The sequence below is a fragment of the Odocoileus virginianus genome, chromosome X, assembly GCF_023699985.2.
Source record: "Odocoileus virginianus isolate 20LAN1187 ecotype Illinois chromosome X, Ovbor_1.2, whole genome shotgun sequence".
In the NCBI taxonomy this organism is placed as follows: domain Eukaryota; kingdom Metazoa; phylum Chordata; class Mammalia; order Artiodactyla; family Cervidae; genus Odocoileus; species Odocoileus virginianus.
Window position 1 is genome coordinate 1,678,474 of NC_069708.1, and position 288,358 is coordinate 1,966,831.

The window sequence follows — 288,358 nt, forward strand, 5'->3', positions numbered from 1 at the left end:
CGGTGGAAGAATCATCTGCTCCAGTTCAAAGCCTTTTCCAGCTGATCCTGTTTTCTGTTTCCTTTGTGGCCTGCACACCTGTGTCAGCCTCAAGGTACTCCCCGACCTGGGCACTCACAGGGTCCAGTTCAGTGGAGACTTATTGTCCCTCAGGGATTATTTAGTTTTGTGTTCTTGCTTTTGTTAGTAGTTGTCTTTATTCCTTGTATAAGTTTTCCATGGTTTGTTCTGGGTACAGGAAACAACTGCCCATGTTTGATTGAGGTCTCAGCTACTCTGAATGTGGAACTAAATCTGTACAGGATTTAAGAAAAATCAAAAGTCTTACAATTTGTTCTCATGAATACGCATAGCATACTATTCTGTTTGAGACTTCTTTTTCCTTAGGCACTCAGGAAATTCTTCTTGTTGCCTTTGTGTAGACTGCATACATTTTTCTAAGGTTTCTTTGTAGCTACATTATTTATATTGCTGCTTTTGTTTATGATGTGTTTCGTGTTACATGGTCTGAGTATTGTAGATTGTTCTAGACCAGTCTCTTGATTTTGCTGTGTTGATTTTTTTTATGCTAGATTTCTGAAGTTCGTTATATGTGTCAATATCTTCTGTGCCTGTTTCCTAAGAATTTTAATTCGAGGATCAAATTCTTACCGTGATATTTTGCTTTTCATTATTGCTGACTTTTATTCATTTTGCATTGGTGCCTGTAACTCTGTACTGGCTATGTGTTCTTATACTTATTTTTTTCTAGTTTTTACATTAGTCAACTTTTAAAAAAATTGTTTTAATCGACAGATAGTTGCTTTATAATGTTGTGTTGTTTCTGCTATACACCAGGATGAATCAGCTCGAAGTATACATATTCCTCCTGGCTGATGAGACTTCCTCCCACCCCCTCACCTCACCCCTCTGGGCTGTCACACAGCACCAGGCTGAGCTCCCTGTATTACATAGCAATTTCCCGCCAGCTATCTTTTGTACACATGGTACTCTATATTTGTCAGTGCCAATCTCTCAATTCGTCCTACCCACTCCTTCCCTTGCTGTGTCCACATGTCCATTCTCTACATCTGTGTCACTATTCCTGCCCTGCAAATATGTTTATAAGTACCATTTTCTATTTTCCATGTGTATGCATTAACATACACTCTTTTTCTGTTTCTGAGTTACTTCACTCTGTTTAACAGGCTCTTGGTGCATCCACCTCACTGCAAGTGACTTAAATTCATTCCTTTTTATGGCTAATATTCCACTGTATGGAAAAGGCAATGGCAACCCACTCCAGTACTCTTGCCTGGAAAATCCCATGGATGGAGGATCTTGGTAAGCTGCGGTCCATGGGGTCGCTAAGAGTCGGACTCGACTGAGCGACTTCACTTTCCCTTTTCACTTTCATGCATTGGAGAAGGAAATGGCAACCCACTCCAGTATTCTTGCCTGGAGAATCCCAGGGACGGGGAAGCCTGCCATTCTGACCATTATGAGATGACACCTTAGTGTAATTTTGATTTGCCTTTCTCTCATGATGAGCAATGTTGTGCATCTTTTCATGTGTTTGTTGACCCTCTGTATTTCTTTTTTTAAAGAACAGATTCAGGATTAGAAAAAATTCAGATAATATAGACAGTTCCCGTACAGCCAGTCTTCCTCCACTTGGTATCTTCTGTTATTAACATCTTGTATTGGTTCCATGATAGGAGTTCATTTGTTACAATTGATTTACTAATATCAATATGTTATTATTAATTATCGTCCATTGTTTACAGTGTATTTTATTTTATGTGTTTTACAGCTCTTTAGTGTTTGACAAATGCATATTTTGTACTCAGCCAACATGGTGTCGTGCAGAGGAGTTTGAATCCCCTATGTATCTCCCATGCTCCGCCTGTCCACCCCTCAAAACCTCACTTGGAACCCCTGACAACTACTGAACTTTTTAGTCTTTCTAAAGGTTTGCGTTTTCCAGAATGTAATATTGATGGCAACATGCAGTATGTAGGCTTTTTATATTGGCTCCTTCAGCTAATCCATATACATTGAATTGTCTCTATATCTTTTTATGGTTTGAATTTTTTTTTCTCCAGGACTGAATAGTGTTCCATGTAGCTTACCGTAGTTTGTTTACCCACTCATCTACTGAAGGTCATCTTTGGTGATTTCAGTTTTTGGCAGCTATGAATTTGTCTGCTATTAACATTTGTTTAAAGGTTTTTGGATGGGCATAGGTTTTTGGCTCTTTTGAGTAAATACCTTAGCGTTCACTTGCTAGATCATATGATAAGACTATGTTTAGCTTAAAAGAAATTGCCAGACAGTTTCCAAAGTATCTGTGTCACTGCATTTCCTTTAGCAATAAGTTAGAGTCCCTATCTGTCCACATCCTTGCCAGCACTTAATATCGAGAGGTGTTTGTTTTTCTGTTAGCCCTGTTAATAGGTATCTCGTTGTTGTTTTAATCTGAAATTCCCTGAAGACATGGGAAATAGATCATCTTTTCATATGCTGTTTACCATCTGTTTATATTCTTCGGTGAGATGTCTATTCAACACTTTAAAGCATTTTTAAATTGACTTCATTGTTTTCTTATTGTTGAGTTTTAAGCATTCGTTGTGTTTTTTTTTGTTACTTTTTTTTTATCAGATATGTGTCTTACAATTCTTTCTTCACAGTTTGTGACTTAACTTTTCATTCTCTTAATAATATCTTGGTGTGAAATTTTTTTTCTTTTAATTTCTTTTTCTGGTTTTGAAATTAAAATGTAATTCTGGTATCATGGAAGGAATGAGGAAATGTGCCCTTTGTTTGTTGTTTCTGGAATACATTTTAGAGAATTGTTATCACTTCTTCCTTAAATTTTTGTTATATTTCATCAGAGGAATCATCTGGGCCTGTTGCTGTCTTAATTGGAAGCTTATTACTTATAGATTAAATTTATATAATAGATGCAGACCTTATCAATTTATCAGTTTTACTTGCAGAATTTTGATAAATTATATCCTCCAGCAATTTCTCAATTTAATCTTTATATTTGTAGGAATAGAGTTGTTTATAACATTCATTTATTATCCTTTTAATATCCATGATATCAGTAGTCATGGCCCTTCTTTCATTTCCACTGTTTGCAGTTTAATTTGTGTGTTCTCTGTTTTCTTGATTAGCCTGCTGAGAATTTCATCCTTTCTTGTTTCAGAGAAACGGCTTCTGGTTTTGTTGTTTTTGTCTGTTGTCTTCCTTTTTCCAGTTTTGTTGATTGCTTCTTTATTTCTTTTTCTTTTGCTTCTTTCTTATATTCACAAGTTTACTAAGAATGTTGATTATGAATTTTAAGGTTTCCTATACAGGTGTTCAATGCTGTATACGTCTCTACAGATTTTGCTATATGCCACAGCTTCTGATAAGTTGTAATTTTGTTTTCATTTAGTTGAAAATACTTAAAAATTTGTCATTAGATTTTCTCTTTGGCCCAAGTGTCATTTAGAAATATATTGCTTAATCTCCAAATACTGTCAATTTTACTGCTTTCTATTGTCAGAATCTAGTTTATTTCCATCACAGTGTGATAACATTCTTTGTATGATTTCTGTTGTTTCAAGTTTCATGATGTGAGTTTTATGGCATAGAATGTGATCTATTGATGTATGTTCCATGTGAATTTGAAAACAGTGTGTTCTCTGCTGTTGTTAAGTATTCTATAAATGTAATTTAGATCTAGTTAATTATTGGTGCTTTTCAGTTCAGCTACACCTTACTGATTTCCTGCCTATTAAGGCTGTCAATTCCTAAAGGACAGATGTTTGTATCTCCTGGTATAACAGTATTTCTGCATCATCAATGTTTGCCTTATGTATTTTAAGGTTTTTTTTTTTTTTTTTTGGTCCATACACATTATGGGTTGCTGTAATTTCTTTGAGAATTGACCTCTTAATCATTAAGTAATACCGATCTTTATTCCTAACTTTCCTGTTCTGAGTACTGCTTTCTCTGAAGTAAATTTAGGTAGTCTAGCTTTTTTTTTTTCATTTATAGTAGCATGGTATACTTTTCTCCTTCCCTTTTCTATTAATCAATTTTATCTTCAAACTTGCAATAGATTTCTTGTAGATAGCACAGGGTTAGGTATTTTTTTGTTGTTTAATTCTTTTCACCAATCTTTTCCTTTTAACTGGTATATTTAGATCATTCGTATGAAAAGTGATTATGCATAAAATTTTGGGTATGGTATGAGTATGGTATACCTGCGTGTAGTTTTCTTTTCTTTTCTTTCTGTTTCTTCTGCTTGGTATTTGTTGATTTTTCTCTGAGTTTTCTAAATCTGTGGTTTACTGTCATTAATTTGGGGAAATTCTCAGTCATTATTACTTTATATATTCTGCCTCTTCTCTATTGCTTCTTATATTATTCCCATTCTGCATTGTTTTTTGGTCACTAAGTCTATGCTGAGTCTTTTGTGACCCCATGCACTGTGGCCTGCCAGGCTCCTCTAGCTGTGTACATACCTTGTAATTCTTCCACAATCTTTGATTACTCTTTCCTTCTTTAAAATTATAATTTGGTGGCCGCATTTGTGACCACAGTGACTATAGCCCAGCAGGGTCCTCTCTCCATGGGATTTCCCAAGCAAGAATACTGGAGTGAGTTGCAATTTCCTTCTCCAGGGTATCTTCGTGACCCAAGGATCAAGCACACATCTCCTGCACTGGCAGGTGGATTCTTTATCACTGAGCAACCAGGGATACTATAAACTTGTGAATCATAACAATTCTAAATCCTAGTCTGATATTCAAAATGATGTCTTACGTCTGAGTATGATTGATTTCTTGCTTTATTTCATCAGACTGTCTTTTAGCATAGCTTATAATTTTTTGTTGAAGGCTGAACATAAGGTGTTGGATAATATGAATTGATTTAAATGGGTTTTTAGCATGTGAGTTTATGTTTATCTGCAAAAGAGTTACATTGTGTTTGTGTGTATATGTGTGTGTGTGTGCATACGTTTTGTTTACTGTTTGCTATTACTGTACGTGCCTGAAATTTCAATTTCCTTGTTAGTTTTCTTCAGTCAGTAACTTGTGTCCAACTCTTAGTAACCCCATGGTATGCCAGGCTTACCTGACCCTCACTATCTCCTGAAGTTTGCTCAAACTCACATCCATTCAGTTAGTGATACCATCCAAACATCTCATTCCCTGTCGCCCTCTTCTCCTGCTCTCAATCTTTCCCAGCATCTGTGTCTTTTCCCATAACAACTGGACATGGAAATACAGACTGGTTTCAAATCTGGAAAGGAGTACGTGTAGGCTGTATATTGTCACACTGCTTATTTAACTTATATGCAGAATACATCATGCGAGATTCCTGGCTGGATGAAGTACAAGCTGGAATCAAGATTGCAAGGCGAAATATCAATAATCTCATGTACACAGGGGACACCACCTTTTGGCAGAAATGGAGGAAGAACTCAGGAGCCTCTTGATGAAAGTGAAAGAGAAGAGTGAAAATGTTCGCTTAAAACTGAACATTCAGAAAACTAAGATCAAGGCATCTGGTCCCATCGCTTAATGGCCAATAGGTGGGGAAAGAATGGATACAGTGAGAGACTTCATTTTGGGGGGCTCCAAAATCAGTTCAGATGTTGACTGCAGCCATGAAATTAAAAGACACTTGCACCTTGGAAAAAAACCTATGACCAAACTAGACAGCATACTATAAAGCAGAGACATTACTTTGCCAACAGTGTCCATCTAGTCAAAGCTGTGGTTTTTCCAGTAATCATGTATGGATGTGAGAGTTGAACTATAAAGATAGCTGAGCGCCAAAGAATTGATGCTTTTGAACTGCGGTGTTAGAGAAGATTATTGAGAGTCCCATGAACTGCAAGGAAATCAAACAGGTCCACCTTAAAGGAAATCAGTCCTGAATATTCATTGGAAGGCCTGATGCTGAAGCTGAAACTCCAATATTTTGGCCACCTAATGCAAAGAACTGACTCATTGAAAAAGCCCTTGATGCTGAGAAAGATTGAGGTCAGGAGAAGGGAACAACAGAGGATGAGATGGTTGGACGGCATCAACGATTTGATGGACATGAGTTTGAATAAGCTCTGAGAGTTGCTGTAGGACAGGGAGGCCTGGGGTGCTGCAGTCCATGGGGCCACAAGGAGTCAGACATGGCTGAGCTAGTGAACTGCTGCTGATACTGATCATTAGATCAAAAAGATTTGCAAAAAGATTCAGTATTCTTGCATTAAGAAACCCATGAACACAATGAAAAGGCAAAAAGATGTGACAGGTTTGGGTATGTGTGTGGTGTGAAAGTAAAGTGCAATGCTGTATGAAAACTAATTGCATGAGAGCCCAGATTGTTAGGTCAGTGAATCAAAGTAAATTGGATGTGGTCAAGCAGGAGATAGCAAGAGTGAACTTTGATATTTTAGTAATCAGTGACTAAAATGAACAGGATTGGGTGAATTTAATTCAGATGACCATTATATCTACTACTCTGGGCAGGAATCCCTTAGAGAGAATGGAGTAGGCCTCACAGTCAACGGAACAGTCTGAAATGCAGTACTTGGGTGAAATATAAAAAATGACTGAATGATGTCCATTCTTTTCCAAGGAAAACCATTCAACATCACAGTAATGTGATGACCCAAATCTGTGCCCCAAAACCTAATGTTGAAGAAGCTGAAGTTGAATAGTTGTATCACAGCCTACAAACCTTCTAAAATTAATGCCTAAAAAAGATGTCCTTTTCATCAGATGGGACTGGAGTTCAGAAATAGGAGATCAGGAAATACTTGGAATCACAAGCAAGTTTGGCATTGAGTACACAATGAAGCAGGGTAAAGGTAGCAGAGTTTGCCAAGAAAACGCTCTAGTCATAAGAAACCCTTCTTCCAACAACACAATAGACATCTCTACACAAGGACATCACTTGATGGTCAGTACCAAAATCAGATTGATTATATTCTTTGCAGCTGAAGATGGAGAAGCTCTTATCTAGTCACAGAAAACCAGACCTGGAGCTGACTGTGTCTCTGATCTTCAGTGCCTTATTGCAAACTCAGGCTCAAATTGAAGAAAGTAGGGAAAAGTGGTAGGCCATTCAGGTATGACCTAAATGAAATCCCCTATGGAGGTGACAAATAGATTCAAGAATTATATCTGGAAGACAGAGTGTCTGAAGAACTATGGACAGAGGTTTGTAACATTGTAGAGGAGGTGGTGATCAAAACCATCCCCAAGAAGAAGAAATGGTAAAAGGCAAAATGGTTGTCTGAGGAGGCCTTACAAATAGCTGAGAAAAGAAGAGAAGCAGAGGCAGTGGAGAAAAGGAAAGATATACCCATCTCAATGTAGAGTTCCAAAGAATAGCAAGGAGAGATGAGAAAGCCTTCCTAAGTGATCAGTGCAAAGAAATAGAGGAAAACAAATAGAATGGGAAAGACTAGAGATCACTTCAAGAAAATTAGAGATACAGAGGGAACATTTCATGCAAAGATGGGCTCAATAAAGGACAGAAATGGTATGGACCTAACAGATGCAGAAGATATTAAGAAGAGATAGCAAGAATACACAGAAGAACTATACAAAAAAGATTCCTAATGACCCAGGTAACCATGATAGTGTGATCACCCATCTAGAGCCAGACATCCTGGAATGTGAAGTCAAGTGGGCCTTAAGGCAGCATCGCTACGATCAAAGCTAATGGAGGTGATGGAATACCAGTTGAGCTATTTCAAATCCTGAAAGATGATGCTGTTAAAGTACTGCACTCAACATGCCAGCAAATTTGGATACCTCATCAATGGCCACGGGACTGGAAAATGTCAGTTTTCATTCCAATCCCAAAGGAAGGCAATGCCAAAGTATTTTCAAACTACCGCACAATTGCACTCATCTCACATGCTAGCAAAGTAATGCTCAAAATTCTCCAAGTCAGGCTTCAACAGTATGTGAGCAAGAAATTCCAGATTTTGAAACTGAATTTAGAAAAGGCAGAGGAACCAGAGATCAAATTGCCAACAGCTGTTGGATCATAGAAAAAGCAAGAGAATTCTAGAAAAACATCTACTTCTACTTTATTGACTACCCTGAAGCCTTTGACTGTGTGGATCACAACAAACGGTGTACAATTCTTAAAGAGATGGGAATACCAGATGACCTTACCTGCCTCCTGAGAAATCTATTTGCAGATCAAGAAGCAACATTTAAAATGGGACATGAAACAACAACCAGACTGGTTCCAAATTGGGAAAGGAGTACATCAAGGCTGTATATTGTCACCCTACTTATTTAACTTATATGCAGAATACATAATGTTAAATGCCATGCTGAATGAAGCATAAGTGGCAATCAAGATTGCTGGAGAAATATCAATAACCTCAGATAGGCAGATGACACCACCCTATGACAGAAAGCAAAGAAGAACTAAAGATCCTCTTGAAAAAAGTGAAAGAGGAGAGTGAAAAAGCTGGCTTAAAACTCAACATTTCAGAAACTAAGATCACGTCATCCGGTCCCATCACTTCATGGCAAACAGATGGGGAAACAATGGAAACAGTGAGAGACTATTTTCGTGAGTTCCAAAAATCACTGCAGGTGATGACTACAGTCCTGAAATTAAAAAAACCCTTGCTCCTTGGAAGAAAAGCTATGACCAACCTAGACAGTGCATTAAAAAGTAGAGACATTACTTTGCTGACAAAGGTCTGTCTAGTCAAAGCTATGGTTTTTCCAGTAGTCTTGTATGGATGTTAGAATTGGACTATAAACAAAGCTGAGTGCTAAAGAATTGATACTTCTAAACTATGGTGTTGGAGAAGACTCTTGAGAGTCCCTCAGAGTGCAAGGAGCTCAAACCAGCCCATCATAAAGGAAATGAGTCCTGAATATTCATTGGAACAATTGATGCTGCAGTTGAAGCTCCAGTATTTTGGCCACCTGATGCGAACAACTGACTTATTTGAAAAGACCCTGATGCTGGGAAAGATTGAAGGCGGAAGGAGAAGGGGATGACAGAGGATGAGATGGTTGTGTGGCATCACCAATTCGATAGACATTAATTTGAGCAAAATCCGGGTGTTGGTGATGGACAGGGAATCCTGTCATACTGCAGTCCATGGGGTCACAACAAGTTGGACAGGACTGAGCGACTGAGCTGATCTGATGAGTCATCAAACTATTCTTCTTCTTGTTCATATATTTTCTGGATGAGCTGAAATCTTCCCTTGCTGCAAGGCTGATTCCCTTACAGTGGCAAAGAAAGTGTGAGAAAATGTGTTCTCTGCTTGGTTTATCAACTGTGTGATTTCCCTGGGTAAATTATACAAGCTTTAACCAAAACCTTGCATGCTTCTTGAAATTATCATTGTCCCTATCACCCACAATCTTCAGGGAAGATTGACAGAATGAATAGAAAAACCAGGCTCAAGCAAATTAAGAATTAGTAACATGGGGATTAATGAATTATGAATATGATTGTAATTTTTCTGATTTTTGTCTGAAATATTACTGACTTTAATTTTAAAATTTTTTTATATTCAAAGCATTTATCTTATAATAGTTATCCAAATGATAAATTTCTTATGCATTTCTCTAAAATATTTAAATGAACAATAGCTGTAATGCAAACCAGTTATTTAGTAGTATGTAAAAATGTCTTATATTTCTTAATCCTTAATGGGCCATTTTGTTGTCACATGAAGGATGCTTACCAGCAAAACAGAAGCTTCAGTCTATTTATAAACCAATAATTAATAGCAATAAATAACTTTTTTAGTTAATAGTTTAGTCATGGAATAGTTATATCTTAATACCTCTTCCTTCTTTAAAGCAGTTGTATTTTTAAAATTTATATATTTTTTAATTGAAGGATAATTGCTTTACATAATTTTGCTGTTTTTGTCAAGCCTCAACATGAATCAACCATAGGTATACATGTATCTCCTCCCTTTTGAACCTCCCTCCTATTTCCCTCCCCATTCCACCCCTCAAGGTTGACACAGACCCCTGTTTGAGTTTCCTGAGCCATACAGCAAATTCCCGTTGGCTCTCTATTTCACATATGGGAATGTAAGTTTCCATGTAACTCTTTCCACACATCTCACCCTCTCCTTCCCTTTCCCCATGTCCATAAGTCTGTCCTCTATGTCTGTTTCTCCATTGCTGCCCTGCATATAAATTCATCAGTAGCATTTTTCTAGATTCCATATATATGTGGTAGAATACAATGTTTATCTTTCTCTTTATGACTTACTTCACTCTGTATAATAGGTTCTAGGTTCATCCACCTCAATAGAACTGACTCATATGTGTTTCTTTTTATGGCTTAGTAATATTCTATTGTGTATATGTACAAAAATTTCTTTATCCATTTATCTGTGGATGGACATCTAGGTGGCTTCCATGTTCTAGCTATTGTAAACAGTGCTACAATGAACAGTGGGATACATGTGTCTCTTTCAATTTTGATTTCCTCAGGGTATATGCCTAGGAGTGGGATTGCTGGTTATATGGTGGTTTTATTCCTACTTTTTAAAGGTATCTCCATACCATTTTCCATAATGGCTGTATCAATTTACATTCCCACTAACAGTGCAGGAGTGTTCCCTTTTCTCCACACCCTCTCTAGCATTTACTGTTTGTAGACTTTTCGGTGATGGCCATTCTGACTGGTGTGAGGTGATATTTCATTGTAGTTTTGATTTGCATTTCTCTAATAATGAGTGATGTTGAGCATCTTTTCATGTGTTTGTTAGCCATGTGCATGTCTTTGGAGAAATGTCAGTTTCAGTCTTTTCCCCACATTCTGATTGGGTTGTTTGTTTTTCTGGTTTTGAGTTATATGAGCTGCTTGTATATTTTGGAAATTAATCCTTTGTCAGTTGTTTCATTTTCTATATTTTCTCCAATTCTGAGGGTTGTCTTTTCACCTTGCTTATAGTTTCCTTTGCTGTGCAAAAGCTTTTAAGTTTAATCAGGTCCCACTTGTTTGCTTTTGTTTTTATTTCCATTACTCTGGGAGGTGGGTCATAGAGGATCTTGCTTTGATTTGTGTCATCGGGTGTTCTGCCTATGTTTTCCTCTAAGAGTTTTATAATTTCTGGTCTTACATTTAGGTCTTTAAACCATTTTGAGTTTATCTTTGTATATGGTGTTAGGAAGTGTTTTGATTTCATTCTTTTACATGTAGCTGTCCAATTTTCCCAGCACCATTTCTTGAAGAGGCTGTCTTTGCCCCATTGTATGTTCTTGCCTCCTTTGTCAAAAATAAGGTATGCATAGGTGCATGGGTATATTTCTGTACTTTCTATCTTGTTCCATTGCTCTATATTTCTGTTTTTGTGCCAGTACCATACTGTCTTGATGCCTGTAGCTTTGTAGTATAATCTGAAATCAGGAAGGTTATTTCCTCCAGCTCCATTCTTCTTTCTCAAGACATCAATTCGGGGTCTTCTGTGTTTCCATATGAATTGTGAAATTTTTTGTTCTAGTTCTGTGAAATTGGTAATTTGATATGGATCACATTGAATCTGTAGATTGCATCTGATAGTATAGCCAATTTTCACAATACTGATTCTTCCTACCCAGGAACGTGGAATATCTGTCCATCTGTTTATGTCATCTTTGATTTCTTTCATTAGTGTCTTACAATTTTCTGTCTACAGGTTTTTTGTCTCCTTAGGTAAATTTATTCCTAGATATTTAATTCTTTCTGTTGCAATGGTGAATGGGATTGATTCCTTAATTTCTCTTTCTGATTTTTAGCATATAGAAATTCAAGTGATTTCCATGTATTGATTTTGTATCCTTCAACTTTGCTAAATTCACTGGTTAGCTCTAGTAATTTTCTCATACTGTCTTTAGGGTTTTCTATGTACAGTATCATGTCATCTGCAAACAGTGAAAGCTTTACTTCTTTTTCAATCTGGGTTCCTTTTATTTCTTTTTCTTCTCTGATTTCTGTAGCTAGAACTTCCAGAAATATATTGAATATTAGTGGTGAAAGTGGACACCCTTGTCTTGTTATTGATCTTAGGGGGAATACTTTCAGGTTTTCACCATTGAGAATAATGTTTGCCATAGGTTTACCATATATGGCCTTATTATGTTGAGGTAGGTTCCTTCTATGCCCATTTTGTGAAGAGTTTTAATCATAACTGGGTGCTGAATTTTGTCAAAGGATTTTTCTGAATCTATTGAGATTATCATATGGTTTATCAGACTGATTGATTTGCATATATTGAAGAATCCTTGCATCCCTGGAATAAACCCAACTTGATCATGGTGTTTGAGCTTTTTGATGTGTTGCTGAATTCTGTTTGCTAAAATTTTGTTGAGGATTTTTGCATTGTGTTCATTAGTAATATTGGCCTATAGTTTTCTTTTTGTGTGTTGTCTTTGTCTTGTTTTGATATCAGGGTGATGGTGGCCTTGTAGAATGAGTTTGGAAGTGTTCCTTCCTCTGCAATTTTTTGAAAGCGATTTAGAAGGATAGGCATTAGCTCTTCTCTAAATGTTTGCTAGAATTCTCCTATGAAGCCACCTGGTCCTGGGCTTTTCTTTTCTGGGAGATTTTTGATCACAGCTTCAATTTCAGTGCTTGTAATTGGGTTGTTCTTAATTTCTGTATCTTCCTGGTTCATTCTTGGAATTTTGAATTTTTCTAAGAATCTGTCCATTTCTTCCAGGTTATCTATTTTATTGCCATATAGTTGTCCATAATAGTCTCATATAATCTTTTGTATTCCTGCACTCTCTATTGTAACCTCTCCTTTTTCATTTCTAATTTTGTTGATTTAATTTTTCTCTCTTTTATTCTCGATGAGTCTGGCTAAAGTTGTGTCAATTTGGTTTATTTTCTCTAAGAACCAGCTTTTAGTTTTCTTAATCTTTACTATTGTTTTTTTCTTCTTTTAGGTGTAAAGTTAGGTTGTCGATTTGATGTTTTTCTTGTTTCTTGAGGTAGGATTGTACTGCCATAAACTTCCCTCTTAGGACTGCTCTTGCTGCATCCCATAGGTTTTGAGTTGTTTTGTTTTCATTGTCATTTGTTTCTAGACATTGTTTGATTTCCTGATTTCCCTTTTGATTTCTGCAGTAACCTGTTGGTTATTTAGAAACGTGTTGCTTAATCTCCATGTGTTTGTGTTTCTTACAGTTTTTTTCTTATAATTGATATCTAGTCTCACAGTTGTGTTTGGAGAAGATGCTTGATGCGATTTTGATTTTCTTAAATTTACTGAGGTTTGATTTGTGACCCAAGATGTGGTCTACTGGTCTATACTGGAGAATGTTCCATGTGCCCTTGAGAAGAAGGTGTATTCTTCTGCATTTCGATGGAATAGCCTGAAGATATCAATGAGATCCATCTCATCTAATGCATCATTTAAGACTTGTGTTTTCTTATTAATTTCCTGCTTTGATGATCTGTCCATTGGTGTGAGTGGGATGTTAAAGTCTCCTACTATTATTGTGCTACTGCTAATTTCTCCTTTTATGTCTGCTAGTGTTTGTCTTATGTATTGAGGTGCTCCTATGTTGGGAGCATAGATATTTACAGTTGTTGACTTCCTCTTGGATTGATCCCTTGCTCATTATGTAGTATCCTTCCGTATCTCTTGTAATCTTCTTTACTTTAAGGTCTGTTTTCTCTGCTATGAGGATTGCTACTCCAGCTTTCTTTTGCTTCCCATTTGCATGGAATATATTTTTCCATTTTTTCACTTTCAGTCTATTTGTGTCTTCCCCCCTAGTTCCTTTGTCCTACCAGGTTTCGAATGGTTCTATATATTCTTTTCCACTGGTCAGGTACTCCTGTCTGCTCTCAGCTGGTGTTCTGCATGCACTTTTGTGTTTGAGGGTTTATTTCTGATGTATGTGTGGAGGGAGATATACTCCACATCCACCTCCTCCTCTGCCGTCTTGTTTTCTCCTGACTTAAAAATCTTTCATTTTCTAGATACAAGGAAATTTTTTAACACAGCAATTTGATAAATTGTATATTTGTCATTAGAAGTGAAACATTAATTTTTCTCTCCCTACCTGATCACTCTAGAAATTAGAAAGTCTATGTGTTCTTATTTTCTTAGGAAAATAGTTATTTTTCAAAAGTTCAGTAAGAATCTGTTCTTATAGCAGGACACAATTGGAAACATTGATTACACTACCGAGACTTTTGACTGCGATGTCATATTTGACAGACACAGGTAGACTTGGATATGACCAGATAACTTGAGGAAACTAAGGTTAACCATCGGGAGTCATAAAAACCCGTTGGAAAAATAGCCTGGGACCTTGCTGACAGAGTTTCCAGCAGCCTTACCAGGTGAGTTAGGAAAGTCACTTCTGGCAGGCCATAGGACTTTTAGGATGTTCTAGGGACTTCAGGAAGAGAGAATTCACCGAGATCTCTAGATCTGACAAAAAGTCTTTGGTGTGGCTTTCTAGCCTCAAGAGGGTATTAAAATTTCCTTCTGGAGACTCCTTATGAATAGTTCAGCAAAGCAGATTTAAAAGAGCCTATATGTATGGCCAATTGTTATTCTTGCTGTACTTAGATAAATAATGAGGTCAACTTTATTGAATTTAGACTTCTTTTGCAATTAAATTAGGTCTTAGTTTTGCTATCTTTGGTAGAAATAAGGGAGATTTTAGAGAGAAAAATTGTTTCCATAGAAAGTGTACTACACACATGTGCGTAATAGATTCTAGTGCTATTACTTTTCCTTGAAGTTTTATTATTTATCTGTTAACTGGGTTGTATCCTGAATTTTTCTAGTTTCCTTCAGTATCTAGCTGCAACTTTCTTACTAAAATTCCCAATTTCTCCCATCCTTTTGCCGTTATCTGTGGGGAGACAGTGAGCTCCAAGCGATACTCCTCTGCCATCGTGATCCACTCACTCTCCCATTCTTCTGACTTCAATCCCTGAGAAATAACATTGCCCTTCTCCTTATGTCCTGCAACGTGAAGCTAGATGACTTGCAAAGATCAGAGAAACTGCCACAACAGCTCATGTTTAAGCAGTCTTCATGCCTGTTGCTGTACAAGCCACTCAGAAAGTTACCCTGAACACCCAGAGATGTTACAAACTGTGATAGAGACATTTCAAACTGCAATAGATGCTTCGATCCTGACAGCTAGAAAACTTCTTGACTGACTACCACCTGGGTTCACAAACTGGTTTATAATCAGCTCCAATCATTAACGTCTGCTTTTCTTTGCTTTCCATAGAAATGCCTCTTATTAATAACTACCTGATACTGCTTGCACCATAGACCCAGTTTGGGAACCCATCTGCATCACCACCTATTGAAATGAGATACCACTCTTGAAATTAATTGGCCTGTTCTCAGAAATATGCAACTGCTGCTATGAAATGGAGGACTCCACTAATCCATTCTCTCTCTACACAGTGACCAGATCAGCTTTTACCATGTGAGACTTGCAGGCAAGTTTCAGAGGAGGGATCTGTTAAGGCTTAGAGTGGGCTGCCCCCAAATACACCACAGTGACATATTAATTATTTTGAATTCAAGTTACTTAAGAAACAGCGAACAGAGGAGGGACATTCTGCTCCTGTTTCTGTTTCCTTGAGAGCAGGAAATGAATCTCTCCTATGAATGATACAGTTCCGCATCTGGAGGCAGAAGGACACCCTTCCAACCAGAAATAGGTGGTTCAAGCAGAGAAGCCTGTATAAACAAACTTTGTTAAGTCTTTAATTTACTACCCTGAGTCCAGATTCTGTTTAGATTCCTTACTAACTGACTACCGAAAATGTAAGTTTCTTTGTCCTGCCCATTCCTCACAACTTGTTTCGTTCTCTAAAAAATAAAGAAGCTGCCTGCTTTGCCCACTTCTTAAGTCCCATTTCTGTGACACTTCTGTGCACATGAGTTGCCATTTGTCTCTTTTTCTCCTGTTACCCTGTCTTGTGTCAACTTTATTAGTAGTCTAACCACAAGAACTCAAAAGGGGTAAAGGGAAGAATTTCCTCCTTCCCTGCACACCTGAAAGGAGTTCACCCTAACATCTCAGAAACTCCCTGGAGACAATGTGTGTAGAATGCCAGTCTGTGCACTGGAATCTCATGCATTGAGATTAGAGCAGAGACACCTTAGATTTCTGTCTGTTAGGGGCCAAATTGTGTCCCCTCCAAAAATGCATATTGAAGGCATAACTCAGAGTACTTCAGAATGCAACTGCAGTTAGAGATAAGGTCTTTAAAGAGCTGGTTGAGTTAAAATGAAGTCATTAGGGTGAGCCATAACCCAGTGTGACACAAGAAGAGATTGGAACACAAAAGGAGGCACCAGGGTATATGCACTCAAAAGGAATGCCAAGTGAAGAGGGTGGCCACATGGCCGCCAAGGGAAGAGGCCTCAAGGGAAACCAACTCTCGTGTTGGACTTGCAGTCTCTAGAATTGTGAAAAAATAAATTTCAGTTATTTAAGCCACCCATTCTGTGGGGTTTTGTTGTGGAAAGCCTAACAAATCAGTACATTGCCCCAGGTAGAGATTTCTTCCTGGATTGTCTTTTTACTGTCCTGTCAGGCATAAAGGCTATCTCAACATCTTCCTTATATGATTGCAGTTCCTTGTCTCTACTGTTGTATGGGCATAGGCTAGGTCTTGATCTTAGCCTCACCAGAACTAGCATAGAGCCTTTCAAAGAGCAGATGCTCAAAAAATAAATGAAGACAGTAAGAGGTCTAACTTGTTAAGGTTTAACACCTGCTACATTCTTTAATCAGTTAAGCATATCAAGGTTTAAATTATTTAATTCTACAATACAAAAGATGAAAGAGTTGAAGAAAAATCAAGGTTGATCATGTTTTGAAATTTTATTTTTTCATTCCATTATCCCAGAAGTTTTATTGTGGGATTTCTTCCCATTTCAACAAAAGTCCCTATTTTGATGTCAAATGTTCTTATCTGGATGATTTTTTAAAAGTCTTGGTCTTCAGTAGGGGTTGGAGAAGCTGCTGGACATGGCCATGGAACATGCCTGGAAGTGACAGTCATACCAGGCCTGTCTGTGGCTCGAGCTCTCTCCTCCTCATCTCGCAAAGCTTCTTCATATTGTGATGAGAAGGCACTGGGAACCGTATCATTGACTTTTGCCAAAAATTCCAAGACTTTCATTTTGCTGGTTTCAGCATGGGCTCTTGGGCCCCACAGGAACTCATAACGTGGAAGATTGCTGCTGACAACCTGGTGGTACTCGGGGTTCTTCATTGCAACTACGTCTTTGATGATGAGGTTCCTGGGCTCTCCGTAGATAAAGTGTTTTCTCCTAGCATATACTCACATCATATTCAAGAATCTCCAGATGTCTTCCTCAGCGGCACAGTCACCCTTCACGAAGATGACACCCAGAACTATCATCAAGAGACTGGTCTTAGGTAAGCCCCTACCATCCCACACCCTGCCATTGTTGGGCAGGTTCAGTTTTCTGACAAGGTCATAGGAGTGGATGGTTGAGTCAACTTCCTTCAAGTAAACTGCAAAGAGAGCCTCGATGTGTTCAGAAGCTCTCTTGAGAATCTCGGCAAATTGGTCATGGTATCTTGGGTGGATTATCTTCAGCATGTCTTCCTTCATGATGGGCTGCTTCATTTTATACTTATACAGAAGGAACTGCTCCAACAAAGTCACCATGCTGTTCAGAGTATCACTGTAGGTGTTTGCAGTAGAAGATGAGACATCAGAGGAACGTGAATCTTCCTCATCTTGACTGGTATCTTCCTCATCAGGTGTGACAGAAGTACTTGAAAAAGTGTTGGTAGTAGATGGGGCTTCCAAAGACCCCTGGGAAGTGCTATTTGACCCAGTAGCTGATGAGCTCTGTGAAGTATCTTCTGGGAAAAAAAAGGTAGAGGGAAGATCTTTCATTACTGCAGCAGCCTGTACTCCCTTGTGACACCGAGACTCATCTCGGGCCTGGTGACATTTCTCACAGATGTGGAGCTTACAATTCTGACACCAAGGCATGATGACTGTGCTGGGGGACAGTGATTAGGAATGTGAGTTGGAGGGCAGGTGATAAGGGCCTGTAGGATGACGAAGGTTGAGTGTGCAGCCGCCACAGGGAAATACCACCTTGGTTATCGGGAAGGCTACATTTGTGGTTTTCTTGAGGGCACCGTTCTGAAAACCCCCAGGGTTCCTATTCTCCTAATCAGCCTGTCCTTTGGGAAACATCTTGAAGGAAAGTAGAATGATCTTTGTGCTAAATCCTGCTACCCCTGCCTAGGCATGCTGGGGTGACAGAATGGGATGGTAGTCTCCCACACTGAGAAGTCTCTTTATTTCACATTCAAAATAATCACCCAACCGGTGGCCAGTCATAGGACCCATTCCCTCTGCTGTTTTGTAGTTGGCATCACAAATCTCCCTGGGATTTCTGAGAAGTGAAGGGGTCCTCAGCTTATCACCCCAGTCAGTTCTTATAACCCAGTACTGAGTGCTCAGTGGGAAGTTTTCTGTCCTGGCCTCTGGAGTCCTCAATACTCACGAAGAAGTCCTTCATTTCTCTCCCCATAGAGCCTGGTGCCTCCACCCCCTTTCTTGGAGTGGTATCTGCAACTTCAAACTAAGGATATCGCCTCCTATAGAACTGATATAAATAAATGTTGATGGAACTTCAGCTTGATAGCTCTGCCCTGGTTCTTCAAGGGCTATAACAAGGAGCAGGGCTGGATTCATTATCACTTCTCTTTATTAGTAGATGATGCCTTAGTACTTGCTTTGACCTCTGTCATGGCTTGAAATTCTACCCTCCCTTGCCCTTAGGCCCACCCCTTAAAGTGTGCACCAACATGAGACCCCTAGGAGGAAGTAAGATTCTCCTCATCTGTCTATGCCTGTCCTTGGTCTTCTGAGGCTCAGAGGACAAAATGAATCCTATGGTTATAGGTGTGTGGGTCCCCTTGTCTTCAGGGTATTCCCTTTGTTTCTGGAAAACCTGGAAATCATCCCACTGCTGGCCCTAGGCTATACCCCTTGGACAATGTCCCAAAACTCCTTGTGACATCATGGATGGAAATGGGCATGTCATGTCAACAATGAGCAGATATCCCAGGGATGCCAGGAAGGTCAGGTTTCTGTGGGGCTTCCTCAGAGTTCTGAGGTCAGCGGGTTTCCTAAGTCCAAAGCTTGACTCCTGGCAGTTTGGGGCTCCTTTCTTTGTCCCTTTGTTTAAGGGACCTCTCCTCATAGTAAGGTCCTCACTCCCTGTGGTGCCGAGAAACAAAGTCTGGGAATGCCACACGAGGCTACTCTTACCTGTGCCCTTTCAGGGATGATATCAGGATTCAGGCTTCTTGGGGTCTGCTCTGTTCAGCATTGGGGTATGCCCTCACTCAGGTTCCTCACCTTGAGTCCTGGAGGGCCCTGGATTTCTCCTTTATTTCAACTTAAGGTGACCCATGTAGACCAAAAATCATGTCCTTGCAAGCCCTGAAACGAAGTGAGGGGATGCTCAGCCTGGCAGCCCTGTCATGGCCTTCTGAGAGCAGACACAGGCCAGTCTCTCTGTGACTTCAGTTATGATGTGGTTTTTGTCTCCTCAGTCCTCAATCATTAGTCTTCACCTTGACTCCTGTCTCTTCTATGAAAGACTTCTTGGGAAATGCCATGTCTTTGAAAAGTCTTAGTCTCCCTGCAACAAATCTCATGGAGAATGGGTTCAGTCCCAGGAGTGATGGGGAAGCTGCAGTCAGGGAGGGGGCTCCAACATAGGTGGTGTGCTATCAGAGAAAACACACTGAGCTTTTCCTTCTCTTCACTGACCAGACACAGCCTCTTATAGAACCTGCACTCTAACAGATTTACTCTCTGAAAGGAAGGGGTTGAATTAAATGATTTTGTGTGTCCCTGATATTTTTTGGTTTACTGACATTTCCTTTGTAGATAAATTGTCACTGAATGCTGTCTCCTTCTTTATTCATACTTCACTTTTATTTTCATAGTTTTGTTACTTATTTCTGGGACTTTTTTATTGCAAAACTGTTTGGGGTATAAAGTTCTGCTATTTAACGTGTGAAACCTTTTGGACTAGTGTTCAGAAAGAGGAAGTGACCCAAGGTTGGCCTCATCCTGGAGGAGTGGCACGGTATGGGCTCTAGAGGATTTCGGTGCTGGGGTTCAGTCCAGTTCCTCTCATTTATGAGCTTTGAATTTGAGCTTCTTTATTCCAGCTTCATTATCTGCAAATTGTGTTTGAAAAAGTCTATAGTGTAGGACCACAGACATGTGTGATGTATGTAAATCACCTGGCACAGTATGAGACAAGCTTTGGTACTTTGAATGAATGGCAGTTATTATGAAGAAGATTTTTACCCCAAATGATAGCAAACGTCCATCACGTAATTTTATTTCCAGTCTATATTAGAGAATATGCAACTCCAAACAATAATTAAATCCTCATCAGCCAAAATGCTCTGCCAAGATTTCCCCACCACCTCTTGCCCATAATCTTTGCAGATATCTTTGGTCACAGTTCTATGCAAGGAAGAGGACCTTGTCTAAATTCTTAACAGTTAGGCAGAAGGTCAAGTTCCTTCCTGCGTCTTTTGGCCTTGATTGTTTTCAATTAGAAATAGTCTGCATATCAAAAAAGACATTTTGAGATGGCATGTTTTGCTCCTTCTTACTAACTAGGAATGTAAAAACAGTTATAGTAAAGAAGAAAAATTTTTAAAGTTATAAATCATACTTCCCTTTGTATGATATTCACATTTTGAAAGATAACATATTAACATGTGAAAACATTGTTTTAAATAACAGCTATGAAAGAAAAATCTGATGTAGTTTGCATTTTTCTTTGGAAATTCAAGGAATGTTTAAATAAAAGTACATTTTCAGTCACTATTTAGAATTCATGGCAGCAAAAACAAAAGAATATATTTGTTTTACTTTATTAATTTTTGTTTCAGTGCGTTACTTTACAATGGTGTGTTAGCTTTTGTTTCATAATAAAAGTAATCAGACACACATACACGTATATCCCCTCACTTTGGATTTCCCTCACATTGAGGACACTACAGTGAATTAAATACAGTTCCCTGTGTTATACAGTATATTCCCAAAAGGTGTCTATTTTATTCATAGTATCCATAGTATGTATGTGTCAATCCCAATATTCCAATTCCTCCCACCTTAACCTTTTCCCCCTTGGTATCCATACATTTGTTCTCTATATCTGTGTCTTCATTTGTGCTATGCAAATAAGGTGATCTATACCATTTTTCTCGATCCTACATATATATGTTTAATATTCAATATTTGCTTTTTTCTTTCTGACTCCCCTCTCTGTATGACACTCTCTTTGTCCATCCACATGTCTACAAATGATCCAATTTTGTTCTTTTTTATGACCGAGTAATATTCCACTGGGCTTCCTTGGTGGGTCAGTGGTAAAAAAATCTGACTGCCAATGCAGGAGCCATTGGTTCAGTCTGAGTCAGGAACATACCATGAAGAAGGAAGTGGCAACACACCCCAGTATTCTTACCTGGGAAATCCCATGGACAGAGGATTCTGGCGAGCTGTAGTTGTTGGGTTCGCAATAGAGTCAGACACAATTTAGCAAAAAAGCAATAAGAGCTATATTTCATTGCATATATGTACCACAGCTTCTTTATCCTTGCATCTGTCCATGGACATCTGTGTTGCCTCCATGTCATGGCTATTGTAAATATTGCTGCAGTGAAGATTCAGTTCAGTTCAGTTGCTCAGTTGCTCAGTCGTGTTTGACCCTTTGTGACCCCATGGACTGCAGAATGCTAAGCCTTCCTGTCCATCACCAACTCCCAGAGTTTACTTAGACTCATGTCCATTGAGTCGGTGATGTCATCCAACCATCTCATCTTCTGTCATCCCATTCTCCTCCTGCCTTCAATCTTTCCCAGCATCAGGGTCTTTTCCAACGAGTCAGTTCTTCCCATCAGGTACAGGAGTTTCAGGTTTAATATCGGTCCTTCTAATGAATATTCAGGACTGATTTCCTTTAGGATGGACTGGTTGGATCTCCTTGCAGTCCAAGAGACTCTCAAGAGTCTTCTCCAACACCACAGTTCAAAAACATCAATTCTTCGGCACTCAGCTTTCTTTATAGTCCAACTCTCACATCCATACATGACTACTGGAAAGACCGTAGCCTTGACTAGATGGACCTTTGCTGGCAAAGTAATGTCTCTGCTTTTTAATATGCTGTCTAGGTTCGTCATAACTTTTCTTCCAAGGAGTAAGCGTCTTTTAATTTCTTGGCTGCAGTCACCATCTGCAGTGATTTTGGAGCCCCCCAAAATAAAGCCTGTCACTGTTTTTATAAATATGGCATCATGAACCCTAGGTTACAATAGTCCCCTTTTAGGTCTTGGTGCACCTGTGCCACCCTGTGATGGCAGGTTGTCTTGCTTGGTCCTGGCATGGCTGGAAACCTAGTGGTCGTCATTGGCCAGAACAGGGAGACTCTCTGGGTGTGCTCTGACCACCAGTGTTCGAAGGGGAGAGAAAGACAAACCATCCCTGGCTGCTAACCTGGCTCAAGTATTACACTCCTGATTGGATTCTGAACAGGGAACAGCCATCATTCCCATGGGAAATGGTTGGGAGTTTGTCATGTGATAGCTGTCTCCCAGCTGAGTGCTGACTCTGTATATAATTGTCCTTTCTGCCTGAGACAGTGTCTGAGCAAAGATGATATAAATGTCCTTCCAGGTTAACTCGAAAGTCACAGATGTCTAAACTAGTCTAAATATTTTTTCGGGTCATCTGAGAACTTTCCTTAATCTTGTTTTATCCAACTGAGATCCTGCATGGAGAAGGGAACTCTGATTCTTATGGAAGTCTGGTGGGCCCTATGACTTCCTGCAATGGGCAGAGTTTAAGGAGTTCTAAAGCCCTAGGTTAAAGTGCAACACATTGGTGATGGGGGTGGAGGTGAGGCTGTGGTGTCCAAAGTTGAGTATAGTGAAGAAGAGGTCTGTGGTCCAAGAGGTTTCTTCTTTTGCCCAGAAAGAATTCCTGTGAACAGGCTCATTAGCTGGCTGATGATTAACATCATCGGGAGAAGGGGAAGGACTTTTGTGGACAAATTAAGCATTGCCAAGCCAGCAGAATCTACCCAGCAAGTCTTTCAAAGTTCAGACTTTTCCCTAAAGGCAAGGAAGACTTGGACATAAGGGCCTTTGCTCTAATCCTAAGGGCAAGTCTTCAGCGATGGACAGTCAGTTACCTGTCTGAAAGGGAAATGATGAATGTTCCTCATGCTTCATCTTGAGGTGTTGCTCAAGTCCCTCAGGGCCTTTTCATGGCTGTGGCATCCCTCACCTGTGATCCTGCCAGGAGGAATGTGGTTTAGTTGTTTCCTCAGGGGCCATTGTGGCTTCCCTGAGTCTTTTTTTTTTTTAAGGAATTATTTATGTATTTAGTTTTGGTTGTGCTGGGTCTTCGTTGCTTCATGTAGGTCTTCTCTGGTTTCAAGAAACAGGGACTACCCTTCGTTGGGATGCACTGACTTCTCGTTGTGGTGGCTTCTCTTACTACAGAGCACAGACTCTAGGATGCATGGGCTTCACTAGTTGCAGCAAGAACTGGTGAAGTAGAAGAGGTGTTTGGAGACTGTTGTTCAGTCTCTAAGTCATGCCCAACTCATTGTGACCCCATGGACTGTAGCCTTCCAGGATCCCTTATCCATGGGATTCTCTGGGCAGGAATACTGAAGTGGGTTGCCATTCCCTTCTCCAGGGGAACTTTCCAAACTCCAGGAATCGAACCCAGATCTCCTGCATTTCAGGTAGATTCTTTACCACCTGAGCCACCAGGGAAGCCCCATTTCTGAAGATTGCCAGACAGTTTTTTGCTCAATTTGTTTTGTTTTCTTTCCTTGTCCATTCTATCCCTATCCTGTAGACATACAGCCTGAATTTTATAAACACAAAGTAGAGGCATTCATGGCATACAGTGTCTGGATTTGTACACTCAAATGCAAAGATAATGGGGAGTCTAAGTGCAACAAAATGCAGAAGAAAGTGAGGTTAGTTCTAGCACTATGAACCAGTTTAACAGCTCATAGTTGAAAAATTTAGATTGGGTGACATGGAGAGCTTCTCTCCTCAAAACCATTCCCCTAAAGAATCCACCTGGCCAGGACTCCAATCCGGCCAAAACCCAGTATGGGACTTGAACTATGGTCTTTTAATTAGAATGACTCACCTGGTACCTGGACTTCCTGAGGATCAGTTTCTTTGTGTATCAGTGCATACAGAATCCAGCAAGAGGCAAAGTGTTAGGCAAGAAATTGATTTAATAATATAGGACACCTGTAAGAGATGCAACCAGGCAGGTGATAGAGCTCTGCCCTGAGGATTAAGTGGGCTACATTTTATAGTTAAAGGAAAGTGAAGGAGGGGGAAAGACTGCCTTCTTTCAGTAGAGGTCAGTCTTACATCCCTCACTCCCACTTCATTTGGAGCAGAAGACTGTCTTACCTAATGAGGTCAAACTTGGATTATCATAGCACTTCTTCAAATCAGTAGAAGGGTGGACACATTCTTCTTTTACCTAAAGGCCTGGAGCATATCTCATGTTTTATTTATGGCTTTATATTTACACACGCCTGCTTCCTTCCACAACAGTGATATATTCCTTGAGTGATTGTTAATTTACAGTGGTTTCTGAAAGGTTCATACCTTTCTTTATCTCTGGTCCCCTACTAGATTTCTCCAGCTACTTGTCTGCCTTTCTGTGCTCAGGCCCTCATTCATGTCTGACTCTTGGCAACTCCAAGCTCTCTGTCCATAGGATTGTCCAGACAGGAATACTGGTATGGGTAGCCATTTCCTCCTCCAGAGGATGTTTCTGACACAGTGAGTGAACCTTCTTCTGCATTGCAGGTGGATGCTTTTCTATGGAGTCATCTGGGATAGCTACCTGTATCCTATGCTCTTCTATCCCTTTCATTCAGAGGCAGACTCCCCCAGCCAAGAGCAGTTGTGTTTCTTGCTGGATGCCATCTCCACAGGGCTCTCCAGCTTGGGATATTGTTTGGAATTTACTGGGCAAGTTACTTCCGAACAGGGGGAGTGGGCCAAGAAAGTGAAAGTGAAGTCGCTCAGTCATGTCCAACTCTGTGACCCTGTGGATTGTAGTCCATGGGATTCTCCATGGCAAGAATACTGGAGTGGGTTGCCATTTTCTTCTCCAGGGGATCTTCCCAACCCAGGGACTGAACCTAGGTCTCCCGCATTGCAGGCAGATGCTTTAACCTCTGAGCCACCAGGGGAGTCCGTCCAGTCATGACCAAACTGATGACCGAAGGTAAAATTTCCTAGCAAGCACTTGAAGGCAGGAGCAGGTCACTTGGTTTAGGGCCTTCCTTCGTTCCCCATTATCATGGAGGATTGGAAGAACAAGGGCCCAGGGAAATCAGTCATCACATGACCCATGTATAAAATAATTGTCCTCCCTGCCATATCAATGATTACCTGAAGCTCCTCTGGAGAAATGATCAGGTTTCCTCTGGGAACTCCTGGGAGGTTTTGCAGCTCCTCTCTCTTTTTTTGAGGACACATGCTCAGAGTAAGGCACACAATCGTCTGAGACCCAACAGAAGAAAGCAAGGGTCGCCTAACTTACCACATCTACCTGTGATCTATCAGGACAAAAAGCTGTGGCTGGCAAATTGACCCCACAAGAGACTGACTCACACTTGCCTATGAGTGTCCAGGAGTGTGTGGCAGAAGTGTGGGTGGGCGGTGGCCTGCTGCAGGGTCGGGGGCACTGAGTGCAGCAGTGCATGCATAAGATCTTTTGAAGGAGGTCACCATTATCTTCATTAACTCCATCATAGTTTGGTCTCAGGTCAAACAATAGGGAGGGAACACAGCCCCGCCCATTAGCAGAACATTGGAATAAAGATTTACTAAGCATGGCCCCCCACATCAGAACAAGACCCAATTTCCCCCACAATCAGTCCCTTCCATCAGGAAGCTTCCATAAGCCTTTTATACTTATCTGTCAGAGGACAGACAGAAAGAAAACCACAATTACAGAAAACTAATCAAACTGAGTCCATGGACCACAGCCTTGTCTAACTCAATGAAACTATTAGCCATACTGTGAAGGGCCACCCAAGACACACAGGTCATGGTGGAGAGTTCTGACCAAATGGAGAAAGGAATGTCAAATCACTTCAGTATTCTTGGCTTAAGAACCCCATGAACAGTGTGAAAAGGCAAAAAGATATGACCCTGAAAGCTGAACTCCCCAAGTCGGTAGCCTCTTCTCAGGGTCTGGGCCTCTTCCCCATATTGACCAGAGTCCTCCCAAGCTGGAAGCAAGTGGGTGACAAATCTGACTACCTCTTCCTGGGGCTCCCAGGGCTGAAAGAGTGATTGGGCTATGTGTTCCTCTCTCCTTTGGGTTGGGGTTCCCCTCAGCCCTCTCTCCTGGTCCTCACACTGACTTCCCATGTCCTAGGGAGGCCTGTCCTCTCATGCTACAGCCTTGAATTCCCTGAGATAACCTCAGAGGATGTGAAGGCTCCCTTGTGGACATGCCTGCCTGTGGTCACTCATGGCTGACCCTAGGAGAGGGATTCTGTGGTGTCCCCAATTTTTTAATGTGAGTGGTTCCTTTAGTCCTCATGATCCACTGCTTGACTCTTGGCCTGACCTGGAATCCCTCCTGAGGCTGGCCCTTGAGCCCAAGTTACTCCCCTCCTGAGATGGTCTAAATGTGTGGGATGCATCATGCCCATGTTCCCAAATTTGCCAATGGGAGGTGTTGAGTGGTAGGGCTGTGTTCTAGGTGCAGTCCCTTTATCCTCATTTGGAGTCACTAGTTTTCCACTCTGTTCTGAGTGAGGCTTCTCCCAGTAGACCAAGGCTCTCAGCTTCCTGAGACCACTCCCAGTGGAAAGGGGCACTTCAGCCAGAAAGCTTTGTCCTGGACCATGTATGGCTGACATCAGGGGTGGGTCTCCAAACTCTACTCTGTTCTGGGCTGAGTGGTCCTCTAACACCTTGTTCAGGGACCTCATCCTCACTCCTGACGACCCAGACTGCACCCTCCACTCACCTGAGGCTGTGTTCTTCAGAACAAAGGCCTTACTTTCTTGGAAGTTCTGGATTGGAAGACAGGATGAACCCAGATGTGTGCAAAGCTATTGGGGTCTTCTGAGGAGCAGAACAATATAGGGCTCCACTCTTCTGGAGTCAGTGGCCCCTCAGTCATAGATCAGGTTTCTTACCTTAACTTCCAGTAGCATAGGGTTAGGGTAAATCCTGTCCTGCATGAATGCTGGAATGCATGTACTACATATAAAGCAGTGGCACACTCTTTAAGAAGTATTGGTATGTAATAAATGCAAGTTATGATTATTATGAACTCCTGAAATACCACCTACCCATCTGAGTTTATTTTTAATCTGTGAGATAGCAGAGAATATGCAGTGAATTAGGACAAAAGAAACAAATATTCTTAAATGAGCTAAATAAGTCAAAGTATTTTTTATTTTTACTAATAGAAAGTTTAAAAGAAATAAGGTAAACAACAACTTAAAAGACTTTTTTCCTCCACTTCTTTTTACTTCTTAGTATTTTCTGTGGTCCTCTTTGCATCACCATGAAAATCTCTTTCAGTGCCATGTTACCTACTTTCAGATCATAGAGACAATAAAGATGGTTTGTCAATCTCTTTTACATCTACCGAAACTGTAACTTTAAAACTCTTAAAACAGCAATAAATGTAACAGCAATATCATTACCAAATTAATATTCTGAACAAAAACAAACTTAGAAGTAAAAACATTTGGAAAAAAAGGAAATAAATAATATGTAGAAGTTACTCGTGTAAAACAGAGTAGTGAGATCTAAACTTGGTTTACTCCACTCCGACTACCTTGCACTGTTTATGATTGACTACTCTTCAAGAAAATTCTGTTCCAAAGTCATGTTACCTTGTTTGGATTGTGAACAATATATTCAGTACTTCCAATGTGTTTTACAAATACCCAAACTGTGGCTTTCAAAACTTTAAAACAGCAAAGAACTATGATTTATATGATCCATACATTTGTATTCTGAAGCACAATAAACCTTGTCAAAAGTAGCAACATTACAAAATACTTAACACCTCCCTCATCTCTTTACCTATCTACTTTAAATCATCTTTCACTAAATATTTCTCCTATGGATAAAGGGGGAAAGATACATATTTTGTTAAAACGAACTGCAGATAAACTTCCTTACTACTTAAAACTTTAAGAACACATGGGTATTGTTCCTTCCACCCCTACTAGTCTGCACTATTTAGGAGCATGACTGCTCTCTTCCAACACAAAGGGAATAAAGTGCCCTGCCCCCCTCCCTAGATGTGGGAGGAGCTGCGGGACTTGGCCCTGGAAGGGGCACTGGCCTCAGCCATAGCTGGAGCCTGGGTCGCAACTCTCAGCCCTGCTGTCTCCACCTGATCTCTCAGAGCCTCATCATAGAGGTCTGGGAAGGCACTAGGGACCCTATCATGGATCTTGGCCAGAACCTCCAGCACCTTCATCTTACTGATCTCAGCACAAGCTCTCGGGCCCCACAGGAACTCGTAGCACAGAGGATCACTATTGGGCACCTGGAAGTACTTCAGATACTTCTTCTGCACCAGATCTTTGGTGATGAGCCTTCTGGGCTCCCCAGAGATTGAGTGCCTCCTCCCAGGGTAGACCCCCCAACACACTGAACAATTCCCAGACCTCCTCCTTGGTGGCCCGGTTACCCTTCATGAAGATGATCCCCAGGAGCACCATGAGGAGACCGGACTTGGGCAGCCCCTTCTCATCACTAGGACCTCCGTTACCCCTGTGGTTGAGCTTGCTAATAAGGACATAGATGTTCCTGCTGCAGTCGACTTCCTTCAGCTCCAGGCCAAACACCAGCTCCAGGCGCTCAGAGGCTCTCCTCAGGATCTCAGGGAAGTGCTCCTTGTACTTGCTGCTGATGATCTTCATCAGGGCGATCTGCGCGATGGGCTCCTTCTTGTTGTACTTCTCCAGCAGGAACTCCACCAGCATGCTGGCCTTCCTGTTCAGAGGATCTTTGAGAATGCTCTGAGTGGCCGGGGCTGCCTGGAAGGCACCTGCACTTTCCTCCTCTGGGCCCTGGGCACCTTCATCAGATGCTGCGCAGGAAGGCCCTGCATCAGGAGAGCTAGGGGCCATGGCTCCCTGAAGCTCCTGGGGATCGCCAGCAGCAGGGGAGCTCGGGGGAGAACCCTGAGGGACAGAAGAAGAGGGGGAGGAGGGGCATTCCTCTTCTGCGGCTGCAGCAGAACTGGCCTGGGCCTCCTGGGGACACTGAGTGTCCCTCCGGACCCGGTGGCATTTCACACGGGCATGGTACTTATTGTTGTGCCTCCGAGGCATGATGACACAGGTCAGGGTCTGCAGGTGGGCGTGCAGGCAGGAAGGCTGGCACTGAGGACACCTAGAGTAAGGACAAGGAGATTCTGTGAGCACCTTCACTGGGGAGAGTCCTCCCCAGCTTGAACCAAAGCTGCCTCTGAGGGGTCTTTGAGACCAGTGCTCTAGGACCCACAGGGATCTTGTTCTCCTGTGAGCCTATCCCCTGAGACTCCTGAGGAGGATATGAGAGTGAGCCCTGGGACACAGCCAGACAGCCCTGCCTGGTGTTAGAGGGGGGCCTGTGGGGGCTGGCAGGGAAGGCAGGTTCTCAGTTCACATTTAGAATCAGGATAAAAATTGGGGCAAGCCTCCCCCATATCCAAACCCCCGCCTCCGCACACACCCTGTTCCCTCTCCCACTCTGAAGTTGACACTGCCTCCTTCCTTGTCACCCCAGAGGAGGAGAGGAGGGAGTCCTCAGCCCCCCACCAAAGGGTTCCGGGATCTGCCCTTTTGCTATCTGGTGGCTGCCTCTTCATGATCATGCTCTAACTTCCCCTCTCAGACTACAGCCCCCCTTCCCTGTGTTTGGCCAGGTGGAAATGCTAAGCACAGGGGAGGGTCCTGAGTGGCCCATGTAATGGGAAGGATGGTCTTCACCCTGACCCCTCCCCGAGCCCTGACGTTGACTGCCAGCTCCTCGGACCGTGGTCCCCTCCTCGCTGAGTGTCCCGTGTCCTCGATCACAGTAAGGGAGCCCCTCATTCTTTCGAGCTGCCCAGATGCTGCCCAGATGATCCGCGTCTGAGTCGCAGTGGGTGGGGTGTTATATGTAGCCACCGTTCTGGGGCGTGGAAACCCTCAGTCCCACCTAATGTCCCTCCTTCACTCCACAGAGCTTGGGGCTCTCACTCTATTGAGCGGAGCCAGAGTCCAGCAGAGCTGGACCAAGACATTCTTTCCTGGCACCCCCTAGGGGTCAGCGGATGGTGTTGGGGCCTAAGAATTAGGCTGGATCCTCTGGTATGAGAGCAGGGGCATGGTGGCCTGAGGTTGTGCAGTCCCCTCTTTTTGGACGGAAAAGGGGTTGGGGATGCGGAGATGTGTCCCCACACTAGTGACTCACGTCACCTCCAACTTTGACAACTTATGAGACTTGGGACTCCTCTATCTGGTCACCGTCCACAGCAGCTCTCAAAGATAGCGGCACCCTCAAAGATGGCATTGCACTCCAGCGTGTTTAGGATGATGTCACTTCCTGTCATGCGCATCTGGGCTTCAGGAAGTCAGCAGGGGCGGGGCCTGGTTGGGCGGGGTTCCAGGGGAGTTTTCCTGCCGCATTGGCACGGGGAGTTTTCCTTGACTCTTAGGGGGTCCTGGGACGTCACTGTGATGAACTCAGTCAGCTGGCCTCACTCCTTGCCTCTCACTTCTGTCAGTAACCCCGTCAGAGAGTATTTAGGAGTCTGAGCCTAAAAGCCTTCCTGGAGCTCTGGAGACTGACAGTGAGGGCTCTCTGGGGCCCCTTCTTCTGTAATGAGTGATGCTCTCTGTTCTTATGTGTCTTCCCTTGACTGCTGAAGGTGCTGAGCTAAGGCCCATCTGCTGACCTGAATACAAGGCCTCACATGGAAGACATCAAATCCCCAGACTCCTGCTGTGAAGTGCATTACGTCTCATCTGGATACTTCTGCCTGGTGCTTCTCTGAACACTTCTGCCTGAGGCTTCCTGGAAATGGCTGAAGCAGGTAAGATGAGCTGAGTGAAGGATGGGAGACTGTCTTCTGTGGTGTGAAAACCTGCACATGTCACTCAGGATCTTCATTTCCTTTTCCTTTTTTTTGTATTTATTTCCCTTAATTAAAAAAATTTTTTTTCATTTATTTTTATTAGTTGGAGGTTAATTACTTTACAATATTGTAGTGGTTTTTGCCATACATTGACTTGAATCAGCAATGGATTTACATGTGTTCCCCATCCCGATCCCCCCTCCCGCCTCTCTTCCCATCCCATCCCTTTGGGTCTTCCCAGTACACCAGCCCTGAGCACTTGTCTCACGCATCCAACCTGGGCTGGCGATCTGTTTCCCCCTTGATAGTATACTTGTTTCAATGCTATTCTCTCAGAACATCCCACCCTCGCCTTCTCCCACAGAGTCCAAAAGTCTGTTCTGTACATCTGTCTCTTTTTCTGTCTTGCATATAGAGTTATCATTACCATCTTTCTAAATTCTATATATAAGCATTAGTATACTGTATTAGTCTTTATCTTTCTGGCCTACTTCACTCTGTATAATGGGCTCCAGTTTCATCCATCTCATTAGAACTGATTCAAATGAATTCTTTTTAATGACTGAGTAATATTCCATTGTGTATATGTACCATTGCTTCCTTATCCATTCATCTGCTGATGGGCATCTAGGTTGCTTCCATGTCCTGGCAATTATAAACAGTTCTTTGATGAACAGTGGGGTGCACATGTCTCTTTCAGATCTAGTTTCCTCAGTGTGTATGCCCAGGAGTGGGATTGCTGGGTCATATGGCAGTTCTATTTCCAGTTTTTAAGGAATCTCCACTCTGTTATCCATAGTGGCTGTATTAGTTTGTCTTCTTTGGAGAAATGTCTGTTTAGTTCTTTGGCCCATTTTTTGAAAGGGTCATTTATTTTTCTGGAATTGAGCTGCAGGAGTTGCTTGTGTATTTTTGAGATTAATCCTTTCTCTGTTGCTTCATTTGCTATCATTTTCTCCCATTCTGAAGGCTGTCTTTTCAACTTGCTTATAGTTTCCTTTGTTGTGCAAAAGCTTTTAAGTTTCATTAGGTCCCATTTGTTTATTTTTGCTTTTATTTCCAATATTCTGGGAGGTGGGTCATAGAGGATCCTGCTGTGATTTATGTCGGAGAGTGTTTTGCCTATGTTCTCCTCTAGGAGTTTTATAGTTTCTGGTCTTATGTTTAGATCTTTAATCCATTTTGAGTTTATTTTTGTGTATGGGGTTAGAAAGTGTTCTAGTTTCATTCTTTTACAGGTGGTTGACCAGTTTTCCCAGCACCACTTGTTAAAGAGGTTGTCTTTTATCCATTGTATATCCTTGCCTCCTTTGCTGAAGATAAGGTGTCCATAGGTATGTGGATTTATCTCTGGGCTTTCTATTTTGTTCCATTGATCTATATTTCTGTCTTTGTGCCAGTACCATACTGTCTTGATAACTGTGGCTTTGTAGTATAGTCTGAAGTCAGGCAGTTTGATTCCGCCAGTTCCATTCTTCATTCTCAAGATGCTTTGGCTATTCAAGGTTTTTTGTATTTCCATACAAATTGTGGAATTATTTGTTCTAGTTCTGTGAAAAATACTGTTGGTAGCTTGATAGGGATTGCATTGAATCTATATATTGCTTTGGGTAATATAGTCATTTTCACAATATTGATCTTCCAATCCATGAACACAGTATATTTCTCCATCTACTTGTGTCCTCTTTGATTTCTTTCATCAGTGTTTTATAGTTTTCTACATACAGGTTTTTCGTTTCTTTCGGTAGGTATACTCCTAAGTATTTTATTATCTTTGTTGCAATGGTGAATAGTATTGTTTCCTTAATTTCTCTTTCTGTTTTCTCATTGTTAGTGTATAGGAATGCAATGGATTTCTGTGTGTTAATTTTATATCCTGCAAAATTACTGTATTATTGATTAGCTCTAGTAATTTTCTGGTAGAGGCTTTAGAGTTTTCTATGTAGAGGATCATGTCATCTGCAAACAGTGAGAATTTTACTGCTTCTTTTCCTATCTGGATTCCTTTTATTTCTTTTCTGTTCTGATTGCTGTGGCTAGCACTTCCAAAACTATGTTGAATAGTAGTGGTGAGACTGGGCACCCTTGTCTTCTTCCAGACTTTAAGGGAAATGCTTTTACTTTTTCACCATTGAGGATAATGTTTGCTGTGGGTTTGTCATATATACCGTTTATTATGTTGAGGTATGTTCCTTCTATTCCTGCTTTCTGGAGAGTTTTTTATCATAAATGGATGTTGGATTTTGTCAAAGGCTTTTTCTTTTTTATAAACCATATGATTATCTCAATAGATGCACAAAAAGCCTTTGACAAAATCCAACATCCATTTATGATAAAAACTCTCCAGAAAGGAGAAGGAATATAGAAGGAATAGAAGGAACATACCTCAACATAATAAAAGGTATATATGATTGATTTGTGGATATTAAAGAACCTTTGCATTCCTGGGATGAAGCTCACTTGGTCATGATGTATGATCTTTTTAATATGTTGTTGGATTCTGTTTGCTAGAATTTTGTTAAGGATTTTTGCATCTATGTTCATCAGTGATATTGGCCTGTAGTTTTCTTTTTTTGTGGCATCTTTGTCTGGTTTTGGTATTAGGGTGATGGTGGCCTCATAGAATGAGTTTGGAAGTTTGCCTTCTTCTGCAATTTTCTGGAGGAGTTTGAGTAAGATAGGTATTAACTCTTCTGTAAATTTTTGGTCGAATTCAGCTGTGAAGTCATCTGGTCCAGGGCTTTTGTTTTCTGGAAGATTTCTGATTACAGTTTCGATTTCCATGCTTGTGATGGGTCTGTTAAGATCTTCTGTTTCTTCCTGGTTCAGTTTTGGAAAGTTATACTTTTCTAGGAATTTATCAATTTCTTCCAAGTTGTCCATTTTATTGGCATATAGCTGCTGATAGTAGTCTCTTAATGATCCTTTGTATTTCAGAGTTGTCTGTTGTGATCTTTCCATTTTCATTTCTAATTTTGTTGATTTCGTTCTTCTCCCTTTATTTCTTGATGATTCTGGTTAACGATTTGTCAATTTTATTTACCTTTTCAAAAAAAAAACAGCTTTTAGCTTTGTTGACTTTTGCTATGGTCTCTTTTGTTCCTTTTGCACTTATTTCTGCCCTAACTTTTAAGATTTCTTTCCTTCTACTACCCCTGGGGTTCTTCATTTCTTCCTTCTCTAGTTCCTTTAGGTGTAGAGTTAGGTTATTTATTTGACTTTTTTCTTATTTCTTGAGGTAAGCCTGTAATGCTATGAACCTTCCCCTTAGCACTGCTTTTACAGTGTCCCATAGGTTTTGGGTTGTTGTGTTTTCATTTTCATTTGTTTCTATGCATATTTTGATTTCTTTTTTGATTTCTTCTGTGGTTTGTTGGTTATTCGGAAGCATGTTATTTAGCCTCCATATGTTGGAATTTTAAATAGTTTTTTTCCTGTAATTGAGATCTAATCTTACTGCATTGTGGTCAGAAAAGATGACTGAAATGATTTCAATTTTTTTGAATTTACCAAGGCTAGATTTATGGCCCGTAGATGTGATCTGTTCTGGAGAAGTTTCCGTGTGCACTTGAGAAAAAGGTGAAATTGATTGTTTTGGGGTGAAACGTCCTATAGATATCAATTAGGTCTAGCTGGACCATTGTGTCATTTAAAGTTTGTGTTTCCTTGATAATTTTCTGTTTAGTTGATCTATCCATAGGTGTGAGTGGGGTATTAAAGTCTCCCACTATTATTGTGTTATTGTTAATTTCCCCTTTCATTCTTGTTAGCATTTGCCTTACATATTGCAGTGCTCCTATGTTGGGTGCATATATATTTATAATTGTTATATCTTCTTCTTGGATTGATCCTTTGATCATTATGTAGTGTCCTTCTTTGTCTCTTTTCACAGCCTTTATTTGAAAGTCTATTTTATCTGATATGAGTATTGTGACTCCTGCTTTCTTTTGGTCTCCGTTTGTGTGAAATATTTTTTTCCAGCCCTTCACTTTCAGTCTGTATGTGTCCCTTGTTTTGAGGTGGGTCTCTTGTAGACAGCATATATAGGGGCCTTGCTTTTGTATCCATTCAGCCAGTCTTTGTCTTTTGGTTGGGGCATTCAACCCATTTACATATAAGATAATTATTGATAAGAATGGTCCCGTTGCCATTTGCTTTGCTGTTTTGGGTTCGCATTCATACAACCTTTCTGTGTTTCCTGTCTAGAGAAGATCCTTTAGCATTTGTTGAAGAGCTGGTTTGGTGGTGCTGAATTCTCTCAACTTTTGCTTTAAAGCTTTTGAATTCTCCTTCATATCTAAATGAGATCCTTGCTTGGTATAGTAATCTGGATTGTAGGTTATTCTTTCATTACTTTAAGTATGTCCTGTCATTCCCGTCTGGCCTGAAGAATCTCTATTGAAAGATCAGCTGTTATCCTTATGGGAATCCCCTTGTGTGTTATATGTTGTTTCTCCCTTGCTGCTTTTAATATTTGTTCTTTGTGTTTGATCTTTGTTAATTTGACTAATATGTGTCTTGGCGTGTTTCGCCTTGGGTTTATCCTGTTTGGGACTCTCTGGGTTTCTTGGACTTGTGTCTATTTCCTTCCCAATTTTAGGGAAGTTTTCAGCTGTTATCTCCTCGAGTATTTTCTCATGGCCTTTCTTTTTGTCTTCTTCTTCTGGGACTCCTATGATTCGAATGTTGGGGTGTTTCATGTTGTCCCAAAGGTCCGTGAAGTTGTCCTCCTTTCTTTTGATTCTTTCTTCTTTTTTTCTCTCTGCTTCATTTATTTCCACCATTTTGTCTTCTACCTTACTTACCCTATCTTCTGCCTCTGTTATTCTACTGTTGGTTCCCTCCAGAGTGTTTTTGATCTCATTTATTGCATTATTCATTTTTAATTGACTCTTTTTTATTTCTTCTAGGTCCTTGTTAAACACTTCTTGCATCTTCTCAATCCTTGTCTCCAGGCTATTTATCTGTAACTCCATTTTGTTTTCAAGATTTTGGATCATTTTTATTATCATTATTCTAAATTTTTTTTCAGGTAGATTCCCTATCTCCTCCTCTTTTGTTTGTCTTGGTGGGCATTTTTCATGTTCCTTTACTTCTCTGCCTTTTCATCTTATTTAGATTGCTGTGTTTGGGGTGGCCTTTCTGTATTCTGGGAGTCTGTGGTTCCTTTTTATTGTGGAGGTTTCTCCCAGTGGGTGGGTTTGGACAATTGGCTTGTCAGGGTTTCCTGGTTAGGGAAGCTTGTGTCGGTGTTCTGGTGGGTGGAGCTGGATTTCTTCTCTCTGGAGTGCAATGGAGTGTCTAGTAGTGAGTTTTGAGATGGGTCTATGTGTTTGGTGTGCCTTTGGGCAACCTGTATACTGACGCTCAGGGCTATGTTTCTGTGTTGCTGGAGAATTTGCGTGGTATGTCTTGCTGTGGAACTTGTTGGCTCTTGGGTGGTGGTTGGTTTCAGTGTAGGAATGGAGGCTTGGATGATCTCTTATTAATTAATGTTCCCTGTAGTCAGGAGTTCTCTGATGTTCTCAGGTTTTAGGCTTAAGCCTTTTGCCTCTGGATTTCAGTCTTATTCTTCCAGTAGCCTCAAGACTTCTCCATCCATACAGCACTGATAATAAAATTTCTAGGTTTATGGTGAAAGGATTCTCCACAGTGAGGGCCACCCAGAGAGGTTCACAGAGTTACATGAATATGAGGAGAGGGAGCGAGGAGATAGAGGTGAGTGGGAGGAGAATAAGGGGGATTCAAGAGAAGAGAGACAGATCTAGGCAGTACTCTGTTCCCTAAGTGTTCTCAGCATCCCAGAGCACCCACAGAAATTCACATAATTGGACTGAGAAGAGAAGGGGGAGGGAGGAAATAACAGGTGATCTAGGAGAGAAAAAGGAGAGTCAAAAGGGGCAGAGAGTGATCCAGCCAGCAATCACACACCTGAATAAAACTGGGTACTGAAGGTTGGCTTCTGAAATGTCCAAACTTGATATCAAATACTGAAAAACAAAGATTAAAAATCTAGGACTCTTTAAAATGCAATATTAAAAAACAACAAAAACACAAAAAATTTAAGAAATATATATGACGTTCACTTTAAAAATAGGGTCCTTTTGTTTTGCCAGGTTATAGTGGGTTATAAAAATGAAAATTAAGGTGTAATAGAGGACTTTAAAAAAAAGAGAAATAAAAAATTTTTTAAATTAAAAAAATAATAATAGTAAAAATATATCTAGGAATTTCTCTGGAGCTGTTGCGGGCAGTGTGGGTTCGGTTCAGTTTCAGATAGCTCCTTGTTCCAGCTTACACTTCTCAATATCTATAGGCCCCTTCCAGTGTAGTCGGTGTTAACTACAGGGATTTTAATCTGTTGCACCTGTCACTTCTAAAGCGGTTCCCTTTGTTTATTTGGCTTCTGTTTGCAGGTCTCTGCAGTGTCTAATTTCCACCCTGACACAAGTGGGTGGAGGTGGTCTCTTGTTCACGTTCGCTTGTTCAGTCGTGCTGTGGGGAGCAGGGGGCACTGCAGACAAATGTCACTGGCATGTGTGGGGAGTGCTCACAGTGTTCCAGCCACACTGGGTTTGCCCCCGCTCATGGTGTGTGTGTTTTCCCCGTCTACACTGCTCAGTCTCCAGGCTGCTCTACAGGGAGCAGACCCTGAGTTGCATGCACTTCCCAGGCTTAAGCCCCTCAGGTTCAGATTTTTGGGTACTCCACAATGGCACAGACTCAGTTGGGCCTGCGTTTTGTGCCTTCCCGGGTCGGAGCAGCTCAGGCAACCAGGAGCTTGACAAGCGCACTCTCCCTGGGTGCGGTGCACCTTATTCTCTCTGCGGTCCCATCCTCAGTCCAGGCGTGCTGGTCAGGTGCGCCTGTGTCTCTTCTGGGAAGCTGATTTCTGGCTGTGACCCTCCCGGTGGATGTCAACCATCCAGAATCTCAGGAAGTCTTTGGTTAGAGACTGGAAGCCTGTTTGCAGTTTGGTAGGGGATGCCATCTCTGGGGCCGAGTTTGCCCCTTTCCCCTCCCCCCTGCCTCCTGCCTCCGGTGGGGGATGGGCCAGTCTGCAGCCAGCTAGCTCTTCTCTGGTATTCACTCAGTCCTTTGTTCTGGGAAAGGGCAGGCAGGTAGTGCCTAAATTTAGGGCTTTTCCCAGGTTCATTCTCATTCTCTTGCTATCCCACACTTTAAGTTGCTATCTCTCGTTAGCTCCCTCAGATTGCCCTCAGGGCTTTCAGGCCTGGTCCTTACCCTAAGCAATGTTGGCCGCTCCTCTCTGTTCAGCCCCTACTTTCTGGTGGCGGATGCGAACGTCTAGGGTACTTTTCTGCTGGGAGTTGTTTTTAGGCATGTAATCTGTGGGTTTTATTTATTTTTCCTCCCAGTTAGGTTGCCCTTGGAGATTCGAAAACCTCCCGCAGACCCGCCGGTGAAAGGGTTTCCTGGTGTTTGGAAACTTCCTCTATTAAGACTCCCTTCCCGGGACGGATCTCTATCCCTAACTCTATTGTCTCTCTTTATATCTGTTATATTTTGTCCTACCTCCTTTCGAAGACCATGGGCTGCTTTTCTGGGTGCCTGATGTCCTCTGCTAGCAATCAGAAGTTGTTTTGTGGAGTTTTCTCAGTGTTCAAATGATCTTTTGATGAATTTGTGGGGGAGAAAGTGGTCTCCCCGTCCTATTCCTCCACCATCTTAGCTCTCTTTCTATTTTTTTTTTAATTTTAATTGGAGGCTATTTGCTTTACAATATTGTGGCGGTTTTGCCATACATTCACATGAATCAGCCATGGTTGTACATGTGTTTCCCATCCTGACGCTCCCTCCCACCTCCCACCCCATCCCCTCTCTCAGTGTCATCTTCGCAGTGCACCAGCCCTGAGCACCCTGCCTCATGCATTGAACCTGGACTGGCGATCTAGTTCACATATGATAATATACATGTTTCAGTGCTATTCATTGCTCAAATCATCCCACCCTCGCCTTCTCCCACAGAGTCCAACAGTCTGTTCTTTACATCTGTGTCTCTTTTGCAGTCTCACATATAGGGTCATTGTTACCATCTTTCTAAATTCCATATATATGTGTTAATATACTGTGTTGGTGTTTTTCTTTTCTGATTTATTTTGCTCTGTAGAATAGGTTCCAGTTTCATCCATCTCATTAGAACTGATTCAAATGCATTCTTTCTAATTGCTGAGTAATATTCCATTGTGTATATGTACCACAGCTTTCTTATCCATTCGTCTGCCAATGGACATGTAGGTTGCTTCCATGTCCTGGCTATTGTAAACAATGCTGCAATGAACATTGGGGTACAGGTGTTTCTTTCAATTCTGGTTTCCTCAGTGTGTATGCCCAGCAGTGGGATTGCTGGGTCATATGGCAGTTCTACTTCCAGCTTTTTAAGGATTCTCCACACTGTTCTCCATAGTGGCTGTACTAGTTTGCATTCCCACCAACAGTTTAAGAGGGTTCCTTCTTCTCTGCACACTCTCCAGCATTTATTGTTTGTATACTTTTTTTTTCCATTTATTTTTATTCGTTGGAGGCTAATTACTTTACAATATTGTAGTGGTTTTTGCCATACATTGACATGAATCAGCCATGAATTTACATGTGTTCCCCATCCCAATCCCTCCTCCCGCCTCCCTCCTCATCCCATCCCTCTCGGTCTTCCCAGTGCAAGGGAAAACTGGTCAACCACTTGTAAAAGAATGAAACTAGAACACTTTCTAACACCATACGCAAAAATAAACTCAAAATGGGATAAAGATCTAAATGTATACTTTTTGATAGCAGCCATTCTGACTGGCGTGACATGGTACCTCATTGTGGTTTTGATTTGCATTTCTCTGATAATCAGTTATGTTGAGTATCTTTTCATATGTTTGTTAGCCATTTGTATGTCTTCTTTGGAGAAATGTCTGTTTTGTTCTTTGGCCCATTTTTTGATTGGGTCGCTTATTTTTTGGAGTTGAGCTGCAGGAGATGCTTGTATATTTTTGAGATTAATTCTTTGGTATTATTTTCTGCCATTCTGAAGGCTGTCTTTTCAACTTGCTTATAGTTTCCTTCATTGTGCAAAAGCTTTTAAGTTTCATTAGGTCCCATTTGTTTATTTTTGCTTTTATTTCCATTACTCTGGGAGGTGGGTCATAGAGGATTCTGCTGTGATTTATGTCAGAGAGTGTTTTGCCTATGTTTTCCTCTAGGAGTTTTATGGTTTCTGGTCTTACACTTAGATCTGTGATTCATGGGGTCGCAAAGAGTAGGACGTGACTGAGCGACTGAACTGAACTGAACTGAACTGAACTGAACATTACCTAGTGACTCAGATAGTGAAGAATCTGCCTTCAATGTGGGAGACCTGGAGTTGGGAAGATCCCCAAGAGGAAGGCATGGAAACCCAATCCAGTATTCTTGCCTGGAGAGTCAGCATGGCCACAGGAGGCTGTCAGGCTAGAGTCCATGGGGTTTCGAAGTGTTGGACACAGATGAGCAACTCAGCAAACACACAACAAAGTTTGTGCTGGTTTTTTAATAACCTCTGGGCCATACTTCCACATCCAACCCAAACTTTGTTGCCCCATGGTCCTGGCATGGGGCCTCTGAGATGCTGCCTCCGATACCCTCAGTGGAACAGTAGAGGTTCATGGTCCCAGGGCATACTTGAAGAATCAGGGGCTCAACTTGAAAGCCTTTTCCTGCTTATCCTTTTGTCTGCTTCCCTTGTAGGCTGCACACCTATGTCAGCCTCAGAGTACTCCCCCTACCTGGGCACTCATATGGTCTAGTTCAATGGAGACCTGTTATCCATCATAGATTATGTAATTTTGTGTTTTTGCTTTTGTTAATAGTTTTCTTTATTCCTTATATAAGTTTTCCATGTTTTTTTTCTGAATACAGGAAATAGTAGCCCATGGTTGATTGTGGTCTTAGCTGCTCTGGATGGGGTATTAAATCTGTAAAGGAGTTAAGGAAAATTGACAGTCTTACAATATCTGCTTCTCCTGAATACACATAACATAGCATTTTGTTTGACACTTCTTTTTCCTAAAGCTTTCAGGAAATTCTTCTTGTTGCTTCCATGTGGACTGTATACATTTTTCTAAGGTTTCTTTGTAGGTATATTTTTTATATAATTGCTTTTGTTTATGTTGTATTTTCTATTACATGATCTGAGTAATTGTTGACTCTTCCAGAGCAGTCTCTTGATTTTGCTGTGTTGATCTTTTTTATACAAGATTTCTGAAGTTCCTTATATTTGTCAATATTTTCTGTGCCTGTTCCCTAAGAATTTTAATTCGAGGATCAAATTTTTACCATCATCTTTTGTTTTTCATTTTCCTGAATCTTTTTTATTTGTCATTTTTGTATATAACTCAGTACTGACTATGTGTTCTTATCTTTTTTTTTCCTATTTTTCAAATCAGTAGAACTTTAAAAAATTGTTTTAATTGGAGGATAATTGCTTTATAATGTTTTAGTTCCTGTTATGCAACAGAATGAATCAGCTATAAGTATACATATACCTCCTGCCTCATGAACCTTTCTCCCACCCATTCATCTCACCCCTCTAGGTTGTCACACAGCACTGGCTGAGCTCCTTGTATTATATACAATTTTGCACTTGGTATCTGTTGTATACATGGTATTCTATATTTGTCAGTGCCACTCTCAATTCATTCCACCCTCTCCTTCCCTTGATGCATCCACATAACCATTCTCTACATCTGTGTCTCTATTCCTTCCCTGCAAATAGGTTCATAAGTACCATTTTCTATATTCCATGTATATGCATGAATATACACTCTTTTTCTGTTTCTGAGAAACAGTGTTATACTTCACTCTGTATAACAGGCTCCAGGTGCATCCACCTCACTACAAATAATTTAAGTTCATTCCTTTTTATGGCTAATATTCTATTGTATATGTCTAACAAAACTTCTCTATCCATTCGTCTCTCAGTTGAAATCTAGGTTGCTTCCATGTCCTGGCTATTGTAAATAGTGCTACAGTGAACATTGGGTACAGGTGTCTTTTTAGTTATTCCTTTGTCAGTGTATATGCCCAGTATTTCTATTGCTGGGTCATATAGTAGTTTTAATCCTAATTTTTAAAAAATCTTCCTACTGTTCTCCATATTGGCTGTATCAATTTCAATTCCCACCAACACTGCAAGAGAGTTCCCTTTTCTCAACATTTACTGCTTGTACAATTTTTGATGATGGCTCTTCTGACCAGTATGAGGTGACACCTCAGTGTAATTTTGATTTGCATTTCTCTCATGTTGAGTGATGTTGTGCATCTTTTCATGTGTTTGTTGACCCTCTGTATTTTTTTTTAAACAGATTCAGGGTTAGAGAAAATTCAGCAGATAGTATAGACAGTTCCCATACAGCCACTCTCTTCCTCCACTTGGTATCTTCTATTATGAACATCTTGTATTGGTTCAATGGATACCAGTTCATTTTTTACAATTGATCAACAAATGTCAATATGTTATTATAAACTATTGTCCATTGTTTACAATACATTTTGCTTTTTGTGTTTTATAGTTCTTTAGTGTTTGACAAATGCATGACATTATTAACTCGGCCAACACAGTGTTGTGTAGAGGAGTTTGAATCCCCTATGGATCTCCCATGTTCCACCTGTCCATCCCTCAAAACCTCACTTGGAACCACTGACAACTACTGAACTTTTTACTCTTTTAAAGGTTTGCATTTTCCAGAATATAACATTGATGGCATCATACAGTGTGTAAGCTATTTATACTGGCTCTTTCTGCTAATCAATATATGTTGAAGTTTCTCTATATCTGTTTATGGTTTGAAACTTCTTTTTTCAGGGATGAATAGCTTTCCATCATGTAGATTACCATAGTTTCTCTACCCACTCATCTACTGAAGGTTATCTTTGGTGATTTTTAGTTTTTGGCAACCATGAATTAGTCTGCTATTAAAATTTGTTTGAGGGTTTTTGGATGGGCATAAGTTTTTGACACTTTTGAGTAAATACCTTAGCATTCATTTGCTAGATCATATAATAAGACTATGTTTAGCTTAAAAGAAATTGTCAGTTTCCGAAGTATCTGTATTACTGCATTTGCTTTAGCAATGAGTTAAGAGTTCCTATTCGCCCACATCCTTGCCAGCATTTAATATCGAGAGGTCTTTGTTTTTGTGTTAGCCCTATTATAGGTATCGCATTGTTGTTTTAATCTGAAATTCCCTGAAGACATGTGATGTAGATCATCTTTTCATATGCTGTTTACCATCTGTTTATATTCTTCAGTGAAATGTCTACTCAGAACTTTTAAGCATTTTTAAATTGACTTCCTTGTTTTCTTATTGTTGAGTTTTAAGCGTTCTTTGTATATTTTTGCTACATATTTGTTTTCAGATATGTGTCTTACAATTCTTTTTTCCCAGTTTGTGACTTAGCTTTTCATTCTCTTAATACAGTCTTGGTGTGAATTTTTTTTCTATTAATTTCTTTTTCTGGTTTTGAAATTAAAATGTAATGCTGGTCTCATGGAAGGAATGAGGAAGTCTTCCCTTTGCTTCTATTCTCTGAAATAGATTGTAGAGAACTGTTATTATGTCTTCCTTAAATTTTTGTTATATTTCATCAGTGGCATCATCTGGGCCTGTTGATGTCTTTATTGGAAGCTTATTACTTATAGATTAAATTTCTTTAATAGATGCTGCTGCAAATTCAAGCTATGTATTTTTCGTTTCAAAATTTTGGTTAATTATATCCTCAAGCAATTTGTTAATTTAACTTATATATTTGAAGGTACAAAGTTGTTTATGATATTCATTTATTATCCTTTTAATGTCCATCATATCAGTCACCATGACTCTTCTTTCATTTCTACTATTCATAATTTAATTTGTGTTTTCTCTTTTTTTTTTTTTGATTAGGGTGCTGAGAATTTTATTTATTTATTTTTTTCTTTAGAGTTACAGCTTCTGGTTTTGTGTTTTTCTCTATTGTCTTCTTTTTTCCAGTGTCATTGATTTCTGCTTTATTTCTTTTTCTTCTTTTTCCTTTCACAAGTTTACTAAGATGGAAGGGTAAATTATTAATTTAGGGTTTTTCTAATATAGGCATTCAATGCTGTATATATCTCTTTACAGATGTTGCTATATCCCACAACTTCTGATAAATTGTAATTTTGTTTTCAGTTAGGTGAAAATATTTCAAAATTTATCATTAGATTTTCTCTTTGGCCCACATGTTATTTAGAAGTATATTTTTAAATCTCCAAATACCCTCAATTTTACTGCTATCATTTTGTCGTCAATTTCTAGTTTATTTTGATCCCAGTGCCAGAGCACTCTTTATATTATTTCTATTCTTGTAAGTTTGATAATGGGAGTTTTATGGCATACAGTATGATCTATCTTGCTGTATGTTCCATGTGAATTTGAAAACAATGTGTTTTTTGCTGTTGTTAAGCATTCTATAAATGTCATTTAGATCTAGTTAATTGTTGGTGCTTTTCAGTTCAACTACACCTTACTGATTTTCTGCCTACTGAGTCTGACAATTCCTAAAAGACATGTGTTGACATCTTTTGGTAGAAGAGTATTTCTGCATCATCAATATTTGCCTTGTGTATTTTAACACAGTTTTTTTTGGTCCATTCACATTAAGGGTTGTTATGATTTCTTAATCATTACATAATGCCTATCTTTACTCCTGACTTTCTTGTTCTGAATATTTCTTTGTTTGAAGTAAATTTAGGTAGTCCACCTTTTTTTTTTATTCGCTCATATTAGCATGGTATAGTTTTCTCCATCACATTATTTTAAATCTATTTTATCTTCAAATTTACAGTGGATTTCTTATACACAGCATAAGGTTAGGTATTTTTTGTTGTTTTAATTCTTTTCATCAGTATCTTCCTTTTAATTGGTATATTTAGACTATTAGCATGAAAAGTGATTATGCATAGTATTGAATTAACAGTATTTGTAACTATTTTCTAGTTATTGAACTTATATTTTGTTCCTTTTTTCAGTATTCTTTTTCTGCATTCTCTAGTTTTGAATCAAGATTTAACTTTATTTTGTTTTCTGTTCTCTTTAACATATAAGTTATACTTTGTAACATTTTTTAGTGATTTCTGTAGGGTTTGCATCATACATTTGCATCTTATTCAGATCCTCTTAGAATAACATGATCCTGCTTGAAGGTTGGTCCGTGTATCTTGTAGCAGATATTCCCATTTCTTCCTCTTCTGTCCTTTATATAATTTCTGCCATTTATTCCTTTCATTCAGAATATATAATCACTGGATGTATTGTAGTTATATTATTATTTTGGAAACATAGCTATCTTTTTGCTCAATTAAACATAATAAAAAGCTTTATTAGATCTTCATTTATTTTTTCTCTAACTCTGTTACATTCCTTATATAGGCAAAGTTTGTGACCTATATCATTTCCCTTTTCCCAGAGGAATTTGTTTTGGCAATTCTTGCAGAGTAGATCTACTGGTGACAAATTTCCATCAGTTTTTGTTTGTCCATAAAAGGATCTGTTTCTCATTACCATTGAAGGATATTTTTCCCCCCCTGGTTACAGAATTCTAGGTTGGTTTTAGTGTGTGTGTGTGTGTGTGTGTGTGTGTGTGTGTGTGTGTGTTTTCCTCTTTCAATGATTTGAAAAGTTAACTCTAGTCTTTTCATGATAGCATTGTTTCTGAAGAGATGGTGGTAGTGGTTTAGTTGCTAAGTCATGTCTGACTCTTGTGACCCATGGACTGTAGCTGCCAGGCTCCTCTGTTCGTGGGATTTTCCAGGCAAGAATATTGGATTGATTTGACATTTCCTTCTTCAGGGGATCTTCCCCATCCAGGGATTAAACCTGGGTCTCCTGCATGACAGGCAGTTTCTTTAGCAACTGTGCTACCAGGGAAGCCCTTTCTGAAGAACAACCTTAGGTAATTGTTACTCTTTTTCCTCTATGGTAAGTTTTTTTTTTTCCTCTAGTGTTTCTCAAGAATCCTCTTTTTCATGGTTTTCTGCAGTTTGGGTATGATATGCCTAGGTGTAGATTTTATTTTATTTTTTTTCTGTTTGTCTTGCTTGGTATTCTCTGAGTTTTCTAAATCTGTGGTTTACTGGCTCTCATTAATTTCTCAGTCATCATTAATTCTGGTAATTTCTAAGTCATTAATTAATGGGGAAATTCTCAGTCATCATTAATTTATATATTCTACTTCTTTCTCTATTACTTCTTATATTATTCCCATTCTTCCTTGTTTTTTAGTTGCTAAGTCTTTTCTGAGTCTTTTGTGATGCCATGCACTGTGGCCCACCAGGCTCCTCTAGTTGTATACATTCCTTGTTCCTTGTAACTCTTTCACAATCCTTGATTACTCTTCTTTAAAATTATTATTTGGTTGACACTTTGGTGACCACAGGGACTATAGCCCACCAGGTTCGTCTCTCCATGGGATTTCCCAGGCAAGAATAACAGGAGTGAGTTGCCATTACCTTTTCCAGGGTATCTTCCTGACCCAGGGATCGAATCTATGTCTCCTGCATTGGCAGGTGGATATTTTACTGATGAGTAACCAGGGATGGTATAAGCTATGTGAATTATGGCTATTCTAAAATCCTAATCTGATATTCAAAATGGAATCCTATGTCTGAGTGTGATTAATTTCTTTCATTGTTTCATCAGACTGGACTTTCCCACCTTTTAACATAGTTTATAATTTTTGGTTGAAGGCTGAACATAAGTTATTGGATAATATGAACTGATTTAAGTGGGCTTTTAGCATGAGAGTTTATGTTTATCTCGATAACAGGTATGTTGTGTTTGTGTGTTTGTATGTGTGTGTGTTCATGTTGTATTTACTGTTTGCTGTTACTGTAGGTGCCTGACATTTCAATTTCTTTGTTGCTTTTCTTTAGTCTCTAACTCGTGTCTGACTCTTAGCGATCCTATGGACTATAGCATGCCAGACTTCCTTGCCCTTCACTATCTCTTAAAGTTTGCTCAGACTCACATCCATTCAGTTGGTGAAACCATCCAACCATCTCATCCTCTGTCGCCCTCTTCTCCTGCACTCAATATTTCACAACATCAGGTGGACAAAGTATTGGAGCTCAGCTTCAGCATGAGTCCTTCCATTGAATATTCAGGGTGATTTCCTTTAACATTGACTTGTTTGATCTCCTTGCTGTCCAAGGGACTTTCAAGAGTCTTCTCCTATACTAGAGTTTGAAAGCATCAATTCTTCAGCACTGAGTCTTCCTTATGGTCCAGCTCTCACATTTGTACATGAAGACTTGGAAAAATCATAGGTTAGACTATAGGTACCCTTCTTGACAAATTGATATTTCTGTTTTAAATATGCTGTCTAGGTTTCCCATAGCTTTCCTTTGAAGGAGCCAGCATATTTTAGTTTCATTCCTGAAGTCAGTATCCACAATGATACTGGAGCCCAAGAAAATGAAGTCTGCTACTGTTTCCACTTTTCTGCATCTATTTTACATGAGATGATGAGAACAGATGCCATGATCTTAGTTTTTTGGATGTTGACTGTGAAGCAGGCATTTTCACTGTCTTCTTTTAAACTCATCAAGGTGCTCTTTAGTTCCTCTTTGATTTCTTCCTTTAGAGAGGTATCATCTACATATCTGAGGTTGTTCATATTTCTTATGACAATGTTGATTCCAGCTTGTGATTTATTAGGCAAGCATTTTGCATGATATGATCTACATAGAAGTTAAATAAGCAGGGCAGCAATATACAGTCTTGATATACACCTTTCCCACTTTTGAACCAGACCACTGTTCCATGTGCATTTCTGTTACTTCTTAGCCTTCATACACGTTAATTTGGCAACAGATATGGTGATCTAGTATTCCCATCTCTTTTAGAATTTTCCACAGTTTGTTGTGATCCCCACAGTCAAAGTCTTTCACTTCAGTTGCTCAGTCATGTCCAACTCTTTGAGACCTCATGGACTGCAGCACGCCAGACTTCCCTGTCCTTCACCAACTCCTGGAGCTTGCTCAAACTCATATCCATCAAGTCGGTGATGCCATTCAACCATCTCATCCTCTGTCATCCCCTTCTCCTCCTGCCTTCAATCTTTCCCAGCATCAGGATCTTTTCCAATGGGTCAATTCTTCACATCAGGTGGCCAAAGTATTAGAGTTTTAGCTTCAGCATCAGTGCTTCCAATGAATATTCAGGACTGATTTCCTAAAGGATGGACTGGTTTTATGTCCTTGCAATCCAAGGGACTCAAAAGAGTCTTCTCCTACACCACAGTTCAAAAGCATCAATTCTTCGGCACTCAGCTTTCTTTATGGTCCAACTCACACATCCATACATGACTACTGGAAAAACCATAGCTTTGACTAGACGGACCATTGTAGGCAAAGTAATGTCTCTGAATTTTAATATGCTGTCTAGCTTGGTCATAGCTTTTCTTCCAAGGATCAAGTGTCTTTTACCTTCGTGGCTGCAGTCACCATCTCTAGTGATTTTGGAGCCCAAAAATATAAAGTCTCTCACTGTTTCCATTGTTTCCCCATCTATTTGCCATGAAGTGATGGAATCGGATGCCATGATCTTAGTTTTCTGAATGTTAATTTTAATGTTTAATGTTTAATTTTTCACTCTCCTCTTTCACTTTCATCAAGAGGTTCTTTAGTTCTTCATTTTCTGCCATAAGGGTGGTATCATCTGTGTATATGAGGTTATTGATATTTCTCCCAGCAGTCTTGATTCCTGCTTGTGCTTCATCAAGCCCAGCATTTCACATGATGTTCTCTGCATATAAGTTAAATAAGCAGGGTGGCAATATACAGCCTTGACATACTGCTTTCCCAATTTGGAACAAGTTTGTTGTTCCATGTTCAGTTCTAACTGTTGCTTCTTCACCTGCATACTGATTTCTCAGGAGGCACGTGAGGTCATCTGGTATTCCCACTCTTTAAGAATTTTCCAGTTTGTTGTGATCCACACAGTCAAAGGCTTTGGTGTAGTCAATAAAGCAGAAGTAGATGTTTTTCTAGAACTCTCTTGCTTTTTCGATGATCCAGTAGATGTTAGCAATTTGATCTCTGGTTCCTCTGCCTTTTCTAAATTCCGCTTGAACATCTGAAAGTTCACGGTTCTTGTATTGTTGAAGCCCGGTTTGGAGATTTTTGAGGATTACTTTGCTAGCATGTGAGATGAATGCAAATGTGCAATAGTTTGAGCATTCTTTGGCATTGCCTTTCTTTGGGACTGGAATGAAAACTGACCTTCTCCAGTCCTGTGGCCACAGCTGAGTTTTCCAAAGTTATTGAGATGTTGAGTGCAGCACTTTCACAGTATCATCTTTTAGGATTTGAAATAGCTCAACTGGAATTCCATCACCTCCACTGGCTTTGTTTGTAGTGATGCTTCTTAAGGCCCACGTGACTTTGCATTCCCGGATAACTGGCTCTAGGTGGGTGATCACACCATCATGGTTATCTTGGTCATGAAGATCTTTTTTGTATAGGTCTTCTGTATATTCTTGCCACATCTTCTGCTTCTGTTAGGTCCATACCATTTCTGTCCTTTATTGTGCCCATCTTTGCATGAAATTTTCCCTTGGTATCTCTAATTTTCTTGAAAAGATCTCTAATTTTCCCCATTTTATTGTTTTCATCTATTTTTTGCATTGATCACCGAGGGAGGCCTTTTTATCTCTCTGTGCTGTTCTTTGGAACTCTGCATTCAAATGGGTATGTCTTTCCTTTTCTCCTTTGTCTTTCACTTCTCTTCTTTTCTCAGCTATTTGCAAGACTTCCTCAAACAACTATTTTGCCTTTTTGCATTTCTTTTTCTTGGGGATTATCTTGATCACTGCCTCCTGTCCAGTGTCCTGAACTTCCATCCATAGTTCTTCAGACACTCTGTCTATCAGATCTAGTCCCTTGAATCTCTTTGTCACTTCTACTGTATAATTGTAAGGAATTGATTTAGGTTATACCTGAATGATCTAGTGGTTATCCCTACTTTCTTCAATTTAAGTCTGAATTTAGCAATAAGGAGTTCATGATCTGAGCCACAGTCAGCTCCCGGTCTTGTTTTTGCTGACTGTATAGAGTTTTTCCATTACGCCAAAATATGGTCCACTGGAGTAGGGAATGGCAGTTGCTTAAGTATTCTTGCCTTTCCCATGAACAGTATGAAAATGCAAAAAGATATGACACTGAAAGATGAACTCCCCAGGTCGGTAGGTGCCCAATATATTACTGGAGAAGAGTGGAGAAATCACTCCAGGTAGAATGAAGAGACAGAGAGCAAAAATAATGCCCAGTTGTTGATGTGACTGGTGATGGAAGGAAAATCCAATGCTGTAAAGAACAATATTGCATAGGAACCTGGAATGTTAGGTCCATGAATCAAAGTAAGTTGGAAGTGCTCAGACAAGAGATGGCAAGAGTGAACATTAACATTTTAGGAACTGGTGAACTAAAATTGACTGGAATGGGTGAATTTAACTCAGATGACCATTGTATCTACTACTGTGGGCAAGAATCCCTTAGAAGAAATGGATTAGCCCTCATAGTCAACAAAAGAGTCCGAAATGCAGTTCTTGTGTGCAATCTCAAAGCCTTTATTGTAGTCAATGAATCAGAAATAGATGTTTTTCTGGAATTGCCTTGTCTTTTCTATGAACCAACGGATGTTGGCAATTTGGTGTCTGGTTTCTCTGCCTTTTCTAAATCCAGCTTATACATCTGGAATTTGTCAGTTCATGTAATGTTGGAGCCTAATTTGAGGAAATTTGAGCATTAACCTTCCTAGCATGTGAACTGAGCACAATTGTATAGTAGTTTGAACATTCCTTGATATTGCCTACCTTTGGGAATGGAATGAAAACTGACCTTTTCCTGTCCTGTGGCCACTGCTAAGTTTTCCAACTTTGCTGACATATTGAGTGCAGCACTTTAAGAGTATCATTTTTTTTAGGATTTTAGATAGCTCAGCTGGAATTCCATCACCTCCACTAGTTTTGTTTCTAGTAATGCTTCCTAAATCCACTTGACTTTATACTCCAGAATGCATGGGTCTCAGTGGGTGACCACACCATCATGGTTATCTGGGTCATTAAGACCTTTTTTGTACAGTTCTGTGTATTCTTGCCACCTCTTCTTAATGTCTTCTACATTTGTTAGGTCGTTGTCTTTCCTGTCCTTTATTGTACCCATCTTTGCATGAAATGTTCCCTTGATATCTCCAATTTTCTTCAAGAGATCTCTAGTCTTTCCCATTCTATTGTTTTCCTCTGTTTCTTTGCATTGTTCACTTCAGAAGGTTTTGCTTATGTCTCCTTGCTCTTCTCTGGAACTCTGCATTCAGTTGGATATATCTTTCTTTTTCTCCTTTGCCTTGTGCTTCTCTTCTTTTATCATCTGTTTGTAAGTCTTCCTCAGAAAACCATTTTGAGTTCTTGCATTTCTTTTTCTTAGGGATGGTTTTCATCACTGCCTCCTACACAGTGTTACAAACCTTCATCCATAGTTCTTCAGGCACTCTGTCCACCAGATCTAATCCCTTGAATCTATTGTCACCTCTGCTGTATAAAGGATTTAATCAGGTCATACCTGAATTGCCTAATGGTTTTCTCTACTTTATTCAATTTAATCCTGAATTTTGCAATAGAGAGCTGATGATCTGAGCCATAGTTACCTCCAGGTCTTGTTTTTGTTCACTGTGTAGAGCTTTCCCATCTTTGGCTGCAAAGAATATAATTGATCTAATTTTGCTGTTGACCATCTGGTGGGGTCCATGTGTAGAGTCATCTTTTATGTTGTTGGAAGAGGGTGACCAGTGTGTTCTCTTTGCAAAACTGTTAGATTTTGCCCAACTTCATTTTGTACTCCAAAGCCAAGCTTGCCTGTTACTCCATATAGCTCTTGGCTTCCTACTTTTATATTCTATTCCCCTGTGATAAAAAGGATATTTTTTGGTTTTAGTTCTAGAGGTCTTATAGATCTTCATAGAACCTTTTGACTTCAGCTTCTTTGGGATGAGTGGTTGGGGCATAGACTTATATTACTCTGATTTAGAATCTTTTGCCTTGGAAAAGAACCGACATCTGTCGTTTCTGAGATTTCACCCAAGTACTCCTTTTCAGACTCTCTTGTTCACTGTGAACACTATTGAATTTTCTCTAATGGATTCTTGCCAACGGTAGTAGATATAAAAGTTATATGAATTAAATTCACCCATTACTTTCCATTTTAGTTCACTGATTCCTAAAATGTCTTGATCACCCTTATCATCTCCAACTTGATCATGTCTAATTTACCTTGATTCATGAACCTAATCACATTCCAGGTTCCTATGCAATATTTTTCTTAACAACATTAGACTTTTCTTTCACCAGCAGACACATTCACAGCTAAGCATCATTTCAGCTTTGACACAGCCTCTTCATTCTTTCTGGAGCTATTTATCCATTCTTTCCCTGTAGCATATTGGACACCAACCACCCTGGGGGGGCCACTCATCTTCTGGTGTCATAGCTTTTTGCCTTGTCATACTGTTCATGGGGTTCTTGACACAAGGATACTGAAGTGGTTTGCCATTCCCTTTCACAGTGGGCCACTTTTTGTCAGAACTCTCCACCATGATCCATTTGCAAGTCACCATGCATGCATGGCTCATAGCTTCTTTGAATTACAGAAGGCTGTGATTCATGTAATCACTTTGGTTAGCTTTCTGTGTTTGTGGTTTTTGTTCTGGATGTTGTAGGATTGTACTGCTGATGGCTGAGAATGAGGCTTGTGCAAGCTTCCTGATGGAAGGGACTGGCTGTGGGGAAAGCTGGGTCTTGCTCTGGTGGGCAGGGCCATGCTCAGTCAAACTTTAATCCAATTGTCTGTTGATGATTGGGGCTGTGCTGCCTCCCTGTTAGGTTTTTGGCCTGAGGCAGCACGATCCTCCAGTCTGTAGGCTCTATGGTAGGACTGAAGTGACCTCCCAAAGGGCTTAGGCCAACAGGTTCCTCACAGGACCACTGCTAGCAGTGCCCCTATCCTCACCACAGTCCACTGCTAACCCATTCCTTTGCAGGAGACCCTCAAATACTCACAGGCAGGTCTGGCTCAGTCTCTTGTGGGGACACTGCCTGTTTCCCTGGGTCCTGGTGGTTTTGTTTGTGCCCTTCAAGTGTCTCTATTTTTCCCAGTCCTTTGGAAGTTCTGTAATCAAATCTGACTGGCCTTCAAAGTCAAGTTCCTTGGGGAGTCCCAGTCTCTATGGCAGATTCCCAGGTTTGGAAGTCTAATTTGGGGTCTAGAACATTTGAAATAGTGAGAGAACATTTTTGGTATTTTTGTTCTCCAGTTTGTGGAACAACCACCCGGCAAGTATGGGATTTGATTTTAATGTGATTGCACCGCTGCTTCCTTCTTGTTGTGGCTTCTCCTTTTTCTTTAGGCATGGAGTATCATTTTTTTGGTGGGTTCCAGCATCATCCTGTTGATTGTTGTTCAGAAGCTAATTGTGATGTTAAGAGGTTAGGAGAATCTCTTAAAAATCTCAGAAGAGTGGGAGAAACTTACTGTTTCAAGATGGATTGGCTAGAACTGTACATAATTTATGCTTTTTTCAAATATACAAGGTACAGATGGCTTGAGAGATGTGTACTTTTAAATTGTATGAGGTGCACCACACCTTGATGTTCAGGTTAGCACGAAATGTCAAAGAGTTTGGCAATTTTCATGTCGAGAGATGGATGTTTAGTGAAATAGAAGCTGAGTATGTTTTTTCAGTCTGACAAATTAAAGATACAGAGTGTGGAGCAGAAATGGTTTTTGATACAGATAAAAGTATAGGAACCTTTTCATGCTCAGCAATGAATATCTAACATAAGAGTTTCCCAAAGGGCAAAAGTGACAGAATAAATGATAAAGTAACATGGGGTAACAGCCTTATAATCCAGTAATGCTGTATAACTGCTTAAAAAGTATGTAAGAACCAGCCAATCATTCAGACCTTTAGCAAGAGCATATTAAAGAAACAAGATGATAAAGTGTCAAATAAGGAGAGTTTTATTGCAAGCATGAAATACCAGTTAAAGTACCAGACTGTATTGGGAAAAATACTGGTGTTTATTCATTAATTTTTTATCTGTTTTAGAGTACATAGTCCCATATTTTGAAAAGAAAGGATAAAAATACTGTAGGATAATTTCATTGTCAGCAAATAATGTATATATCATCTATCATGGAAGTATGCAGAATTATCATTAGATCATAAAGATTTGCAAAAAGCTTCAGTATTTTTGCCTTGAGAATCCAGTGAACCCAATGAAAAGGCAAAAAGATATGACAGTTTTGGATGTGTGTGGTGTGAATGTAAAGTGCAATGTTATAAAGAAAAATATTGATAAGAACCTGGAATGTTAGGTCCATGAATCAAAGTAAATTGGATGTGGTCAAGTAGGAATTAGCAAGAGTGAACTTTAATATTTTAGTAATCAGTGACCAAAATGGAGAGGATTGTGTGAATATAATTCAATTTAGTAATCAGTGACTAGAATGGAAAGAATTGGGTGAATATAATTCAGATGACCATTATATCTACTACTATGGGCAAGAATCCCTTAGAGAAAATGGAATAGCCCTCATAGTTAACAGAAGAGTCTGAAATGCTGTACTGGGGAGAAATACCAAAAACAACAGAATAATCTCTGTTATTTTCCAAGGAAAACTATTCAACATCACTGTAATGTGATGCCCCAACTCTATGCCCCCAAATCTAATATTGAAGAAGCTGAAGTTGAATGGCTGTTTACAACCTAAAAAACCTTTTAAAATTAACAACTAAAAAAAAGTCTTTTTCATCATTTGGGACTGGAATGCAAAAGTAGAAAGTCAAGAGGTACATGTAGTAACAAGCAAGTTTGGCCTTGGAGTACAAAATGAAGCAGGGTAAAGGCTAACGGAGTTTGCCAGGAGAACACTCTAGTCTCAGCAAAACCCTCTTCCAACAACACAAGAGACGACTATATACAAGGACATCACTTGATGGTCAATACTGAAATCAGATTGATTATATTCTTTGCAGCTGAAGATGGAAAAGCTCTATATGGTCAGCAAAAACAAGACCTGGAGCTGACTGTGGCTCAGATCATCAACTCCTTTTTGCAAACTTTAGGCTCAAATTGAAGAAAGTAGGGAAAAGCAGTAGGCCATTTAGGAATGACCTAAATTAAATTCCTTATGATTATACAGTGGAGGTGACAAATAGATTCAAGAGATTAGATCTGATAGAGTGCATGAAGAGCTATGGACAGAGGTTTGTAACATTGTACAGGAGGCAGTGATCAAGACCATCCCAATGAAAACAAAATGCAGAAAGGCAAAGTGGTTGTCTGAGGAAGCTTTACAAATAGCTGAGGAAAGAAGACCAGACAAAAGCAAGGTAGAAATGGAAAGATATACCCGACATAATGCAGAGTTTCAGAGAATAGTAAGGAGAGATAAGAAAGCCTTCTAGAGTAAACAATGCAAAGAAGTAGAGGAAAACAATAGAATGAGAAAGACTAGAGTTCTCTTCAAGAAAACTGGAGATCTCAGGGAAATAGTTCATGCAGAGATGGGCACAGTAAAGGACAGAAACAGCAAGGGCCTAACAGAGGCAGAAGAGATTAGAAGAGGTGGCAAGAATACACAGAAAAGCAGTACAGAAAAAGGCCTTAATGACCCAGATAACCACAATGGTGTGATCACCCACCTAGAGCCAGACATTCTGGAGTATGAAGTCAAGTGGGCCTTAAGAAGAATTACTACCAACAAAGGTAGTAGAGATGATAGAATTCCAGCTGAGCTATTTCAAATCCTAAGAGATGATGCTGTTACAGTACTGCACTCAATATGTCACCTGATTTAGAAAACAGCAGTGGCCATAGACTGGAAAAGGTCAGTTTTCATTCCAATCTTAAAGAAAGACAATGCCAGAGAATGTTCAGATTACCATACAATTGCACTTATTTGACATGCTAGCAAGATTATGCTCAAAAACCATCAGAGGTATGTGAACTGAGAAATTCCAGTTGTATTGGAATTTATAGGAATGTATTCCTATATATTGTAGTCCATGGGGTTGCAAAGAGTCAACTAATGTACAAGCTGGATTTAGAGAGGCAGAGGAACCAGAAATCAAATTACCAACATCCATTGGATCATAGAAAAAGTGAGGGAATTCCCAAAAAAAATCTACTCTTGTTTCATTGACTACATGAAACACTTTGACTGTGTATGCATCCAACAAATTAGGGAAAATTCTTATACAGATGGATATAGCAGACCACCTGACCTATCTCTTGAGAAACCTGAATACAGAACAAGAAGCAACAGTTAGAACTGGACATGAAATAACTGGCTAAAAATTGGGAAAAGAGTACATCAAGATTGTATATTGTCACCCTGCTTATTTAACTTATATGCAGAGTACATCATGCATAATGCCGGGCTGGATGACTCACAAGCTGGAATCAAGAGTTCTTAAACAAATATCAACAACCTCATATATGTAAATGATACCACTTTGATGGCAGAAAGCAAAGAGGAACTAAAGAACTTCTTGAAGAAGGTGATAATCAGAGTGAAAAAGCTGGCTTAAAATTCAGCATTCAAAAAACTAAGATCTTGGCATCTGATCCAATCTCTTCATGGCAATTAGATGGGAAACAAATGGAAACAGTGACAGAGTTTAATTTCTTGGGCTCCAAAATCACAGCAGACAAGGATTACAGCCATGAAATTAAAAGATGCTTACTCCTTGGAAGAAAAGCTATGACAAACCTAGACAGCGTATTAAAAAGCAAAGATGTCACTTTGCTGACAAAGGTCTGTATAGCAAAGCTATGTTTTTTTTTTCCATTAGTCATGTAGGAATGTGTGGGTTGTACCATAAAGAAGCCTGAGCACTGATAAATCAATGCTTTCGAACTGTGATGTTGGAGAAGACTCTTGAGAGTCCCTTGGGATGCAAGGAGATCAAACAAGTCATTCTAAAAAAAGCAACCCTGAATATTCATTGGAAGGACTGATGCTAAAGCTGAGGCTCCAGTATTTTGACCAACTGATGCCAAGAGCCAACTCATTGGAAAAGACCCTGATGCTAGGAAAGATTGAGGGCAGGAGGAGAAAGGGCTGACAGAGGATCAGCTGGTCGGATGGCATCCCTAACTCAATTGACATGATTTTGAGCAAACTCAGGGAGGTAGTGCAGGACAGGGAAGCCTATATATTGTAGTCCATGGGGTTGCAAAAAGTCATATACTCTTAGTGACTGAACAACAATAACAGGGATTAATGAATTTTGGAAAGAGAGAATTATTCAAAAATAATGAAATAAAAATGATCACTGCAATGAAGAGAATATATTTCTTTTAAAGAAGCAAAAAAAGTACTTGCAATAAATAATACTGTGAGAATAAAATATCAATGCACAAAGACATATGGAATTATATCAACGAGTGAAATCATTAATGACTTTATTAGCAGTCCAGGTTGTGATTGAAAACTTTCATGAAGTGGGACTTTGAGCATAGAAATCGGTATGTGAGGTGTAGCTAATATAGGGATGGAAGAAATTTCCCTCTGCCCTTCCAGATTCCTCTTGGTGGTCTAAGAATTAATTTCACATTAGACAGATTAATGGGATGAAATAAAATATGTATTCACATATACATGTATGTGTGCATATATATAACACATATACATATATATTAGTTGTGTAAATGTGTATGTGTTTCCCACAAGCTTTTGAGCTTAGTTTTAATTTAAATGTGTTTGAAATGTTGAATTCCATTTCAGGGCATTCGCATGCTGTGCTAATTTGGGTTTTAAATTTGTATTGTACTGCCACTACAGGCAAAGATGGAATAACAGGGAGCAGATTCAATGGCTCGCCTGAAATGTCTAACTAGACAACCCAACAAAATGGCAAAATAATTATGAGAACCATTTCTCATAGGTTGGACATGTGACTAGGAAAGACCATGACTCCTGAGAGATTGAAAACAGACACGGCGAATCTAGAATGACCTCAGCTTCCTGCCATGTTCTTGAAGCATGGAGATGGCAGGTCAGGTGAAACCTGGCCGCCTTCCAAGTTGAGATGAGGCTGAGGGTCAGAGGAGGACCACGGGGCTCCTCTGAGAATTCACAGGACAGAGAAGTGGAGGGTGAGAACTACACACATACAAAGAGAATTCTGGGGCCTACACACAGCACAGAATAGTTTTTGTTCCCTTCAGTCATAGTGGGAAATCACATCCTGCCCAGGGCATCAGAGAGAGTCCTCAGAAAGGCTTGAGTCTGTAGTGATGCTATATGAACCCCAGGATTATGCTCTATTATCACACCTAACAGCTTAAAAGCAGGAAAAAGAGATCATAGTGCTTCAAAGTCATTTAATTGAGTCCCAGAACAAAGCTCAAGATACAGGTATTTAAAGAAAACTGTTCAGTTCCTTTGTGCTGTGTAAGTATGAAGAGTGTAAAGTTCATTATATTTGGTATATAATTGAAAATTGTTATACATGTAAAGGAGAAAAGGGGGCTTTCATGTTGTTCAGTGGCAAAGAATCCACCTGCCAAGCAGGAGATGTGGGTTTGATCCTTGGCTTGGAAAGAAACCCTGGAGAAGAAAATGCAGTCCACTGTAGTATTCTTACCTGGGAAATCCCATGGACAGAAGATCCAGGTGGGCTACAGTCCATAGGATCTCAAAGAGTCAGACATGACTTAGTGACTGAGCACACTACTTTATAGAAGTGAAAGAGGCAACACCTAACCAGCAGGAGGCTCAAGGATCAAGAGACAGTCTGAGAAGTCTAGAGAGAAGGGGGATATAAGAGAAATTCAGGATATGAGGGAAGATGTAGAGCTATGATGCTTCCTAGGCAGAGAGTCCTAAGCCTGCTGAGAAAGGTTCTCACTTACTGCCTCTGCTCTGGCATTGATAAAGTCTGCTTGAGACCCCCAGGAGGGAAGGGCTTGCCCACGACATACAGTCAGGGGTGCAGTGAGGCAGGCCAAAAATCTAGAGAAGGATGCAAAGTCCCCCAGTTTTGGCCCCTGATGCAGTTCCAGGGTCCTGGAACCAGAATGGGACTAACAACGAGTAGGAAGGGAATTGGGCTCAAGGACCCACAGAGTGGGAAATTCACCCAATCAAGTCCTTGATTATTTGTACGATATTAATTTGCACGCTGTGCGGTCATCTTTGTTAAACTTCTCACCTCAAAATGGATAGAGCCATAGAGGAAATGACAAAAATTGAGAGGAGAAACGTCTTGGCTTCAGTGGGCTCCTTCACCATTGGAAATTCTGTTTCCACCAGGCCCCAAGGACAGTGTCAACTGCCACGTGAGTGTTCTTTGGTATGCACAGCCTGGGGGTACTCCTGACAACTCAGTTGAGGGGAACCATGATACAGTGAGCTGACCTAGATTGTGCCCTGTGGGTCTTGGAAAGAGAACAAAGCATAGAGTGACAGCAAGCAAGTTCTCATGGGAGAGAGAGAGCGAAAGTCAGGAATCTCCAGCTGGCAATTTGGGCAAGACCACTGCAGTTTCCCTTAGCAGCAATCCTAGTCACTGCACCAAATATGTCAATGGTGAAAAGCGATTTCTTATTCTTGCCCTTCCAAAAAGAAAGAATTCAATGAGAAGCATAGAGCAGTTTTAAGTAGCAGGAGTTTTATTAAGCAGAGCAAAAGTACAGTCTCAAGAAAGGTTGAGAGCGTACTGTCTGGAAAGCACAAACAGCCCCACAGTGGGGTAGGGCTGGGTGTGTCTTGTGTCATTTGACTGACAAGTTGATTGACAGCTTTAGGTTATTGAACTTTACTCTTAATGTGCAGGTGCTTACCCATTTGCTGTGAAGTGAGAACCACTAGGGGAGGCAGGTGGGGGACAAAAACAGCAATGCTAATTCATTACAAATACGGCATAATGATCCTTGGGTTTCCTTGAGTCAGTTTTCAGTTGCTGGTGTGCCAACGCCCACCTGTGCTGGTAGTTTTGTCTTGGTAGGTCCTGACATGGCAGGAAAGCTAGTGGTGGTCCTTGACCACAGGAGAGAGGCTCTCTAGGTGTGCTCTGACCACCAGTCTTCAGCTGGTGAAGGGAAAGACAAGTCATCCAGGATGGGGCAAGATCTCCTCAAGTCTGACTAGCTACCAAATAATGTCATTTATAAACTTTGATTCTGAAGTCAAATAAACCTTAACTGGAAAGAAACAATGTTTGAAAAAGAATAAAAAAAATACACCTACAAGTTACTTATATGGAAGAGGAATAAACAGAAAATATGCACTGTATTTCTCCCAGTTGCACCTTGCTCTGTCACTGCTTCAAACATTAACTACGTGCTTCACTGAAAAGTTGAAGAAGCTCCCTCAGACTTCACCTGATACAAAAGTGCTGTGTCATGTGCTGTGCTCAGTCGTGTCAAATCTTCTCTTATACTGTAGCCTGCCCGGCTCCTCTGACCTGGGATTTTCCAGGCAAGAATACTGGAGTGGGATGCCATTCCCTTCTCCAAGGGATCTTCCTGACCCAAGGATCGAAACCAAATCTCTTCTGTCTCCTGCATTCAGGGGGATTCTTTACCATGGAGTTAGAGGTAGTTGCTAGTAATGAGCCTTCGGTGCTAACTTTGGTGCTAATCCTGGCTGCATCTATTCCTCAGGCTCTCTTCCTCAGTTCTGAAACCTTTATCATATTGGGATAGAATGCACTGACTCTGGCTTTTTTTTTTTTTACTTTGGTCAAAAAACACCAGCACTTTCATCTTGCTGGTTTCAGATGGGCCCTTGGGCACCACAGGAACTCATAGCACAGGAATCACTGTTGGGCACCTGGGGTTACTCCAGGTACTTCTGCTACACCATATCTTTGGTGATGAGCTTCCTGGACCCTTCATATATGAATTCTTTCTCCCAGCATATATTCCAAGCTTATTCAGTTATAAAATTAAAAAGTTATGAGGATGAGGTTTAATGTATAGCATGGTGACCATAGTTAATAATACTATATTTCATATTGTAAAGTTGCTAAGAGGTATATCTTAAGGTCTTCATCACAAAAAACCTGTTACTATATATAGTGATAGATGTTAACTAGACTAATTGTGGTGATCATTTCACGACATAATACAAATATGGAATTATGATGTTATATACCAAAAACTAAGATCATGTTATATGTCAATTATAGAAAAATTTTGTAAAAAGAAATAACAAAAAAGTGAAAGCAAAGAAAAAAATTTTCTCAAATCTTTTCTGTGGTTCAGTTGGCCTTGATGAAGATGATGATGAGGTGTGGGCACCTTCTTACTACCAGTCAGATTTCTGTTGTTGGGAGGTTCAGTGCACTGACAAGAGCATCAGGGTTTACTTCTTTTATTCAAGGTCAATGACCAGCTCCATCCATTCAGAGGATCTCCTGAGGATCTCGGGGAATTGGTCCTGATACTTTTTTTGGAAAGCCTTTACCATGTCTGCTTTGTAATGCATCTTCCATTTTATAGATGTGTAGCAGAAACTGTACCAATAACCAATAACTAAGCAGCATGTCTCCTTCCTGCTTAGAGTATCTCTGTGTGTTAGCTTTCAGTGCAGGGAGCTGCCAGGGATATGCTGCTCCTCTCCTCACCTTGCTCTTGGCACCTTCATCAGATCTTGTCTATAAAGCCCCCCAAGAAGCTGTGGTGGGGTGCACAGCTCCCTGAAGATTCTGGTGAGCACCACCCTCAGGGGAGCTCAGTGGGAGAACCCTGAGGGACAGAAGAGGGAGAGAAGGGGCGCTCCTCTTCTGCAGCTGCAGCAGCACTGGGCTGGGCCTCCACAGGATGCTGAGTGTCCCTCCAGACCTGGTGGCATTTCAGGCAGTCATAGTACTTGTTCTTGTGCCTCCGAGGCATGGTGACACAGGTCAGGGACCACAGGCAGGCATATGGGTAGGAAGTCAGGCAATGAGGGCACCTGGAGGAGGGTCAAGGAGATGCTGTGAGCACCTTCAGTGGGAAGAATCCTACCTGGCTTGAACCAAACCTACCTCTGAGGGGTCCTTGAGGCCACTGCTCTAGGACCCACAGGGCTCCTGTTCTCCTGGTCAGCCTGTCCCCTGAGACCGCTGAGAAGGAAGTGAGAGTGAGTGCTGGGCTTCAGGGTGCTAGCCCTACCAGAGTCTCACTAGGGTGACAGCAGTGGCTGCCAGTGAGACCGTCTCTGTGAGGAGTCTGCTCAGTTCATCTTCAGGATTGTCATGCAGACAGTAGACAGGGCCTGGGTTTCCTCCCCTCTACTACTCTGAAGTTGACACCTCTGCGGTCCCTGGGACCCATGAGATAGAAGCAAGGGGCTCCCCAGCTGTCTGCCCTAACAGGGGAACCCAGTGCTGATGGCTCTGTGGAATCCTCTCCGTCCAGGTGCTCCAGGAATCCTTTCCATCACTGGGTGCTCACTCCTTACTCAGTGCTCTCATCTTGGCTGCACGTAGAGCCTGGGACCACCCTTCTGCCCTTCAGGCTAAAGATGTCCTGTCCCTTAGACCTGATGTTAAGGAGCCCATGCCCAACAACCCTGTGCAGAGCCTTCAAGTGCCGAAAGCAAGGGCACGGCTAGACTCTGTTGTCTCCGACTCAGGAGGTTGAGTTTGTTCCCTTAGTCACCCCGCAGGGTTCTCAGTTGAACTCCTGGGAGGTCTTGCAGCTCCTCTGTCTTTACCTGAGGACATGTGCTCAGAGTAAGGCCCACAACTCTCTGAGACCCAATAGAAGAAGGCAAGGATCACCTAACTTACCACATCTACCTGTGGTCTCTCAAGACAGAAAGCTATGGCTGGCAAATTAAGGCCTTCTGATGGCTGGCCCCACCAGTCCTCACTCAAGCTCCTCAGTTTGACTCCTGGGGAGACCTATATATCCTCCCTCTCTTCACTATTACTGTCTTCACTTTTCTGTCACCCTGAGGGTAATCGATGGTTCCTCTGCTCGGCCTGACATCTATCCAAGTGTCTGCCAGTACTGACAGCAGGGACGGATTATGGCTGCCCCATTGCTATGGTTTTCATGTTCCTCTGCATCCTCTGAAGTTAGGTCCTCACCCTAACTTCTAGACCACCCGGAAGTTTCCCCTATGCCGTGTCAGCCGGCCTTATACCAAAGCCCATAACACCCTCAGTCCCCAGATAAAGAAGTCAGAGTAGGCCATGTTTACCCACAGGTGTTTTGGGGGACTTCTGAGAACTAGCAGCAGAGGGCAGGATTCTCTGGCCTCCCTTGCTCTGGGGACGGTGACCTTGAGAGTACTCACTCTCTCAGGGTCTGGGCCTCTTCCCCATATTGACCAGAGTCCTCCCAAGCTGGAAGCAAGTGGGTAATACATTTGACTACTTCTGCCCGGGGCTCCCGGAGCTGAAACAGTGCTGGGGCTATGTGTTCCTCTCTCCTTTGGGTTGGGGTTCCCCTCAGCCCTCTCTCCAGGTCCTCACACTGACTTCCCATGTCCTAGGGAGGCCTGTCCTCTCATGCTACAGCCTTGAATTCCCTGAGATAACCTCAGAGGATGTGAAGGCTCCCTTGTAGGCGTGCCTGCCTGTGGTCACTCATGGCTGACCCTAGGGGAGGGATTCTGTGGTGTCCCCACTTTTATAATGTGAGTGGTTCCCTTAGTCCTCATGGTCCTCTGCTTGACTCTTGGTATGACCTGGAATTCCTCCTGAGGCTGGCCCCTGAGCCCAAGTTCCTCACCTCCTGAGATGGTCTAAAAGGAAATGTGTGGGGTGCATCATGCCAGCTTTCCCAAATTTGCCAATGGGAGGTGTAGAGGGGCAGGGCTATATTCTAGGCACAGTCCCTTTAAGAAAGAAGTATTCTTAAATGAGCTAAATTAAGTCAAAGTATTTTTTATTTTTCCCAAAAGAAAGGTTAGATGAAACAAGACAAACTGGAAATTAAAGGCTTTTATTTTTCTTAATATTTTTTGTTTCTCAATATTTTCTGTGGTTGTCTTTTGCATTACCATGAAAAATCTCCTTTTCAGTGCCATGTTACCTACTTCCAGATCATAAAAAACAATATAAATGGTTCGTGAATTTCTTTTACATCTACCAAAACTGTAACTTTAAAACTCTCAAAATGGCAGTAAACATAACAGCAACATCATTACCAAATTCATATTCTAAAGAAAAACAAACTCTTAGAAGTAAAACCTTTGAAAAAAAAAAAAGAAATAATACATAGAAGTTACTCATGTAAAACAGAAAGTGAAATGAGATCAAATTTGGCTTGCTTCACCACTACTACTCTTCACTATTTAGAAGCTTGACTACTCTTTGTAAAAATTCCATTCCAATGTCTTGTTATCTTGTTTGAATTGTGAACAACATATTCAGTACTTTCAGTGTGTTTTATAAATAGGCAAACTGTGGCTTTAAAATTTTTAAAGCAGCAAAGAACTATGATTTATATGATCCATGCATTTGTATTCTAAAGGAAAATAAACCTTGTGAAAAGTAATTAACATTTGAAAATACTAAATACCTCCTTCATCTCTTTATCTACCTACCTACCTAAATTATCTATATTTCACTAGATATTACTCATATGGATAAAGGAAAAAAAAGATATATATTTTGTTAAAACTAACTGCACCTAAACTCCCTTACTACTTAAAACTCTAAGAACACATGAGTATTGTTCCCTCCACCCCCTACTACCCTGCACTATTTAGGAGCATGATTGCTCTCTTCCAACACAAAGGGAACAAAGTGCCCTGCCCCCCTCGCTAGATGTGGGAGGAGCTGCAGGACTTGGCCCTGGAAGGGGCACTGGCCTCAGCCGTAGCTGGAGGAATGGCAACGCCTCTCAGCCCTGCTCTCTCCACCTGATCTCTCAGAGCCTCGTGAAAGAGGTCTGGGAAGGAACTAGGGACCGTACCGTGGATCTTGGCCAGAACCTCCAGCACCTTCATCTTACTGGTCTCAGCACAAGTTCTCGGGCCCCACAGGAACTCATAGCACAGAGGATCACTATTGGGCACCTGGAGGTAATTCAAGAACTTCTTCTGCACTAGATCTTTGGTGATGAGCCTTCTGGGCTCCCCAAAGATCAAGTGCCTCCTCCCAGCATAGACCCCCAACACACTGAGGAATTCCCAGACCTCCTTCTTGGTGGCCCAGTTACCATTCATGAAGATGACCTCCAGGAGCATCATCAGGAGACCAGATTTGGGCAGCCTCCCTGATCACTCGGACCTTCATTGCCCCCAGGGTTGAGCTTGCTGATGACGACATAAATGTTCCTGCTGTGGTCGACTTCCGTCAGCTCCAGGCCAAACACCAGCTCCATGCTCTCAGAGGCTCTCCTGAGGATCTCGGGGAAGTGCTGCCTGTGCTGATGACCTTTAGCAGGGCGTGCTGTGTGATGGGCTCCTTGGTGTACTTCTCCAGCAGGAACTCCACCAGCATGCTGGCCTTCCTGTTCAGAGGATCTCTGCGAAAGCTCCGAACGACCAGGGCTGACTGGGCGGCATCTGCACTTTCCTCCTCTGGGCCCTGGGCACCTTCATCAGATGCTGCGCAGGAAGGCCCTGCATCAGGAGAGCTAGGGGCCATGGCTCCCTGAAGCTCCTGGGGATCGCCAGCAGCAGGGAAGCTCCAGGGAGAACCTTGGGGGAAGGGAGGAGGGGCACTCCTATTTCGGGGCTGCAGCAGCACTGTTCTGGGCCTTTGGGGACACTGAGTGTCCCCTTGGACCTGGTGGTGTTTCCCATGGGCATGGTACTTATTCTTGTGCCTCTGAGGCATGGTGACACAGGTCAGGGACTGCAGGCGAGAATGCTGGCAGGAGAGCAGGTAAGGGGGGCACCTGCAGAATGGATAAAGAGATACTGTGAGCACCTTCATCAGGGAGAGTCCTCCCTGGCTTGAACCAAGGGCGCTTCTGCAGGGTCCTTCAGACCACAGCTCTAGGACCCACAGGGCTCCTGTTCTCCTGGTCAGCCTGTTCCCTGAGACCCCTGAGGAAGAAGTGAGAGTGAGCCCTGGGGCGAAGCCAGACAGCCCTGCCTGGGCGTTAGAGGGGGGCCTGTGGGGGCTCGCAGGGGAGGCGTGTCCTTTCAGTTCACATTCAGAGTTAGGATGAAAAATGGGGCAAGACTCCCATATCCAACCCTCCCCCCCCACCCTGTTCCCTCTCCTGCTCTGAAGTTGACACTGACACCTTCCCTGTCACCCAGGAGGAGGAGAGGAAGGAGTGCTCAGCCCCCAACCGAAGGGTCACGGGACCTGCTGTTCTGCTGCCTGGCGGCTGCCCCTTCAAACCTAAGCTCTAACCTCCCCTCTCAGACTGCAGCCCCCCTTCCCCGTGTTTGGCTGGGAGGAAGCGCTGACCACAGGAGAGGTCCTGACTCACCTGTGTGACAGGTAGGATGGTCCTCACCCTGACTCATCCCGAGCCCTGACATCCTCCATCTACTGACCAGCTGCCAGCCTCTCAGACCGAGGTCCCCTCCTCCTGGAGTGTCCCACGTCCTGGATCACAGTCAGGGGGCCCCTCAGCCTGTAGAACTGCCCAGATGCTCCCTGGCCAAGTCTTGGTGCATGGGGTGTTTTGCATGGCTGCCATTCTGGGTCATGGAGACCCTCAGTCCCCCCAAGCGTCCCTCCTTTACTCCACTGGGTCCCAAACTTTCCCTCTACTGAACAGAGCCAGGGTCCACCAACCCTGAACCCAGATCCACCACCCCTGGACCCAGGCATTTCTTCCGGAGACCCCATGTGTGAAGTGGATGGACTTGGGGCCTAAGAGCCCGGCCCAAGCCTCTGGGCCGAGAGCAGGGTTGGCCGGGGCTGTGTGGCCCCCTTTCTTGGAGGGAAAATGGATTGGAGGTTCCGGAGTGTGTCGCCACACTGGTAAATCATGTCACCTCACGCCTTTACACCTGATTGAAACTTGGACCTCCTCCCTCTGGTCACCATCTACAGCAACTCCCAGAGATAGCAATACTGTCAAAGATGGCATAGTACTCTCAGTGTGGTTAGGGGGATGTCACTTTCTGTTATGTGCATCTGGGCTCCAGAAGGACAGCAGGGGTGGGGCCTGGGTGGGCAGATTTCTTGGGGAGCTTTCCACTGGATGAGGATGTGGTCCTTTCATTGACTCTTAAGGGGTCCTGGGACGTCCCTGTGCTGAGCTCAGTCAACTGGCCTTATCCCTTCGTACTCACTTCTGTCTGCACACCCAGCAGGAAGTATTTGTGAGTCCGAACCTAACAACCATCCTGGAGCCCCTAAGACCAACAGTGAGGGCTCTCTTGGGTTCCCTCTTCTGTGGTGAGTGATGCTCTGTTCTCTGCCTGTATTTTCCTTGACCCATGTAGGTGCTGGGGGGCTACATCCCATCTGCTGACCTGAGGCCAAGGCCTCACATTGAAGATGTCAACTCCTGAGACTCATGGTGTGAAGTGCATGTACATCTCACCTGGACACTTATACCTGAGACTTCTGGAAATTCCTGCAGGAGGTGAAAAATCTGTGGGTTTCAGTGTTCCCAGTTAGGGAACTTGCATTGAGTTCTAGGACTCCTGGAATCCTTTCCTTTTCTAACTTCAGACCCCCACCTGCACCACAGTCCTCAAGAACCCATGGAGAAATAGAGGCAACTCCTTAGCCTGACAGCTCTCCCTGGGTTCTCTCTTCACTGATATCAGTGTCATTAATGAAATTTTCTGAAATGAAATTTTGTCTTTGTGTGCAATTACTGTGTTACTTGCTATTCTATTTTGGTATTTTTCTTTCTACTTTGACAAATGTATATTGTTTTCTCTATATATTTTATACAGTGTTTTTGATATTTGCATACATTGTGAAATTAGTGCCAGGATCTAACTATGTAACTTATATCATCCCATAGTTAAACGATATTTTTGTGTATATTGAGAACTCCTATCATTTTTAACTAGGTAAATGATCCTAGGAGGACTTTATGCTAAGTGAAATGTCGGACACAAAGAGACAAGTATTAATGGTCTAACTTATATGTAGAATCTAAAAATCAAAGTTGAACCCCTAATAATAGAGAATAAAACAGTGGTTACCAGAGGCTGAGGGGTTAGTGAGTAGGGGTATACTGATCAAGGGGTACAACTTTCAGCCGTAAGATGAATAAGTTCTGGAAACCAACTGTACAGCATGGTGACAGCAGTTAGTTATAATGTATTATATATTTGAATTTGCTGAAAGAGTAGAGCTCAAGTGTTCTTACTATTCTGATTCATGCCTCATAGTCTTTTTAAGGTAACCATTAAAAAAGCCCCATCCTCACCAATGAAAGAAGATTCAGGTGGTTATTAGGACAATCTCTGGACTCATATTGTCTCAACAAACCAAACTTTGGTGCTATCATGATATTACCCCATTGTCCTAGCATAACCCAATAGTCCTGGGATGCGGGCTCTGAGATGCTGCCTGAAGTTCCCTTAAGTGCTGTGAGGCAGTAGAAATTCATTTACTCAGGACACAACAGAAGATACAAGGGCCAAACTTTAAAACTTTTCCTTCAACTGATCCTGTCTTCCCTAGACCTCTCTTACCTGCCCTCACACAAGCACTTGATAGTACAGATTTGTTATCCTCAGAAGTTTCTCACTATTGTTTCACTGTCATTGTTGATATCATTTGGTTTATTCCTTCCTTAGTTTTTCCAGGGTTGATTTGGGGCACAGGAGATAGTACCCCAAGTTTGGGTGTCATCTTGGAAGCTACATGTACAGCACTACAACTGTAAGTAAGTTAAGGAGAACTGACATCTTTCCAGTATTCTGTTCCCCTGAATAAAAATATTATAGCGCTCTATTCAGGACATTTTTTCTCTAACTCTATCAGTAAATATTTGTAGTTACTTCCATAAAGATCTTGTGCAATTTTATTAGTTTTCATTTTAGGTTGTTGTTGTTGGTTAGTCACTAAGTTGTGTCTGATTCTTTTATGACCCCATGGACTGTCCAGGCTCCTCTGTCCATGAAGTTTTCCAGGGAAGAGCTCTGGTGTGGGTTGCCATTTCCTTCTCCAGGGGATCTTCCTGACCCAGGTATAGAACCTGCGTCTCCTGCATTGGCAGGTGGATTCTTTACCACTGAGCCACCAGGGAAGCACTTAATTTTAGGTACATTTTAGGTATTGTTGCTGCTGTGAATGGTTTTGATTAGTTATTAATTTTGTGTGACCAGGCTGCTGATTTTGCTGTATGATTTTCAATATGTTAGAGTGTTTATGCTCCTTATATATTTGAATATTGTGTTTGCCTATTAGTTTAGGCATTTTACTTATAAAATCATCTTGGTATTATAATTTTTAATAATTTTATTTATTCTTTATTTGTTTTAATTTTGGCAGTGCTGGGTCTTTGTTGCTGTGCGGGCTTTTCTCTAGTTGCGGCGAGTGGGGCTCCTCTCTAGTTGCAGTGCAGGAGCTTCTCATTATGGTGGCTTCTCTTGTGGAGCATGGGCTCTAGGGCACTTGGGCTTTAGTAGTTGCAGAATGTCGACTCAATATTTGCGGTTCCCAGGCTCTAGAGCACAGGCTCAATAGTTGTGGCGCTTGGGCTTAGTTGTCCAGTGGCATGTGGCATCTTCTTGGACCAGGGGTCAAACCCATGTCTCCTTCATTGGCAGGTGGATTCTTTACCACAGAGTCACCAAGGAAGCCCATCTTGGTATTATTATGATGTTTCTTTTCATTATCCATATTTTGGTACCATACCTCTGTGTATTTTTCCACACTTTATTTGGAGTGCTTCTAATATTTCACATTTATGTATATTTGCTGATGACTTGATGATAATGGATATTCCATTCTTAGAAGCTTTCTCAAAGTTATTACCATTAATTTATGCTGATTTTTTTATCAAAGCTTTTTCTTTACCCCTGCACATGAGCAAATGCTTTTTTTCTCCCTTATTTATTAGTATAGTGATTTCCAATTCATGTTTTCTAATGTGGTATCCTTTGCATTTCTTTGACAGTGTCTCTTTTTTTATTAGTTCACCACTACATTGCATGTGCTATGGAGTTATTTAAGAGTCATCTCTGTATGAGTGAGCTTTACTCAAGTGTTCTTTCTTCAGGGTAGGCTTATCTGGTCTTCGTATCAAGGAACACTAGCCCATTAGAGTGTATGAGTCATCTCCTATTTTTTTGGTATGGTTTGCAGCAGTTCATTTCTCCTTAATTTAGTGTAAGAAGCTTCCAAGAACATTTTGAGGATGCCATGGTTTTAACTATAATTTTAGTTTTTATTCTTAGATTAATTTTCTGTTTCTTTATGGACCTATTTAGTCATTTATATTTTGCTAAAAAAATCTTTCATTTCAATTGTATTTTAAAATTTAAAGACATGCTACTTAAACAATAAAATGATGTTATTAAAATTCTCAGACTTACAGGAGTACAGAAAATAGAATAATGAACCCAACATACCTGGTACTCAACATCAACAGTCCTCAGTTGTAATAGGAAAAAGCTTGAAGATGAAGGTTTAGTTACTGGCAAATAACCTACTCCAAAGGTGACACTGTGCATTTCCATTAGGGAACACATTGTGTCTGTTATCTCCTTTGTGGTGATGTTGCCAGTCACTGAGGATTATCACCGTCAACCATTAATCCATTAGGGGCTGCACAGTGGTAATTCTAACATTATTTTGTGATTATTAGCTAAAAAATTCTCTAGGTAAAAATTTTTTTCCATATCCACCATTTGTTATCCTGAAATAGTGTTTTATTATAGCCTTTAAACCTCTCCTGTGCAAGTGCATGCGTGCTCAGTAATGCCCAACTCTGTAACCCTCTTGGCGACGACTCTTTCCCAGGCTCCTCTGCTCATGAGATTTCCCAGGCGAGAATATTGAAGTGGGTTGCTATTTCCTCCTCCAGGGGATCTTCTCAACCCAGGGATCGAATCTGTGTCTCTTGTGTCTCCTGCATTGGCAGGCAGATTCTTTACCACTGCACCACCCGGGAAGCCCCAAATCTCTCCTGTAGGTATATCTTACAGAATTCTATTGAACTAATAGCACTTATATGCTTCTTTCTTTTGTAATTGATAATACCTACAAAAAGTGTTACAGAAATAATTTCAAAGAACTGGCTTTCATTAGTTTGTTCTACTATCTTCTAATTCATCACTTCGGCATTTATCTTCATCAATCCCTACCTTCTGATTATCTGAGTGTAATGTACTATTGTTTCTATAGCCCTTGAATTAGAAGGTTTTAAATATTTTAGAGGTTTTAAATATTTTTTGATATATCTATTTAAGTCTATAATATCCAAGTACCACTTGAACTGTTTCTCACAGGCTGTACTGTAGAGCTTTATGTGTAGTGCTCAAAATTTTTAAATATTGGATAAATCTCTCCCTTATACTGTTAGTGTTTTTGAATATGGGCTTCTCTGATGGCTCAGACAGTAAAGAATCTGCGTGCAATGCAGGAGACATGAGTTCATTTCCTGTGTCAGAAAGATCCCCTGGAGAAGGGAATGGCAACCCACTCCAGGTTTCTTGCCTGGAGAATTCCTTGGACAGAGGAGCCTGCCAAATGTTTATGTGTGTGTTGGTGTATATACACATATGTGATAGAGTTAAGTTTTTCTTAGGACTGATAGAAGGCTTTCACATGAAAAAATAAATGGGAGAATTTAGTGTAGGAGATTGGTTATTTCAAAAGCCTATTAGAGAGAGTTGAGCAAAACAATACAACTTGAAATAGGCACTCCCATCTCTAGGCTAGAAGAACAAAGAGGAAAGGTATTGTTACTGAGGGAAATTGGAGCCATGGACATTATGTAATCATTGAATAGAAACCACCTGCTTCAGAGAGGAAGAAAGTAAAGAATTCTGGGCATGTTGATCCTCCTGGACTCTAATCTCTAGCTGTCACTCCTTGTTTATCTGAGCTGGCATCCAGGTGTTTGACAGCACAGAGCATGAGAAATGGGAGTCAGACATTTTACACTAAAGAGCAGAGCAGAAGAGTAAGGAATTGATCTGACAGAGGATAAATCCATGGCTGGCATATCTCGTGGATAGATTAAATGAGAGAAAAGTCACATCTACATTAATACAGAATAGTGTTTTATAAGATTTATTTTTTCTTTCATTCATGATAAAAGAAGTTATGCTACCAAGCAAGTAAAGGATATCTATAAAAACAACAATAAGTAAGAATAACCTATGAAATCAATAAAATTATTTTTAAAAGTTGGTGAGTATAAAGTCAGTATATAAACATGAATTTTGCTTCTGCAGTAACAAACATGTCACCATGAAATTAAACAAAATACAACTTGTAAATTACTAAATAAAATACCCATGCCTTATATATATATACACACACAGACACACATAATAAAAATTTTCAAATGGCCAAGAAGTGTCAGTTTCTTCTTGATAAAGAAATAAATATGAGAATGTACTCTACTATATAATAAGAGTCATTTAAAAAAAAACACTTTTATTTTTGTTGTTCTGTTGTGAAGTCATGCCCAACGCTTTACAACCTAATGGACTGTAGCCCACCAGGCTCAATGGGAGTCTGTCCATGGGGATTGTCCAGGCAAGAATACTGGAGTGAGTTGCCATTTCCTTCTCCAGGGGATCTTTGTGACCCAGGGTTTGAACCCACATCTCTTGGGTCTCCTGCATTGGCAGGCGGGTTCTTTACCGCTGTGCCACCTGGAAAGGCCCATAAGTTGGACATCACATGTCAACTCAAATCATTAAAAAATTTTTTTTTACAGTAGGTCGTAGTTGGTGATTTATTTAAATACAGCAATGTATACATGTCAATCAGGTGGCTCAGTGGTAAAGAATCCTCTTGCCAGTGCAGGAGATGCAAAAGATGCAGGTTCAATCCCTGGGTTGGGAAGATCCTCTGGAGCAGGGCATAGCAGTCCTCTCCAGTATTCTTCTCTTGAAAATCCCATCGACAGAGGAGCTTCATGGGCTGTCCATGGGGTCACAAAGTTCAGACATGACTGAGCATGCATGGACATGTCAATCCCAAACTCTCAATCTGCACTATTTACAATGATTCTCTCCACCCAGTCTGTAAAATGTTTACACACCAGGGGCCAGCTGTCTACCCAAGAGAGTATCTGGTGGAAACATACCACTGAACAGATGTCTGCCTTATGGCTGCAAAGAACTCAGGAATCCAGGGAGGCAGTGGATAGCATGTAGAAAACAAGGAGATACTCACTAGGTGTCTATCTTCACGTTCTCAGGCTGTCGCTGGATGGCCATCTTCCTCAACAAGTGGAAAAATACTCAGGCCATATAGAACCCCCCAGTGTTTGGAGGTAGCATTTTTGTTCATTTCCATTTGTCTGTTTCCAAAATGCCAGGGTATGGATGGTCCAAAACTCACTGCCACTCCTTTTCTGACTCATCTTATTCAACCAAAAGATAGTGCGTGGTTGTAGTCTCCCAACTAAACTCTGGGGAGGAGGGCCTTGCTAGGGTTTCAGACTCAGCTTTATCCAAACCACGGCAATCTTGCTTATCTTGGATACAATTTCATATTTTTTAATAACTTCTCTCCCCTAGATATACACTAGAATTTTTGATGTTGTTCAGTCCCTAACTCATGTCCAACTCTTTGCAACTCTATGGACTGCAGCATTCCAGGCTGCTCTGTCCTCTATCTCCCAGAGTTTGCTCAAACTCATGTCACTTGAGTCAGTGATGCCATCCAAATATCTCATCCCCTGACTCCACCTTCTTTTGCCTTCAGTGTTTCCCAGCATCAGGGTCTTTTCCAGTGAGTTGGCTCTTCACATCAGGTGGCCAAAGTATTGGAGCTTCAGCTTCAGCATCAGTCCTTCCAATAAGTATTCAAGATTGATTTCCTTAAGGATTGACTGGTTTGACCTCCTTGCAGTCCAAGGGACTCTCAAGAGTCTTCTCCAGCACCACAGTTCAAAAGCATCAATTCTTCAGCACTCAACCTTCTTTATGGTCCATCTCTCACATCCATACATAGCACTTTTGTCGGCAAATTGAAAAAATGAAAGGGTGCTCAGTCATGTCTGACTCTGCTTTTTAATATGCTGTCTGCATTTGTCATAGCTTTCCTTCAAAGGAGCAAGTGTCTTTTAATTTCGTAGCTGCAGTCACTGTTGCAGTGATTTTGGAGCCCAAGAAAATAAAATCTGTCATTGTTTACACTTTTTCACCTTCTATTTGCCATGAAGTGATGGGACCAGATGCCGTGATCTTAGTTTATTGAATGTCGAGTTTTAAGCCAGCTTTTTCACTCTCCTCTTTCACTCTCAGCAAGAGGCTTTTTAGTTCCTCTTCAATTTCTGCCATTACAGTAGTATCATCTGCATATCTGAGGTTGTTGATATTTCTCCTGGCCATCTTGATTTCAGTTTGTGAGTCTTCCAACCCAACATTTCACATGATGTACTCTGCTTGTAAGTTAAATAAGCAGGGTAACAATATCCAGCCTTGACAGACTCCTTTCCCAATTTTGAACCAGTCTGTTGTTCCATGTCCAGCTCTAACTGTTGCTTTTTGACCCACTTACTGGTTTCTCAGGAGGCAGGTAAGGTGGTCTGGTATTCCTGTCTCCTTAAGAACTTTCCACAGTTGTTGTGATCCACACAGAGGCTTTTACATAGTCAGTGAATCAGAAATAGATGTTTTTCTGGAATTCTCTTGCTTTCTCCATGATTCAGTTTGATCTCTGGTTCCTCTCCTTTTCTAAATCCATTTTGTACATCTGGAAGTTCTCAGTTCACATACTTCTGAAGCCCAGCTTGAAGGATTTTGAGCATTACCTTGCTAGCATGTGAAATGAGTGCAATTATGCCTTAGTTTGAACATTCTTTGGCATTGCCTTTCCTTAGGATTGTAATGTAAAGGGACCTTTTCCAGTCCTGTGGCCACTGGTAAGTTTTACAAATTTGCTGATGTATTGAGTGCAGCACTTTAACAACATCGTCTTTTAGGATTTGAAATAGCTCAGCTGGAATTCCATCCCCTCCACTAGCTTTGTTGGTAACAATTCTTCCTAAGGCCCATTTGACTTCACACTCCAGTATGTCTAGGTCTAGGTGAGGGACAGAATATTGTGGATATCTGAGTCATTAAGACCTTTCTTACATAGTTTTTCTGTGTATTCTTGCCACCTCTTCCTAATTTCTTCTGCTTCTGTTAGGTCCTTACAGTTTTTGTCCTTTATTGTGCCAATTGTTGCATGAAATGTTACCTTGATATCTCCAGTTTTCTGGAAGAGATCTTCAGTTTTTTCCATTCAATTGTTTTCTTCTATTTCTTTCCATTGTTCAGTTAAGAAGGCTCTCTTATCTCTCTTTGCTGTTCTCTGGAACTCTGCATTCAGTTGGGTATATCTTTCCCTGTCTAGTGTAAAAGTGAAGTCTGATGCTGTAAAGAGCAATATTGCATAGGATCCTTGAATGTTAGATCCATGAATCAAGGTAAATTATTGTGGTCAAGCCAGAGATGGCAAGAATGAACATTGACATCTTTAGGAATCAGTGAACTAAAATCTACAGGAATGGGCAAATTTAATTCAGATGACCATTATATCTACTACTGTGGGCGAGAATACCTTAAAAGAAATGGAGTAGCCCCCCAAAGAGTCTGAAACATAGTCCTTGAGTGCAGTCTCAAAATCAACAGAACGATCTTGGTTCATTTCCGAGACAAACCATTCAACATCATAGTAATCCAAGTTTATGCCCCAACAACTAATGCCAAAGAAGCTAAAGCTGACAGGTTCTATGAAGACCTATAAGACCTTCTAGAACTAACAGCTAAAAAAGATGCCCTTTTCATCATAGGGGACTGGAATGCAAAAGTAGGAAATCAAGAGATACCTGGAGTAATAAGCAAGTTTGGCCTTGGAATACAAAGTGAAGCAAAATGAAGGCTAACAGAGTTTGCCAATAGAACACACTGGTCATAGCAAACGCTGTTTTCCAGTAACACAAGAGATGACTCTACACATGGACACCACCAGATGGTCAATACCAAAATCAGATTGTTTATGTTCACTTACATGTGAACCTCTGTTATTAAAGCTGCCATTGCAGAAAAGTAGAGCAAGAACAGCCTTTTTACTAAGGTGTGATAATGGAACAACTGTATATCTTAATCGAAAAATAATGCAGGAGCTTCCCTAGTTGTCCATTGGCTGTAACTCTGTGCTCCCAATACAGGGGGCCCAGGTTCAATCACTGGTTGGGGAACTAGACCCACATACCACACCTGAGAGTTCATGTGCTGCACCTAGAAATCTTTCATGCCTCAACGAAGATGGAAGACCTTGTGTGCTGCAAGTCAGACCTGACACAGTGATATAAATAAATAAATATTAATATAACAAAAAGAAAGCAACTCAAACACTCCCTCACACTAGATGCAAAATTCAGTTCTTTGGGGGACTAAGAACCTTTTACATATATTGTGGTAATTTTCAAAGTTACATTCAGTTGAGATGTGCAAAAAGAATGTGTGTTTTCCATCAACTAGGGAGATACCAGCATGGTTCAAGTAGAGCATCTGGAAGGAAAAGGCTGAAAGGAAATGAGTACGTTAGTCAACTGAGTCACAGAAGGTCTGGAGTTGATGTGAGCCGAAGAGGAAGAGGAAATGGCAGCACCTCAGTCCCCTCGTTTCCTGCATATTTGGTCTAGGTACAATCTTGGGCTTTCACTTTCAAAGAAAAGTGCATGGTAATTTAGCAGTGGCTTGGGAGAACACTTCCTGGGCCAATGATCTGTTCATTCCATCTACCTCTGCACCAGTCTCCCCACTGAGCTGTCAGTCACTGGACTTGAGGGAAGCATAACCTGGATGATGGTGATATAGACATGGTGGCCAGGGGATATAGTTCTGACTATAGACACAGTGAAGAGAACCAAGATGTTACTGACTTAGAGGCAGTCCCAGCTCTTCCCTGACGTCCCAGCTCTCTCTTTTTCCCTTTTTCACCTTATCTTTCCCAAACTCAAATCAGTTTCTGGAGAAGAGGAGGCAGTGACCTTTCGGATATGCATTTCCTTTCATTAGTGATTCCCTTGCACAGAGGGACTAAGGCATAACTTTGTTAGCTGCTAAGGAGTTATTATTACCTGCTCTGTTGGAGGACACAGGAGTGTGTACTTCATGCCCTAGCCTGAGTCCACTTCATGTCTTAGCCTAATTTCACCTATAAGATTCCAGTATCCTCCCCACCAGGTTGGTAGGAGAACAGAAATATTAAAGCAGCAGGATCATGTAATAATTGAGAATGTGGATAAAAGATTGTGTCTCCATCTGAAGGCAACAGGATGGAAAGTAATTCCACTAGGCACTTGAAGCAAAGCAAACAAAAAAGAGGTGTTGTGTTACTCTAATAAATGTCAACATGGGAAGATTAGCCAGAAAACCACATAATTTACATTTTTCTTGTTTCAGTATGAGGACAACCACCTCTTCCTATTGGATCACCAGCAATGCCAAGTGCTGAGGAGCCACCCAGGCATCCGCTTGCCTTTCTAAAAAGCTAATGTGACTCATTTAAAGACTTTCTTTCCCTGTATCCTAGAAATATTTTACAGTGTGTTTTCAGTTGATAGCCCCCCATATGGGGATGTGCACTGACTGGTGTGTGGAATTTTTCAACCAGCTGTCTTGGTGTGTTTGATGGAACAAGCATGTCAGGGTCCAGAAAATTCATGCATCAAGGTGTATGGTGGCCAAAGGAAACTTCTGCCCCCCTCCGCTCCCCCTCACACAAGTATGGAAGAACCAAGGACATTAAAGACCTGCAGGAAGGGTTACTAATAGCCATGCGTGAAGCCTTCCTGCTAAAGGTGAGCTGAGAGACATTGCAAAGGTGTAACCAGAAAACTGCTGGGTGCCCCCCCCCCCCCCCCCCCCGCCACCGCAACTGATTTCAATTGGCTGTTTACTGAGGCAGTCTTGAAATCTATTGACTCAAGCCCAAAGGCAGATCAAGATCACTGTCTGGCCTTCAGCACCCTTGTCTGGGCACTCTTGATGACTGTCCATACTCAAGTTAGACAGAAAGGGGAAGGATGGTAAGGACAGATTGTTACTGAAATCTCGGCAGCAGCCACCTCGTTTTCTGACTATCAAAAGAAAGATGAAGGAAAGAAGAAATTAAAAATCGTTGTCTTAGCTGCTCAGTTACAAATATTTAGTAGAAGACTAACCCCTAATCTGAGCAACTTGTGAAAGGAGTGAAGAAGGGAAATTGTGTGTCATTCTTACAAGAAGCTGGGACATTGGAAGAGGAACTGTAGAGAAATTCCAAATGCCGAAGTTGCCAGAGTCAGGGCATCAGGAAAGCCCAGGAAGACTGAGGGATGATTAGCAAAATGGCTAAAAATGGACAGATACTGGAATCTTGAAGGTGGGAATTGGTGGTACTGGTGCTTCTTATTCTGAAATTTCCTCAGGATTTTTTTTTTTTTTTTTTTGCCTTTTCATTTGATGATAGATCAATACAAGTTTGTGGTATTTTAGTCAGCCTTCTTCATGTCACTTTTCATCCGTGATTCGCATACAGATAGGTCCTATGACTAAAGAAAATCCTTTCTTAACTTTCTCTTGATCCTCCTGTAAACCCACTGGGGAGAGACATGCCTTGGAAATGAAAGGTTACCACATTCTATACACTGGACAGACCATCTGTGGAGCACCCAAGGAGGAGAAAAGAACCTGATTGGGTTCATTGTGCCTTATGAATGAAATGGGCTGTGGCAGAAAGTGGCAGTGTCATACCATGCTGGAAAAGCACCCTAAGCTGAAGTGAACTATGCATCACTTTCGGCCCTAGGGAATAATGATACTGGGAATGGAACCAGTATTGTTATTGGATATGGAGGGATATGGAACCAATAAAAATAGCTCACAGAAAGGATGTCATGGCTACATGTAAAACAATATCCCTTGTTGAGAGGTCAGTTAGAAGGAATAAAACTGGTTATAAAAGAATTAGAGAAAAGAGGAGACAATTAAAAAAATGAACATGATACTTTGCCTGTAATACTCCCATACTTATAGTAAAGAAGGAAGGGAAATTTTAGGAAGATGTTTGACCACTGTATCATTTTGTACAATATCTTAGAGAAGTAAGTAAACCTGTTGTCCATTAATTCCTGTAGTCCCTAAACCTCCAACTGTTCTCACTCATGACTTTCATACCTGCATCTGCAGTGTTTTTTCTTTGCAGTTGATCTGCATTCTGATTTTCTTTCTCCTTCTCTGTTTCTCTACCATACCGATCTATATTCTTATGTGTGTTTGCTTAAAAAAGAGTATGGCATTTATGGCAAAGGATTCCTCAAATGTTTTATGACTCTCCCACTATTTTCTCTTATCATTTACAGGAAAATGTAGAGAAATTCGTGCCACTAGTAGAGGGATAATCATGCAATATGCAAATGATTTGCTGGCCCACTCAGAAACTAAAGAGCAATGCAGAGATGACACTTTGTTAAAATTCCTCTCTTCACAGGGCCATAAGGCCTCCCTAGGCAAAGTGCAATATTGGAAAACTGAGGGAAAACAATTAGGGCATCTGTTGTCAGAGGAAGGTGACAAAGTGAGTGAGGAGCCAGCCAATTTTGCAGATAAAATCGCCAACTACAGAAAAATATCTTAGATAATTTGGGAACTAGTAGGATATTGGGGACAGGAGATTCTAGCTTTTTATAGGATAGTCGCAACTTCTGGCAGAACAACTACATGGTTGTTCTCTAGATCCTCTGGAGTTTGTCCCTAGAGTGTGACTGAAGAGGCTTTCGAATAATTGAAATTGGCTACAGCTTCTCTCTCCCTCTAAGCTTCGGAGTCCAAGTTTTGAAAAACCTGGCATAATTTATTTGGTATTTCTGTTTAAAATGCAAATTTGATAATGTTTACTGCTAGGTCATGTACTCGAGATAAAAGTGGCCAACTTAAGGCTTCCTCGGCAGCCATGACATGAAATCTTGGCTGTTTTGTCCGGAGTTAGGTCTGCAGAAGCAGATGAGTTAACTGTTCCTAGAGCTGCAATTCTTGGTCCTAGACTTAAAATGGATACATATACTACTAATAAATATTTGGTTCTGCCATATGTATGTTCAGCCGCTCAGTTGTGAATCCCACTCTTTTTGAATCCATGGACTGTAGTCCACCAGGCTCCTCTGTCCATGGGATTTTCCAGGCAAGAATACTAGAGTGGGTTGCCATGCCCTCCTCCAGGTTGCTTCTGCCATGCTACAGGGTAAATTTGGAGAAATGGGGAATTTTTACTTCAATGTGAAAAAAATTTTCTTTCGGAAAAGTGATAGCTAGTTTGTTCTAGAGGCTTTACAACTGTCTACTCAGATAGCAGTAATTCAGGGTAGAACTCAGGGCAGAAGGATGAAGTTTCTAAAGGTAGTAAGAACCTTGCCGATAGAGCTATAAAATTTGCTCTTCAAACATAGCAGACTCACTTATTTTTGCTTTTGCTGCTTGTGCTTTTGCTGTCATATCCAGGAAATCACTGCCAAGATCAATGTCAAGGAGCTTTTCCTAGTTTTCTTCTAGGAGTTTTACAGTTTCAGGTTTTAAATTTAAGTTTTTACACGATTTTCAGTTCATTTTTGCCACCAGTATAACATAGGGCATGAACCTCATTCTTCTGCATGTGGTTATTCAGTTTTTCCAACAGCTTTTTTTTTAATGACACAATGCTTTCTCCCATTGGATCATATGTTATTGTTGGCATCTTGTCATATGTTGTTGTAGTTGCTCAGTTGCTAAATCATGTCCAGCTCTTTGCGACCCCATGAACTGCAGCACGCCAGGCTTCCTGTCCTTCACTGTCTCCCAGGCTTTGCTCAAACTCATGTCATTGAATCAGTGATGACATCCAACCATCTCATCCTCTGTTGCCCTCCTTCTCTTCCTGCCCTCAGTGTTTCCCAGCATCAGGGTCTTTTCCAGTGATTCAGCTCTTCTCATCAGATGGCCAAAGTATTGGAGCTTCAGCTTTAGCATCATTCCTTCCAATGAATATTCAGGACTAATTTCCTTTAGGATTGACTGGTTTGATCTCCTTGCAGTCCAAGGGACTCTCAAGAGTCTTCTCCAACACTACAGTTCAAAAGGATCAATTCTTCAGTGCTCAGCCTTCTTTATGGTCCAAGTCTCATATCCATACATACTGCAGGAAAAACCATAGTTTTAACTATACGGACCTTGCTGGCAAAGTGAAGTCTTTGGTTTTTAATGAGCTGTCTAGGTTTATCGTAGCTTTTCTTCTGAAGAGCAAGCATCTTTTAATTTCACGGCTGTGGTCACTGTCCCCAGTGATTTGGGAAACCAAGAAAATAAAATCTGTTACTGTTTCCACTTTCTTCCCTTATGTTTGCCATGAAGTGATGGGACCAGATGCTGTAATCTTGATTTTTTGAATGTTGAGTTTTAAGCCAGCCTTTTTGCTCTCCTCTTCACCTTTATCAAGAGGTTCTTTAGTTGCTCTTCACTTTCTGCCTTTAGAGTGGTATCATCTGAATACCTGAGACTGTTGATATTTCTCCCAGCAATCTTGATTCCATCTTGTGCTTCATCCAGCCTGACATTTTGCATGATGCACTCTGCACATACATTAAATAAGCAAGGTGACAATATACAGCCTTGAGGTGCTCCTTTCCCAATTTTGAACCAGTCCATTTTTCCATGTAAATTTCTAACTGTTGCTTCTTGACCTGCATACAAATTTCTCAGGAGGCAGGTAAGGTGGTCTCATATTTCCATCTCTTTAAGAATTTTCCACAGTTTGTTGCAATCCACACAGTCAAAGGCTTTAGCATGATCAATGAAGCAGAAATAGATGTTTTCCTGTAATCCCTTTGCTTTCTCTGTGATCCAGTGGATGTTGACAATTTGACCTCTGGTTCCTGTATCTTTTCTAAATCCAGCATGTACATCTGGAAGTTCTTGGTTCATTTACTGCTGAAGCCTAGCCTAAAGGAGTTTGAATATAACCTAGTTAGCATGTGAAATGAGCACAACTGTACAGTAGTTTGAACATTTTTTGGCATTGCCTTTCTTTGGGATTCCCAGGTGGCCTAGTGGTAAAGAACCTGCCTACCAGTGCAGGAGACATAAAGAGGCACAGATTTAATCCTTGGGTCAGGAAGATTCCCTGGAGAAGGAAATGGCAACCCACTCCAGTATTCTGGACTGGAGAATCCCTTAGACAAAGGAGGACTGGAGAATCCCTTAGACAAAGGAGTCTGCCAAGCTACAGCCATAGGGTCACAAAGAGTCGGACATGAATGAAGCAACTTAGCATGAATGCATGCATTCTTTGGGATTGAAATGAAAACTGACAGTTTCCAGTCCTGTGGCCACTGCTGAGTTTTCCAAATTTGCTAAAATATTGAGTGCAGCACTTTAACAGCATCATCTTTTAGGATTTTAAATAGCTTATCTGGAATTCCATCACCTCCATTAGCTTTGTTTGTAGTAATGCTTCCTAAGGCCCATTTCATTTCATACTCCAGGATGTCTGGCTCTAGGTGAGTGACCACATCACTGTGATTATTCAGGTCATTAAGACATTTTTGGAATAGTTCTGTGTATTCTTGCCACCTCTTCTTAATCTCTTCTACTTCTGTTAGGTCCTTGATGTTTCTGTCCTTCATTGTGCGCATAGTTATATGAAATGTTCTCTTGATATCTCCAGTTTTTTGGAAGAGATCTCTAGTCTTTCCCATTCTATTGTTTTCCTCTACTTCTTTGCATTGTTCATTTAAGAAGGTCTTCTTATCTCTCCTTGCTATTTTCTGGAACTCTACATTCAGTTGGGTATATCTTTCCCTTTCTCCCTTGCTTTTCTCTTCTCTTCTTTCTTCAGGTCTTTGTAAAGCCTCCTCAGAAAACCACTTTGCCTTCTTGTATTTCTTTTTCTTTGGGGTGGTTTTGGTCACCACTTCTGTGCAATGTTACAAATTTCCATCCATAGTTCTTCAGGCACTTTGTCTACCGGATCTAATCCCTTGAATCTACTGGTCACCAGATCTAATCACTTGAATCTGTTGTATAATTATAAGGGATTTGACTTAGGTCATACCTGAATGGCCTAGTGGTTTTCCCTGCTTTCTTCAATTTAAGCCTGGATTTTGCAATAAGAAGCTCATGATCTGAGCCACAGTCAGCTCCAGGTCTTTTTTGCTGACTATATAGAGCTTCTCCAACTTTGGCTGCAAAGAATATAATCAGTCTGATTTTGGTATTGACCATTTGGTGATGTCCATATGTAATGTCATTTCTTGTGTTGTTGAAAGAGAGTTTTTGCTATGACCAGTGTGTTCTCTTTACAAAACTCTGTTAGGCTTTGTCCTGCTTCATTCATTTTGTGCTCCAAAGTCAAACTTGCCCATTACTCCAGGTATCTCTCAACTTCCTACTTTTGTATTCCAGTCCCCTATGATGAAAAGGACATTTTTTCTTGATGTTAGTTCTAGAAAGTCTTGTAGGTCATCATTGAACTGGTAGACTTCAGCTTCTTCCACATCAGTGGTTGGGGCATAGACTTGGATTACTGTGATGTTGAATGAGTTTCCTTGGAAACAAACCTGAGATCATTCTGTCATTTTTAAGACTGCAACCAAATACTGCATTTCGGACTCTTTGTTAACTGGGAGGGCTACTCCATTTCTTCTAAGGGATTCTTGCCCACAGTAGTAGATATAATGGTCATATGAATTAAATTCAGTCATTCCTGTCCAATTTTGTTCACTGATTCCTAAAGATATCCGTGTTCATTTTGCAATCCCCTGTTTTACCATGTCTAATTTACCTTGATTCATGGACCTAACACTCCAGGTTCATATGCAATATTGTTCTTTACAGCACTGGACTTTACCTTCATCACAGACACATCCACAACTGTCATTTCCGCTTTGGCCTATCTACTTTGTTATTTCTGGAGCTATTAATAATATCTCTCCACTCTCCCCCAGTAGCATATTGGACATCTTGTGACCTGGGGCACTCATCTTCTGGTATCATATTTTTTTCCCTTTTCATACTGTTTATGGGGTTCTCATGGCAAGAATAGTGGAGTGTTTTTCCATGCCCTCCTCTAGTGGACCATGTTTTGTCAGAACTCTCCAACCTGACCCGTCTGTCTTGAGTGGCCCTGAATGCATTACTTCATTGGGTTATACAAGCCTCTTCACCATGACAAGGCAGTGATCCATGAAGGGGTGTCAAATGTGAGTTGGTCATATATGAGGGGGTTTATTTCTAGGCTATTGATTCCATTTCATGAGCCTGTGTGTCTGTTTTTATAACAATACCATACTATTTTGATTACTACAGCTGTGTATTATAGTTAGAAATTCAGAAGTACCATGCCTCTGGCTTTGTTCTTCTTTCTCAAGATTTCTTGGCTATTTGGTTCCTTTCTAATAAAATACATGTATCAAATCATACAGCAGTCCTACTTCTGGATATCAAAAAGAAATGGAAACAGAATATTAAAAAGATGTCTGCACCTCTTTTTTTATTGTAGCAATATATAGTTGCCAAGATATAGAAACAACCTAAGTGTCCATCAAAGATGAATGAATAAAGAAGATGTAGTGTGTGTGTGTGTGTGTGTGTGTGTGTGTGTGTATAAAATGGAATATTATTCTTCCATGAGAAAAAAGGAAATGGTATCATTTGCAATAACTTGGGTGGAACTTGGAGACACTATGCTAAGTGAAATAACTCAGAGAAAGGTAAATACTGGGTTATATCATTTATATCTGGAATCTAAAAAGGATAAACTCAAATGGATTCATACTTCCCATGTGAAGCCAACACTACAGAAGGACTAGGACTGTGATTCTCTAGAGGACCTGAAACTTAACATATTCTAGAGCAACTAAATTGATTCTTAATACAACTGAAAGGAGACATCCTAGCAAATTTAATAGTCTCACGATCACCTTGTTGTCCTGTTCACAGTAGTGGCTATTTCAAGTTCTTTAAGAGTCATGTTTAACTGAAAAATAGACAGGTTGGTTGTTAAGATTTGTAGACACACTACTTGGACTGTTTCATCCTGGAACAACAACAACTGCACAAAGCTCTCAAGGCACTCACTCCAAGATATAATCACATGTTCAAAATTATAGGAATGTTCATATTTAAGATTACAATTAGGTATGGGGACTATGACTAGCCTGAAAGAAACAGAAGGATAGCATAAAAAAGCAAGGCATCAAATTAGTAGATAAATCTGTTACTTGCCGATAGAGACTTCAGAGGACAGGCCTACTGTCACTTTGTTTAATTTGGGATACAGGTCCTCTCCAGTCCCAATATATGGAGATAAACAAAGGTCTTTGTTTGTGGATGTTTAATTGACTGCTATAATAATATAGCTACTGATTTGGATGGATACTAAAAAGAGCTTGGTGTGTCCTCAAGGCTTAAAACGATTACAGCCATGTACATTCAGATGGTGGAGTAGAAGGACGTTTGCTCAACTCCTGTGAGAACACCAAAATCTCAACTAGCTGCTGAACAATCATCAACAGGAGGATGTTGGAACCCACAGAAGAAAGATATTCCATGTCCAAGGATAAAGGAAGCCACAACAAGGTGGTAGGAGGGGGGCAATCACATGAAAATCAAACCACATACCCACTGGGTGGGCAACCCACAAACTGGAAAACAATAATACCAAAAAAGTTTTCATACTGTTGCAAATGTTCTAGGGCACACCTCAGACTTCCCAATCTGGGGATAGAGCAAAAAGACTGAGAGTCCCCAGGGAATCTGACTTTGAAGGACAGTGGGATTTGATCACGGAACTTCCACAGAACTGGAGAAAAGGAGATTCCTGGAGGGCACAAGAAAACCTTGTGCACACCAGGATACAGACGAAAGGAGCAGTAGCCCCACAAGACACTGAGCCAGACCTGCCTGTTAGTGTTTGAGGGTCTCCTGCAGAGGTGTGGGTCAGCAGTGGCCTGCAGCAGGAACAGGAGCACTGGCAGCAACAGTCCTGGGAGGTACTTGTTGGCGTAAGTCCTTTTGGAGGTTGCCTTTAGTCCTGCCATAGAGCCTATAAGCTCTCGGACTGGGAATCCTCAAGCCAAACAACTAACAGTGAGGGAGCACAGCCCCAACCATCAGCAGACAATTGGATTAAAGATTTACTGAGCATTGTGCTGCCCACCAGAGTAAGACCTAGGTTCCCCACAGCCAGTCTGTCCCATCAGAAAGCTTGTACAAGCCTCTTATCCTCATCCATCAGAAGGCAGACAGAAGAAAAAAGGACCACAATCCCACTGCCTCAGAAAGAAAACCACAATCACAGAAAGCTAACCAATATGATCACATGGATCACAACCTTCTATAACTTGATGAAGTTATCAGTCATGCTGTGCAGGGCCACACAAGAAGAACAGGTCATGGTAGAGAGTTCTGACAAAACGTGGTCGACTGGAGAAGAGATTGGCAAACCACTTCAGTATTCTTGCCTCGAGAACCCCATGAACAGTCAGTCAGTTCAGTCGCTCAGTCATGTCCAACTCTTTGTGACCCCATAGACTGAAGTACACCAGGCCTCCCTGTCCATCACCAACTCCCAGAGCTTACTTAAACTCATGTCCATCGAGTCGGTGATGCCATCCAACCATCTCATCCTCTATCGTCCCCTTCTCCTCCTGCCTCCAATCTTGCAGCATTAGGGTTTTCTCAAATGAGTTAGTTCTTTGAATCAGGTGGCCAAAGTATTGGAGTTTCAGCTTCAGCATCATTCCTTCCAATGAATATTCAGGACTGTTTTCCTTTAGGATGGACTGATTGGATCTCCTTGCAGTCCAAGGGACTCTCAAGAGTCTTCTCCAGCACCACAGTTCAAAAGCATTAATTCTTTGGTGCTCAGCTTTCTTTATAGTCCAACTCTCACATCCATACATGACTACTGGAAAAACCATAGCTTTGACTAGACGGATCTTTGTTGGCAAATTAATGTCTCTGCTTTTTAATATGCTGTCTATGTTGGTCATAACTTTTCTTCCAAGGAGCAAGCATCTTTTAATTTCATGGCTGCATTTACCATCTGCAGTGATTTTAGAGCCCCCACAAAATAAAGTCTGTCACTGTTTCTACTGTTTGCCCATCTATTTGCCATGAAGTGATGGGACCAGATGCCATGATCTTGGTTTTCTGAAGATTGAGCTTTAAGCCAACTTTTTCACTCTCCTCTTTCACTTTCATCAAGAGGCTCTTTAGTTCTTCTTTGCTTTCTGCCATAAAGGTGGTGTCATCTGCATATCTGAGGTTATTGATATTTCTCAATAATAAGAAAAGGCAAAAAGATATGACATCGGAAGATGAGCCCCCTGGTTCGTAGGTGTCCAATATGTTACTGGGGAGGAATAGAGAAATAGCTCCAGAAAGAATGACGAGGATGGGCCAACGCTGAAACGGTGTTCCACTGTGGATGTGTTTGGTGGTGAAAGTAATGTCCAATGGAGTAAAGAACAGTACTACATAGGAACGTGAAGTATCAGCTCCATGAATCAAGGTAAACTAGACGTGGTCAAGCAGGAGACGGCAAGAGTGAACATCAATATTTTAGAAATCAGTGAACTAAAATGGATGACAATGGGTGAATTTAATTCAGATGACTGGGCAAAAATCCCCTAGAAGAAATGTAATTGCCTTCATAGTCAACAAAAGAGTCTGAAATGCAATACTTGGGTGTAATCTCCAAAACAAAAGAATGATCTTGGTTCATTTCTAAGGCAGAGCATTCAACATCACAGTAATCCAAGTCTGTGCCCCAACAACTTAAGTTAAAAGGTTCTATGAAGATGGGCAATACCTTCTAGAACTAACACCAAAAAAAAAGGATGCCCTTTTCATCATAGGGGACTGGGATGAAAAAATAGGAAGTCAAGAGATACCTATAGTAACAGGCAAGTTGGGCATGGAGTACAAAATGAAGCAGCACAAAGCCTAACAGAGTTTTGCCAAGAGTACACACTGGTCATAGCAAACACCTTCCTCCAACAACACAAGAGATGACTACACATAGACATCACCAGATGGTCAATACCAAAATTAGATTGATTATATTCTTTACAGCCAAATATGGAGAAGCTCTACACAATCAGCAAAAACAAGACCTGGAGCTGACTGTGGCTAAGGATAATGAGCTCCTTATTGCAAAATTCAGGGCTTAAATTGAAGAAAAGTAGAGGAAACTACTAAGCCATTCAGGTATGACTTAAATCACATCCCTTGTAATTATACAGTGAAGTGAAGTTGCTTAGTTGTCTCCAACTCTTTGCGACCCCATGAACTGTAGCCTGCCAGGCTTCTCTGTCCATGGGATTTTCCAGGCAAGAATATTGGAATGGGTTGCCATTTCCTTCTCCAGGTGATCTTCCCAACCCAGGTATCAAACCAGGGCCTACTGCATTGCAGGCAGATTCCTTATGCGCTGAGCCATGAGGGAAGTCAATTATATAGTGGAGGTGATTCAAGGGATTAGATCTGGTAGACAGAGTGCCTGAAGAACTATGGACCGAGGTTTGTAACATTATACAGGAGGCAGTGATCAAAACCATCCCCAAGGGGAAAAAAATGCAAGGGGGCAAAATGGTTGTCTGAGGAGGCTTTAAAAATAGCTGAGAAAAGAAGAAAAGGAAAAGGAAAAGGGGAAAGATATACTCAACTGAATGCAGAGTTCCAGAGAATAGCAAAGAGAGATAAGAAAGCCTTCCTAAGTGAATAATGCAAAAAAAAAAAAAAAAATAGAGGAAACCAATAGAATGGAAAAGACTTATAGAGATCTCTTCAAGAAACTTGGAGCGCCCAAGGGAACATTTCATAGAAAGATGAGCACAAGAAAGGACAGAAAGGTCAAGGATCTAATAGAACAGAAGAGATTAAGAAGAGGTGGCAAGAATACACAGAAGAACTGTACTAAAAAGATCTTAATGACCTGGATAACCACTATAATGTGGTCACTCACCTAAAGTCAGACATCCTGGAGAGAGAGGTCACGTGGGCATTAGGAAGCATTACTAAGAATAATGCAAGTGGAGGTGATGGAATTCCAGCTGAGCTATTTTTAAAATCCCAAAAGATGATGGTTTTAGACTGCTGCACTAATATGTCAGCTAATTTGGAAAACTCATCATGACCACAGCACTGGAAAAGGTCAGTTTTCATTCAAATCCCAAAGAAAGGCCATGATAAAGAATGTTCAAACTACCTTACAATTGCATTCATTTCACATGCTAGTAAGGTAATGTTCAAAATCCCTTCAGTGAAACTTCAGCAATACATGAACCAAGAACTTCCAGATGTACAAGCTAGATTTAGAAAAGGCAGAGGAACCAGAGATCAAATTGCCAACATCCGTTGGATCATAGAGAAAGCAAGGAAATTCAAGAAACATACCTACTTCTGCTTCATTGACTACGCTAAAGCCTTTGACTCTGTGGATCACAACAAACTCTGGAAAATTCTTAAAGACATGGAAATACCAGACCACTTTACGTACTTCTTGAGAAACCTGTATGTGGGTCAAGAAGCAACAGTTAGAACCGGACAGACTGGTTCAAAACTGGGAAAGGAGTATATCAAGGCTCTATATTATAACCCTGCTTATTTAACTTATGCACAGAGCACATCATGCAAAATATTGCACTAGATGAATAATAAGCTGGAATCAAGATTTCTGAGAGAAATATCAACAACCTCAGACATGTAGATGACACTAATCTAATGGCAGAAAGCAAAGAAAACCAAAGAGCCTATTCATGAAGGTTAAGAGGGGAGCGGGAAAAGCTGGCTTAAAACTCAGCATTCAGAAAACTAACACCATGACATCTGGTACCATCACTTCATGGCAAATAGTTGAGGAAACAATGGAAGCAGTGACAGACTTTATTTTGTGAGCTCCAAAATCACTGCAGATGTTGACTGCAGCCGTGAAATTAAAATAACTTGCTCCTTTGAAGGAAAGTTATGATAAATCTAGACAGTGTACTAAAAAGCAAAAACATCACTTTGTCAACAAAGGTCTGTCTCGTCAAAGCTATGGTTTTTCCAGTAGTGATGTATGGATGTGAGAGGTGGACCATAAAGTAGGCTGAGTGCCAAAGAATTGATGCTTTTGAAAAGTGTTGTTGGAGAAGACTCTTGAGAGTTCCTTTGATCTCTCAAGGAGATCAAACCAGTCCATCCTAAAGAAAATAAGTCCTGAATATTCATTTGAAGGACTGATGCTGAAGCTGAAGCTCCAATACTTTGGCCACCTGATGGGAAGAGCTGACTCATTGGGAAAGACCCTGATGCTGGGAAAGATTGAAGGCAAAATAAGAAGAGAGTGACATAGGATGAGATGGTTGGATGGCATCACTGACTCAATAGTCATGAGTTTGAGCAAACTCTGGGAGATAGTGAAGGACAGGGAAGCCTGGTGTGCTGCATGCAGTCCATGGGGTCAAAAATAATTGGACACGACTTAGCACCTAAACAAAAACAACCCATTAAATAGTGGAAATTCAAACTCTACCTTTCAATAGTGCCTTGTAATAAAATCTTGTTACTAGATAATGGCCAAATGTCTGTGTTTCGCATCTGGGAAGAAATATGTGGTGAGATGGAGCACTTATTTAAGAGTTCTAAGTGATCATATAAATATTATTTTACTTATGTTATTAAGGGAAACTGAGAAATTTATTGACCCTTGCAAGAAAAACTCCTAATTAAAATTTTAGATTATCAGACTCTGGAGTTAAGCTTAGGCTTAGAATGGGTACTGTTTTACAAGGCACTACTAAATAATACTCAAATAGTTAATCATTTGGAAGCTTGAGCAATAAAGCATTATAACAGTGTTTTTTTTTTTTTTGCTTTTTTTTTTTATTAGTTGGAGGCTAATTACTTTACATCATTACAGTAGTTTTTGTTATACATTGAAATGAATTAGCCATGGATTTACATGTATTCCCCATCCCAGTCCCCCCTCCCACCTCCCTCTCCACCCGATCCCTCTGGGTCTTCCCAGTGCACCAGGCCCGAGCACTTGTCTCATGTACCCAACCTGAGCTGGTTATCTGTTTCACCCTAGATAATATACATGTTTCAATGCTGTTCTTTTGAAACATCCCACCCTCGCCTTCTCCCAGAGTCCACAAGTCTGTTCTATACATCTGAGTCTCTTTTTCTGTTTTGCATATAGGGTTATCGTTATCATCTTTCTAAAGTCCATATATATGTGTTAGTATACTGTAATGGTCTTTATCTTTCTGGCTTACTTCGCTCTGTATAATGGGTTCCAGTTTCATCCATCTCATTAGAACTGATTCAAATGAATTCTTTTTAATGGCTGAGTAATATTCCATGGTGTATATGTACCACAGCTTCCTCATCCATTCGTCTGCTGATGGGCATCTGGGTTGCTTCCATGTCCTGGCTATTATAAACAGTGCTGCGATGAACATTGGGGTGCACGTGTCTCTTTCAGATCTGGTTTCCTTGGTGTGTATGCCCAGAAGTGGGATTTCTGGGTCACAGCAGGATCCTCTATGACCCACCTCCCAGAATTTCAGAAATAAAAGCAAAAATAAACAAATGGGACCTAATGAAACTTAAAAGCTTTTGCACAACAAAGGACACTATAAGCAAGGTGAAAAGACAGCCCTCAGATTGGGAGAAAATAATAGCAAACGAAGCAACAGACAAAGGATTAATCTCAAAAATATACAAGCAACTCCTCCAGCTCAACTCCAGAAAAATAAATGACCCAATCAAAAAATGGGCCAAAGAACTCAACAGACATTTCTCCAAGGAAGACATACAGATGGCTAACAAACACATGAAAAGATGCTCAACATCACTCATTATCAGAGAAATGCAAATCAAAACCACAATGAGGTACCATTATACGCCAGTCAGGATGGCTGCTATCCAAAAGTCTACAAGCTATAACAGTTTTTAAAATTAATGTATGATGGAGAACTTTTGTACGTTGCTAACCAAGAATTTGCTTTAACCATTCTCCTTTAGTGTGACGTATTTAAAAGTTTTCCCCTCTAGGCAAATAATGTACTGAATTTTTCAATCCATCCTACTTTTTTTTATATTTTCATTGCTTTTGTAATTTACCACAGATTTATTGGTTATTTAGATGGCTGTAATTTGCCCAGTGAAAGGTAGAAATGGCAGTGGAAATAAAATTTAAAACTGTAGTGTTACTATTTTGTAGCAACAAAGGGAGGGTACTGGAAGGGAAAATATAAATTAAAAAATAAAAAATAATAAATTCTTCTGGTGTCCCAAAAAAGGAATGAGACTTTCTCTTTTTAGAGCATTTACTTTAGAAAACTTGTAAATCGAAAACCATTCTCTTTTCAATATTCTTGCCAATTTTTCCACCCATGAATGTTTTCCTTTGGATAAAGGCTAACACAGTGTGCCATCCCACTTACCACATGCATTTAGGAATAATTGTCTGACATATGGTGATTGTTGTTCAGTTGCTAAGTCATGTCCAGCTCTTTGTGATCCTGTGGACTGCAGCACATCAGGCTTCCCTGTCCTTCACTATCTCCCGGCATTTGCATAAACTCATGTCCATTAAGTCAGCGATGCCATCCAACTATCTCATTCTCTGCTGTTTTCTTTTGCCCTCAATCTCTCCCAGCATCAGGGTCTCTTCCAGTGAGTCAGCTCTTTGCATCATGTGGCCAAAGTATTGGCGCTTCAGCATCAGTCCTTCCAGTGAATATTCAGGACTGATTTCCTTTAAGAGTGATTGGTTTCATCTCCTTGGAGTCCAAGGGACTCTCAAGAGTCTTCTCCAGCACCCCAATTTGAAAGCATCAATTCTTCAGCACTCAGCCTTCCTTGGTTCAATTCTCACATCCGTACATGACTACTGGAAAAACCATAGCTTTGACTATACTGACTTTTGTCTGCAAAGTGATGTCTCTGCTTTTTAATATGCTGTCTTGCATATTAAAAAAAATCTAGGTTTGAGTCAGACATAACTGAAGAGACTTAGCAAAGCACCAAGTATCAAGGTATCAAGTCCTCTTTCTTGAGGTCTAGCTATCTTTTATCTCAAGAACGTGAATGTAATGGGTTGTATCTGCTTGGCTATATAAAAGGGTGAGATTTCCTGTTGACTTTGCTATCTCTTTAGTTGTTTGCTTGTGATGCACATCATATCCCAGTTTATGCTTATTTAGTATTAAAATTATTTTGTTTCCTCTATGATAATATTTTACCTGAGCCCTGTAATTTTGGAAAACAGTGAAGGTTAAGAGATCCTCCTGCTTTGTGTTTCAGGAAAAGGCTTACCTGAGAAAACCATTCTTCCCCATATAATTTAAATAAAACTCATGGATGTTCCTTTGTTTACTTATGACAAGGTCAGATACAGATACTCAGAAATCCCACTTTTTATTTTATAAGGGATCAATTGAAACAAAATGCTTGTTAGCCAAACTTGGGTTAAGCTTCTCTTTTTCTTCCAGGCTCCCAAATTTTGGCCTCCTCTCACCAGAGCTAGCAGACAACCTGTCTTGAGAATAGGCAGGCCTCAGGGTAAAACATTCTCTGATTCAGTATCTAGTCATGCTACCCACTTCATCCCCTTTCCCCACACCCAGTTCTTTCCAGTGTTGTTTACTCCCATTTAGAAAAGAAAAACCCCTTTTGCCTAATACTCGAGATTCTTGGAGATCTTATGGTTACAGCTTTTCTCTATTGCAATAGTTCCCCTTCCCCTATTTCAAAATTCCCTTTGTACCTTGGTAATAATTTTTTCAAGAAAGATCTTTCCTTAATAATCTATATTTGTTTTTTTTATTTTATGCATAATGTGTGGAGAAGAATTTTTGAATCATCAGGATGGTTTGTTTTTCTAATTAGTTCTGTAACACATATAATGTAATGTCATCATAGGCGTGACATCTCATCAGCTTCTTCACAATATATTAATTAGAAGCAAGTCAGAGGCCCCACCCAAAACCAATATACAAAGGTATGATCACCAGGAATTGGCGATCATGGGGGCCCCATAAGGTTCTGCCTGCCACAGTTTACTCTCCAGGATATTTCCTGCCCCTACCTTATACAAAATTCATTCACCCTCTCCCAAGATCCTCCAAAGTTTTGCCTCATTACACAATTGACTTAAAATCCAAGTCTCATCATCTAAACCAGGTCCAACTGCAGATGATGAGACTCTTGGGTGGGAGTTCATTAAGCATACCAGCTGGGCAGAATAAATCTCCATTTGTGGATATATAAGATAAAGAGACAAGACATCTGTTCTAACAAATCCAATGTACAATGGAGACATAGCAGTAGGAATCTATAGACATTCTTGTTTAGAAACAAGGAAATGGGAAGTATGAGAGTCACTGGGCAGCAGCAATAGACAAATGTTTCTGTTCCCTGACTTGATTTCAAAGCCTGGGAAAAGCTCTGGTTATCACCTCAGTCTTGTGAGTTCTCTTTTCTACCTTCTGAGTCATCCTTCCTTTTTCATGGAAGATAGCATGAGTTTGTGGTTGAGAATGTAAAATAGCTACTTTGTAAACTGTGATCAAATGCACTGGGACAGTAACACCTACTTTGTCTCTCCCAGTGGAGAGTTTCTTTCTAATTTATCTAGGATTCAAGTGTAACTGCTAAGGGCCATTTTATACTTTAGGCTTTAGTCTCTCAACTTTGAGACATACCATCTGAGGGTCCCCCACAGCCTTACCTCATCCACCGTATAGCTAAGCTTAAAACTTACTTTACACTGAAAAGCTGCAGTTTCCCAAATGTCCAAATTGATTTTCCTTAGGGCTTTTACACATAACTGCTCTTTCTTGGGCTCCCATCCCTTTACTCCTTTTAAATTGTGCTAATGTGATATGTTTTAACTTCTAATTGCTCCTAGACACACAATCGGTAACATCCCAAAGAATATCAAGGTGTCTTCCACAGAGCACATGGTCTGTTAATATTTGAGAATAAATGAGCCAATGAAGTGCTATCTAATTTGTTTTAATTTCTCCTACTTTCTTGATTAAGTAATTCATGTACACATCTTTTAATTTTACAAAATGATGGACTGAAAGTATTAGGAAGGCCATGAGCCGACCATCTTTCACATTACCTGTTTCTTAAGCCCAGCAATTTTGCTACTGAGTTCTTTTATATTTGCAAAGAAACAGCTACTCAATCGCATAATGTTCTGCTTTATATCACAAAATAAGATAAAAATTTCCCAGTTTGTTTTCCAAAATACATAGTTGCTCTTAAACCTGATACACAGTTAAGTATCTAACCAAAGCTTTCATTAATAAACTTATATTCTGAAGTTATTTAACTCTTCTGTTAAAAGACACATTAGGAATTAATTAGAAAAAAGAAAAGAAATTAAGAAAGAATGAATATTTTAAAAAAAGAAGGAAAGAAGGAAGGAAGGGAAATCTCCAAGGTACCACATAAAACAGGAAGACAAAATGATAAATGTTGTTTCTTCTAGCCCAGTACCAATTCTCCATTAGTTGGAACATTTATTGCTGTCTTCAACCACAAATTAAAGAAACCAGCGCAGACTCATTGTGGGTAGGAGAAGAAACTGGACATGACCCTGGAACAGGTGCTGTCTGTGTCAGTAGTGCTTACCCTCACTACAACTTGTTCAGGTTCTCTTTTCCTCATTTCTAAAAGCTTCCTCATATTGGTGTGGGAAGGAACTGTGGATAGTGTAAGTGACCTTGCCCAAACCTCCAGGATGTTCATCTTGCTGGTTTCTGCGTGGGCCCTTGGACCCCACAGAAATTCATACTATGGAGGATCACTGTTGGCACCTGGTGGCACTCCAGTTACTTTTCCTGCATAAATCTTGAGTGATAGGCTTTCTGGGCTCTTAACAATGAAGTGTTTTCTCCGTCTCACCCCCAATATGTTCAAGAATTCCTTGATCTCCTCCTTAGTAGGGCAGTTATTTTTCATGAAAGTGTACCAAGGAGAGTCATCAGAATACTCTCTTGGGCAGCCCCTACCACCATTCAGACTCCCAGCATTCGTGACATCCAGTTTGCTGACAAGGCCGTAGAAGTGCTTGGTAGATTCTACTTCCTTCAACATAAGGTAAAAGAGCAGCTCCGTGTATTCAGAGGCTTTTCAGAAGATCACAAGGATGTGGTCCTATTATTTATTGACTTTTTTCAACATATTTGCCTTTGTAATGGGCATTCATTTTATAATTGAGCAAAAGGAACTATATAAACGAAGTCACCTTCTGGGTTAAGTCTGTGCATGGGTACTCAAACAGAAACAACTACCAATTGTGTGTATTTGTTAATATAAGTATTGTTATTGTTCAGTCACTAAGTCATGTACAACTCTTTACCACCCCATAGACTGCAGCATGCTAGGCTTCCCAGTCCTCTATCACCCAGAGTTTGCTCAAACTCATGTCCATTGAGTCAGTGATACCATCCAACCATCTCATCCTCTGCCACCCCGTTCTCCTCTTGTCCTCAGTCTTTCCTAGCATCAGGCTCTATTTCAATGAGTCAGCTCTTTGTATCAAGTGGTCAAAGTATTGGAGCTTCAGCTTTTTTGTATAGTATGAGTATGACTATATAGGAATGTATATGTGTGTGTATGTATATATGCCCATATATTCCAACCAGAATGCTATGAGATTAGAAATCAACTACAAGGAAAAAAGCTAAAAAAAACACAAGCACATGGAGGCTAAACAATATAGATCACTGAACAAATCAAAGAGGAAATAAAAAATTACCTAGAGACAAATTAAAATGAAAACATGATGATCCAAAACCTATGGAACACAGAAGTTCTAAGAGGAGAGTTTATAGCAATACAATCTTACCTCAAGAAACAATAAAAATCTCAAACAGCCTAACCTTATACCTAAAACAACTAGAGAAGAACAAACAAAATCTAAAGTTAGTAGAAGGAAAGAAATCATAAAGATCAGAGCAGAAATAAATGACATAAGATGAAGAAAACAATAGAAAAGATCAATGAACCTAAAAGCTGATTATTCTAAAATATAAACCAGATTGATAACTTTCGGCCAGACTCATGAAGAACCAACAAGGGAGAAGACTCAAATTAATAAAATTAGAAGTGAAAAAGGAGAAATTAAAATGGAAAGCACAGAAATACAAAGGAACATAAGAGACTACTATAAGCAACTGTATTCCAATAAAATGGAAAACCTAGAAGAAATAGACAATTTCTTAGAAAAGTACAGTCTCCCAAGAAAGAAGCAGGAAATATGAACAGACCAATCATAAGTACTGACATTGAAACTGTGATTTAAAAATTTCTAACAGACAATAGTCCACATGCAGATGGCTTCCCAGGCAAATTCTATCAAACATTTAGGGAAATGTTAACACCTATCCTTCTGAAACTATTCCAAAAAATTGCAGAGAAAGGAACACTCCCAAACTTATCTGGTGAAGCCACTGTCACCTGGATATCAAAACTAGCCAAAGATACAAAAAAAAGAAAGAAAGAAAACCACAAACAGTTATTTGGATACATGGGAATACTGTAACATAATTACAATTAGGTTTATAATTTTGCTTTAATAGGTGAAAAAATAACATTAGTTTTTCATGTTTAACATATTCCTGTGTTTATTATTCATTTGCATTTATGTTTACTGTTTATTGTTCATGATTTTTGCCAATATTTGGTATTAGGATTTGAATGAAATTTTTATGTATAAAAATTAAAATCTGTTCTGAACATTTAAAGTAAATAAATCACCCTGTCACAGTTGTTAAATCAAGAGATAGATATAACTATTTTATACAGTTATTGAAAAGAAATAGAACTGAAAAGAATTGGAAAAAAAAAGAATTCAGGAACCATGTGGGACAGTCTGAGCTGGAGATGTCATCTAGATTATTTTTTCCAAACATATCCACACTCAGCTCTTTATATGCAGTCATTGAGGTAATTAGCCTCAGGACATCTCCCGCCAGTTTCTCCTTCTCTGTAGTTTTAGGTTTCCTTCCACTGCTTACTGGTGTTTGTGTTCTGTCTCAACTGTCACCACTTCCCAAGCCTTCCCACTCACACTGCTCCAAATTCAGTGGAGGAGGGCCTGTACATAGGGTCAAAATACCAGTCTCCAGCAGACATCAGCACAGCTCCCAGCCAGGAACACTAGCAAGGATGCAGTGAACCACCAGAATAGCCAAGAGATGTAGCTCTCCCAGCATCTAGAATCACTGGCTGACACAGAAAAGCTCCTTATACTCTGCCTAATGGTAGGCACAGAGAATTCAAAGGTACATGAGATGTTTGGCATGCCTCTCTATGCCTTTCATCCAGTAGATATGCCCAGAGACTTCTCAACTTCCAGCTGCTGGTGGTAATTCAGAGATTTCCCAAGCTGATTAACAGAAGTGATCTTGAACCCTCTGCCCAGATTTTCCACCTTCTCCCCTTATGGTCCCTTCTCTTCCTTCTGTTAAACTCTAAATCCAGAATGCTGCCTGCCAGCCTGCCATGGGCTCTCTGGATGAGATTTTTCATATGGCCTCTCATGACCTCTGGCAATTTTTCTAATCTCAGATCTTCACTACCTAAGGGCATCCTGCCCAGTTCTCTTGCCCCACAACTGATCATTCTCATTCAGTTCTTGCTTTTCAAAGTAAAGGAGGGATGTCTTGTTGATATTTCAGAATGTGAAGTACGCCTAGGAGAATCCTGGCATTCAAGACATTAATGCCGAAGTCTAGCTCCATATGCATCAGAGTTTAATTTTATACTCCACCTATTTGAAAATAAGGAACTAAAATAACAATGAGACAGTACCTTTATCCCAAAATTTGGCCAAAATTTAAAAGACTGATGAAATAAAATGCTTATGAGAATGTAAAGCATTCACACACATGAATCTGAGAGACTATAAATTGGTATGGAATTTTTGGAACAGAAGTTCAGCAATATTTGTAAAAATTTTAAGTCTTCACACTCTGCCCAGTTTAATCAAGTTTGCATGTTACTGTGTCTTTCCTGAGAGAAAGTATGCATATCTGTCTAAGATTTCAAGTTCAAAGATACTGATTTCAGTCCTATCACTCATAGCAACAAATCTCAATTTTTAATGTCCATCAGGAGGAGAATGGTTAATTATCATTCAAACAGAAGTAAGATAATCCTTACCTGTCTTTTTCTTGGAGTGAAGATTGGAACATGATGACTGGAGTTCCCATGATGTGTGATTAACATCTGTGCATAATGAAGACTTACAACACCTTGATTGCTCCTATCATATTCTTCTTGATGATCTTCCCTTCCAATGGCCAAAAGGTATGAAAAGATGTTAAATATCACTAATTATCAAGAAAATGAAAGTCAAAGCCACAGTGAGATAATACTTCACACCAGTTAGGATGGTTATAATTTTTAAAAAGGATAATTAAGTGTTAGCCAGGATGTTGAGAAATTGAACTTTTGTATATTGTTTCTGCACTTCGTGCTTGTGTAGTCATGTCCATCTCTTGGGGCCCCATGGACTGTAGCCCTCCAGAATACTTTGTTCACGGGGTTTCCCAGGCAAGAATACTGGAGTAGGTTTCCATTTCCTCCTTCAGGGTTTCTTTCCCCACCCAGGGATCGAACCCACATCTCTTATGGCTCCTGCATTGCAAGAGGATTCTTTACTCGCTGAGCCATCAGGGAAGCCCTGTATACTGTTGGTGGACATGTAAAATGGTGCATCCACTATAGAAAACAGTATGAAAGTTTCTTTAAAAAGTTAAATGTAGAACTACCATGTGATCCAGCAGTCTCATTTCTAGATTTGTATTCAAAAGAATGGAAATCAGGATCTTGAAAAGATGTCTGCATTCATGTTCCTTGTAGCACTATTCAGCAAAAATAAGGAAACAACCCAAATGTCCATCAGAGGTAAGTGAAGAAAGACAATGTGATTCATACACATACATACACTCATGTACACAATGGAATATTATTCAGTCTTAAAAGAGGAAATCCTGCCATTTGCAACAATATGATGGACTTGAAGGACATTATACTAAGTGAAATAAGCCAGTCACAGAAGGACAAATACTGCATGGTTCTGCTTAAGGGAGGTACCTAAAATCATCAGACTCATAGAAGCAGAGAATTAACTGTAGTTACCAGGGTCTGGGGTGAGGTAGAAATGAGTTGCTCAATGGGCTTCCCTAGTGGCTCAGATGGTAAAGAATCTGCCTGCAATGCGGGAGACCCGGGTTTAATCTCTGGGTCGGGAAGATCCCCTTGAGAAGGGAATGGCAACCCACTCCAGTATTCTTGCCTGGAGAATCCCATGGACAGAGAAACCTGGCAGTCTATAGTCCATGGCATCGCAAAAAGTCAGACATGACTAAGTGAGTAACATTTTCACTTTTTTTCCCTTTCAGTTGTTATACCGGTTCAGATATGCAAAGTGAATTAGTTCTAGAGATCTGCTGTACAGCATAGTGCCCATAGGTGCAATCCTGAAAGTTTGGAAGAGCATAGATCTCTTGTCAGGTGTTTTCACTCTGAAAGAAAAAACCAAAGGGAAATGAGAACACTTTTGGAGGTGATGGATATGTCTGTTCCAGTGATTGTGGTGATGATTTCACAGGTGTATGTGCTGTGCTGAGTGCTTAGTTGCTCAGCCATGTCCGACTCTTTGCAATCCCGTAGACTATAGCCCCCCAGGTTCCTCTTTCCATGGGGATTCTCCAGGCAAGAATACTGGAGTGGGTTGCCAAGCCTTCCTCCAGGAGATCTACCCAATCCAGGGATCTAACCCAGGACTCCCTCATTGCAGGCGGATTCTTTACCATCTCTGCCACCAGGGAAGCCCAAGAATACTGGAGTGGTTAGCCTATCCCTTCTTCAGGGGATCTTCCTGCCACAGGAATTGAACTGGATCTCCTGCTTTGCAGGTGGATTCTTTACCAGCTGAGCTACCAGGGAAGTCCTCACAGGTGTATGCAAATGTCCAAACTCATCCAATTGTACATTTTAAAATTGCAATTTGTTATCAACTGTATCTCAATAGGCATTTTTTTTAAGAAAAATAACCCTAGAGAATAGTTAAAAGAGTGTGGTGGATCTATGTGTGCTGTCATGGAAATATCCACATTCATTTCGTTAAGTGACAGGGCCAGGAGGCAGAACAATATTACGTTGTTGATCATGTATGTTAAATTCAATATACATTTCAGAAATTTATTTATTTATTTATTTTTGGCTGCACTGGGTCTTTGTTGCTGTGTGTGAGCTTTCTCTCATTGCAGTGAGTGGGGACTACTCTCCAGTTGTGGTGCTCAGGCTTCTTATTGTGGTGGTTTCTCTTGTTGCAGAGCACAGACTCCAGGTGCATGGGCTCGGTAGTTGCAGCTCACAGGCTCTAGAGCATGGGCTAAGTAGTTGTGGTGCATGGGCTTAGTTGCTCTGCGGCATGTGGGATCTTCCTGGAAGATTCCTGGGATGGAACCCATGTCCCCTGCATTGGCAGGCAGACTCTCATTCACTCTACCACCAGTGCCTATTTTTTTTTTTGAATTTTTTTTCATTTATTTTTATTAGTTGGAAGCTAATTACTTTACAATACTGTAGTGGTTTTTGTCATACATTGACATGAATCAGCCATGGATTTACATGTATTCCCCATCCTGATCCCCCCTCCCACCTCCCTCTCCACCCGATCCCTCTGGGTCTTCCCAGTGCACCAGGCCCGAGCACTTGTTTCATGCATCCAGCCTGGGCTGGTGATCTCTTTCACCCTAGATAACATACATGTGCATCTACATATGAGAAAGCCTCAGATTAGCTTTAAAGCGACACGCATCAGGTTGTTGGGCTTCCCTTATGGCTTAGCTAGTAAAGAATCCACCTGGAATGCGGGAGGCCTGGGTTTGATATCTGGGTTGGGAAGATCCCCTGGAGAAGGGAAAGGCTACCCACTCCAGTATTCTGGCCTGGAGAGTTCCATGGGCTGTATAGTCTATGGGGTTGCAAAGAGTCAGACATGACTGAGCAACTTTCACTTTCACGTTGTTAATTGTGGTTGCCTCTGAGGAGGGGGCTGGATTTTGAGGGAAGGGGGAGACTGTAATATATTTGTATTTGTTAGAATTTTTTGCAAGAAAAATACATGTACTATTTATTACCTTTGTAATTATAATATTTAAATACATCTAACTACCAAAATAGTAGGTATGCATTGATCAGATAAAGTAACTGATGCAACAGACAAAACCTGCAGATCCACAATGGCTTTAAGCAACAGTTTATTCCTATACATATGAAGTCCGATGTGGGTGGACAGGGGCCTCCACTGCCATACAACCCCAGGATCAGGCTGTTCCCATCAGTACTTCCACTTCTCAATGAGCGGTCTCCAAGTTTGCTGCTGAATGGAACAGAAAGCATGGAGGTGGCATACTTGCTTTCAAATACCTTGGCCCGGGGGGGTGACAAACACTGTTTCTGTTCATATTTCAGTGTCTGTGTAGTCACACGAGTCTTCCCAAATACAAGTGGATTGGAATGAACGTGTAGAATACATTTACAGGTGACATTAGTCACAAAGGAAGACTAGGGTTTTTCTCTGGGGCATGAACTGAGATAAGAGGTGTATGAAGGATGGAGAGTTATTTTGATCTTTATTGTTCAAAGGCAGCATGTGTGCCAAGAAATCATTTTTCTCTCCTCGAAGGACTGTGGTTCTGAGGAATTCAGCCTCAGTAGATGTTCACTAGAGAGTGATTTCCATGGTCTTTTCTCATCTTCAACTTACAAGGGAGGCTTTTGTAAGCTTACTCCTTGGTGTATGTATTCAGTATTAATGTTAGTCAGTGGTGTCTGACTCTTTGTGACCCCATAGACTGTAGCCCACCAGGCTCCTCTGTCCATAGAATTCTCCAGGCAAGAATACTGGAGCGGTGGCCAGTTTCAAATAACACATCTCTGCAGAATCCTACCGACAATATCTCGGTCATTTACAAAATTCCCCATGTACCTTCAGACTGGTACCAAGAACCAGTCTTCTGTAAGAAATAAGATTGTGATAACAAGCTTATTTGAAATACACTTTGAAACTTGTGCGCTTGGAGTGGGGCTGTGGTAACCAGGTATCTAGACTTCACAACCAGTGGTTCCACTGGCAGGGATGGGAACTTCATGTGCAGGGAGTTGGAATGCTCTGATCAAGGGAGGTCAAGTGACTCTGGACTGCTTTTGTCACAGGGAGCAGGATGCAGCCCCAGAGGTCACAGTGAAGAGCTGGTCAGCATATGAGGTTTGATTTGGGCAAGAGGGCACACTGGGGAAGACCTGGGGGAAACAAACTGTAATGCAGGGAAGTGCTGGAACAGGACTTGTTCCCATATGTGAGCAGAGTCAGCCATCACAGATCCCCAGGGCCAGTTAGTGACAAGGGGATCCTCAGCAAATGAAGCCCACAGACAAGCCCCAAACTGTGCTTCATTCTCATATTCACTTTCCTTCATCAGGATTGCTTTTTATACTTTGAATAGAGTGTCTTATTTTTTAATTGTGATACATCTTGGAGTAGTGAGAATAACAGAGAATGAAGAGACAGGTCTGCCTCGGGCTGGAGGAGTGGACAAGTGTGGGCTCTAGAAAAATTTGGACCAGGGGTCTAGTCCCAGCTGTTTTACTTACCAGCTATGTGAGCTTGAGAAAACTACAAGTTCTTCATCTGCAGTGTCTGATAAGCCCTACCTTTTAGGACTGTTGGAATATATGTAATGGATATGAAACACTTGACTGAGTAATGTCTTTAATGAATGGCAGGTATATGATTTTTTTTTTTTTTTACTGCAGATAGTACCACCCTCCCCTCTGCAAAGATTTTTGTTAATTTGGATGGTATCACCAAATATGCAGCTTTCCACCTAATGATCCCATAAATCTGCTTAGCAAGAAGAGCAAAATAAATTCCCCCATTTGAGGATTACTTAATTTGTGTGTGTGGTTGTCTGTCCCAGTTGGATGCAACTCCAAGGTCCTAGAATTTGTGTCAAGGACCAACAACTTCCCCCTGGGTGCTTTTCCATCCAAATCGCCTGTATTTTCATTCATTTCTTCACCACCAGACATGGAGCCCTCCTTTAGAGTTTGCAAAATTACACCCAAGATAACCTAATTAAAATGCCTATCTAATGCCTTAGGAGCTGGTTCTCAGCATTCCACCTCAAGGGAGTATCACCTTTATTTCTCAGAAATTCCTTGGAGATGCTGTGCATAAAACAGCTAGGTTGTGTTCTGTGTTCAGCTGCACGTGAACAAGAGCACCAAACACTTTCCATTTCTGCTGGAGGAGAAGCTTTTCCTCTGGTATATTGATACTAAAGTAACTCTTACAAGCAGGTTTGCATTCCAGGGTTTTGTTCTCCATCGCTGAGAAAACACCATTTGTATACCTGGCCTCTGTTCATCAGTCCCACAGCCTCATCTAGCCTACCACACAGCTTAAATGAACAGGATAGCCCACTGAGAGACTTGTATTTTCCCCAAACCCCAAACTACTGTTCCCCAGGGAATTTGCACTCTATTGTTTTCAGCCAAACACTCTCCCCCTCCCACTTCTCCCAACCCCATATTTATCCCCTTACCTCCTTACTCCTTTAAGTTTTAAAGAGTATTTCACCATGTTCTGTATATAATTACTGCTCCTTAACTGTAAAATTTTAAAGGCAGGGGTGTTTTGTATCCTAGTTTCACCATTTCTAACACAATAGTTTTCAAAGAGCAGATGCTCAATTAATATTTGGGGAATGAATGAGCCAGACAGCATGAGTTCCAGTTTATAAACATTTTATTTCTCTTATGTTCTTTAATCAGCTAAGCAAAGCCATGTATATATCTTTTATTTTATAGAATAACAGATTAAATTGATTAAAGGAAACCAAGAACTGCACATTTTTTAAGCTTTTTCCCCCCTGTATGTTTTCATCCCAGTAATTTTACCATTGAATTTTTTCACATTTCCAAAGCAGTGCCTATTACCATGCCATGTTGTATTGTTCTAGTTCAATATATACTAAAGGTTTCCCGATTTATGTTGCAAAATAATAAGACTCTTATCTTAAATCTGTTAGATCTAATATGTAGCCAAAATCACCAATAAGTTTAGATTCTGAAATGCATATCTTCTTTAAAAGAAAATATAACAAAAGGAAAGAAAGAAAGGAAGGGAGAGAAAGAGGGTGGAAAAAATAGAAAGAAAAAGAAAAGAGAAAAGATTAAACTCTAAGTTTACCATATAGAACAGAAACACAAAGATGATATTATAGCTTTCCCTGTGGATCCACCCTGGTCATCCACAGCTTAGAATGTTACTGCTCTTTTTCAACCTAAAAAAGAAAGAAAAAAAGAGGTAAAATTTCAAGTTAGCAATATATAACAGGAACTCCAGGATGATATACACGTCTCCAGTCCCACCCTGGCCCTCCACTGTTAGAATGCTGACGCACCTTTTCGAATTTCACTTAGCCTGGGAAGAGCTGCTGGCTGTGGCTCTGGAGCGGGCACTGGCCAGGGCAGCGGAGCGGGCACTGGCCAGGGCAGCATTGCGAGCCCTGGATGCAGCTCTGGCTCGGGCTCTCTCTTCCTCATCTCTTAAAGCCTCTTCGTACCAGGATGGGAAGGCAGCGGGGATGGTATCATGAACCTTGGCTAAAAATTCCAGGACTTTCATTTTGCTGGTTTCAGCATGGGCTCTCGGGCCCCACAGAAACTCATAGCGTGGAGGATCACTGTTGGCCACCTGACGGTACTCCAGGTACTTGAGCTGCACCAGATCTTCTGTGAGGACCTTCTTGGGATCCCCATAGATGAAGTGCTTCCTTTCAGCATATATACCCATCACATTCAGCACTTCCCAGATCGCCTCTTCAGGGGCACAGTTGCCTCCCATGAAGATCACACCAAGCACAATCATCAGGATGCCGGTCTTTGGCATGTGCTCATCTTCATTCAGAGCTGAATCATAGGCGAGGTCTAGTTTGTTGACAAGGGTGTAGCAGTGCCTGGTAGGATCCACTTCCTTCAAATCAACACCAAAAGCCAGCTCCATGTGATCAGAAGCTCTCTTGAGGATCTCATTGAAATGACTCTTGTACTGTTTGATAACAAACTTCATCATGTCTGCCTTTCTAATTGGCTCTTTCTTTTGATACTTCTGCAGCAGGAACTGCACCAACAAAACCACTTTTTTATTTAAAATCTCACTGAGTGAGCTCTCAGTGCCCTTGGGGGAGCTTGCGCTTTCCGCCTTTGGGCTGTTGATATTTTCAGCTGAGCTGGTGCCTGAACCAGATGCAATAGCACCGGTGGCTCCCTCAGGTGCCTCAGAAGTGCTGCGTGCCCCAGCAGCAGGCAGATTCTCCGAGGAAGGGGACTTTCCTGCTGCTGCTGCTGCCCCAGTGGCCTTAGCAACCACTAGGCCCTGGGTCTCAGCACGGGCCTGGCGGCGTTTCTCACGAGCACGGAGCTTACTCTTCTGACCCCGAGGCATGATGACTGGTCAGGGACCGCAGGCTCAAGCTGCCAAGGTTGATGAAGAGCTCACCCTAAAAGACAGAGGAAAAGAAGGCGTGTATAGCCTCCATAGGGAGATTCTTCTATCTTGGCTCCAAGAAAAACTGCCTTTGTTGATCCCCTTAAGGGTACCGTTTTAGGAACCCACAAGACAGAGGCCGACGGAACTCTGTGGGCCTCCTCTGTTCATCAGAGGCTTGTCACCTTAATTCTAACCCAGAATACTGAACTTGACACCTGACCAGTCCTTTTATGACTCCCTCTGCTGACTTGAGGCTGCCCCTTCAGACTAAGGCTTCCCATCCCACAAATTATCCTGGCGGAAGTAAGGGGGTGTTGGGCTTAACGGTCACTTTTGAGCCACTCAGGGGTTGAGGGTAGGGATGGCGCAAGTTAGGATAGGGAGGGACTCTACAGGACCACCTGAGTTCTGGAAGGAGTGTGTCCCTTCACTTCTAACAAAGGTTGCTCACCTGGACACCTGGCCAATGCTGGAACTCCTCCCTTGGTAGATAAGCGGCCACACCTCTCCACCTGAAGCCTCAGCTTCCAAAGCTGCCGCGGCGGAAGTCAGGAAGAGCACTTCCGGTATCGCCCAAGTAGGCTTGCCAGCAGTGGGGGGGGGGGGACCGGTTCTGGAAGGTTTTCCCTGTCTGTCCTGGCAGGTGGAGAAATCATGCAGAACTCACATGGGGCAGTCTTACCTGACTCCTGACAGGGCCTGGGACTTCTTTCTCTGCTGAGCTAAGTCAGCTGGCCACAGACAAGGGTTCTCATTTCCCTCTGAACCCCCAGTAGGAAGTAAGGGGTGGCCTGAGCCTAGCAACCATGTCTAGGGCCTCCCAAGACTGATACTGTAGGGGGAGGGAACTCTTTATGGACTCTTATTTTGGAGTGGGCTCTCCGCTCAGTCCTCATTCAGTTTCTTACCTTGATGCTTTGTAAGTGAGCTACTAATCTGATAGGGTGCCAGACCAATCAGGTAAGGCACAAATCTGTAAATAATTTAAGGAGAATTGACTACTGTACAGTACTCTGCTGACCACGAGTAAACATAATATATGTTGCTCTATTTAAGACTTCTTTTACCTAAGTCTATCAGTATTATTTTTTACATTTATTTCCATAAACATCATGTGCAAAGATACCTTCTGAGGTATCTTTTGGATAGCACTGCTGTTTTGAATGGTGTATTTGCCATTATACATCCTAGTTACTTATTTTGTGGTTAGAGTCCTCCTTTTGGGACTTCCCTGGGGGTCCAGTGGATAAGACTCTGAGCTCCTAATGCAGGGGCATGGATTCAGTCCCTGTAGGGGATCTAAGATCCACATACTACGAGGTACAGCCTTTAAAAAAAAAAAATCTTCCTTTTGATATAGTGATCTTCTGCACCAGCTTTCGAAGTTTCTTATAAATTTGAATATTTAGCAGCCAATTTCCTTGAGGTTTTTAATTAGAGAATCATATTACCTTTTTTCATTATTCATCACTTTGTTTTGGTATTGCTGTGTATGGCTATATACTGGTTATGCAGTCCAGTCCAGGTTTGAACAGTAGAGTTGGTACCGTACCTGCATGCCCTCTTCTGGACCTTATTGGAAATATTTGTAAAATTTTACACTTATATATGTTTGCTATTGATTTAACAATATGGAAATTCCATTCTAATGTAAGTTTTATAAAAGTTATTACCATGAACTGGTGTTGAACTTTTATCAAAGGTTTTTTCTTTACTCCTACACTTGATCAAATGCTTTCTCTTCTCTGTCTGATAATATAGTGAATTCCAATATGCTTTGTTGGCAAAGCCATTCCAGAGGTGACACTGAAATTCTGTTTGGAGATCCATACAATCTGTAGTTTCCATTGTGGTGATGTTGTCAATCATTGAGGATCATCACTGCTATCCATTAATCCATTAGAAGCTGCTGAGTTGTAATTCTCTAATTCTACCATTCTTTCTCAAGACTATTGCCTGAAATATATGTATAGGTAGAACCTTCTGTTATCTTCTCTCTCTCTCTTTTTTTTTTTTTTGAGGTGAGCCTTCAATGGCCTTATTTTACTGCCTAGATAGATAGACTGATAGATTAAAAAAAGCTAAATCTCTCTTTGTCTAATCAATATCAGAACACTCTTCAGCCCAAAATTGTTTTATGTTTTTTGTAATTTTAAATAGCAAAAAAATCTTGCTTGAGAACTAAACCAGTTAATAACTGGTTGAATAATTCATCTGCTATTAATTACTATTAACAAGCAGCATTGGGGTAATCAGTGTTCAGGCCCTAGAGTTTGTCACATGATATAGTATTTGTGCTTACAGATAGTTATGATTTTGGAAGACATAGAAAATATCCCTATGATTTATTCAAAGTCAGCATTCTTTGAAGGGGTATAGTTTCTCTATTCTTTCTATATAGCTATCTAATCATCATGCTAGTTGAGTTTTATTGTTTTCTTTATAAATTCTAACATGGATTATGGCAAGTAGTGTAAGTGTTATTACTACTTTAGTTTATACACATGTAGACATAAAAATAAGTTGTGGCACTCTGTCCTCTGGGTTCACAATTTATTCAATATAGGGCTGTCCCAATGAACATCGTATTAGAACTTCATTAATGTGGTCAATGCAAACTTATCTGATTTTTTGAATAAATATGCTAATATGCTCTCTCAATTTATTAAAAATAATTTTTCCAACTTCTCAATTCACTTGTCAGTAATTTAAATGTTTAGATTTTTAATGAATACTTACTTCTTGAGTAGGTGACATTTTTGGTTGTTTATAAGGTAATAAGTCTGGAAATATAGAATGTTCTGGAGCAAAGAGACTCAAACTGTGAGTAAGGAGTCTTAAGTAAGAAACAAACTGTTAGAACTATTTTAGAGTTCTTTACTTTTTATAACTTCCCTCTCCCTGTGTGCTTCTGCCCATGCTGCTTCTCCCTGAATGGTATAATAATGCCTTCTCAAGCACAAGGCATTTAGAGTGTTTTGGCCCCTGATAACAACTGGAGCCTTTCAGTAGTTGAAGACCTTGTTCACCTTTACTTTCTGTTTCAGTTCAGTTTGAACAAATTGTCCACACTTAGGTCTGCTGCATCCAATACCATTTCAGTCATTTTAATGGCCACACTGCCAATGAAGGACTGAATTTCTGGAGTCTTCCTTATCCCTATACCTCATCCTCTAAAACATCCTCTCCAGCCAAGATAATGATATTAAGGAGGAACAAGACCATTTTAGATTGAGGCCAGTTTAGAGGAATGCACTGTCTCCAGTGAGCCCAATACCTGTGACAGCATGCTCAAAATGACATAGCCAGGAGTCATTTTGTTAGCTTAAGTGAACTCTGTTTTTGAACACATAAGTTTGCTACTTACCAGGCAACCAAAATAACTGAGTAGAGAGTTTATTTCAGAAATAGAATATCTTAATATGACTTAGTAAATGAAAGATAAGGAAATGTTCTAAGGGTACATGTTCCTGAGTCAGGACTAGAACTAAGGTGAGGTGAGTGATAAAAACATTTTCTCTATTTTAAATAATGAAATAAATACAAAGTTATACATAAAGACAGGATCTGAGCCTGCACTTGTATGACCCTGAGAGTGAGTGCTTCAGTTGTCTAACCCTGTTTTCAGCCAGTAAATGGTTTTTTATGTATGGTAGTTTCTTATCATGGATTTTGGCAATTATTTTTATTTTTTTAAATATTGAATTGAGACATAATTTATCTTGATTAGTGAGATTTTTTGATCCTCCCTCATCCTTAAATTTTGAACTCAAGGTGAATGCCTGACTTTTCTCAGCCTGGTCCTGGTGAGTCTTTAGTGTTTAATATTGATCAGGGCCTCACACTTTTGAGCATTATTACTTAGTTATCACTTGCCTTATTTTGAATTTTAGGTATCATTTTACTGTCTGCTTTTGTGATCTTGAACAATAAAATTACCCTATATGAGACTCTGTTAAAAAAATGTTTAGAATAGAGACTAAGGATACTCATTTTACTGAGTTGGTGGGGTGATTAAATAAAAGTATATGTGAGAAAATACTTTGCAAACTTTACAAATTGTTAGTTGCTTAGAAATATTTATTGGGTTGAAACGTTGAGAAAGTCCTAAATTCAGTCTTGATCCATTGAGATACCCAGTGGCTTATTTTTCCATTGCCACATAGTAAGTTATCACAGACTCAGTGGCTTAAGATAACCCCCACTTATTATCTCCCTGTTCTGTTGGTCAGTTTTCTAGGTACAGTTCATTTATGTTCTCTGCTCAGGTCTTCACTCTCAAAGTGTCTTGTTGGCTGAGCTGTGTTCTTATTAGGAGTCTCTGGGCAAGGATCCAGTTCAAGGATTAAGGTTGTTGGCAGAATCAATTTCCTTTTGCTTGTAGAACTGAGGTCTCCTTTTTATTGCTGGCTATCAGACAGGGGCCATGCTTAGCTCCTAGAAGTTGATTGCATTCCTTGCCATGTGGCCCTCTCCATTTTCAAAGTCCACCATGAAAAATCTTCATGTAGAAGAATTTCTGATCATAATGGTAGCTGAAACTTTCAAGTTGCATATACTATACTAACTTTAAAGTGAAAGGTTTTAAAGTCTCTAATTCTATGGGTCCTGTTTTTGCTTTTTACTTTTTTTGGAAACAATTGTGCCTGATGACTGCTAACAAATATCAAATACTGGGGTATTTGACGCTTTTAAAATCTGATCAGCTGGGAGGTTTTGGTTTGTTGCTCATTTGTTTTCTTATTATTTTCACTCTTAGTGGAATGTTAGAACTAACTCTCTCAGTATATGTATGTGCACTCATGGGACAGATAAGAAGTCATAGGAAGACAATTTATCAACTACTATAAAATAACTGAGAAGTGCTCCAAGAAAGAAGCAATTGTGACTGGGAAAATTTAATTATCCTAGTGTCCCAGACTGTTTTAAATCTATAAAGTGTGGTTGAACTATGGAATGGGACACACAGGGTTCCCCACCCCATTCTCTAAAACATCTGCTTGTTATTGAGTCACAGAGATATGAAGAGAAAGAGTAAGGAGGGAGGACAAATATTTTAAAGTAAAAATAACTATGTATTTGTTGAGGACCTATTATATTCAAGGAAGTGTGCTGTGTCTTTTATCTTACTTCACCTATGGCATGGGTTTCACTTATTGGATCATACTTAATGGATTGGCTCATACAGGCAAAGAAAGTGAGGCTCATAAGATTAAGAAGCTTTCTTTCATCCATTAGTTTTTATTTACTAAACCAGGAACTTGACCAAAGTCGTAAAGATACCAAAGGCTTAGACTGAAAAAGAGATAGAAAAGAAAGGTTTCAGAGAAGTTTTTTTTTTTTCCCCCTGGTCAGAAACGGCAAAGTTTCCTTGACAGTAGATAAGCAACTTTATACACTTTTATTATTGCATTCAACCCTGTTCATTACTTTCTGTTTTAGCCTTTTATTTTTTTTTGTTTATACTATCACTTATAATTTTGATAAGCAAAATAATAGTTAAACATTGGTCTCAACTATAAATTAGTATTAAAGTCATTATAAAGAAAAAATTAACATGATATTTATTATAGGAACACTTAATGATAAGACATTATTCGTGATAAAATTATCTTAAACACTCAGTTGAAGACCTTTAGGAAATATGCTCTTAATTTAGCTCTTTTTAAGAGAAACCATGTTATTTTTAATCTGGTGGACAATTAGATGTCCTTTTTACTCAAGTCAAAAATGGAGTCTCAAGGTCAGATTTATGTATTCTTAGAGCAGTTGAACATGTTCTTATTCTATGCACTTTGAATACCAACTTGACTTCATGTATTTTGTTTCCACTTTAATATTTTTCTGAATGCAAGACATTATAATCCTTAATTCAACAGTAATTTGTTGATAAGGAATTCAACCATGCAGTGTGCTGGGAGCTAAGGATAAAATGATGAGCAAAATGTGGGCAGACCCTCCCTTCATAGAACTTACCATCTAGTAGGAGAGACAGACACGTATATACATTTATTACAAACTGTCCTTTGTATGCGCGTAAAGGACAGATAGATAAAATAGTGCAATACGTTCTGATTCAGTAAGTTTGCAAAGGCTGTCCTGAAGAATTAGTATCTTAACCTAGGAAAAAGGATGAATGTGAGTTAGATTGACAAGCATAAGGTGAGGTTTGAATACTGTTCCTTAACGGAACTATACAAAGGTCTGATTAAAGAATAAAGTTGTTGGACTGGAAGGAAGAGCACATTAGCTTGAGTGTGAAAGTCAATGGGGAGAGTGTAGTGAAAGAGTTCGGAGTTTCTTCTTAGATGCAAAATAAAACCATTAAAAGTTTTAAAGCAGGCAAATGACCTGCCCAGATATGCATTTTGTAATGATCACTGTGGCTGCAGTATATATACTAAAAAAAAAAAAAAAACAGGGAAGCAAAGCAAGACAAACAAACAAAACCCACATAGGGAAAAGAATTTCAGATACTTGAACCATATTCCAGGGTTGTGACATCAGAGGTGGAGAAATTTGGATAGATTAGAAAGCTGTGTGTAGGTACAATTTGCAGGACTCATGTGCTTGTTGGCACGTGGCTGGTGTAGGAGAACATAGTGTCAAAAATACCTGCTTACATCCAGGGCCTGTGCAACTGCATTTGGGACTGCAGTGTCTACTGAGATTGGGAATTCTGTGAATGTACACTTTACCACGAGTGGGAGTCATAAGAATGGATGTAATTTGGAGTTTTGCTTGTGTGTTCAATTTAAAGAGGGTTGTGTTTGAAGCACTTTGGATAAATATTCAAGTGAAGATGTCAGATAAGTAGAATATATATATGAAGCTGAATATTAGAGAAGAGATCTGGGCTTGAGATGTATATCTGAAGTCATGAGGAGGCATTTGAAAATAGAAGCATTGAACATGAATGGAATTGACAAGGAAGAGATACAGGGTGAAATAAAAAGTATGAAGGCAACCCAACATTTTAAAAATGGATAGAGAAGCATACTCTTTGTAAAAGACTTAGAACATATAGAAAGCTATTTGATCACCCATAATTCTGTTGTGTGTGTGTGTGTGTGTGTGTGTGTGTGTATAAACAATGATTTGGTGCCACAGCTTGCAATTCCTATGAATATCCAATAAACATTTTTACTTTTAATCAGCAGAGATAGTAATTTCTTACTCAATGTTGATGAACAAATTAATCCACCCAAAATCTTTTTAAGCTACAAGCATATGAAAGTAATGAATAAAGAAATAAATATGTCCTATAAAGAGTTAAGGGCTTCCCTGGTGGCTCAGTGGTAAAGAATCCACCCAGTAATGCAGAAGACATGGGAGGCGTGGGTGCGATCCCTGGGTCAGGAAGATCCCCTGAAGAAGGAAATGGCAACCCACTCCAATATTCTTGTCTGGGAAATCCCATGGACAGAAGAGCCTGGGCTGGCTCCAGTCCATGGGGTGGCAAAGAGTCTGACACGACTTAATGACTGAACGACAACAGCAACAACATAAAGAGTTAAATCTATTAATAGATACTCAGTTACTCTAGTTATGGCATCTATAGAATTTGGTGAAATTCAGTTGTGTACTGTATTTGCTTCAGAAAAACTCATCATCACCATTTGAAAAATAGTATAAAGCATATGTTCTATTGATGATGTCATCATGTTGCTATGTGAAGGACAACACATTAGATTTACATTAAATGTATAAAATAGAGCAACTCATTATTGGCTTTTCCTAGACTGAGTCATCTGTGTGCCTATTAAAATGAATATTAGCTTTTTTTTCTAATTTGATTTCAGTTTGAACAGCTTTTAAAAATGCCAGTATCTGCAACCATAATACATTTTTAATGCACCTAGAATTTATTTAAAAGAAAATGATTATGTGCATTGTACTTATATATAAATGTGAAACTAATGGCAAAGCATATTGTGATTAATGTGTGATATTTGATATTTACATTGCAATTGTTTTCTATTTTCAGTGATACATAGTTGATGGGTCTGTTGCAGTTGTATTATGTATAATGTAAGACACCAGCTGAGCCTTAAGATGACTAAGATATTTAAAAATTTATTTTTTCAGAATGAATCAATAAGCTTTGAAGTAATTAACTTCTTCATGTCTTAGAGTCATGTTTTTTCAAAACTTAAGATACTCTCCAGAATTATTAAATTTCATGTTCCATTGCATCTACATTTAATATTGTGATGGTTATTGAGACGTATGTACATTTATTGTCCTTTTAAGGAAGTTATGTGTAGAGAACACTGGGCTTTTAAGTAAAAATAAGTAATCCCTATTAAACTTTAATTTTAATCTAGGTCTTTATGGGTTTTATCTTAGTGACTGGATAGTTTTTTTTTAAACTCAGTTTTTATGATTTCACACTTTTAAAGGTGTAGAGGATTTCACTAAACAATAAGAAATCTCTGAAATATTCATGGCAGTGAAGGGTAGGATATATAGATAATAAAATATATAAAGAGAAATATATTAATACAGAGATAATATATGAAAATCTCAACAATGGTTTTAAGCAACTCTTCCCTTTTATACTTCCATGCCAAACCATTTCCTGTTTGAATGAAACTAGTTTTTGTTTCCTTTTCCTGATTCTTGGACTGATAACTGGATAAATAACCCAAAGACAAACACCAAGAAAGAGAAGTCATGAAGCAGTGACCGAGCCATAGCTGAACTAGACACATCAACATCAAACAAAAACAATATGAAGAAATAAAACAGAACAAAACCAAATAAAGCAAAACAACATACATATTTTATGAAACACTTACAACCCTGGTGTAGACATGTCAATCACAATAGCAATTTGTTTTTTGACACAGTGTATTCTGAACCATTTGCACCACTGTGTAGCAATAAACTCATGACCAAGTATATACATAATAGCCATGTTACAACAGAAATTTAGAAAAAAAAGTTTTTCCATGTAAAATTTTTATTTGGCTTTTGTAAAGAGGAAATACTTAGCGGAAGACGTTTTAAAGAGATGTATTATTGAAATAGTGAAAGGCAAGTTTTTTGTAATAAGAGAATTTGATATGACTGAAAGCTACTTTTAAATAAAGAAGAAAAAAATTACATATTACTTCAGTGTTTTCAGGCACAACATTTGATCATCTCGATGCTAAAACATGTGGTTATATATTGTTCTTTTTCCCAGAGCATGGATGAGAAAGAAAACTGAGGCACAGTTAAGCTAAGTGATTAGTTTGACTTGTGTAAAAAATACATTTCACAGAGCATGAAAGTGAAAGTTGCTCAGTTGTGTCTAACTGTTTGTGACCCCATGGACTGCACCCTACCAGACTCTGTCCGTGGAATTCTCCAGGCAAGAATACTAGCTTTTCCCTTCTCCAGAGGATCTTCCCAACCCAGGGATCGAACCCAGGGCTCCTGTATTGCAGGCAGATTCTTTACCATCTGAGCCACCAGGGAAGCCCTTCAGTATTTGAATATTTTTCCATTCAATACTTCAATATTTGGATATTTTACCATTCTTTCCTTCTATTCCCAAGAACCAATTGCTCTAAATTAGGAAGATAGCTCTTTCTGGGAGAATTTTCTTCTTGGTGACACTTTGTTTAAAATGCTGTGAAAAAAAAGGGAAAGAAAAAGAAAGTAGTAAAAAAGAGGTAGAGAAATGTAGTGAACAATAATAGTAGTAAAACTGCTAGAATTAGCCAAGTCAGGGGTAAAGACTATAGTAACCAACTCAAGACACCATGAGATAAAGGTGATTAGGAGAATGTGTCAGAAAGTTCCTAGATGGATCTTCTTTCCTATGCTTATTGAACTGTCCCTGTGCATATCTGGTTAGGGGTCTAAATGATGCTTGAATATGCCTGATAACTTATAATAGACATTTTAACATATTTGTTGAATGTCAGGATGAACATATTGTTGATGGTACAAGAAAACTGAAATGTATATATATTTTAAAAAGAATGCCTAAGTCATTTTGCATAAATAATTTTTGTAGGGAATGTCATTTTCAAGTAATTTCATGTTGTTTAAAGTCTCAGTTTAACAAATCTAGCAATGAATCTAATGTACCTTGCCTGAGTAGATATGGAACCAGATTTTGCCCTGGAAGAGCAACACTTGTTTAATTCTTTGAATGGTTTGTTGAATCAGTCAGCTTTTGTCACAATTGTGTTGTGTTTTTAAAAAGCCCAAATTCAATGCATGCAGCATGTGTTTATTTCTCCCTCATGCTTATGCAAGTTGGCTGAAATTTTGTGATTTTGGCTGAGTTTGTTTGGGCTTGGATCCAAACTGAAGCTAGGATCCAAGTTGGCTACATGTGTTTCTCACTGTCTTCGCTCCAGGGGCTACTTTGTAGCCTCTTCTCATGGCAGTGAAACAATATGCATGTATGAGAACAAGTTGTAGGCCACAATCACAGAAGCACATTTCCAGTCTCAGTTTGTCATGTCCACTAACATCCTGTTGGCAAAATCAAGTCATGGCCAGCCCCAGCATCAGTGGATCATAGATATACTTTTCTCATCCAGGTCAGTGAGGAGGAGGTGGGGAGTGACTATTTTAACAATAGCCCAATCTATCATCCATACCTTAATCAGAATTGGAATCTGCCATTGAGTTTTTATTATGGATCCCCAGAACACAGACTATTTTCTTCTTGTTTCACAAAGAAAATAGCATAGTAGCTAAAAGTGTTTTAAGGTCAGCAAATCTTTAAGACATTATTTGTTCATAACAATGCAAAAACTTGAGGGCATTTTGCACCACAGGCCTATGTAATCAAAGCTCTGTCACATATATACAGATATTTTGCTTATTCTTAGTTTTTCTGAAATTCTTTGTCAACATTTGTAAAAGGTGGGGAGGACTCTCTAGATGATTGGACTATCATATTAATATTTAGAAACAAGAAGGAATAAAATGTAATCCACTGCCTCAGTGAGATAGTAAAAATTATTGTATTTATAATTAGAACTTTGTCAGGGAGGTGCAAAAATAGAATTCAAACTGCAGATTTGTTGATTGGGCTTAATAAAGGCTTGGGACTTTTGAATATGCTAAAGATTGGCAATTTTCTTACCAGGGCTATCATTAGTTAGAAGCAAACATTTGCTAATCCCATTTCTATGATGGAGACTCAGTTATCATGATATTTCTGTGAGGACACAATGAAATTTGATTTACTAGTTTGTATTTTGAAAGCCACTGGAAACTATGAGGTCTCCCTCACTATCATGGCCTTTATTAAGCTGCTTAACTTGACAACTTATATTTTATCTTTTTAAGTTTCAAAATATGAAAATTTCTGAAAGTCACCCAATGTTTTATATCAAAAAGGAATTACTATTGTTCATTAACCAAAGGAGTTCTGAAACCACATACAGAAAAAATAAGAGAATTTCATCATTCCTAAAGTTTATCATACTGTTATTAATATTAATACTTAAATTTATTTGTAAAAAGAGAAAAAAGAGCTGCTGTTTTTTGTCATGAAGATTGCCTTTGGCAGTTGAATTACTATATTCTACATAATGACGGTAATAATGTCTACATAATGACGGTTATTTTTCTGATGGTAAAGATACTACTCTTGACTGAGTACATGGAGAACTGAACGGGCCATGAGAGACACCTCTGGGTTGATACTTAGGGAAAAAGTGTCTGCACGTCACTGGTCCTCTACCAAATAGTTAATGAGGAGCTTTCAAGTAACATCTGTTGGAACATTTGTCTCAGGAATCACACAACTTCTTGATTGTTCTCTCTTCCTGAGAAAAAATATGTAAAATAATATAATAATAAAAAAGGAAGTAATATGTCCTTAATATAGGTATAAATCTGCCCTCAGTAGTTATTTGTTGAATGGCTGAATGACATTTTGTCTATAGGATACAGAATACATTGTGTCTATTGAATACTTTATGCATATATCAGTTTACTCCTAAGCACATATAAATAAATATATTAAAAATTTCTCATCAGGATTATATGAATTCATAGTTAACAAGATATTGAAGTGAGGATCAGCTAAGTAATTTTCCAGGCCCAGTGAAAAATGGAAATGTAGGGCCCCTTGTTCAGAAATTACTAAGGATTTCAAGATGGTGACAGGAGAGCATTGAAGTAAGCATTCTTACTTCAATGGGGATTTCTAAGCATGGTCCCCTTTTCAACTGCAGAGGTAGCATGTCCATGGAGCTGGTTCTGACTGAGTATGTGCTATGTACAGAATGCCCTTTCTTTCATACAACAAAAATAATAAATCATTATCTTTGGGAAGCTTAGCAGAGTGAATCCCTTTTAGCATATGTGTACATATCTGCATTTATATGTAATAGATATGAATAAACACATATATTTATTGTATATTGTGCCATATAATTTCAACATGGAGAGCCTACTTTATATACTTACTATTGTTTATTCGAGCTATGGTGTCAAAGCATTGATAGAAGGTCTGTAGTATCCTGAATACATCTTTCAAGATCTTATCTGATTCCTGTGCTGAAGAGGGGTGAAGATCAGCATTCTCCACAACTTTCAGGGTTGAACTAAAATTCTGAATATGTGGCTTATCCTTAATTCTTTCAGATTTCCTCTTGTGTAAGAGGCTTCTGACATTTGAAGGCCAGAGTGTTTCTGTGATTTGAGATGTCTCAGAAGAGCTTCACAATTGTCTTTCAGTTCCCCTTCTTAATAATAAGGATTCTGGGTAGAAGTATGCTAGAGAGCTATTCCCCATCAATCATCTAACAACAGCAACAACAAACATTTATAAGCACCTGATATATGCCAGTCTCTTTGTATTTGTCTCTAATTCTTATAACTATCCAAGGTAATAGCATTATCCAAATTTCATAGATTTTGAAAACAATGTTCAGATGGGCATTTATTACACTGCATTACTTAACTCAGAAGAGATGGAACCACAGTGAAACTCTAGATCTGTTGCACATTGCTCTCTACTTGTTTATACCACATTGCCAGAAGATGTGCAAAGGTCAGCGAGCTCCTCTGGGAGCAGGAGGAGGGCCAGTCTGGGACTCTGAATAACCAACATAGAGATGCAGTGTTCAATTTGTTCTCAACTTTGACCACTATCACTTCTTTCTTGTATGCATACCATCAAGAGCTAGGGTCCTCTCCTCCTGAATCTGAGCTGGCTTTGTGATACTCTGACCAATAGGATTTGGCAGGTGTGACACCGGGTAAGTTCCAGGCCTAACTTTGACAAGGCATCTACTGTTTTCTCTTTACAAGGAGCTAGCCTCCATGTTGTAAAGAAGCTTAGACCAGAAAACCGAAATATGAGACAGCATATGAGGATAGAGAGAACCAGCCCTGTGAATGAAGCCTTTCTGTATCTCCCAGACTAGCTCAACCACCAGTCAAATGCAGCTGAGAAAGTGACTGCAGCCAAACCCTGCCAGAATTTCTCACCTAGAAAATTGTAAGAAATGATTCATTGCTGTTTTTTTAAGCAACTGATTGATTTATTTCATAGCAATAGATACTGAAACACCGGAAAATGTGGGGACTATCATGTTTTAGCCTGGCTTGCAAAACCAGCTGAAAAACAGCTACAAAATCCTGGCTGACTATCTTGAATAGCGGTGTGCTTGGGCAAAAATGTGTTCTAAGACTCCATGGGAATTGCACTGTTATTGTTTAGGTCTCCTTTGGGAGAAAGTCTATCTGCAGAAGTTTCGATGTCACTTTAATTTTGCATCAGAGCAGCCCACGAATAGCTTTAATTGTTGGAGGAATGGAATACATAAGGAAGGATACTTTGCTTGCCTTAGGGTTAAATTCATCAGTGCCATTTCCTTTCCAGGATGTCAAAGTCATTACATCTCTGTATTCTGTTCTCTTTGCCATAGTTTCTGCTCTCGTAAGGAAAAAAAAAGATTTAAGGTAATTTATATTAAAAAATGAACTTTCTGTGGAGGATACTTCTGAAATTCAACCCTATTTGTGACGTCTTTCAGATGCTAAGCATACTTAGTTGTGAGTCCTCTTTGATCATATTTTGCATCTACAATAGAGCACTTGGGGATAAGTACTTGATAACTTTAATATGGCCTCAAACTTCAAGAAAAATCATCTTGAAAAACTTTTCAATATTAATTTCATTTGGTAGGGAATTATATGATGAAGGCAGGCACATTTGATCAAAATTTAACCATTTTCAGTAGAATGTAATCAACTTTTTCTGTTGCATAAAGATGAGAATCTCATTCAGAAGATACAATTAGAAGCCTCACTTATCTAAGTCATGATTATAAGGAAACTAACAGCTAAGTACAAGGTTGCTACTTACATGGAAAGTGTATAACAGGAGTTTTAAAGAGCCTTTTCTCTTATATATTTGATTTGACAGCTAAAGTTTTCACTAGTATCTTATAAGAGAAAAATCTTCTTTGAAAGTGAGAGTATTTTTTCTGCAGTATATCATATTTTATTATCCAAAAATAGTTGCCTCTCCACTTAAATAGGTATTATTTGACATTAATAACAACAATACCTTCATTTTCTCACTTAGCATAGCCGACCCTTGATATCCATGAGGGATTAGTTCCAGGACCCCCGTGGATACTGAAATTCTCAGATACTTAATTTCCTTATGTATAATGGTGTGGTGCTTGCATATAACCTACATGTCAGTTCAGTTCAGTTCGGTCGCTCAATCATCTCCAACTCTTTGCAACCCTATGGACTGCAGCACGCCAAGCCTCCCTGTCCATCACCAACTCCCGGAGCCTACTCAAACTCATGTCCATCGAGTCAGTGATGCCATCCAACCATCTCATCCTCTGTCATCCCCTTCTCCTCCCGCCTTCAGTTTTTCCCAGTATCAGGGTCTTTTCCAGTGAGTCGGTTCTGTATCCTGCTGTAACTCTAACTCACCTCTAGACTACTTACAATGTCTAATACAATGTAAATGTTATGTAAATAGTTGCTAGTGTGCCACAAATTTACGTCTTGCTTTTTGAAACTTTCTGGAATCTAAAGAAAAATTTTATTTTGATCTGAGGTTGGTTGAATTCATGGATGCAGAACCTGCAGAACACAGAGGGCTGACTGCATCTTTATGCATAGCTAAAGCATAAAGAATGGTTTCAAGCTTATGTCTTATAAGATTTTTCAATTACCAGAGTTTTTCTCTGGCTTTAAATGCTTGCACAACAGTCACACAGTCAGTAGGACCATAATAATTTTATTTAATGTCCCTAACAGTTCTGTCCAAAGGAGCCATATTAATTATGTCACACAGAACGAGACCAGAAAGAAATCACAAGAACATCAAGACTCAGCAACTTCAGTGAAAACTTTACAACCTCCTTTGGCCTCCGGATTATAATAGCACTGGCATCCCTTTTGCCTGGTGCATCAAAAACCAACTGCTCTATTGGCTATTTAAGGCCTTAAGTATCCCCATTCCTATGAAATCTCCCTCTGGCCAGCATAATCTCACAGTGCCACCTATTTCTTCCTTCCTCATCCCACCCTGTGCCTGGTCTCAGACTGCTTCCTCTCCACTAAGTCAGGTCAGTTTATTTGTTGGTTTCAGATCAAACTTTATACTCCTTATAGCCTTTTCTGCCCTTTGTACCTTTTACTGAAGTCTAGTTCTAGTTCATTTACTTCTCCCTCCAGTCATCAAATACATAGTGAGCCCTCCAAGCTGCCAGGCATTCTGCTCAGCACTGAAGGTATAGAAATGGAATACACTCTTCCCTCTGGCTTCTCAGATTGCTCATAGTCTCTCTGTGAGGGTAGGCAAGTAAACAGAAAGAAGAATGCCTGGGGAGAGTGACTTGATGGAGATGTTTACAGAGAACTAAAGCAGTACGTTTTAGAAATACCTAACTCATGAGGTGAGAAGGGTAGGTGTAACTTTAGGGAGACTGTTATTGTGAGAATTGAAAAACAAGCCAAGCAGAGGAGATAGGTGAGGTCATTTTGGGAATAGGGAACAACTTGAGCAAGAATGATATTTCCTGTGTGCCTGTATCTGGTTGTATTTTAATTCCAAGGTTGAATATTTTTCCATTGACCAGGTACAAATAACTTTTCTTTCCTAGTCTTTTTACCTTATTATTTGAATCTACTATTTTATCTTGCAAGCCATATAAGGGTTAAATATAAGTAAGATGTAGTTCAGTAATTGAAAGTGAAAATAAATAAGGGATAACCAGGTAACAGAAAAAGAAAAAAGAAAACCCGCAAAATAGAATTATAGACATTAAACTACAGTACTATCATAAATGTAACTGAACTTAAGTCTTCTAGATGGATAAAAAGCAAAACTAAGAATATTTTTAATTTAATGAGACAAACTGAAACAAGATAGTATAATTAAGGAAATGTTTTAAGTTAGATTGTTCCAATTCAGTTGATCCCTTCTTTAGATAAGCTCTGAAGCCTGAATATAATCCTTGTTTCATTAAATATATTTGAGTTCTTAGCGTGTGATAGGCACTACACCAGACACTGGTGATTGTATTAGTTATTATCACTGTATAACAAATGACCACATAGTTAGCAGCTTAAAACAACCTCTTTTTTTTTTAATTTCATAGTTTCCATGGATCAGGAGTTTGGGCACAGATTAGCTGGATCCTCTGCTCAGGGTTTCACAAAGCTAAAGTCAAAGCCCTCTTCCCTTCTGAAACCTGGCATCCACTTCTCTGCCCTTGTGGTTGTGGGTAGAATTCAGTTTATAGTGGTTGTGGGGCTAAGGACACCATTTTTTGGATGGCTATTAGCTGAGGCCTGTAGTCATCTCCTAGAAGGCTGCCTTTATAGGCCCTCTCAAAATATGAAAACTTACTTCTTCAATGCCAACAGGAGAATCCACCATTCCAGTGTAAAGACAAGAGTCTTGTACCATGGAGCTCCATCACAAGAGTGCCTGTTCCTTCACCTTTGCCATATACTAGTGGCTAGTTCAAGCCACAAGTTCTACTCACACTTCAGAGGAAGGCATTATACAAGGGTGTGACCCACTGAGGATAACCTTAGAGTGTGTCTGCTACAGTGGGCAAAGCAAATCCCATATTGGGAACCCTCTTGAAGAAAATAAAAATAGGATACATTTATGAGTATAGTTAAGCAAGTACTTCTGAAGCTTACACTTCACTGGTGTCATGATCATTCAGACTACACTTGAGATACAGTAGCTTTAGAGATCTTATATTCCGAAGAGAGCCACACAAATTAAGCAAGTAAACAAGTAGAATATATTGAAAAATTGTAAGTAATATGAGGGAAAAAAGAATAATGGTGTGCATGTGTATGACAACACTCACTGAGTCAGAGAAAGACTCTCTCTAAATATTTGCCATTTAAGTTAAGACCTGAGGACAAGAAAGAGTTGGGCAGAAACCTTCTAGGCACAGGAGGAGGGACAGGATGGCAGCCAGGAAGGATGGGGTGGGAAGGAATAGTTAGGGTGTTTGGGATGGGCATGTACACACTGCTGTATTTAAAATGGATAATCAACAAGGACCTACTGCACAGCACATGGAACTCTGCTCAATGTTATGTGGCAGCCTGCATGGGAGGGGAGTTTGGGGGAGAGTGAATATGATGTAAATCAATGGTTGAATCCATTCACTGTCTACCTGAAACTATCACAACATTGTTTGTTAATGGGCTATGCTGCTGCTGCTGCTGAGTCGCTTCAGTCGTGTCTGACTCTGCGACCCCATAGACGGCAGCTCACCAGGCTCCCCCATCCCTGGGGTTCTCCAGGCAAGAATACTGAAGTGGCTATACTCCAATACAAAATAAAAAGTTAAAAAAAAATAAAAACCTTCCAGGCACAGGAAAAAGCATATGTAAAACTTCCTGAATCTAGAAGGGGCATGCAGTATTCAAGAAACAGGATAACCAGTGTGTGTTTTCCATTGTGTTTAAAAAGAAAGAAAATCAGTTCTTGAAGCTTTCTAGATAAGTGGTATGAGAACCTGTCTTTTTCTTCATTATTTGAGGTTTGTGAAAACTGTTCTGGGCTGCACACAAGCATGGCCTTTCTAGTGAACACATCTATTTCCTAATTTGATGATGAATAAAATTTAATATAATAAGATCCCAGAAATATAATGGGCACAAACGCCTACAAGATTTCACCCACATTTAACCTTTTAATTAATAACGGTTATCTTTTGGGTGGAGTCTGATTACGTCAAGAGCTATATTATTCAAATAATGGCTACATAGCTACTCCTGGGCTTTCTCTAACCACAGTCATATCAAAGAGGATAAAAAATATAAAGATTCAGCTCTTTGCTCACTTTGAAGTATATTTTTAATTTCCCTTTTGATTCTTTTAGTCTTACTAGTGATTCATAAGCCAAGAAGTAAATCGATAACTCTTCAAGGAAGACTGAGTTTATGGGAAAATCTCTGCTCAAGAAAATAATTTGTTCATTCAGGCAAGAGTGTTCTTTTCTGCCAACACCGAATTTTCAAGAAAGATTCTCTGTTAAAACGATGCCTAACAGAAAACACTTCATAACTCACTTCCTATGTACAATAAATCTATTGTAATCCTCTTTATGATGAAACCTGGGAGTTTCTGAAGGTCTCTGGCTTCTCAGAAGAGCACTATAGCCCCAGTAAAGTGTTATATATCCACTCAGAGATTCACAGTAGAAAACACAGGATAAGTGAGAATTTAGAAACCAAGCTTTTCCTCCAAAAAACTCTATACTCCATTAGGTTATCAAGAGCTTGGAGGCAAGAAAATTGCTTTGGTATCCTACTGAAAAGGAATTTCCAGGAATTCCAGTTCTTGAATGACTCAGAAAATTTACCATGGAAAAAGAACTTTGCAATTGAATGGTTATCTGTTATGCTTTTTGCCAAATCTCAGTTTATGTTCTTTTGTCAGTTTCTCTTGGTGGGGCACCATGGGACTTGGCAAAAGTGAAAACACCAGATATTTATTGGAACACATTCGATTGTATATGGCCATGCTAGCAACGTTTTAATGGGCTGGAGGTTACATTTCTCACTTACAGGATTGCTAAGGCAGATACAATGGTGAACACAGCTCCCATGACATAATGGTACTGGTCTGGATCCCACAACTATTTGAGATCTATTGAATCATTAGTGTTCACACTCTGGTTGATTAATTACTTTATCTTGCTTGACTCCTCACTCTGTGAAGGCAACTTACTGCATAATTTGAGGTACTCCTCTTACAGAGAATCTAAGTTTTAGCATTTCAGAGCCAGAAAGTATTTGTAGGACCATTGAGGTGGTAAGATGTTAATGGGGAGGGCATGGTCTTTTTAACCAGGAAACTTGGATTTAAGTTCAGGCTGGGAGACTCAGCAATAATATGTTAGTCAATTCAGTCACATCCACAGAGTTAGAATCTTGATTTTATCATCTGTAAAATAACAATGGGCTTCCCTGGTGACTCAGTGGTAAAGAACCCATCTGCCAATGCAGGAGACACGGGTTCAATCCCTGGGTGGAAAATATCCCCTGGAGAAGGAAACAGCAACCCACTCCAGTATTCTTGCTTGGGAAATCCCATGGACAGAGGAGTCTGGCGGGCTGTAGTCCATGGAGTTGCAAAAGAGTTAGACACCACTTACTGACTAAACAACATCAATCAACAAAATAGCAATATCAATACCTGTTTAGGAAATACAAATTTTAAAAAGTTAAAAACATTGCTTCTTTATGTATATAATTTGTGTGTATGTTCATGTACACATATGCATACACTTAAGCGTGCTTGTGTCTTTGTCCTTGTAAAGCAGGCAGGATTATTCCAGTCTCCTCTGTCCATGGAATTTCCTAGGCAAGAATACTGGAGTGGGTTGCCATTTCCTTTCTCCAGGGACTCCATTCTGGGTGTGTAACACAATTCCCTTTCCCATTCTCCCTTTGTTGATTATTTACATTGTTTCCTTTTTTTTTTTTTTTTACAATTTTAAGCGATGCTATGATAAGAACCTTTGTGCCTGTGTCTCTCTATATATGTGTAAATACCCATACACATATATTATGAAATAATTTAAATATAATTTGACTATTATATCCAAAAAGTTGTCAGTGATTACAAAATACCTATTTCCCAACATTCAAGTCAACATTGGCTATTCTTTTTTCATTTATTGGCAACTTGATCAGCTGAAGGTTTATATTTTATGATTGTTTTAATTTTCATTTATTTGGCTAAGTGTAAGAGTGTATTTGTTTTTGACCTGGTTATTGACCATTGATATTATTCCTATTAAACTGTGAATCTCCTGTAAGTTTCTAATAAATTGTTCATTTTAGACCTTCTGCTCTATTCCCAATACATAACAATATACTAGGCAGAAAGTAATATTCAATAAATATCTTTGTTTTCTAAAAATCTTAGGTCATTTTTTCTATTGGAGAATTAATAGTTTTTCATTAATTATCAAGAGTTGTTAACTAGGTGGTGTTAGTGGTAAAGAATGTGCCTTCCAATGCAGGAGACATGAGACATGGGTTTGATCCCTGTGTTGGGAAGATCCCCTGGAGGAGAGCATGGCAACTCACTCTATTATTCTTGCCTGGAGAATCCCATGGACAGAGGAGCCTGGTGGGCTACAGTCCATGTGGTCACAAAGAGTCAGACATGACTGAAGTGACTTAGCACACATGCATTAGTATATTAACATATAATGTATATCATGTTTTCATATAATTAATATATTAACCCTTTATACTCTATTAACTATAAAATACATAGTGGTTTTTCATTTGGCACTTGCCTTCTAATTTATACTTTAGATCCTTGCCAAACTTTTTATTATTTAAAACTTTTTGAAAATATATCACTTATTTATGTTATTATAATGCTTTGAAAAGTTTTTTCAAACCTTAAATTATAAAATGTGTGTCTATGTTTTAGTCTAGTAATTGTACAGATTAACTTTTTATATCAGAAGAAATCCATCTAGGACGATTTTATGTGAGGATGGTTTTGAGTTAAAAAGAAACTCATCTTTTGTCTTTGTACTTCCCACAGCAAGAGCATACCTGCCCCTTGGCCCTGATGAGCAGGCAGCAATGAAGCTAGCTTGTTTTTACCAAAGGTAGGAAAAAATGTGCTGGAATTCACTCTAGGTCCTGGTGCAACAATGCTCACCAGCAACCCGGTCTCCTTGTTCTATTTTGACTTCTTGTCACTGTCTGGCAATGAAGGACCATACTATCTATGCTCATTTGTTGCCAGTTGGCTTTCTTCCCCCTCACTGTTATTTCATCTAAAGACACAACATTGCTCATTAACAGCACTGAATATTTGTTGCCCTCTAGTGGGAAAATAACCCCACCTGCTGCCCACAGCTGGTGAGCTAGTCTTGTCATCCCTCTGAATGCACCCTGGGAAGACTGTCATTTCACATCTAAACTAGAAAACTGAGCTCTGTTAAGCCCTTTCAGAGTGTTTGTGGTTAGGAATGTGGCCCTCTATGCCTCTTAATCAGCAGGTGTGGCCAGCTTTGGTCGGGCCCCTGTTCCCAAGATCAACAGAGTAGAGCCCAAGGGTGGTACTAGCAGATATTGCAAGGAAACATCCAGGAAAAGCCAAAACACTGAGCCAGATAAGAGACAGTATTTGCTTGACCTTGGTCACAGGCATTGTAGTACATTGTACTGTCTATTTGCTATTAAAAAGCAAGATTATATGCTATTTGATTCCATTTATTAGCATTCTTTTTATTAAATTTATTTATTTTAATTGGAGGCTAATTACAATATTGTAGTGGTTTTTATGAGCATTCTTGAAATGACAAAATCATAGAGCTAGAAAACAGTGGTTGTCAGAGGTTAGGTATGGGGACTATGCTACTATAAAGGAGTAACACAAGGGAGCTCTATTTTTTTCTTCTTCTAAAAGGTTAGTGACGTCCAACAGAACTTATTGGGGTCGGACCCCTCCTGGCAGAGCTGCGGCATAGCTTGGGGTGCCACAGAGGGCCAAGGCATGAGCAGCACCCTGCCGAGTCATGGGGTGATGTTGCTTTCCCAGCAGGTCTGAGGGAAGAGCATTGTGTCAAAGAGATTGTTCTCAAGCCTTAAGATCTCACGGAGTTTGCCTTGCTAAGTTTTAACATTGTGTGAGACCTGTCACTCCTTTATTCCTTACTATGTCTTCTTGTTGGAATGGAAAATATCCATCCTACGCCTGTTTCATTTAGAATCACATAACTTGTTTGGTTTTACAGGTCAGAGTGAGAGAGAACTTTGGCTCAGGATTAATTCTAGGGAGTTCCTGTGTTTTTTTTTAATTATTTTATTTATTTTTGGTTGCACTGGGTCTCCGTTGCTTTGCATGGGCTTTTTCTCCAGTTGCGGTGAGCAAGGGCTACACTTCGCTGTGGTGTTTGAGGATCTCCTTGCAGTGGCTTCTCTCATTGTGGAGCACAGGCTCTAGGTGTGCAGCCTTCCGTAGCTGCAGCACGTGGGCTTAGACTTGTGGTGCACCGGCTTAGCTGCTCGGTGGCATGTGGAATCCTGCCGGACCAGGGATCTAACCGCTGTCCCCTGCATTGGCAGGCAGATTCTCACCCACTGTACCACCAGGGAAGTCTAGGAGTTCCTTTTTAATGATGGAATGTTTTGGTGTCTTGATCATGATTGTGGTGACATGAATCTACCCATGTAGTGAAATTGCATAGAACTGCGCACACACATATATACAAACACACATACAAGTTCTTGGAAAGACTGGTGATATCTAAATAAGCTGTGTAGTCCTGGATTTGATATTATACTATAGTTCTATAAGATGTTACTATTGGAGGAAGCTGGATGAAGGGTACCTGTGACGTCTCTGTACTATTGTATTTTTGTAACTTCCTGTGACCCTATGATTATTTCAAAATAACTTTTGGAAAATCTATGGAAAACATCCTTCTAATGAATAATGATATTTTTGAGTAGTGATTTCCAGCTTTGTAAATGAGAAGGGATAGTTTTTCTACATAGTGTGATGCAGAAGATAAACAAGATACCACAGCATCTGCAGAATACAGAAAGCACTGAGCTTTCCCCAGTATCCCAAATGCCTGAAAAACAGGTCCGACTCCAAGACTGGAAGCCAAGGAACCTTCATTATTTAGTTCACTTTTTTACATCATGTGGATTATGGACTGAATAACAGTGCCCCCCCCCCCCCAATATTTGTATGTCGAAACTCTAACCCCCAATGTAATAGTATTTGGAAGTAGGGTCTTTGAGAGATAATTAGGTTAGATGAAGTCTTGAGGATGGAGCTCCCATAATGGGATTAATGTCTTTTTAGAAAGAAGAAGAGAAACCAGAGGCCTTCCCAATCCCCTGCTATGTAAGGACACATCAGGAAGGCAGCCATCTACAAGCCAAGAAAAGGGCCCTTGCTAAGGAATCCTATTGGTCAACACCTTGACCTTGGACTTCACAGCCTCCAGACTGTGAGAAATAAACTCCCGTAGTTTAAGCCACTCAGCCTGTGGTATTTTGTTATGGCAGCCTGAGCAGACTAATACAATCTGGGAAACCCTCCTGAAATCCCTAGCATAAATAAGTGATTTTTATTCTTACTTCTCCCATAAGACTGTGTTCTTTACTACCACATACATTGTGATGGGATTTCTTTCTTTACGTGTCTAATATTCTGCTGGATTGAAAACAAGAGAGGATTCCACTCATCTTCCTCCCTCCATGATATGGCATGGCCGAAGAGTGTACCTACTGTCTTAGTCCCTTCAGGCCACTGTAAATAATACCCAATAGCCTGGGTGGCCTATAAAGAACAGACATTTATTTCTTACAGTTGTGGAGGCTGGGAAGTTGAAGGTCAAGTGCCAGCAGAATCGGTGTCTGTTGGGAGCCCACTTCCTAGAAGGTTGTTTTTATGCTGAAACCTCACATAGCAGAAGTGATAAGGAGATCTTTGGGGCCTCTTTTATATTAGTACTTTAATATTAGTATCCCATCCATGGGGGGAAACTCCAGTACTTTGGCCACCTCATGCGAAGAGTTGACTCATTGGAAAAGACCCTGATGCTGGGAGGGATTGGGGGCAGGAGGAGAAGGGGGCGACAGAGTATGAGATGGCTGGATGGTATCACCGACTCGATGGGCATGAATTTGAGTAAACTCTGGGAGTTGGTGATGGACAGGGAGGCCTGGCATGCTGCGATTCATGGGGCCGCAAAGAGTCAGACACGACTGAGCGACTGAACTGACTGACTGACTGACTGAATCCCATCCATGAGGACTCCCTCCTCCTGACCTAATCACTTCCCAATAGCCCCATCTCCTAAGACAGTCACCTTGAGAGATAGGACTTTAACATGTGGATTTGGGAAGGGACACAAACATGTAGTCTATAGAAGCTGCTAATAAAATTCTGGAAGAAAGTGAAAGTCTAGGACAAGCAGCTTTACCACTCAGGAGATAATATGGTTGGTTTAATACCATGTCTTGGGTCTACTGAACTGAAAGGGAGTCTAGTCTGTACCTGAGAGACATTAATGTTGTTAGTTGCTCAGTTAACGTCTTTGTGACTCTTTGGGACTTTCTGTGATCTCGTGGACTGTAGCCCACCAGGCTCCTCTGTCCATGAGGTTTCCCAAGCAAGAATACTAGAGTGGGTTGCCACTTCTTTCTCCAAGGGGATCTTTCTGACCCAGGGATTGAACCTGGGTCTCCCATATTGCAGGGTTTACCATCTGAGCCACCAGGGAAGAGAGGCATTATGTCCAGCTCAAATTTCATAGATTCTCTTCTAGATGGACATGTCGTAACACAGAACTATGCATTTCTCTACAACATTTGAAAAACATCGAAGTATATTTACTCAATAACATATTTAATTGTACTCATTTTTATATAAGCCTATGTTTGAATTCAGTTCCTAACTCTATAACTTATATGTGTGTTGATCTTGAATCTAAACTTCAGTTTTTCATCTTCAAATGGCTATGCTGACCCCTTGCAGGATTGCTTTGTGACAATTGAGATAATTAAATGTGATAATTAAATACATCATGACAATCACATGTGATAATGAATGTAAGTTGCTAATCAGAGATTCTGTGCTCAGAAATGGTATTTATTATTGGCAGGTGGTCACATTTCACTGTAATCTTTTAAAATGTTGGCTAGATTTCCTTATTTGTAAAACCATTCCTGTGGCAAACAGATAACCTATATTGATTGACAAAATCTGCATTTTTGTTTTGCGAGTTTTAGTAGAAGGTTGAGGGTTAAATCCCTCAAACCAATGCATAAAAAATAACTAATTCACATGTCAGTTACAGATGCAAAACCAAATATGCCAGTAATCACTATATTTCACATACAGTAAAGACAGCCACATTTGAGAAATATTTTCCGGTAATTTTCAAAGCTTAATATATTCTTAGATTTTATCTATTTGAATATATAAAAGAAGGAGAGAATATATTCTGGGAAATTTTTAAGCTCTGCATTAATCATGTTGATGACTTTGCATTCTGCACTTTTGTAAATATATGAGGTGGATAAAAAGGAAGGAAAAATATGTACATGTTTAGCATATAACCTATAAATCAGGAAACAAAGAACTTATAGTAATGCACATGTGATTAGTGTTTTAGTTAAAATGTGTACTTCTAGATTTAAATAAGAACTGAATTTTTTAAAATAAAAATATGCTTTATTTATCACACTTAACTAAGGTTAAAATCTGGCATATGTACAATGCAATAGATAAGAGATGAGAAATAGGTTATATGCTGCATTCTGATCAATGGGTAGTCATGACCTGTTGGGTTGTGTTGGTAATGATTCTGAAGTCATGTTTGGCATGAGTGGGAAGGATGTCTGGAATTAATTAGTGATGTCTGTTACGGGCATTACAGGACAAGCGTAGGCATTCATTTGGGTTCCTGTCACCTTGCATTATAATACAGGCTGGATCCCCAGTGATTGGTAGGGTGCCTAGAACAAATGTGCTGATTGTCAGTTTGATGAGTGAACAAATTAATGCTCTCTTAGTGATGTCATGCTTCCCAAATAACTTATTATGATTTGACTTAAAAAAAAACTTTATATCTTTGGAGAAGTATTAGGTTCATGGCAAAATTGAGAAGATACAGAGATTTCTCATATACATTCTGCCCCACACACATGCACAGTGTCCCTCTTTTGAATTCCTGAACCCAATTTCAATATGTGTGTGTGTGTGCATGTGTGTGTGTGTGTGTGTAGGCTTTTTCACACCAACAAGCAGTTCTTGGATGCCAGCACAGGTCCAAGATTTCAACTCAATTCTAACACTATCTACTTGGAGCTACAACCAGATACCAAAGGTAAAGGGCTCAATCCCCCAAGACTGCCCTCTACTTCAGACACCAGTCCCAAGTCCAAGTTGTTTTCTGTGCTTCTGGCTGACTAGCTATAAATTCGAGATTTCCGCAACCCTCTCCTCAGCTGATTAATTTTCTAGAACAGCTTATGGAACTCAGAGAATCATGCTACTTATTAAACCACCTATTTATTATAAAAGGATATTAAAGGATACAAATCAACAGCTAGATGAAGAGGTGCATAGGGCAAGGCATGGGAAAGGGGAAAGAATTTCCGTGTTCTCTCCAGCATGCTACTCTTCATGTGTTCACCAACCAGGAAGCTCTCTGAACTCTATCCTTTTGGGTTTTTATGAAGGATTCATTACACAGCCATGATTGATTAAATCATTGGCCATCAGTGATTGATTCAACTTCCAGCCAGTGTTTTTCAAAGTGACCCTGTCATTTTGCATTCCCACCGGCAATGATTGACAGTTCCTGTTGCTCCACAGCCTCACCAGTATTTGCTGTTGTCCATGTTCAGGGGTTTGGCCATTCTAATAGGTGATAGTAGTATCGTGTTGTTTTAATATGTATTTACCTGATTGTGCATAATGTGGAACATCTTTTCATATGCTTATTTCATATCTTCTTTAATGAGATGTCTGTTCATATCTATGGCCCATTTATTATTGTGTTGTGAACTTTCTTGCTGAGTTTTAAGAGGATTTTTGTTGTTGTTGTTTTTGGATAATAGTCCTTTATCAGATGTGCAAAAGGGCAAATATTTTTAATTCTACACACTTTTCCTGGACCTGGTGCCATAGACTGAAATGCTATCTATCAGATTTTGGGGACTCGTTTTATTGCATCACTAACCCAGCTACTATTATCAGCCTCTTTATTCCTTGTCATCTCCCACTTTAAAGACAATGAACTGTAAGAGAAGTCTGCTAGGGAGCTTTCCAATAGAAATAAGGAAATCTTCTTGGGCCCATCTCTTCCCTTCCCTTTTCATTCATCCTTTGAACTTAGACATGATATCTGGATCTACGGCAGCTAGTTAAAAGAGACATTAAAAAATGTCTTAAAGGAGACATTAAAAAACAAGCCATTTAGGTATAGGAGAACAGAAACCTAAAAAGAAGCAAGATTTTGATAGCATTTTTGAGCCACTAAACCAGTGCTTGAAGCTGCCACCTCTAATTGTTTTTAATGTAAGAAAAATAAACCTGTGTCTTACAAGCCACTATTAGTCATATTTTCTGTTATGTCAGTGTTAACAGCCTTCATAAGACATAAAATCCAGTGTTTATTACCTTGATTGTGGTGATGGTAACACAAGTGTGTACAATACATACGTTAAACTCACTAAAGTGTGTATATTAACTATGTGCAGTTTTTGTATATCAATTACACTTCAATAAAGCTAGGGAGGGAAATGATATAAAATCCCAGTTGCTCCCCTGAACTCTAGAACTCAGCTGTCTTTCTAGCATCTGCATTTGGATGTCTCAGAAATACTTCAAAACCAGCAAGCCCAGAACGGGTGTCATCAATCTCTCCCTGTAAGGCTGCTCTTCCTCTTGTATCCTCTTGGTATTAATTGGCACGGGGACTTTGGTATCATTCTTGCTGTCTCCTGTTTTCTCACTGCTACATCAAGATCAATAAGAATTGTTGATACTACCTCCTAAATACCTTCAACATTTGTCACCTCATCCCTACTTCTGCTAGCTTATTTTAGAACTTTTCATTGTATTTTTAAAATGTGAAATATAATGAATATACAGATGAAGGAATATCAACACATGTGCAGTACATTCTTAAGGAGCAAATGCCTGTTTCCCATTCCCCTCCCCAATGTATTGTATGTGTGATAGCCTGAGTACTATTTCATAACAATGAGTAAGGGAAAAAAATGAGTAAGATTAAGCCGTTGCCTATTTTAATATTTCAAAAGCATCCCATTGTGCCCAGAATAAAATTAAAACTTTTAAACATTCTTTACAATACAATTCTTGAATTCTGCTCTGGTCAGTTTCTCCTGCCTTGTCTCTGAGGTGACTTTGCGATCTGCTTAGCACCTCTCACTTAGCTGTTTAACAAAAAGAACTTAACAAACTTGGCTTTACTTTATATCCTCCACCAGACTCTGACCTCCACCAGGCTGGGGATAATATCTAATCAACTACTGTATACCTAGTGCCTAGCACTGCCTTGCCCAGTTAATCATTCATAAAATATAGAGAGAATCTGAATGGGAATATTCCAACCTTCTGAACAATTAGGTCTCTATAAATGCCTTTATACTTTAAAATTGCTTATTAAATTCTAAGCTAATGTAAGAATTCATCCCCATTATACAAAAAAGTAAAATACAGGAGTATATAAAGAAAAAATGTCATATTCACAGAATCTGGAAATTATAGCAAGATAGCTTCTTAGAACATATTAGACATTCTGTTTACCATAGACTCATTGGCTCACAATATATACCATTCTCCAAATTCCATTTTTCCCACTCACAAAATATCTTAAAGATACTCCTTTTTAATTGGCATAGAATATTTCATATTTCATATGGACAATAGTCTAACTTAATTATTTTCCTGTTGATAAGAATTTGAGTTTCTAATTATGAATTATTGCACAAAGATAACACAGCTGTTAAAACAACAGACTCTAGTATAACATTATTAAAGTATACTGAAGTATTTGCTCCATAGAAATTTACATTGTAGCTAATTGTTTACATGTCTGGCCAGCCTAATGGTTTACTTGAATATAAGTACTGTCTCATTTGTTTTTATGGCCTTCAGAGCTTTTACATAGTGAGTAAAATTGTCATGTAGTGTTTGAAGACTATAATCAGATAATTGGGGCTTCCCTGGTGGCTTAGCGGTAAACAATCCACCTGCCAATCCTGGAGACTCGGGTTCCATCCCTGGATTGGGATGATCCCCTGGAGAAGGAAATGGCAACCCACTCCAATATTTTTGCCTGGGAAATCCCATGGACAGAGGATCCTGGTGGGCTACAGTCCATGGGGCCACAAAACGAGTCGGACACAACTTAGTGACTAAACAACAACAATCAGATGGTTGGTCAAATAAATGCAAATAACAGAATTGATTATTCTCAACTTACGTCTCCCTTAACTTATAGCTCCCTTTACCTGCCTTTAGGGAGCTAAAGGATCATGACTCTCCATGGATTTTTTTCTCCCACTGTTCCATATAGGTCGACCACTTGCTAGTTCTGGGAAATCAAGTATATATTTTTAAATTTTATTTTAAAAAATGAACGTAGATTTACCAAAAAAGTTGGAAAGATAGTACATACAGAGTTCCTATATATCCTTCATCCAGCTTCCTCTAATACTGACATCATACATAATTATGATACATTTATTAAGAGTAAGAAATTGACCCTGGTACAATATTCTTAACTCTAGACTTTATTCTCATCTCACCAGTTTTCCACTAAGGGCCTTTTTATATTTTGGTATCCAATTCAGGTCCCTTTAGTATCCTTAAAGAATGTTTTTGAAATATAAATTGGGAATGATATTCATACCAACTTATAGGTTCCTTGTGATAGGCAGGTGAATGAAAACAAGCAATGCACTTTGGACAGATTATGGCATATAATATTTGCTCTAAGTGTTAGAAAAGGGGTCATAAATATTCTTTACTCAACTGGAATGGAATTAATGAATACAAGGATACTTACATTTTAAATTTCTATTGGTTTATTCAAATTGCCCTCCAAAATGTTACACCAATATGAATTAGAATATGCATTTTCCCATGTCCTCTCTGATAGTGGATTGTTAACAGTTGTTTTTACTTTTGCAAGTGATAGATAAAAACTCAAGTATCTCTGATTTCTACTGAGATTCATGCATTCTTTTAATAACCAGGTGACAATGTGCATGGCAACAATGCATAACCATATGCAGTAGTTCTGATACTTCTGACCTGAAACTCCCATCAGAACCTTCATTACCTCTGCTAGTTTGAAGGTTGATACTCTGGTAAGATGTACTGTTTCCCCAAATCCAACACAGTAAGCAAGTGACAACTAGCAATGAAGGGGAAATGTCTCAGTCATCCCCAGTCAAGATAGCCCAAAACTAAATGATCAAGCTTTGATAAATTACTACTGATAATTGACAATATACTCACTATTAATGCTGATACAGATACAGCTATTTATAAAACCAAATAAAGTAATAAATGCATGCTTGTGGATTTCTAGCTGCATTTAAGTTCACTAGTTCTTTGGGTAGGTTCTATAATGTCTAATGGCTCCTAAAATGTAACCGAAGAATCACTTGGCTTAATTATATGCATTGAATGCAAAAGAAAATAATAGGAAAAGTTACTCTGGGTCAACATGAGTAGTATGTCAACAGGGCACTAAAGGCAGAGGGAGAATTATTAATCAGAGTTAGGAATTAGAGTTGGTCCTCTTAGATTGAAAGGAAATCTCAAGGGCCTAGAGGTTCTTCTTTTGTTGAGTCAGTATCTATACTGAAGCAAGTGAATATCTAATTCATCTTTTACAGAACTCTGTAAGAGGGAGCATCACAAAAAAGGAGAGACAATAGCCCATCATGATCATTAGTCAGCCTCAACATTATTTTTTCAAAAGATCCCCTGAGATGCACATTAGTAAATGTTTGTTAACTATGGACCTTACTTGACAGAAGAAATTTATTATTTATTCTTCCTTCTAGTCATGACAATGAAATGCAAAAAAAAAAAAAAAACTGTTTACACACTGTGCTTAGTCATTCAGTTTTTTCCGACTCTCAGTTGTATCTATCTCCAACACCACAGTTGAAAAGCATGGGAATTCTTCAGCACTCAGCCTTCTTTATGGGCTACATGGACTGTAGCCCTCCAGGCTCCTGCCTCCATGGAGTTTTTCAGACAAGAAGGCTGGAGTGGGTTGCCATTTCCTTCTCCAGGGGATCATCCCGACCCAGGGATCGAACCTGAGTCTCCTCTATCTCCTTCCTGCTTGCAGATGGATTCTTTGACCTGCTGAGCCATCAGGGACACTAAATGGATATAAACTTTTGATTATCTCTAAACAAAAGTATATTTTAAAATAGGCTACTCTTGCATATTTGTATGTATTAGTCTCTGTGGATTATATACAAAGTTACTGTTTGCTTTCTTGAAACAGTGCTTTGCCATATGACAAATACTTGAATAATTGCATTGTGTAATGCTGAAAGTTTTTATGATCCACTGCAGCAGGTCTTTCTTTCATACAGTTGGTCATCAGTGTAAATAGTGCGTGTTTTCTTCACTCTTCTAATTTGGATCCCCATCACTGTATTTCTTATATAAATGAAAGAACTTATGGGGAGCCGAGGATTTCACTCTGAAATATGCCTCTTTGACTTAAAGATGATCTTAGACTGATTATTTTCAAGAAATAGCACAGGAGAAATTCTGAAAATCAAGTAAAAAATACCCCTTTGTAAGAAACATATACATATATATATATATATATATATATATATATAGGGAAAATCACCATTTGTAAATTTGTCTTCCTCTCTCTTCCAGGGAGAGGAAAGTGATTCAGTCTTTCAAAACACTTAGCAATGGAGAAAGCAGCAATTTAAATCTGCATCACAACTTTATCCTTGTTTTCTGTGCCTTTCCTGATCACCTCCCAAAACTGACTTCCTACCCAACCAACAGTTTTTTGTCTTTAATTTGAAATGGTATTGAAGCAGTTGACTTGGGCCATTTGGGGAGTTACTCCATTTTTCCTGGGTGTCTCCCACGTATATAGGAGATATACATGTTATTAACCTTTTATTTCTTATTCTCCTTTTAAAATGTCTTTTGTTATAGGGGGCCTCAGCCTCGAAGGGTAGAGGGAAAATTATTTTCCCTCCCCTATGACCTTTACACATTTTTAAAACTCATTTTCTCTATGGCCTCTGTGATGTTTCATGCAGAGGTCAACTATCAAGTACTTATTGGAAATTTTAGTAAAACTATCTAATGAGTCCATATTTATTTTTATTACTGTTAATTTAGTTTTAATAGATTTGTTCCCGATATGTTTTACATTGCAGTAGTAGAAGTGAATTTTAATAATTCTTGCTGTTGTTCAGTTGCTAAGTCATATCTGACTCTTTGCGACCCCATAGACTGCAGCACGCCAAGTTTCCCTGTCCTCCAGTATCTCTATTTCACTTATATATATATCAATGTGGAATTCTACCACTGAAAAAATGTCAGAAGCATGGGGAAAATGAAACTGGATATCTCAGAGATCCAGGTGTCCCAGGTGGCGCTGGCAGTGAAGAACCTGTCTGCCAGTGCTGGAGTCATAAGAGGCACACGTTCAACACCTGGGTCGGGAAGATCCCCAGGAGGAGGGCATGGCACCCCACTCCAGTATTTTTGCCTGGAGAATCCCATGGACAGAGGAGCCTGGCAGGCTACAGTCTATGAGGTCACATAGAATCAGACACGACAGAAGCAACTGAGCAAGCACACACGCATCTCACAGATCAAGAAATGGGTTATATTTGATGGTAAGAGTTTGAATTTATTTTTATGGTGAATCATTGTTGTTGTTCAGTCACTAAGTCATGTTTGACTCTTTGTGACCACATGAACTACAGCAAGCCAGACTTGCCTGTCCTTCACTTTCTCCCAGAGTTTGCTCAAATTCATGTCTGTTGAGTCAGTAACGCTATCTAACCATCTCATCCTCTGTTGCCCCCTTTCTCCTTTTGCTTTCTGTCTTTCCCAGCATCAGGGTCTTTTCCAAAGCGTCAGCTCTTCACATCAGGTGGCCACAGTATTGGAGCTTCAGCTTCAACATCAGTCCTTCCAATGAATATTCAGGACTGATCTCCTTTAGGATGGACTAGTTTGATCTCCTTTCAGTCCAAGGGACTCTCAAGAGTCTTCTCTAACACCACAGTTCAAAAGCATGGGAATTCTTCAGCACTCAGCCTTCTTTATGGTCCAGCTCTCACATTTGTACATGGATACTGGAGAAAACATATCTTTGACTGTACATACTTTTGTCAGCAAAGTGATGCTTCTATTTTTTAATATGCTGTCTAGGTTTGTCATAGTTTTCCTTCCAAAGAGCAATCATGGCTGTAGTCACCATCCGCCGTGATTTTGGAGCTTAAGAAAATCTGACACTGATTCCATGATTCCATTTTCCCCATCTATTTGCCATGAAGTGATGGGAATGGATGCCATGATCTTAGTTTTTTTGAATGTTGAGTTTTAAGCCAACTTTTTCACTCTCCTCTTTGACCCTCATCAAGAGGCTCTTCAGTTCTTCTTTGCTTTCTCCCATTAGAGTGGTATCATCTGCATATCTGAGATTGTTGATATTTCTTCTGGCAGTCTTGATTCTAGTTTGTTATTCCTTCAGCCCAGCATTTCTCATGATATACTCTGTATATAAGTTAAATAAGCAGGGCGACAGTATAGAACCTTGACGTACTCCTTTCTCAGTTTTGAACCAGTCCATTGTTCCATGTCCAGTTCTAACTGTTGCTTCTTGACCTGCATACAGGATTCTCAGAAGGCAGTTAAGGTGCTCTGGTATTTCCATCTCTTTAAGAATTTTCCACAGTTTGTTGTGATCCACACAGTCAAAGACTTTAACATAGTCAATGAAGCAGAAGTAGATGTTTCTCTGGAACCCCCTTGCTTTCTTCATGATCCAACAAATGTTCACAAATTGATCTCTGGTTTCTCTGCCTCTTTGAAACACAGCTTGTACATCTGAAAGTTCTCAATTCATGTACTGTTGAAGCCTAGCTTGAAGGATTTTGAGCATTACCTTGTTAGCATGTGAAATGAGCACACTTGTATGATAGTTTGAACACTCTTGGCCATTGCCTTCCTTTGACATTTGAATGAAAAGTGACCTTTTCCAGTCCTGTGGCCACTGCTGAGTTTTCCAAATTTGCTGACATACTGAGTGCAACACTTTAGCAGCATTTTTTTTAAATAACTGGAATTCCATCACCTGCACCAACTTTATTGCTAGTAATGCTTCCTAAGGCCCACTTGACTTCACACTCCAGGATGTCTGGTTCTAGGTGAGTGACCATACCATCGTGGTTATCCAGGTCATGGTGATTGAAAAATTTAAATTGTTTTTAGAGGAAGAGCAAGAGGAGAGGAGTATTTTTAAGAATCAACTCACCCTAAATTGAACTTGTAAAATACATCTATCATACTGTATGTCAACTACAAATTGGCACTTGCCATGGGCAAGGATTAAATCAGGTGCTGATGCAGCTGCTAACCTTCAACACCCCCTAAAGGAGTTCAAGGTAGAGAGCAGAAATGAGGCACTCTGTGCTCCAGGAAAGCTATCAGGAAAAATCTTCAGGTAGTCAGACATTCTCGGGAGCTGATTTTATGAGCCCATCTCTTATATCTCCTCATATCTAAGAAAGCACTAACATCCTTCATGGTGACAGTTGTTTCTCGTGACTAGCAGAAGCTTCCCGAGACCAATGGAAATCTTCTACAAAAAAAATGTGCTTGATTGCATGTATTTTCCCTTTACCAAAATCACATGTATACTGTCCTTCCCCCCTTCTTCTTTGGAGCAGTAGAGCCATCTGAGGTGCTGTCTCCTGGGCTGCAGTTCTTATTTTGCCCCAAATAAAATTTAACTTGCTATTCTTACATTGTGCAATTTTGTTAAATTCAACATATGTAATTCTAACAATCTACTTCATGATGGAGATACCATTGCCCTCATGTTACAAATAAGGAACAGTACTAGAAGCTCAATATTCCAAGTCAAACAGAGTCGGTCTGTTACCAAAACCTTCCCCTTTCCCTACATCTAGGCCATTTAGGATTGATGGAGAGGATGCAGTGGAGGAGAATGAAGCTAATAATGTAGAGAATCGTTAGAGGCTATTTTCTGTAGATGGCGAGCTCCTGAACATAGGCTATAGAGGTAGCTATCAAGAAAACAGACTAGATCCAAGAAATACCTAAGAGAAGAATATCAGCAGATATGCATAATGTTTGGATATTGGAGAACAGTAAAAAAAGAAAAATGGCATCTAATTTCAGTTTGAGTGATGGAAAGCATGTGATTGTTATCAAGATTTTAAACAATGAAGAACGCCTGCCCCCCATCCCCAGTCCCCTGGCCAAGTGGTAAATGATGATTTGATTAATGCTTTTTGTGTTGAATTTGAAGCACCCATTTGATAACCAGATAAAGATATCTACTGTGAAATTAGATCAAAGTACCTAAAGCTAATGTAAAAGTTTCGATCCTTTACACTGGTGGTAATTGACCATACATGGAGTGTATATAGACTGAGATGATAAGAGGGTCGTGGCAGTACCCTGAGAAACATGAATATGTAAGGCAAGGATCACCTTGATTTTCCATTTAAGAATTTTTTAATGCAGCATAAGACAAAGTGATTATAGAATGCAGGATAGTGATTAATCTTGAGCTGGGGATGAGTAGAAACTGGAAGGGGATAAGAGACTTCTGGAGTACTGGCATGGTACTCTTTCTTTGTGTAGGCTATAATTTAGTAAAAAGCTAAAGTATATAAAAGGAAAGCCTAAATGCCAGTCTCGTTATCCCTACTAATTTTTAAAACAAAAGGCTTTAGTCTATCAGTGAAATGCAGTTGATGCATAGTTTGATCAGCTGGTGATGAATGCAGAAGCATGTATGCACTGAGTCAAAATTTGCATTTGCAATTTAACACTAAACAAATTTAATTTTCTAAATAGTGACTAAGCTAGACATTCATTAGAATTATGGTTACACTTGCATTTATTTTTGAAGTGAACATTTCTTGCTGATGACAGTCATTACTGCACACCTGAGAGGTAAACTGATTCCATTTCCTAGGTCTGTTAGAATGGAATTGCACCCATCTTTCAATTTCCAGTAAACTACTTAATTCAGTCTGTATTTTCACTCTGCAAATGTTTCTTAAAAGTTAATTTCTTGGCTGGTTTAAAGATTCTCTTCACTTCAGTGTTGTGAAAGGATATTAATTAATAGTTCTTATCTGTTCTTATCCATTAATTCCAACCTCAGTATGAATGTGTTGTTGCTGCACTCTAAGAAGGTGCCAAAAATAATTTTTAATAGGACACAGAAAAGTTCCCTGAGGGATAGTTTTCCTTTGTTATCTATGGTTCTCACTTAGTTTAAACAATTTACAGGAAAGTCTCTACACATCTTCTTCGGGGCACATATATAGCTGTAAGTCTGTAGCACTCCCCTGTTAAAGATAACAAATATGTCATAATGAATAGGCTTAACGTGCTTAACACTTTCACGAATGTGTCAAAGGAGTGAGTGATTCATTTCAGTTATATCCAGCATCAAGACTGGCTTCTTTACACCTCCATGTAAAGTAGAGCAAATATTTCCTAGTTTCTAACAAAATAAGCAGTAATGAAAGTAAAAACAACTCATTTAATGCTGTGATAGTGAGATGTACTAAGAGCCATATTACTGGAAAAGTACTTAAGCAAATGGCAACTTTTCTCTTGCTTAACACCGGGAAAAGGCTTTAAAGAATAGCAGATGAATTATGTGAGTAGTATAGGACGTTCTTGCCTAGCCATTCCCTTAGTTCATTGTCTAGTCTGGGAGGAGGCTATCTTAAAATAGTAAAATATTATAACTACTTTGACTGTGCTAAAGTGTCCTATTCTACAGTGTAACCACTACCAAGGGCAATCATTCATACTTTTATATACTCCTTGTTTGCTTTGGAGTTTAAGTTGCATTAATCGCCACTCCTTGAATTGGAAAACACATTAAAACCAGTAAAGAATGCCTCCTTTCAGTTATATTTGCTAGCAGTAGGCTGTGACCTGAAACTTCAGTTAATCAGCACACTCACAAACACACAGAGACTCTGGTTTAGATTAAAAAGCAGTGTTAGTAAATTTAAACAAGGGGACATCTGGGCAATGAGTTGGGGGAGAAAAGGAAAAAACACAGAGTTCAATTTTGAAGGAGCTTTTAAGTTACTGAGGTAATTCCAGTAAGTCAATGATCTTCTCCATATCAGAGGCAGCTAATTAAAACTGCTCTACAGCTTGATGTCCTGGTGGTGTGAAATTTCACAGGTTGAAATAGCTAAAGTAATGGAGCAGAATTCTTGAATTAAACCAATTGGTATCAAGGGATTTACTCTCAAAAGACATGGAGCCAGTTAATGGCCAAATCGGAGAAGCACACTTAGGGCATTTTTAGAAACTCTTGAATTTCTGGGTTATGCAAGTTGAAGGAAACCCAGGAGGCTCTATAGGATAAAATGCCCACTCTTTACTTTTTGTAGTGCAGTCAGCTCTATAATTCTGAAATTAGCAAATCTTTACCATAGATGCTCTGAAACAGTGGCCTTTAATGTTTTTCATGCATCAGAATCCCCTGGAGAGCTTTTTAAAATCCCAATGGCTGGGCCCCATGCCCAGAGTTTCTCTTGTAGCAGGTCTGGGGCAGGAGCTGGGAACTTACATTTCTGATAAATTCCCAGTTGATGCTGATGCTCCTTACCCAGAGATCACACTTTGAGAGCTCTGGAAAACAGCAGTTTCCACTCACGTTCTTTGACTTTAATGTACATCTCAATCTCCTGGCTATTTTACTAAAAAGAAATCCCGTGGGGATCTTATGAAAATGCATGATCCTTACTCAGCAGATAAGATAATGCCAACTTCTCTGCTCTGTGGAACACACTTTGAGAAACAAGGATCTCTAGTACCTTAGTGTGGATCTATTTATCATGCCATTCTTTCCTTAAATTAAGAAACTGCGTAAAACATGAAAGCATTCATGAGGGAAGGATTATAAGAGAGAAAGAAGTGATTGCTCAAGTTGGGGTTAAGCTGAGAAGGAGAAAAGGGAAAGTGAAGTTGCCCAGTTTTGTCCAGCTCTTTGCGACCCCATGGACTGTAGCCTATCAGGCTTCTCCATCCATGGGATTTTCAAGGCAAAAGTGCTGGAGTGGGTTGCCATTTCCTGCTGCAGGGGAACTTCCTGACCCAGGGATCGAACCCAGGTCTCCTGCATTGTAGGCAGACGCTTTTACCATCTGAGCCACCAGAGAAGGAGGGTGTCATGTTAAAGGCAAACCAAGCCAACTTTATAGTTTCTTCTTAGTCTGACACTTTTTCCCCAAGTTAGGATGAAAGATAGACTTTTAAATATTTTATATTATGTTTGCCTGACTTTGAAAATTAGGTGTTCAGAGGCCAGTAGAGTTGAAACAAAACATTCTTGAGTTACTTGTGTTCTCCGTTTATATTTCTTTCTTTTTAGAATTTCAAAGGGAAACAATGGGAACTACATAATTATTCCTTCTTTTACAAAAGACTTAGTTACCTGTTGTTGTCCCCTGTTTCACACTTTACAGCCATTAACTCTCTAGAGTCAATACTCAGTCTTGAAAGTGTCTCGTGATTACAGATGAACCAGTGTGTAACTACTGTAGAGGGTAATTAGGCATTTGAGACTGCTTTCTTTAAAAAATATCTTATAAATATTATACTTGGTTACCAATAAAGAAAGAAAATATGAACTCTTATTCTAAACCCCACTCTACTGTTTACTGTGGTCTCTATGTTGACATATGTTCCCAATCTCCATTGGAGAATTTCTTGTGCATATAAGAGTTCTTTGTATATTTTGGATAACAATCCTTTATCAGATGTGCCTTTGCAAATATTTTTTCTGAGTCTGTGGCTGTCTTGTTCTCTTGACATTGTTTTTCTCAAAGGAGAAGTTTTTAATTTTAATGCAGTCCAGCTTATCAATTATTTCTTTCTTGGATCATGCTTTGGTGTTATATCTAAAAAGTCATGACCTTAACCAAGGTCATCTAGGTTTTCTCCTGTGTTATCTTCTAGGAGTTTTATACTTTTTCATTAGTTCTATGTTCCATAAGGTATTATTTTTAACAGTTATAGTAAAATCAGGCTCATAGCTCACCTTAAGCCAGTAGATTGCTATATAGTTGGGACATTTTAGCAATAAATATTGAGCAGGATCCCTTACCAGGTCAGTGATCTATGTATAAAATAATACAGCATAGGTAATTGTACTTCATAACATAGTGGTGGGTTGGTTTGTGTATTCATAGTGATAGAAATTGTAATTGATGTCTGAACAAAGTCCATATTCTAGAGAGAGTAACTGATTATAATGAGTAAGAGAAAGGAAGAAAATTACAAGAGAGGGTAAATTTCTTGAACATGGTATACCATGCTTATTTATCTTCATGTCTCCAATGTGTTGCCTAATGCTTGGTGTCAGATGTAAATAAATGCTGACATATGAATGTATGACATAGTTAACAGCATTCATTTCTTCTCCTCTACTAGGTGACATCTGTGCTAGAGTAGAACACCATCCTATTTTACTGGTATTATATCCTTTATGATATCTAGCAACATATCCTGTTTATAGTATGAAAAAGAGAAAGAAAATTTACCTATACATTATGTACTAGACATAGTTTGTATATATTATGTTTTGACATATTATTTCATTGGTGTTTCTTGAAGTGGCTTAAGGCAGGACTTTGGTTAAAAACTTAAGCTGACAAGGTACTATAGTAGCCATAACAAGTTCTGAGTATTCATAAAGAGATATAGTGGTCCTCCACAGAAGTTGGAAAGTAGGAATGATAGAACCACCAGGTCAGCCCTGTTATGTTAGGCCATGCCTAGGCCAGTCTGAATTTCTGCGAGCCCACTGTTATATTTATTGACTGTCTATACACTGCCATCCAGTCTTATTTCCTCAGTGTTTTGGTCTGAGAGTAAGAAGTCCTTCCCACTCTGCTTCAGGCTGCAGCCAATGGTCTGTAGACTAAGACTGTAGACTGCTCAGGTACACTGAGATTTTTATCCAGTCCCCTTAACTTATTGCCTAGAACAGATCAGTTAGCGGGCAGACAGAAGGAGGTAAGCCCTGATTGCCCATATGAACACTAACCATGCTAACAGCCTAGAATACATTCATAATTGTAATTGAAATTGGAAGCAATAATTGTTTAGTTTTTAGGAACTCATTAAAATTTAAGGAAAATTATGTTGTTAAAGAGGATCGTTATGAAAAATTCTTTCAAAATTGACAATAGCTAAGAATCCAGTTTGGGTTTATAATTGATTCACATCTGAAAATCATCTATTAAATAATTCCATTAAACATATTCAGATACCTGTTTTTTTAATAAAGGACTGTTATAGAAGTTCAAAGATGAATACTCGTATTTCAGTAATAATTGTTTTAACATAATACTATTAAGCATCTACTACCTGCAGGGCACTTTGTACATTCTCTGATACTTTAAAACAACCCTTCACTGAGGGGTTTATTAGTCTCCTTTTACAGATATCATCACAGCTTCAGAGAAGTGAACTGACCCAAGTCTCCAGAGCTAACAAGCAACAGCAGTTGGGTGTGAAATACTCCTCTTCCTGACTCTGAGGTATTGTCTGTTTTGCCACCCTGCATTTGTGAATTCAGTTCCCAATTCCTCCATTGTTTTGGATTTAAAAAATAAATAAAAGCACATATAGTTAACACTCATATGGTATATCAACAGGATGACCATATATATTATCCTCTAACCCAGAATACTGTTTAGAGTAAAAGAAGAGTATCAAAAATTACTGCAGAGAGTTATTGGTCAATGAATATAAGGTTTCAGTTATACTAGATGAATATGTTCTAGATATCTGCTCTTTAACATACTGCCTATAGTTAACAATATGGTATTGTGCACCTCAGAATTTAAGAGAGTAGATCTCATGTTAAGTGTTCTTACCACACACAAAAAATAAAATAAAATAATAAATAGAAACAAAGGGACAGGGGAAAACTTTAGAGGTCATGGATATATCTGATACCTTGACTATGGTGATGCCATCATGGGTGTTTGCCTATGTCCAAACTCATCAAACATAAAATTGTACACATTAAATATGTGTAGTTCTTCGTATATCATTTTTACCTCAATAAAGCTGTTTAAAAACAGCTTTAAAAACTACTCCAGGCAGCAAGTATAACCTGTGGCAATACAATCCCTTTTGTAATATGGGACAATAAAACTAACCTCAATAGGAGATAACATATGATATGTACTTATCAGGTACTTAACATATAGGTCAAGAAATAGTACTTACTGCTGTTGCCATTAACATTAACTAGTATCATTAATATAGTATTTAGTAATTATCCTAGAAAATACAGTATTACATTTTTCTAGCGTCTTATCCTTGGACTGACTCCCTATTAGCTTACACATCAACTATAACATTGTCCTCTGCTCACTTACTGGGATGTCCAATTTGACATCTCTGGCACCCCAGGATGGCTCCACTTATAAGATCAGCCCCTCCCTCCAACAAGAATTATGCCATCCCTTACATATATCTATGCATATGTGACAACCACTAAGAGAAATCAACAGTGAAAATGATAGTGGCAATATAATAGCATCCAACAACAACAAAGAAGTAGATAAAATTATGGTTTCATTCAACCCAATGATTTCTTATTACACCTACAATAATTTGTGATTAGCTTAGATTTCTCACTCAATGCCAGGTTCCTTCATGTCTAGGACTTAACTTTTCAATATCTGTGGGGTTCATTCAATATACTTCTTTATTCAAACTTAGGTTTAGGAAAAGTGTCTTTTAGAAGCACATAAAGCCATCTTCTTGAATAGCTAGACCACAGCAAAGGGACTGGATAAACACATGGGCTGTCACTCAATTATGGTTTTAAGTGAAGTGGAGTGAGAGTCGCTCAGTCATGTCTGAGTCTTTGCGACTCCATGGACTATTCAATCCATGGAATTCTCCAGGCCAGAATACTGGAGTGGGTAGCCTTTCCCTTCTCCAGGGGATCTTCCCACCCCAGGGATCGAACCTGGGTCTCCCGCATTGCAGGCGGATTCTTTACCAGCTGAGCCATAAGGGAAGCCCAGTTATGGCTTTAATGTGAATACATATTCTTTATGTATTCATTAAGGTTCTTAGGGATAACCTAATAGGCATTTTAAAAGATGTTTTCTCTTCCTGTCATAATTGAGAAAGAAAATCAGAATTCCCAAAATGTATCCTGGTCTGTGAAAATCAAGATCAATTAATTGAACAGAATCACAAAAACTACATTTTCTTTTCAATTTGCAGCAACAATTACCTTGTTGTATAGTATTTTATGATCTTGACTTTCATGTTATTTCTACCCAAATTCCTCAATGTCACACAGCATCCAGCTGTCTAAAAGCATACCTGTTAAACCACTAAAGCCATGGCATTAACTGGCAAGGAGATGTGTCTGTAATAATATTTTTAAAAAATTATTTATTTATTTGTTTATTTGGCTGCACCAGGCCTTAGTTGATTGCTGCATGTGGAATCTTTGATCTTCACTGCAGCATTCAGGATTTTAGTTGCAGCATGTGAACTCTTAGTTAGGACATGTGGGACCTAGTTCCCCTGACCAGGGATGAACCCCGGCCTCCTGCATCAGGATTGCTGAGCCTTAGCCACTGGACCATCAAGGTAATCCCAACAGTATTTAAATTGGCCATCATTTCCAAAAGCTCATGGTTTCTAGTCATCCCTGACTTCTTTTATTCCTTTTCCATATAGCAAATGCATTGTCAAGTAGAGATTTGATTGATTTGATTGCTGTATTTGACCTCTAGATATGCTTTAAGAGGGCTTCCCATATGGCTCAGTGGTAAAGAATCCACCTGCCAGTGCAGGAGCCACAGAAGATGTAGGTTCGATCCCTGGGTCAGAAAGATCCCCTGGAGAAGGAAATGACAACCCACTCCAGTATTCTTGCCTGGAGAATCCTATGGACAGAGGAGTCTGGTAGGCTACAGTCCATGGGATCACAGAGAGTTGGACGCAACTGAGCATGCATGCTTTAAGAAGAGGATTCTATGGGGAGCCCAGGTTTTCAGGAATTAATATTCACATTGTGTGTTATTTCACTTGTGCTTATGGCTGTAACTTTTACTTGTATCTTTGTTCTTTTCCATAGAATTTCACAGTTCCTTCTCACTCTTCTGGGTCATTCTGTTTCCCTTCTTGATTCTAAACTCCTCCATGTGAGTTGCTTTGGCCAATAGGACGATAGTATACTTGACCCAAACAAAAGCTCGACACATTTCCCTTTCATCTGTCCTTATCTTAAGACCAAGGTTATTGGACGTGTGTAACAGACACACGGAAAGAATTAAGTTATCACTTAAGAAAGAGTGACATGGACATCAGGAAAGGCCTAAGAGAGGAAGTGCTATGAATATTAAGTGGTCTCTTAAAGATTAATAGGAATTTATCAGGTGAACAGTGGAGCAAAATGATATTTTAAGTGGGAGAAGTGTCATGTAAAAAAACTAGGGAGCATGAAAAACCTTGGCATGTTAAAAAAATTCAGCTGTATGGGAACCATCTGATCACAAAGGTAATTGTATGGCATGCTGAGAACTTGGATTATATGTTACAGTTTTGCCAATGGGGTATTATTGAAGAGATTTTTAGTACGTATTGGTTGTTATCACTTTCAATTGAATATTTTGGCAACAGGCTCAAAGATGGACTAGAGACTGCAGAGATTGAAGGAAGAGAGCTTGACTGAGAGATTATTGAAATGGTTCCAGTGAAAGATGGTGGCTGTCATGTTTAAACTGTGAAAGTGGGAAGTGAAAAGAGATGTGAATTCAAGAAATACTCATATCATTGTATGGCAAAAACAACTACAATATTGTAAAGTAATTAGCCTCCAATTAAAATTAATTAATTAAAAAAGGAATACTTAGCGGTAGAATTGACAGGCCTGATGAATAATTAAATTTGGATAAAGAGTACGAATAAATTGTTCCCAGGTTTGTGGGAGTTTTCATTGGGATAGACAATATATTCAAGAGGAAGCAAGTTTTGGTTGAAGCAGGGAAGAGAAAATGGAAGGGGTGTGTCATGAACTCAATTGAACATTAACAGAATATGAGGCTCATCTTAGATGGCATGATGATAGCGGTCAAAGTTGATGGAGGAGCATCAATTCCGTTAAATCTGACTATTTCATTATGGCATCTCTAAAAATGTTATATAGCTAGAAGTGTAAAATGATAAGTGAAAATGATAAGGTTATATTATTTTTTATCAGATCTCTAATAAACAGAATTTGAGACATGGGTTAAAACAGCTGATGATTTATTTGGCACATGGAAACCTAAGGCAGCATGCATGAGGAAAGGCAAATAAAATTGTGAAACAAAGCTTGTGTTACCCCACTGGCTACTACTTCATGGCAAGCCGAGAAGAGATACTAAAGGCTGCTCGGCAAGCGCGTTCACTCAGCATCTGAGATTTCTCTGGATAAGTCATGAGGTGAAGTTGTACCTCAGAGTAGTCTCTGAGTCATTACTAATCTGACAGTATAGTGCTCCGTCCAAGTATGGAAGCAGTGTGAGGAACTAGAAACTGGGTTTAGGGTTGGTCAACATGGCTGCATGATACGAACCAAGTGGGACAGTCTAGCAGAGGCAAATGTCCTGGCTCCTGTCCTGTGCAGTGTAATCAACAAGACTGGGACACAATCGGAAGGAAAGAGGCAGTGAAGGAAATGTGAGGGGGCTCCTAAGCCTTGTGTCCAACATGATCTATCAACATGGCACAGTCTCTGAAAACTTAATTTTGAGTCAAAAAATAAAGTTGGAAAACTAGACATGTAATACCACTTTAACAAAGTTTAATACAACAAAGTAATGAAACATTTTAAAGTCAATGCATGCATATGCTGTTAAAGCATTAAATAAATAATAGGATGATGAACATTAATACCAGCAAAGAGAGTACCTCTGGTAGGAAGAAAGGGACTGTAATAAGGGAAAACAATAGAAGAACCTTGAAGTATATTTGTAATGGTTTGTTTCTAAACTTGATTGGAGGAAGCTTGGCATTTTAAAATGATTTTTTGTATAACATTTTAATAGTGAAATAATTTATTAGATAAAATGAAATAATAAGCTCTAAGACTTAGGAGCATTCATGTGAGAAAGTACAAAAAAGTAAAGAAAAGCAAATGGAATGAAAGTAAAACTTGAACAAACCAATGAATGGCAGGAAAGAAGCTAAAGAATAAGAAATCATGTAAAGCAGGAAAAAATAGAATGGTAAAAATACATCCAAACATATCAGTGATTACTCTAAATACGTATAAGCTAATTTGCCTATTTAAAAGATAGCTTTTCAGATTGGTATTTAAAACAAGCAAGACTCAGCTATATTCTATTTACAAAGATATGTTAGATTAAATGGTGGTAAAGATTGAAAATGAAGAGAGAATTATATATTAGATGTATAATAAGAAGGAAGGAAAAGCAATAGCAACAATATAAATAGCAGACAAAACAGTACTCAAAGTCAAACAAGGACAGATTGATAAAAATTTTTAAAAATTCCATGAGTATCTTAACATAAAGGGAAAAGAACTTCCATAATTATATCTACATCTAACTGAACAACTACAAGTATAAAAAACAAATATGAGGAACTCCTCCCAAATACAGAGAAATTTGGCACACAGATAATACCAACAAGGGGCATTATAGATGGTAAGAAGAGAATTGCCCCAAGAAATTCACAGTTGGTGTTCTTAAAGAAAAGAAAATAGTAACCAGCAGAAGCAAGATCATGTAAACATTCAGCAGAAATATTAAGTTACATACAGAGAAAAATCAGCCTGAATACTTTCGGTATTCTGTTCCATCATGGTAAATACTAAAACCACTAAATATTGAGAGAAAAATATTTGCGACTCTATTATTTCTTATAAATAGTTAAGAATTCACCAGATGTTAACCTGTTAAAAACTTCACTTTTGACATTTGTGGGCTCAAGCATATATTCCCAGAGCATTGTTCTTGACCAAAATACTTAACACTGAGTATGAAGACTCAGATTCAGGAATGAAATTTTGGTTTTAAAAATGGCATATTGGTCCACTTGGGCTGCCATAACAAAATACCATAGACTGGGTGGCTTAAACAACAGATATTTATTCCTTCACAATTCTATAGGTTAGAAGACCAGGATCAATGTGCCAGCCTGATTAGTTCTTGGTGAAAGCCCTCTTTTTGGGTTGCAGATAGGCCCTGTCTCCAAAGCAGTCATATTGGGGATTAGGACTTTAGCAAGAGTTTGGAGGGGAACACAAACATTCAGTTCATAATAGATAGGAAATGATTATTAAATCATTTAAACATAAATCTGATTAGGATTGCATATATTCAAACAAAAATCAGTATCTTAACTCTCAAAATATAAATATACCAAGTAAAACAATGTAATTAATAGATTTAGAGTTCATGCTATATTAATAAAAACCCAAACATGAAATATGTTGAAGTGTTATTTTGTTATTTTTCTTTATCCATAATTACTTTTTCTAACTTGATACTAGAATGTTTAATAATTTTTGCTTTAATCTTTTCATGCTTTTCTATAATCTTCTAATTATTATTATTTTATTATGCTAAAAGGTGATAATTTAGTTTAAATGATGCAGGCACATTGTAATGCACTGTAAGCATCTGATAATTACTAATGTTTGCCTTTTTACAACTTGTCTCTTGTAGCTCTAAATTCATTTACTAATAACATGAGAAATCTCTTCAATCAGCAGTTTCATTGAATTGCATTAGTTAAACTCCCAAAGTATTTGTGATATCATTTTGGTTATTCAGCAAGCTTTTTGCATGAAACTTCTTGGTACTTTTGCATACCCTAGAAAAAATGACAATTACAGTTGAATACCCAGGAGCACTAAAATAAGAGCTTGTCTTTTTCCCCCCCTGGATTTTCAGCATAGTTTGTCTCTTTTATTGAAATTTAGTTTTGAAGCTAGTTATTAAGCATAATTTAGATAGGATCAATACCACATGATTTTTAAAGCATAAAAGCATGCTTTTATTAGAGCTGAAAAATATATAATAGGGATCTATGTCATAAAAATAATCTATAATTTAACTTATCACTGAATCCTTTTTGCTTTTCATTTTCCTCTTTGTACTTCAGCAAGATATACAAAAATGATTTGGCTGATTACCACAAATTTTAAATCAAATTTCAAAATGTGACTATATTATTTGTATTTTAAGATTAATCAGTTGATCCATTTTATTTAGAACATTTTTTTTCTAAAATTTCTGTGGAATGCAGAGGCTGAACATTATTCTATAAAATGAAATAAGGCAAATTACTTATGTCTGCTTTTCTGATATCAACTATTAAAAGGCAAAAAGTATTCCTCACATTGGCATTTAAGAAGAAGAAAGATTGATAAAAGACTAAATTTACTACAAAAAGATTATATGGGTAGGATTGAACAATTTAAACATTCTATGTGAAGTGAGGTCTTCCCTGGTGGCTCAGGCGGTGAAGAATCTGAAAGGATAATGGAAATTATTATCTATTTTCTGAGCTATAACTTGACACTTGTTTTAAATAGAACTTTAAAAAATTTATATATAAATATAATATACATATATGTATATGTTTAGTATACATATTATATATATAACATGTACTCCAATTTTTATAGATATAAGTATTTTATATGATAGTAAATTAGAACAGAAAAGTTATATGCTTGGAAATTTATTTATCCTTTGTTCATATATTCCTCTTAAGATGTTACAACTTTGGCTGTTAAACCCAGTTAACAGCCACAACTCTCTTTAATCCCATGAGTTCAAGTCCTAGTCACTCTTGGGCCTTGGAGGTATCTATTGTAGTCTCTGTATATGGCCAGTAAATAAAGTAAGAAAAAGCATGGAAATTTCTGCAGAAGTCTTAAAAACCAGTCTTAGAAATAAAAATATTTCACTGTCCAGAATACAACCACATGGCCCCACATAATTGCCAAAGGGTAAAGAATTATATGTGCCTCAAAAGCAGAGAAGAAACACGAATATTTGTGAGAAACAACATTCTTTGTCACAACATTAAGAAAATTTTTCTCCCACAAGGATATATACATTATACTTAAGTCACTGGCCAAATTAAAAAATTGAATTTTGTCATCTTCCTCAGGAACGTAATAAGATGAACAATGGTCCTTATCGATACATAGTTAGACTTTGTGCCAATCCTTTCATATACTAACACTGAGTACATCTTTGTCCTAAATCTCTCCCACTGAAAACAAGAAAAAAAATCTTTAACCATTGTCTATCCATGGGCCTTCTGTAGAGTAAGTTTTGTTTCCTATGATAAACTTTCTACCATGCATTTAAATAGTGCTTTTTTAAAATTTTAGAGTAACAAGTTATTCATTGTGGAAATAATTAATGTTTTTGATGATTTGTTAGTTTTGATCTTATCTAGTTGCCAGTACCTAACTATCTTTGTGATACGAAGGCCTTGTGCTTAAAGGATGATGAAACAACAGAAAATAAAGGATAAATGGTATTTATTCTTTCGGGTAACAATTCATGTAAATTAAGGGGTACAGAAGTAGTCAGTAATGATGTCACAGTTAATGGCTCTCAGATGTAGAATCGACACTCCTGGCTCAGGGCTCAGCTTCGATGTGAAAAATATAACCATTTTACTCTTGTATACTTGCATTATATGTTTAAAGTCAGGGGTCAGGACACTGCCTTTTTTTGTAAATAAACTGTCGTTGGAATACAGTCATGTCCATTTGTTTATGTACTGTCTGTGGCTATTTCAAGTTATAATGGCAGAGTTCAGTAGTTGTGACAGAGACTGTATGTGGTCCCCAAAGCTGAAAATATTTACTATCTGGACTTTTCCAAAAAACATTTGCCCATCCACCCCTGCTTTAGACCCATGAGAAGTAAACAGTAAACTTCCTTTTTCATTACAAACTTTACATTTTTTACCCCACAGAAAACTACTAAAAACTGTTAAAATCCAACTGTAACACTTGGTTAACAATGTTGGCTCTTTACTTTCAAAAAAGTTCAAACTGAAAGTGAATTAAGGAACACTGGGAAATCTTATTGAACAACAGTTCTTTGTAATGATTTCCTGCCTGTGGAGGACAGTTTTGAATGTATTTATAGTCGTCTTTCATTTACAAATATATGAACACATAGACAAATTGTCTATAAAATTATAATTTTTAGTTTCAGATATTTTATATTATAGTGATGTAAGTTTTAATATTTGTAAATAGTTTTTAAAAATAGGTGTAAAGGGCTGTAAAATGTGGAATAAATCCTACAGCTACCTGGGGCATGTTTTAAATAGTAGGCCTGTAAGGAGTTGCTAAAATAAGGCTTTGCATCCTCAAACCTGTTTTTGCAATAAATAATGCATCACGCATTCCAGTCTAAATGGAGCATACTAAGGTGCCTAATTTCCATTTTAATCATAAGTATTAAAATTGCATATGATTTTATTATTTAAAAAGTATCTAAAATGAGATATAATGGTATAAGCTATTCTTGTAAAACGACTTTATAAAAACACAGATTACCCCCATAAAGGGCAAATGTGCTCTAGTTGCTGGGATCATTAAAAAATAGGAAATTATATTTCATTATGTAAGTTCTTCCCATCTAGCTTAAAAATTAAAAAATCATAGATGATGATTGCTGATTTCAGGTTCAAAATTACAGTGGATTATTTTTGTTTCACTCAGAGGCACATGTATTTCATAATGTACCACTTATCTACCCCAGGTTGTGATTTTCTTCTTTTTCTTTTTTTTTTAAACTTTTTATTTTGTGTTGGGGTCTAGACGATTAACAGTGCTGTCATTGTTCCAGGTGAACAGCAGAGGGACTCAGCCATACATATACATGTATCCATTCTCCCCCAAACTCCCTGATTTTTTTTTCCCCATTTAGGTTATGGCTATTCCTTGATATGTTTCAGTGATACAGTGATGAAAACAGTAGACCCAATATCTCCACTGTCTTAGAGCTATAACAACCAAGGATTAAAAACAGATACCAAACTAGTCTTCATAAATAAGAGTTTTGAAGAGTTGAATGCTACAGAAGGGGTGTGCCAAATGGCTTATAAAATTTATTTTTCCAACTTTCACATGGAAGCCATGTGAAAACTTTTACAGGAATTTCTCAGACCCTTTATAGTAGCAATAATAATTAAAATGAATGAAGATAGAAATAAAAGTTTAAATATGGGTGTGAAAATTGTATTTAAAGTATATTTTTACAAACTGCTTTGTTAATAGGTTATACTTTGTAACTATTTATTTTTTTTTTTTACTTATATACATACTCTTACAGGGCTTAGATACCATGAGGGATAGTCATACAGTGTAAAAAGGACACCATCAGAGGTCAGTTGAGGTAAAAACTACAAAATAGATGATTTGCTCTCAAAGATCCTGCTGCCTATCTCATAATCACTTTAACTATTTGAAGTTTCTCCCAGCTGTTTATTAACTTTGTGCAGCAGCCCTGATTCTTAGGCAGCACTTCTAAAAATATTTTCCCAGACCAACCACAGTAGACTCAATAGAGATGCTTGTTACAATATACAGATTCCTCGGCTAAGTTTCAGTCTTACTACATGAGATTCTGAGGACGGTAGGCCTGGGAATGAGTCTAAACCTAATCATAGAAAGTAGGTTGATGGCAGACGTAATAATGTCTGAATTATTATTCTGAATTAGATATTACCATTTTAACAGAGTTCTTTATAAGAAGATGACTTAACCTGGAGGGGAGTGTTAAGTTGGAAGGATTTCAGGTGAATATGGGCTTCCCCAGCGGCTCAGTGGTAAAGAATCTGCTTGCAATGCAAGAAATGCAAGAGACTCAGGTTCGATCCCTGGGTGCGGAAGATCCCCTGAAGGAGGGCATGGCAACCCACTCCAATATTCTTGCCTGGAGAATCCCATGGACTGAGGAGCCTGGTGGGCTACAGTCCATCGAATCGCAGAGAGTCAGACACGACTGAAGCAATTTAGCACAGCACAGGGAAGGTTGTGTAGATAGGTGGGAGTTTATTTTTTTTATACTTCTCTACTTTATGGTACAAGGTGGGAATCTGCAGGCTGCGTGTTTGCTCCAGCTATACGTGTAATTTTGACTTAGCTTAGATTCCTCTATTGGGTTGCCTAATAGAGACTACTCCTAGGAAGTTTCATAGTAGGTAATGGCATATTTCCCTACAAACATATGCAGGAATTTGAAGATTTTACACATTTTTCCATTTTTAGGAAAATCATGAATGTTAGGTGAGTAACATTTCATACCAAGTCAGACTGGATATCTGAATGACTGGTTTAAATATTTTTTCTATTTGGAAACATGGGTCCTGTGATTTGGATATTGTTATTTCCTTATGTAATTCTTATTTTCAACAGATATATAATATCTTTTAAAGCAAAATCTTCAACTGCTTTTTGTTTAGTGTTTAAATCACCTGGAAATATAAGAAGTGATTATCTGTTGTTGTTAAGAGTAAGTCATTTTTGTTTGAAACTATTTTTTTAAGAAAACCACTTACAAGCTGGCAAGTATCTATTAAATCTGAAACCTAGACCAAGGTATTTTATGAGGATTCAGAAACAACAAAAAAAGGAGAGCTTTATCATTTTGCTTACAAGAATAAGAGGAGGAAAATCCTACAGTAAATGAAAACGAGGGGATGTGGAGTTGTAATGTTCCTTAGGCAAACTAGGAAAAAAAAAAACTGAATGGAACAACTATACACCAACAAACTAGACAACCCTAGAAGAAATGAAAAAATTCTTAGAAACGTATAACCTACCAAGACTGAATCAGGAAGCAATAGATAATCTGAAATACCAATTACTAGTAAGGAGATTGAATCACTAATCAAAAATCTACCAACAAGGAAAAGCCGAGAACTGTATGGCTTCATTGGTGAATTTTACTAAACATTTTTATTGCCAGTCCTTCTCAAACTCTTCCACAAAATAGAAGAGGATGTAACACTCCCGAAGTCATTTTACATGGCCAACATTGCTTTGATAAAGCCAGAAAAGAGACCTACAGGAAAAGAAAACTATAGACAATATCTCTGATGAATATAGATGAAAATTTTCTCAATAAAACACCAAATTCATTAACATATAAAAAGGATCATTCACCATGATCAAGTGGGATTTGTCCCTGAGATGGAAGAATGGTTCAACATACACAAATCAATAAGTGTAATACAGCACATCAATGGAATGAAAAAAAGTTTTATGATCAGCTCAACTGACTCATGAAAAGCACTTGACAAAATTTAGCATCCATTCATGATAAAAACCCCTAAAAATCAAGTATAGAAGGAACATATCTGAACATAATCAAGGCTACATAAGCCTGCAGCTAACATACTCCATGGTGAAAAGATTGAAAGACTTTCCTCTAAGATCAGGAACAACACAGAAGTACCCACTTTTACTGCTCCTATTCAACATAATAATGGAAATTTTAACCAGAGCAATCAGTCAAGAAAAAGAAGCAAAAAGCATCAGAATTGGAAAGGAAGAAGTAGAAAGAGATTTACAAAGAGAATTAGTGAACTGGAAGATAGGTCAGAAAAATTATCAGAATAAAGCACAGTGACACAAAAATTTAAAAAATAAAACAGAGGATAAAACTCATAGAGGATACAGTAAGAAGCTTTAATATACAGTTAATATCAGTTAGAAGGAGAAGAGAAAAATAGAAGTGAAGAGGTAATATTTTAAGAAATAATAATTGAAAAAAATTACTGAAACTGATGACAGATATCATGCCATAGGTTCAAGTAACCTCCAAAAAATATCCATCAAGATGAAATATACACACATATAAACATACAAATATATACACACAACTCATTAGACACATCATAGTGAAGTGGAAAAAAGGAAAATTATAAATCCCTAATGAAAATATTGTAGATAATCCTCAAAGGGGAGACAGACTGTTACAGTGGAAATCAGAAAATAATAATTTATTGAATTTACTTTTTAAAAAGGTGAATTAAATCCTTTATCTATATCCAGGGGAAAACTTTTCCATAACTAATATTAAATAAGAGTAGTCTTAGGCAAAAGGAAACAAAAAATAAAGCTAAATTTAGAATTTGCCAGAAGCAGACTCAGCTTAAAGGAAATACTAAAAACTGTACTTCAGAGATAAAGAAATCTCTGAAAGGTAGATTCATGAAGGAATGAAAAGTAAAGAAACCACACAAAATTAATAATGTATGATTTTAGAAAAAAGCAAAATACATGATGATGCTGCTGTTGCTAAGTCACTTCAGTCGTGTCCGACTCTGTGCGACCCCATAGACGGCAACCTACCAGGCTCCCCCGGCCCTGGGATTCTCCAGGTGAGAACACTGGAGTGGGTTGCCATTTCCTTCTCCAATGCATGAAAGCAAAAAGTGAAAGTGAAGTCGGTCAGTTGTGTCCGACTTAGTGACCCCATGGACTGCAGCCTACAGGCTCCTCCGTCCATGGGATTTTCCAGGCAAGAGTACTGGAGTGGGTTGCCGTTGCCTTCTCCAAAATACATGATGAAGTAGGTCAAAAGATATTTTATAATAAAGTGTTCTAGGCTTTTTTTAGTTGTCTGGCAGAAGAATAAAGATATTGATGAACATTATATTCTAATAACATTTTTAACAGCAAGATAATAACAAACTCAGCATTTAGCTGCTGCTGCTGCTGCTAAGTCACTTCAGTCGTGTCCAACTCTGCAACCCCATAGGTGGCAGCCCACCAGGCTCCCCCATCCCTGGGATTCTCCAGGCAAGATCACTGGAGTGGGTTGCCATTTCCTTCTCCAAAGCATGAAAGTGAAAAGTGAAAGTGAAGTCACTCAGTCGTGTCCGACTCGTCAAGACCCCATGGACTGTAGCCTACCAGGCTCCTCCGTCCATGGGAGTTTCCAGGCAAGAGTAATTAAGTGGGCTGCCATTTCCTTCTCCTCAGTATTTAGAATAGTGTTTAAACCTTGTAAGAGGTTTAGATGAAGATATAAAATAGGGGCTATAGATAGAAGCAAGATACTGTTATGTTCTAGTTCTAAGTTGGATGGTAGGTTCTTGGGTACTTAATATCATGCTTCTTAATTTAAACATAAAGTACATAATATGTACTAAATATATTTAGTGTGTGCATGTGTGCTCATTCACTTCAGTCATGTCTGACTCTGTGACCCCATGGACTGTAGCCCACCAGGCTCCTCTGTCCATGGGATTTCCCAGGCAAGAATACTGGAATGGGTTGCCATTTCCTCCTCCAGGGGATATTCCTGCCCCAGGGATTGAACTTGCATCTTTACCACTGAACACCAGGGAAGCCCAATATTATAAGCAGAAAATGACAGTGTTTGGGGGAATAAAGCCACTATTAGGAATGCAGTCATAGCACTTCTCTGAGATAGATGATGATCTAACAGGGAAGACTTAAAGAGTCTTTAAAATGCAGCATCCACTTTGAACCAATGAATATTTTACATTTCAAGAAGACAAGAAAGGGAACTAAGCAAATCCTAAAACTGAAAACATAGGTAAATGGACCTAGCTCTATATAGGACTGATTATATAATCACATTGGAAAAATTTTTTAAAAAATTTCCAAGACTATAACTAAATATTTAGTGGATAATTTTTAAGGATAAAAATCTACAAAGAAATATTTAATCTTACACAGCAAGCTTGTTGTTAGTAATGATATTGGCATAGTGATTCTAAACTATATTGTGTGCATTGTAGGATAGTGCAAATGATTAATATATTGATGTTATTATAAACCAAAATTCTCACTGTGAGAAAAGGAAGAAACAACTATAAGGTGGGGAAAAGTCAAAGACAGCCTGTAGGATTTCTTTTTTATTTGTTTGTTTTTCATTCTTTCTTTCTTTATTTTTGGCTGCACTGGGTCTTTGTTGCTGCCTGGGCTTCCTCTGGTGGGGGTGAGCAGGTGCTACTCTTCATTGTGGAGCATGGGCTTCTCACTGCGGTGGCTTCTGTTGTGGAGCATGGGCTCTAGGGCACAGGGGCTCAGTAGTTGTGGCTCCTGGGCCTAATTGCCCCATGGCATGTAGGGAACAGGGATTCTGGGAGCAGGGATCAAACCTGTGTCCCCCACAGTGGCAGACGACTCAAGCACTGGGCCACCCAGGAAGTCCCCATTATTTTTTTTTAATTGAAATATAGTTGATCTACAGTGTTGTGCTAATTTCTGTTCTACAGCGAAGTGATTCAGTTATATATATATGGATCATCGAATAAGCAAGAGAGTTCCAGAAAAACATCTACTTCTGCTTTATTGACTATGCGAAAGTCCTTTGACTGTGTGGATCACAACAAACTGTGGAAAATTCTTCAAGAGATGGGGATACCAGACCACCTGACCTGCCTCCTGAGAAATCTGTATACAGGTCAAGAAGCAACAGTTAGAACTGGACATGGAACGACAGAATGGTTCCAAATAGGGGAAGGAGTATGTCAAGGCTGTATATTGTCACCCTACTTATTTAACTTATATGCAGAGTACATCATGAGAAATGCGGGACTGGATGAAGCACAAGCTAGAATCAAGATTGCCAGGAGAAATATCAGTAAGCTCAGATATGCAGATGACACCACCCTTATGGCAGAAAGTGAAGAAGAACTAAAAAGCCTCTTGATGAAAATGAAAGAGGAGAGTGAAAAAGTTGGCTTAAAACTCAACATTCAGAAAACTAAGATCATAGCATCTGCTCCCATCACTTCATGGCAAATAGATGGGGAAACAATGGAAACAGTGAGATAATTTATTTTGGGGGGCTCCCAAATCACTGCAGATGGTGACTGCAGCCAAGAAATTAAAAGATGCTTGCTCCTTGGAAGAAAAGTTATGACCAACCTAGACAGTGTATTAAAAAGCAGAGACATGACTTTGCCAACAAAGGTCCATCTAGTCAAAGCTATGGTTTTTCCAGTGGTCATGTATGGATGTGAGAGTTGGACTATAAAGAAAGCTGAGCACCAAAGAATTGATGCTTTTGAACTGTGGTATTGGAGAAGACTCTTGAGAGTCCCTTGGACTACAAGGAGATCAAACCAGTTCATCCTAAAGGAACTCAGTCCTGAATATTCATTGGAAGGACTAATAATGAAGCTGAAACTCCAATACTTTGGCCACCTGAGTGTGAAGAACTGACTCATTAGAAAAGACCCTGATGCCGGGAAAGATTGAAGGCGGGAGGAGATGGGGACAACAGAGGATGAGATGGTTGGATGGCATCACCGACTCAATGGACATGAGTTTGAGTAAACTCTGGGAGAGGTGATAGACAAGGAAGCCTGGCATGCTGCAGTCCGTGGGCTCACAAAGAGTCAGACACAACTGTGCGACTGAACTCATTCCTTTTTTAAACTATTCTTTTCCATTACGTTTTATCATAGGGTACTGCATATGGATCTCTCTGCTATACAGTAAGACCTTGTTGTTCATCCATTGCATATATAAAAGCTTATATCTGCTAATCCAACCTCCCACTCCATTGCTTTCCCACCCCTCTCCTCCTTGGCAACCCGTGCTCTGTTCTCTATGTTTGTGAGTCTGTTTCTGTTTTTTAGATAGGTTCATTTGTCATATTTCACATTCCACATGTAAGTGATATCATATGGCATTTGTCTTTCTGAGTTACTTCATTCAGTATGATAATTTCCAAATCTATCAATGTTGCTACAAAATGGCATTATTTCATTCTTTTTATAGCTGAGTAGTATTCCATTCTATATATGTGCCACACTTTCTTTATCCAGTCATCTGTCAATGGAGACATTTAGGTTGTTTGCATGTCTTGGCTATTGTGAATAGTGCTGCTATGGACATAGGGGTACACATATCTTTTTGAATTATAATTTTGTCCGGATATATGCCTAGGAGTGGGATTGCTAAATATGGTAATTTTATGTTTAGTTTTCTGAGGAACCTCCATACTGTTTTCCACAGTGTCTGTACCAACTTACACTCCCACCAACAGTATACAAGGGTTCTCTTTTCTCCAGGGTTGCTTTTGAATTAGAGATGTCAGTGTTAGTTCCTTATGTACATATTTTATCTCTGTCCACCAAAAGAGCCTGGTGTTACAATGTCATTCATTGCAGTGAACACCCCTGTGTCAGTCTGGGCCCAATCAGGAGATAGAAATCACAGTGTAGGTGTAAGTAGGGGAAGTTTAATAAAAATAATTACTCAACTGGAATGTAGAATTGACTATGAGATATTTGAAAACTCTATGTGGGATTTTTTTGGCTGAAGGAGGCTAGCAAGAAGGAAAAACTCATTAGAGATTCCCTCCCCAAATCTAGGTTTGAGACCTCAGTGGTGAAGGTGTAATTCAGTTCATGAGATATAATAAAATTTTTCTGACTTCCAAAGCCAGACCTTGTCCACTTTTACTGAACAAAGGGGAAGTGACCCTTCAGAGTACAGGCAAAGAGCACACAATAAACAGCCCGTGTGTGTTTGTGTGTGTTTGTGTGTGTGTGTTTTCACAAAGGAGGTAAAAACCCTTTGGGCCACAGGAGAGCAGCATGGGAAACTGCAGAGGGAATTGGAAGCTGCAGGGAGGAAGCCTTATAGGTACTGGTTTTGCCAGGCCAAGGATACAAGGCTGCCAGGGACCGTGCAATCTGGGTGCGTTGAAGTTTGCCATATGTCCTCCCAGCTACACTGCTGTTTAACCATACTGCAGAAGGGCCCCTTCCTCCTACAATGTACCCCCATGCCCTCTTCTGAGAAAGTTTAATATCATAGGAAATACAGAAATATCCTTAGAGGAATTTTGTATATTACCATAGAGGATATGTTGATGTTTACAGCTGAAACTGAGAGGCAAATAAATAGATTACTGTCAAAACATTGAATACTCAAATATTTGTTTCAAAATATCATTACTCTTTAAAAATACCAGGGCTCCTTGAATAAAAGACTAATTCTAGGTATGGGTATGGAAAGAACAGAGAGATTGAAGCTTCTTACCAAAGACTTGCTCATATATCAAGGGGAATATGTCACCATGCACAGGCTCCCACTGACCAAATTTGGTTCAGTTGCGCATCAAACAGGATAGTGACAATAAAGGCAGGTAACTGGGGAAAGAATTCATTGAGTTCTCTAGGGGATCTTCCCGACCCAGGAATTGAACCTGTGTCTCCTGCATTGGCAGGCAGATTCTTTACCACTGTGCCATCTGGGAAGCCTATTGAGTCCATAGTAGTACTCAAAAAGAAGGAATGGTAAAGGAAGGGAAAGTTATTTTTTATAGAAGAAAGACATTAAAAATAGATGGAATAAAGCAGAAAGTCAAATTAGCAATGAAAAGGCATAATTGATTTAGGTAGGGATCATCCATGTATCCCTGGAGAAGGGCATGGCAACCCACTCCAGTATTCATGCTTGGAGAATCACATGGACAGAGGAGCCTGGTGGGCTATAGTTCATAGATTTGCAAAGAGTTGGACACAACTGAAGTGATTTAGCATGCACACACTCATCCATGTATGGTAAAATGATTGGGTGAAATTTCTTGGGGACTTGAGTATTCACTGTGTTAAAAAATATCACCCCACTGATTTTATACACCAGAAAAAGAAAAAAGTACCACTAGAAAAAAGAAATGTGGCTAATTCTACCTAAACTAAGTTATCAATGTAGCATCCCCAATAATGCGACATACTGATATGTGTCTCCTTGATGTGAAGCAAAAGAAAACACACGTTTTTATTGTAGAAATCATACCAAAAATATTTGATCTGAATCTAATCAAATTAAAACAATTAGAGAAATTTGTAGAACAGTCTATAAAACCTGTGCGCATGCTAAGTTGCTTGTCATGTCCAACTCTGTGCAACCCTATGGACTGTAGCCCACCAGGCTCCTCTGTCCATTGGATTCTCCAGGCAAGAATACTAGAGTGGGTTGCCATGCCCTCCTCCAGGGAATCTTCCCAAATCAGGGATTGAACCCGCGTCTCTTACATCTTCATTGGCAGGCAGGTTCTTTACCACCAGAGCCACCTGGAAAGCCCTATAAAACCCAGATACTGCCAAAATGTCAATGAAGTGAAACACAAATGAGGTGGCAATTTCTGGATTAAATGACACCTTAGAAACATGACAACTAAATACAATACAGACTCCTGCAGATTTTTAAAAACACAAAAACATTATTTGTGATATTGGGGTGAAAGTGAAAAGAAAGTGTTAGTCGCTCAGTCATGTCTGACTCTTTCTAACCCCATGGACTGTAGCCCACCAGGTTTCTCTGTCCATGGGATTTCCCAGGCAAGAATACTGGAGTGGGTTGCCATTTCCTTCTCCAGGGGATCTTCCCGACCCAGGTATCGAACCCAGGTCTTCCACAATGCGGGCAGATTCTTTACCGTTTGAGCCGCCGATATTGGGGTATTGGACTATAGTAATATTGTTAAACTAGTAAATTTGTGTGTTTGGGGTAATGATAGCTTGGTTTATAAACTTTAATCTCAGGGCATCTATGGTGATATATGTGGTATCACAATTTAGTTCCAAATGATTCAGCAAAAAGTATCTTTATACACAAATGTACATAAATACAAAGACAGAGCCACTATGCACAAATGAGAATACTGCACTTGCTTTGGCAGCACATATACTAGATGAGGAGAATACTAGTGTTTTTCTTTTTCAAAACATTTAGAAAGTCCATCCTCACCACTTCTCTCCCAACCCCACACATATGACACACAGATCAAAATATAAAATATAAAAATGAAAGTAGTAGATTGAGTCCATCTAAATCAAGTATGTTACCCTATAACTTATTTCTTTTGAGGAAATCAGAAATTAAAGTTCAATGCAATAATTGATTAACTCAATAATGTGCTTGTTTCCTAAGTTTAAATGATACCATGTGTATTAATTTAGAGATAATATAAGCCATCTAATATTACTTAGAAAAATCCTTAATCAAAATGGCTGCTAAAAGGGGGAGGTTTCCATTACCTGGAAAATTTAGTTATTTGATACCTGCTTATTATCTTAGACATCAGAAAAATGAATCTGTATAGTAATTATTTGGTTATTTTTATCTATAGCTGTACAAATTTAAGAAGCTTTAGCACTTTGAAGAGAGCCTACCCAACGCAAATATCATTTTCTCCGGTGAAGCCCTAGCTCTCTCACCTCATCCTTGCTTATAGATTTTTATTATGTGTTTCATCTCTTCCCTCATAAACAATGGTGCTTTTGTGGGCACACACCATCCATTACACATTTTTGTATAGCTCATAAGACATAGTATATTTCCTTCTGGTACTCTAAGATCTCCAGGATCAAGGCTGAATAAAGCAGAAACAAACACTGTAGAACTGGGAAATTTACACTTCAAGGCATTTGGTCATTTGTATTGCTCTTTATAACTGCAAATATAAAATACTGTCACCTTAAAGAAATTTTAAATTCAGAAGATTTTAATCTTTCCCAAACTTAACATATTAAAATGTCACAATGGTTATGCTAGATATCCCACTGTTGGCTGCCCAACTCTCACTTAGACTGACAATGGGAGGAAACGTGGTTTTTGTAACATATATTTTCCTCAGTAGGAATTTGGATTGTTGGATGCAATATGTGCAAAAATGATTTCACAGTAGTTGAATTAAGACTACCATACTTTAGCATATGCCTTTACATATAATTCCCTTGTTACAGAATTTTACTTTCTCAGAGGGTAACTTTCTATTTCAATTACTGCTAATATTTTAATATGTTTGTTCAGTTTCAGTTCAGTTCTGTTCAGTCCCTCAGTCATGTCCGACTCTTTGTGACCCCATGAACCACAGCACGCCAGGCCTCCTTGTCCATCATCAACTCCCAGAGTCCACCCAGATCCATGTCCATTGAGTCGGTGATGCCATCCAACCATCTCATTCTGTGTCTTCACCTTCTCTTCCTGCCCTCAATCTTTCCCAGCATCAGGGTCTTTTCCAGTGAGTCAGCTCTTTGCATCAGGTGGCCAAAGTATTGGAGTTTCAGCTTCAACATCAGTCCTGTCAATGAACACCCAGGACTGATCTCCTTTGTAAGACTTTTTTTTTGTAATATGTCACATAATGTGTAGTGCTCAGCAGGCTCAGCAGGTAAAGAATCCGCCTGCAGTGCGGGAGACACAGGAGACGTGGGTTCAATCCCCAGGTCGGGAAGATCCCCTGGAGGAGGCAACGGCAACCCACTCCAGTAATCTTGCCTGGAGAATCACATGGAGAGAGGAGCCTGGCTGACTACAGCCCAAAGGTCGCAAGGAATCATACATGACTGAGTGACTAAGCGCACACACACATGCACGCATGTCACGTAGTAATAGTACATAGACAAGAGAATCAAGTTAACACTTTATCTCGCTGGAGGAATTAATGAGGAGGCTTTTATTTTGTGCATTATTTTTTGTATGACTTGGAAAGCTACAAAACCACACAAAAACAAACTGGATATTTAAGGCTAGACCATATGAATCACAGAGATCCTAGAAATTTCCCTGAGTAGCTACTGACTTGCCAACCAAGTTCACATGGGCATATGAGCAGCTTCATGGCAACCAACCTTGGCAGGTGGTTGAGCACTCATGCCCATGCCCATGCTTGAATAATCAGCACTCCTGACTGGACTTCATCAATCTCCAAAGTACAACACAGAAGCTTTGTTATTAGATATCAGCAATTTCTAACTGCTGAGGCAACCGTAACTTTTTAAATTTACCAGTGCTTATGTATCCAACATGATATACAGTTACTCTCCCTGTCTGGTAGTTGGTTTATTTCACTATATCTAAGTCATTTCTTATTTGTCTTGTCCTTACTAGGCAGACTTCTTGGAAGCAGAGACTCTTTATATTTTTTCATTATAAATCTATACTAGCTGAACTCAGCATTTTCCTTCAGGTGATCAAGGCATAATTGTGAGAGTAAAGAAAACTCTAAGCAAAGATGGCCTTTGTCATTGTTGTTGCTGTTATGTGTCTGTATGTCTTGAAGGGTAAGAAATGACTTAAATGGTATGCCAAAAATTTGGTATACAATTTTTATACTTATACTACAGGAGAATCCTCTGAGTTTGTGCTCATAAACAAAACCTGAAAAAATACATTCAGCATTTTAAAGGCTTGAAAGACTCTTGGGAAGTGAAATTTTGGAGAGTATCACTAAGAAGGGGGAGATTCATTTTGCAATTTATGTATTTTGGTGTACTTTAGTATTTTAAAAATTCGAGCACATACATATTCCTGTGCAAATTTAAAACTGTGTAGATACAGTTAAAATTGTCCTTATATTTAACCTGTGGAAGGCCAACAATACTATTTATTGCAGAGACAAATGGGTTTTGTGATTGCTTTTGGCTTTTCTTGATTTGAAGTTACACTTAAGTGTTTCTAATCACACAAAAATAATATATAAAGAGGGAAGGAAGAAACTTTTGTAGTTGTGATAGATATATTTACAGCACAGATTGCAGCAATGGTTTCACATGTGTATACTTCAGGTTTATTACATTGCATTTACTAAATATGCACAGCTTTCTGTATGTCAATCATACCTCAATAATGTGAGTTAAAAAAAGAAATTTCCGAATGTCATCCATTTAAACTTGGGAATTACGCACTTATAAGCATTCTATACTAAGTCACTAATAAATTATAATACAATTATAAAACACCAGTGGAGATTTGCCAAAAAGAATGAACAATTCTATTTTGTGCCCTCTGTCCAGTTTCTAGGACCCCGTAGTTCAACTTTACATCAGCCCAAGAGTCCTACTTCTGTTTATTTTTTGCAAGGCTTTTCTTTTCAAATTGAGGTAAAATTGATATACAATAAATATGCACAGATTTTGCCAGTTCAGTTTGACACTGGGACTTCAATTGTACTACTCCTGTGCACTCAGGGTAAGTTTGTGGGAAAGGGTTGGCAGATCAGGGAAGGCTCACTCTACAGCTGGAGCATTGCACGATTCTCATTCATCCTTCATCCCACTCACCCCCATGAAAAGTTTGTTTAAAATCTGGCTAGTTTTCCCTTAACTTCTTCTATGGCTAATACCTTCTCATCCCACTGCTCCATCAAGGTAAAAGCAGATGTGTACCATTACACATCTTCCTTCCTAAGAGCTTTCTGGAATTTAGTCTATTTGGATTTATTTGCATCTTCAGTTCTCTTACAGGCTTAAGAACTATGTATGTCTAATTTCTTCAGCTTGCTTGCACTGTTAAAATGGGAGCAATGGTTTATTTTTTTTTATTGAATTATTTATTTTAATTGGAGGCTAATTACTTTACAATATTGTAGTGGTTTTTGCCATACATTGACATGAATCAGCCATGGGTATACATGTGTTCCCCATCCCGAACCCCCATCCCATCCCTCAGGGTCATCCCAGTGCACCAGCCCTGATCACCCTGTCTCATGCACTGAACCTGGACTGGCGATCTATTTCACATATGATAATATACATGTTTCATTGCTATTCTCTCAAATCATCCCACCCTTGCCTTCTCCCACAGAGTCCAAAAGTCTGTTCTTTGTATCTGTGTCTCTTTTGCTATCTTGTATGTAGGGTCATTGTTACCATCTTTCTAAATTCCATATATATGCATTAATATACTGTATTGGTGTTTTTCTTTCTGACTTATTTCACTCTGTATAACAGGCTGCAGTTTTATCCACCTCATTAGAACTGATTCAAATGCATTCTTTTTAATGGCTGAGTAATATTCCACTGTATATATGTACCACAGTTTTCTTATCCATTCGTCTGCTGATGGACATCTAGGTTGCTTCCATGTCCTGGCAATTATAAACAGTGCTGCGATGAACATTGGGGTACATGTGTCTCTTTCAATTCTGGTTTCCTCGGTGTGTATGCCCAGAAGTGGGATTGCTGGGTCATATGGCAGTTCTAGTTCCAGGTTTTTGAGGAATCTCCACACTGTTCTCCATAGTCGGTGCACTAGTTTGCATTCCCACCAACAGTGTAAGAGGGTTCCCTTTTCTCCACACCCTCTCCAGCATTTATTGCTTGTAGACTTTTGGATAGCAGCCATTCTGACTGGCATGAATGGTACCTCATTGTGGTTTTGATTTGCATTTCTCTGATAATGAGTGATGTTGAGCATCTTTTCATGTGTTTATTAGCCATCTGTATGTCTTCTTTGGAGAAATGTCTGTTTAGTTCTTTGGCCCATAAAATGGGAGCAATGGTTTCTTGAGAATTTCTCTATACTACACAGAAGTGAAGTCTCTGATGCTTTTGTAAAAACATTTGTAGAATATAAGTAAGGACCTTCCAGGTGGTGCAGTGGTAAAGAATCCGTCTGCCAATGCAGGAGATGTGGGTTTGACTCTGGAAGATCTCCTAGAGAAGGAAATGGCAACCCCCTTCAGTGTTCTTGCCTGAGAAATCCCATGGACAGAGGAACCTAGCGGGCTACAGTTCATAGGGTCACAAAGAGTCAGACATGACTGAGCACACACATATAGAATGTAGCTTATTGCTCATCTCAAAGACCTATCTCCTGTTCTAGTAACTATCACTCATTTAAGGATGCCGTTCTGTCCTTTGCATCCCTTGGACATTCAGGCGTATCTTGTTTAATTGTGCTTTGCTTTACTGTGCTTCATAGACACTGCATATTTTACAAATTGAAGCTTTGTGACACTCTGTGTTGAGCAAACATATCGGCAACATTTTCCCAACAGCATTTTCTCACTTTGTGTTTCTGTGTCATATTTTGGTAATTCTCTCATTATTTAAAACTTTTTTATTATTATTTTATTCATCATGGCAATCTGGGATCGGTGATCTTTTCATGTGACTACTGCAAAAACTATGATTTACTTAAGGCTCAGGTGATGATTAGTATTGTTTAGCAATAAAGCATCTTGAGATTAAGATATGTATTTTTTTTTAGACATAATGCTATTGCAAGCTACCTAGGCTGCACTATAGTGTAAACATCTTTATTGTAAACATGCACTGGGAAACTGAAAAATTCATGTGACTTGCTTTATTGCAATATTTGCTTTATTGTGATACTCTGGAACCAAACTCACAGTATCTCTGAGGTATGACTATATTTCCATCTCAGTGGCTAGGAGGAAGGAAAATAATGATATCTTTTAAAAGAATAATATACCTGCATTCTTTAAAAAATTACTACAAACTTTTCAGTTTAAAAACAACAGAAATATGTAATCTTACAGTTCTGTAATCAAGTGTGGCCCAAGTTTCATTGGGCTAAAAATCAAGGTTTTAGCAAGGCTGTGTTCCTTCTGGAGACTCAAGCAGAAAATACATTTCTTTCCCTTTTTCAGCTTTTAGAGACAATCCCTATTTCTTGGCCTCTGCTTCCTTTCCCGTATTTTCCAAGGCAACTGTGTCACGCCTCTCTGATCCCTAATGTCTCCCTTATAGCTCTACTCTCTTGTCTTCCAAGCCCACTTCTAAGACCTTTGCGGGGCTTTCCTGGTGGCTCAGACTGTAAAGAATCTGCCTGCAGTGAAGGAGACCTGGTTCGATCCCTGGGTCAGGAAGGTCCCTGGAGAAGGGAATGGCAACCCTCTCCAGTATTCTTGCCTGGAGAATGCCATGGACAGAGGAGCCTGGCGGGCTACAGTTCATGGGGTCACAAAGAGTCAGACATGACTGGGCGACTCTCTCTCTCTCACACACACACACAAGACCTTTGTGACACCATTGGGCCCAACTGGAAAATACAGGTTAATCTTCCTATCTTCTGGTCAGCTGATGAACAGCTTTAATTCCCCTCTCTCTTGTAATGTGACACATTGACAGATTCTGGGGATTAGGACATGGATATATAAGGGACCACTCTTCTGACTACTGCAGGACAACTCACATCTCATCCTTCAGGATTCTCAGAAATTGACTAGTGTCCTTTTTTTCAGACCATTCTAATTCTCCAGGAGTTTACACATGCAGTGATTAACCCTAGTTCTAATCACATGGAAACCATTATAAAATTTCAAAAAATATATCTACACAGCAAAGATAGCATTTTTAGCAATATTAATAAATTTTACCCTTCAGACATGTTTTTTGTTCTTTTACAATACATGAATTTAAAGTAAAACACCTGTAGAAATTTAATCTTAAATTTATTTTCTTTTTTTTAAAGTTATTTTGTTAAATGAAGGAACAAATAAAAGTAAATTACACGTTAAAGTGCTTATTGTAGCAAATATTTTAGTGGCATGTCTTAACTAGCTTGGGGCATTGTCACATATCCCTTGAATAGGGAAAAAATATCTATGTCTTGTTTTGGACAACATGCTATGGAGGTAAATAATTTGCTGAGAATTGGCTGGCAGAAAGCAAGCCATTTTTTATAATAATCTAAGCATTTTAATGGAGAGCTATTTATCACACTCTCCTATTATCACTTGGTATTTGAACCATAAAGGTAATTAACTAGGAATAAGTGAACCAAATAATATGCCTACACCTGTCCACCCTTTTTCAGCATGACTTTATGATGCACAGTGGTAGGAGAAATGTCTTAGCTGGGAGGCAAAAAATAAAATATTAATGCTTTTAATACTGAATGCCTTTATGCCTTTGGAACAATGATTCAATAATGTGAGCCAGGCCTTGGGATTTAAAGGTGTTAGGGTCACACCTGAATAGCATAGCAGTTCCTTTGCCAGCCGCAAGCATTCTGACTCAAAACTTCAACCTGAAACTATCTCTAAAATCCTTCATATGTTTAAATGATACCTAGGATTACTTAGCAGCATTTCCATGCCCACTGGCTGTAAGGATTGATAGCCAGAATTTGATTTTTAAGCTACTGCCTCTGAGACTCTTGCATATTTATAGAATGCTTAATTATAAATAATTAAAATAATAACAAACTCTCAATACAAATATCAAGCTTTTGTTTGTTTGTTTTCCTACTTTCGAGATGATAGAACATCCAAGGGATTATTTTATTTTGTGATGCAACAAAAAACCTACAGAATGAAAGCTATTTTTTTTGGACATGGAAACTAAGCATTGGAAGAACAACAAACAGATGTGGACCATGGAGAGAAAACAGAATCTAAAACCAAAATAAATTAACTAAATACTTTTACAAGGTCCAAACAAGTAAATAGTTTAACCCATCTAAACTCAGCGATATGTGACATAGCGTCTGTATCTCAAGTTAAAGGCCAGATGTCAGCAGAGAGGAAGGGGAACAACAAAAAGGTACAACTCTAGAGCCATCTTTCTGTCATGAGCACACACAGAGGACATCTATAGAACTTTATACAGGGATCCATACCTTGATTTTCTCTTTTATATGTAGGGAGCAACTCCAGCAGATGTGTTTCTTGTGATTCCAGTGTATAACATTGAGAATCAAGGTTGAGAATTTTTCCACTAATCTATAATTTAAAATTTCAGAGTCCAAGTCACAGAATACACAAGCAAAGAACCAGGTGTATCAATCAGCTTTCACAAGAGTCTGATGGATAAGGGCTGCATTACATAAACTACCTATGATTTTTCAGGCGCTCTCTCTCATGCTTCACTCAGGCCAGTTGTTGGGATGGTAGTATATTGAGGAAGAGGTATGCACCCAGTCAGAGATGTCAGAAGCAAAGGAAGAATATCCTGAGGAGTCATTTCATAGAACATGATGTAGGTAAAATCCATTATTTGATGTCATGGAGAAAAATCAATAAGTTGGCAAGTTGCCTTTTTTTCATTTAAAATCTTTGGCTTTGTCCGTATCTAGCACCTAAGAAAATACTTGGCATATCCAGAGTCAACTTAGCAAAACGAATACAGAAACAACTGCTATGAATTGGAGGAGGGTGTGCTATACATAAAGAAAAAAATCAGGCCATCTGGTTGTTTATTCACACCTCTATAACAAATGCTATATGACTACAATGATAATATCATTTAGTTCTAATATATATCCTATAGTTGTAATATATAAATACAGATTGCCCCATTCCATTAACTGCCTTAATGGTTTTATTCTAATCTTTTGTTATATAATGATGAATATGGAGACATTAAAATATATGCTACACAAAGAATATACATGAATTAGCAAAAAGGAAAACAATACTATGAATGTTTGTGTTGATGTAAAGAGTTATCTAGCACTTTAAAAGGGAATTTTAAAAATCCAAATCTAAATTAAGGAAACTATACCATTCACCATTGCAACAAAAAGAATAAAATACTTAGGAGTATATCTACCTAAAGAAACAAAAGACCTATACATAGAAAACTATAAAACACTGATGAAAGAAATCAAAGAGGACACAAACAGATGGAGAAATATACCGTGTTCATGGATTGGAAGAATCAATATTGTCAAAATGGCTATACTACCCAAAGCAATCTATAGATTCAATGCAATCCCTATCAAGCTACCAACGGTATTTTTCACAGAACTAGAACAAATAATCTCACAATTTGTATGGAAATACAAGAAACCTCGAATAGCCAAAGTAACCTTGAGAAAGAAGAATGGAACTGGAGGAATCAATCTGCCTGACTTCAGACTATACTACAAAGCCACAGTCATCAAGACAGTATGGTACTGGCACAAAGACAGAAGTATAGATCAGTGGAACAGAATAGAAAGCCCAGAGATAAATCCACGAACCTATGGTCACCTTATCTTCGACAAAGGAGGCAAGGATATACAATGGAAAAAAGACAACCTCTTTAACAAGTGGTGCTGGGAAAACTGGTCAACCACGTGTAAAAGAATGAAACTAGAACACTTTCTAACACCATACACAAAAATAAACTCAAAATAGATTAAAGATCTAAATGTAAGACCAGAAACTATAAAACTCCTAGAGGAGAACATAGGCAAAACACTCTCCGACATAAATCACAGCAGGATCCTCTATGACCCACATCCCAGAATTTTAGAAACAAAAGCAAAAATAAACAAATGGGACCTAATGAAACTTAAAAGCTTTTGCACAACAAAGGAAACTATAAGCAAGGTGAAAAGACAGCCCTCAGATTGGGAGAAAATAATAGCAAAGGAAGCAACAGACAAAGGATTAATTTCAAAAATATACAAGCAACTCCTCCAGCTCAACTCCAGAAAAATAAATGACCCAATCCAAAAATGGGCCAAAGAACTAAACAGACATTTCTCCAAGGAAGACATACGGATGGCTAAAAAAGCACATGAAAAGATGCTCAACATCACTCATTATCAGAGAAATGCAAATCAAAACCACAATGAGATACCATTACACGCCAGTCAGGATGGCTGCTATCCAAAAGTCTACAAGCAATAAATGCTGGAGAGGGTGTGGAGAAAAGGGAACCCTCTTACACTGTTGGTGGGAATGCAAACTAGTACAGCCGCTATGGAAAACAGTGTGGAGATTTCTTAAAAAACTGGAAATAGAACTGCCATATGACCCAGCAATACCACTTCTAGGCATATACACCAAGGAAACCAGATCTGAAAGAGACACGTGCACCCCAATGTTCATCGCAGCACTGTTTATAATTGCCAGGACATGGAAGCAACCTAGATGCCCATCAGCAGATGAATGGATGAGGAAGCTGTGGTACATATACACCATGGAATATTACTCAGCCGTTAAAAAGAATTCATTTGAATCAGTTCTAATGAGATGGGTGAAACTGGAGCCCATTATACAGAGCGAAGTAAGCTAGAAAGATAAAGACCATTACAGTATACTAACACATATATATGGAATTTAGAAAGATGGTAACGATAACCCTATATGCAAAAAAAGAAAAAGAGACTCAGATGTATAGAACAGACTTGTGGACTCTATGGGAGAACCCGGGGGTGGGATGTTTCAAGAGAACAGCATCGAAACATGTATATCTAGGGTGAAACAGATCACCAGCCCAGGTTGGATGCATGAGACAAGTGCTCAGGCCTGGTGCACTGGGAGGACCCAGAGGGATGGGGTGGAGAGGGAGGTGGGAGGGGGGACCGGGATGGGGAATACATGTAAATCCATGGCTAATTCAATGTATGACAAAAACCACTGCAATGCTGTAAAGTAATTAGCCTCCAACTAATAAAAAAAAAATAAAAATCCAAATCTGTAGATTATTATTAGGTGCTTATTCAAGTTATAAGGCAGCAATATACCTTCTTTAAATTTTTTATTTTATATTGAAGTATAACCAGTTAACAATGTTGTGATGGTTTCAGGTGGACAGCTTAGGGACTCAGCTATATATTTACATGTATCTATTCTCCCCAAAACTCCCCTGCATCCAGGCTGCCACATCACACTGAGTGGAGTTCCCAGGACTATACAGTATTTCCTTGTTGGTTATCCATTTCAAGTATAGCGATATGTACATGACCATCCCAGACTCCCTAACTATCCCTTCCCCTGATCCATCCCCTCTGGCAACCATAAGTTCATTCTCTAAGTCTGTGAACCTGCTTCTGTTTTGTAAATAAGTTCATTTGTGTCATTTCTTTTTAGATCCTGCATATAAAGGATGTCATACGATATTTCTCCTTCTCTGACTTACTTCACTCAGTCTAACAATCTCTAGCTCCATCTGTGTAAAACAGCAATATACTTTTGAACCAATATAATAGGTGGTTCTTAAAAAGGTCTCCACTGATTTATTTAAACTATGATTTAATTCACACACACACACACATGCACACACCTTTAATCACACACACCTTTCAGTCAATAGCTGATCTTTACAGAAGCAGTCATGTTGTGCACAATAAGGATACTCCCTTGGTATTTGTCGAGAATTGCAAAGTTCCTCTTTGAAAAACTCCTTTAGTCTCTAGAGATGTTTTCCTTTATAAAGTAAAGGTAGAGTGTTTACTAAAATAGCATGATACAACTAAAAGTGCAAAGTAATTCTTCTACTTGGCAAGCACAATTACACTTTGTTTTTATATTCTCTCACCCCTTTAAGGTCACCAACAGTTTTGGTTTTCATCAGAGACACACATAAGAGAAGACAGAGCTCATATTTATGTTTTCTAATGTACAAGGAAGACATTACATGTGCAACTATTCAGCTATGTGTTTCATTGGTTAAATACCGTAATCTACATTTACTTGTTTTTTGTGTATTATTTGCTTTTTTCAAGTTATAATCACTGCTTTCTGTTTTGCCATTATTTTGCATGCAAAATATCAGGATTTTCCATCCACTGTTATTATGTTTGGATTTTTGATGTTTTAATCACACTTAATTTAAAAACAAAGTGGTACACATTTTTATCTTTGTTGGTTTTTATCACATCTCTCAGCATTTTCTGGTGCTAGGAGAAAAAATGTTGCTTTGTCAATAGAGTCTGTTTTGATGTTTAAACAAAAGAGACAATTTTATTTAAAATATTTTTAAGTTTCAGCGGGACTACACATTTGTAAATATTCTTAAACTTTTCCCTTTTATTTCACTCCATTAAAATGTGAAATTCTGTAATGCACCTAGCATAATGGGCTCTGTTTCTCACATTTTCTGACTTTACATAAGAGACATCATAGTATGTGGGAAAGCATGAGCCAGATAGATTTTGGTTAAGTCCTTGTCTCTGACAATGAATAGTTGTCTAAATTAGTGCAAGTCGATTGACCTTTCCAACCTGGGGGAAGCATGAACACTTTCCCAGACTTTGTGAAGTTTAAATGAGAGAAGAATTATAAAGAACTGAGCAACAGTAAAGCTTTATGATAATGCAATGAGTATGGTCCAAAAAGATCAATCCGTAGTGGATCCACATGACGGAGTGACTGTGAATTTAAGGAAATACAGACCAGTGCTAACCAGCACCCAGCTGGCTGGAGTTCCTGAATTTCACTTGCCAGATTCAAACCACCCCCTCCAGGCCTACTTACATATCACTGGAAGGGGTTTGTATGTTTTGCCTTAAATATCCATGGGAATACGTCCTGATCCCATGACCGAGGTAGACAGGTAAAACATAGGATAGATACCTAGTTAAATCTGACTTCCAGATAAATGAGAATTTTTTTTTTTTTAGTAAAATTTGTCCCTCAAGTACTGCATGGGGAGGGGAGAGAGATCAGCGATAAAGTGAAAGGATCTTTGACTAGTTCTACAACTTGAGTTTGATAACTAAGGTAATGTGTCCTTGGGATCATTGTTTCCAGGCCTAGGCTGGGGATGCTGCCAAGCTTCCATACAAGTCCTCCATCCTATATGGTGCCATATATGCTGCATCTTGGAAAGGACAGCGGAGTGTAGTGGAAGATGTCAGAGGATCTTAAACTTATTTTGTGTCACAGAGACAATCTGGTGCCAGTGGACTCCTTCTCAAAATAATGTTTTTAAATGCATAAATATAATACTTGGGATTTATACATGTAAAGGCAAGCAGGTCAGTCTGATCCCCTTTCTGTGACCAAAACAAGGCTATTTAAGACTAATGTAAGTGGTAGGTCAGAGAACTCTGGCTAGTAATGTAGCTTAAGATATGCAGCTTTGAACTGAGTAAAACCAAGAAGTGCAGTCCAGGCTGGAGCAAGTGAAAAGGACTTAATTCAGATCAAAGAGAGAAAGCTTTTACCCCAGGGGAAGCAAAGAAGCTGTTTCTAAGGTATGTCAGCCCTGTGGACCCATATCAACTGGATGTATCTCTTTAAAGGTTCTACTTTTACTTAGAGTCATAGTAAAATGAAAAAAGAAAAAGCTAGAAATGAAGAAATTTAAACCTGTGCTCCATCCAGAGCTGATAAGAGCATAGAAACATATCCTGAGTTCTCTGGATCTTTTCCCTCATTTATCTAATGAGAGAGTTGGACTGGACAGCATCAAAATATCATCAAATGATTCTATAGCATCATTGACATCAAAGAACAAAGGACACAAACAACATGCCATTTGGCAAACACACACAGGAGCAATTTTTAAAGGCTTTGATATTTTTGTTTGCTTTGTGTGGAAGACAAAGTTATGAGGATTAAAGTATTTCTAAGCCGCTAACATTGCTTCCAGCTATGGTGCTATTTCCTCAAATACTCCTTTAGTGCACTGTATCTAATACATGTAATGATGTTATCATATACATAATTTCTCAGCAATAAGCAAGAAACATGAAAAACTCTATATAATATCGAGCCCACAAAGAAGGGAGTACTTCCACTCTAGGCCAAGTGAATTGTCTAGGTAACTCAAATTTACCTTTAATTACCAAAGTCTTAGATTAAAAAAAAAAACTTTCTAAGAGACTTTAACAATACTATGTTGACTTAAAAATTATAGCAAATTACTTATGAACTGTTTATAAAAAATGATAGTTATAAACAGGCACATCAATTATTTCACTATTGTTAAAAGCATTGCAAAAAAGCAGCTATAACCTGGGGAGGTCGGAGGCAGGGGGATAGTTGAAATACACGTAACTCAGTATCCCCACCTGAAATTTACCCATATTGCCCTGCTATAATGTTTTTTTCTCAAAATATTAAAATTGTTTTCTGATCTCTAATGCACTTTCAGTTTAGCGGTTATTATTTCTGACAGTCATCAGTGTGCTGATATTTGAGCTTTAGCTCCATGCTTTTCTAAGCTTCCTAACTAAAATAATCTGAAAACCAAATACTATAGAAAAATATTTAAAGAAAAAGGAAGTAAGTTATGTGTGATAGCCTGAGAGGATTTTCTTTATGTTAAGGATATTGAAATGTATGACATTGATTTCAAATGCTTAGAAGCTTTAAAAATATTTTCATATTTCTAAGCTATATTGTGGATACATGAGCCTCTTGAAAAAATAAGCCTTGCACAAGTTAATGCAGTGTGCTATATGATGTCACTAGTACTTATTTCCTTTGAATTCAGTGATCAAATGGAATAGGAACTTTCTGGTTTATATTTTATATCATTTAAACATTAGATTATCTAAACCTGAAGATGGAGAACAGATATCTTCTAAGTGAAAGGTCACAAAATCACTTAAGATTGCCAGCCATTACAAAAATAAGAGGCAATAAGAATGAAGAAGAAGTTGAATTTAAGAGGACTGAAACTAAATGCCAAAACCCCTTTCCACTCTTGTGACTTCTATGTCTGTGAAATTCATTGATCAATACGAATGAAATTCATCATATCAGTATGGTGTTGAAATTCTGAAGGAATCTCAGAATCGAACCTGTGTGTGGTTGAGAACACACACACACACACACCTATGTATATAATGTATAATGCTTATATATGTGTGTCTGTATGTGTGTATATATATATATGTGCATATGATATATATATATATATATGTGCACATATATATATATATATATGTGCAAATGATGTCCTAATCTATGACAGTAAAATCTTTAATTATACAAATGCAAACTGATAGACTGACTACAAATATTATTGCTTATCAATTTTTTTGTAAGAATTTGTGTCATTTGTTCTCATTTCTTCACTTCTGTCATCCTAATTATTTATAACTTTCTGTGTGAGTGGAGGCAAAAAAAAATCTTTATATATTAGTTCTTGTGAGATATTGTGGAAACAGAATAGTTTCAAAATATCATTATGCTATAGTGATGACGTGAAATAACTAATCCCTGTAATTCAAAGTTATATCCCAGAATCCAATCTGTTATCATTTTTAGAAGTGACTTTTTTTCAAGTTCCAGAGCACTTTAATATACAGCATATCAGAACTGTTATCATCAGGAAGTGTTTATTGTTCCCAAAATTTAAAAAATAAAGAGCAATTTCAGTTCATTTATATCTTTCTCTTTTGGTAAGATGAAACGATTTTAAGACAGTTCTAAAAACCATTGCTTTTTTATGCCAACATAGTTTTCTTGAACCTTTTGAGTGCAAGCTAGAAATTTATTGTGTCTAGGAGTCTGTCTTCATGAAGAAAAACTTAGTAGTAGTTACAGAAATTTAGTAGATGATTTTCAAGCCTGCTACCTTGATCCAAATACATTTCATTCTGATTCAAACTAATGAGGCAGAATTGTCCCATTTATGAAAATTGTACCCTGATATATTCAAGTCTCTAGGAGACACTTTAAAAGAAACTTTAAAAGTATATGAGAGTAAAGAATATTAAAATGTAGGGGACTTCCCTGGTGGTCCAGTTGGTTAAGGCTTTGCCTTCCAATGCAAGGGGTGCAGGTTCGATCCCTGGTCAGGGATCAAAGATCCCACATGCCTCAGGGTCAAAAAAACAAAACATAAAATGGAAGCAATATTGTAACAAATTCCATACAGACCTTTAAAAGGGTCCACATTTAAAAAAATCTAAAAAAAAAGAATATTAGAATGTAAATATTTCTATACCAGAAAGAAAGTTGAAATATGCAGAAAATTGAGAGTTGAAGAGATATAATAACTTGCCTTAAAATAGTAGACTTTGTTTCTGTCACAGCCACTTTTATCACAGTATTTCTTTGCATCTCTATTTATTTTTATTCTTGAGTTTTGAATGACTACACTTTTAGTTGTCCAGTGACAGTGGAGGATAGTAAGTAATAATAGTGCAAGGGGAAGCACACTGACTGAAACCGCCCACCCTGGCCAGGCACCATAGTAACCATTTGCATGAGTTGTTTTATGACAGGAGGTCCTGGTAAGGAACATGGAACTAATAAGCCACCACCAACCGGAAGAGTTCAGGAAACATCAAAAGGAGACACCACACGTCCGACCACTTCCCAGAATCCTTCTTGCTGGCATCTGTCTTGGCTGAACAAGGCTGCACCACCAGGAAGGACTCTGAGTCAGAATGAGTGGCTAAAGACAACCTGGAAACTAATCCCATCACCATAAAATGGGAGCAGTTCTCCTGGGTTCCCTTACCCTGCTGCTCTCTGCCCGGGCGCCCTTTCCCAATAAAATCTCTTGCTTTGTCAGCACGTGTGTCTCCTCGGACAATTCATTTCCGAGTGTTAGACAAGAGCCCAGTTTTGGGCCCTGGAAGGGGTCCCCCTTCCTGCAACAACAGTAGCCACGATTTGTTTGATGCTTATTGTGTAATAGAAACAATTTCAATTGTTTTACAGTATTAATTTTTTTAGCCAATATGACAACCTTATGGGATAAGCACTATATCAATTTTGCAGATAAAGAAGCTGATACATAGAAAAGTTAAGGAATTTGCCCTAGGTCACATAGCTAATAAGTTATAGAAGTTAAGTCTGAACCCAGATATTTGGCTCCGAAGTCTATACTGTTAACCACGGTATTATTACAGTAATGTTGTGATTGTAGAGATTGAAATAGAAAACCATTTCCGCATAATCCAGTATTGCATGTTTAATTCAAATTGTAAGGAATATAAGATAATTCCATTTTTTTATATCAGAAAGGAATATAAACATCTCACCTTATTTTTTTCCAGCTTGGCCACTGAACAACTTAATTATCACAGTACAATTATAGCTATTAATATATTAAAACTGTTGACATTGGGTGGCATCAGTATTTAGATTTCTATGGGAACCCAAATGTCCAAGGAGAAACATTATATATATACATATAAGGATTATTTGTTTGAAGGAATTTTTCATTTTTTAAAAGTTAATCTTGGTGTGTATATAAATCATACCCAAACTGAGAGATCATGGAGCTAAGAGTAACTTGAAATTTTCTTTTCACTTGTGCATTCTCCAGATTTCTGAGATAGTTTTTTTTTTCCAAAATCAAGTTTATTGAAGTAAAATTTACAAAAGCTCTCATCAGTTTTAAGTGTATAATATATATAACCACAACCAAAATAATGACAAAAAGATTTTCCAGGATAGGAAAACTTGAACTGTAATTGATGACTTGCTGGAGGTTCAATGTTGAAAATGCTAAGTCTTAAAAACCCTGGGGTGGACCCAATATGCAAGGCTAGAACTACATTTGAAAATTAAGGAATAGAATTTACCACAGCAACAAGCTTAAGTCACATTATCACATCAATAGTTGCAGAAAAAGCACTTGGCAAAATCCAATAACAACCATTCATGATTCATGATAAAAGCTCAGTAAACTAGGAAGAGAGGGGGGAATTTCCTCAATGTAAGAAAGAATATCTATAAAAAACCTACAGGCAATATTGTAAAGTAATTAGCCTCCAACTAATAAAAATAAATGAAAAAAAATTAGAATAGTAAAATGTTTTGTAAAATTTAGAGTGTAATAAGTATAATAAATGTTTATATAAATATAAAAGTATAAAAAAAAAACCTACAGGCAACATCATGGCTAATGGTGAGAAACTCAAAGCTTTCCCACTCGGATCAGGTACAAAGCAAAGATATCTCCTTTCACCATTCCTTCTCAACTTTGTATTAAGAAGCTCTAGTTAAAGGGGTAGACAGGAAAAGGCTGGAATGGAAGAAATATAACTATCTTTGCTTACAGATGACATGGTCATCTATGTAGAAAATCTGAAAGAATCAACCAAAAAACTCTTGCAACTAATAACAAATTAATAGTAAGTTTGCAGAAAACAAGGTTGAAATACAAAAGTCAGTCATTTTTCTATATACCAGCAATGAACAAAGAAATATTAAATTAAAACAAAATACCATTTGCACTGCTGCTGCTGCTAAGTCTCCAGTCATGTCCAACTCTTTGTGACCCCATGGACTCTCCTCAGCCCATGGGATTCTCCAGGTAAGAACACTGGAGTGGATTGCCATGCCCTCCGACAGGGGATCTTCCCGACCCAGGGATCGAACCTGCGTCTCTTATGTCTCCAGCATTGGCAGGCAGGTTCTTTACCACTGGTGCCACCTGGAAAGCCCATCATTTGCACTACCAGCATCCCACAAAATGAAGTACTCAGGTATAAGTGGTTGCTCAGAGGGTAAAGCATCTGCCTGCAATGCGGGAGACCCGGGTTCGATCCCTGGGTCGGGAAGATCCCCTAGAGAAGGGAATGGCAACCCTTCCAGTACTCTTGCCTGGAAAATCATGTGGATGGAGAATCCTGGTGGGCTACAGTCCATGGGGTCATAAAGAGTTGGACACGACTGAGTGACTTCACTTTCACTACATGAGGAAAGCTATGAAACTGATGAACAAAATTTTAAAAAACTTAATAAATGGACAGACATTCCATGTTCAGAGTTAGGAAGATGCAATACTGTCAAAATCTCAGGTCTTCCCAACTTAATCTATACATTTAATGAAGTCTCAATCAAAATCCCAGCACATTATTCTGGGAATACTGACAAATTGATTACAAAGTTTACATGGAAAGTGAATGACCCAGACTAGCCAATGTGATACTGAAAGAGCCCAACAAAGTTGGAAGTAGAATTTATTCTTCCACAGGCAGAGTTTGTTCTCTTGGGAAACTTCAGTTTTGCTTTTAGAACCTTTCAACTGATTGGATGAGGCCCACCCAGATTATCAAAGATTATCTCCTTTACATAAAGTCAACTGATTGTAGATGTTAATCCCATCTATAAAATACCTTCACAGCACCACCTAGACAAGTATTTAATTAACTAGGTATTGTGTGTGTGTGTGTGTGCGTGCATGTGGGTGTGCTCAGTTGCTCAGTCATGTCTGACTCTTTGCAACCCCATGAACTGTAGCCCACCATGCTCCTCTGTCCATGGAATTTGCCAGTCAAGAATACTGGAGTGGGTTGTCATTTCCTACTGCAGGGGATATTCCCAATCCAGGGATCAAACCCTCATTTCTTGCATCTCCTGCATTGGCAGGCAGATTCTTTACCACTGGAAGAATTTACCACTGGATTCTTTACCCGGGAAGCCCCAGCTAGGTAGCCTAGTCAAATTAATATATGAAACTGTCACAATCAGATACATATTTTCCAAATATTTTCTCCCAGTTAGTAGATTATTTTTAGATTTTCTCATAGGTTCTCTCAAAGAGAAGAAATTTTTAATGAAAAAATTAAAAATGCAATTAACTTTTTTCATTTGATGTTTAACTTGTAGTTTAATTGTGTAATTTAAAAGTCTAACTAATCTTTCTTTCTCTTTCATGGGTTGTGCTTTTTGTGGTCTATCCAGGATATCTTTGCCTAACTCAAAGTCATGATTGCTTTCTCTTATTCTTTCTTCTAAAAGCGTTATAGTTTTTAGTTTTACGTTTCTACAAACCATTGATTTTGAGTTAATTTTTGTGTTTAATGTGAAGTAAAATTCAAAACAGTTTTTTCTGCAAATGGATATTCAGTGATTCCAGAAGCATTACTGAAAAGACTATGTTTTTCCATTATATTGCCTTTGTACCTTTGTCAAAAAATAATTTACCTTATGTATGCAGATTCATTTTTAGACTCTGTTTCATTGACGTTTGTGTTTATCTTTGAAAGTTCTTATTCACTGCAGTTTTGTTGTAGATCCTATTATAAGGGTGTGTGATTCCTCCACATTTTGCATTTTTGAAGTCATTTCGGCATTTCGACATCACTTGCTTTTTCATATGCAGTTATCCGAACTATAACCATCCTGTGCTTTCTGGTGTCCAGTGTTTGAAGACTACTGTTTCTTTTTTTTTTTCATTTATTTTTATTAGTTGGAGGCTAATTACTTTACATCATTGCAGTAGTTTTTGTTATACATTGAAATGAATTAGCCATGGATTTACATGTATTCCCCATCCCGGTCCCCCCTCCCACCTCCCTCTCCACCCGATCCCTCTGGGTCTTCCCAGTGCACCAGGCCCGAGCACTTGTCGCATGCACCCAACCTGGGCTGGTGATCTGTTTCACCCTAGATAATATACATGTTTCAATGCTGTTCTCTTGAAACATCCTACCCTCGCCTTCTCCCAGAGTCCACAAGTCTGTTCTATACATCTGAGTCTCTTTTTCTGTTTTGCATATAGGGTTATCGTTACCATCTTTCTAAATTCCATATATATGTGTTACTATACTGTAATGGTCTTTATCTTTCTGGCTTACTTCACTCTGTATAATGGGCTCCAGTTTCATCCATCTCATTAGAACTGATTCAAATGAATTCTTTTTAATGGCTGAGTAATAGTCCATGGTGTATATGTACCACAGCTTCCTCATCCAAGACTACTGTTTCATATAGTCGACTTGGATTTCTATTTCTTTCTAGGTTTTCCTTATCTTCAAAGCATTCCTCTTCCCACTTCCTGTGATGATACTTAAGCTATGCTGATACTAGCGTTTCAGTGGAGGTAAAAGAGTAATTACACAATGAAAGGCCAAGATATTTTATATATTAGATAATATTTCTGAAGTCTGGCATAGGAAATTCCAAACTGGCAGATTTGGGGTTTTTTTTCCCCCTCCCTGAGCCTTGGCTTCCTGTATGAGAACTCCTAGGAATTTCCTAGGATTCAAGAGATAGCTAATCACTTCTTTCAGATCCTCTTTAATCCACTTCCAGATTCCTTCCATTAGCTGATCTCTCAGACACCAAGGAAAACTATAAGTATCCTTAAAAAAATTCTTCAAATAAAATAACCATGTTGCATTAGTATTCAGAGCCTTATAAGTTCCCTGTTGTTCTGAACTTTGCCAATTTGTATTTTTCTTTTGCTTAATCTGACTCAAGGCCCTTTTAACTATATGTTCCTAAAGGAAAGTGTTTTCTACTATCAAAAATTATTTCATGGTTCCATCTTGAGCAATACCCAGAGCGTTTGAAATGGCAGTTTTTCTTGCAGAGCCTCTCAGGTCTCTGATAAATTTCTTAGGCAAAATTGAAGGTCAAGGCCCCTGTGCATCTTTCCTTAAATGTGTGAGTGTGTGTTGGCCAGGGATGGAGAAGTTTATTTTCATCTTTCTGAGCAAACACCAGCAGTAGAAGTTGTTTTTTTCTCTCTTAACATTATATTACATCAAAACTCCACTTAGATGGGGAAATAAAAAATAGAAATGTCCTGTGTATAAATAGGATATTAAAATAATAGAATATTATTACACTTCTGACAACTTGCCCGACAGGTTCGCTTAAAAACTAAATCACCTATTAAACAATAGGATATTTGGAGTAACAGTGTAAATAGCTTTATGTATACTATTTTCTTATTATGTGTTTTCTCTCCCACTGGGAGGAACCTTGTGTGTTTGAAAATAGACCCAGCTGTCAAATAATTAACACAATTGGAAACCAAATAAGCATGCTGTTGTTTTACTCAAAGTTTTTTGTCTTTTCTGAGATTGTTACCATTTAGTCATTAATTCCAATTCCAGGAAGCTTTCAGAAAATTATATAAAATCTTCTGTTTCTGTAGTTATTTTATACACAGATTTTGATCCAACATGTCTACAAACCTACTACACCCCATTTATAAAATAATTGGTTTGTGTATTGTGTAGTTTTTCTTAATGCTAAGTAGAGTGTAAGCAAAGGTTCTGTCTTCAGCCTAGATTCTGTCCTTTGGTGATCTTATCCACTTTGACATCACCTATGACCTCTTTTTCTCTAAAGATCTTGACTCAAGTTTCCCAAGGCTTATTTTATGTTCCTGCTTCTTGAACAGCATTTCAAATGTTAAAACTCAGTATCTTTCCTCCTACGGCTACTTTTTCTCTTGACTTTCCTACATAGAGACAGACAGACAGAGGAATCAGCCTTTTTGCTATTACTCAGGTTTAAAACTTGAGAATCAGTGGTGAGTTTTCCTTTGATCTTCACACTACTAATTATCTACTTGTGTAGAATCTACTTTCCTTGTCTCTCTTCATACTACTCCCTTCTTTTCTCTCTTGCTCCTCCTTGTGCTGCAAGACATTAATCTCTTCTAGATTATTTAAAAAACCTGGTTTCCAGACTCCATCTATATTAAATCAACTTGATAAGCTAATTGTCCTTTGCTGTGTCTCTACTACTGTTATAAATATGTTCAGGAATTTTACGGGACAAAGTGAGGAGGGAAATGGATGGCATAAGGAAGATTCAAATTTATGGAAATAAAAATTACACTTAAAAATTTCACTGAATTGAATTACAACATAATAGACCTGCATAAGAAAAGATCAAAGGAGATGAAGACATAGTGATAAAAATTATTCAAAATGAAGCACCTCAGTATACCACTAAGGTATATTGAATAAATGAACAGTATACCTTAGTGGACCTTCCCTGGTGGCTTAGGTGGTAAAGACTCTGCCTGCAATGCAGGAGACCCGGCTTTGATCCCTGGGTCGGGAAGATCCCCGGGAGAAGGAAATGGCGACTCACTCCAGTATTCTTGCCTGGAAAATCCCATGCACAAAGGAGCCTGACAGGCTACAGTCTATGGGTTCGCCAAGAGTCAGACATGACTGAGAGACTAACACTTTGATACCTTAGTGAACTGTATGATATTTAAAAGTCTAAAATATACATGTGTATGCACACGCACATATGCACACACATATATATAATTGGATTCCCAGAGAAAAGAAGGCAAGGTAAGAGAGAGAAGTAATTCAGGAAATTATTCCAAAACATTCACAGATTTGGGAGAGTATAAACTAAAAGATATAAGAACCTCAATGAATCAGAGGCAGGGAAAACACAGACATCCACACACACACACAGTTTCATAAATGCAGTGATACAAAGGTAATTTTTTAAATAGTCATACCATAGGCATTTCCTCAAGATAGTTAAGACAGGAAGTAATTTCACTTGTTAGGTCAAAAGTGCCTAATACTGGGCTGGTGGAGGCTCATAATTTCTTGACCTAAGGAAGTAAAGAGATCTATTCTTTGAAACATAGGACAACTGGAAAGATTTTAAGTATATGAATCCTGTTACTGGAAAAGAGACAGAAAATAGAAATCTGCTTTCAAGGGTCAGGCAACAATCCATACTAAAAGCAAGATTGTTTTAATGTTGAGTCACCCAAGTATCAACCTAGATAGAGTCCCATAAATTCTTCCTAACATAAGAGTCAAATGGGAAATTAAGTATGTTGCATTAGGTTTTACCTAAACTTTTCCTGGACTCCCTAGGTGGTGCAGTGGTAAAGAATCTGCCTGCTGATGCAGGAGATGGATTTTGGAATCTGAATTGCAAAATTTTGGGGAAAAGAAAAGGAGTACTTGAGCAGTTGAGAGCAGGATGATTACTCTGAGTTCTTTGAAGGTAAGAACAGTTTTTAGGTTATCTTGAGTCAACAATTCCTAATGTGCTGCTGATACAGTATATATTTGAAGAGTATCAGAGATGTGTGATTACTCATCTGGCTGCAGGGCTGATCAGAAGAACATGGGAAGTCAGTAGTCAATAGACCCACTGTCATTCTCCTAGGAACAGGAGAATGCTCTGTATTTATAGAAGTTGGTTGGATAGAAAATATTGATATGCCTCAGGGGATCTTTTCAATATGAAAGAGGACTCCAGACAAGTAAGTGGTGGTATCATAAAGCAGGGTACAATTTCCTTTTAAAATAATTCCTTTATTTTAAAAGTTCTCTTCAAAAAATCCCAGAAAAATGAGCATAGCATCCCCTGACACAAAACTATGAAAAAAAGTTCTGCTAAATGAACCAGTAAAGTAAGGTGAGAGTTTAGCAACTGGAGTTTGGTCTGTGTGGTGTGGCTCAGAACCATGTAACACCCGTTTGAGGACAGTAACACTCACCCAACTTCATTTGCTTTAGAGGAAGCTCTTATACCCCTGGGCTTCCCTTGTGGCTCAGCTGGTAAAGAATCTGCCTGCAATGCAGGAGACCTGGGTTCGATCCCTGGGTTGGGAAGATCCCCTGGAGAAGGGAAAGGCTACCCACTCCAGTATCAGGCCCGGAGAATTCCATGGACTGTATAAGTCCGTGGGGTCACAAAGAGTCAGACACGACTGACCGAGTTTCATTTTCTTTTGCTGATATCCTCAGCTAGGATTGACTCCAGACTGAGTAATGAAATTGAACCTCCAGATTGGAGGTCTACAGACCCTGCAGTGGAGAGTGGAGTCCAAAGATGGATGGGATGGAACTGAAGAGGACGACGTTTGCCATGATCTAGGGTAGGCAAGAAATCTGTGTATGTGTGTTTCAGATCTCACCTAAATGTGATATACTTTTTAAAATTTGACCTCACTAACTTTTGCTTTTCTTCATTAGTCCCTCTTATTTAATTGTGAAATGAGCTTTGGATACCTATTCTTTGTAAAAGAAGCTGCCCTTAAGCAGCTTCTCCCATCTCCTTTGGAAATTATGGAACTTTTGACTAATGACTCATCTTGATTAAACAATTTATATCTTGAGATTTGCTCAGTGGGTGCTTTACCACTAACACCACCCAGGAAGCCCTAAAATGACACAGATTGTCACTTTTCCCTCCTAAGTCTCAATATGTGAAGCTTATATTATCACCTAATGTCCAGTATGGCCAGTTGGGCTTTATTTTGAAATCTTTAGAAATCTCACAAGCTCAAAGGATCTCTGCATCTTGTCACATATGTATATGAGAAGTTTTCATGGCATACTTGGTATTTGTTCTCTGCTATAAGGAAGACATAACAGCTTAAGATAGTGACTATCAATTCACAGAGCAGGAGCTATATCCATTCAGCTTCTTTTCAACACGTAATTTTTCTTAATGGAGTGTAAAATGTAACCATGTATAATTAATTCCACGGTCTTCCTTTAGAAAAAGCAAGTTTTTCATTTAATATATTTTCAACAATTTTTAATCTTCTCGCTACAAATTTTATTTTCTTCTTCTTTGTTACTATCATGAATGAAGTAAACGGTTGTCTTAATCTGTCTACATGTTTCTATACATGTAATGATATGTAGAAAAAACTCTAAGATACAGAATTCCAATGCAGGCCTAGATACATTTGTTTTTTACATTACAAAGTCTATGTTTGCCGTAAGGATCAATTTATAAAAATTTATTAAAAATTTCATGCAACTTGATAACAACTGTGTTTTTCACTATACAGGGATATAGGAGCAGCAGGATTTAGTCATCTTGAAGTTTTAAGAGACGTGTAACTGTCTTACCTTTTTGCTGAAATGTTAAAGTGACTCACAGCTATCTTAGGCTATATATTATTCCAATCCAGCTGTGCCTGACATTTCAGACTGATGGGTAAGAGTCAGGAGTCCTGTGGAGCTCTGTTCCCAACAGATATTTAAGTTTCAAGACAAGAATTGAGTGTGTTTACAGGACCCAAAAGTTGGCTTAAAGCTTAACATTCAGAAAACTAAGATCATGGCATCTGGTCCCATCACCTCATGGGAAATAGATGGGGAGACAGTAGAAACAGTGTCAGACTTTATTTTTTTTTGGTTCCAAAATCTCTGTGGATGGTGACTGCAGCCATGAAATTAAAAGACACTTACTCCTTGGAAGGAAAGTTATGACCAACCTAGACAGCATATTGAAAAGCAGAGACATTACTTTGCCAACAAAGGTCCCTCTAGTCAAGGCTATGGTTTTTCCAGTGGTCATGTATGGATGTGAGAGTTGGACTGTGAAGAAAGCTGAGCGCCAAAGAATTGATGCTTTTGAACTGTGGTGTTGGAGAAGACTCTTGAGAGTCCCTTGGACTGCAAGGAGATCCAACCAGTCCTTCCTAAAGGAGATCCATCCTGGGTGTTCATTGGAAGGACTGATGCTGAAGCTGAAACTCCAGTACTTTGGCCACCTCATGCGAAGAGTTGACTCATTGGAAAAGACCCTGATGCTAGGAGGGATTGGGGGCAGGAGGAGAAGGGGGCAACAGAGGATGAGATGGTTGGATGGCATCACTGACTCGATGGGCATGAATTTGAGTAAACTCCGGGAGTTGGTGATGGACAGGGAAGCCTGGCGTGCTGCAATTCATGGGGTCGCAGAGAGACACGACTGAGCGACTGAACTGGACTGAACTGAACAGGACCCAATGTCTAATAATCAGGACATTTGTCTGCATAGGGCTAGGACTTTATAAACTTTACTCCTGGATCCTAAAATTATTTATGCAAACAGATGTTACCCTTATTCAGATCTTTTTAAAATATATAACAATAGTAGTAATATTGATAATAATAAGTTGCATAACACTTTTTTGCCAAGTCAACACACACTACATGAATTATCTTATTAAACCCACACAATAACCTTATGAAGAGCTATTATGATGATCTGCCGTTCATTTAAAAAAAATTTAAATCCAGGCATGATATGTACAGCATGGCAACTATAGTTAGCATACTGTATTGCATATTTAAAAGTTGCTAAGAAAGTAAATCTTAAAAGTTCTCATCAAAGAAAAAATACACTGTAACTATATATGATGATGGATGTAAACTAATTGTGCTGATCACTTCACAACATATCTAAATATTGAATCATTATCTTGTACACCTGAAACTAATATAAGGTTGTATATCAATTATACCCCCAATAAAAGTCAGTTAAAACACCAACTAAATAATAATACCAATACTTGAAGTACAGAGGGATAAAGTAATTTGTCTAGGACACACAAAGCCAGTCAGTGGCTCTTTCATTATTCATTCAGGTTTTTCCAGTTCTGATCTTGAGTTCTCAAAAATGTCTTCAACACTTACAGCATATTCTCACTTAGGATTATGGCAAATGTGAAGATGATAAAGGAGATTTAAACAATCTCTTTTTAATTTAATTATATTACTTTTAAGGGGCAGTGTTTGTATTGGCTAAACAATAAAGATTTATTGTACCCTGGTAATACCTGGTAAAGCTTTAGAATATGAACATGAATAAGATGTAATATTACTTTCAAAGAAATTCAATATAAAATATATTGTTTCCAGTTAAATAAATCACATAACACTCTTTAAAATACATTATTTAAACACTATTTAAACTGAAATAATTTAAAAATACTTGATGGTAAAATATTCTGGTTTAACCACTAAAATATAAATCCATGAAAAGCATGCTGTATTTCAGAAACTTAAACTGAATGACAAAAAAATTTAAAACTTGTGTGAAAGTTCTTAATGGTAGAAAATATAGCATAACCTCAACAGCAAATGGCAGTTATTAGAAAGCAATGTGAGAATTATGGAAATTGCAACTCTAACTTAATTCCAAACAACAAAATTTAATTGGGTATATGGACATGGACTGAACCTTGGAGGTTTGTGGATTGATAAGAGTAAAGAAAGATGAAACCGAGCCTATTTTGATATGGTGAAACTTCAGAAACACTTGAAAGCTCAGAGAAAGTAGTGGGATCACTAGAAATTCCAACAAAAGTCTAAGATGAATGAGAGGCTAAAATAAGTTTTTTTTATTATAATTCTAAATAATGTCATGAAGAATTTTGAAAAATAACTACTGTGAATTTATATTTGAACTCAGAGATACACACAAAACTGAAAAAAAAAAAGAACATACTCATATATGTGATTTTTTTAAACCTATAATTCTAAGGATTAATAATAACTTGCATATTTTTGCATACATTTTAGGAGGAAAGTATGATATTGCTAATAAATGACAAAAACATGGTAGTAGTTCAGTAATTAAAAAAAATAAGTTACTGATACACACAACAATATGGATAAATTCTTAAAAGATTATTTTGAACCAAAGAAGGCAGTCAAATAAAAGCACTTATTGTGTGCTTCAATTTATGTGAAGTTGTAGAATAGGCAAAACTGGTATAAGGTGACAGAAGTGAGAACAGTAGTTTTGGAGGGAGAAAGTAAGGATAGACTGTAAAGAGTTACTTAAGAAATTTTTGAGACGATGAAAATGCTCTACATCTTGATCGGGGCATGTATCCTATGGGTGAATGCATTTACCAAAATTCATTGAACCGTACATTTAAGAATTGTGAAAAGTGAAAGTGTTAGTCACTCAGTCGTGTCTGACTCTTTGCGACACTATGAACTATAGCCCACCAGGCTCCTCTGTCCATGGAATTCTCTAGGCAAGAATACTGGAGTGGGTTGCCATTCCCTTCTCCAGGGAATCTTCCCCACCCAGAAATTAAACTCAAGTCTCACTGATGGCAGGCAGATTCTTTACTGTCTGAGCCACCGGGAAAGAGATAGCATTCCTTCCTATTTAAATTACACTCACTGAAGTGCTTGCCACTCTCTTGGAACTCTGTTTGATATATGTTTTGTCATCTAATTTCAAGTCCTGCAGCAACTCTTTGAGAAAGAAACTATTATTTCTTTTAACAAATGAGAATAAAAGACTCATATCAGAGGCAGAATTGAAATCTTGGGTAAGCTGCCTGCTGAACATAAACTATTAATCACCACCCTGTTCTATTTTATTTTTGTCTTCTGTGAGACACAAGTTAATTACAATTATATTGGTGAATGTATTATATTATGTGAAGCTGATTTCAGGAAACAGAATGTTTTTTATATAATTATGTACTGGAATAATCAAATAAGTTTTAATTCAAAGTTAAAGATGATGAGCACCATTAGTATAAATGAAAAAAAAGCAATTGTTAAGTGTAAATAAAATTATCCAGTAGGAAGAATTTTATTTACACACACACACACACAAGAGAAAAAAAAACAACTTGGTGATTATGCTTAGTTTGTGACTCAGAGCCTGTGTAAATATGTTTAAAATAAAGGATGGGTTTAAAAGGGACACAAATCAAAGAGATAGTATCTTGTTCACTGCACTTGTATTGTATACTCAATAAAGATGATAAGTAATAAAAATAAATATCGTGGTGAAAATTAAATATATTTGGAAGTCCCCAGAAGTTTGATGGGAGAACCCAGAGAAATAGAATGTGGAGCCAGACTCTACACAAAATGTGGTCTCACATTTTTAACTTTCTACATGAAGTTTAGCTTTCTGCAGTACTACCCAAAGGGTTGTTGCACCTCATGTTAAATATACAGAAAACAAAGGCAGGGGATTTTGTTACTACTTTGGTATTCTGGGTTCAACAATACTTCTTTGAAGTGAAAATGCTAAGGTAAAATAGGAATTTCCTATGCTGGGATACACAACAAAGGATTTTCCAAATATATTTGAATTACCTGAAGGTAAAGGCATTTGTGGAATATACTTTAGAAATTTAGATGAATTGGCTGCTCTTAAATAACTACTCATAGTGACTAAGATAACTAAGAATAAAGAAAGGTTGTCCTAAACCATCAAGCATTTCTGCATTTATCTGAAAGAATAGCTAATGAATATTTGAACCCTAAACAAAGCTTAGTAATTCATCCTCAATTGTTCTCTTTCAAGAACACTTGCCCACAAAGGTAACCTTTTGTGTTTGTTTTTATTTAGTACTGATTTTATACTTTCTAATAATTAACATTGCATTCAGTTTCTGAAAGTTATGACAAATAATGCAAACTCAAAATCAATAAAAGTCAAAAGACAATAAAAGTAGAATAACAACTACCTGCTGTAAATGAGATCAAACCTCAGCTTTCAGAAAATTACATTCTAAGATAATGAAAGTACATTAGATAAGCTCAGAGATACACATTAAACATTTTTTTTTGAAAAATGAGACAGTGGAGGTTATCCATGAGAGTGAAAGAGACACATATTCTGATTTTCAGAACAGGAAAAGCAGATAGGTAGGGGGAAGTTCATTGTACAATTTCAATGTAATTGGTGCATAGATTATTAATTAGTTAATAGCAACATGAGTTTGAGTAAACTCCGGGAGTTGGTGATGGACAGGGAGGCCTGGCGTGCTGCGATTCATGGGGTCACAAAGAGTTGGACACGACTGAGCGTCTGAACTGAACTGAACTGAACTGATGCTAGAAAAGGGCTTCCATGGTGGCTCAGATGGTAATCTGCCTGCAGTGCAGGAGACCCAGGTTCAATCCCTGGGTTGGCAAGATCCCCTAGTGAAGGAAATGGCAACCCACTCCAGTGTTCTTGCCTAAATTATGTGGACTGAGGAGTCGCAAAGAGTCGGACACAGCTGAGCAACTAACAGAACAGATGCTTGAAAAAATGGTAGTAAACAGGAACCAAATGGATTATGAAAAACATTCTGTTTTGGTAAATCTACTAGATTAATAGGTGCTATATTTTCATTTCAGTGCAGCAGATTGTAGGACATGTTCCATGCTTGTTTCCCTCAAGACATTCTGTTTGCCAAGGCCTGGAAACATATTGATGGGATTCGGGACAACTACACCCAAATATGGAACCTTGCCATACTGAATCTTTTAGCTGAAGGAGTTTGAGAAAACAGCAGAAACAGGAAAGTCACTGTGACTTTCTCCCTCCTATATCTTCTGCAACAGGTCTCAAAACCATGATGTGAGAGGTGCCCACACCTGTACCTGAAGGAAAGGAGTATCCTTTATCTCTGAAGACAAAGGGACTCTGAAAAAAAAAATCCAAACAGGCCATGCTGTGGATCCCTAGCTTTCTGAATTCACCTTATACTCTTTGACATATCACTTTTCTACATGACTATCCACTCTTCATCAAATCTAGCATAAAAGTACTCAGGTTTAACTATTTCTTCAGGTCTCATTTCCTTATGGAGGCTCCCATGAGATATAAAACTTACATTAAATGCCTTTTGTCTGTTAATCTCTCCTTATCAGTTTAATTTTCAGACCAGGGACCCTAAGAAGGTTGAGGAAAACTTTTTCCTCCCCTACAATGTGAAACAACATTTAGGCATAATATGCTATAAGTAATAATAATAAAACTGGAAGCAGAAGCAACATTAAAAGCATACCAAACATACTGTAATTGTACACCAAATCCCCAAAAGTAAGTTTAACTGAGATTAATGTATTGGCCAGTAATTTGGTTTTCAAATAGTAGTTAATCAATATAGAAGATAAGAAAAACATGGACTGACAGTAATCAAAAATCCAAAGATTAAAGTTCAATTTGAAAAGTTTCAGTGTAACACAGTTAAGAAAAAAATCAAACCAAAAACTAAAAGGGAAGGCAAAACCTAAAAACCTAACAGCATATCACAGCATAAGGCTATACTAGTAGAATTACAGTCTCAAGAGCAAGTTAGCTGGTATCTCTGTTTTATATTGGTCTGACTAGACTATGAGTTCTGTGTTCATTTCTGTTACTTTTTTAAAAAAATTGAAGTATGCTTGATTTACGGTGTTGTAGTAGTTTCAGGTATACAGCATAGCAATTCATTTATATATATAATACATATTCAATATATATATATATATTCTTCAGATTCTCTTCCCTTATAGGTTATTAAAAAATATTAAATATAGTTCCCTGTGTTATACAGTAGGGACTTCCCTGTGGCTCAGACAGAAAAGCGTCTGCCTACAATGCAGGAGACCCGGGTTTGATCCCTGGGTTGGGAAGATCCTCTGGAGAAGGAAATGGCAACCCACTCCAGTATTCTTGCCTGGAAAATCCCATGGACAGAGGAGCCTGTTGGGCTACAGTCCATGGGGTCACAAAGAGTCGGACATAGTTTCTTGTTGGTTATCTCTAGTTCTACATTTTAAAAGGGTCTTTGAAAAGCCATATTGATAGAAAAGAGACAGCATAAAACTTTGAAAATATATGTGAAGATCATTTAAAAACTTCAAGATAATGAATATGTAATGAACATAAGTACAAGTTATGAAGTGCCATGAAGGGAGGGCAGAAAGAATGCCAGTGATGGAATGACTCTTTTAAAAAAAATGTATTGGAGTATAGTTGATTTACAATGTTGTGTTAATTTCTGCTGTACAGCGAAGTGAAGTGGCTATACGTTTACATATATCCCCTTTTTTGAATTTCTTTCCCATTTAGGGAATGACCCTCCTTTTTATAAATTAAGACACATTGCATGGATACCTTGTCGAAATCACAGGAAGCCTGTTTCATGCCCAGTTCATGACATTCAGAGCATTGATTTCCTCTACGGCATACTCTGTTTCTGGGCTTCCCACATGGCCTGCCAATGCAGGAGACATAAGAGATGTGGATTCTATCCCTGGGTCAGGAAGATCCCCTGAAGGAAGGCATGGCAACCCAGTCCAGAATTCTTGCCTGGAGAATCCCATGGACAGAGGAGCCTGGTGGGCTACAGTCCATAGTGTCACAAAGAGTCAGACACAACAGAAGCGACTTAGCATGCAGGCACACATACTCTGTTTTCAAAGAGCTTACAGATTGTCTTGTGGAAGCAGAATTGGACAGATATAACTGGTAGATAAGAGACTGGCAAAAGAATACAGAAGTTTTCCCTGAATAGTACACAAATGCTTTGATCTGGCAATTCAGTGGCCAACATTTTTATCTTATGGATGTATTTGCACAAGTGGCCAGTGGCACCAGGTGGTCAAAATTACCTGACAAAATCATCATCATTATGAAAATAAATGAAGGAAACCAGCCAACAGTTGAGGTAGAGTAGACACCTGTACTCGGAGAAGGCAATGGCGCCCCACTCCAGTACTCTTGCCTGGAAAATCCCATGGACGGAGGAGCCTGGTAGGCTACAATCCATGGGGTCGCGAAGAGTCAGGTACGACTGAGCGACTTCACTTTCACTTTTCATTTTCATGCACTGGAGGAGGAAATGGCAACCCACTCCAGTGTTCTTGCTTGGAGAATCCCAGGGATGGGAGCCTGGTGGGCTGCCGTCTGTGGGGTCACACAGAGTTGGACACGACTGACGTGACTTAGCAGCAGCAGCAGACACCTGTACTAATGGATTAATATTCGGTAGCTGGGAAGCCTCGGTTGGAGAATATGTAGCTCTTTGCATAGAGAAAAGAAAATTAAGAAAAAACATAATACCTCTAGTGAAAAAAACTGCCTGAGGGGTGGGATAGGAGCTAAGTAAAGTTGTTGAAAGCATGGTTAAAATATGTGAGTCATGTGGAAGCAAAATAAGGCTTGTTCTCTTTGGCTCCAAAGGGTCAAAGGGAATGAAGAAATGGAACATATAGAGACATAACTTAAAAAATTTTTTCTAATTCTTAAAACCTCCAAAATGCTTTGGTTGCCCAAGAAACGAGTGTTCTTCCTCTGGGTGTATTTAAGCATAGGTTAATATGCCTATTATGAAACCAATATTATGGAGAAGCTTTAAGAATTTAGCTATGTGGTTAGAGTAAGAAATTTATTCTTATATGAATAGTTTATCATTCTGCCTTGGTGACTTGATATTATTGCTAATCAGTCACATTATTTTCAGAAATTAAAATTTTCATCTCTCAAATGAGAGTTTAAAATAAAGGAGGTACAGAATTAACAAGAGATTCTTTTTGTCCTTTTCGTCAGTAAGGTTTATTTATTTATTTTTTTATGTCATTGTTCAGTGTTAAATTAGTGGTAGCTCAACTAATTCCATTTCCTTAATGCCTATTCTCTTGGTACACATGGAGCTAAACTGTTTGTGTCGAAAGAGACAAAGATTCAACTTAATACATTCACCCTGGAAGCAATATGACAGGAAATCATTCAGTTGCCAGCACAGCTGCAACAAACAGCTTTAGGATCCCGAGGGAAGGGTGGTGTTGTCAGTGAAACTCAGTAGGGGAGAAAAGATGCTTTAGGGCAAGCAGCAGAGCCAGAAGTAAAGATGGCTATCTCTCACCCTCCCAGCACCACTTTCATACAAGTCCAGGAGTCCTGGCTCTCCTAGTATTTCAAAGTGGTTTTTCTCTGTTCCTGGCTTTCTGCTGGTGCATTCCTCTTGCTTTCTTTAGTTTTCCAGTGCTTCTACATTGTGTGAGAAAATTATTTTGTAATGCCAGTGAGATTACTTGCTAATTGCTGTGAGCGAAAGCAGAACGGAAAGAAGTCCTCTTCGTGGTGGTGGAACAGGACTGATCACGGACGTGGAAATGAGCCTTCTTAAAGGAGGAGTTGGGCTTCCCTGGTAGAGCTCAGCTGGTAAAGAACCCGCCTGCAATGCAGGAGACCCCGGTTCGATTCCTGGGTCTGTAAGATCCCCTGGAGAAGGGATAGGCTACCCACTCCAGTATTCTTGGGCTTCCCTTGTGGCTCAGCTGGTAAAGAATCTGCCTGCAACGCAGGAGACCTGGGTTCGATCTCTGGGTTGGGAAGAACCCTTGGAGGTGGGCATGGCAACCCACTCCAGTATTCTTGCCTGGAGAATTCCCTTGGACAGAGGAAGCTGGTGGGCTACAGACCTTGGGGTTGCAAAGAGTTGGACATGACTGAGAGACTAAGCACAGCACAAAGGAGGAGTTATCCAAGTGGGCAGGAAGATCCTGGGTCTTTAACCATCCTATGCCCTTGGTTGACTTGTGGCTCAGAGGGTATACTTTTCTGTAGTTCAGATCTGATGTATTCTGGTTTTGTAAAGAAAAACAGGGAAGAGGGTGGAATCAGCAGGAAAGAGAGAAATGCGAAAAGGCAGTGCCTCCTTGATGTGATAGTTCACAAAAGTCATTTCCCTGTTGTTTTATGGGCTATAAAATCTTTGAATACTTCGTTCTCTCATGGATTGCTCTTTAGATTTAAGTGTGAACTCATAACAATGAAATATTTAACAACACAATGTCTTTTAATGGATCAGCTCACTGGCAGGTCTGCAACACTGCATACTTAATTAGAAACTGGTAAAAGAGAGGGAAGAGACTAAGAGCAGCGGGCAAACTGTTTAGGAAACGCCTGTGTTTCTCATCCAAAGTCAGGATCACTTCTGGGGCTTTTCTAGGTTTGGGATACTGAATGCAAGTGGATGAGAAAGAATTGCTCAGTTGCCTAGGTTCGGGATGGTAAGTGGGGAGGGTGGCGGAGTTGAGAGGTTTTTATGGCATTTGTTGATTTTGTTTCTTAACATGTTTCATGAGAACAAGCTCCAGTATCACAAAATGTAAATAACTTCTAATATGAAGACATTGACTTTGACATATTTTTGTAGCAGTATGACAGTGATTCACACTCTATTTAGCATATGAGATGTGTAGAAAATAATCAGTTAATTCGTTCAGACTATATAAGCCCTTGCATGTGCTAACTACTTGAATAACTGGTATAATTTTGCAACTTTTTGGAGTCTGAATGTTTTTCTCAAATGATTTTCCCAAGCAACATGAATAATTGCCTTTATATTTCATTTCTCTTTGTGTGTTCTTTTTTCCTGGCTATTAACAATAGTGAAAGCACTGATAATTCTTAGTTATTTGGGACAAATCTTAAATAAACATGATAATTAAATGACCCTACTACTACTGCTGCTACTTATACCACTGCTACTACTACTGCTAACTTGTACAGAAATGTAACTGAAGTACATACTCTTCTTTGATAAGCAGAGGTCAAACTCTATTCAGTTAGTGTCCCAAGCTCCCAATATGGCATTTCTGCTATTGGGATAGTTTTTCAAGAAGTACCTGATAAATGAAGCTGATGATGGTTCTTCTTTATTTGCAAAGCTCTTTTACATTCATTATTTAAATTCATAATTACTACAGCCCTGAAAAATTACAAGATGGTGAGATTTAAAGGGATTCATCCACTTCCTAATACTAGTCATCAATCTGTCCTTCCTGCCAACTGCTCATCTAATTTACTCCCAAACATCCACCATGGTGGGAGACTCCCAACTTCCTGAGATGGACAATTCCCTTTGGGGGATTTTCATTTATTATCTTAGTAGCCATGAAATTTGGTCAAATAATTTAATCCCTCTGAACTTCTGTTTATTCCCCTGGGGAAAAAAAATATGGAGTTGAAGCCTAGCTCGTGTGATTATTGAAGCAATCACATCAAAGAAAATTGCATAAAGAAATGTCTGCAAAAAGAAAAGTTTCATAATCAACAGCATCAAGTTTGGACAGCTTTAATGGCTTTATCACTTTAACTTTTCTACTACTGGTTCGTTAAAACACAATGTCCCCTCTACTGTGAACCCTCCTTCAACTTTGCAGGCATTGTAACATTTTTGTTTTCTACAATATTTTGTTATTGTTGCTAGTACAGTCCATGTTACCTTGTATAGAAATATATTGATTCATGTTTACATCTCTCAAAATAGACCATGAAATCCTAAGTATTGCTGTGACCCAGGGCAAGCCACTGCAAAATATGCCTCAATAGCATATTGATTATTCTGAGTTAAAGTTACTTAAGAAATGGTTAATGCAAGAGGGGCACCCTGACCCCCCTTTTCTGTCTCCCTGAAAGCAAGAAATAAATCTCTTATATGATAGATGCACTCCTTGCATCTGGAGGCAGAAGGAAACCCTTGTAACCAGAAATAGGCAGTTCAAGCAGAGAAGCCTGTATACACAAACCTTGTTAAGTCTTTAATTTACTACCCCGAGCTCAAATTCCCCTTAGGCTTCACTAATTAAGCACAGAAGCCCAAGTTTCATTGTCCTGTCAATTCCTCACAAATTTACTGTTTCTTTGTCTAAAAAGTATAAAAACAGACTGCTTTGACTGTTTCTTAGGTCCCATTTCTATGAGACCTTTGTGTGCACAAAGTAAAATTTCTTTTTCTTCTGTTAATCTGTCTTGTGTTAATTTTATTATTAGTCCAGCCACAAGAACTCAAGAGGGGTAAAGAAGGAAATTTCCTCCTACCCAACAATAATCAAAATTGTGTCTTATTCATATTTGTACCTCCAATATTTAAAATAGTGTTTGTCACTCAAAATGTATTTAATGAATGAGTGAATGGTTCAATGAAAAATCGTAAAAAAAAATGAAAAATCATGTGAAAATCCTTCTCCTTATAGCTTGTACCCACTAATCTCAATTCAATCTATATTCTACACAGTTTTGAACTTGAGGATTCTGAAAGAGTTTATAGGTGTTTTTTTTTTCTTTTTCCAGCAATACTATATTGGAATTCCACTGACTACCTTTTGGTTTAAGTTAATAATAAAATTTATGGGTCATCCCCAAATAACCTCTCAGTAAATCTGCTGTGTAACTATCCTAGTGTCAACAGAAATTGCTATTTGAGTTTATCATGTCATCAACCAACAAATATTCTTTACTAAAAGAACTTGATGGGAGCAGTAATGAAAGAATGAACTCCCCGCTCTTTGAGAATTTACTTAATGGGACACTGAAGGGGATAAAGTTTGCCACACCAAAATATGCCTCTTTGGCATAAGAATTATTTTAGGCTGATTATTTTTAAGAATCTGAAGACACCAGAAAAACTCTGAAAACCCAGTAAAATTTAGCCTTTTTTTAGAAACATTTATGTTTAAACACTTAAAACCTCACATCTGTAAGGGTGTCTCCCTCTCTGTACCAAGAAGAAGGGATGATGAAATCTCTAGAAAATCTTATCAATGGAGAAGGCACCAATTTATTTATTTATTTTTTTAATTTATTTTTGTTGAAGTATAGTTGATTTACAATATATTGTTAATTTCAGGTGTACAACACAGTGATTAGGTTACACATGTGTGTGTGTATATATATATATATATATATATATATTCCTTTTCAGATATTTTCCCTTGTAGGTTATTACAAAGTATTAAGAATAGTTCCCCATGCTTTGCAATAGGTCCTTGTCTGTTTTATATATAGCAATAGAGAAGACAACAATTTAGATATGCAAAGCAACCTTACTTTTGTTTACTGTGTTTTTCCGGAAAATCTCTCATAACTAGCTCCCTGCTCCCAGCATCTTTTGTTTTTAGCTGGAGATGGTACTTAATGTGGAAGCTTGGATCTTTTCCTGCAGTTACTCAGTTTTCCTGGGTCTCTCCTGTGTATATAGGAGATATTGTTGTTTAATTGCTAAGTTGTGTCTGATTCTTTTGTGACCCCATGGACGCCAGGCTCCTCTGTCCATGGGATTTCCCAGGCAAGATTACTGGGACGGGTTGCCATTTCCTTCTCCAGGGGATCTTCCCAACGCAGGGATAGAACCCACGTCTCCTACATTGGCAGGCAGATTCTTTACCACCAAGCCACCAGGGAAGCCCATATAGGAGGCATACATGTCATTAAACTTCTGTTTGCTTTTCTCCTGTTAGTCTGTCTTTTTATTACATGGGGTCTCAGCCAAGAACCTAGAGGAGGGAAAATTATTTCTCCTCCCCTACAAAGTATAAGAGAAACACAGGAGATCCCTCAGTGGTAAGAATGCGTTTTCCTTTCTAGGACTGTTTTGTCTTCCTATACCCAATCTCCCTCCTCTAACAAGGACTCCTTTCATCTGAACCTCATGGTTCAAATTCTCAGACCAATTTGAAAAGGCTTTGAAATGTTGTTCATTAGCTTTTTTTCCCCCACATACATTTAAATGCCTGAAAGACGCTACTCAAGAGGAAGTAGAGAGAAAATGAGTAGGGCTGATGCCTCGAGTAGGCAGATTTTGAACCCATGCTTCCAAATTGTCATTCTATTTTACTATTTAGATGTTCACCCAGATCAAAGACAGTTCTATTGGCTTGGAATAGTTCTACTTTCCTGTCGCTTCAATTAAATAAAAAACTCTCATCAGCTGTAATGTTTTAATGAGTGGGAAGGCAGTAAGAGGAAACAATAGCATGTGTAACAGAATTCTATTCCCATCTCTTGTGGGACTCATTTCCTTCTAGTCTCTCACAGTTTTTCATTTTGTTGGGGAACTCAAATATTCCTCTTTCTCTGAGGACTTATAACCCTTCTTCCAAATGCAGATGCCCTATACCTATTAAACTTGAGCTCACAGTAGGAAGTTATGCATACCGAAGCCCAATTGCAGGGTACAGATAATAAGTGAAACTGGAGATCTAAGGATCACCATTTTAAACCATGTAATATGTCCTTCTAAATGCTGATAACAGCAACAACAGTTCTATAATGGAATGCCTACATTGGCACTGTAGATAGCAAAAGTCTGGAGCAAAATGTTAGATGCCCATTTTTCTTCTATACATCCTATAGTTGCCATCCAGATAAGAACACAATTTATTTCTTTGTTTAAATGCATAGCTTTAGGATATGTGAATGTATTTGCACATATATATGTTTGGTTCTGTTTTTATAGCTTTTCATAAATGAAATGATACTTAGGCCCTTTCTGTCTTTTTTATTATCTCAGTAAAGTTATGGAGATCTAACCATATTAATTCATACACCTATAATTCATACATTTTACTACTCTATTATACTTAAACAATCTATACAAATGTAATTATATAAATACAATTATATAAATGTAATGCAAATTATATTTTCATTTTATTAGCAGTGTTTCATTGAGTTTCTATTAGTAACAATCTGCACCGGAATCAGATGGCTAACTCAAACTTAGCACATTGCTAGAGTTTAATAAAGGGGCTATTTTTCAAAAATGTGATAGGGTTTCAGCAAACCAACAATGGATAGTGCAATAGTGGATAGCTCCTCCCAACCCTGGAGATCTGAAGGGAGAGAAAGCAGTTACAGAAATCTGGAGAAGGTATGCTAGACACAGAGAAAGTATGGGGAGAGGACCGCCTGAAGAGAACTGTGGTCTCCGCAGAGGTAAAACGCAGCCAGTTCAGGGTGACCTCGCAGGGAGGTGATCCTGGAACAAATGCACAGACTTCACCCTCCTTCAAACCTCTCAGAGTCTGCTAGCGCCTCCCCTTGGCTGAAAGGCAAGGGGGCCAAGTGATGTCCAAACTGATCCCATCCAACTCCCAGGGTAAATGTGGCTACTGGGCTGTGGCCTTTCTTGTGTTTGTCTCCTGGAGCAGAAAGGTAAGAATTTATAAAGTATATACCTAAGAGTTGGTCCGCTGTGTCATCATTATCTGCACTATCACAATTGCTTGATAATGCCATGTCATTTTTCAAAATGTTTGTATGATTGTGTCATCCAGTCAGCAGTGTATAATTCCTATTGTCATCCATTCTTAATGTCACTTAATTTCTCAGACTTTTCTTTATTCTTAAAAAGTCTGAACAGCTTTTATTTTATTTTCTTGATCTCTGTGAGATTTCCTTCTTCTGAGAAAACTATTGTTCATGAAGTTTTGGAGGGTCTATTTTTTTTTCTTATTGTTTATCTGTCTTTTGATAGGTGATAGATAAGTAGATAGCTATTCATTTATCAGTTATACAAATTGGAAATGACTTCTCCAAGTATGTACCCTGAATTTTCATTGCTCCTCCAGTGTCTCTTGTTAATCAAATGTTCTTAATTTTCAGATTACAATTTTTTTTCTTATGGCTATACATTTTTAGTCTTGTTTAAGAAATTCTTCTCTACCCAGGGTTCATAAATTAGTTATCTATACTGTCCTCTAAAAGTTTTAATTTTTGATTTTTATAATGATTTAATCCAACTTAATGTTTATAGTATATAAGGGTAGGGATCTAAATTTGCTTTTCCTTGTAGATTACAAGTTGTCTCAGTGCCTTGTTGAATAATCCACTGTTGCCCAATTTCTGCATTTTCCAGTCTTTGAATCAGGTTGTATATCACAGACCCAGGGATCAAACACGGGTCTCCCGCATTGCAGGCAGATGCTTTACCCTCTGAGCCACCAGGGAAGCAGTATATATCACAGTACCAAATCTGTATGCCTTAATTAACACTGCTTTTAATGTCCTGCTATCCAGTTGGGCCAAATCTCAGTTCTGTTCTTCTTCAGACTATTGTCCTTTGCTTTTACATAAGCATGGTAGAATCAGTTTGTACATTACCATGAGAATCACTATTAGGATTCTGATTAAAAGGATTGAGATCTAAAGATAATTTAGGTGTGTATTTAGATCTTAACTATATTGAACAGCTTTCTTGAGGTATAACATTCACACATGTGTGTTGAGTATTTTTTTAATATTCATTATTTTCATTTTATCCATAGGTTACTTGAAAGTTTGTTTTTTGAATCTCCAGGGATATGGATATTTAACATTATTTTTATTAATTTAAAATGTAAGTGCATTATAGTCAAAGAATATTATCTGTGTTATAGCATTTCCTTGAACTTTGGAGAGACTTGCTTTATCACCTAATACATGATCAGTTTCCTTAAGTATTTCATGTGTTCTTGAAGAAAAATGAGAATAAAATTTTCAGTTTAGTATCCCCTATATCACAGATAAAGCTTGTTCGTCTCTTTTATTTTTACTGATTTATCTTTATACCCTTGATCTATATATTATTGAGAGAAGTGTTTTAAAATCTTCCACTATGTCAATGTATATGTGTATTTCTCCTTTTATTTCTGTAATTTTTTGGTGTAGTTGTTTTAATACTTGTGTGTATTATACACACAAATCTAAAGTTTGCATGTCTTCTGGTGAATTGAAATTTTTATCATATAACCAGATCCTCTTTATTTCAAGTAATACATACTTTTTTGTGTGTTGTCGAGTCTATTTTGTTTGTTATTAGTTTATCTATACCAACTTTTTTTTTTGTTAGTATTTGCCTGGTATATATGATTCCACTCTTTGATTTTCAGACTTCTATATCTTAATGTTTTAGGGCTTTTTTGGTTTGTCTTAAATTGAAATATACTTGACATACAACATTATATTAGTTTCAAGCATACAACATAATGACTTGATATTGGTATATACTGGAAAATGATCACCACAGTAAGTCTAGTTAACATCCATCACCATATAAAGTTACAGAATTATGTATCCTAATGTTTTGAGAGTCCCTTTTATAAAAACATATTGCTAGATATAGTGAACTCAGGACTGAATTTCTTTTAATTGAATTGAGTGCGTGCATGTGTGCATGCTAGGTTGCTTCAGTCGTGTCTGACTCTTTGCAACACTATGGACTGCAGCCCACCAGCCTTCTCTGTCCATGGGATTCTCCAGGCAAGAATACTGGAGTGAGTTGCCATGCCATCCTCCAAGGGATCTTCCCAGCCCAGGGATCAAACCCACATCTCTTAAGTCTCTTGCATTGGCAGGAGGGTTCTTTACCACTAGAGCCATCTAGGAAGCCCTTTTAAAAATTGAATATATTTGTCCATATTTATATATTATGATTATTTGCTCAATTTAATTTGTTTTGACTATAAATTATTATATATAATCCTTTAGTGTTTACCATAGATTTAAAAGATATCTGTATTTATTTATTTGGCTGCTCCAGGTCTTAGTTGTGGCATGTGAGATCTTTTAGTTACAACTTGGAAACTCTCAGTTGTGGCATGGAATTTTTAGTTCAGCATGTGGGATCTAGTTCCTTGACTAGGGATTGAACCTGGGACCCTTGCAATGGGAGTGTGGAGTCTTAGCCACTGGATTGCCAGGGAAGTCCCTACCATAGATACTTTAAGCACTCATGTCAAGATAGGTAATTTCCTTGCTGCTGTGTTGCCATCCTCTTTTGTGTGACAGGCTTATTTCTCATTTAACGTCACAAGGAGGAGGTAGCCCTCTTTTTAGACTCTCTGGCAAAGGCAGACCATAGCTTTTCCTCCTGTCTTGTAATCCTGATCAGGTAACAGAAAAAAAGCTCAGAGTCACCTTGCTTCTGCAGTTACCCTTACCTCAAAAACTTATGTCAACACTGGTCTTCCATTTTTACCATTTCCACTTTGTTTTGAAGTTGAAGTGTTTTTTTCTTGCCAACTTAGGTATACATTTAATTATGTTCATATATTTCATTCAGTTTTTTTTTTTTTTTTTTGCTTTGCAGAGCTGTTTAAGCTATCTAACCTATCATATCACCAGGATCTGAAATCCCTCAGAAGATTTTTTTTAATCTTTGTGTTTGTGAGAATGGGGGCAAATATGTTTAAAATTTCAAACATAGTCTCTTCAGTGAATCTACAGCTCTATTTTATATCAACTTTGAAATGTTAGCATTCACAAATTAAAATTTCTAAAAAGATTTATTATAAAATATTTGCTTTAAACTGGCCCAGGACTGAGCAAGGTAATATATTTCTGAATCCTCAAGAAAACAGAATCTCCTGTTCAATTCTTCTTTGACTATGAATGCCCTTTCTGATTCCAGGGAGAGTCAGAAAAATGAAATAATTTTGTGAAAGTTAGAATTCAGAAAGTAAAAGTTGACAGTTTAAGAAGTAACAGCACCACAGGAACTAGTGGAATTACCACAAGATAGCGTTCCTTGACAAAATTGAAACTCAACCATGTGGCCTGAGGAGATTATAATAATGTATTTTGGACTGCCACTTGCTCTGAATTTAGGAGGCTTTTGTAGATCTGCCCAGTCTTTTGTGATTAAGGTCACCTCATTGCTAATCCCCTTCTCCTCCTGAGCAGGTAATAAGGATTTAGTGTAAACTTTGTGCTAGAATGATAGGAAGGTGACATTTTGTTCTAGTTAATATTAGATAATATATCCCATCCTCAACTCCTATTAATTAGAATGCCTGTTTCAACCTACAGGATTTTAAGTTTGAGACTCTATATTCTAAGAGAAAGTGATTCTGTGTTGCTGAAAAAATTTTTGGAGGTAAGGTCTGCTGAAGTCCTGGAAATCAGCCCTAAAGGACAGGTAGTTCATCGTGAAATCTAGCAGCTTCGTGATTAATGAAACTGGTTGGCAACAAAGAGAAAAGATGCCAGAGATTTCTGTGCCCCATAAAAATTACTCATTAAATCAACCTTCATATAAAATTGATTTTGACAAGAGTTTTCTTTGCAGGTGTTTTGGCACTTTCTGATGGGAGAGTATTACAATTGTAGAAGTATATATATATATATATATATATATATATATATTTTCACACATCTCTAAGCTTCCGTTTCTGTAAAAGATAGATATTTAAGTGGAAGACTAATTTTCCTAAGGATAGATCAGTTCCATTATGGCATAAAGTGAAAAACTCAAATTGGGACCTTCTTGTTTCATTTAAGGCATGCAAGGATGTGCAGAAGTCTTCTCAAGTTCCTTATAAAAATATTATAAAAAATTTAATTCAAAATAAGATATTTGAAAAAGTCTTAGCTGTATATATAAAGAACTTCTGAAATAGCTAAAGGATTAGCAGCACAAAAAATATAAGTGTTTAATAAGGATAGACTGTTAGCTTTACTGGATGTGAAAGTGTTAGTCGTTCAGTCATGTCCGACTCTGTGACCCCATGGACTGTAGCCTGCGAGTCTCCTCTGTCCATTGGGATTCTCCAGGCAAGACTACTGGAGTGGGTTGCCCTCCTCCAGGAGATCCTCCCAACCCAGGGATCGAACCTGGGTCTCCTATATTGCAGGCAGGTTCTTTACCGTCTGAGCCTATAGGCATTCAATATAAGTTGCTTAATTTGCTAAAATAAATAAATAAATAAAAACTCATTTAAAAATACCTAGATCCATATTACTAAACCAGTATAATCAGTAACACCTAAGACAGGATCCTGACTACATCTTTCTCTGTATTTCAACTTCTCCATCTGTATGACTGAGATGTGTTCAAACATTTCTATGATCTTTCCATCTTGAATACTCCCTAAATCTATGAATTTAGGTTCTTTTGCACATGCTGTCAGGATAATAAGTGGTCTCTCTATTACATAACTTAGATGATCACATAACCTTTTATTGAATATAATTCAGTGACACCCAAACAAATTTTGGTCCTCCCAAGGGAGAATAAGACTCAGTATCGTAAATCTTTGATGAATTAAATGCTTAGACATTAATACATAAAAAGGCACCAAGAAAGAAGCTCATACCAAGACTTTTTCTTTGCTTTTATTCACTTTTCCTTTTCCTGAAGTCACAACATAATCAATCTAAACCTTTTATAGTCATATTTCCATGTCACACAGTAAGCCTTTAATGCATGCTTATGAAGTGACTGTGGAAATGTAAATAAACCCCATTTTTACAAATTTCAAGATTTGATGCAAAAAAGGAGAAAATCAATGAAGAAAGTATTTAAAAAGATGAAAATTGGTAGAGAAAGAGATTCCCTTTTTAATCTATGATGATGCTGCAAGAGAGGACAAGTGAAAATGAAAGATACAGGAGGAGTAGTTCAAGGATGATTCATTCATTCAAAAACAAGTTTTCCCTTCTGACGTTTGTCTTTGCTCTTATATATGCTGTGTATGTATTTGTGTATATCTGAAGAGGAACTAAAAAGCCTCTTGATGAAAGTGAAAGAGGAGAGTGAAAAAGTTGGCTTAAAGTTTAACATTCAGAAAACTAAGATCATGGCATCTGGTCCCATCACCTCATGGGAAATAGATGGGGAGACAGTAGAAACAGTGTCAGACTTTATTTTTTTGGGCTCCAAAATCACTGCAGATGGTGACTGCAGCCATGAAATTAAAAGACGCTTACTCCTTGGAAGGAAAGTTATGACCAACCTAGATAGCATATTAAAAAGCAGAGACATTACTTTTCCAACAAAGGTCCGTCTAGTCAAGGCTATGGTTTTTCCAGTGGTCATGTATGGATGTGAGAGTTGGACTATGAAGAAGGCTGAGCGCCGAAAAATTGATGCTTTTGAACGGTGGTATTGGAGAAGACTCTTGAAAGTCCTTTGGACTGCAAGGAGATCCAACCAGTCCATCTTAAAGGAGATCCGTCCTGGGTATTCATTGGAAGGACTGATGCTGAAGCTGAAACTCCAGTACTTTGGCCATCATGGGAAGAGTTGACTCACTGGATAAGACCCTGACGCTGGGAGGGATTGGGGGCAGGAGGAGAAGGGGACGACAGAGGATGAGATGGTTGGATAGCATCACTGACTCGATGGGCATGAGTTTGAGTAAACTCCGGGAGTTGGTGATGGACAGGGAGGCCTGGCATGCTGCAATTCATGGGGTCACAAAGAGTCGGACACAACTGAGGAACTGAATTGAACTGAACTGAGATCTAGATAAATATTGTGTAAATTTATAAATATAATAGAGGGCTTCCCTCATAGCTCAGTTGGTAAAGAATCCACCTGCAATGCAGGAGACCCCAGTTTGATTCCTGGGTTGGGAAGATCTCCTGGAGAAGGGAGAGGCTACCCACTCCAGTATTCTTGGGCTTCCCTTGTGACTCGGCTGGTAAAGAATACGCCTGCAATGCGGGAGACCTGGGTTCGATCCCTGGGTCGACCAGATCCAGGGAAGATCCCCTGGAGAAGGGAAAGGCTGCCCACTCCAGTATTCTGGCCTGGAGAATTCCATGGACTGTATAGTCCAGGGGGTCGCAAAGAGTCAGACAGGACTGAGCAACTTTCGCTTTTATAGATATAATAAGTGCCTCTGTTAATACAACAGTGACTCAGCATGTTTACATATATTACCATCTAAAACTATGTTGTTTTTTAAATTTTTGTTTATTAAATTTTTGGCTATGCTGGGTCTTCATTGCTTCACAAGGGTTCTGGGAAGCCGGGGCTGCTCTTCAGTTGTGGTGTATGGGCTTCTCATTGCAGCAGCTTCTCTTGTGGAGCACAGGCTCCAGGGTGCACAGGCTTCAGTAGGTGCAGCAGGGGCTTAGCTGCCTCATCGCATGTGGAATCTTTCTGGACCAGGGATTGAACCCATGTCCCCTGCATTGGCAGGAGGATTCTCAACCACTGGACCACCAAGAAAGTCCTGTATTACTGTTTTCTGATTCTATATGCTCCACTACCTTTATTTTGGTGTTTTGTTTATTTATTTTTTGAGAGAACTTGATATATAACGTAATTTTCATTACCTGTGTTTTTAATACTTTGAATTTGCTGATTTTCTCTTTTCTTACTGATAGGAGAGGTCTCAGCCAGAAAGGAAATGTATTTCTCAAAACTCTAGCTCTTTGAAGCCTATGTCCGTTTTTTTAGATAATCTCATCATCCTGCTATCAGCACACTTTGTCTTCTATTATGTATGTTTTGCATCATTGTTGTTGGTGCTTTTCTTTTTGCTAAATGGTGCTATTTTTCAAAGTAGGAAGAAGGTTCTATTCCTCATTGCATTGCTGAAGAGGGACTGAGGAGGGACTGAAGCAGGCTAAACTGAAAGAAGGAGCGATCAAGCATGGACCTCCCTTTCCTAAGCAGCTACTTCATGAACTGGAGCTTTGACTTGGTGATGTTACACCGTGGTCTGCTTTGCTTTCAACTACATATATAACTGCTTCAGAAGTGGTCTCTGATTATGAAAATTATTTTCTAGTTAGATGATACCAATGGTAAACAATCACTGGATGGAACAAATGAAAACACATATGTATTTCTGAGAATTGGGGAAGCATTAGTGAAAACAGCCCTGTGTTGTGTGCATTTTTACACTAAATCCATGGAGTTTTCCTCTGCCAAGTTAAGCAATTTATACATTTTGCTCTAAAAAGATTTTTGTAAAATATGTTTTTTTTTCAAACAAGAAATGTTGGAAAGGAAATGTAATCTGCTAGATTTCTCTATGTATGTTGAGTAATTAGTAGTTAGGCAAGAGAGGGAAGTTTGGGGAGAATGGAGTCATTTTCTCATTTTGGTAAAAATTACCAAAAGGCCATCTTGTTCTTTCTGAACCTGGCTGGTCTCTGAAAGGGTAAAGTCCAGAAAAGGTATGAGTATTCTACTAGCATGATCTATGGAGGGAAAAAAAGGCTTTATGACAGTCATAAATCTCCCAGCCTCTGAGAAAAAGTCCAGAGCGGGCACGTGATGCAGTCCAACTGACATATATAAATGATGCATTTTCCGCTAGAGCCACAGCTCATCTCCATAATCCACACAACTGCTGAGAAAACAAAGTGAGAAATGCGGTCTAGCCAGCGCTCTGGCTAAAACAAAATAAGCTACAGTTAATCATTTATCGACCTCCCCAAATAATAAGCCCAGAAAGTAAATACCAACAGTAGACTATGATGATGCAGAGAATTTTTGTGGGAAATCTTGCATTTATAAATAAAACTGTGGACAGTGACCTATACTGACCTCTGTGTGAAAGTGTCAGTAATGTGCACTCCTTTTATTTCACTAGAATTTCATCCTCAGAAATGAAGTTTCACCTTATATGGGATGCTCTTAGTAAAAGAAGTTTTATTTAACCCAGATTTTCTTGAAAGAAACAACCACCCCTGCCCCACCCCCACTAAACTCCTACTTCGATTAAATTTTGTAACCAGGGAAAGGATTTTTGTAGAATTACAATCAATTTGCTTAGTCTGTCGACTTAACAGTTTAGGGTACATGTGTCAGAGGAGATGGGAGATCACTTGGGGTCCTGTGAAAATAGAGCCGCACATGGTAATGTATGGAAGAGCCGACTATTAATATAATGTCCCATCATCTCCTCCTTCCTCCCAAAGTTTAACTCCCATGTAAGGTCTCTGAGAAAGTGAACACTTAGGAAGCCAGTGGGTAACTGGAAGTGGCAGCTCTCTGCTTTTCTTCTTACAAAGTACAGTATTTTGCCTGTCTGTCTGCTTTTCCCCAGAACCCTGATCCTCATTTTCCTGCCTGGCATGTTCTTGTGCAAATCTAATTGTCCTCTTGGTCTACACTTTTGAGGAAATAAATGAAGGCTGAGAATGGAAACAAAGAAAAGTAGCTGACCTCCTTTTAGACACTCATTAAGTATGTATTCAAATGGACAGAATTGTACAAAATGACTTTCTGATTTACCAGCCTTCCATAACTTTTAATTAACCTTTCCTCATTCTAAAACAATTTGTCATTTCAGAGGTCACAAATATTTATGGTTTTAATCCTCTGGTCCACATTAACCACAGGAATACATATTTGATATCATGGAAAATATGTAATATTTACATACACATAGGAACACAAACACTGGAGAACAGATCCAATACCTCAGCCTCTTACAGTAGAAAACAAAAGCTCGTGTGCTGACCAGCTTGTTTTAGGCTTTGGACAGAGCTTTCACCCCAGACTTATTAACAGGAATGGACTACCAGGTACCTTCACATTTCATGACTTGACTTGAAAATGAAACATGTTGAATAAAAAATTGCAAAGATATGCAGCCCAGACAAAATTCACTTCTGTTATTACCTGAAATCATGTATATAGAGAAGTTTCCACAAATAGGAAAAAATAGACACATTCAAATTACCCTAGATATGACATATTTACAAGCAAAATCAGTGAGGCAACCTGATACAGTAAGTAAACAGTTGTTTATCATCAAAGATATTCCCCTTTCCTTTAGAACTTTTAAATTTTCAAACTCGTACTTCTGTGTTCTTTAATCACTAAGTTGTGTTTGACTCTGTGACCCCCATGAACTGCAGCACTCCAGGCTTCCCTGTCCTTCAGTATCTCCCAGAGCTTGCTCAAATTCATGTCCATTGAGTCAGTGATGCCATCCAACCATCTTGTCCTCTGTCATCCCCTTCTCCTCCTGCCTTCAGTCTTTCCCAGCATCAGGGTGTTTTCCAATAAGTCAGCTCTTCGCATCAGGTCACCAAAGTATTGGAGCTTCAGCCTCAGCATCAGTCCTTCCAATGAATAGTCAGGGTTTATTTCCTTCTGTGGAGATCTTATTTTTTCTGTAGGTTTTAAAACCCCTCCAAAATGAGGAATAAGACTTCAAATCTGCTTTTGCTGCCCACAGTACTACATATGTTGCTGCCGCCTAATGTTCCTGGATTGATACGTTGTTTGAAAAGCACTGGTCTAGACCTAATCCATTCTTACCTTGTTACATGCTGACAGCAGTGGTATCAACCTTCCACTTACTAGCATGACTATGCCTTCTCACTCCTGCTATCTCTGCAGGGGCACAAAGATGCCCCCCCCCCCCCCATGCTGCAATGCCAAACACTCCCACGTATTCTCATCCCTACTGCAAGCCACCTGCCAGGGTCATAGCCAACATCCTATATGCCCCCCAGAACCCCTCTTGCCCAGCCAAGAACAACTTCCCATAATCAGACCTTGGACCATTGGCACTTCCAGTGGGATTACTGAGTAGAAAGGTGGAAAATTGACAATGAAAGTCATGGCTACATTTTAAAATAATATTATTAAATGATGATGCCTTGATCAGAGTAAATTTTCTATGTAGATAATACTAAAACTAAGTCAACAAGTAAACTTTACAGGTAGGCAATTCACACAATGGAGATACAAAAATAAACTGGAAGATTGAGATGGCTTGGGTACTTGCTCTCTTGTGACTCAGATGGTAAAGCATCTACCTGCAATGCAGAAGACCAGGGTTCTATCCCTGGGTCAGGAAGATCCCCTGGAGAAGGAAATGGCAACCCGTTCCAGTACTCTTGCCTGGAAAATCCCATGGACGGAGGAGCCTGGTGGGCTACAGTCCATGGGGTCGCAAAGAGTCAGACACAACTGAACGACTTCACTTTCACTTTCAAGTGGAGGGGGAGAAGGAACCTGTTTGGTAACAGAATTGCTGAATCATAAGGTAATTCATTATTTAACTTTTTGAGGGATCACCACACTGTTTTCCACACCAGTGACACAATATTCCCAACAGTAATACATAGAGGTTGCATTTTCTCTACATCATCCCCAATATTTATTTTCTGTTTTGGTAATAATTGTCCTAATGTTTGGAAAGTGGTATCACACTGTGGTGTTGATTTGCATTTTTTTAAATAATTACTGATGCTGAGTGTCTTTTCAACTGTCTATTAGCATCTGTACGCATTTTGATGAAAAATGTCTATTCAGGTCCTTTTTTCATTTTCAATTGGGTTGTTGGATTTTTGTTGACTTATAAAAAGTTCTTTAAATATCCTAGATATTAGTCCTTTATGAGATTCATGATTTGCAGTTTTGTTTTGTTTTTTAACCTTTCCATGAGTCCATAATGATAACTGTAACTCTGTAGTAAGTTTTGAAATCATAAAGTGTGAAACTGCCAACTTTGTTCTTCTTTTTCAAGATTTTTTTGTTTTTTTGTGATCTCTTGAGATGCCATATGAATATTGTGTGTGTTTGTCACTCAGTCGTGTCCGACTCTTTGCGACCCCATAGACTGTAGCCCTGCAAGGCTCCTCTGTCCATGGAATTCTCCAGGCAAGAATACTGGAGTGGGTTGCCATTCTCTTCTCCAGATATGAATTTTAGGGTGGATCTTCCTATTTTCACAGGAAAAGATGTCATTGAGATAACTGATAAAGATTACATTAAATCTGTGATTATTTGAGTAATATTGACATCTTAACATTACTTAGTCTTCCATTCCATGAACACAATATGGGTTCACATCTATTTTTGTGTCTTTACTCTCTTTCAACAGTGTTTTACAGTTTTCAGCATACAAGTCCTTCACCTTTTCTTTAAGTTTATTCTTGATTACTTTTTATTTCTTGGTGCTAATAAAAATAGTTATTTTCTTAATTTCTGTCTTGAATTTTTTATTGTTGGTGTATAGAAAGGCTTGCCAGGTGGTGCTAGTGGTAAAGAACCTGCCTCCCATGCAGGAGACTTAAGAGACACACGTTCAATCCCTGAGTCAGGAAGATCCCTGGAGGAGGAAATGGCATGGCAACCCACTCCAGTATTCTTGCCTGGGAATCCCCATGGACAGAGGAGCCTGGCGGGCTACAGTCTGTAGTATTGCAAAGAGTCGGACACAACTGAAGTGACTTAGCATGTACAGCATGCCTAGAAATGCAAAAAACAGGAATTTTGTATGTTGACTTTTTATGCAGCAATATGGCCGAATTCATTATTCTGACAAGGACGTGTGTGTAATCTTTTTTAAAAAAATTTATTGGAGTATAGTTGATTTACAGTGTTGTCTTAACTTCTGTTGTACAGGTCATTACAGAATATTGAGTGGAGTTCCCTGTGCTATACACTAGATTCTTATAAGTTATCTGTTTTATATGTTTGTGTAATCTTTAGGTTTTTCTACATATAAGATATTGTCTGCAAACAGAATTTTACATCTTCCTTCCCTATTTCAGTGACTTTTATTCTTTTCCTTACCTAATTACTCTGGCTATAACTCTGAATATGTTGTTGTTGAATATAGTTGATAAGAACAGGCATCCTTGTCCAGTTCCTGATCTTAGAGGAAAAGTTGTGGGTTTATCATATGTGCACCCTTTATTTTTTTCAAGTAGATATTATTTATCCCTAGTTGTTTTTATTGTGAAAGGACATTAAATTTTGTCAAATCTCTTTTTTGCATCAATGGAGATGATCATGTGATTTTCCTTAATTCTGTGTATGTGATGGATTATATTGGTTGCTTTTCATATGTTGAAACATTCTTGCAATTATAGGAATAAATTCCACTTGGCCATAGTGTATAGTTCTTTTAATGTGCTCTTAGCTTTGGCTTGCTAGTTTCCTGTGGATGATTTTTCCATCAATATTCATAAGTGATATTGATCTATAGTTTTGTTTTCCTATAGTATGTCTATCTGACTTTGAAATTAAGAGGGTAACAGGCAGGAAGGCCAGGGGTCTCCAAATGGAGGAAAGAGGCTGCAGGTGCCAGACGTTTTTATCTCTCTTAAGCGGCAAGAAGAAACAAACCAGAGATATGTCTTTCCTTCTCTATACAAATTTAAGAGGAGGTTTCTCTCAACATGCTGTGTGGCCATGACACCTGGTCTCACCTGAAGCTAACTACTCTCAAACCTTGACCCTACATTTCTTTTTCGTATGGAAATGTTGTCTTAAGATATGTTAATGAACCCCAGACTCTTATCTTCAAGTTGGTTCCGCCAAACGGCCTAACTTACTTACTCAGGTATTGCTCCCCTAATCTATGTAAATGAAACTATTTGTTGGTATTCTGCCCTTCTCAATCGTTTTATGGCCAGGGATGAATTATCTGATGCCATTCTAAATTTTGTGACATTCCTTTCTTTTCATTAACAGATTGTGAGTGACTATATAACATACAGCTAAAGACTAGGAGGGGGGTACTCTTTTGCCCCCTTCTGATGCCTATGTCAGAAGCTTTCTCTATCTCCTTTATACTTTAATAAAACTTTATTACACAAAAGCTCTGAGCGATCCAGCCTTGTCTCTGGCCCCGGATTGAATTCGTCTCCTCCGGAGGCCAAGAATCCCGCATCTTATCGTTCAGCAACAACCTTTCAAAATCAGGATAGTGCTGGCCTTAAAATAGTTTTTTAAAATAGTTTGCCTAATTATTTACAAATTACTTAGATTTATCTATTTATATATATTATGTCATTTTTATATCTTTTTTATATCTTATTATATTTTTAGTATGCTGCTTTACCAAATTCTCTAGAAATTGTTTTTCATTAAATTGTCTGTGTTCTTTGATCACGTTATCTTATTTTTTGAGTTTACATTATTAAAATGGCTCACATTCTTTTTTAAAGATTTTTATTTATTTATTGGCTGCTCCAGTTCTGAGTTGCAGAATGTGGGATCTAGTTCCCTGACCTGGGATCGAGCCCAGACTCCCTTCATTAGGAGCACAGAGTCTTAGCCACTGGACCACTGGAGAAGTCGCTGGCTCAAATCCTTAGCAATAATAAATAACAGTAGAATTGGGCATTCTTTTATTGGGGGAACTGATTTGAATGGAAATATTTCTTGTTTTGTCTGGAAATATTTCTTGTTTTGTCACTTGTTTGATTTTTAATTATTAGTTTGAAAAAAATACTCTGTCATGATTAGTTTCTTACTTCAGTGATGAGATTATCAAGAACCTTCCTTTCTTTCTCTTTTCTATCTTAAAAGCCATGATTAGATTTTTAGTTTCTTCATGACTCTTTTTTATTACTTCCTTTAAACTACTTAGGCAGTTGATTGTATTAATACCTACACTCCTGAAATGCCAGCTTGATGTGTTCTGCTAATATAGTATTGAGCTGACTCTGAAACTTTGAAATACATTTTACATAGCCTGTGTTCTCTGTCTCTAAATCCTGTCCCACTCTTTGCGACCCCATGTATTGTAGCTTGCCAGGCTCCTCTGTCCATGGAATTCTCCAGGCAAGAATACTAGAGTGGGTTACCTTGTCCTTCTCCACGGGCTCTTTCTGACCCAGGGATCAAACCCACCTCTCCTGCATTGGCAGGAAGATTCTTTACCACTGAGCCAAGACGGAAGCCCCATATTTTTCCTAGAGCAGAATGCAAAGGTTTCCTGTATAAGCTAATTAGCATTATTTATGGAAGTGATTGGGAACAGTGCCGTGAAGAGTATAAGCCTTACACTGTCTTCTAAATTCCAAAAATAATTCCATACCACATCAGGCCCTAAGGGTTTTATATGTGCTTATAAGCCTTATCCAAGCCTATACTTTTACAGAGGAGAAAATATAATAAACTTTGTTATTTTTCTTGTGAAAAAGTATCAAGCTGAATTCCTTTATGTGCTCCTATTTCTGTGTTTTTCTGTTTTCTGTTCCCTTTTAATGTTTACTTTCTTTTTTAGCTTAATGGTCTATTTTGCTTTATTTTTATCCTCAAATAATTTGTAAGTTATGTTACTTATTTTTGTTTATATTATACTTTTAATTTCAGAAAATATTTTTCTTTGAGATGTTAGTAAATATAATTGTAAGTATAAGTAAGTATAATTATTATACTTCATTTTCTCTTGTCAACTATAGTACATTCTGGAATTTTTCAGTTTATTTTAGTTAAATTTTGTAACTTCTCTTTAGGAGTTTTAATATGAAATCTGATTTTACAATAAGTAAAATAGTAATTTGAATTTCATTATTTTTAACTGAATTCAGGACTCATCATCAGTACTTACATATTTCAGTAATTCAGTTGGGCTAACTTTTGAATTCACCAAGTTTCTAAGGACTGTCTTTGTTGTTGGATCTTCTGAGTCCTTGCCTACATGAAAACTTTAGAAAATATTACATATGAATGGAAAGTTGCCTAAGTATAAAGTTTCTGGGTCACAGCATTTTCCCTTCTAATTTATTTAGAATCTGCTTTTTTACTGCATTGCCTTTGCAATGCACACTGTGAGTTTCCTTCCTAGTATCTATTGATATCTCTTCTCTGACATTGATACTGATCATTTATCTCATCCTTCCTTTCTCTTTCCTCCTAGCCGAATGGCTGAGGAGATGTTGAGCCTATGCTGAGCTCCATATTCATCTATAATGATCATACTGCTATTACTGGGGATTGGTTCAGAATTCAGCATGGAAATCAATTCTAAAAATTCATAAATGGAATTTACTGGAGATTCCTGGGGAAGATATTTTTACTCCTAAGATAGAATGCCAGTAAGAGATAGTCTTTTATATTCCTCTGAATATCATCTTGTCTGTATATCCATTGACAGCCAGCCATTTTGCATGTAAACCAATAATCAAGCCAACATTGACAATAGCAAAGATTTGAAATTATGTGGGTCTTCAATGAGATGAGTGAATTAAGGAATGAGCTAACTTATCTATGGGCTTTTTATCATTTTATATATATATTATTTATTGTTTATAACTTGTTAAGTCATGACTCCTGTAATTTGCAGGGAAAAATTATCAAAACTAATGCAGTCTTATGCTCTGCTCAGTTGCTAAGTTATGTCCAACTCTGTGTGACCCCATGGACTGTAGCCTCCCAGGCTCCTCTGTCCATGGGATTCTCCAGGCAAGAATACTGGAGTGGGTTGCTATTTCCTTCTCCAGGGGATTGTCCTGACCCAGGAATGGAACTGGTATCTCCTGTGGCTCCTGCATTGGCAGGCAGATTCTTTACCACTGAGCCACCTGGGAAGTCCTGTAATACAATCTTTCTTGTCTTTTTTACCCCATGGGTATGGCTGTCAAGGACAGTCATAAATGCTTGTATGTGGAGATGTGTGGGCCTGAGTATAAGGAAAATGTGCTCAGAGTTGTCTCCTCAGAGGGAGGTTAACCAGAACTGTCTACCATCTTGAAGCTGCCCAGCAGGGAAGAAGGGGCTGTCTCAGCAAACGCTTTGAGATTCTGAGGCCTAGCTTATAAAACTAAAGTCCCTCATGGGACAGATACGGTAACTTCCCACCTTTTCCTGCTCCTAACACCTCTAGTAAGATTAGACAAGCACAGTCATTAATTATTCCAGAAATAACCAAGGCAGCACTTGCCACCCTAACAGTTGAGGCTACCATTGCCCACTTGGTTTTAATTATTTTTCAAGGAAATAGTTGCATCAGTCCTGGGTGTTCATTGGAAGGACTGATGTTGAAGCTGAAACTCCAGTACTTTGGCCACCTGATGTGAAGAGCTGACTCATTGGAAAAGACCCTGATGCTGGGAAAGATTGAGGGCAGGAGGAGAAGGGGACAACAGAGGATGAGATGGTTGGATGGTATCACCGACTCAATGGACATGGGTCTGGGTTAACTCTGGGAGTTGGTGATGGACAGGGAGGCCTGACGTGCTGTGGTTCATGGGGTCACAAAGAGTTGACTGAACTGACTGAACGGAACTGAACTAATCAATACAGAGCCATTCCACTGAGTGCTCAGTGGTGGGTTGAGTGAGGAAATGGTACATTGTTCTGCCCTCAGGAAAGCTCTTGGGGTGATTGGGAGGAGTAGGGAGAAGGTGTTGTGTTATGGATTAATTTAGGGAAACCACCTGAGAGTAAATCTGTCCTCTGCCCTGAGGGCCTGAGTCAGGGCAGGAGCTGGGCCTTTTAGCCTGGGTAGGAGGATGACAGGTGGGGAGCAGAGCCTGGGTTTGCAGCCAGGCACTTTACTTCTTAGCCATAACCTTGAGCAAGGTCATCCATCTTGACTCTATTTCCTAATTCTAGGATTTTGGAAACATTATACTGTGGAAGCAATGAGAATATTGGGAAGAATAAACCATGGCTCAGGGAGGTACAATGGCTGCCTGAGGCCACCCAGTGGTCATTGGCAAGTGGGACCCTCAAGGGTCCCAACCCAGGCTTGTTGGCCCCATGCCTCCCAAGGCCTTCTGTGATTCCCTTCTTTTCCAGGTCATTTCCAGGGGCCAGATGTGCTTGATGGCTGTTCTCTTCCCACAGTCCTAGAAACAGGCCTGGTGCATGCCCAGCTGACTGGGGTGTCCCATGAGGCTCTTTCCTCTCCAGTTCTTTGTGCTGAACTTAGTCACTCAGTCATGTCCGACTCTTTGCAACCCCATGGACTGTAGCCTGCCAGGCTCCTCTGGCCATGGGGATTCTCCAGGCAAGAATACTGGAGTGGGTTGCTGTGCCCTCCTCCAGGGGATCTTCCAAGGATTGAACCCAGGTCTCCCACATTGCAGGTGGATTCTTTACTGTCTGAGCCACCAGGAAAGCCCTCTAGCTCTTTAGTCTTGTTAAATATTCTCTGCTTTTCAGAATTCTTAGGTCAGGCCCAGGTAGTGGCTTACCCGCAAAGTAAGGAGACAGGACAAGATGAGCTCCAACCCTGGGGAATGGAAAGGATTCTCTTTTTATCCAGGAACCCCATCTGAATCCTGTGGATTTCTGATCTACAGTCTTTCTTGTCTTCAATGAAACAGACATAATTCAAGGGTGAGCCTGACATTTCCCATTGCTTTGCTGAAAGTGTGCTCTCAGAATTTGTTCATTATCCTTCAGTTGTGAACACTTTTTACAGAGTATATTTTTATTTTGATCTCTGTTAATTATTCCTGGAACACGAAACCTGCTGATTGTTTTAAAATACAGACTTAAGTCTCCCTTTATTTCAGCATATATATCCTCTACTCTATTAGAATTTATTTGTGGTCTTTTCTTCACTATTGGGAATGTTGCATGTTTGCTCTACATTGTCCTGTTGTTCATGTTTGCCGTGTTTTCTCACTTTAGATCTGCTCTTTATGTTTTTGATTTTTATTAAGTCTGTTTTTCAAATGCTTTATACTAATCACTTTTTTGTTTTATTTTTTAAAATTTATTTATTTTTAATTGAAGAATAATTACCTTACAATATTGTGTTGCTTTCTGCTGTATACTAGTCACTTTCAATGAATCCTCATATTAGTTATTACATCCTCTATATAAGGTAGATACTTATATGAGAATCATTTATGGAATATTAAATTAAGGAATTAGGAGATCAAATGATATTTCCAAAGGATATGTATTTGATTAGATACACAAGATTCAGAATCAAGTCTGAGCATTAATCTAACATCTTAAATAGTTAGAATATGAAAAGCAGTTAAGTGTAAGAGAGTAGATTCTAAAATCATTCTGCCAGAATCAAATCGTAATCCTAATATAAAATGTATTTTATGATGCATGATGTAATTCATACCAAAATATACTCTAATGTACTACTCCCCCTGGCAAACATGTACCAAATGGGAAGCTGGTAGATAAGGATATTTCTTGAATATCTGCTTCCAACAGTGGCCGATTATTGAATTATAATGACCAGTCTGGCTTGCTGTCTTCATTTCTCCCCAGCTTCTTTGACTGATTGCCTCATATTTAGCCTTACTTCTCTCTAGTCTCTACCGCTAACCTGATAACTACCATCATTTGGTGAAACTTCAAGTATTCTGGAGTTAAATGTCCATGGGTTCAAATCCTGACTCAAATACTTTGTAGTAATGATCTTGGATAAGTCCTTTGCCTCGTTGAGCCTCAGTTCTCTGACCTGTTTTAGCAGATGCTATCTGCTACATATGCCCTGACTGCCAGATCATGTGCATGTCTTGCCTGTTTCAAGTGTCTAGAACTCTGGCCTGAAGGCTTTGTTGGACTAGCAGAGCATGTTTGATCTGTGAGTGAAACAGGCCAAAAGTGTTTGGTTGTTGATGTTCCTGGAAACAGACAAGTTGGAGATTAAGACCTGGCTTCCTATTCCTTGGGTAAAGTGCCCATAAAGCATATTCACAGTGAGGTGAAGTTTACTCCCCTATAATGATGACCTGCTTGTTAACATCATTTTTTAGTGGTGTCCTTCCCTATTTGACTTCTCTGCTCTCCAATTGGTTATTGGGTGGGGTCACATCCCAAATAAACTATTTACACTGGAACCCTCATTTGAAGCTCAAATTCTAGAGGAATGCAAACTGAGACACCTGTAACTAAGCATAATAGTACAAATAATTACAACATAATTAATTGGGCATTTAAAGGTACAGGAGAACATGTAGTGAGGCCTTTTTATGCATTCTCATGAGCCAATTAAGAAGAGTCTATTATTATCCTAATATAACAGATGGTAAAGTGAATCACAGAAGGCAGGAACTTGTCAAATCACCAGACTTGCACTAAGATGAACCAGAATTCTAATTCTGGAGCCTTGCACTCTGCAGTCATTATGTTATATTTTCAGCTGTCATAGTGAAAACAAACAGGAGTCTAGGATGGAGGGGTTAGCAAAACAAGGCCCTTATAAACCTTTTAATGATTTTTTTTTTGCCATAAAAGAAAAGAACAATTGAATTTGGGGAAGGTAGGGGCCATGATGGGGCTGAGATTAGGATCCTGTTTCTTCTGTTGGAAGATAACATGAAGGAGGCAAGAGGAGACTAGTTAGAGGCTGTTGGAATAATTTTAGGAATTGTTAACTTTATATGGGAATGGCATTGGAAAGAAGTAGATGAGTTTCGGAGACATAAAGAAGATACTATTCAGTTCAGTCAGTTCAGTTGCTTAGTCGTATCCGACTATTTGTGACCCCATGAACTGCAGCAGGCCAGGCCTCCCTGTCCATCACCAGCTCCCGGAGTCCACCCAAACCCATGTCCATTGAGTCGGTGATGCCATCCAACCATCTCATCCTCGGTCATCCCCTTCTCCTCCTGCCCTTGACCTTTCCCAGCATCTTTTCCCAGGGTCCTTTCCAATGAGTCAGCTCTTCACATTAGATGGCCAAAGTATTGGAGTTTCAGCTTTAGCATCAGTCCTTCCAGTGAACACCCAGGACTGATCTCCTTTAGGATGGACTGGTTGGATCTCCTTGCAGTCCAAGGGACTCTCAGGAGTCTTCAACATGCTATCTAGGTTGGTCATAACTTTCCTTACAAGGAGTAAGTGTCTTTTAATTTCATGGCTGCAGTCACCATCTGCAGTGACTTTTGAGCCCAGAAAAATAAAGTCAGCCACTGTTTCCACTGTTTCCCCATCTATTTGCCATGAAGTAAAGACAATAGTGGTGAGCAGAGAGAGGCCTCAGAACCTTTCAGGCCTCTGACTTGAAGTGACCAGGCACTAAAAGTTACATTTACTGATATATAGAGAGCAGGGGGGAAAAACTACTTTAGGAGAGGATATAGGTTTTCTTACAAAGTTCAGGTAAATGATCAGTTACAATGTGGAATAAAATGCATTAAAATAGGGTAAATGCAGGGATTCTGCAGATACATTTGGCATCTAACTCAATCCTGGGCCATGATCAGTGAAGAAAGAGATACCTAAGCTCAGAAATGAATAATGAGGAGATGCTATCTGCATCCATCCATAGCGTACATATATCTGAACTACATTTACTATTCTCAGGACCTGGGTTTTCCTGCTATAAGGGAAGTCTTTAAATGTCCCTGTGGATACCTAGTGACCATACCTGGATGTGGTTGTTAAGATGATAGACCAGGGTAACTGGGTCATGCCCACCACAGGATAAATTTCAGTCATGGGCAACCTTAGAAAGAACCACTTTTCAAAATTCACACCTCAGAAGTCATTATCTTTTAATCTTAGGCAATATGTTTATTATACTTGTGTGACTGACAAAGTAATGGTCCCCCAAAGATACCTTAATACCTGGTGCCTGTAAACCTGGTACCTTAAATGGCAAAAAAAGACTTTGAAAATGTGATTAAGTATCTTGAGGTTATCATGTGGCTCAATCTCACCAAAAGTATTCTTTAAAAAGGGAGGCAGGTGAAACAGAGTCAGACAGTTTAGTCAAAACTACACTGCAGATGAAACAGGTGAAACAGAATCAGATAAGTATAGTCACAACTACACTGCTGGTTTCGAAGATGGAGGAAGGGGCCACAAGTCAAGTAAGTTTTCCCCTTGAGTTTCTAGAAGGTGTGCAGGCCCACTGACACTTTGATTTTAACCCAGGGAAACTCATTTCAGACTTCTGACTTTCAAAACCGTAGAAAGTAAATCTGTGTTGTTTCATCCTGCTAAATTTTTAGTGTTTGTGCCAGCAACAATAGTAAACTAATACAAGTAGTAGACTGTGTTATTGTTTATGACAGACATCAGTGTAGTTCAGTTATTTTGGAAGAAAAATCATTTTGTCTGCATTGATGCATCCTGTCTTTGGGAGGCAATCAACCATATATTATCAGCAACCTTTAATCTACATAGTTTTTTTTTAATGTTTTCAATTTATTTTTTTGATGAAGGAACTAAGTCATGTTGTAATAAAATGTAATAAAGTACCCAGTAAAGGTACAGAAGAGTATCTGCCGGCCTTAGAGCTACAATGGTAGCCACTCATATTTAAATTAATTAAAACTAAATAAAATTAAAACTTCAGCTTCCCAGTTGCACTAGTTACATTTCACGGGCTCAATAGCTATGTGTGGACAGTGGATACCATATTGGAAAGCACATACTACAGACTATTTCCATCCTTGTGTTGCTTTTGAACTTTGTTAAACTTCAGACTTAAAATTTCTAACAAGTCCCCTCTTGCAGAATTGATACTAAAATTTTGAAAATGACAACACACTTACACTGCTTGTTTCATTTTGTAAAATTTGGAAAAGCCTAAAAAAATTCAGACATTGTAGTGATGTTTTACTTTAACAACAACAAAATATATATATATATATATATATCTGGAAAGTCAGAAGTATAACACTGAAGAGTAGAAAAGCACTTTTGACAAATTCAAAACAGAAATGAGAAATGAAGAATCCAGTAAGAATCAAAAGCCCGGACTGGAAGCAGTCATTGTAAATTAAAGAACAAGAGTAAACTCCCACAAGTGTGTGCACACACAGTCACACACACAGCTTTCCCTCCCTCCTTGTAGAAGAGCACAGAAGATCATTAGAAAGCATAGAAACAACTGTAAATTCTATTGCAAAGAGAAATCATTAGTTCAGCTTGCTCTGAAAAGATAGAAAAATCTATCTGTAATTAATTAAGTGAAACCAGGATCTCAAGGTATAAAAGAATAAATGCTGACTCCTGAAATTATGCTCCCAGACTGTAAACGTGATACAGTGCTAGTATTTTTTTTTAAATTGGAGAGTAATTGCTTTACAATGTTGTGTTGGTTTCTGCCATTCAATGTGAATCAGCTGTAAGTATACATATATCCCTTCCCTGGGTTTCTCTGGTGGCTCAGACAGTGAAGAATCCACCTGTAATGCAGGAGACCTGGGTTCGATCTCCAGGTTGGAAAAATCCCCCAGAGAAGGAAATGGCAACCCACTCCAGTATTCTTGCCTGGAGAATCCCATGCACAGAGGAGCCTGGTCCATGGGATCACAAAGAGTAAGACACAACTGAATGACTTAGCACTTTTCACTTTTCATCCCCTCCCTCCTGAGTCTCCCTCTCACCCCTACTCCCTGTTCTGTACAACAATGCTAGTGTTTTTTTTTGTTGTTGTTGTTCATCTATTTTTTTTCATTTATTTTTATTAGTTGGAGGCTAATTACTTTACAATATTGTAGTGGTTTTTGTCATACATTGACATGAATTAGTCGAATGCTAATGTTTTTACACACAGGATTGATATTGACACTAAGTAGAGGGGACGCCCATGATAGTGAAGGGGATGTGGGCAGAGCTAATTCTAGACTTACAGGTTAGGTTTTTGGTAACACAGATAGTAAACAAGAGCATGCATTTCAATAAGAGGGAAACCTTTTTACCAAAAGTTTGAGAGGATGTAAAGGAGGCATACAAAAATGCTTCAGGATGTCAGCAAAGGTGTAAGATGATTACAGCATCTTAAGAAGGAAATGGGGCTTCCTGTTTGAGAGAGAGGATGCATAGTTGTACTGAGGCAGGGAAGGGAGAGAACTTTTGTGAGGGAAAAGATGAAGACTTGGAATCACTAAGACAGAAATGCTAAAAAGGAAACTGAAAGACATAGTGCAGAAGCAGCCTGTCACATATACCGTGTAGTTAAACTCCAAAGGTTTTCCAGAGCAACAACCTAACTGCTTCCTTTGATAACCCACCTAGTTGCCCAAGGGCAGGATACCCCAACTAGTGGTGGCTGCCAGGAAACCAGCAAATGGCTCAAGAATAAGAAAACAGAATTTGCTGTTTCAAAAATTGGCAATTTACTCTTCTTTCCTCTTTTTAGTGTTTGAATCCTGTTTCTGCCTTTCATAGGTGAAATGAACGTGTGCATTATTCTTGCTTGTATGCAAGTAAAATATCAAGCTAATAATTGCATTTATATTTGAGTTGTTCTTGAAGAAGACTGAGGTGAGCTGGAGAGTCCAGAGGAAAGCCTTGGTTGAGCAGTCCTGGGTTAAAAGCAGGGCACACTTCAGGTCCCTAAAGGAGATCCTTATAATCCTGTTTACTCACTGAGCCTCCTAGAACAGGCCTTCGTCTTTTCAATTTCTTATTAAACTCAAAATGAGCAGAGAGTTTATGTGGAAGTGGGGACTATCTTAAAGGATCAAGTCAGGATTTACCTGCACATGGAGACAGCTCCCCACTGCTTTTTAAAGATAAACTTTTTGTTTTATAACAGTTTTAGATTTAACAAAAATTCCAGATTTCCCATATACCATACATTCAATCTCTCCTATTACATTATATCTTAGGTGACATTAGTATTGTGTATTTGTTACAACTAATTAACCAGTGTTGATACATTATTATCAACTAAAGTCCATAATCTTTCAGATTTCCTTAGTTTTCACCCTATACTGTTTTTTGGTCTGTTTGTGTTTTTTCGTTGCTCTTGTTCTAGGGTACCATGTTACATTTTGTCATCTTTTTAGGCTCTCCTTGGCTGTGATAGTTGATCAGACAGTCCTAATTTTTTAATCACCTTAACAGTTGGAAGATTACTGGTCAGATATTTTGTAGCATCTCACTCAATCAGGATTTGTGTGATGCATTTCTCACAATTAGACTTGAGTAATGTGTTTGGAGGAGGAAGTCCATGAAAATGCCATTTCTTTGCATCATCATGCCTTATCACTGTTGATGTTAATTTTGATTGCTTTAGTTAGTGTTTGTTAGGTTTTCTGCACTGGGTAATTACTCTTTTCCTCCTCTTTCGGTAAAATGCACTAAATTTTTGGAAAGAACCCATTATGCCCATCCCACACCTAAGGGGTGGGTAGTTAAGTTCTATCTCCTTGGGGGCAAAATATCTACATAAATTATTTAAAATTCTTCTTCATGGACAATTTGTCTACTTCCCCCATTTAATTATTAATCATTTATTTATAAATGTGTGAGCTCATGGGTGTTTCTTTTCTATTTGGCATTATGATGTGATACCTCTTTATTTTGTTACTCAAATTTTTCCATTTTTGGCCATTGGGAGCTTTCTCAGTTGGATCCTGTATCCCTTTGACATACCCTCATAGATTCTAGCATTGTGAAATGTTCCAGGCTCATCTTGCATATTCCCTGCCTCAGTCCTAGAACTAGCCATTTCCATAAGGAGCCCCAGTTCCTTTTCTTGGAAGAAAAGGTTTAGAAACCAAGATCCCAACACTGGGTAAACTTATTGCTACTGGGGTGTCACTGTTTAGGCCTCTCAGCTGACAAAGCAAGGGAATATACATGTGTTTTAATATATTAATCCATATATACACACATACCTAAACTTACTATGAGCTCACATTGATGTCTCCAACTCTCATTACTACATGAACCATACTAGCTTCTTCTCTTTCTTCTCTGTAATTTCCCATTGCACTCTGATTGATCTATCAATAATTAAAATCTGGCTCTCACTATCTATGATTCATTTACTTAGTTGTTCAGTTGCAGTATATGTGTATAGCTTTATCAGGATGGGTAACCTTAACCCCCATGGGAAACATTGTTATCAACTAGAGTACTACACTTAGGTACAGTTTGTTTTGCCTCAGTGTTACATATTAGGTTTATTTCCAGAGGTACTTGCATCACCACCTTTTGCCTTATTCTCTTCATTGTATTTTTTCATACATTTGTAATACAGTTAGATTGTTTGTCAGTTCTGGATTCCTATGGCACCAAGCATTGCATATCTGGAATAAATTCCACTTGCTTGTGGTTTATAACTCTTTCTGTACATTTTTGAGTTAGATTTTCTACTATTTTGTGGAAGATATTGCATCTATATTCATGAGAAATGGTGGTCTATAGTTTATTTTTAAACATCTTTATCTAGTTGTGGTAAGGGATAATGTGGGCCTCATGGAATGAGTTAGGAAGCATTCCTGCTGCTTCTGTTTCATGGAAAAGATTGTGGGAAATTGATATAATTTCTTAGAAGTTTGGTAGAATTCATCAGTTAAAATCATCTGGGTCTGGTGTTTTCTTCTTTAGAAGGTTATTAACTATTGATTTGGTTTTAATAGATAAAGGCCTCAGATAATTTTTCCTTGTGTATGATTTGTTAGTTTGTGTCTTTCAAGCTATTGGTCCATTTCGGCTATTTTATCAAATTTGTAGGCATAGAGTTGCTTGTAGTATTCTTTATTATTCTTTTAATCATCATGGTATCAGTAATGATGACCTTTCTTTAATCTTTATAATTGTTAAATGGTCACTGTACACTAATTTAAAAAGATACATACACCCCACCATTTATAGCAGCATTATTTATGACAGCCAAGACAGGGAAGCTACCTAAATTTCCTTTATCAGATGAATGGTTAAAGAAGATGTGGTATGTACATATACAGTGAGATATTACTCAGCCATAAGAATGAAATTTTGCCATTTGCAACATTGATGAACCTGGAGGATATTATGCTTAATGAAATAAGTCAGAAAGAGAAATACTGTACTTTTTATGTGGAATTTTAAAAATGAATGGATATAGCTTAAAAAAAACAGACTTACAGATATAGAGAATAAATTAATGGTTACCAATGTGGAGAGGTAAGGTGGGGACAAGATAGGGTTAGGGGATTAAGAGGTGCAAACTGCTATGTGTGAAGTAAATAAGTTATAAGTATATATTGTACAGCATAAGGAGTATAACCAATATTTTATAATAACTTTAAATGGAGAATAATCCACAAAAATATTGAATCACTCTGGTGTATACCTAAAACAAAGATATTGTAAATCAACTGTACTTCAATTAAAATAAACATAAACACAAGTTATATATCTGAAAATGATATGTGCTATGGATAAAATGGGTGTCCCAGGTAGCTCAGCAGTAAAGAAGCCTCCTGCCAATGCAGGAGATTCAGGAGACGTGGGTTTGATCCCTGGCCTGGGATCATCCCCTGGAGAAGGAAATGGCAACCCACTCCAGTATTCTTGCCTTGGAAATCCCATAGACAGAGGAACCTGGTGGGTTGGTGGAGAGTCCATGTGGTCACAAAGAGTTGGACATGACTTAGTGACTAAACAACAAATGGATAAAATAAGAGGGTGATACTTCTCAAATTTGGACGTACATATTAATGAACTGGGGATCTTTTAAGAATAGATCCTAATTTTAGTAGTTCTATGTGGTAGCCTCAGATTGCGCATTTTTAAGAAATCCCAAGTTATACCACCTGGCATTACTCTGCATCGAAAGGGAATCCAGAGTATTAAGAATGGACTAAGATGAAAAGATAATATATTAAAATAATACTCTGAGAAATTGAAATAATAAAAGTATTCAGTGTTGGTGAGGAAACTACAAAGGAAAGTGTAAAATTAAAACTCAAAATACAAGGTACAAATTAGGATTGACAATACACAAAATTGATGTAGAGAATAATGTATATAACTGTTCTCCTGAAAAGAGGTCAGAAAAATGAAAGATGGAAAAAAAAAGGATTGATGTGAAAATTGGAGTATAAAGCACTAATCTATAAATAATTGAAATATCTAAAGAAGAAATGCAGAGAGAAGGAACAAAGGCAACAACCTTGTTTGGAATCCTAGATTTTTTCCACTGTTCTCAGATCAAAGGGACAATGCTTACTGTCATCACCACTGCAAATGCAGTCAGTTGGAAAAAAAGAAAAGCAAGAGAAATCTACTTTGGACAGAGAACCACGCACTAGTTATCCATCCCAAAGGTGTAGACCATCATGTTTCAGTTAGCAATTCTAGGGGAAATCTCTAAACACTTCTGCCCACTGCATATTGGTATCAGAGATGCCAAGAGAAACAGCACAGTCAAGCACTGGATGGAATGACAATTTTACTTACTTAGAGAAGAGACAGCAAAATAGACTCAATGGTGAGCGTCAGTCCCCCACGGCCAGTGAGTTCCTCCCGGTGACCAGATACAGGACAATTCACTTGTGTGCACCTCTCTGGTGCTCCAGCAGAAGGAACCTTCTCTACTATCTTCAGAGGACAGAGGTAACAGCGGGCTTGGTCAGGTGCCATGTGACGCACACACTTTCAGTAGAAACAAAAGAGTGCTCATTACATCTGAAACAAGGAAAGATAGTCCCATACACAGTGATACAGTTCACACAGCCTGTGCCGTTTATCTCTTGGTATGGAAGTGTTCCAGGCCCAAGGCCCATTCCCATGTGGCTGAGTGGAGGTAGAAAGACTGCATGCAAGAGACTGCCTCTCCCAATAGTCTAAATACTGGAGGAGAGAAGAGAACAGACATCATATGTCTTCATTATGTACTTAGAATATTTATGAGAAACAAATGTAGAATGCTTGAAAAATTAGAAAATTAAATATGGCTGCTGGTTATTAAATTGATATAAAATCATTAACTTTGACACATAACAAAAAGATCATTCTGAAAATACCACTGAAAAGGTTAATTTTAAATAGTAATCCATTGGTTGTTATGTTTACAATCCATTGGTGGTAATGGTTCAGTATACTTAGTACCATTTAACTGTACACTTGAAAAATGGATAAGATAGTAAGTTTTATTTCCAATGTATTTTATCACAATAAAAATTTTAAAACATAGTGAGCTATAGTATCGTATATCAAGAAATTAATTTACCAAGAAAAGTACAAGACCTATATTAAAAATCTAAAATTCTACCAAAAGATTAAAAAAAAATTGAGGTAAACTGAAAAAAATACTAAGTTCCTGTATGTGAGAATCCATATAGCAAATATGTGCATTCTTCTTACTTAAGATATAAATATATTGAAATTAATATAGCCATATGATTTATTATTTTAACTTAAAATAATATAAAGTTTTTCTGGAAAAGGTATTATTCAAGAACATGCTACAGAAATGTGAAGAATAAGATTAACAAGGCAAAAACTGATTTTATGTTTAGAGGCAGATCAGTGAAACAGGAAATTAAGTCCAGCATAACATATATTGTTATTCAGTCACTCAATCGTGTCCAACTCTTTACAACCCCATAGACTGCAAACACGCCAGGCTTCCCTGTCCTTCATTATCTCTCAGAGTTTGCTCAAACTCATGTCAAATGAGTGGGTGATGCCATTCAACCCCCTCATCCTCTGTTTCCTCCTTCTCCTACCCTCAATCTTCCCTAGCATTAGGGTCTTTTCCATTGAGTCAACTCTCAGCATCAGGTGGCCAAAGTATTGGAGCTTCAGCGTCAGTCCTTCCAGTGAATATTCAGGGTGGATTTCCTTTATACCTAGGACCTTCTTTTCTCTCCAGCCTTCAGGTTTCCCTTTAAACAGGGAAATTTATCCTATGTGCTTGTATTTTAACAATTCATGTCCTTAGATTTGTTCCTTTCATCTCACTTTATGTTTACAAATAATTTTATTTTTATTCTTTTCCTAACTTGTGCTGGATTCCCTGCATTATCATTAATTCTGTTTCTTGCCTTTGGTAATTTTATGTTATATTGACTCTTATCATTCTATTAGTATTATTTTCTGGCCTCTTGCACTGAATTAAATACTTATCTCAGTTCAGTTCAGTCGCTCACTCATGTCCGACTCTTTGCGACCCCATGAATCACAGCTCACCAGTCCTCCCTGTCCATCACCAACTCCCGGAGTTTACTCAAACTCATGTCCATCGAGTCGGTGATGCCATCCAGCCATCTCATCCTCTGTCGGCCCTTCTCCTCCATCTCTAACCAAGAGAAAATGCTGACGATGCTTCCTGCCTTTACCTCCTCCTCCAATAAGATGAAACATTTTGAGTATTTCTACTTTCTTTGCTGCTGCATGTTCTCACAACTGGCTCAGGATGCATTTACTTCACTCCTTTCTTGTTCCACTTACTCCAAGGTTTTAATGAGATAGTTATGTATCAAAAGTACTAAACTAGGATTAGTCTTTTCTTTGAAGCATTTCTCTCTTGCAAGAATCATTATCCCTTAGTCTCATTATTAATAGTCATATTTCAAAGCTTCATTCCCAATATCACAATACAATCAGATAGAAAAATGGCTAGATCATACATTTTTACTCTTTGCTTACTCACCTTTATCTCACTCCTTCTTTTGAAGGTTCTGTATTGATTTACTTGTTGTTTGGCTAGAACAGTCTCTCTAGTAGTTTTTTGAGATAAGGTAAATGGGTAATATGTTCCATAATTTTTGTAACTACAGATGTCCATTGCTTACCCTGAGAAGTAAATTTACATCAGGCTAAGTGTAAATTTTTTTAGTTTTGGTAATGTTTTTTCCTCAACATTCTACACGTACTATATTTCTGTGTCTGAAGTTTCCAGATTGCATATGAGAAGTCTGATGGATAATCTGATCCTTTTTCCTATTCAGTAACCTGTCTTTTTTCCTAGAAATTTGTAGATTTTAATTTTTTCACTTTGATCTTAAGACTTCTACCTAAATGCCTGTTGTTTTCCACCAATTCTCTACAATATTTGTGAGCCCCTTGAATCTGCAAACATATTTTTTCATACCAAGGACATTTTTATTGACATTGTTCTTCTATTCCTTTTAATTTTTCAGAAAATCATATGTATTCATATTTTGTACTGTGCTTTGACCCTCTAATCTTTCAGGTTCATGGTAGGTTCTCAAGGATGGCCATCATCATCTTTAGTTGACCTACTAAATTTTAAAATGAAGAAGCAAATTGTTATTTTCTTTTAGTTCCAGGGAAGTTTTTTTCTTTGGAATGCTAGAATTGAATTTCCTTAACATGATTATTAGTTTTATGTTTAAGATGTCATCTGTCTAGTCAGCAGCCTTATTTACTTCAGTGGGAGTTACCTCATTGGTGCCTTGTTTGTTCTTCCAATTTGGTTGTGGCGTTCCCCTAAGCCTATTACTATATACTTTGGCTACACAATGCTCTGTTCATCCGTGCTGTCACATTAAGCTTTGAAACAAATATAGCTGCCAGGCTGAAGGCAAATTTCAGAACTAATTCTGATGATAACAAGAATATAGTTTCAAATTGCACATTATATCAATAGATAGCAAAAAGTGAATAGGATAAGCAGCAGATGTAAAAGAATATGGTAGTTTTTGCTTTACAAAGACCTAATCCCAGAGAAGTCATTCATTTTGGCTTTGATAATAAGAGATGTATATTCAAGTATATTATTAAGCAATCATAATTGTAACAACTAGTATGATCAAATGCAAAACTTTCAGGTCATTGTGAAAAATAAGAATATACAAAGTCAATATAATTTCTGGCAGACATAAAACACAAAATTGAAATATATGATGTTTGACAAAAATAGTATATCATTATCATTTGTAGATGATAGTTTTGCACCTAGAAATACAATCTAATCAAGAAGAAATGCTAGCAATGGGTTTGAATAAATCAATAGATTTCCACTTTAATTTAAATAATCTGTAAAATTGTAAAAAGGAAAAAAGACTCCATTTGGCTCCCCTGGTAGCTCAGCTGGTAAAGAATCTGCCTGCAATGCAGGAGACACTGGTTCAATTTCTGGGTGGGGAAGTTCCCCAGGAGAAGGAACAGGCTACCGACTCCAGTATTCTTGGGCTTCCCTGGTGGCTCAGATGGTAAATGATCTGCCTTCAGTGTGGGAGACTTGGGTTCGATCCCTGGGTTGGAAAGGTCCCCTGGAGGAGGGCATGGCAACCCACTCCAGTATTCTTGCCTGCTGAATCCCCATGGACAGAGGACCCTAGCAGGCGAGAGTCCATGGAGTCACAAAGAGTCAGATATGACTAAGCACAAAGTAGCAAATACAAAACCAAACATTATCAGAACAGTAACAGCAGCATCAATAGCCACAAAAATAAATGCTATGCCGAAGAATTATTTTAACAGCAAAAAGAAACCTTTGAATAACAGGAATAAAATTTTGCTGATAGACCAGAAAAAAAGAAACAAAAAACCTTGTTGCCCAGTGGAAAGATAGATTATTACAATGAGTTCTTTATAAAATAATTTACTGACTTAAAATCCTCATCAAAATTCATTTAAGAAGGCTCTTAATGAATGCAGGTGGAAAAACCCCAAAGTATTAGAAAACCATAGTGGCACTAATGGTAAAGAACATGCCTGGCAATGCAGGAAACATAAGAGACTCAGGTTCAAACTCTGGGTAGGGAAGATCCCCTGGAGGAGGGCATGGCAACCCATTCCAGTATTCTCACCTGGAGAATCCCATGGACAGAGGAGCCTGGCAGGCTACAGCCCATGGGGTCACAAACAGTTAGACACAACAGAAACAACTTGGCTGCTTAAAATGATTGTCTGGCAAAATGGTTTTTTTTGAGGCAAAATGGTTTTCTGAAGAGGCCTCACAAATAGCTGAGAAGAGAAGAGAAAGGCAAAGGAGAAAAGGAAAGATATACCCATTTGAATACAGAGTTCCAAAGAATAGCAAGGAGAGATAAGAAAGCCTTCTTAAGTGATCAATGCAAAGAAATAGAGGAAAACAATAAACTGGGAAAGACTAGAGATCTCTTCAAGAAAATTGGAGATACCAAGGGAAATTTTCATGCAAAGATGGGTACAATAAAGGACAGAAACGGTATGGATCTAACAGAAGCAGAAGATATTAAGAAGAGGTGGCAAGAATACACAGAAGAACCATACAAAAAAAGATCTTCATGACCCACATAACCACGATGCTGTGATCACTCACCTAGAACCAGACATCCTGGAGTGTGAAGACAAGTGGGCCTTAGGAAGCATCACTATGAACAAAGCTACTGGAGGTGTTGGAATTCCAGTTGAGGTACTTCAAATCCTAAAAGATGATGCTGTGAAAGTGTTGCATTCAATAAGCCAGCAAATTTGGAGAACTCAGCAGTGGCCACAGGACTGGAAAAGGTCAGTTTTCATTCCAATCCCAAAGAAAAGCAATGCCAAAGAATGCTCAAACTACCGCACAACTGCACTCATCTCACACTCTAGCAGAGTAATGCTCAAAATTCTCCAAGCTAGGCTTCAATAGTACGGGAACCTAGAACTTCCAGTTGTTCAAGCTGGATATAGAAAAGGCACAGGAAACAGAGATCAAATTGCCAACATCCTTTGGATCATAGAAAAAGCAAGAGAATTCCAGAAAAATAATAATTACTTCTGCTTCATTGACTACACTAAAGCCTTTGAATGTGTGGATCACAACCAACTGTGAAAAGATGGGAATACCAGACCACCTTACCTGCCTCCCGAGAAATCTGTATGCAGGTCAAGAAGCAACAGTTAGTACCAGATATGAAACAATGAACTGGTTCCAAATTGGGAAAGGAGTACATCAAGGCTGTATATTGTCACCCTGCTTATTTAACTTATATGCCGAGTACATCATGTGAAATGCTGAGCTGGAGGAAGCACAAGCTGGAACCAAGATTTCCAGGAGAAATATCAGTAACCTCAGATATGCAGATGACACCACCTTTATGGCAGAAAGTGAAAAGGAGCTGAAGAACCTCTTGATGAAAGTGAAAGAGGAGAGTGAAAAAGTTGGTTTAAAACTCAACATTCAAAAAACGAAGATCATTGTCCAGTCCCATGACTTCATGGCAAATAGATGGGGAAACAATGGAAACAGTGAGAGACTATTTTTGGGGGGAGTCTCCAAAATCACTGCAGATGGTGACTGCAGTCATGAAATTAAAAGATACTTGCTCCTTGGAAGAAAAGCTATGACCAACCTAAATAGCATATTAAAAAGCAGAGATATTACTTTGCCAACAAATGTCCGTCTTGTCAAAGCTATGGTTTTTCCAGTAATCATGTATGGATGGGAGAGTTAGGCCATAAAGAAAGCTGAGCGCCAAAGAATTGATGCTTTTGAACTGTGTGATGTTGGAGAAGACTCTTGAGAGTCCCTTGGACTGTGAGGAGATCCAACCAGTCAGTCCTAAAGGACTATTCAAGCCCTAAAGTCTTGAATATTCATTGGAAGAACTGATGCTGAAACTCATCAATACTCTGGCCTCCTGAGGCAAAGAGCTGACTTATTGGAAAAAACCCTGATGCTGGGAAAGATTGAAGGCAGGAGAAGGGGACAACAGAGGATGAGATGGCTGGATGGCATCACCGACTCAATGGACATGAGTTTGAGCAAGCTCAGGGAGTTGGTGATGGACAGGGACGCCTGGTGTGCTATAGTCCATGGGGTTGCAAAGAGTCAGACACAGCTGAGTGTCTGAGCTGAAGTGAATTGTCTTAGCAGAGCACACATGGTATGGAGGTAAATTCATTATAATACAGTATAACAAAAATGAGTATATTGCAGGATTGCAGTGGTAGCTTAACATTAGAATATATGTAGAAACCATTCTCCACAGTAGGAGGTGAAAGGAGAAAAGCAATGTTTTTACTTCATAATGTAGGAAAATGCAATAAAATTCAGCACCATTTGATAGGTACTCAGTAAACTAGGAATATGAGTGAACCTTCCAAATCTGACAAACAGAAACAACCAAAAAAATGAGCAAACCTCTCTTGTAATGAAAACAACTAGAAGCCTTTTTTAATAACATTCAAGAAAGCCATTTAGCATTCAGCCAGTTATTTTTGGAGACCAAGAAAGTAAAATCTGTACTTTTTCCACTTTTTCCACACCTATTTGCCATGAAGTGATGGGACCAGATGTCATGATCTTAGTTTTTAGAATGTTGAGTTTTAAGCCAGCTTTTACACTCTCCTCTTTCATCCTCATCAAGTTCATTAGTTCTTCTTCGCTTTCTGCCATTAGAGTGATATGATCTGCATATCTGAGGTGGCTGATATTTCTCCAGGCAATCTTGACTCCAACTTGTGATTCATCCAATCTGGCATATCTCATGATGTACTCCCTATATAAGTTAAGTAAGCAGGGTGACAGTATAGAGCCTTGATGTACTCCTTTCCCAATTTGGAACCAGTCCATTGTTCCATGTCTGGTTCTAACTATTGCTTCTTGACCTGCATACAGGTTTCTCAGGAGACAGGTAAGGTGGTCTGGTATTCCCATCTCTTTAAGAATTTTCCACAGTTTGTTGTGATCTACACAGTCAAAGACTTTAGCATAGTCAATGAAGCAGAAGTATATGTTTTTCTGGAACTCTCTAGCTTTTTCTGTGTTCCTGTGGATGTTGGCAATTTGATCTCTGGTTCCTCTGCCTTTTCTAAATCCAGCTTGCACATCTGGAAGTCCTTCGTTCATGTACTATTGAAGCCTACCTTGAAGGATTTTGAGCATTACCTTGCTAGCATGTGAGATGAGTGGAACTGTGCAGTAGTTTGAACAATCTTTGGCATTGTCTTTCTTAGGGATTGGAATGAAAACTGACCTTTTCCAGTCGTATGGCCACTGCTGAGTTTTCCAAATTTGCTGGTGTGTTGAGTGCAGCACTTTCACAGCATGATCTTTTAGGATTTGAAATAGCTCAGTTGGAATCCATCACCTCCAGTAGCTTTGTTCATAGTGATGCTTCCTAAGGCCCACTTGTCTTGACACTCCAGGATGTCTGGCGCTAGGTGAGTGATCATACCATCGTGGTTATCTGGGTCATTAAGACCTTTTTGGTACAGTTCTTCTATGTATTCTTGCCACCTCTTCTTAATATCTTCTGCTTCTGTTGGGTCCTTGCCTTTTCTGTCTTTTGCTGTGCTCATCTTTGCATGAAATGTCCCCTTGGTATCGCCTATTTTCTTGAAGAGATCTCTAAGCTTTCCTATTCTGTTGTTTTTCTCTATTTTTTTGTGTTGTTCACTTAGTAGGCAAACCATTTTAGTATTCTTGCCTCAAGAACCCCATGAACAGTATGAAAAGGCGAAAATAATAAAATATACTCTTTATAATTACAATAATGAGATTCACAAGAAAAAATCTTATAAAATATTTGTTAAAGATACAAATGTGAAAAAAAAAACAAAGCTTGAAAATCTTCAGAAGAAAATAGAGTTATGTATTTCTGACCTTGGACTAATAAATAATGTACTAAGATAAACGCAAATAAATTTGTTCAACTCAACCAGTCAACTCAACCAAATCAAAATTGAGTTTCTTTCAATGAAAAGATGAAGGCGTACATAAAATAGAAACAGCAAACAGAAAGAGGAAACCGTAACGCATAGTGTACTAGTCATTAGTCTTCAGAATGTGTGAACAAGTCCTACAAATGCACAAGAAAACAACAAACATCTTCCCTTTCCTCAATAAAAATAAAACACAGGAACAGGCATTTTACACTTATGACCAGTACATACTATGTAATCAGCAAATTGAAAATTCAGACCGTATCATATCTGGATTCCCCAGAAAGCTACTTATAAGGGAACACAACCCCAAGGAGCAGGAGCGAGGGATAAGCATAATGAAGTAGAGAGAGAGAGCCAAGATGAGGGTGTGTAATGACCTGGTTTCAACTCAGTGTGCCTGATTATCCTATAGGATTGTCTTCTGAGAAGGTGTTTAATTATGACTCACGGCAGTCTAAGTTAGAGGAGAGGAATGAAGGGGGTAGAAAAATGTACTCCATTTCTCATATTCCCTGGTCAGAGTTCATCCCATGAGGCATATGTGCGGCTGCAGAGCAGAGTTTCATAGCATCCCACATCTTGGCCTCAGTTCAGAATCCCCAGGCTTAGCAAAGGCATGAGACCCATTGCTGTTATTTTGTGCCAGCTTGAAAATTCTAGAAGGGTTCACTGGTTATGGTGCAACTAGAACAGGAGATGGTGAAGTTGAGACTTTGGAGTGGTTCATAAGAAATATCTGATAAAGATGCTAGATACCTTTTTCTACCTGCTGTATTTGTGGAAATTAAGAAGTCTGGCTACATCAGTTTTTGGCAAGGATATAAATGATGTTACATAGTGCTGATAGATAGCATATGTTTGGATAAATGCTAATCAGAAAAGTAATAATAATTTTCCCTGGTACAGAAAGGGAAAGAAACCTTTCAGAGCAATTTTTTTTAAAAAGAAAACTTGTAAATTCTTTCTGTTTCTTTGAGATGTCCATAAATCTTTTTAAAACCGAAGTAAGCCTCTTTATAGACTTACAACCCAGGAATCTTTTTCTCTAAGACTTGGGAGCCATATGTTTGAAATGTAATCATTCAAAGAAGAGAGCATCCCTTTCTCTCATTTTCTGTGGGAGACTAGGAGCCTAACCTCAGCACAAGCTTGCTGAAAAATTAACTTCTGTAATAAAGATTGGAGAAATTTATTTTTCTTTTGGATAAAGCCAATTAGCTAAGACAGATGGTCAACCCAACTACCAAGTGAATTTTAGGATGAACCATGTGTGAGAAATGTTGCTATCAAGTCCTTTTACCTGCAGACTGATGGTTTTTTCTCTTGAGAACGTAAGTCTAACAGGTTGTATCTACTTGGCTATAGGGAAGTGGGAGGTTTCTTTCTATTTGTGCAGCGTCTTTAGTGGATTGCCTGTGATGCACATCACATTCTGGTTTCATGTTTATTAAGTAATAAAACTGTTTTCTTTGTCTTCTATCTTTGTTGGAGAGGTATGCTAGATTGGCAGGAGTTTTCTTTTTCTTTTTAGATTATACTTCCCCATCATGTTTTCACTTTGGGTTTAGGTTTTAAGTTAATAAGTATTCATTATATAACTATGATTTATAGCTTACAAACACACACACACATTCTTTTGAATGTGTCAAATAATATTTTAAAGTTACCCAGAAATTTTTAAAATAAAATGCTAATATGAAGCACTCTAGATGGATATAGGACCTAAGTGTTAACTTCTCAAACAAACAGAAGAAACTGAGAGAATATCTTTTTATCTGGGGGAATGCAAAAGACTTCTTAAATAAGATAAAAATAAAGCACTCATGATTATGTTAACATTGATTTAATTATCTAAAAACTAAAGATTTAGCTCAAGAATGTCATATATATTGAAATGTATCAATATGAATCTATTTACAATGCTTATCACATTGCAAATAGTGAATCCCTGGATATCAATGGGAAAATGGAGAAAGGATAGATATTTTGTACATGAAAAGATGCTCCTTATCACTATCAATCAATAAAAAGGCTAATTTATTATTTTTTAATCTATTGATTGAGCTGAGATGGTTGGATGGCATCACCAATTCTATGGACATGAGTTTGAACAAGCTCAGGGAGTTGGTGATGGACAGGGAAGCCTGGTGTGCTGCTGTCCATGGGGTCGCAAAGAGTGTGATTGACTGAGTGACTGAACTGAATCCGTTTATTTATTTATTTGTTTGTGTCAGGTCTTACTTGTGGCACACAGTGTCTTTCAGTTGCAACGTGCGGGACCTAGTTCCCTGACCAGGCCTTGAACCCAGGCCCCCTGCATTGGGAGCACGGAGTCTTAGCCGGTCTTAGTTGTGGCACACAGTGTCTTTCAGTTGCAACATTCGTGACCTAGTTCCCTGACCAGGCCTTGAACCCAGGCCCCCTGCATTGGGAGCACGGAGTCTTAGCCGGTCTTAGTTGTGGCACACAGTGTCTTTCAGTTGCAACATTCGTGACCTAGTTCCCTGACCAGGCCTTGAACCCAGGCCCCCTGCATTGGGAGCACGGAGTCTTAGCCACTGGACCACCAGGGAAGTTCCCCCAAAATGCAAATTTAAAAAGGAGATACTACTCAACAATCATCAGATGCATAAAATTAGAAGCTGATAATATAAAACGTTTTCCAAGAATGAGGAGAAATGAATCTAAACTGGTAAAGGAATCTAAATTGGTAAAGGCTTTCTGGAGAGTAATTTGGCAGAATGTAACAAAATTTAAGTCTGAATATTTTCTATTGGGAAGAAATTTCCCTTCTGAAATAGGCAAATTGCTTTCCAGTCTGGTATTGTCTAGTCTTCTTTGAACTCTCTCCTGTCAACTTGGCAAAAATCGCCTTTTTGGCCTCTTTTCCATCACCCATTCTGTTTCAAGCTTATTTGTAGATGTTTATAAAGAAATGTAACTAATCAGTGTCACTTACAAAGAGTGATCATCTAGCTCTTTGTCTGAAGACACATTTCATTTTTTTGTTTTTACTGAAGTATAATTAATTTACAATATTGTATTAGTTTTGAGGTATGCAACAGAGTGATTTAATATTTTTATAGATTATTCTCTACTTAGTTATTTTTAAATATTGGCTGTACAATATCTTGCTGTACTGTACATCCTTGTAGCTTATTTATTTTATACATAGTAGTTTGTACCTCTTCATTCCGTATACCTATCTTGCTCTTCTCCCATTTTATCTCACCTCCGGTAGCCACTAGTTTGTTCCCTGTATCTGTAAGTCTGTTTCTCTTTTGTTATATTCATTCATTTGTTTCATTTTTTAGACTCCACATAAAAATAATAACATAAAGTATTTGTCTTCCTCTGCCTGACCTTTTTAACTGAGCATAATACCCTCCAGGTTCATCCTTGTTGTTACAAATGGCAAATTTCATTCTATTTTATGGCTAATGTTTCATTGTAAACATATAAACCACATCTTCTTTATCCATTCATCTGTTTGACACTTAGATTCCTTTCATATCTTGACCATCATAAGTAATGCTGCCATCAGCAGTGGAATGTATGTGTTTTTAGAATGAGTGTTTTCTTTTTCTTGATAAATACCCAGGAGTGGGATTGCTGGATGCTATGATCTAATTTTAGTTTTTTGAGAATTTCTGTACTGTTTTCCTTAGCGGCTGCACCAGTTTACCAACAATATAGGGGATTCCCTTTTCTCCATGTCGTCACCAACATTTGTTACATATGTTCTTTTTGATGATAGTCATTCTGACAGGTATAAAGTGATATGTCTCGATGTAGTTTTGATTTGCATTTCTCTGAATATTGGCAGTGTTGAAAATCTTTTCTTATGTCTGTTGGCCATCTGTACATCTTTATTAAAACGTCTATTCAGGTCTCCTGCCCTGCCCATTTTTTAAAATCAGGGTTTTTTTTTTCTCTGATACTGAGTTGTGTGAGCTGTTATATATTTTGGATATTAACCCCTTACAGTCATATCATTTGTAAATACTTTCTCCCATTCAGTAAGTTGCCTTTTTGTTTTCTTGATGGTTTCTTTTGCTGTGTAGGTTTTAATTAGGTCCCATTTGTTTGGTTTTGCTTTTGTTTCCTTTGTCTTTAGACATATTTCCTATGTAAGTTTTTTTATTTTTGTTTTTAGTTGTTTGTTTTAACGAGATATATGCCCCTCTTAAAAGCAGCTACTTAAGACACCTTAGAATTTTTATTTTGAACTCTGAGAAGCATTTCTTCCCTATACAATTCTATACAAAAATTTGAAACTACAAATGATAAATATTGACAAGTCTGTATTTTACAGTTTTAAAATTTGCCAGTATGCTATTAATACAAGCAATAAAACTGCATATATAGTTTATCTGTATTTATTTTAACTGGGTGAGGTAGGAAAGGAGATGGATTACTTGTTATGAATGAAATATTCATTGAAAGGCCAAAGCTACCCTTCCTTCAAAAAAGATATATTTTGTCACACTTTCTGGGAGAAGTAGATAAAATCAGAATTCAGAGCACATTGTGGGTTAGGGCATCAAGGGGTTACTGGTAACAAGACTGGGATTAGGCATTTTACAAACAATTTGTAGTGAAATTATTAAGTAAATCTCATTGATAAATTGAAATTTTCTCAGTCATTTTTTGTCCCTTTCTTCTAGCAACATGCTGAGTTATTGAATAATCATTGAATATTTTGATAATTGAAATCAGTTCAGTTCAGTCTCTCAGTCGTGTCTGACCCTTTGCGATCCCATGGAAATGTATGCATCCCAACATAGAATGAAAGTTAAAACTCAAGGCAATTTTACTTATATTTTATTATTTTTAGCACTAAATGTTATACCCAGTTCAAAGCATGCATTTCATACTTGATAATATATGGACCTGTGTTTACAATTATTGCACTAAACCGTTCTCCATTTTTCTCCTATATGGAATCTTAGTACCAGAACTCTTAAAAGCATTCTGAGTGTGAATTTCATACCTGTTTGCTGCTGATTAAATACATGGAAATTAGTCTTTCACTATCTCAAATGACAGCTTACATGTTGTCAACCAGATAGAAAAGAAAACCTCTGTCAATTGTTGAACATTTCCCACATAATGAGATAAATGTTATAGTGTGGATAAAATATTAGCACACTTTAAAAACAATTATTTACTTGTCACTTGGAGGATTTGGTGTCATGTATTCAACAGTGATGGATGAATAGAACATATGCCTCTTGACTCCAGGTTCAGGGCTACAAGAAATGGCAGTTAGTTAACATTATATTGAAAATATATACTAAAAATGATTTCGAAGAAGTACGTAAAGGACATTCAATTCATGTCAGAAAAAAAATAAATGAGAAATCTAAAAAGATAAGCAGGAGAATAAATCTGAAACTTACGAAGTACTTCATTTTAAAAATCACTTCCTCCTTAAATATGTATGAAGTGGGCCATAAAGTGCAGCTAACCATCGCTGGCAAAAATGTGGATTTTTTTTTTTCTTTTGATGGCTACAGAATGCAGAGTATGAGGATTTCTTGAGTTGTCCCACTTTTCATTCACAAACCTCGCATTCCCTGTACTGGTGTTTTGAAATCTGACTCCAGAAAAAGATTTGATTTGGATTACTCAAGCTGCAGAGAAAATTATGCAATATGTTACTGCTCATCCTGCTATTATCTGTTAAAATAGTGTTGCCTAATTGAAAAAGCACAAGCCTTAGAGTTAGGAAGATGTGCATTTTATTTTTTAATTTATTTTTTCTTCCAGTTTTATTGAGATATGATTGACATAAAGCACTATACATTTCTGTGCAGCATAATGATCTGACATATACATCATGAAACTATTACCACAGTATAGTAAACAGCCATTCTCTCAAAGTTAAAGAAATAGAAAAAAATATATTTTCCTTAGAATGAGAACTCTTAGAGTTTACTCTCTTAACAACTTTCAGAAATACAAGAGTAAGGATGTATATTTTAATTTCAATTGTGACAATAAATTAGCTGTGAGACCTCAAGAAAATGTGTTTTTTTTTTCCTTTTAACTTGTTTACTTTCTGGAAAGGAAAAGTAATAAGATCTTTTTTAGAGCAGTATTAAATGTAAAATTGAACATTGAATTTTTGTATAAAGTTTCAGTAAGTGGTAATCACTGATATTGCTTTATTAATATAGTTAGCTTTATTCTTATTATATATTGCTAATTTTAGTTATTACCACCCTGGGCAAGTTACATGATCTCTATTGCCACTATCTACAAATGTGTAAAATGAGGATAGGTATCGTATGTGTTCTTTGGACAAAGTAATGGTTTAATACATGTAACTCACATAGCAGAATACCTTGCACACCAAAAATGGCATATAAATGTTAATCATTATTATTATTTGTGTTAGAGGAATTTGTTGTTCTAGTTGTTCAGTTGCTTGTTCAGTTCAGTTCAGTCACTCAGTCATGTCCGACTCTTTGCAACCCCATGGTCTGCAGCACGCCAGACCACCCTGTCCATCACCAACTCCTGGAGTTTACTCAAACTCATGTCCATTGAGTCAGTGAAGCCATCCAATCAGCTCATCCTATGTCGTCCCATTCTCCTCCTGCCCTCAATCTTTCCCAGCATCAGGGTCTTTTCCAATGAGTCAGCTCTTTGCATGAGGTGGCCAAAGTACTGGAGTTTCAGCCTCAGCATCAGTCCTTCCAATGAACACCCAGGACTGATCTCCTTCAGGATGGACTGGTTGTATCTCCTTGCAGTCCAAAGGACTCTCAAGAGTCTTCTCCAACACCACAGTTCAAAAGCATCAATTCTTTGGTGCTCAGCTTTCTTTATAGTCCAACTCTCACGTACACGCATGACTACTGGAAAAACCATAGCTTTGACTAGACGGACGTTTGTCGGCAAAGGAATGTCTCTGCTTGTCTAAGTTGCTCACAGCTTTTCTTCCAAGGAGCAAGTGTCTTTTAATTTCATGGCTGCAGTCACCATCTGTAGTGATTTTGGAGCCCCCCAAAATAAATTCTGTCACTGTTTCCATTGTTTCCCCATCTATTAGCCATGAAGTGATGGGACCAGATGCCATGATCTTAGTTTTCTGAATGTTGAGTTTTAAGTCAACTTTTCCACTCTCCTCTTTCACTTTCATCAAGAGGCTCTTTAGTTGTTCTTCACTTTCTGCTGTAAGGATGGTGTCATCTGCATATCTAAGGTTATTGATATTTCTCACACAATCTTGATTCTAGCTTGTGCTTCATCCAGCCCAGCATTTCTCATGATGTACTCTGCATATAAGTTAAATAAGCTGGGTCATATATACAGCCTTGACATACTCCTTTCCTGATTTGGAACCAGTTTGTTGTTCTGTGTCCAGTTCTGACTGTTGCTTCCTGACCTGCATACAAATTTCTCAGGAGGCAGATCAGGTAGTCTGGTATTCCCATCTCTTTAAGAATTTTTCAATTTGTTGTGATCCACACAGTCAAAGACTTTAGCTAGTCAATGGAGCAGAAGTAGATGTTTTTATGAAATACCCTTGCTTTTTCTATGATACAACAAATGTTGGCAATTTGATCTCTTGTTCCTCTGCCTTTTCTAAACCCAACTTGTCCATCTGGAAATTCTCGGTTCACATACTTCTGAAGCCTAGCTTGAAGGATTTGAGCATAACCTTGCTAGCATGTGAAATGAGTGCAGTTGTACTGTAGTTTGAACATTCTTTGGCATATCTGTTCTTTGGGATTAGAATGAAAACTGACTTTTTCCAGTCCTGTGACCACTGCTGAGTTTTCCTAATTTGCTAGCATATTGAATGCAGCGTTTTAACAGCATCATATTTTAGGATATTAAATAGCTCAACTGGAATTCTGTCACCTCCAGTAGCCTTGTTTGTAATAATGTTTCCTAAGGCCCACTTGACTTCACACTCCAGGATGTCTGGCTCTAGGTGAATGACCACACCATGGTGATTATCCAGGTCATTAAGACCTTTCTCTTTTTTTGGAGATTACAACATATTTTTAATTGAATGACAAGAATAATTGTACTTAGAAGAAAGTTTTATAGCTTTAAAAGCCCATATTAGAAAGGCACAGAAGGTTTTATTGACGTTTCCTCTGAACATTTATAACACCAGTCTTAAAATCTTTTAGACAATAGAAAAAGAACACTTTCCAACTCATTTTATTAGAACAGCTTCACAGGGATATCATAGCATGACAAGAATATTACAAGAAAGAAAAATTACAGGCCAAGCTCCCATATGAGTAGAAGCAGAAACTCTAAAAGTTAGTAAATTGATCCAGTAATTTATAAGAAGGACAATCTATGACAAACATTCAGGTTTATTCCAGGAATATATGAGTGTTTTACCACTCAAAAGTCAATCATTGGTAGTCACACTTTTTAAAAATTCCAATTTCTTTATTTTTTTCTTTTTTCAGTTGTATTGAGATATAATTGACATTTAACATTGTATAAGTTTCAAGTGTAGAACATAATGATTTTATATATATATGCAAATTATGAGATGACTATCACAATAAGTTTAGCAAACATCCATCACCTCACACAGTTGTAAAGTTTTTTCCTTGTGTTGAGAACTTTAAGATTGACTCCCTTAAAAACTTTCAAATATACAATACAGTATTATTAGCTATATTTACCATGCTGTGCATTACATCTCAAGATTATAACTGGAAATTTGTACCGTTTGACCTTCTTCACCCAATTCTCCCACCGTCTCCCCTACCCCCCTCTACTCCTAACCCCTGGCAGCCAGCAGAAATTTCTGTTTCTATGAGGGATTTTTGTTTTTGATTTAGATTCTACATAAAAGTGTGATCACAGAATATTTGTCTTTCTCTGTCTGATTTATTTCACTTAGCAGAGTGCCCTCAAGGTTCATCTGTATTTTTGCAAATGGCAGAATTTTCTTATTTTTTTAATGGATGAATTGTATTCCATTGTATATACTCAGACTTTTTCTTTCTTTTTTTTAACCATTGTTAGAACCTTCTTTATTATGACTACTTTTTTTCTCCCAATTTTAGTGAGATATAATTGACCTACAGCACTTATAATTTTAAAGTATATAACATAGTGGTTTGACTTAAATATATTTGAAATGCTTACACAAAACTTAGTTAACTTTAGTTATCATCTCATATAAATACGAAATTTTTCCTTTCAATTAGAACTGTTAAGATTTACTCTCTCTTAACAATTTTCATGTATAACCTGCTACAGTGTGATATTCTCATTTATAGGTGCTGAGAGACTGCATATGTGGACAATAGACCTTGTGTAAAAATGGAACTCTGACCCACAATCTGCAAGAACTTGCCAAAGAAATCAACTGTCTGATCAATAATAAATAGCCCAGGAAGACAGCCTCTGTAAGTCAGACTTGTAGGAAGACGGTGTTAGCTTTGATAACAACCTAGGAAGCCAAACAATCACTTCTGTAAAAATAGGCCCCAAATTTCCAATACCTGACAGCTTCCCTAATTTTTGCCCCACTTCCAATTTAGGACCAATCAGAGAAAACCAGATATGTACCCTACCAATCACCCTGCTCTTTTTATTCCCCCAAGTCTTCTTATCTGTTTTTTAATTAGATTTATTTTTAATTGAAGAATAACTGCTTTACAGTATTCTGTTGGTTTCTGCCAAACATCAGCATGAATAAGCCATAGTTTTACCTAAGTCCCCTCCCTCTCGAACATCCCTCCCACCTCCTTCCCCATCCCAACCCTCTAGGTTGTTACAGAGCCCCAGTTTGAGTTCCCTGAGTCACATAGCAAATTCCCATTGGCTATCTGTTTTACATATGGTGACGTATGTTTCCATGTTACTCTCTCCATACATCCTACCTTCTCCCTCCTCCCCCATCCCCCAGTGTCCATAAGTCTTTTCTCTATGTCTGTGTCTCCATTGCTGCCCTGAAAATAGGTTCATCAGTATTGTCTTTCTAGATTTCATATGTATACATTAATATTCAATATTTTCTCTTTCTGACTTACTTCACTCTGTGTAATAGGCTCTAGATTCATCCACCTCATTAGGACTGACTCAAATGTGTTCCTTTTTATGGCTGAGTAATATACCATTGTATATATGTACCATAGCTTTATCCATTCATCTGTCAATAGACATCTAGGTTGCTTCCATGTCCTCACTGTTGTAAATAGTGCTTCAGTGAACATTGGAGTACATGTGTCTTTTTCAGTCTTGGTTTCCTCAGGGTATATGCCTAGTAGTGGGATTGCTGAGTCATATGGTGGTTTTATTCCTAGTTTTTTAAGGAATCTCCATACTGTCTTCCACAGCAGCTGTGTCAGTTTACATACCCACCAACAGTACAAGAGGGTCCCCTTTTCTCCACACCCTCTCCAGCATTTATTGTTAGTAGATTTTTTGATGATGGCCATTCTGACTGATGTGAGGTGATAATTCATCGTGATTTAATTTGCATTTCTCTAATAATGAGGGATGTTGAACATCTTTTTGTGTGTTTATTAGCCATCTGTATGTTGGCTTTGGTGAAATGTCTGTTTAAGTCTTTTTCCCACTTTTTGATTGGGTCATTTGTTTTTCTGGTATTGATTTGTAGGAGCTGCTTGTTTATTTTTGAAATTAATCCTTTGTCATTTGTTTCATTTGCTATTATTTTCTCCCATTCTGAGGGTGTCCTTCCACCTTGTTTCCTTTGTGTGCAAAATCTTTTAAGTTTAATTAGGTCCCACTTGTTTATTTTTGTTTTTATTTCCATTACTCTAGGAGGTGGATCATAGAGAATCTTGCTGTGTTTTATGTCAGAGAGTTCTGCCTATGTATTCCTCTAAGAGTTCTGTAATTCTTGGTCTTACAGTTATGTCTTTAATCCATTTTGAGTTTATCTTTGTGTATGGTATTAGGAAATGTTCTAATTTCATTCTTTTACACATAGCTGTCCAGTTTTCCCAGCAGTACTTATCTTTGCCCCATTGCATATTCTTGCCTCATTTGTCAAAAATGAGGTACCCATAGGTGCATGGGTTTATCTATGGGCTTTATATCTTGTTCCATTGCTCTATATTTCTGTTTTTGTGCCAGTACCATACTGTCTTGATGACTGTAGCTTTGTAGTATAGTCTGAAGTCAGGAAGGTTGATTCCTCCAGCTCCATTTTTCTTTCTCAAGATTGCTCTGGCTATAAGACCTTTCTTGTATAGCTCTTCTCTTCTGTGTATTCTTGCCACCTCTTCTTAATATCTTCTGCTTCTCTTAGGTCCTTACCATTTCTGTCCTTCATCGTGCCCATCATTGCATGAAATGCTCCCTTGATATCTCCAGTTTTCTTGAAGAGATCTCTAGTCTTTCCCATCCAGTTGTTTTCCTCTAGTTCTTTGCAATTTGTTTCCAAAGGCCTTCTTCTCTCTCCTTGCTATTCTCTGGAACTCTGCATTCAGTTGGGTATATCTTTCCCTTTCTCCTTTGCCTTTCATTTCTCTTCTTTCCTCAGTTATTTGTAAAGCCTCCTCAGACAACCACTTTGCCTTCTTGCATTGCTCTTTCTTTGGGATTGCTTTGGTCACTGCCTCTTATACAATGTCACCAACCTCCATCCATTGTTCTTCAGGCACTCTGTCTACTAGATCTTATCCCTTGAATCTATTTGTCACGTCCACTGTATAATCATAAGGGATTTGATTTAGGTCATACCTGAATGACTTAGTGATTTTCCCTACTTTCTTCGATTTAAGCCTGAATTTTGCAAAAAGGGGCTGATGATCAGAGCCACAGTCAGCTCCCAAGCTTGTTTTTGGTGACTATATAGAGCTTCTCCATCTTTAGCAGCAAAGAATACAATCAATCTGATTTGGTATTGACCATCTGGTGATGTCCATGTGTACAGTCGTCTCTTGGATTGTTGGAAAAGAGTGTTTGCTGTGACCAGTGTGCTCTCTTGATAAAACCCTGTTAGCCTTTGCCCTGCTTCATTTTGTACTCCAAGGCCAAACTTACCCATTACTCCAGGTATCTCTTGACTTCCTACTTCTGCATTCCAATCCCCTATGATGAAAGGACATCTTTCTTTGGTGTTATTTCTAGAAGGTGTTGTTGGTCTTCATAGAACCCTTTGACCTTAGCTTCTTCAGCATTAGTGGTTGGGATATAGATTTGGATTACTGTGATGTTGAATGGTTTGCCTTGGAAACGAACAGAGATCATTCTGCACCCAAGTACTGCATTTCAGACTCTTTTGTTGACTATGAGGGCTACTCTGTTTCTTCTATGGGATTCTTGCCCACAGTAGTAAATATAATGTTTATATGAATTAAATTTGCCTATTCCCATCCATTTTAGTTCACTGATTCCCAAGATGTCAGTGTTCACTCTTGCCATCTCCTGCTTGACAGTGTCGAACTTACCTTGATTTGTGGACCTCATATTCCAGGTTCCTATGCAGTATTTTTCTTTAGAGCATCAGATTTTACTTTCACCACCAGACACATCCACAACTGAGTGTAGTTTCTGCTTTGACCCATCCTCTTCATTCTTTCTGTAGTTCTTAGTAATTGCCATCCACTCTTCCCCAGTAGCATATTGGACACCTTCCGACCTGGGGGGCTCATCGTTTGGTGTCGCATCTTTTTGCCTTTTAATACTGTTCATGTATTCTCATGCCAAGAGCACTGGAGTATGTTGTCATTTCCGCCTCCTATGGACCATGTTTATCAGAACTCTTTACTGTGACCCATCCATCTTGGGTGATCCTGCATGGCATGGCTCATAGCCTCATTGAGCTACACAAGCCCCTGGTTAGAAGAATTCCATTTTCTTTATTTAATTTCATAAGTCGATTGGGGAGTATTTGGAGTGTATAAATGGTCACCCACCACAAACACTAAACACTAAGATTGATCTCAGTGGTCGATTATGTATTGCTTAATTCCTGCAGCATTATAGAGAAATGTGCCATCTCTTAGATCATAGTGAAACAGCAACAACAAAAAATATTCAGAACTAGAGATGTGAGCAAATTTTATGACTTAAAGTACAAATGTAAAACATGAACATCTAAATCAGTGTTAGAGAATTGAAAATTATTTTAAACAATTTGAAGAGTTTGACAGTGATGCCCCAAGCCAACCTCCCAGGAGATCATGCCAGAAAACTATAGTGAAATATTTTAATCTGTACCTCCATAGGCATTCTGTTATACCCTCCCCAGGGAGCCTTGCAACTCCCTCCTCTCGGTCCCTGCCAAGTAACATAAATGCTGTGGTGAGTCATGGTTACTGGTGGAAGTTAACTATGGTACAGTCTGAGAATCCCTGGTTTGAAGTCAAGATTGTCTTTTCACATTTGGTAGACATTTTCTTCTTTCTCATCTGAATAATCATATGCTAAATATATACATCCTTGATAAGATAGAAACTTATTTATAAAACACTTGAAGATAATATCTTATGGAGATAGGATTAAACTGACCTGTTTGCAGCTGAAATTTAATTTCAGAGTTTAATGAGACTTTTTGTCTACTAGATGTGTGATTTTTTCTTTCAGGTGAATAAGAAATTAAATATCTCACCACAATTGACATAGTAAGGGAATTGTATTTTTACAGTGATACAGCTAAGCTTTCACTAAATGAATACTTGAGAGTATTGGCAGCTTGTCACTATAAATTTCTAAAATTAATAGTAAATATTTAATAACTCAATATGAAATCCAGCCAGGGTATGTGGAATCATAGATGGTGTTTGATTCTTTTTTATCTAAGTTTTCTTGGAGGAAATTAACTTGACTGTTTGTTAAGTAAAGGAAGATGACTTGCACCCTTTTCTTCCTGAAGGGTTTTCTCAATTCTGTCTTCTTTGGAAAGGAATTTCATTGTTCCCAAGCTTCTAAGTTATATACTTAAAAATACAAGGATTATTTTTTCTAAGCATGGTATATAGATGTCATTGAAGACAATATAAAAAATGTAAGGTTTTAAAATTTTAATCAGTTAACAGTTTTGAAGTTTAAGATAAGCAGGCATTAATGTGGTTATCTCACTTTATCCCCACAGCAACCCTGCTCTTGTTTCTATAATGATATTATTTGCATTTTTCAGATTAAGAAACTAAGAGTACTTGAATTATGTGTTCATGGTCACTCAGGTGATATGCTTGGTTGAACTAGGGTTTGAACTATGATCTGCTTGCATCTAGAACCTCTGTTCTTAACCATCAGAGCACAAGTTATGTGACTACACCAGGTTGTTTAAAGAAATTGAATAGGGCCACTGTGAGTCCGATTTAGCCATTGAGACTTGAAGAGAAAGGGCAGTGGAGAGAGTTCTTATTTGGTCAGAAGTTCTTTGTTTATGCTCTTTAATCTTTGTGGGTGTGGTTGTAATGGCCGAGATAGTCTTGTATCCTTCTCCCCATTTAAGGAAAGATGATATGACCATTTATATAACTAAAAAATGCAACTAAGATGAAAACGGAACATAGCACATGTGACAGTTTATTCAAAATCAAAGTGTTTCTTTTCTAGCATATGTTGAAAGTCATTGCTAAAGGAAATATATATATTTGTTTAGAAATCAGAGATACCCATAGTTGCTTCATATATGGTAATTGTCTTAATACACACAATCTGCTTTCAGGAACTAAGTAGATATTCACTGCCATGTTACTTACTCCACCATGAACACAATCCTGGGATCACTTCTAGTAATTTTGTAAGGTTGAAAATGCATCCAATCAATTTGCAATACTAATAATATTAGATAATATTTTTGAACACTTGATGCACTCTTCTAAGATCTTTATGTGCTGTGAAAATATGAAGAATTTACCTATTCAGAAAATCTCTGTGGATCATAGAGAAGGAAATACACAGGGCAGCAAGATAAAGGGTTTATTTTGTAGCTGAGTGCTGTAAAGTTTCCCTGTTGCCTCCAGGATCTCAAGCAACACAAATCAATTTTGTAAGTATTACCAACAGGCCAGCTTTCCTTGCAGTTTAATGCTTTATATTACAGGTTGCCCTTTTCTCTCAGTAATGTGAAATCCTCTTAAGCTGTGCTTGTTTAGCAAATTCTGTCAGCATGATGACAAGGTAGTGTGAATGTCCACTGAAAGAACCTTGCAGTTTTAAAATATTTAAGAGTGGGTCTAGGTATCATTTATTCTTTCTTGTGAAAAATCTATGGAAGAGGTTACCAAAACTGTGTACTTTTGTCTGCCATTTTCTTATAGTTGTGTCCTGAAATAGCTTGTACTTGCTATGATCATTGGTAGAATATAACTTTTTTAAACTTTTATGACTGTCATAAAATGATGCAAGTTTTATTTCACATTCTTTGAAATATTCCATAAATTTAGAGTCAGAAAGGTACAATTTTTCCGAACAGTGTAGATTTTCTTTAAGTTAGCAAATTTTAAAGTAAGGCAAATTTGAGAGTAAACTGCGAACTAGTATTCCTCAGGAGATGCATAGATGCATAGCTAAGAATCCTGTCTGCAGGCATCATTCAGCTTGAAAGTATGACAAAGAAGGAGTTAATTTCCATTCTATATGGGACCTCAAACCTTGAAACAGATATGGAAGTTTTTTGTCCAGGTCTACATAGTCATTCAGTCAGTCAGTAAACAAACTTTAGCATCTACTCTATGCCATGGGTGGCTGATATGTAGCACATGGTCATGGTGTCCCACCTGTATCCCTTTAACATGTGACATTTCAGTGCATATTGGAAAATTTCCAACTTCCAGGAACCTGTGACTTTGAGGGCTGTCTCTGTCCCCAAAGCCTGCTCTGCAATAAGTACCGATAATCACCCACCCACCCTGTAAGCAGCATTTAGCACTGCTGCTGGGAACTGCTCAATAAATACTCCATTTCCATAACCTCTTTTGTAAGATAACTCTGAGGTGTTGCCCTGAACAGTCTCCCTGAGTTCTCCAGGTGACTAAACTTCATTTACACATCATGATAAGTAGCTTGAAAAACTACCTTTAAAATTTCCTTTCCTTTCATCAAAATCTTATGTTCTCACTTTGCTGCTGGTTACCATCTCCCAAACAAACCACTTGCAATCAAATCCTTGTCCCTGGGTCAGCTTCCAGGGGATCCTAAATTAAAAGATAGATAGTATAAATATGATGAAATCAGGATCTGTCATGAAGTGATTTGAAAGGAATAGTCTGAACAAGGAACAGAAGTGATTCTGAAGAGGAAGGAGAATGGAGCTTTATAAGGAGTTCAAAGAAGTCCTGCAATGAATTCCCTGGATTTAGCACTTTGCTTTCAAGGTGATCATTGTAAAGTATGTGGCAACCACGAACACTGGCTGCTTAGATCTTTCAAAGGAGAAGCTGCTAAAAAGAATATAGTTGGCTGACAACCTCCAGTTGTTACCACTTGGGAATTATGCATGGCATTCATGCTAAGGTCACGGTCTCCCTGGCCAGCTCCCTGGTAGTGACTGAGCATGGCAGGTGTATCAGTCAGGCTTTAACCAGAGAAACAGAACCAGCAGGACCAGTTTACATGGTTGTAAGAGATGCCTCGTTGTTGTTATTTAGTCACTCAGTCATGTCAAACTCTTTGTAACATCATGGACCATAGCCTGCCGAGTTCCTCTGTCCATGGGATTTCCCAGGCAAGAATGCTAGAGTGGGTAGCCATTCCCTTCTCCAGGGGATCGTCCAAACCCACATTTCAGGGGGTTGGGAAGATCTGTGTCTCCTGCATTTCAGGGGGGTTCTTTACCACTGAGCTGCCAGGGAAGCCTGGGGGATGCCTAGGCAGGTTTAAAAATCCATAGCCCAATACTTTGGGCACCTGATGCAAAGAGCTGACTCATTGGAAAAGACTCTGATCCTGGGAAAGACTGAAGGCAGGAGGAGAAGGGGACAACAGAGGATGAGATGGTTGGATGGCATCACTGACTCAATGGACTTGGGTTTGAGCAAACTCCAGGAGATAGCGGAGGACAGGGGATCCTGGCATGCTGCAGTCTATGGAGTTGCAAAGAGTCAGACTGAGCGACTAAACAACACCAACAGGGGCAAGTCAGGAAGGCTGGAACTCATGGGCACTAGTTGAAGTGACAGTTCATTTAACAGGCAGAATTTCCTCTTCCTCAGAGAAACCTAAATTTTGCATTTAAAGCCTTTATTCTGATTAGATGAGGCCAACCCAGATTATTGAGGCTAATCTTTATATAAAGTCAGCTGATTGTAGATGATAGAGACAGCTGATTGCAGATAATAGAGACATCTCCAAATGTACCTTCACAGCAACACCTAGACTAGTGTTGAATAATTAGACCTGTTTATATACTGATCATAGAGGGTATTAGAAGTAAGAATGTGAGATTCTTCCAGTGGTGGTTAGTATAATATAGGAAAAATTAATAAATTGGGACAGTGACTCTAATAAGGAAAACAAGTGCTCAAATGAAGACCAACTCTTTGTTCTGAAAGTAGTTTTCTTATTTTTGTTTTTGTAATGCATTACTACATTGAAAATATCATCAAAAGTATTATCAATAGGTACATTTTCTCTTTTCATTGATAATCTATTTTAATTTTTAATCTTCTATTAATAGATTTAGAATTAAACATTTAAACACATCAAAATTTAAAATGTATTTGTAAATCAAGTATACTCCAATACAAAATTTTAAGTTTAACACGTATTAACAAAGCCTTGTGATAAATTCCACAAACCCTAGTAAATAATTCCTCTCTGTTAATTATATAAAATGTGGTGCCTGCTTTTCCCTATACTTGTGACAATTATAAGTATAATTGATATTACTATAATAACTACACCATGGAAATACAGAGGAATAATTTTCAACATTTATAAGTACGACATTATTAATCAGTGATATTAAATGTGAATTTCTGAAAATTAACTTCTTTTAGGCATTTATACATTAAATACTGCAGAATCACATGTTAACATTTACAAGCCATTATTTGTTCACTTTATTAGCAATTAGGTTCAAAAATTGCTCCTGTTATTATTTTCTTCACAATGTAAACTTAAATCTCACCCATCAATTTAACTTCAAGAAAACGCCTCACTGAGCAAGGCACTGACTCAAATGGCTTGTTTTAGCTCATTATTACTAAAATTTGTTAAGTATTTTTCATTTTTTGAAATGGTGGTTTTATATTCAGTAGGCTAAAGTTGGTTCATCAATATATTTAGTTTCGAATCTGCAATGAACTACTCAGGTATTCCAGTTCCTGCAAACAACCACCTTGGTTGTAGGGAATGAATTATGGCTCTAACAAGATCAAGGTGGCCTGTTTAGCTGTCCGTATAAGGCCAGTTTCAGCCTCCTGTGGAGAAAGAGTACATATCTGCCTAGAGAGCCACAACTGAAAATTTTCATAGTCTCCTCAGTTTCGAGTATTTTGTTCATCCATCTTCATGGAATAGCCCTGGTTTTATCTCTCCAGAAGTTCTATCATTATTAAGGTAGTATTGTTTAGATAACATATTCTCTAGACCTGTATTAGACAATTGCAGTAGCACTAGTCACATGTGTCTAATTAAGATTAATTAAACATAAAAATTCAGTTCTTTGGTTGTAGAAGAACCTATTTCAAGTGTTGAATATCCACATGTGGTTGGTGGCTACCATACTGGATAATGCATTTTATTTCCATTACAATAGAAAGTTGTCTTGGACAGCACTGCTCTGAAATGTCTATAAAGTATCTAGTTAATAATTTAGGTCTTGATTAACATTCAGATTACATTTTCTGAGCACCTCAGATATATCTAGCATTACATATTCATGGATGTTATTCTTTGTTAACTGTCACAACAGTCCTGATCGGTAGGTATTGTTCTTCACACTTTAGAGATGGGAAGACTGAGGCTGGGAGACTAAGGCTGTGTATGACACAAGAGTGAATGACAAATTGATTCATGCTCTTTCCACTGTAACATGCTGCCTTAAAGAGAGAAACATACTCCAAGACAATCCTCAGGAGCCAGCATGAGCACAAACAATGCCTGAAAGAGAGCTCAATTTGGAAGAGTTTCTTCCTTCAGGTGAGAGCACAAAAATAAGCATATTGATGACTGAGAGGAAGTTCCTGGGGAATGGCGTAAGAGAAAATGTAGACCAGAGGGCCCTGTCAAGAAGGAACACATGGGTTTTTTTTTTTTCCTTTTACTAGTTAGTACATGGCAGTGTTCTTTTTTAAGGCAAAATGTAAAATATATAAAACCTTTATGCATTAACATAAATTTCATAATGTTATTAATAGACTGGGGAAAACTACTTAAATATCTAATAATACAGTTAATGAAACTCAATCGAATATTATCCTTAGGAACCTGATATAATAACACAGAGAGGCATTTGACATCCTCTTCAGTTCAGAAAGTATTGCTAAAATCAAAAAACATATGTATAATAAAGATGCTGCTGCTGCTGCTGCTAAGTCACTTCAGTCGTGTCTGACTCTGTGCAACCCCATAGACGGCAGCCCACCAGGCTCCCCTATCCCTGGGATTCTCCAGGCAAGAACACTGGAGTGGGTTGCTATTTCCTTCTCCAATGCATGAAAGTGAAAAGTGAAAGTGAAGTCACTTAGTCGTGTCTGACTCTTAGCGACCTCATGGACTGCAGCCTACCAGGCTCCTCCACCCATGGGATTTTCCAGGCAAGAGTACTAGAGTGGGATGCCATTGCCTTCTCCGATAATAAAGATGACAACAGTATTAATGAAAAGTGCATCAAAATTTACATGGAGAGACATAATGCTAACAGTTTGAACCATGGAGTAGTTAGAATTTATTCTTCCCTCCAAATTGTAATACTTGAAACTTACATGAATCATACAGTTAAGACATGTCTAGTAACCCTAAGCCACAGGACAATTTGGAAATAGTCACAAATGAAATGGGAAGGGGTAGTACATTTGAAGAAGTTTGATTAAAGTTCACTGGTTATATAATAAAGCAGCTTACCTTATGTGTTCACCACACCTACACACGTCCCCCCACAACACATACACATAAACCATCTCCCAACTTAGGAATTAGTGTTATTTAAAAATTTACCTATTGAATTTAACCTACATATGGCTATATTATTGTATTTGGATGATCTAGCAAAGGAAAAATTGTTCTATTACTCATTTATGTATACATGATGTCTAGATATTTTCATAGCTATTGTGTCTGTAAGGAAGGTGTTGTTAGGAATTAGAATTAGGGCTAGAAAATGTCAGACCTGGGACATATTTGAGAATATAGGGCTATAGAAAATTATCATAACTGTGTTCCCCAGAAGAAAATAATTGCATGAATAATTGTCTAACTTCAATTTATTTAGGGCTTCCCAGGTGGTACTAGTGGTAAAGAACTCACCTGTGAATGCAGAAGACATAAGAGATGCGGGTTCAATCCCTGGGTTGGGAAGATTCCCTGGAGAAGGAAATGGCAGCCCACTCCAGTATTCTTTCCTAAAGAGTCCCATGGACAGAGGAGTCAGTGGGCTAAAGTTCATGGGGTTGCATAGCGTCAGACACAAGTGAAGTGACTTAGCATGCACACACTTCAATTCATCCCACTTACCTGCAAATTTCACCATAGTTTGAACACATGCAGGGACATGAATGCATTGCAGTTTAGGTTTGATTTTAAAGATATGAAAATAAATGTCTCAACATCAATTGTAATGAGCCTTACACTTTATATTTAAAACAAGTGTCTTCTGAAGGAGCAATATTTCTCATCCTTATTAATACAGAGAAGTTCTGCAAAAGCAGTTAAGGTTTATGAACTTCAGTAACACATTTCATAAAAAGAATATAAGTGTACATTTATCTTTAATGGAAAATAGGTTGTTTTTTTTTTTAATTAGTGGTCTTAATTTAATTTCCTTGCTACAAAATGAGAGAAGTAAAATGATATTGAGAAACTATGGTGGTGGATCTTCACTAAGGAATCCCTCCTACATGCACAGTGGGAATATTTAACTCACTCTTATTATTTTTGTTCATTATTTTGTTTTATTTAAATGATACAAAAATTATATTTACAAGCTACCGAGATACATGAGAACAATTTCTGTAAAGAATTCTAGATGTCCATTTAACCTTCATGGGTTTCTAAAATGAATTATCAGCTACATAACAAGATAGAATTTTGTACTTGTGGAAGGAGAGGCCTATCTCTGGGTAGATTTCACATAACAATGCCTGTTTCCTCCCGTCTGAAGTAAAGTGAAGTGAAGTTGCTCAGTCGTGTCCATTTTCTGCGACCCCATGGACTGTAGCCTACCAGGATCCTCCGTCCATGGGATTTTCCAGGCAAGAATACTGGAATGGGTTGCCATTTCCTTCTCCAGGGGATCTTCCCGACCCAGAGATCGAACCCGGGTCTCCCACATTGTAGGCAGACGCTTTACTGCCTGAGCTACCAGGGAAGCTCCTCAAGTCTAGTTTATTGCAAATATCCAGACATGGATATGATAGCTTACAGTGAATGATGTCAGATTCGTGATCTCTGAAGAAGATTTAGCTTCAGAATCAGGGACCAGGCTTGATTACTCAGAGCTTTTGTGTGGCAAAAGTTTTATTACAGTGAAAAAGGACAGAGAAAGCTTCTGATATAGACATCAGAAGGGGGACAGAGCATGCCCTGAGAGAGTCAATTCCTAGGCAGGTTGATAAGAAGTCCGGGGGTCTCCAAGGAGAGAGGGATCTGGAATTCTCAAGGAGGAGAAAAGAACAAACTTTTTTCCTTTCCTCTACATTCCTTAGTCTTAGTCACATAAAACGTTTTTATCTTTAAGCCTAGAACTGATGATTACACAACAAACAACTCAGTTTAAACTCTGTACTAAGGATTATATAACTACGATGTATCCTGCTTGAGAACATTTTCTCCTTCCTGAAAACCTTCTGACTAATCCTGTTATCTCAAAACGTGAATTATGGAAGTGGGTCTAGTAAGATCTTTACAACCTCCAGACATTCTTATGATTCATTGTAATAAAAGGGACATAGATGGGGAAACAGTGGTTGACTTTATTTTGGGGGGCTCCAAAATCACAGCAGATGGTGATTGCAGCCATGAAATTAAAAGACGCTTACTCCTTGGAAGGAAAGTTATGACCAACCTAGACAGCATATTAAAAAGCAGAGACATTACTTTGCCAACAAAGGTCCGTCTAGTCAAGGCTATGGTTTTTCCAGTGGTCATGTATGGATGTGAGAATTGCACTGTGAAGAAAGCTGAGCGTCAAAGAATTGATGCTTTTGAATTGTGGTGTTGGAGAACACTCTTGAGAGTCCCTTGGACTGCAAGGAGATCCAACCAGTCCATCCTAAAGGAGATCAGTCCTGGGTGTTCATTGGAAGGACTGATGCTGAAGCTGAAACTCCAATACTTTGGCCATCTAATGCAAAGAGCTGACTCATTGGAAAAGACCCTGATGCTGGGAGGGATTGGGGGCAGGAGGAGGGGATGACAGAGGATAAGATGGCTGGATGGCATCACCGACTCGATGGACATGAGTTTGAGTAAACTTCGGGAGTTGGTGATGGACAGGGAGGCCTGGCGTGCTGGGATTCATGGAGTCGCAAAGAGTCGGACACGACTGAGCAACTGAACTGAACTGAACTGAACTGAATAACTAATTTAAAAGTATATAACTCCCTTGCTAACACTAGCAAGGGGGAACTCTTTCTGCCTGCTTCTGATGTCAATGTTGGAAGCTTTGTTTATCCCTTTTATACTTTAATAAAACTCTATTACACAAAAGCTCTGAGCAATCAAGCCTTGTCTCCGGCCCCAGATTGAATTCTTCTCCTCCAGAGGCCAAGAATCCTGGCATCTTTCATGGTTCAGCAACAACCTTTCAGCCCACTCACTAGTCCTAGCAAGGGAGCTATATCCTTTTTCGATTGGTTATTACAGTAAATCAAAAGAATGTTTCAAGGTTGTAAAGTCTTTTTTTATTTTTTATTATTTATTTTTATTAGTTGGAGGCTAATTACTTTACATCATTGCAGTGGTTTTTGTCATACATTGAAATGAATTAGCCATGGATTTACATGTATTCCCCATCCCGTTCCCCCCTCCCACCTCCCTCTCCACCCGATCCCTCTGGGTCTTCCCAGTGCACCAGGCCCGAGCACTTGTCTCATGCACCCAACCTGGGCTGGTGATCTGTTTCACCCTAGATAATATACATGTTTCGATGCTGTTCTCTTGAAACATCCCACCCTCGCCTTCTCCCAGAGTCCACAAGTCTGTTCTATACATCTGAGTCTCTTTTTCTGTTTTGCATACAGGGTTAAGTGAAGTGAAGTCGCTCAGTTGTGTCCAACTCTTTGCGACCCCATGGACTGTAGCCTACCAGGCTCCTCAGTCCATGGAATTTTCCAGGCAAGAGTACTGGAGTGGGTTGCCATTTCCTTCTCCAGGGGATCTTCCCGACCCAGGGATCAAATTCAGGTCTCCCGCATTGCAGGCAGACACTTTACCACTTGAGCCACCAGGGGAGTCTAGAACTAACAATAGAAAGATATTACCAGACCCACTCCCACACCTTACATCTTAAGATAACAAAATCAGTCAGAAGGAGAAATTGTCCTCAAGCAAGATGCATTGTTGTTATATAATCATTGGTAACAGAATTGAAGGAAACACATATCCTTGACCAAGATGAGTTGTTTTGTTGTGTAATCATTAACATTCTGGGCTTAAAGAAAAAAACAACTTTTTATGTGACTAAGAATGTAGGAAAATATTAAGGAATGTAGGGAAAAAAATGGTTGTCCATTTCTCCTCCTCCTCCGGGACTTATCAACCTACCTAAGAATCAACTCCCTCAGATATGAATAGTCTATACTCATTTCCTGTCCCTGTGCCTCAAACGTTCTCTTGAAATTCAGCTATAAGTTGTTACAGTTTGACAAAGTTCCAGAGATAGTCTTTGCTCTCTGCTCAAGTTGATTCAGCTCAACAGATATTCACTGGATGATTATTATGGCTGGGGTGTTTCAGTAGATGACTTCTTTTTCTTTTCCTCTTTATACTTTTAAAATTTTTGTTAGAGTGTAGTTGATTTACAATGTTGTATTCGTTTCAGGTATATAACAAAGTGAATCAGTTATACATGTACATATACCACTCAATTTTTGGATTATTTTCCCATATAAGCCACTACAGAGTATTGAGTAGAGTTCCCTGTGCTCTACAGTAAGTCCTTATTAGTTATCTATTTTATTTCTAGTAGTGTGTATATGTCAATCCCAAACTCCCAATTTCTCTTTCCCATGCTTGTGCCCTGGTAACTATAAGTTTGTTTTCTACATCTGTGTGTCTGTTTTTGTTTTGTAAATGAATTCATTTCTACCTTATTTTTTAGATTCCACATATAAGTAATATGGCCATTCTGACTGGTGTGAGGTGATACCTCATTGTAGATTTGATTTGTATTTCTCTAATAATTAGTGATGTTGAGCATCTTTTCCTGGGCTTTTTGGCCATCTGTATGTCGTCTTTGGAGAAATGTCTATTTAGGTCTGCCACTCATTTTTTGATTGGGTTGTTTCCTTTTCTTATATTGAGTAGAATGAGCTGTTTGTGTATTTTAGAGATTAATTCCTTGTTAATTGCTTCATTTACAGATATTTTCTCCCATTATGTGGGTTATCTGTTATGATTTCCTTTGTCGTGCAAAAGCTTTCAAGTTTAATTAGATCTCATTTATTTTTATTTTCATTACTCTAGAAAATGGGTCAGAAAATATATTGATGAGATTTGTGTCAAAGAGTGTTCCTCTAAGCATTTTGTAGTCTCTGGCTTTACATTTAGGTCTTTAATCCATTTTGAGTTTATTTTTGTGGATAGTGTTAGGGAGTGTTCTAATTTCATTCATTTACATGCTATTGTGCACTTTTCCCAATTTTTGAAGAAACTGTCTTTTCTCCATTGTACATTTTGCCTCCTTTGTCATAGATTAGGTGATAGGTGCATAGGTTTATCTCTGGGCTTTCTATCCTGTTCCATTTACCTATATTTCTGAGTTTTTTTGGTCAGTACCATACTTCTTTGATTACTGTAACTTTGTAGTACAGTCTGAAGTCAGGGAGCCTGATTCCTCCAGCTCCATTTTTCTTTCTCAAGGTTGCTTTTGCTGTTTGGTGTCTCTCATATTTTCATATAAACTGTGAAGTTTTTTGTTTTAATTCTGTGAAAAATGCCACTGGTAATTTGATAGGTATTGCATTGAATCTATAGATAGCTTTGGGCAATATAGTCATTTTGTTGATATTGATTGTTCCAATCCAAGAACATAGTATATCTCTCCATCTTTTTGTGTCATCTTTGATTTCTGTCATCAGTATCTTATAGTTTTCTGAGTATATAGCTTTTGCCTCCTTTGATAGGTTAATTCCTAGGTGTTTTACTCTTTTTGATGCAATAGTAAATGGAACTGTTTCCTTAATTTCTCTTTCTGATCTTTCATTGTCAGTGAATGCAACAGATTTCTCTGTGTTAATTTTGTCAGGAATGCAAGAGATTTCTGTGTGTTAATTTTGTATCCTGCAGCTTACCAAATTCATTGATGAACTCTGGTAGCATCTTTAGGATTTTCCATGTATGCATATCATGTCATATGCAAACAATGACAGTTTTACTTCTTTTCCAATTTGAATCCTTTCTTTCTTTCTTTCTTTTTTTTAAAAGAAAGGACTTTTTTTTTAAAAGTCCTTGCCTTGCCTAGGACTTCCAAGAATATGTTGAATAATAGTGGCAAGAGTGGACGAACTCACTCTTATCAAAGGATTTTAGAAGGAACTTTAGAAGGCACAGAGTTTTCCACTGGAAAAAAAAAATAGAAGAAAAGAAATTTGACTGAATATTCATCTCCATTTTTAATCCGGTGTTGAAGTGTAAGGGCATCCCACATGCATGCCACTTCCAGGATGCCCACTTCCCACAGGGTAGTAGATGCAATAATGCTTAATAAAAATACATACACACATGTATTTATTTGTGTATCAGTCATAAATGCATACTAAAGTATTTATGGGTGAAATGATATGTCTGAGGTTTCCCTTGAGGGTCCAGAAAAATTAATAAAGAGGAGGGTAAATGAAGCAATGAGAAAGATTGGTAAAATATTGAAATGTTGAAGTTGGTTGATAGATACATGAGGTTAATTATGTTATTCTTAGTTTATGTTTCAAAATTTCTATAATAAATGTGTTATTTAATGTGAACAGCTCAATCCAGTAGTCGGAGAACAATTTTGTCAGACACTAGAGGAACAAACAAAAACAGGTTGATTGTAGAGACTGCCACTCAGGCAGATAAATGTAGAATAATCAGCACTTAACCTCAGATATGCAGATGACACCACCCTTATGGCAGAAAGTGAAGAACTAGAGCCTCTTAATGAAAGTGAAAGAGGAGAGTGAAAAAGTTGGCTTAAAAGTCAACATTCAGAAAACTTAAAATCTTGGCATCTGGTCCCATCACTTCATGGCAAATAGATGGGAAAACAATGGAAACAGTGAGAGACTTTATTTTCTTGGGCTCCAAAATCACTACAAATGGTGACTGCAGCCATGAAATTAAAAGACACTTGTTCCTTGGAAGAAAAGTTATGACCAACCTAGACAGCATATTAAAAAGCAGAGACATTACTTTGCCAACAAAGATCAGACTAGTCAAAGCTATGGTTTTTCCAGTAGTCATGTATGCATGTGAGAGTTGGACTATAAAGAAAGAATTGATGCTTTTGTACCATGGTGTTGGAGAAGACTCTTGAGAGTCCCTTGGACTGCAAGGAGATCCAACCAGTCCATCCTAAAGGAAATCAGTCCTGAGCATTCATTGGAAGGACTGATGCTGGAGCTGAAACTCCATTATTTTGGCCACCTGATGCGAAGAGCTGACTCATTGGAAAAGACCCTGATGCTGGGAAAGATTAAAGGCGGGAGAAGAAGGGGACAACAGAGTATGAGATGATTGGATGGCATCACCGACCAGATGACATGAGTTTGAGTAAGCTCCGGGAGTTGGTGATGGACAGGGATGCCTGGGTACATGCTATAGTCCATGGGGTCACAAAGAGTTGGATACCACTGAGCGGCTGAAATGCAGTGAACACATTTGTCAGCAAGGTCTAGAATTTTAGGATTCTAATTGTCCACAGAATTAGGAAGAGGAATCAAATTAACTCTCAGAGTTAGAGCAGAGCCAGCTTTTTCACTCCCCTCTTTCACTTTCATCAAGAGGCTCTTTAGTTGCTCTTTGCTTTCTGCCATAAGGGTGGTGTCATCTGCATATCTGAGGTTATCTGAAATATCATATTTCTCCTGGCAGTGTTTATTCCAGCTTGTGCTTCATCCAGTCTGGCATTTTGTGTAATGTACTCTGCATATAAGTTAAGTAAGCAGGGTGACAATATACAGCCTTGACATACTCCTTTCCTGATTTGGAACCAGTCTGTTGTTCCATGTCCAGTTCTAACTGTTGCTTCCTGACCTGCTACAGATTTCTCAAGAACTAGATCAAGTGTTCTGGTATTCCCATCTCTTGAAGAATTTTCCAGAGTTTGTTGTGGTCAACACAGTCAAAGGCTTTGCCATAGTTAATAAAGCAGAAGTAGATGTTTTTCTGGAACTCTCTTGCTTTTTAGATGATCAACGCATGTTGGCAATTTGATCTCTGGTTCCTCTGCCTTTTCTAAATCCAGCCTGAAATCTGGAAGTTCATGCTTCACGTACTGTTGAAGCCTGACTTGGAGAATTTTGAGCATTAGTTTTCTGGCATGTGAGATGAGTGCAATTGTGCGGTAGTTTGAGCATTCTTTGGCATTGCCTTTCTTTGGGATTGGAATGAAAACTGACCTTTTCCAGTCCTGTGGCCATTGCTGAGTTTTCCAAATTTGCTGGCATATTGAGTGCAGCACTTTCACAGCATCATCTTTTAGGATTTGAAATAGGCAAGAGTCAGAATTAATGCTGGTAACAGATCAGTTGGAGCCATTTTTTCTCACCACAGCTGCCTCCTTTTGATTCTGATTTTTAAAAAAATGATGGCATCCAGATATTGACAACACCTTCCCAACCCTGACTTACCTGGAAACTGTGAACATACCCCAGGAGGTCTGTGCAAGGAGGCCTGGTATGACAGCCAACTATCATGCAAGTGAAGAATCGGTTTCTTCTAGAACAGAAAAGTAGAGGTCCATGGGTGGTGGAGAGAGTGAAATGGATAGAATAGACATTAGGATTACATATTTGGAAAATACTGGAACTAGGGTAAACAATGTTTTTGGATTTTAAAAAAAGACCAATTTGAAAAAAAAAAAAAAAAGACCGATTTGAATTTGACATTGAAAACTTCCCTCACTAAGCATCATAGGGGCATAACATCAGAGCAGTTAGAGAAGGAAATATTACTCTAGAATATTGCTAGATCTGGTGGTAAACAATAATTAACCCAAATACTGTGTGTTTATTATCTGTCTATGGATACATAAGAAGTTATTCCTCCAAATCAATAGTTACAACAATAAGAAACATTATCTCTTACAGTTTCTACAACTCAGGAATTTGGAAGTAGTCAGGTGAGAGGTCCTGTCTTGCTGTTTCCTACAAGGTTGCTGTCAAAATGTTGCCCAGGGTGCTGTCATTGAATAACTTGACTGGAACGGGAGGATCAAATTCAAGGATAGCTTGCTCACATGACTGGCAAGGTGGTGTGAGTGAGGGCTGGCAGCCTCAGTCCCTCTCCAGATGGGCCTCTCTCCAGGGCTGCGTGACAGCCTTCTCTACGTGGTGCCTGCTATAATGGTAAATTTTAGTGTCAACTTAAGTAGGTCTCAAGGTGCCCAGAAATTCTGTGAAACATTATTCTGGGTATGTCTATGAGGGTGATTCAGGATGAGATTAATATTTAAATCAGTGGACTGAGTAAAGTGGATTGCCCTCCACAATGTGGGTGCACCTCCTCCAATCCTGTCAAGTTTTGAAAGAACAAAAATGCTGACCATCCCCCAAGTAAGAATTCTTCCTGCTTGGCAGCCTGTAAACTTGGACACTAACTGAAACATGAACTCCTCCTGGGTCTCAAACCTACGGGACTTCAGAATGGAACCTACACTCATTGGCTCTCCCAGGTCTCCAACTTGCCAACTCATGTTACAGACCTTGCAATTTGCCAGACCCATAATGGCACAAGCTCATTCCTGATAATAAATCTCCTTAAATACATATATAATATATATATATATATAATGTTATAATTTGTGTATTGTGTATACCCATTCACACACACACACACACATACATATATACTGTTAGTTCCATTTCTCTGGAGAACCCTGATTAACACAATAAGTGATCCAAAAATGCACTTATAGTAATGGAGGGAGGTGGGAGGGGGGTTCAGGATGGGGAATACATGTAAATCCATGGCTGATTCATATCAATGTATGGCAAAAACCACTACAATATTGTAAAGTAATTAGCTTCCAACTAATATAAATAAATGAAAAAAAAATGGAACAAGAAATGGAGATTTAAAATGTTTGACAGGAAGGAAAATGTATGTGGAAGAATTGAGATTACTGATATAAAACTGACTTGGCAGAAGCAGAGATTATAAGATGTTGTTAATAACACCATTAACATGTTGTTAATAAGCCAATTGCTCATTATCAACTGAGAAAAGCATAGATAAATTGTAAAATTAATAAGTAGAAAGTTATCACATAACAATACTGTTTAGAAACAGGACACCAAAATTCTGTAAAGCAATTATCCTTCAAGTAAAAATTAACAGAAAGAGTTGAAAGCAGAAACTATTCAATTTTTTATTCCTTGGGGTGGTAGGTTGGATGATTACAGAAAATTATTGATTATATTATATACCTTTCTGTATACTATTTGATTTTCAAACATACATATATATGACTTTGGCAAAATTATAAAAAGGTGATTTTTTTTATGAGAATGAGTAAAATATGTAAAGTATTTTTTCAGAAAAAACTAAACAAAGGAACAAATAAGGCTAAAAATCCTTGTTTTATTTCTTTATGCAAGATTTTTGTTTCCTGTTATTAAACAACTGCTTGCTTGGTTTTCCTTTGCTTCCTGATACTGAATGAAAGTCATGTGTATCATCCACATGGGTTCATTCATAAAAATAACTAACTTGCTTCTTTGAATCAAGATTTCATAAAATGAATAATTTTTATTGATTAGCCAAGAAAGTTTATTTTTTATTAGTGAAGTACATTTGCATTACAATTCATATTAGTTTCAGGTTTTTACAACATAGTGATTTAATGTTTTATGGATTTTCATTGAAGGTGATTATAAAATAATGGCTATATTTCCTTGTGCTGTATATATATTCTTGTTGCTTATCAATTTTATACATAGTAGTTTTTCTCTTAATACCATACTCTTATCTCACCCTCCCTCTGTCCTTCTCCCCACTGGTAACCACTTATTTGTTCTCTATACCCGTGAGTCTGGTTCTGTTTTATTATATACATTTTTTTGTTTTTATTTTTTAGAATCCCCAAAGAAGTGATATCATACAGTATTTATCGTTTTCTGTCTCACTTATTTCATTTAGACAAAGGCCCTCCAAGTAAATCCACATTGCTGCAAATGCCAAACTTTCATTCTTTTTGTGACTAATATTCCATTGTGTGCATATATACATCACCTTGTTTATCTGTTTTTTCTGTTGATGGACAGTTATGTTGCTTCCATCTCTTGGCTGTTGTAAATGGTGCTGCTATGAACATTGGGGTACATGTATCTTTTCAAATTAGTATTTTTGAATTCTTTGGATATATACCTAGTAGTTGGAGAAGGAAATGGCAACCCACTCCAGTATTCTTGCCTGGAGAATCCCATGGACAGAAAAGCCTGGCAGGCCATGGTCCATGGGGTCGCAGAGAGTTGGACATGACTGAAGCAACTAAGCATAGCTCGTAGTGGAATTGCTGGATCACATGGTAGTTTTTTGGTGAAGCTCCATACAATTTTCCATAGTGGTTGCACCAGTTTACCATCCCAACAACAATGTACTACGGTTCCATTCCTTCTTATCAATATCTTTGCCAATTTCTTATTTGTAGACTTTTTGATGATAGTCATTCTGACAGGTGTGAGGTGATATCTCATTATTGTTTTGATTTGCATTTCTCCGATTAGCAATGTTGAACATTTTTCATGTGCCTGTTGAACACATATCTTCTTTGGGAAAATGTCTTTTCAGATCTTCTGCCCAGTTTTTGAGTTGCTTATTTTTGATATTGATTTGTATGAGCTGTTTATATATTCTGGATATTAACCATTATCAGTCATATGATTTACAAATATTTTCTCCACTTAGTAGGTTGTCATTTCATTTTGTTGACCATTTCCTTTGCTGTGCCAAAGACTTTTAAATTTAATTAAGTCTCAGTTGTTTGTATTTGCTTTTATTTCTTTTGCCTTAGGAGACAGATCTAAAACATTTTGCTACCATTTATGTCCAAGAGTGTTCTATGTTCTCTTCTAGGACTTTTATGGTTTCCAGTCTTACATTTTGGTCTTTAATCCATTTTGAGTCTATTTTTGTTTATGATGTGAGGATATTTTCTAATCTCATTGTTTTGCAAGTAGTTGTTGAGTTCTCCCAGCACCACTTATTAAAGAGATGGTGTTTTCTCCATAGTATATTCTTGCCTCATTTGTTGTACGCTAATTGACCATAGCATATGGGTTTGAAGTATACACTGAAGTCAGGAAGCATGATACCTCCAGCTTTGTTCTTTTTCCTCAAGTATACATTGACTGTTTGGGGTCTTCTCTGGTTCTGTATAAACTTTAGGATTATTTGTCTCATTCTGTGAAGAATGTCTTGGATATTTTGATAGGGATTGCATTAACTAATGGAGAATGCTTTGGGTACTATGACCATTTTAACAATATTAGTTCTTCCTATCTAGGAACATGAGATAGCTTTCCATTTCTTTGTATCATTTTGAAATTCCTTCATCAGTCTTTTAAAAATTTAAGAGTATAGGTCACTGACCTCCTTGGTTGTGTTTATTCCTAGGTATTTTATTCTTTTTGATACAGTTTTAATGGGATTGCTTCCTTAATTTATCTTTCTGATAGTTCATTATTTATTATAGAACAACAGATTTTATATATTAATTGTATATCTTGCAGCTATTGCTGAATTCATTTATGAGTTCTAATAGATTTTATTAGAGACTTTAGGTTTTTTATATTGTCATGTAATCTGCAAATAGTGACAGTTTCACTTCTTCCCTTCCAGTTTAGATGTCTTTTATTATTTTTGTTTGTGTGAATGCTATGTCTAGGGACTTCCAATACTATGTTAAATAGAAGTGTCAGAGTAGGTATCTTTGTCCTTTTAGATGAAAGGCTTTAGGCTTTTCACCATTGAGTATGATATTAGCTGTGGGTTGTCATAATTGTAGTTTGTTATATTGAGATATATTCTCTCTGCACCAACATTGATGAGAATTTTTATCATGAATGGGTGTTGAATTTTGTCAGATGATTTATCTGCCTGTATTGAGATGATTGTGTGATTTGTTTATCCTTTCTTTTGTTAATCTGATATATCAAATTGATTAATTTGCAAAATGTTGATTCATCCTTTCATCCCTGGAATAAATCCCACTTGATCATGGTGTAAGATCCTTTTTGTACTTTTGGATTCAGTTTGCTAATACTTTGTTGAGAATTTTTGCACCTGTATTCATCAGAGTTATTGGCCTATAATTTTCTTTTTTTGCTGTATCACCTTGTCTGATTTTTGGTATCAAAGAAATGGTGGTCTCCTAGAATGAATTTGGGAGAGTTATGTCCTCTACAAAAACTTGTTTAGTAAGGATGCTGTGCTGTGCTTAGTCGTTCAGTCATGTCTGATTCTTTGCAACTCCGTGAACTGTAGCCCGCCAGGCACCTCTGTCCATGGGAATTCTCCAGGCAAGAATACTGGAGTGGGTTGCCATGCCCTCCTCCAGGGGATCTTCCCAATCCAGGGATCAAACCCAGGTCTCCTGCATTGCAGGTGGATTCTTTACTAGCTGAGTTATCAGGGAAGCCCAGATATTCAGCTTCTGTGTCCCTAAATATCCATCTCTTAACAAGAAAATTCCCAAACTGTTTTTCACATTTCATGCTAGTTTGAACATCAAGGTATGATCAGGAATTGATCCCATGTCCCCCAAATTGACAGCTAGATTCTTAACCACGGGCCACCAAAGAAGTTCTAGATTGTTTTAAAGTCTATTTTGTCCAACATGGGTAGCATCGTACCCCCACTTTCTTGTTTCCAATTGTGTTTAACATTTTTCCATCCCTCACTTTCCATCTGGGTGTGTCTTTAATTCAGAAGTGAGTTTCTTGTAAGTAGCCTATAGATAGGTCTTGTTTTATTATCCAATCACCCACTCTATGTCTTTTCATTGGAGTATTTAGGCCACTAACATTTAACATAATTAGATAGGTTTGTACTTATTTCCAATTTATTACTTGTTTTCCAGTTGTTTTTATAGTTCTTGCCTGTTAATTCCTCTTCTTTTAGTTTTTTTCCCTTGTAGTTTGATGGTTTTCTTTAGTGGTACCCTTGTGTTCCTATCTATGTTCTGTGTGTCTGTTATAGGTTTTTGATTTGTGGTTGCAATGGGCTTCATGTATGTTGACCTATAACTATATAGATTTGTCTTAAATAGGTAGTCCTTTAAGTTCAAACACATTCTAAAAGATCTACATTTTTTATTCCCTTCCCCCACATTTTGTTTTTGATGTAATATTTTACACCTTCATGTCTTTCTCTTCACTATTTATTGTGATTGTACTTATTTACAATTTTTTTTCTTTTAATCTTCATACTAGCTTATTTAAGTGGTGGATCCTCAGACTTTACTGTATATTTGCCTTTACTAGTGGAATTTTTCCTTTCCTATTGATACTTTTTGATATAGCTTTTAGGACTTATTTAGTCTTGATGCACTCATAGTTTTTGTTTGAGAAATTTATTTTATCTATCCTTCAATTCTCAGTGTTAATCTTGCTGTGTAAAGTATTCTAGTTCACAGGTTTTTCCCTTTCAGCACTTTAAATATATCATGTTACTCCCGTCTGACCTACAATGTTTCTGCAGAACAATCAGCTGGTAGCCTTAAGGGGATTCCTTTGTATATGGCCCTTTAGTTTTTCCTGCTGCCTTTAGAATCCTCTATTTATCTTTGATTTTTTCCATTTTAATTTTGCTATGTCTTGATATGTGTCTGTTTGAGTTCGTCTTGTTTGGGACCCTCTGTGTTTCCTGTCTGAATATCTGTTTCCTTCAGGTTTGGGGAAGTTTTCAGCTATCACTCCATTAAATACATTTTTGACCCCATGGTCACTTTTTTCTTCTGTAACCCCTGTAATGCAAATGTTGGTACACTTGATGTTATTCCTGAAGTTTCTATGTTTTCTAGATTCTTGCTATAACTCTGAACCATCTATTACTTTTCCTCATTTAGTTAGCATTCTTATTACTAATACTTTGAATTCTTTATCTAGTAAATTTATTTCCATTTCATTAGTTGTTATTTTGGGCTTCCCAGGTGGTAAAGAACCCTCCTGCCAGTGCAAGAGACATAAAAGACAGGTTCGCTCCCTGGGCTGGGAAGATCCCCTGGAGGAGAGCATGGCAACCCACTCAAATGTTCTTTCCTGGAGAATCCCATGGACAAGGTAGCTACTGGCAGGCTATAGTCCGTAGGGTCACAAAGAGTTGGACCCAAGAGAAGTGACTTACCAGGCATGCAGCAATTTAGTTATTTGAGGAATTTTCTCTTTCAATTGAGGCATTTCTCTGCCTTCTCATTTTACTCAACTTGTTCTGTCTTTATGATATGAGGTGAAGCAATTATCTGTGGTGGTTATAAAGCACTATCCTTATGTGCGAGCTCCCTATACAGTCTTTGTGTACCCAGTGACTTGGGGAAAGAACTGGATTTGACATGAAGAAGTGTGTGGTGACATGAACAAAAGTCTCATGGTGTGTTGGTAGCTATCACCTTGATAGGAATTGGGGCTTCAGATGGAGGGGATAGTGCTGAAGCCAGGTGTTATCTGGGGCTTCTCCTGTGATCATTGGCCATCCTCACCATATAAGGGGTGGGGGCAAGTCTCAAGCTGTTGGAACAAAAGTCCTTAGGCTTGGGTCTGAGCTGATTCAATTCCCTTCAGCTGTGAGATCTCCCTCCCAGCACTGGCATCCTCACCCCAGAGGAGAGTAGCCCTGGAATAAGGAGGGATGGCATGGGCACTCAGTGAGGGTGGGCATAGGCTGTGGCAATCGGGCTGTCATCAGAGATCTGGACTACCTCTGATGTGCTGCCTATATTTTGCCAAGTAGCGGCTGTCTCCATCCTGCTCATGTGCCACTTTGGATTTGAACCACCTCAGTGTCTCACAGCTGAGGTCTTTCCTGGGTCGTGGCAGCTTTCACTCCAGTGTGAGCTGCAATGTGAGTCAAGTGGGACTAGAACATTCACTTGCTCCAGGCTGGGGCACGCACCAGGACAGTTACAGGAAACCAGTCAGCCACCTGTGCATTCTCATTCTGCCTTGCTCTGGGAGGAAGCTAGCATTTTTATGATACTAACAAACAAAGTCTGGGCTTCCCACAGCCCTCTGGTTAGTCCCACTGCCCTCCAGCGCACCAAGGTGGCTCACTTTCCCTTGGTTGGACCCCAGGACTGGGGCACCCAATATGTGGCTTGAACCACTCATTCCCCAGGGAGGATGTCCACCTGTGTAATCTTCCTTTTCCGCTGACTACCCTCCCACAAGAGACTGACCCAGACTTGTCTGTGAGTGTCCAGGAGTCTCCAGTGGAGGCATGGGTTGGTGGTGGCCTGCTGCAAGGTTGGTGGCACTGAGTGTAGCAGTACACGCATGGGATCTCTTGAAGGAGGTCACCATTATCTTCATTACCTCCACCATAGCTTGGCCCCAGTTAAATAACAGGGAGGGAAATAGATGGGGAAATAGTGGAAACAGTGGCTGACTTTATCTTTGGGGGCTCCAAAATCACAGCAGATGGTGATTGCAGCCATGACGCTTACTCCTTGGAAGGAAAGTTGTGACCAACCTAGAAAGCATATTAAAAAGCAGAGACGTTAACTTTGCCAACAAAGGTCCATCTAGTCAAGGTTATGGTTTTTCCAGTGGTCATGTATGGATGTGAGAGTTGGACTATGAAGAAAGGTGAGCACCGAAGAATTGATGCTTTTGAACTGTGGTGCTGGAGAAGACTCTTGAGAGTCCCTTGGACTGCAAGGAGATCCAACCAGTCCATCCTAAAGGAGATCAGTCCTGGGTGTTCATTGGAAGGACTGATGCTGAAGCTGAAACTCCAATACTTTGGCCACCTCATGCGAAGAGTTGACTATTTGGAAAAGACCCTGATGCTGGGAGGAATTGGGGGCAGGAGGAGAAGGGGACGGCAGAGGATGAGATGGCTGGATGGCATCACTGACTCGACGGACATGAGTTTGAGTAAACTCCGGGAGTTGGTGATGGACAGGGAGGCCTGGCGTGCTGCAGTCCATGGTGTCACAAAGAGTCAGACATGACTGAGTGACTGAACTGATACTCACTGATACCCTCCCAGGAGCACAGGTCCTTCACTTAATGGCTTCTCTTCCCCTCATACCCTATCCTGTGTGTATCTTTCTTGATTACACAGATGTTTTTCTGCCAGTTTCCTGTTAATTTTCAGTGCAAATTGTTCCACATGTAGGTGCATTTTTGATGTGTTCATGGGGGAGTTCTGCATCATCCTCCACCAACTTTTTTAAATTAATTTTTATTGGAGTATAGTTGCTTTACAATGTTGTGTTTCTACTGTTCAGCAAAGTGAATCAGCTATATGTATACATATATCCCCTCTTTTTAGGATTTCTTTCTCAATTAGTTCACCACAGAGCACTGAGTAGAATTCCCTGAGCTATACAGTAGGTTCTTATTAGTTGTCCATTTTATCAACAGTCTGTATATGTCATGTTAATCCCAATGTCCCAATTCATCCTACCTCCTCTTCCCCCCTTGTTATACGTACATTTGCTCGCTACTTTTGTGTCTTTATTTCTGTTCTGCAAATTAGATCATCTATACCATTTTTCTAGATTCCACATTATGCATTAATATATATTTGTTTTCTCTTTCTGATGGCCATTCTGATGGATGTGAGGTGATACCTCATTGTAGTTTTGATTTGTCTAGCTCTAATAATTAGTGATGTTGAGCATCTTTTCATGTGCTTTTTGGCCGTCTGTGTGTCTTCTTTGGAGAAATGTCTATTGAGGTTTTCCACCTATATTTTGATTGGGTTGTTTTTTTCATATTGAGCTGCATGAGCTGTTGTATATTTTGAAGATTGATTACTTATCAGATACTTTATTTGCAAATATTTTCTCCCATTCTGTGTATTGTCTTTTTGTTTTATTTATAGTTTCCTTTGCTATGCAAAAACTTTTAAATTTAATTTTTTTTTGTTTTTATTTTCGTTACTCTAGGAGGTAGATAAAAAAGAATTTGCTGCTATTTATGTCAAAGAGTGATGTGTCTTTGGTTTCCTCTGAGAGTTTTATAGTATAGTATGCTGTCTTAGATTTATGTCTTTAATCTAATTTGAGTTTATTTTTGTGTATGGTATTAGAGAGTTTCTAATTTCATTTTCTTATGTGTGGCTGTCCAGTTTTCCCAGCATCACTTATTGAAAAACTGTCTTTTTTCCATCGTATATTCTTACATCCTTTGTCATAGATTAGGTGACCATAGATGTGTGGGTTTATCTCTAGACTTTCTATGCTGTTCCACTGATCTGTATTTCTGTTTTTGTTCCAGTACCAAGCTGTTTTGATGACTGTAACTTTGTAGTTCAGTCTGAAATCAGGGACCCTGATACCTCCAGCTCTAGTTTTCTTTCTCAAGATTGTCTTTTTCTATTCAGGGTCTTTTGTGTTCCCACACAAATTGTAAAATTTTTTGTTCTAAATCTGTGAAAAATGCCATGGGTAATTTGATAGGTATTGCATTGAATCTGTAGATTGCTTTGGGTGGTGTAGTAATTTTGATAATACTGATTCTTATGACCAAGGAAAAAGTTTACTATTTTAAGACTCCAGAGGCAGGCTCCTAGTATAAGTCTGTGACATTAAAAAAGGCTTAAGTTGGAGAACAAAGGGGAAAACCCAACTTTAAAAATATATTCAAAGTGTAAAATTTGACTGTTTTGTGATAAAAGTATATAAATATTTAATAAGTAAATCTTTTAAAAGAATGTGAATATTTAAAAAGATCTTGGAAGTTTATGAGAAACTAAAGTAAGATAGCATCAATAAAATTAATTTGAAGCTCTCAAAAGGAAAAATGAAACATTTGTGGTATAGATAATAAGATTTAAAAGCATGTGATTGACCAAGATATTGAATAATTCAGGTTGTTTGGGAAAGCAATGACTTCTTTAGTCACAGTGAAATTTTCACATTATGTTTAACCTATATAATGAGTATGGTATTAGTTTCAATATTTGATTTCACCTAAATTGTGTATGTAAAGTTATATAATGTAATTACATTTCTCAAAAAGGTTCTTTAATTTTCAAAGTGCTTGACTTTGAATATTATGTTTTCCCATTTACTAAGGAATTATCATAAAGTCTACCTTTCGGACTTCAAACTGTTCACCCCTTCCTGATTTGAAAAAACATGAATGTGGACAGTCATTCATATTCATTAAAGATGTCCTTTTCATCATGGGGGATTGGAATGCAAAAGTAGGAAGTCACGAGATACGTGGAGTAACAGGCAAGGTTGGCCTTGGAGTACAAAGTGAAGCGGGGCAAAGGCTAACAGTTTTGCCAAGAGAACACACTGGTCATAGCAAGCACCCTCTTCCAACAACACAAGAGATGACTCTACACATGAACATCATCAGGTGGTCAATATCAAAACCAGATTGATTATATTCTTTGCAGCCAAAGATGGAGAAGTTCTATACAGTCAGAAAAAATAAGACCAGCAGCTGACTGTGGCTCAGATCATGAACTCATTGCAAAATTCAGGCTTAAATTGAAAAAAGTAGGGAAAAACACTATACCACTCAGCTATGACCTGAATCAAATCCCTTAAGATTATACACAGGAAGTAACAAATAGAGTCAATGGATTAGATCTGATAGACAGAGTGCCTGAAGAACTATGGACGGAGATTCATGACATTGTACAGGAGGCAGTGATTAAGACCATCCCCAAGAAAAAGAAATGAAAAAAGGCAAAATGGTTGTCTGAGGAGGCCTTACAAATAGCTGAGAAAAGAAGGGAAGTGAACGGCAAAGAAGAAAAGGAAAGATATACCCATTTGAATGCAAAGCTCCAAAGAATAGCAAGGAGAGATAAGAAAGCCTTCTTCAGTGATCAGTGCAAAGAAATAGAGGAAGACAATAGAATGAGAAAGATTAGAGATCTCTTCAAGAAAATTAGAGACACCAAGGGAACTTTGCATGCAAAGATGGGCACAACAAATGACAGAAACAGTATGAACCTAACAGAAGCAGAAGATATTAAGAAGAAGTGGCAAGAATACACAGAAGAACTATACAAAAAAGATCTTCATGATCCAGATAACCACGATGGTGTGATCACTCACCTAGAGCCAGACATCCTGGAATGTGAAGTCAAGTGGGCCTTAGGAAACATCACTATGAACAAAGCTAGTGGAGGTGATGGAATTCCAGTTGAGCTATTTCAAGTCCTGAAAGATGATGCTGTGAAAGTGCTGCACTCAGTATGCCAGCAAGTTTGGAAAACTCAGCAGTGGCCACAAGGCTGGAAAAGGTCAGGTTTCATTCCAGTCCCTAAGAAAGGCAATGACAAAGAATGTTCAAACTACTGCACTATTGCATTCATCTCACACACTAGTAAAGTAATGCTCAAAATTCTCCAAGCGAGGCTTCAACAGTTTGTCAACCAAGAACTTCCAGATGTTCAAGCTGGATTTAGAAAAGGCAGAGGAACCAGAGATCAAATTGCCAACATCCACTGGATCATCAAAAAAGCAAGAGTTCCAGGAAAACATCTACTTCTGCTTTATTTACTATGCCAAAGCCTTTGGCTGTATGGATACAATAAACTGTGGGGAATTCTTAAAGAGATGGGAATACCAGACCACCTTACCTGCCTCCTGAGAAATCTGTATGCAGGTCAAGAAGCAACATTTAGAACTGGACATGGAACAACAGACTGGTTCCTAATTAGGAAAGGAGTACCTCAAGGATGTGTATATTGTCACACTGATTATTTAGCTTATATGCAGAGTATATCATGCAAAATGCCCAGCTGGATGAAGCACAAGCTGGGATCAAGATTGCTGGGAGAAATATCAGTAACCTCAGATACACAGATGACACCCTTGTGGCAGAAAGTGAAGAGGAACTAAAGAGTCTCTTGATGAAAGTGAAAGAGGAGAGTGAAAAAGTTGGCTTAAAACTCAACATTCAAAAAACAAAGATCATGGCATCCAGTCCCATCACTTCATGGCAAATAGATGGGAAAACAATGGAAAGAGTGACAGACTTTATTTTGGGGGGCTCCAAAATAACTGCAGATGATAACTGCAGCCATGAAATTAAAAGACGCTTGCTCCTTAGAAGTTATGATCAACCTAGACAGCACATTAAAAAGTAAAGACACTACTTTGCCAACAGAGGTCCATCTAGTCAAAGCTATTGTTTTCCTAGTAGTCATGTTTGGATGTGAGATTTGGACCATAAAGAAAGCTGAGCACCGAAGAATTGATGCTTTTGAATGGTGGTGTTGGAGAAGACTCTTGAGAGTCCCTTGGACTGCAAGGAGATCCAACCAGTCCATCCTAAAGGAAATCAGTCCTGAACATTAATTGGAAGGACTAATGTTAAAGCTGAAACTCCAATGCTTTGGGTACCTGAAGAGCTGACTCATTGGAAAAGACTATGATACTGGAAAAGAATGAAGGCAGGAGGAGAAGGGGATGACAGAGGATAAGATGGTTGGATGGCATCACCGACTCGATGGACATGAGTTTGAGCAAGCTCTGGGAATTGGTGATGGACAGGGAAGCCTGGCATGTTGCAGTCCATGGGGTCACAAAGAGTAAGATATGACTGAGCAACTGAACTGACCTGACCTTATATTTTTAAAGAGTTCCACAAACATGAATACAGCTGGGCACGTAGTTTACCACTCTGTGGACTTTGTCCAAAGATAGTTGTATTAATAAAAATGGGATAAAATAAAAACCTGATAAACTGATCAAACCAGAAATTATTTCTTGTTAAACTGTGTTCCTGGAGTATACAAAGAACCAAGGGACCTTACAAGCAAAATTCATTGCATACTGAGGTGGTACCAATGAATCAAAATGGCAGATATATAGAAACCTCTATAGTTGTTTGTTTCTGAATTGAATCAATGGTCTCACCTAAGGGGAAACTGTCCAGTAAGTGTCCTGCCTCCTGAAGTCATGTTAAAATGGAATTTGTAGAGTCCTCAGTAACTAAAAAAAAAAGGAGTGCTTCTACCTTTTTAGTCTATTTAACCACTGATATTTAAGGATAATCTTTCTTTTTCTAATTCCTTTTCCCAATACTGAACACCTTTACTTGTGCCTGTCTTATCATATTGGTTTATTTATTGTTTTTTTTTTAATGTGAATTTCTCTACCTCTGAATTGTGAATTTACTGCCTCTGTACCTGGCATAACATGAATGCTAAATAAATGCTTATTGAGCAAGGATATCTTGGGCAATCTGAACCTAAACATAATTATTCTAATAATCTAACCAGCTTTTATGGAGTGCAAGCTATGCATAAAATACATTGCTAGGCATTAAGATACAAACAAAAAAGAGATAAACTCCCACCCTTACAATTTGGTTTGGGAAGCAGAAATATAAAAATGCACCTTTTGTACAGCAGAGTGAGAGAAGGACTGAAATACTCCTAAGCTTTGTTTATAAATACCTTTTACGGGGGAGGTATATGATAGACTTGGAAGAGGAAGGAGGACACATGAGTGCTAATCACGATATTCCCTAGAACTTTCTGTCCTCCTTTAAGGAAAGACTAGTTCAATTCATCATTTTCAGCATTTCCTCTGAGTTAATTATATCCCAGAATGCCAGCACAATGTCTTATGTCTGCCAAAATCCACACTATGTCTGTGGTTTTACAACTGCTCCCTCTTTTAGATTTTTGTGTCCCTTTTCCCAGTTTTCTTTTCAGGGTTATTGACTCAGAGCCTCCGCTCAGATTTACACAGAAAGATATTTGACTCTTTGATGTGTCATGTATGACTTGTGAGCCACCAGACTGCTTACATCTGGGTAAGAAGGGAAGGGATAAATTGGGAAATTGGGATTGATATATACACACTAATATATATATTAGTATAATTTTATATATATATATTAGCAAACTAATAAGGACCTATGTATAGCAGGGAATTCCACTCAACACTCTGTAATGACATAATAAGGACCTACTGTATAGCACAAGGAATTCTACTCAATTCTCTGTAATAACCTACATGGGAAAAGAATCTAAGAAAGAGGGGACATATGGATATGTATAACTGATTCACTTTGGTGTACAACAGAAACCAACACAACACTGTAAATCAACTATACTCCAGGAACAATGATTAAAAATAATAATAGTACCTTTACAACAGCTCTGATGGTCCCTTAGTAGAAGCACAGAACTGCTTAGAGATCTCTTCATCGTTTTCTCTTCTCCTTCCCCTAGTCATAATTCTAAGAAGGTATATGAAGTTTGGCTTCAGTGTACAGTACCCCCTGGTCCACCCACAAAGGCAAAATGATGATGAAATATTGTGATGGTGTTTAGGATGTGCTCAGTGGCACCCCACTCCCATACTCTTGCCTGGAAAATCCCATGGATGGAGGAGCCTGATGGGCTGCAGTCCATGGGGTTGCTAAGAATTGGACACGACTGAGCGACTTGACTTTCACTTTTCACTTTCATGCATTGGAGAAGGAAATGGCAACCCACTCCAGTGTTCTTGCCTGGAGAATCCCAGGGACAGGGGAGTCTGGTGGGCTACAGTCCATGGGGTCGCACAGAGTTGGACACGACTGAGCTACTTGACTTTCACTCTTTACTTTCATGCATTGGAGAAGGAAATGGCAACCCACTCCAGTGTTCTTGCCTGGAGAATCCCAGGGACGGGGGAGTCTGGTGGCTGCCGTCTATGGGGTCCCACAGAGTCGGACACGACTGAAGCGACTTAGTAGCAGCAGCAGCGGCATTCCAAATATGGTACCTTGGCATATTGAATATGTTAAGCTGAAGGGGTTTCAGAAAATGGCAGAAGTGGGAGCATCACTGTGACCTCATATCTCTTGCCCCTCTTCCCTGAAACAGGTCATAAAACTCCCTTATGAAAGGTACAGTCTGTACCAGTACCAGAGGGAAGGAAGACATTCTTATCACCAGAGATGGAATTAGAGGGCCCAGAAATCTGTATAAAAAAGGTTGTTAGACAATCTCTTGTGTTCCTAGTTACTTCTTCATCATTTACTATCCCTAACCCAAATCCCTTTGTCTTGTCAGTTCTTCGCAAATTTGCTGTTTATCTAAAAGATGTAAAAGCTTCCTGCTCTGGGTCATTTCTTTCAGTCTTCAGTCAATAAAATCTGTATGCTTTTCTCCTGCTAATCTGTCTTTGTCAGTTTAATTTTCAGGGCCAACCAGGGACCCTAAGACAGTGAAGGAAAGCTTTTTCTTCCTCTGCAGTTACTAAGGGAAAAATTCTGAAAGGGACAGGAGAAGTTCAAAGATAGTAGAGAAAAATGTTCCCTGATCATAATAAAGTTGCATTCTAGCAGATTCTAAGCTGGTAAATTAGAAATACAGAGCTAAATCTCAGAAAAATATTATCAAGGATGTTGATCAGTGTATTTTTATGATGACTAATCTCATATTCTATTTCCACATATATCACCTGTTCCTCTGAAATTCATACTCTTGTTATGCACCTCTAGTCATCACTGAACATTTCATGCAGCCATTTTCCAAATACAAACTTTGTTTTAATTCACTCAGTCCTTCTGGGAAGCCAATATATGTGAGAAGAAGACCAGTAGTAGTTAATAGATTATCAGTTCATTTGAACCATGTCATCTATCACTGAGCAGAGTGATAAAATGCCTACTATGTGCCAGGCACTATTATTGGTATTGATGCAGACTCGCAAATGTTTTATCATCAGAAATTTCTTTGGTGAAGAGAACTTTTTTAGGCTTTCATGTTTCGTTTGCAGATATGGTGTTCACAAATATATAACAAGAACTGTTTTAGTGGAAAATCTTTAATAGGTTGGCATAAAAAATAGTGCATTCTAAAGCACTTAGGGTGGGACAAACTTATTTCTGGAACAAAAATTTCATGTTATAAAATGGACTGGTGAATTACAGGAAGATGTCACAGATTTTGGGATTTGCTTTGTTTAATATATATATTATATATATAAATATATAATAATATATAACATATAATTATAAATATTATATATAATATAATATGATATAATAATTATATATCATTATTTATTATGTTAATATAACATTATATTGTAATATATAATAAATATATAATTATATAATATACACAATTTCAAGTTATATATATAATATATATAATTTCAAATTTAACATTTTTTCTAATATTGAAAATTAAAATACATATATAGTGTATATATATTATATATATAATATATGTATATTATATGTATATGTATTATATGTATATTATAATATATATATTTTAAATCTAAATATTAGAAAAACATGTTAAATTTGAAATTATATTTAAATATGAGGGAAAGAAGCTTATGATTTACAGAAACACTTGGAGAAATTGCCTGAGGATAGTTTTTCTATCCTCTTAGCCTGACTCCCTAAGGCTAAACCATCAAGCCTGACCAGATCATTTTAGCTACTGACAAGAGATGTTGAGAATAGGAGTTTTGCTGGGTGTCTACAAATATTCCTTTCATGAAAGTCAGCACTACCTTTCCAGGACAGAGCCTCGGAAACTGCATTTCTTTGTTTCTCCTTTCTCTGTTTTCTCTGCCTCATTGGTGATTTGGTTAATGAACACTTCATCCAAGGATTACATCTCTTAGAGATTCAGCAGAGTGTGAAATTACCCTCCTGGCAATGACAAGGATGAAGGAATATCCCACTCTCATAGCTATTACTGTACAGCTGGATTTAAAATTTAATATTTTAAAGAATAGTTTCTCTGGGAAAAGAGAACTATTAGTCTATGACAGTGGTTCTCAAACTGTGATCCTCAGATCAGCAGCCTCACTGTCCTTGAGGAACTTGTTAGAAATGCAAATTATCAAGCCCCATTCCAGATCTACTGAGTCAGAATCCCTTGGATCAGGGTCCCCATAATCTGTGTTTTTACAACCCCCCAGGTGATTCTGATGAATGATAAAGTTTGGGAACCACTGGTCTATGCAACTCCCTCACTATGTTGTATATGAATATATTATTTAATGATACAAGAAGACTTGGGTTAAATTATTAATTAGTAATTTAAATCTTAAATCATTGCCTTTGAATTTGTTAAGCAGACTAGTTCAAGTCCACAGGGCTCCATCAATGTTTTATTGCACTTCACAGCATGTAGGTCTATTGGCACAAAAACGACTAATTATCTTAGTAGATCTGAAAAGGAGGAAATGCCAGCTGAAAAGTGGCAATGCTTGTTTGAATGAAGTATCCAAGCTGAAAAAGTGCTCTGCTGCTGCCAAGTTGGCTTCAGTCGTGTCCGACTCTTTGCAACCCCTTGGACTGTAGCCCGCCAGGCTCCTCTGTCCATGGGATTCTCT

The 288,358-nt window shown here is 38.5% G+C and overlaps 3 protein-coding genes and 1 non-coding gene across 5 annotated transcripts; 1 reads left to right on the top strand and 3 right to left on the bottom strand.

Annotated features, from left to right (window-relative positions):
- Positions 1-16,953: 16,953 nt before the first annotated feature.
- On the bottom strand, positions 16,954-18,000 carry LOC110151670 (melanoma-associated antigen B5-like). Its single transcript, XM_020915069.2, is given in 1 exon segment — positions 16,954-18,000. A coding segment is annotated over 1 exon segment (1,047 nt).
- Positions 18,001-28,304: 10,304 nt separating this feature from the next.
- LOC110151675 (melanoma-associated antigen B17-like) lies at positions 28,305-29,453 on the bottom strand. Its single transcript, XM_070461955.1, is given in 2 exon segments — positions 28,305-28,734; positions 28,736-29,453. Coding segments are annotated over 2 exon segments (1,044 nt in total). The 5' UTR covers positions 29,429-29,453; the 3' UTR covers positions 28,305-28,383.
- Positions 29,454-99,486: 70,033 nt separating this feature from the next.
- On the top strand, positions 99,487-99,620 carry LOC139033188 (U8 small nucleolar RNA). Its single transcript, XR_011485816.1, has one exon. It is a non-coding gene; the product is annotated as a U8 small nucleolar RNA (small nucleolar RNA).
- Positions 99,621-105,591: 5,971 nt separating this feature from the next.
- On the bottom strand, positions 105,592-234,330 carry LOC110131267 (melanoma-associated antigen B18-like). Of its 2 annotated transcripts, none has more exons than XM_070461823.1 (3): positions 234,217-234,330; positions 105,829-106,926; positions 105,592-105,708 (listed from the first exon to the last, which is right to left on the bottom strand). In XM_070461823.1, exon 2 carries the CDS (start codon positions 106,869-106,871, stop codon positions 105,840-105,842), a length of 1,032 nt encoding a protein of 343 aa, XP_070317924.1. In that variant the 5' UTR covers positions 106,872-106,926; positions 234,217-234,330; the 3' UTR covers positions 105,592-105,708; positions 105,829-105,839. The 2 variants fall into 2 exon arrangements, with proteins under 2 accessions (XP_070317924.1, XP_070317923.1); XM_070461822.1 differs by lacking the exon at positions 234,217-234,330 and adding an exon at positions 107,368-107,568.
- Positions 234,331-288,358: the final 54,028 nt, after the last annotated feature.

Excerpts from the sequence above, each read along its gene's own strand:
- LOC110131267 (XM_070461823.1), bottom strand. The coding sequence starts at position 106,871 with ATGCCTCGGGGTCAGAAGAGTAAGCTCCGTGCTCGTGAGAAACGCCGC.